This window comes from Homo sapiens, chromosome 8 (assembly GCF_000001405.40).
Source record: "Homo sapiens chromosome 8, GRCh38.p14 Primary Assembly".
Taxonomy (NCBI): domain Eukaryota; kingdom Metazoa; phylum Chordata; class Mammalia; order Primates; family Hominidae; genus Homo; species Homo sapiens.
This window is the reverse complement of record NC_000008.11, coordinates 52,610,476-52,898,833: the sequence shown is the minus strand read 5'-3', so window position 1 is coordinate 52,898,833 and position 288,358 is coordinate 52,610,476. Positions and strand designations below refer to the sequence as shown.

The 288,358-nt window shown below is 39.1% G+C and overlaps 1 protein-coding gene and 1 long non-coding RNA gene across 20 annotated transcripts, besides 14 other annotated features; one reads left to right on the top strand and one right to left on the bottom strand.

Annotated features, from left to right (window-relative positions):
- Positions 46,242-46,475: a silencer, noted in NCBI's record as "fragment chr8:53764919-53765152 (GRCh37/hg19 assembly coordinates)". NCBI's record gives its function as "represses an EF-1alpha promoter that drives an FKBP-Casp9 reporter gene in an ReSE screen in K562 erythroleukemia cells {active_cell/tissue: K562}" and the evidence as "EXISTENCE:reporter gene assay evidence [ECO:0000049][PMID:32094911]".
- Positions 60,366-60,415: an enhancer, noted in NCBI's record as "active region_27349". NCBI's record gives its function as "activates an Ori minimal core promoter by ATAC-STARR-seq in GM12878 lymphoblastoid cells {active_cell/tissue: GM12878}" and the evidence as "EXISTENCE:reporter gene assay evidence [ECO:0000049][PMID:35858748]".
- Positions 117,034-154,347, bottom strand: LOC105375835 (uncharacterized). Its single transcript, XR_001745898.2, has 7 exons — positions 154,056-154,347; positions 153,708-153,907; positions 130,622-130,769; positions 129,396-129,518; positions 128,739-128,861; positions 122,244-122,388; positions 117,034-121,968 (listed from the first exon to the last, which is right to left on the bottom strand). It is a non-coding gene; the product is annotated as an uncharacterized LOC105375835 (long non-coding RNA).
- Positions 133,912-135,111: an enhancer, noted in NCBI's record as "P300/CBP strongly-dependent group 1 enhancer chr8:53676283-53677482 (GRCh37/hg19 assembly coordinates)". NCBI's record gives its function as "activates an origin of replication core promoter dependent on BRD2, BRD4, P300/CBP, MED14 and CDK7 cofactors, with strong dependence on P300/CBP, by STARR-seq in HCT116 cells {active_cell/tissue: HCT116}" and the evidence as "EXISTENCE:reporter gene assay evidence [ECO:0000049][PMID:35650434]".
- Positions 159,749-160,249: an enhancer, noted in NCBI's record as "H3K27ac hESC enhancer chr8:53651145-53651645 (GRCh37/hg19 assembly coordinates)". NCBI's record gives its function as "activates a minimal SCP1, AML or CMV promoter by ChIP-STARR-seq in primed H9 embryonic stem cells {active_cell/tissue: H9 hESC(primed)}" and the evidence as "EXISTENCE:reporter gene assay evidence [ECO:0000049][PMID:30033119]".
- Positions 160,250-160,750: an enhancer, noted in NCBI's record as "H3K27ac hESC enhancer chr8:53650644-53651144 (GRCh37/hg19 assembly coordinates)". NCBI's record gives its function as "activates a minimal SCP1, AML or CMV promoter by ChIP-STARR-seq in naive and primed H9 embryonic stem cells {active_cell/tissue: H9 hESC(naive and primed)}" and the evidence as "EXISTENCE:reporter gene assay evidence [ECO:0000049][PMID:30033119]".
- Positions 183,835-183,884: an enhancer, noted in NCBI's record as "active region_27348". NCBI's record gives its function as "activates an Ori minimal core promoter by ATAC-STARR-seq in GM12878 lymphoblastoid cells {active_cell/tissue: GM12878}" and the evidence as "EXISTENCE:reporter gene assay evidence [ECO:0000049][PMID:35858748]".
- Positions 183,905-184,214: an enhancer, noted in NCBI's record as "active region_27347". NCBI's record gives its function as "activates an Ori minimal core promoter by ATAC-STARR-seq in GM12878 lymphoblastoid cells {active_cell/tissue: GM12878}" and the evidence as "EXISTENCE:reporter gene assay evidence [ECO:0000049][PMID:35858748]".
- Positions 184,275-184,444: a silencer, noted in NCBI's record as "silent region_19191". NCBI's record gives its function as "represses an Ori minimal core promoter by ATAC-STARR-seq in GM12878 lymphoblastoid cells {active_cell/tissue: GM12878}" and the evidence as "EXISTENCE:reporter gene assay evidence [ECO:0000049][PMID:35858748]".
- RB1CC1 (RB1 inducible coiled-coil 1) lies at positions 184,399-276,376 on the top strand. Of its 19 annotated transcripts, none has more exons than XM_017014107.3 (25): positions 184,399-184,759; positions 211,867-211,981; positions 212,678-212,897; positions 213,314-213,435; positions 214,821-214,947; positions 215,115-215,285; positions 222,263-222,465; positions 224,560-224,989; positions 230,643-230,813; positions 237,115-237,299; positions 237,553-237,739; positions 237,827-237,908; positions 238,177-238,238; positions 239,858-239,961; positions 240,710-240,836; positions 240,926-242,826; positions 252,967-253,132; positions 256,022-256,130; positions 256,243-256,483; positions 262,765-262,819; positions 263,866-263,913; positions 268,306-268,364; positions 270,666-270,793; positions 274,047-274,117; positions 274,975-276,376. In XM_017014107.3, the coding sequence occupies exons 4-25, from the start codon at positions 213,365-213,367 to the stop codon at positions 275,050-275,052; spliced, it is 4,776 nt and encodes a 1,591-aa protein (XP_016869596.1). In that variant the 5' UTR covers positions 184,399-184,759; positions 211,867-211,981; positions 212,678-212,897; positions 213,314-213,364; the 3' UTR covers positions 275,053-276,376. The 19 variants fall into 19 exon arrangements, 18 of the variants coding, with proteins under 18 accessions (XP_016869596.1, XP_011515945.1, XP_016869593.1 ...); XM_011517643.2 differs by having other exon boundaries at positions 270,666-270,802; XM_017014104.2 differs by having other exon boundaries at positions 263,845-263,913; positions 270,666-270,802.
- Positions 184,475-184,944: a silencer, noted in NCBI's record as "silent region_19190". NCBI's record gives its function as "represses an Ori minimal core promoter by ATAC-STARR-seq in GM12878 lymphoblastoid cells {active_cell/tissue: GM12878}" and the evidence as "EXISTENCE:reporter gene assay evidence [ECO:0000049][PMID:35858748]".
- Positions 190,974-191,133: a silencer, noted in NCBI's record as "silent region_19189". NCBI's record gives its function as "represses an Ori minimal core promoter by ATAC-STARR-seq in GM12878 lymphoblastoid cells {active_cell/tissue: GM12878}" and the evidence as "EXISTENCE:reporter gene assay evidence [ECO:0000049][PMID:35858748]".
- Positions 191,144-191,193: a silencer, noted in NCBI's record as "silent region_19188". NCBI's record gives its function as "represses an Ori minimal core promoter by ATAC-STARR-seq in GM12878 lymphoblastoid cells {active_cell/tissue: GM12878}" and the evidence as "EXISTENCE:reporter gene assay evidence [ECO:0000049][PMID:35858748]".
- Positions 243,756-244,255: an enhancer, noted in NCBI's record as "OCT4-NANOG-H3K4me1 hESC enhancer chr8:53567139-53567638 (GRCh37/hg19 assembly coordinates)". NCBI's record gives its function as "activates a minimal SCP1, AML or CMV promoter by ChIP-STARR-seq in naive H9 embryonic stem cells {active_cell/tissue: H9 hESC(naive)}" and the evidence as "EXISTENCE:reporter gene assay evidence [ECO:0000049][PMID:30033119]".
- Positions 244,256-244,757: an enhancer, noted in NCBI's record as "OCT4-NANOG-H3K4me1 hESC enhancer chr8:53566637-53567138 (GRCh37/hg19 assembly coordinates)". NCBI's record gives its function as "activates a minimal SCP1, AML or CMV promoter by ChIP-STARR-seq in naive H9 embryonic stem cells {active_cell/tissue: H9 hESC(naive)}" and the evidence as "EXISTENCE:reporter gene assay evidence [ECO:0000049][PMID:30033119]".
- Positions 268,839-269,553: an enhancer, noted in NCBI's record as "OCT4-NANOG-H3K27ac hESC enhancer chr8:53541841-53542555 (GRCh37/hg19 assembly coordinates)". NCBI's record gives its function as "activates a minimal SCP1, AML or CMV promoter by ChIP-STARR-seq in naive and primed H9 embryonic stem cells {active_cell/tissue: H9 hESC(naive and primed)}" and the evidence as "EXISTENCE:reporter gene assay evidence [ECO:0000049][PMID:30033119]".

Sequence of the window (288,358 nt, the reverse complement as noted above, 5' to 3'; positions counted from 1 at the left end):
GTAGAATTTATCTGCATTACTTCTTAATCTCATAGCATGTAGAATTTATCTGCAAACAGCATGTGATTTGACAATTATATCAATATTAAAAATGTGGTTTCAAAAATAACATTAAAAAACAAAAATGTAATGGAAAGAATACACAATTGGGGTTTAGATAAATATGATTCAAATGCCAGTTCCATCTGCTTTTTTATGCAATAAATGGTAATTTAGAAAATTTTGGTGGATGATGGGGAGAGTTGGCATTTTATTTAATGTCTTACGAAAAGAATACGTTAAACACATGGTGAGCATTATTATTGTTACTGTGATTATTAAAAAGCAACATTTTTACAAAGCTTCATGGTTCCCAAGGAAAGCATATGTCCAATGTCCACGTCAGAGTTAACCAAAAAGGATAATGGAGAAGGAGCATTTCAGAGAACAGAGCCTAACCCAGAGAGGACAATGGTCTTGAGAGAGCCTCCTAAGAGCAGAGTCAGGACCTCATCAGCAGAGGGTATAAGCCAGCACAATGTCTTCGCAGGGAAATGTTAGTTTTGCAAGAACCAGTTCTGGACCTTTATTTTCCATTTTTTTTCCTGAATGTTGATTGTATCTATCCTATTCTTCTTCAACTGTTGTATACTTGTTGTGTGTTAGGGGAGGGGGCTGAGAACTTCTTTTTAAATCATAAGTGTCCAGCCCAAGACAGTCATGTGTGGACTGAATGTAGAGACTCCTACACAACTTCTAGCAATCCCAGACTCTGAGTTTAATACTGTGCAACCACAGGACTTTGTGTTGTCCCTCTTGGGGACAAAGCGGGTGTGTGCTGCATAGGAAAAGAAGAACAAACAAAATATTTAGTGTTCAGAATGGCAAACTGAGGTAGACATGACTAATGCTCGCCTAAACTGAGCTGGTGAGCAGAATCAGTTAGTCACCTGAAAGACTACATTTTCTAGTCTCCTTGCAGTTAGGTGGGACCCTGTGACCAGTTGTGGCCAGTGAGCCATACTGAAAGATTTATGGCAGAAACACCCAATTCTCTGTACTCTCTCCTCCACTGCTGTGGAGGGTCGTGGAGGGTGGTTTGTGTTGATGTACAAAAGCCACAAGATTGAAGCAACCTGGATCACTGAGTTATTACCTGAGGGATGGTGGTTTCAGAGGGTATCCTAGGCCAAATGGATTTTGGATGAGTAATAAATAAAGCTTAGATAAGCCATGGAGATTTGGAGATCATTTGTCACCACAGCACAATATAGCCTTTTGTTATGGTGTAGATATGGTTTGTCCCTGCCAAAACTCAGGTTGAAATTTGATCCCCAATGTGGCAATGTTGGGAGGTGGGGCCTAGTAGGAGGTGTTTGGCTCATGGATGGGGATCATTGATGAACAGATTAATGCCCTTCCTTGGGGGTGAGTAACTGCTTCATTTCTGGGAAATGAATGTATTAGGCCCCTTGAGAATGGGTTGTTAAGAAGAGTCTGGCTTCCTCAGTTTCTCTACCTTGCTTTCTCTCTCACCATGTGATCTCTTTGCACATGTCCACCCCCCTGCCTCTTTCTGCCATGAGTGGAAGCAGCATGAGGCCCTCACCAGACACAGCTGCCCAATCTTGGTCTTTCCAGACACCAAAATTGTGAGCCATATAAGCTTCTTTTTATAAGTCACAAAGCTTCAGGTATTCTGTTATAGTAACACAAAATAGATTAAGATGCCTATCTATCCTTATCAATTTAGTTATATTTTAAGTCTATATAAAATATTTAAATTTATTATAGATGTGTGAGCTATCTAATGGTCTATACATCATTAACATGCTCTGAAAGCTACTAGGTAGAGTAATTCTAGAGAAATAAGAAATGAAATGTTGCATACTTATGTAAGTTATAATTACCAAGCCAAAACAGATAAAGTATCTGGGCAGCAAAAGGACTTTAAGGTGTTCTTATCTGTTCCTATTTAGTTATTCATTCAAAAACCTGTGTGTCATTGAATAGAATAATTTATTTCGGCTAATGTTCAGTTAAAAAATCTGAAAATATTTTATTGTCTACTTTCAAGAAATATTCTATGTAGACTACCAAATATTCAAGTAGAGATAGAAGGAGATAGATCTGGACAAAGAAAGTGTGAATATTCAACATGGTCTGTTTATATTTCCATAAATTACAATTCATTATTCATAGTTTTATAATTAGCCAAATTAAATTTCAGAACAAGTGTAGAAAATCTTCTTTTAAGCTTTACTGGAGATACCAATGGTTACCTGCTCTCTGGCAGTTAAGAACCTAGTAGGGTCAATACTCTGATAAGTACTCTAATACAGCTACCAACAATAGAAGACAGAGAATAAATAGATTTGTTTCTATTGGGGAGATCTAGAATTTCTTGGAGAATCCAGAATTCAGCTTGATTCTTGAGAGGCAGAACCTCAGAAAAACAGCAAGCATTTCTGAGACCAACTTAAACAAACATTTTTTGAAGCAGAAAAGTATGGACACCTCAGTGAACTTAGTGTATATTTTGGGAAAGATGCTATTTTGGGCATGTTTTCATGGGTGGAGATTCACAATAATAATTTTTAAAGTTTACTTTGTATATTGAGGTCAAGATATAAGGGGAATAACAGGCAAAAGTCTTCAGGAGCTCAATTCTACAAAGAAATGGAGCTCAGAACAGAAGTTAACTTTACAAGAAAGTACTTAGAATCTATCCACATAATGATGGTGTTAAAGTTATGGGCCTTAATGAGAATCACAAATGTAAATGACAAAGACTAAATCAGTGTGTAACTCCCATGTTTGGGGCAAGAAAGGCAAAAAAACACAGAGAAGAAAAAATGGAGTTGGAAAGCAGATGAGTGATGATGATGAAGAGAAGGAAGTGGAGTGCAAGGGCTTCACCTGAGGCATTGGTGACAAAGCCCATCCTCCCCACTGTTAGACAATGCCCATGTGGCACCACCTGAATACCCTCCTGGTCCCTGTCCATCTCAATGGGTAGCCCAAAGGATTTACATTGTTACTGTCCTTTTGTTCATAATCAAAGTCAAGGAACCTGGCAACAAACCACAGGTCATTCAGTTATGTAAAGATCAGATGAGTAAAAGTGGAACAAGATGTTGAACAGCCCTTTTGCTGAACTAGGACCCACATATGGAAACAAGGAGGTACTATGGCCTCACATTGTAAACTGGAAAACAGTCAGACATTGTGGCCAGATCCCCTCTCCAGGATGCACTGTAAGATCTGCCTTCCCATAACTGTCCCCGCACCACAGCACCCCCAGTCCCAGGGTGGACTGTCAACACACTATCTTTGGACTGGTGGTGAGGTGAGAGGGTGCTTCAGGAGGACTCCAAGAGAATTGCGTGTACAGTGTGGAGGCACTCATTTAGAATAGAATACTCTTCTCTCCTCCCCTGGTTTAAACTGGACGACTGGAGGAAAACCGCAGGGGTCGCCAGAAGGCACCTACAGCCCCACCTCCTGGATGGCGAAGACTTCCAGGAGATGCTGTGGAAAATTACCCGGCTGGAGCTACTCACAGCCGCCCCGGAGTGGCTGCTAAGCTGGAACTCAGAACCAAGCTTTGGATTTAGAGACGCAGGGAGTTGAAGGAGGCAGAGAAGGTAGATCCAGATCACAGGAATGTGCAAGCAGAGGCCCCTGCCGCGTCTTGGAAGAACTCACAAGTACCATCCACAACAAAGCCAGCGTTTGGCCTCCTGCCACAGGAAAGAATCCTTGGCCAGTGGGTTTCTCGGAAAAGGATGGACAGCCACTGGAAACGGACCTCAGCCACAACAGTTAAAGAGGAGCCACTCACCCCTTTCCTCCTGCTTTTTTTCTGCCTCAACACATCTGGTAGGGACCCTGAGAAAAGGGAGGGGCTGTTTCCTCCCCAAATCCGCCTTAGCCCCTCAGAGCACGCAGCCTGTTGTGCATGCCTGTGCCCTCGGTAGCACCAATACACTCCCTTCCTTCAGAACCCCGTGGGCATCCAGCTTCTGGGAGGGCTTCCTAGAGGCCGCAGTCCCAGAGGCATGTTTCTCTGCGGTCCTGCCCCTCTCACTCCATCACAGCCCATCCCAGACTGCCCTGTAAGGGCTGATTTACCAGTCTGGGTGGCTTTTCCTCTGCTACCAGTAATGACACTAATGATTGGTAGTAGTTATTGGGCTTTACGTGTATTACCTTATTTAATCTTCAACCAAGCTTTATTTACTTATATTTATTTATTTATTTATTTATTTATTTTGAGACAGAGTCTCGCTCTCTTGCCCAGGCTGGAGTGCAATGGCACGATCTCGGCTCACTGCAACCTCCTCCTCCCAGGTTCAAGTGATTCTTCCACCACAACCTCCCGAGAAGCTGGGATTATAGGCATCTGCCTTCATGCCTGGCTAAATTTTTTTGTACTTTTGTAGAGATGGGGTTTCACCATGTTGGTCAGGCTGGTCTCCAACTCCTGACCTCTGGTGATCCGCCTGTCTCAGCCTCCCAAAGTGTTGAGATTACAGGTGTGAGCCACCGTGCCTGGCCTCAACCAAGCTTTATGAAGTAGATGCTATTATCAGCAACTCCATTTTACAGATAGGAAACTTGGGCACTTGATGTGCCCAAGGTCACAAGGCTGGTAAGTGCCGGAACCGCAGTTCAGAAACAGGCAGCATCCTCCAGGTGCTGCACTTTTGACCACCAAATAAATAAATAAATGAGGAAACAAGTAAATAATTTGGAACTGGAAAGGAAAGACCCAGGGGTCTATAGTAATATAGTAATACGTCCCTTCTTATCCTTTTTTTTTTTTTTTTTGAGACGGAGTCTCGCTCTGTAGTCCAGGCTGGAGTGCAGTGGCACGATCTCGGCTCACTGCAACCTCCACCTCCCGGGTTCAAGCGATTCTCCTACCTCAGCCTCCCGAGTAGCTGGGACTAGAGGCGCGTGCCACCACCTTCGGCTAATTTTTTTTGTATTTTTAATAGAGACGGGGTTTCACTGTGTTAGCCAGGATGGTCTCGATCTCCTGACCTCGTGATCTGCCCACATCGGCCTCCCACAGTGCTGGGATTACAAGCGTGAGCCACCACGTCCTGCCCCTTATCCTTTCTTGAGTCGGCCTGGACTGAGTCCAGGAAATAGGCGGAATCCGGGTAGGAGCGGCTTTCTGCAAAACTACGGCACCAGGAGGTGGGAGGCAATGACCTCTTCATTAAGTGTCTCAGTCCCGGAAAGCCGGGCTTTCCTTTCTCTCTCCAAGACGGAAGGAGAGGAACTACTAAGGTTAGATTTGACCCATTGGAGGCAAAAGTATTAAATCAAGTTCACAGACTCAAAGACCTCCAGTGCTGCAGAAGAAAATACATTCTTCCAGTGAGCCCCGCCCCTGCCCGCTGACCCTGGGCTGAAGTGGTGGCTAGGCTCGCTCAGTCCTTAGCCTCTCTTCTGTCCTCAGCTAGGCTTAGAGCCCAGCAGCGCATGCACCACATACCTCTTTTGCCAGCTGTCTTCCTGTTGGTACTGTCAACCCAGCACTGGGCTGGGGAGGTAGCAGCTTTGGGCAGTGATGTCACAGCCACAGGAGCCAGCAGGGCACAGAGCGCCGAGCTCAGGCCCAGCGGAACTGTCCTGGGCGCTGGGCTACACCATCTTCCCGCTGGACCACCGCATCTTCCCACTGGGAAACCCCATCTTCTCGCTGGGCCACACCATCTTCTCACTGGGCCACTCCATCTTCCGGCTGGGCCACTCCATCTTCCCGCTGGGTCACTCCGTCTTCCTGCTGGGCAACCCGTTCTTCCCGCTGGGCAACTCCGTCTTCCTGCTGGGTCATACCATCTTCCCGCTGAGCCATGTTCCCACTGGGCCACTCCATCTTCCCGCTGGGCAGCTTCATCTTCCCGCTGGGCCACCCCATCTTCCCGCTGGGCAACTTCATCTTCCCACTGGGCAACTCCATCTTCCCACTGGGCAACTTCATCTTCCCGCTGGGTCACTCCATCTTCCCGCTGGGCAACTCCATCTTCCCATTAGGTCCTCAAGCCCCTCAGCGTGGTGACCCTGGAGTTTCTCAACTTTGAGTGACCTTACCATCCTGCTTTGCTCCTCCACCATCTTTGCAACAGGCTTTTAACTCATTCTCTGTGTTGAATTGCCTCTGCTTGAAGTACTTTTCCAATCAGAATGTTTTTTTCTCCTGATGAAAACATCCTTTCTACAATACCCACCACGAGTTGTCAACTACCCTCTGGCCACTTCCTAAGAGAAAGAGCTTGTTACTTCCTTGTTGGTCATTTCATCTTTGGAAATGTCTGACTTTCATAAATTTTTCTTATATTGAACTAAAATTCTTCTCTTTAATTGCTTTGTCAATATTTTGCAGTTGTAGTCATAAATACTTAAATACTTAAATACTTAAATACTTAAAAAGTGCTCATCCCCACCTCATGAGTCATTGCCTTTCTAGACCAAACTTCCTAATTCCTTCAACTAATAAAACATAGGCTTTACCTCTTTTACCATCTAGATATTCCTTTGTCTACACCTCTCCTAAGTGTGGTGCCCAGAGGTAAACATGTTTACCAGATGTGTTCTGACTGTTCTACGACAGAACAAGGCTGTCATTTTTCTGTAAAGAATAGGATTTCTTGCCTAGGTGGTTAAAAGAATTATTTTCAGGGGAGACCCATATCCTAACTTAGCCATTTGAAAATAGTTCAGCTTTCATACATCAAAAAAAATCCAGAAATCTCCCCAAGGTCTGCTATAAGTCTAGAAAATGTTTCTGCTTTTGCACATCATCTTAGTTTGCTAGGGGTGCCAAAACAAAGTACCACAGACTAAGGGGCTTAAAGAACAGAAATTTAATTTATTTTCTCACAATTCTGGAGGCTGGAAGTCGAAGATCAAGGTGCCGGCAGAGTTGTTTCTTCTGAGGCCTCTGTCCTTGGCTTGCAGATGGCCGCCTTCTCCCTGTGTGTTCACATGGTCTTCCTGCTGTGTGTCCTAATCTCCTCTTCCAATAAGGACACCAGTCATATTGGATTGGAGCCCACCCATATGAGCTCATCTAGCCTTAATGACCTCTTGAAAGACAGTCACATTCTGAGATACTGGGCTTAGGACTTCAACATAGGAATTTGGGGGGTGGGGGAAGGACATAGTTTATCACATAACATACATCAAACAAAGCATCCAGAAAGTTCTCCAAATGTCATTGTGATTAGTCTAGAAAATAGGGTGTGGGGGAGGAGGGAAGAAAATCATATATTCAAATATGAGTTATAGAGGGAAAAGATAAAAAAATCAGATTATATTTCTATGCTTTTCTTTCATCATCTCTCAGCAACCTTGACAAGCACCTGGCAGGCAACCCATTCTGCCAGGGATTCAACAGCAGGGCTCCAGTTTGGGGAGCAGGGGAGGAAGAGGACATTCTGGTTACAATTGTGTAATTTTTCTTTCCAACTCTTTGGCTAAAGCCAAGCAGATCATTTGAAGCTCAGAGTATTTTGTCATGTGCTGGTATGGGCCCACAACATCACATAATGACATCACAAATTGGGACTAACTTTGAAGGGATGCGTTACTCTGCCTTTAATGTTACTTGTAGCAGAGACTTGTGGTTATCAAGAGAGAAAGGTACATGAGGAATTGACAAATTGAACTGCAAAATAATTTAATGAATCACTACCTCTTTCCTGTAATTTGACTTTTATGATCTATCATCTACTTTTTGATATTGAAAACAGCTACTTTCTCCTTGCATTCAGTCCCTGCTTAATCAAATTCTTCAGCCAAGGTAGAAAGAAAAGCCACATGGTTGTGAGAGAAGTTGCTAAAAGTAGAAGCAGTGTAATTAATGGTCAGACTTGAGAGCTGGTCCCAGAGGTGACTTCATTAGACATGACCTTGGGTAAGTCACTCAACATTTCTAAGCCTCAGTTTCCACGTCTTTAAAATGGGCATAGTAAGAGTGCCAACCTCATTTGAGAGCTGTGCACATTAAATGAGGTAGTTGAACGTTCTAGTGAAGTCACTTGCTGGTACACAAAGACGGGCACAAGCTAACATTATTGTTGATTTTTTTCTACAAAGATGGTTATGCATGAATCATTCAGACACTCACACACATGATTAAGTGAATGGTATGAAAAGAAGATACAATATTGGAGCTTGTTTATTTATTCATTCATTCAGCAACCACTTCCAATGCCTGTAGGAGCTCAAATCTTGCAACTGAGGAGCTGGAAAAAGCTTCTCCAAGCTATTGATTAAACAGAGCCTCAAAGGACAAGGACCCTTAAAGTAGGAGAAGAAGGCATTACTTTCATAGAGAGCAAAATGCATCATGGCAAGAGAATACATGAAGGTGCAGGGAATTGGAAGGAATTTGGTGTGACTAGAGAGTAGGAATATCAATGGGAAAGAGGCAAGAGATGGGGTTAAGTAGAGGAAGGCCAGAAGATGAGGGACCTTCATGCAATGTTGCGGGTTTTTGATTGTATCCATTAGCCAGGGAGGGGTCATTAGGTCAAAGCAAGGCATTTATAGTTTTTAGGCATGTGTTTTAGAATGAGTTTCAGGGATCATGTTGAGAATAAAATCCACTGGGGAAAAAATAGCGAATTCAGAGGATAAGAGATTCAGTTTTTAGTGTTGTTCTACACAAAATCCAGTTGTGTGAACTTGATCAAGTTTTTTCTTTCCCCATGAAGTTCAAGGAGAATAATAGACAATTTACAAAATGGCATCAGGCATTAATGTCTTTGTTGTTGCAAAACATAAAATTGTATTTTTTAACAGCAAATTGTTATTTCAACTAACACGTTCTTGGTCATTCTCTGTTCTGTTTTGTTCTGTTTTTTATTAATTTTTAAAATGTTGAAAAGAAATAAAATTATTTGAGAAAGAACTAATTCGTTTTTTCGCAGTCTCGCTCTGTTGCCCAGGCTGGAGTGCAGTGGTGCGATCTTGGCTCACTGCAACTTCCACCTCCCAGGTTTAAGCAATTCTCCTGCCTCAGCCTCCAGAGTAGCAGGGATTATAGGCACTTGTCACCACGTCCAGCTAATTTTTGTATTTTCAGTAGAGATGGGGTTTTGCCATGTTAGTCAGGTTGGTCTTGGACTCCTGGCCTCAAGTGATCCACCCGCCTGGGCCTCCCAAAGTGCTGAGATTACAGGTGTGAGCCACCACAGCTGGCCTGAGAGGGCTAATTTTAATGATGAAACTTCTGTGCATATAAACATTTTTCTTTTTTTTTGAGATGGAGTCTTGCTCTGTTGCCCAGGCTGGAGTACAGTGGCACAATCTTGGCTCACTGCAAGCTCTGCCTCCTTGGTTCATGCCATTCTCTTGCCTCAGCCTCCTGACTAGCTGGGACTACAGGTGCCCACCACCACACCCGGCTAATTTTTTTGTATTTTTAGTAGAGACAAGGTTTCACCATGTTAGCCAGGATGGTCTCGATCTCTTGACTTTGTGGTCCACCCACCTCAGCATCCCAAAGTGCTGGGATTACAGGCATGAGCCACCACGCCCGGCCAAATATTTTTAAAATATTTTGCTCCCATGTGCTTTATCAAAAAGTGGTACAAGTAATTCAAACCACATTAGCAAAATTGCATAAAATTCTAATGACCTCATTGGTAAAAATGTACTTTATTTTATAAATGCTAAAATATCAGTTTAGTATTTACTGTATGACTTTTTGAAATGATCAATGATATATGTATTTCTGTGTATTCAATTATGATCAAATAGTTGTAGGTGGGTAAGTGATTTCATATTTTTAAATTCTCCTTTTGCAAGGAGGCAGGTGAAGTTTTCTTAATTTTAAAAGTTATTAGTAAAATTCATATGATATGAAATATATTTAAAGTATTATATTACATTGTGATCAATTTTATGCTACGAAAGGTTATTGAGACCACAGTACTTAATAGTCTTTAGATCACTTGGTCTGTGAGTTTGCCTTTTCTGTAATTGCTGGCATTTCTCTGAAGGTTACAAAGGAAAAAAAGGTTCTTAAAAATAAAGTTAATGAGTCCATCTTCCGGGCCTCCAAAGGGAAAATGAGATTCTTCATCAGTTTAACGACAACATATCTGCTCTGTACAAAGATGGTAAAACGTGCTCTCTTCATCAGATTTTGACTGGTTATCTATTGACCTTCTAAATAGCTTTCAAGCAATCAAGAGAGTATATCAAGCAGAATTTTCATCTCTAATCCATTAAGTGACTACATTTAAGTATGTATCTTCACATTTACTTTAAGGGTGTTAACTAGAATATCTTGTCATTAATTTGCTCAAAACCTGCTTTATGTGCTTATTTTTAATAGCCATATTTTGGCCGTAGCATCCCTAGAACTTAATAGTGTCAAGAGCCACATTGATGAAAAAAGGTAAAGGAAAACTGGGCTCCTCCTTGATAATTTAATTCAAGTCAGCAAACATTCATTTATTGAGCATTCACTGTATTCTAGCCGCTGATCTAGATAGGTCTCTTTCTCCAACTATCCTGTTTTAATGGCCCACTTCTCACTATTTACACTTACTCTGAGCACTGTCACTAACCATGATAACAGGAGGACCAGAAGGAGAGAAGGGAGATAAATCAGGGAAAAAATATTGAAAGAAATTGTCTTTGTCCATTTTGTGCTGCTACCTACTACCTGAAACTGGTTAGTTTATAAAGAACAGAAATGTATTTCTCACAGCTCTGGAGCCTGGGAAATCCAAGAGCAAGCCATCAGTATTTGGTTGGTGAGGGCCTTCTTGCTGCATCCTCATATGGCAGAGGGAGGAAGGACAAGCTCGAGCCAAAAGGCCCTTTTATAAGGACCTCAATCCCATTAATTTGAGATGATTCTTCCAGGTCTAATCAACTCTGAAAGGGCCCACCTTTTAATATTATCACATTTGCAATACCTGAATTTGAAGGAAACACATTCAAATAATAGCAGAAATAATGACTGAAAACTTTCCAAATTAGTTGAAAAATGCTAACCTGTACACTCAAGAATCTCAATGAACTTACAGTAGGATAAATGAAAAGGGATCTAGACCCAAACACATCATAGTAAAACTTGAAAGCAAATAGTAAAATTGTTGAAAGCAAAAGAAAAAAAGATAAAGACAGTTTTAGGGCAACAATAGAAAAAAGTGACTCTTCACACACAAAGGAACTCCAGTAAGATTATTGGCTGAGGTCTTACAAAAAACAAGGAGGCAAGAAAGTAGTGGTATGACATGTTCAACATGCAGAAAGAAAAAATATCAAAAAGAATCTTTATATCCAGCAAAACTAAGCTTCAAAATGAAGGTAAAATAAAGACATTCCCAGATTTTTAAAAACTAAGTGAATGTGTTGCTAGGAGAACTATCTTACAATAAATACCAAATAAAGTTCTTCAAGCTGGACTCAAGTGACCACAGACAGTAATTCAAATTGATACACACACAAAACAAAGAGCAATAGTAAAGATAATGATGTAATTACATAAAACAATATAAACACTTGTATGGAAAAAACTCAAATTGTTTTTGCTCTACTCTCACACTACAACATTCAACACAGAGGACTTCTGTGACCAAATGTGTGGGGTTTCTCCCAACACGCTAAGCAAGTAATTGTTCTGGCACCAGACACCAGCTACGTGTTCACCAATTCAAGTTTAACACTATCTACCTGGATATTAATAGCATCAGATCCCACAGGTTGAAGGCTCAGTCACACAAAACTGCTCCGCTTCAGCTGCAAGTCTAAACCTCTGAGATTTCTGACTGATCAGCTTCATGACCTCCTCTTTGGGTTTAATTAATTTGCTAGAGTGGCTCACAGAACTCAGGGAAACACATTTACTGGTTTGTTATAAAGGATATTATAAAGTATATGGATGAAGAGATGCATAGGATTAGGAATGGGGGGAGGGGTGTGCAGCTTTCATGCCCTAATTGGGTGTGCCACCTCCAGGAACCTCCATGTGTTCAACTATCTGGAAACTTTTTGAACCCTGTTTTGGGGGTTTTTATGGGGGCTTCAATACATAGACATGATTGATTAAATCATTGGCCATCGGTGATCAGATTAACCTTCTATTCTCCTCAGAAGTTGTGGAGTAGGGCTGAAAGTCCCAACCCTCCAATCCTGCCTTGGTCTCTCTGGTGATCAGCCCCTATCCTGAAGGGATCCTGAAGGGATCCTGAAGGGGCTGCCAGGTATCAGTCAATCATTAGCATACAAAAAGCATTTCTTTGGACATTCGAAGGATTTTAGGGGCTGCATGCCAGGGAGCAGGGATGAAGACCAAATATATATATTTCACAATATTCCAACACTTCTTTATTCTCTTAACTAATTTTCAAAATCAATTATATAAACAATACTTACATAATTGTACTGTTGGGCATACAACATATAGCAATGTAATTTAGAATAACAGGAAAAAAAAGGTGAGTGTAAGCAAAACTGTGTTGGGATAACAGATAAACTAAAAGGATTATTCACCATGAACAAATGGGATTTATCCCAAGAATGCAAAGTTAGTATAACATTTAAAAACCCATTAATGTAATATACCATATTAATAGAACAAAGAGCAAAAAGCACATGATTATCTCAACAGACTAAAAAACAGCATTTGGCAAAATCCAATACCATTTCATGATAAAAATATTCAACAAACTATCAACAAAATGAAACTTTCCCAACCTAGTAAAGTCCATCCACCATACAGTTCACAAACATCATACTTAATGGCAAAAGACTGAACGATTTCTTTCTAAGATAAGGAACAAGATAAGGATGTCCACCATTGCCACATCAACTCAACATTGTACTTAAGATTTTAGCCTTGGCAATTAGGCAAAAAAGAAAGAAAGAAAGAAAAATAAATAAAAGGTATCAGATTATAAAGGAAAAGGTAAAACTATCTATTTGCAGATGACAAAATCTTGTATATAGAAAATCCTAAGGAATATACTTAAATAAACTAGTTTAGCAAGATTTCAGGATACAAAATTAATATACAAAAATCAACTGCATTTCTATGCATTGTCAATAAACTATTCAAAAAATTGAGAAAACAACTTGAGTTATATCAAACAAAAAGAATAAAATACCTAGATAAATTTAACAGAGTATGTGTAAAATTTGTATTCTGAAAACTACAAAATGTTATTGAAAGAAAATTTTTTTAAAAAACCTAAATAAATGAAAAGATATCCTATGTTCATGAGTTGAAAGACTTAAAATTATTAAGATAGCAATACTTTCTGATTTGATTTACAGATTCAGTGCAAGCCATATAAAAATTCTAGTTGGCTTCTTTGCAGGAATTGGTCAGCATATTTTAGCTTATAAGGAAATTCAAGAGACTGAAAGTTGCCACACAGAAAAAGCTGGAAACAGAACAATGCAGTTAGAAGAGTCAGATTTTAAACTTAAGCCAGATTTTAAAACTTACTATAAACCTACAGTAATCAAGACAGTGTGATATTGGTATAGGAATAAAGATACAGAGGAATGAAATTGAGAGTCCAGAAATAAATTGTTACATTCAATTAACTTTCCACAAGAATGCCAAGATATTTCAGTAGAAAAAGAATATGAAACTGGTCCTTCAAACTTTATAAAGTTAATCAGGGAAGAAGGGAGGGGGAGAAACAAAACTAAACCAAGTTTGCAGCACATTCAGCCTTAATCATTAGGTCAGTGATATGATTTGGCTCTGTGTCCCCATCCAAATCTCATGTTAATTGTAATCCTCAGTGTTAGGGGAGGGACGTAGTGGGAGGTTATTGGATCATGGGGGCAGATTTTCCCCATGCTGGTCTCATGACAGTGAGTGAGTTCTCACAAGATTGGTTGTTTAAAAGTGTGTAGCACTTCCCCTTCGCTTGTGTTCTCTCTCTCTCTCTCTCTTCTCTCTCTCTCTCTCTCTCCTCTCTCTCTCTCTCTCTCCTCTCTCTCTCTCTCTCTCACTCCTGCTCCACCATGGTAAGACATGCTTGCTTCCCCTTCACCTTCTGCCTGATTGTAAGTTTCCTGAGGTTTGCCAGCCATACTTCCTTTATAGCCTGCAGAATCACGAGTCAATTAAACCTCTTTTCTTCATAAATTACCCAGTCTCAGATAGTTATTTATAACAGTGTGAAAACAGACAAATACAGAAAATTGGTACCAGAAGTGGGTTATTGCTATAAAGATACCTGAAAATGTGGAAGCAACTTTGGAACTGGGTAACAGGCAGAGGTTGGAATATTTTGGAGGGCTCAGAGGACAGGAAGATGAGGAAAAGTTTGGAACTTCTGAGAGACTTGTTGAATGGCTTTGACCAAAATGCTCATAGTAATATGGACAATGAAGTCCAGGCTGAGGTGATCTCAGATGGAGATGAGGAACTTAATGAAAACTGAAGCAAAGGTCACTCTTGCTCTACTTTAGCAAAGAGTCTACTGACATTGCGCCCCTGCTCTAAGGATCTACAGAACTTTGAACTTGAGAGAGATGGTTTAGGGTATCTGGTAGAAGAAACTTCTAAGCAGCAAAGCATTCAAGATGTGGCCTGACTGCTTTTAAAAACTGATGCTCATTTGCATAAACAAAAAAACCTTATATTTAAAAGGGAAGCTGAGTGTAAAAGTTTGGAAAATTTGCAGCCTGACCATGCGGTAGAAAAGAAAAAGAAAAACCCATTTTCTGGGGAGAAATTCAAGAAAGCTGCAGAAATATGCATAAATAAAGAGGAGCCAAATGTTAATAGCCAAGGCAATGGAGAAAATGTCTCCAGTGCATTTCAGAGACCTTTGTGGCAGCCCCTCTGATCACTGGCCTGGAAGCCTAGCAGGGAAAAATGGTTTCATGGGCCAGCCCCAGGACCCTGCTGCTCTGTGCAGCCTCAGGACATGGCACCCTGCATCCTGGTCACTCCAGCTCTAGCTGTGGCTAAAAGGGGCCAAGGTACAGCTCAGGCCATTGTTTCAAAGAGTGCAAGCCCCAAGACTTGGTGGCTTCCATGTGATGTTAGGGCTACTGGTGTGCAGAAGGCAAGAGTTGAAAACTGGGAGCCTCTGCCTAGATTTCAGAGAATGTATGGAACCACTTGGATATCCACGCCGAAGTCTGCAGCAGTGGTGGAGTCATAGCTTGCACTGTGCACCTGGACAAGCTACAGGCACTCAATACCAGCCTGTGAAAACAACTGGGGGTGCTGTACCCTGCAGAACCACAGGGTCAGAGCTTCCCAAGGCCTTCGGAGCCCATCCCTTGCATCAGTGTGGCCTGTGTGTGAGAAATGGTTTCAAAGGAGATTATTTTGGAGCTTTAAGATTTAATGACTGCCCTGCTGGGTTTTGGACTTGCATGGGGCCTGTTGCGCCCTTGTTTTGGCCAATTTCTCCCTTTTGGAATTGGAGCATCTGGACTTGGACTTTGGAGTTAATGCTAGAATGAGTTAAGACTTTGGGGGACTGTTGGGAGGGCATGATTGCTTTTGAAATGTGAGAAGGACATGAGATTTGAGAGGGGCCAGAGGCAGAATGATATAATTTGCCTCTGTGTCACCATTCAAATCTCATGTTGAATTGTAATCCCCAGTGTTAGGGAAGGGACCTGCAGGGAGGTGATCAGGTCATTGGGGTGGATTTCCCCCTTGCTATTCTCATGACAGTGAGAGAGTTCTCATGAGATCTGGTTGTTTGAAAGTGGGTAGCACTTCCCCCCTTCTTTCTCTCTCTCCCCCTGTCTCTCTCCTGCTCTGCCATGATCAGACATGCTTGCATCCCCTTTGCCTTCCACCATGATTATGTTTCCTGAAGCCTCCTAGCCATGCTTACTGTACAGCCTGCAGAACTGTGAGTTGGCCAGGTGTCGTGGCTCACACCTGTAATCCCATACTTTAGGAGGCTGAGGCAGGCGTATCACCTGAGGTCAGGAGCTCAAGACCAGCCTGGCCAACATGGTGAAACCCTGTCCCTACGAAAAACACAAAAATTAGCCAGGCAATGTAGCGAATGTCTATAATCCCAGCTACTCAGGAGGCTGAGACAGGAGAATCACTTGGACCTGCGAGGCAGAAGTTGCAGTGAGCCAAGATCGCACCACTGCACTCCAGCCTGGGCAATAGAATGAGACTCAGTCCCCCCGCCCAGAAAAAGAACTATGAGTCAATTAAACCTCTTTTCTTCATAAATTACCCAGTCACAGGTAGTTCTTTATAGCAGTGTGAGAATGAGCTAATACCGTTAGCTTGCTCTCTGACGCCTTCCTCATAGTTGTTTGGTGCCTATTGTCCTTGAATCACACAGACCTTGTCATAAGATTATAGTTCCCCTTAACTGCTCTATAGGTAACAACTTGAACACTTTGAAATGTTAAGTTTTCCCTTTGAGATTTTCCTTCAGGTGCTGTGTAACCATGCACCTACTGATTCAGATGGTCAAAAGGACCTCAATGATGCCAGCTGGCCTGAAGGACCCCACAAGGAGTTGACTCATCAAAGAATGCAGTTTCCACATCGTGATTATCTCATCCCCCTTTCCCCAACCAATTGACAACTCCAATTATCCAGCCCTCACTCTCCATGGTCCCCTTAAAAATCTGAACCCAGGCTGGGCAGGGTGGCACACACCTATAATCCCAGCACTTTGGGAGGCCAAGGAGGGTGGGTCACTTGAGGTCGGGAGTCTGAGACCAGCCTGGCCAACATGGCAAAACCCCATCTCTACTAAAAATACAGAAATTAGCCAGGCATGGTGGCACACACTTGTAATCCCAGCTACTCGGGAGACTGAGGCAGGAGAATCACTTGAACCTGGGAGACAGAGGTGGCAGTGAGCTGAGATTGTGCCACTGCACTCCAGCCTGGGTGACTGAGTGAGACTTTGTCAAAAAAAACCAGCCCAGTACTCCATAGGGAGATGGATTTGGGGGTCTCATCCCATCTTCTCCCTCAGCCACCCTGTAATTATTAAACTCTTTCTCTGCTGCAAGCCCTGCTGGCTCAGCGTATTGGTCTGTTACTGCATAGCAGACATATAAACCTCTTGATCTTATAACAAATTATGATGAGCCTACCCTGGAGCCCCTTGTGGGCATTTCCCTGTTGCTTGGTTCCCTCTCATCACTGGGACAGACCCAGAGACAAGTCAAAAAGCCACTCAGTTCCATTGAAGTGGGGCCTGTCTCTGGTCCCTTGCCTGTTCACAGGGCAGTGCTGACCTTTGGCACATGAATTGTTAACATCAAGGAAACAGGTTTTGAAAGACCTCTTTGATAAGTTTTCTCTGGTCAACCGGCACCCCATTTCCTTTCTCCTAATTAGCTGGCCAATTAATTGGAGTTCTTGGGGCCTCTTCTGAGGTCTTGTCGACACTCCCTAGTAATAAGAAGGACCTTGATTGAGAGGATTCCCACTAAACTGGAAGGAGAACAAAGGACACTGAAACTTGGAATTTGATTTAGGAATTTCCGAAACTTGGACCTTTTGTTTGTCTTTGTCTTGTTGTATATGTTTTTGTTTGAGAAAGGGATCCCTGAAGGAATTGCTAGCAGGTCTAACTCAGGGTTAGGCTGTCTGCTTTTCAATCTTGCCCAGAAACTACCTGCTGATCTTCCAGTCAGTGGTTATACTGCCCAATCTGGAGTAGACCAAAGGCACTGGAGGCCAGCTGGGGGAAACTGAGAGGCTTGCCAGATGAAACTGCTTGGGCACTGAGCAGAGTGACTAGTGTCTGCCTTTTTGTTGTATGCACATTGTCTTGGCTGGAATGGGAAATGTTGATTTGGTTCCTCCAAGCAGCTCATTGGGTTGGATCTTGCAAAACTGGAAACAAGTAATGCCTTCATCAGGTCAGTGCAATGGGTAACTTACCCACTAAGGGCAAAAACGTCCATGAAAAACTATGGGGAAGTTCAAAGGCATGTCAAATTTTCTAAGACTCAAGCTGGTTATATATAATGGCCCATTCTTCTGCACATTTTTAAACTGATGATTAAATTACAGCAAGGAAAATTCAGAGTTCAAATGGTCAACCTAAAACTATACAGTTAAAATCCAGAAGTAAATATAGTCTTTACATTGCCTCAGAGTCATGTGGACCTTACTACAAGACTATAATTCCCTTTAACTATTCTATAGATAACAATTTGAACATTATAAAACCTTACATTTTTCCTTTGAGATATTCCTCAGGTCCTGCATACTGATGTAACTACTGACTAAGCTGGTCTGAAGGACCCCACTGATGCTAGCTGATCTGAAGGTATCCACTAATGCCAGCTGATCTGAAGCACCAACTGATGCCAGCTGGTCTGAAGGACCCCACTGATGCCAGATGATCTGAAAAACCCTACAAGGGGCTGACTCACCAAAGAATGCAATTTCCATGTCCTGATGATTTTATCCCCCTTAACCCAACTAATCAACAATCCCAATTTTCTAGCCCCTCACCCACTACAATCCCCTTAAAATTCCCAGCCCAGAACTCCTCAGGGAGATGGATTTGAAGGTCTCTTCCAATCCCCTTGCTTGGTACCCTGCAATCATTAAACTCTTTCTCTGCTGCAAGCCCTGCTGTCTCCGTGTAATTGGTCTGTTACTGTGCAGCAAGCATACTAACCTGTTGGTTCTATAATCAAATAGTTTTGGTTAGGACAGCTGTGTAACCTACATCATAACATATCAGAAACTGACTTAAAATGGATCAAAGACCTAAATATTAGTATTAAAATTTTAAAAACTCCTTGGAGAAAATGTAGATATAAATCTTGGAGAACTTGGGTTAAGCAGTGGTTTCATAGCTATGATACCAAAAGCAGAAGCAACAAAAGAAAAAATAAATAAATTTAACTTCATCAAAATTTAAAACTCCTATGCTTCAATGAATATCATTAAGAAAGTGAAAACAATACACACAAGAAGATATTTTGCAAACCATATATCTGATAAGAGACTTTAATTTAGAATATACGAAGAACTCTTTGATTCAATAAGATAACCCAATTTAAAAATGGGCAAAAGGTTTGAATAAACGTTTGTCCAAATATAATAAGGCTCACAAGCACATGAAGAGATGCTCGACATCATTAGTCATCAGGGTAATACAAATAAAAACCACAGTGAGGTACCACTTCATACCCACTATGATGGCTATTGGTAAAAAGATGATAACAAACACTGTTGAGGATATAAAGTGAAACCCTCACACACTGCTGGTGGGGACATAAAATGGTACAGCTGCTTTAGAAAACAGTCTGATAGTTACTTAAAAGGTTAAGCAATTTTAGCTATCTCCCCAAGGAAAATTACTATGTCCACATAAAAACTTTTAGAGCAATGTTATAGCATTAATTTTGATAGTCAGGTAGAAAAGGCTCAAATGTCCATCAACTGATTGATGATTATTTAGCAATAAAAAAGGAATGAAACACTGATACATGTTAAAACATAGATAGACCTTGAAAAAACTTTGCTAAGTGACGGAAGTCAGTTACAAAAGACCATATATTATACGATTCCATTTATGAAATTTCCAGAATAGGCAAATCTATAGAGACAGAAAGTGAATTAGTAATTGTCAAGAATAGATTGTGACTACTACTGGATCACATTATTAAGAAATTCCTGTCTAGGGATGGTAAAAATGTTTCAAAATTGAGTGAGCAATGGTTGCACATCTCTGTGAATATACTATAAACTATTTAATTATACACCTTAAATGTGTGAATTGTATGGTTTATAAATTTTATCTCAGTAAAGCTGTTATATTAAAAATCTAATATATTTTCTCTTCATATTTGCATACACACATACAATTTATTTTAAATATTAGTTTAAACTATGTATTATCTTTTTACTAACTATATACTTTACATCTAGAAAAAGATTTAGTGATAATAGAGATTTCAAATTATGTTTATTCATTTGTGATTCTCTAATCAAAAGTTTTAAAACTTAGTCATTCTTAGAAACCAGTGTCTCTTGGAAAACTGACTATCAGAGGAATAAATATTATGTCTATAATTAATTGGGGATATCAGGAATAAAATCAGTTAAAAAATAACTATATTTCAAAAAGTATATGTTATGCAAAGCAGTAAAACATGTTCCCAGGAATTAAATGTAAAAAGACCACAAATACTAATAAACAGCTATCTTAAAATGTAAAAAGCAAATATATAAAAATGTCTTTCTGCAAATAAAAGAAAAAATATTTTAGAACACAATTGAAATCTCAACAAAGAATAAAAGATAATTTGCAGCAGAAGAAACTTGGATGGCTTCAACGTTGCTGCTAATCATAAAACGTGATTTTACCTAGCAGATTCACAAAAATTAAAAATTCAGCTAAAAATAGCCCTTCAACAATACTGATGATGATGATGAAAATTATAAGCTTATGTAAATAGCAAATACATATATGTACAGACTATTGCATTAGACAATTTTATTCCCCTGGCTTCTAAATAACTTTGCCACCTTTATTTGGTTCTGTGTACTTAGCTACTGTTGGTTCAAGTGAGAGTTAGTGCCATGGAAGGGAGAGATAGAGCCTGAGAATTGATGTCTTAAATAAACAAGTAAACAATCTTTTAGGAGAAGGTGGACCCTCAACTTGGCTAGATTTGCTTGATTCTGTTTTTATTTAAGTTTTCTGAGTCACCAGGGAATGGTCACCATCAATTTAGAATCTGAGTGTCCAGGCAACAGCTAGGGATGTCAACTTACTGTGAATCACTCAATAATTTACTTGCTCGATCTGTGTTTCAGAATATACCCTTTTGTTTTTCCTCCTCTCTAAGTGACAAGCATGGAGTTAACAGCCAATTATTGATGAGATTATTTTAGTTCTAGTATAAACAGATTATATGCTTTAGTGCTGCTTCTTGAGTCCTATAGTTTTATCCCTTTGTTCTCTATCTTTAAATTTGATGTGTTTAAAAAATTAAGAAAACAAATGCCTAATGAAACGATCAAAAATATTACATAAAGACTTTCACATTTGTTTGTTATTTGTGCCTTACTGCCTGCTTGCATCCAAATCAGAGATGGCATCATGCTCTCTTTACTTTCCAAATTTTTTAAGTTCTTCCATTTGTGAGGCAACGAGGTAGCTGCTGAGATTGCTGCATGGCAAACATTGACAGTGGTCATATCTGCACTGTTTTACAGGCTTCATGAGCCACAACATGCCAAACCAAATCACATACAGACCAGAGTTTTTAACTGGAGGCCCACAAAATCGCAAGAACTCCATGGATATGATCCATAGTGTAAACCAAAATAAAATTGTAAACCCCTTAACAAACTGCATGGACCCTCTCTGGGCCAAGGGAAAGCTAAAAAACTGAATTCCAGACCATGATGGGAGGCGAGGTCTGACATGCTTCATTATAAACTCCCTGCCTTTTGGAGTTTAGGCACGAGACCAGAATTAACATTAAAACTGAGATTAAAGACTCACCAGACAGACTCTTTGTGACAAGAAGACATCAAATTCCATCTCTGGTATAGCATCACCTGATCAATAGCAAGGTCTCAAGAAAATCAAAGTATTTTACCCCAAAATGTATTTCATTGAAGTATTTTGAAATGACCCTGCAAATGCTGTCTGTTGCAAGGGATACTTGCATCTGTAGAGAATCTCCCTCCCTTTCCAGGTCTTTTCCAAATTCAGGAGAGATTTAACTAAGGGTCTGACACCATTTAAGGTCCAAAAAGAGACATTTACCATCTATTCCCTCTGAAGCCTTAATATGGTTTGGCTGTGTTTCCACCCAAATCTTACCTTGAATTGTAGTTCCCATAATCCCCATATGTGGTGGGAGGGACCCAGTGGGAGGTTCCCAGTGGGAGGTAATTGAATCATGGGGGTGGTTTTCCACATGCTATTCTCCTGATAATAAGTTCTTACGAGATCTGATGGTTTTATAAGGGGCTTCTCCTTCACTTGGCTCTCATTCTTCTCTTTCCTGCTGTCATGTGAAAAAGGATGTGTTTGCTTCCCTTTCCGCCGGGATTCTAAGTTTTCTGAGGCCTCCCCAGCATGTGGAACTGTGAGTCAATTAAACCCCTCTCCTTTATAAGTTATCCAGTCTCAGGTATGCCTTCATAGCAGCGTGAGAATGGACTAATACAAACCTACTACTTAGAGGCTTCATCCAAATAACAAGAACCATGGCTTCCACAACTCCCCTTATCTTAACTTAAGCATTTCTTTTTAGTGACTTGAACTCTTTTGGCAAAGCTCAACTCTTTCAATCAATTGCCAACCAAAAAATCTTTAAATCCACCTGTTACCTGTAAGCACCCCCACACTTTGAGATGTCCCTTCATTCCAGGCCCAACCAACGTATGCATACCTTACATGTAACACGTATTGATTTACATCTTTGCCTATAACTTCTTTCTCCCTAAATTGTATAAAACCAAGTTGTAAACTGATCACTTCAGGCACATGTTCTTAGGACCTCTTATTGCTATACCCAGGGCCATAGTCACTCATATTTGGCTCAGAATAGACCTCTTTAAGCATTTTACAGTGTTTGGCTTTTTTGTCAACAACAGTCATAAACTTAGATGGGAAAGAAAAACAGAAAACTTAATTTTCACTAAACTGTGGCTGAAACTTTGCATTTCATTTAGTTGTGAAAGTAGGCAATAAACCATAGTAGTAGTATCAGTACCTGTGGCTTTCCCATCAATAGAAATCACATACATTTTCATATCACTTAAGGGTGAAATTATAGTAGTTAATAGATCTTATTCACTGTTGTAATATGAAAGTATATGTATTTACCACACAGTTATTTTTTAATATTTAAAACTTTATTCCATTATATTTATTTCCTTTATAATTCTATGTATTTCCTTTTATGTATTTTACTTCATTTTCATTTTATTTCATTTTTCTTAGAAGGGGTCTGTGAACTTTGTTAGATTGCCAAATGACATAACAACACACAAAAAGATTAAGAATTCCTGCTCTAGACCAATTTACAGTTTTCCAATTGTTAAAAAACCAAAACCCAAATTTCTTAACCTGAAATTCAAGACTTGAGATAATCTTGCCCTTCCTATTTCACACCACCCTTTCCATTCGAACTGACCCATTGGCGTCTGCCTGTCAGCGCCTGCACCGCCAGCTCACCCACACCTGCAACCTTTCTCACATCGCCTACACTGGAATGCCCTCTGCACTCAGCAACTCTTCGAAGAATTATTGTTAGTGCACAGGAGCTTTGTGATAGATGCAATGTGAGGACTCCTCAGTGAGGAAAGTTAGATGGTTTTCTAAGTATTCCACCCTGAAACCAACACAAATGAATCCGAGAAGACAGAGGCAAAGACACCCTAAAGAAACTGAAGTGTAACAAGAATTGGCCATCATGTGACTCAATTTACATATTCAATACACAATCTTGTCTTTCAGGAAACTTATTAGGCACTAATAAGAGTTAACATTTATTGAGTGTTTGGCACATGCCAAATACTTCCCTGAATGCTTTACAGGCTTTAACTATTTCATTTTAAAGCAACCCTGTGTAACAGGTACTTTGGTTGTTGTTTATTTCACATATGAGGAAAACGAGATGCTAAATCACTTGCCTAAGGCCACCAAGTTAATAAGAGGCAAAGTCAGGACTCAAGACTTGCCAGTCTGGCCCCAGTCCACACTCTTATTCACTACGCTATATTAGCTCTTGATGAGTGCAGAAGAAAGATGCAAAAGTTGATGATAATATCTCGATTGATGAGATGGTTGTGTCAGTCTAGGGCCATTAAAATTTACATGTTAATCTTATAATATGTGCCCCGATTCCAGACTCACCCAACAACCTCCTGAATGTAATTTGTCCTCCCACATAAGACAAACTATAGGAAGAGTCTATGCTATCAGTGATAATGCAAACTAGACTTCCTGGTTTCCATGACAATTACATTTTTGTCAGAAAATTTTAAAATTGGCCCTTAAGCTTAGAATATAAAATAGACATACTTTTCCCTATTCCTCCCACCAAGCACATCTAAAAGCCTTGGACATTATGTAAAATAAACCTAAGGAAAACCTAAAAGACAGTAGAAAACAGACTGAGAAGAGGTCTTAGGACATGAGGAACAACATGGTAGGGAGTTCCCTGCATTTTCTTCCTCTTCATCTCTCCCAGACCGAATACTAGAGGAGCTGGCAATCCAAAAATGCCCATGGGCACAGACAAGAAAAAAAGGCTCAAGAAAAACCTATTGTCTCTAATCAAACGACTGGGAAAGGAGTAGAAAACCTTTAGATGACAACTGCTCTGACACAGCCAAATGCCAAAGAAAAAATCCGTAGCTCCACCCACACCCCACCAGCAAAGGCCAAGAGGAGAGCCTGGACTTCCACCTTCACCAGGCTGCAACAGTGTGCTCCAGCCCACCCAGCCCTGCAAGGGTGGCCTCAGAGAAGGAGGAGTATGGAGCCAGGACATTCATCCCTGAGGGGCCTGCTCCCTCCTCTTGGGGTGGTGGTAGAGGCCTAATGGAGACCAAGACTCTCACCACTGCCCAAGGGGAAGGAGGCCGCCCCTTCACTGTGTGTCAGTGGAGTCTACATGGGAAAGAGTGAAAAGGCACCACTACCCTTCCCAGCCAAGGAGTTATCAGTGTTGGGGCCAGAACCCCCACCTCTTCCCAGCAGTTACAATGAACTTCAGATGGAACTAGAATCCCTCTTAGAGGCCTCCAGGCCACCCAAATATGGAAATAAGGAAAATTTTTGAGTTTCCTTCAAGGGAGATTCCAGGCACCTAGCTATCCCTGAGAAGTAAATGAGAAACCTGATAAGCAAGAAGGTAACAGTAACTTAAAACAATAGCCAAGGGCTGGGCACGGTGGCTCATACCTGTAATCCCAGAACTTTGGGAGGCCGAGGTGGGCAGATCACCTGAGGTGGGGAGTTTGAGACCAGCATGACCAACATAGTGAAACCCCGTCTCTACTAAAAACATAAAAATTAGCTGGGCAGGGTGGTGGGTGCCTGCAGTCCCAGCTACGCAGGAGACTGAGGCAGGAACATTGTTTGAAGAGCTGAGATCACACCAGTGCACTCCAACCTGGGCGACAGAGTGAGACTCCATCAAAAAAAACAAACAAACAAACAAAAAAAAACTATAGCCAAGAAAGAGTAAAAAGATGTATGATTTCCTATAGAAACTAAAGATAGCATCTTAACATATGTTCCTGGATTGCTTTTTAGAAACCCCGAGCCCCCACCAAATGGATCCACTGGCAGGTAGACCTCAGATAAGGGGGAGCTGAGGACAGAATTCTGACCTCTGTCTTTGTTCTAAATTTCTTCTTGAGATGCCTAGAAGAAGTCACACCCGCAGGCCAGAGCTCAATATTCCTTTCTGCTGACCCCAAGTTTTTAGACAAAGCTTTAGTTTTTAAACTAATTTCAAATCAAAGAGTCTTTGAACCCATCTGTAAGCCTCCCTGCTTCAAGGTATCCTGCCTTTTAGGGAAAAGCAATGTATAACCTCCATGTATTAATTTATATGTTTGCCTATTATTTCTGCTTTCCTGAAATTTACTCCTGCCTTTAAAAACTCTAGCTTATAAGCCATTGGAGAAATTGGGTCTTAAGTATGAGTGGTCTGATTCTCCTCCCTTGGTGCCCTGCAAATAAATGTTCTCCTTTCTTCTGCTGCAAAGCCTCAGTATGGATGTTTGACTTGACTGCAACAGGTGAGCAGACTCCAGTTCTGTTCAGTAACAAACCCAAAACAGCTGTCAACATGGAGGCTGAGTAGGAAACCTGGACTTCTATTCCCACCTGGCAGTAACAAGGTGGTGCCCCTTTAATGAGAAACATAGTGTCAAAGGAAGCCAGCTTACAGATAAGGTTTAAATAAGATCCAGAATCTCATAGCATAATAAGCAAAATGTCTAAGTTTCAGTTAAGAAATCACTCATCGCACCAAAAACCAAGAAAATTTTAACTGAATGAAAAAGAGACAACCAGTAATGCCAACACTAAGAAGACAGAAAGGTTAGAATTAACTGAAAATGTGTTAAAATAACCATGATAAAAATGCCTTAAGGAGCTGGAAATAAACAGGAAAAAAGAAAGTCTCAGCAAAGAAATAAAGAAGAGCCGTATAAAAATTTCAGAATTGAAAAACATAATAATTGAAATTTTAAAACTCAATGGATGTTTAAATAGAAATTTTAAAACATCAATGGATGGGCTCAGCAGCAGAATGGAAGAGAAAAGGAAAGAATCAGTGAATTGAAAGACAAACAATCAAAATTATCTAGTCTAAATAACAGAAAATCTGCTGGGAGTTGGGGGCACCAGAGCGTCAAAGACCTGTAGCTCAATAACAAAAAAAAACCCTAACATTCTTGGCATCATAGTCCCAAAAGGAGGGGACAGAGCTATAAGTGTACTCAAAAAATAGTGGTAAAAACTTCAAAAATTTGGCAATAGACATATACTACAAAGTCAAAAAGCTGAGTGAACCTGAGAAAAGGATAGATTCAAAATATCAACACCAAGACACATCATACTCAAACTCTTAAAACAAAAGGCAAAGAACAAATCTTTAAAGCAGAAAGAGAGAAATTACTCCCTACCTATGGGAAAAACAATTCCGATGACAGCAAATTTCTCATCAGAAATGATGAACGTGCACAACATTTTTCAAGTACAAAAAGAAAAGAACCAATATTCTATATCCAGTGAAAGTTTTCTTTGGGAATTAAGAGAAAAAATAGGCATTCTCAGATGAAGAAAAACTGAGAGAATTTGTTGCCAACAGACTTACCCTAAAAGAAGACCAAAGAAAGTTTCCTAAATACAAGGCAACCAATAAAAGGACATGGGAAAGGAAGAACACGGTTTGCAAAAATACAGATTAAAAAATAGACTTTCCTTCTCCTCCAAGTGAAGCAAAAATCTCAACTTGAGAATCTAAACTCCCACCTCAAGAATCTAAAAGAAGATGAGCAAAATAAGCATAAGGAATGTCAAATGAAATAAACAATAAAAATGAAAACATAAACTGATGAAATTGGAAATACAAAGACAGCAAAGAAAATGAATGGAAAAAAAAAGAGCTGCTTCTTAGAAAAGATCAATAAAATTCACAAATCTCTAGCAGGACTGGCAAAAATAGAAGACACAAATAACTAATCACAGGAATGAAACAGGAGATAGCACTATAAGCTCTGAATACATCAAGAGGACAATAAGGGAATTCTATAAACACTTCTGCAGACAACTTAGATAAAACTTCCTCAAAAACACAAACTAACACAACTCACCCAGTGTGAAATAAATAATTTGAATAACCTGAAACTATTAAAGGAATTTAAATCTTATTTTTGAAAGTCTGAAAAAAATTGAAGCCCAGGTTGTTTCACTGGTGTATTGTACCAAAAATCTAAAGAAGAATTAACACTAATTCTACAAACTAGCTTTGTGAATTAAATAGAAAATAGAAGAGGAATTAACACATCTCAATTAAATTTTTAAAGTTAGTATTGCTCAGACAAAAAGCAAAGATAATAGAAAAGGTGAAAACTATAGATTAATACCTCTTTATAAATATAAATACAAAAATTATCAATAAGTTATTAGCAAAGAGGATTCAGTAATATGTAAGAATTATATCCACATGCAAAAAATAAAAATAAAATTGGGCCCTTGTACCACATATAAAAATTACCTAAAAGTAGATTAAAGGCCTAAAACTATGAAATTCCTAAAAGAAATCAGAAAGAAATTTCATGACATTGGACTTGGCAATGATTTCTTGGATATGAGACCAAATGCACAAAGAATAAAAGAAAAAAAGACAAATGATAGTACATCAAATTTTAAAAGTTTTTTGCATCAAAGGACACATTAACAAGGTGAGAAGGCAACCTACCAAATGGAAGAAAATACTTGCAAATTATATATCTGATAAGGGGTTAATATTCAGTACATATGAAGAACTCCTACAACTCAACCACAACAATAAAAATAATCCATTTAGAAAATGGGCAAATGACTTGAATAGACAGTTCTCCAAAGATGATATACATGGCCTGGTGCAATGGCTTACACCTGTAATCCCAGCACTTGGGGAGGCCGAGGTAGGCAGATCACTTGAGGCCAGGAATTTGAGACCAGCCTGGCCAACATGGAGAAACCCCATCTCTACTAAAAATATTAGCTGGTTGCGGCAGCACATGCCTGTAATCCCAGCTACTTGGAAGGCTGAGGCAGGAGAATCTCTTGAACTCAGGCAGGGGAGGTTGCAGTGAGCTGAGATTGCAACATTGCACTCCAGCCTGGATGATAGAGTATGACTCTGTCTCAGAAAAAAAAAAAAAAAGTTAAAAACAAAAAAAAAGAAAGTAAAAATATGCTCAACATCACCAATCATCAGAGAAATGCAAATCTGCAAAACAGAACCATAATGATATATCTCCTCACACCTATTAGCATGAATACTATCAAAAAGACAGAAAATAAAAAGTGTTGGTGAAGATGTAGAGAAATTAGAATTGTTCACTGTTGCTGGGATTGTTAAATGGTTGATTAAAAAGTATGGAGGCTCCTCAAAAAAAAAAAATAGAACTGTCATATGACCCAGCAATCCCACTTCTGGGTATAAATCAGAAAGAATTAAAAGCAGGATCTCGGAAGAGATACTTGCGCATCCCTGTGCAAAACAGTACTAGTCACAATAGCCAAAAGGTGGAAGCAACCCAAATGTCCATTGGCAGATGAATGGATAAATAAAATGTGGCTGTGACATATGACAGAGCAGGAGCATCACCATCACCATCTTAGACAACCACCACCATTCTGAAGTTCACCTTGATCAAAAACTGCCTAAACCCAAAGGGCATCAGCCTAATGGCTAAGGTCGGCGTGACCATAAACCACAAATAACATCTCCGACCAGAAACATTCCAAACCCCTCCCCAACCAGAGACATGCCAACCCCCAGATAACCTTTCCTCCAGCCAGAGAGATGTCAGCCCCAAGATAATGTCCCCTCCAACCAGAGACATTCCAACCCCACCATAAACTTCTTCCCAACACAGAAACATTCCAAGCTCTCTCACCAATAAATACTTTAGTCTGTAAGAGAGAGTGTTCCTGACCAAAAAAAATATCAGCCAGAAGCCCCTTTCAGGTTTATTCTCCAAAATAAATCTGTCTTTGTCTTTGACTGTTGAGCCACTTTTCGTGCGTCTTTCCTCTTTCTTTAACTCTTATAACATACACATACCATGGAATGTTATTCAGATTTTAAAAGGAAGAGAATCTTGGTCAAGGAGTACAAAGTTTTAGTTATGCAAGATGAATAAGTTCTGGAGATGTAATGTACAGCAGTATGACTATAGTTAGCGATATTGTATTGTATGTATGAAATTTGCTAAGAGTATAGATCTTAAGTGTGGCAAAAAGAAAGGGGGGGAAGAAAATGGTAACTGTGTGAGGGAATCGATATGTTAATTGCTTAATTTTGATGATTATTGTACAATGTATATGTATGTCAAAACATCAAGTTGTACACCTTAAATATATTAATTTTTATTTGTCAATTATATCTTAATAAAGCTGAGAAGAAAGGAAGGCAATCCTGTCATATGCTACAACGTAAATGAACTTTGAGGCCATTGTGCCAAGTGAAATAAATTGTAACATACTGTATGATTCCACTTATATGAGGTACATAAAGTGGTCAAATTCATGAAACAAAAGTGTAATGATGATCATGAGAGGCAGCTGGGAGAGGGGAAAAGGGAGTTGTTGTTTAAGGGGTATAGAGTTTCAAATTTACAAAATGGAAATGTTCTAGAGATTTGTTTCACAATAATATGAATATACTTTTGAAGTGAAAATAAATCTCGGGCCCTCAAAATCACTAAGTTAAAGGGAAAAGTCAAACTGGGAACTGCTTAGGGCAAATCTGCCTCCCATTCTATTCAAAGTCACCTCTCTGATCACTGAGATAAATGCATATCTGATTGCCTTATTTGGAGAGGTTAATCAGTAACTCAAAAGAATGCAACCATTTGTCTCTTATCTACCTATGACCTGGAAGCCCATTCCTGCTTTGAGGTGTCCTGCCTTCACCTCAAGTTGTCCCACCTTTCTGTACTGAACCAATGTACATCTTACACATATTGATTGATGTCTCTTGTCTCCCTAAAATGTTTAAAACCAAGCTGTGCTCTGACCACCTTGGACACACGTCATCAGGACCTCCTGAAGCTGTGTCATGAGGGCACATCTTCAACCTTGGCAAAATAAACTTTTTAAATGAACTGAGATCTGTCTTAAATTTTCAGGTTTCACATACTTTACACTTCTGAACTGTATACTTAAAAATTGTTAAGATGGTAAATTATATGGTATGTGGTTTTTATCACAACTTTATATATACCATGACCAATTGGTCTTTATTCAAAGATGCCAGTCTTCTTCAGTATTTGAAAGTTAATGAATATAATTTATTAGATTAAGACTAAGGAAAAATGCTATAATCATATTGATGAATGCAGAAAAATTTGACAAAATTTAATACACCTTCATAATGAAAACTCTCAGAAAAATAAGAATAGAGAGAAACTTCCTCAACTTGATCAAAAGCACCCACAAAAAAACCTACAGTTAGCATTACACTAAAATACTGAAGGCTTTTTTCCTGAGATAAGATCAAGGCAAGGATGTCTGCTCTCACCATCCTATTCTCCATAATGCTGGGAGTTCTAGTAAGTTCAACAATGCAAGAATAGGAAATAGAAAGCATATAGATCAGAAGGAAGAAATAATACTTTCCCTATTTGCAGATGACATAAATGTCTGCATAAAAAATTCCAAGGAATCTAAAACAAAACCTCCTAGAAGAAATAAGTGAGGTTTGCAGAGTCACAGGAGATAAGATACATACAAAGCAGCAATTACACTTATATATCCTAGTAATAAACACAGGGACACCACAATTTAAAACACAATACCATTTATAATTGTCCCAAAACACAATACTTTCCTGTAAAGCTGACAAAGCATGAACAGGAATTGTGCATTTAAAACTACATAATACTGATGAAAGAAGATCTAAACAAATGGGGTGACAAACCATGTTCATGGATAATAAAGCTAAACACAATAAAGAAGTCAACCCTCCCCAAAATGATATAAAGGTTTAATGCAATTTCTATCTAAATCCTGGTAAGAGGCTTTGTAGATATAGACAAGATTATTATAAAATATATATGACAATACACAGGAGCTAAAATAACTAAAACAATTTTGAGAAAAAGAATAAAGTAGGAGGAAACCGTCTACTCAATTTTAAGACATATTATTTAGCCACAGCAACCAAGACTGTGATGTTGACAGATGGATAGACACATAAATCAATGAAACAGTGAACTCAAAATGGACCCACACAGATATATACAACATCTTGATAAAGGTTCAAAAACGGTTTAATGGAGCAAATGACATGGAGGAAAGATAGACTGTTTAATTCATGGTACGGGAACAACTGGACATCCATAGGCAAAAGAATATGAACATTTAACTCAACAACACACCTAATACAAAAGTTAACTCAAAATGGATTACTTAAGATAACACATAAGATTATCAAATCTTTAAGAATAAAACATAGGAGCAAATCTTGGAATCTAGTGCTGAATAAAGAGTTCTCGTTTTATATTTTTATTTTTTTTAAAGAAATGGGGTCTTGCTATGTTGCCCAGACTGGTCCCAAACTCCTGGGATCAAGCAATCATCCTACCTCAGCCTCACAGCATTCTGGATTACAGGTATGAGCTGCAGTGCCTGGTTTTTGGACACCAAAAGCAAGATTTCTAAAAAGAAAATTAAGTTGGACTTCATCAAAATTTCAAAATTTTGTACTGTGAAAGATAATAAAAATGCAAGCTATTACAGATGGGGAAAATATTTACATACTATGTATCCAAAAAAGGACTAGTATCTGGAATATATAAAGAACTCTCAAAATTCAACAGTAAAATAAACAAATAACCCAATTAGAAAGTAGCTAAAAGAAACAAAGAGACATTTCACTAAAAAGGATATGCAGATGGCAAATAATCACATGAAAATGTGTTGAAAATCTCTAGCCATTATGGAAATGAAAATTAGAACCACAATGAGATATCGCCACACACCATACTAATGGCTAAATAAATAATAATGACAACACCAAATGCTGATGAGGATGCAAAGAAATCAGAACGCTCACATATTGATGGCAGAAATGTGAAATGATACAGCCACTCGAGAAAACAGTTTGGCAATTTCTTTAAAAACTAAACATGCCACAACCATACAGTCAAACAATTATACTCCTGGGTATTTAATCAAAGAAATGAAAACACGTTTGCTCAAAATCCAATACCCAACGTTTGTAGCAGCTTTATTTGCCACAGCCAAAGCCTGGATCAGCCAAACGTCCCTCAGTGGGTGAAAGAGTGGTACATCTGATCAACCTGTATAACAGAGAGGCTCTCTAAAAGAAAGTAATATTCATTTGGGAATGAAGCATTATAATGGGAATATGCATGCCATAGTAAACTGTGTGCCTATCCAGAGAGGTAAAGGAAGACAAATATTTTTAAAGAAAAAATGAGGAGGATTATATAACTGTTTTGAAATGACTATCCTTGGTTATGAAGATCAATAACAAGGGTGATGCCAGTCCAAGTCTGGACAGGCAGTTGCTGAGAAAACGACCTTGCAGAAGTATTTTTTTGTGTGTAAGATTATGATGTTCTTTGTGCAGGGTTGCGGTTTTGCAGTCTTTTGTGATAGGTTTTTTTTTTTTAGTTGGGTATACAAGCATGAGAACCCTCTTTTCATTACCTTCCCGAGCTCTATTTATCTGGGTTTTCTTTTAACATTGTGGCTTCATTTTGATTCTAACAATTTTCATGTTTCTCTCATTTGATCAAGATCTTTTTCCAAAAGCATCACTATTAATCATTCTGTAGTTAGGTTTTGATTTCCATCGGTGCCAGGAGGGACCTGTCTCAGCTACTGGTCTCATGGCATGTTGATGGAAGTGATTGGTGACTAGGAGTCAGGGTCAAAACCCATGTAGTCACAGTTGAACAACAAGGGAGGTTTGAAGGAGTGGCTCTCAGGCTGTCTGCTTGCAGTTCATTATTAAGTTCAATTTTGTCTGCTTCATAGCTTTTTGTTATCACCTCAAAGTACTGCGCCAGTATTATTCTTTTAGGAGTTGTACTTCCGTAAAAATTTAACAAATAGCAGATACAAAGTTTAAAAAGCGGATAAACAAAGTAAAATCAATAGTAACATGACAACCCCAGTTGCATAATGGTTTTCAGCCATAAGCCTAGGCTTTAAGACAACTGAATAAATCAAACGACCATAAAGAATTAAGTGAGACCCTTGTTAACTTTGTGACCTGTTTTCTTATTTTGTGTATATAGGTCTCAACTTCCACAGAGGAATTTATTCAGGTATAGCATGTAGTGTTAGTAATAGCATAGACGTTTTCTTATTTAACAATGGATGCTAAATAATTTCTTAGGTGAGGTTCTGTTCAGTTACCAGCAGGTGTTATTGATTATAAGATTTCAATTATACCATTATACTGCCAAATGAAAAAGGTAGCATTAAAAGGATAAGAGTCTCATAATGACATGAAGTCTTGTTCCAGTGTCGTGAAAAAAAGTGGTCTATAATGTGAAAACGCTAACTACTACTCCTGGTTTGCATTTCAACTCTCTCTTCTATGGCATCAGGTAGTTTTATGAATGAACTTGCTGTGTGGCCCATACATCAAGCATGAGACTTGTTTTTTAAGATTTATCTAGTTTCAGCTTATAAGACTTTAAGAACATAACAACCTTTGATTTTAGTTGGAGAGCTGTAGCCAAGTATTGGAGGAAATTAGGAGAATTCAGGATTAAGTCCAGTCTACAGGTAGACAATAAGAACTTGAAAACAATGCACAATGCAAAACAGAGCTACTATCTATTAACAGGGTACTATAGTTTTTCTTTGAAACATGACTTTTTTTCCTATGCCAATCACATAGGAATCTCAGATTTTAAAACTTCTTGGGGCTAGGAAACTGATTTTACTAACATTCTTAAGGTTTCTGGGTCTGGCAGAAAGTGACAATTCTTACTCATTCACTATAAGACTGGAATACTTGAAGCCAGGCATTTTATGTTCATTCTCAAATACGTTATTTTAGCTGAAGCTTTGGAAATATAATCAATGTTTCCAACTGTGTATTAATATAGAGACCAAATCTTTATTAAACTTATGTAAATAATCATATTGTCATAAAAATAAGCGTACTCATGAATAGTTTCTGAATTTTGGAAAAATCAAGTAGGGAAGAAAATCAAATTATTGAGAGTGGACAGTGGCAGGACACACATGCTGGCCTGAAGGAAGAGGAAGCTGGGAACCCTGCACAGGGCTGCTGTGCACTGGAACTTGTTCCTGGCCTTCAGTGACTCTTGGGGAAGAGAAACAAAGCCAGTTGACTGAACCTACCTTGTACCACTTTATACCAATCAAACCCCAAGAGAATCAAAGAAGAAAAAAGTGAAAAGAAAAACTCATCCAAAGTACAGCAACTTCAAAGATTGTAGGAACATCAGCCCATGCAGATTTAAAAAACCAGCTCAAGAACTCTGGCAACTCAAAGAGCTAGGGTGTCTGTTTGCCTCCAAACAAGTGCACTAGTTCTCTAGCAATGGTTCTTAACCAGGCTTAAATGGCTCAAATGACAGAAATAGAATTCAGAATATGGACAAGAACAAAGATCATTGAGATTCAGGAGAAAGTTGAAACCCAATTCAAGGATTCTAAGGCATACGATAAAATGGTATAGGAGATGAAAGATAAAATGGCCATTGTAAGAAAGAACCAAAATGATCTGATATAGCTGAAAACTCACTTCAAGAATTTCAGAATACAGTTGCAAATATTAACAGCAGAATTGACCAAGCCAAGGAAAGAATGTCAGTGCTCTAAGATCAGTTCTCTGAAGTAACAGTCAGACAAAAATAAAGAAAAAAGATTAAAGAAGGATAAACAAAACCTCTGTAAAACATGGAATTATGTAAAACGACCATTTATTTAAAAAAAAAAAAAAAGAGAGAGAGAGACCAAATCTATGTCTCAGCGGTGTCTCTGAAAGAGAGGGAAAGAAAGCAAGCAACTTGGGAAACATTTTTCAGGATATCATCCATGAAAATTTCCCCAACCTTGCTAGAGAGGCCAACATTCAAATTCAGAAAATGCAGAGAACCCTGCAAGATACTATACAAGATGACCATTCCTTAGACACATAGTCATCAGATTCTCCCAGTTTGAAATGAAAGCAAAATATGTTAAAGGCAGCTAGAGAGAAGGGACAGGTCACCTACAAAGGGAACTCCATCAGACTAACAGCAGATCTAGAAACCCTACAAGCCAGAAAAGATTCAGGGCCTATATTCAACATTCTTAAAGAAATTCCAGCCAAGAATTTTATATCCAGCCAAACTAAACTTCATAAGCAAAGAAGAAATAAGATTATTTTCAGACAAGCAAATGCCTAAGAGAATTCATTACCACCAGCCCTGCCTTACAAGAGGTCCTGAAGTAAGTGCTAAATATGGAAAGAAAAGACCATCACAAGCCCCCACAAAAACACACTTAAGTATACATACCATTGATACTATAAAGCAACCACGCAATCAAGTCTGCAATAATCACCAGCTAACAACATGAAGACAGGATCAAATCCATACATATCAATATTAACCTTGAATGTAAACAGATTAAATGTCTCCAATTAAAAGGCACAGATTGGTAAGTTGGGTAAACAAGCAAGACCCAACTCTATGCTGTTTTCAAGAGACTCATCTCACATGCAATGACACATTTTGGCTCCAAGTAAATGGATGGAGAAAAATCTAGCAAGCAAATGGAAGAGAGAAAAAAGCAAGGGTTGCTATTCTAATTTCAGACAAAACAGACTTTAAACCAGCAATGATCTAAAAAGACAAAGAAGGGCATTACATCACAGTAAAGGTTCAATTCAAGATGAAGGCCTAACTATCCTGAATACATATGCACCCAACACAGGAGAACCCAGATTCATAAAGCAAGTTCTTAGAGATCTACAAAGAGACTTAGATAATCACACAATAATAGTGGGAGACTTCAACACCACTGATAGTATTAGATCACTGAGGCAGAAAACTAACAAAGATATTCGGGACCTGAACTCTACATTTGACCAAATGGACCCTAAGAGACATCTACAGAACTCTCCACTCCAAAACAACAGAATATGCATTCTTCTCATCTGCACATGGCACATACTCTAAAATCAACCACAGAATTGGCTCGTTAAACAATCCTCAGTAAATTTAAAAAAAAAAAAATGAAATCATACCTCCAATGCTCTGAGACCACAGAACAAGAAATAAGTGTGGAGATTCCTCAAATAACTTAAAACAGAACTACTGTTCAACCCAGCAATCCCATTACTGGGTACATACTCAAAGAAATAGAAATTGTTTTACCATAAAGACACATGCATGTGTATATTTATTACAGCACTATTGACAACAGTAAAGACATAGAACCAACCTAAATGCCCATCAACAATAGACTAGGTGAAGAAAACGTGGTACGTATGCACCATAAAATACTACACAGCCATAAAAAAACCAAGGTCATGTCCTTTGCAGCAACATGAATGGAACTGGAGGTCATTATCCCAAGCTAATTAATGTAGGAACAGAAAACCAAATACTGCATGTTCCTACTTATAAGTGGGAGCTAAACATTGAGAACATATAAACACAAAGAAGGGAACAACAGACAACGGAACCTACTTGAGGATAGAGGGTGAGAGGAGGGTGGCGGTTGATAAACTACCTATGAGGCACTATGTTTGTTACCTGGGTGATGAAATAATCTGTACACCAAACTCCCATGACATGTGATTTACCTGTATAACAAACCTGCACATGTACCCCTAAACCTAAAGTAAATATTAAAGAAATGTGAAAAAAATTGATTCCACCTTTGTTCACAAAACTATACTTTACCAAATTGTTGTAAACTATAAACAGCTTAAGAAGAAAAAAATCCTTAAATCTGGGAAACAATACATTTAAATAAAGAACCAACCATGTTTTGAATAAAAATCATAAAAACATGATCTTGGTTAGGCACAGTGGCTCACGCCTATAATCCCAGCACTTTGGGAGGCTGAGGAGAGCAGATCACCTGAGGTCAGGAGTTCGAGACCAGCCTGGACAACATGGTGAAACTCCGTCTCTACTAAAAATACAAAAATTAGCCAGGCATGGTGGTGGATGCCTGTAATCCCAGCTACTCAGGACGCTGAGGAAGGAGAATCACTTGAACCCAGGAGGCGGAGTTTGCAGTGAGCTGAGATATTGCCACTGCACTCCAGCCTGGGTGACAGAGCAAAACTCCATCTCAAAAAAAAAAAAAAACAAGATCTTAATCAGTTATTTGATTTCATGTAATTAAATTTTATTTTGCTTGATCAGTTTCTATATTACAGTTCTGAATATTTTTATTTCATCCATTGATCTTAACATTACCAGAAATCGGTGTTCGAGGGTACTTGTTAGACTTCTCCATGAAAAGCAATTTTGGACTATAGCTGATTACAAAGCCATTTAAAGAAGAATTCAAAACAGTAACTGTGGATAACAATAACTGAAGATACTATGATAAAAAAACTGATCAAAGTTCACACTTACAATGAAATTTAGTTATTTTTATTACCTGTGGCATAAAGATAATCAGAATTATGACTGACAATGTCACATTAGGACCATCAGACTTATACATTTTATGTAATCTTTAGGATATTCACATAAATAACATATCCATAAAAATATCATTTTGAAAAAAGATTTAACATTAACAACTAAAATTATGACTGATAACATATTAGATTTTTATGAATTTATATAAAAATTTTTGAAACATTATATCAGTAATATATCCATAAGTGTAACTGAAAGAAGATCTAGTATCGCTTATCATTTGACAATGCTTCCCATACAATTTACCAAATAAGTCTAATCATTTAATATCGCTGCAAAATGAGAGACACATTCTTTGAGGCTCTCCAGGGGCCCAAAGTTAATTTTAGGTGTAACAGGCTTCACTTAGAATTTTAATCCTGGAGAAGCTTTCCAAAGATGTCAAAGGGTTCAAAATACTTCATCCAAATATACTTAGATCTAAATGTAAGTATTAATAGATCTAAATATATTTAGTCTTTATATAAAATCTCAGGGACAAAAATCAAACTTATTTATGATCACCAATTTGTTTTCGTTTTTATCTTATTTCGAAATGACCTAGACATTTAATGAGTATTTATTACGTAATTTAACGCAACAGAGCTTTAAATTTTTTAATTACATAAAAAGTTTACTTATAAATGCTTATACCATTTACATTTACCTGATTTATTTATTTTTAATAGTTTACCTAGATTACTTGTGGAAACTGAGATATTAAACAAAGCTAGTCATCGTTTGGAATTATTTCTGTTAACCATCTTTAGAGCCTGTGAATATCAGGTGTTCATCTAAGTAAAAACTTTAAAGTTAAATAGATGGACATTTTGCCAATAACTCGGAAGATACAGTTGTTTTCATTAAAACAACAATATTAAATTAGTCTTAAGTATCAAAAAAATTGCAAAAGGAAAGGTCATTCTGTTTAGGCTGGGTTTACAGTTTCATCATCTGTGTGTCAACATCCAACAGAAACTAATATAAAGCCACATGACCAGCAAAACTGTATGCAGACAATTCTGAAGATATTTCTATCTTGTTAATAATTTTAAAGCCAGCTTAAGTCACGTAAGCTAAAGAGCCATTTTGGGTTAATTACTATATATTTTATATGAGTATTTATTTACCTAAGCCAATCTAAATAAAATTCCTAGAGCATTTCTGGCTGTGCCAGATTTTACCATGTAGATACAACACATAACATAACACATGTATATGTGCATAAACACACCTAAACATTTATACATATGCACAAAGATCTTATACCTTTAATTTTAGAATTTTAGTCATGAAATCACAATACCAACTCTATAGTTAGAAGTTTTTTAGAGAATTTGAATAATGGCCATTTGAGCTCTGAATTTTTCTTGATGTAATTTTGCCCATCAGTTTTAAAATGGGAAGAACAGGCCATAATATGTAGCTGGCTGGAGTCCCAGGAAACCTGGCATGCCTTAATGTTTGAGAATCCCATTCCATTTCTTATTAACTTCACAAAAGCAAAGAAAATCCTATAAATCCTGTCAGAGGACCTCAGGAGTTTGGACCAGTGTTTTAGAGGGAGTCAACCACCTAGTGGCTTTTAATTAGCCATCTTGTGCCCACCATTTACTATGTTTATGATTACTCTCAGAAAATTTGTGGAAACAAGCAAAGGAGAAGAGTCAAACCAAATCAAAAGAAACCAAGATAATAGTGTTCACAAAAATGTTAACCCAGGCTTTCAAATTAACCAAAATTTTAATCTAGGTACATAACCAAAAGTGAATTCACCAGAAATGCCATGCCTCACAGACAAAATGTAAATTATAGAAACAAGAGTGCTCAACCCAGAGGACACTTGTCTTTATATCAGAAAAGACTTACCAGAAAAGACAAAAAGTCTTTTATCATCCCAGGAGGAATGTATGGTTCTTTAGTAAGGTGGCCTCATGCAGACAAAGTCAAGAGCTTCTACCCAAAAGAGGACTCCTCGGCTGAGAGAAGACTCTCCAGGACAGGAAAGGTGAGCCATGGAAGCAGAGAGCCATGGAAGCAGAGAGGCTCAAGTACTGCAAACTGGTTCCAAGAATCTCTGACTCATCCAAATGGGATCCTACTCTAGGTCCCACTTCTGAACACCATTTATGTCAACATAAATAACAAACAGAGAGATGCTTTCTGAAAGAAAATGATGTTTATTTGGGACTAGAGCCTTGTGATGGGAATACAGTTACCATAGTTAACTATGTGTGTATTCAGGGAAGTAAAGAATGACAAAGGTTTTTAAAGGAAAAATGAGGAGAATAACATAATTGTTTTGAAATGATTATTCTTGCTATAAAGATCAATAACAATGGTAATGCCAGTCCAAGGTTGGACTTTTTTTTTTAACATGAGTAACTCCATTTTGATTCTGACAATGTTCACAGTCTATACAATGGAAATACCAGTCAGCAACAAAAAGGAACAAACTGTTGATAGATTCTACAACCTGGATGAATCTACAAAATTTATGCTGAGTAAGGAGCCAGTCTCCAAAGGTTACATACTGTATGATTCCATATGTAACATACTTGAAATGAGAAAACTATAGAACTGATTACTGGTTGACAAACATTTTAAAAAGAGGGGGAGGCTGGGAGCAGATGGGAAGTAGGTGTGGCTATAAAAGGGGAACTTGGGGCCGGGAGCGATGGCTCATGCCTGTAATCCCAACACTTTGGGAGACCGAGGCAGGTGGATCATGAGGTCTGGAGATCAAGACCATCCTGGCTAACACAGAGAAACCCCGTCTCTACTAAAAATACAAAAATGTAGCTGGGCATGGTGGTGGATGACTGTAATCCTAGCTACTTGACAGAACGAGATTCTGTCTCAAAAAATAAAAGTGGTGGGGGAGCAGAATATGAGGATTGTGTATGATGGAACTGCTGTGTATCTTGACTGTGTAAGTGTCAATATCCTGGTTGTGACATTGTTCTATAGCTTTACAACATGTTACCATTGAGTGAAACTGGATAAAGGGTATGTGGATTTTCCTGTAGTTATTTTTTACACTTACATGTCAATCTACAATTATCCTAAAATAAAAACTTGAAATTGAAGAATGGCCCTTTGATTTCATATGTCAATATTCTGAGGCTGGCTCCTAGATATTCACCTCCATGAGAAGAACTCACCATGTCCCTACACTCAGGTTTCTCAGGGTCAGATTTCAACCATGAAAAATCCAGCAAGGACAATTAGTAGCTGAAGCTTTTCAGGACCTCTGGAAATATCCAGACTTGACACTTGGCATGCTCTTGTCCATTTTCAAAGTTTTGTAAGTTCTAACATTAAGATGATTCAAGTCCCACTTTTCCAAGAAGCTCTGCTCAGCTACCCTGGATCTGACTGATTCCCTATCTCTAAGCTCCTCTAACACTGTCCATTTAGAGCCATGCCATCCAGCGTGGTAGCCACTAGCCCCACAAGACTGCAAAGCACTTGAAATGTACTCATGGAAATTTAGAGGTGCTATAAGGAAAAAATGCAAACCAGATTTGAACTTAGTATTCAAAAAGAATGTAAAACACTTTATTAATTCTAATATTGATTTCATGTTAAAATAATAACATTCTGGATATGCTGGGTTAAATAATTATACTGATAAAATTAATTTCACCTTTTTTTGTTTTTTGCTTTTTTGCATGGTTAGTAGAGAACGTAAAATCAGTTTTGGCTTATGTCATGTTTCTATTGGACAGTGATGATCTATACACATTCATTAAGCATCTATGTACATTACTGCAGTCCTTTCTTTTGCAACCATTTAATAGCTACCTACTATTTACTACTTGTATATACTACCTGATGGCAGAAACCATAGGTGGAATAGGCTCACCTTTTCTGCTCGCCCTCCTAGCCTATCTTTCTGTATTACATAGACTATAAAGCTAAATTTCAGTTCCCCTGAGTCCTCTGTTGGTAGGTTCGAAACAAGCCCTAGCTTCTGTAATCCGGCTTCGCTGTGAGCAACTTAGCAACAGAAGTGACAAAATGGAGGAAGCAGTCACCGTGGGAGAAGCTTCTGACGGGCACAGCGGCACAGGCACCTAGGTTTCTGGGGCAGTATGGCAGGGGTCAAGGGTCTGGTCCTGAGCACCATAGGTGCCAATCCACGGGCCATAGCTGCTGTGTTGCTCTTTCAGACCTCCACGCAGTGTGACTTCTGGCTGGGTTGCTCCTCATTGCGTATTCTCTGGAGATGCAGCATCCCTGCCTGGTTCTCAGGCCTTTTCAGAGATTCCATAACTACAAGTCTGCTTCAATATATTTCCTTATGCTCAGATATACTAAAATAGACGATGGGACCTGTGACTAATCATGCTGACCAAAATCCGTTGTATGTCTTCTGAGGACAAGGACTATTCTCTTTTGAATGTGCATCACTAACATAAAGTGCATCACACAGTAAATAGTTCCATAAATTAATGCTGTTAGTGATAATAATTGAGATCATGTCAGATTCTGCTGCAGCAGAATAGCCATGGGCTTTTCAGAATAAGCATACATAGCATGAAAGAGATTTTTTCAAAGGTCTCAAGTTTTGTGCTAAAGTGAGAGAATTTCATTTGGCTCATTATGATGTGTTCATAAAAAAAAATTCTGTTGAAAAATATCAAGTTACAACTTATATCTTCCTTTCCTCACACTCTGTATATATATATGTGTGTGTGTATATATATATATATGTGTGTGTGTTATATATATACACACACATAACTAATAAGTATTAATCTTTCTGATCACCTAGTTTATTTTTGCACAAATGATGTTCATCAATGTCCCAATAGTCCATACTCTAAATTCAGAAAGCTAATAATGATATCCTTGTTACTTTGAGTATTAATTCTTATCTGAGGTATGTTGGGAGAGGCAATTCACCATGGCTCTTCACATCCCTGCAGGTCCTTGTTGTGTCTATCAAGAATTCAAGGCCCTTTGCTTACAGAGGTATATATGGGGGGAAAAAAGAATGCAGGGTGCTGAACCTCTTCACCTGAGCCATTTCTCTGGGTTGTGTTTTTAGTGAACAATCTTAAAGAATGTATAATGCCTCCATCTGGGCTCTTTTCAGAGTTCCTCAAGTCAGTTCCTTTAGCACAACACATTCCTTATGTAGGCATCCTTCTGGGCTATTCATCCTTTTGGGACTTAAAGAGTAAGGGAACCAATGCATTCATGCCATTTGCAGTGTTGTGAATAATAAAATCCTTTACCTCTGTCCCAAGAGTCTTGTGTCTTCCGTCAGGATTCATAATACAGTAGCAAAGTAACTTACTTTCTAAGTAAGTGAGGTAAAATCAAATGTCAGACCAAATAACATCTAAAGTTTAAGAGTGACTGTGTTTGATTTCTTAATACCAAATATACAATTTTCAGGCTGTGTGGTAATAACATCAATGTAATTCAAAGGACTGGGTCATTTCTGGGTCTTCAGAAATTAATGTTCTCTAATAAGTGTAATAGAAATGCTTTAAGATCTATCGCCAGAAAGCCTGTTTAATTTTCAGAATCTATTAAAATGTGATTGCATTTTATGCTAACAATTATTACCTTTTGTTCCATTTAATTACCCCGAAAGAGTATTTATAGCTTAATCTTCTTGTTCATTTTCAGCAGAAGAGCATTTGTAAATTGCGATTGCAATATTTTCCTATCTCGGTTACCACTCTTGCTTCAGAAGAGGTTGCTGCCTGGTGCACCTCTATTTATGCATTCATTATATGAACATTTGTTGAGTGTCTGTGTTTCAAAAGGCATTGTGCTGAGTGCAGTGGGGAGCCTAGAGATGTCTAAGGCAGGTTCTCTGCAGTGTGTATTATCCACACGTCTATTGAGTGTGGAGGGGAGAAAACCTAGAGGCAGGGCATGGGACAGGATGATCCAGCATGAGCTGCCAACATGGAAACTAGTGGGGACAGAAAGCAAGAGTCTACCTGAAGAATAATTGACTTAAGAGGCTTGAGTGGGTACAAGGCTAGAGGCAAGAGAGAAGAAGTTGCAGATAATGATCTTGAGGTTTAAGATTGGGTGCCGTGAATGCTGATGATGCCAACCACTCAAATGGAGAATTCTGAAAGGAAATCATGTGTGCTGTTTCAGCCACGAGCATCTAGGAAGGGGAGAGAATGTCTCGGAATGCAGAGGAAGTTGGGAAGATGTGAGCTAACCTCTGGGAGGGGTGCGTGGCAAGGCCTGCTCTGTGAATTGTGTGTTCAGGTGATTCCTGGCCTTGTGAGAAGGAGTGATTTCTGCATGGCAGGGTCAGAGAAAAGAGGAGAAAACCTTGTGAACCTCATGTCTGGGAGGAGCATGAGGAAGGGGACTCTAAATGGGAAATGGAAGTAATGATAGGAGAGCGGCAGAGAATCTGTATAATGCAATTCATGCAAAATCAAAGAAGCAGGTATCCAATAGTCAATACCCAAATGCTACAGAGAAGACAAAGAAGATTATTCCTAAAAAAATCCACTGATGTGTGACTTGCATCCGCAAAGCGAAAGCAGAGCTGCACAGGTGAAGGACTGAGCTAAGGTGGGTGGCAGTCCAGAGGCATTTGGTGATGACTGCTAACTCCAAAGGAGCCCTCTAGTTTTTCCTTTTAATCCACAGCAATATGACCTAGATATCCGCAGGCCACACTAGATTCCTTAGCAACAGACATCACCAAAAGGATCAGGAGCTGGAAGTGGAAAGGAGGGAAATGGTGAGCAGCACATGTAGTTGATGGCTGTTGCTTTGGGGTTTCACCTAAATTAGGTGTGACCTGTGTAAAAATGCAGCAGTGTAAATGGATATGATACCAGCAGGCCTATTCAGCAAAAGGGATTTGTATTGCTACAATGTGCTTTCTCTCAGCAACTATGAGGTGTTTCAGGCCCAGGTGATCATGACTGGGCCACACTGCTCCCCATAAGAGAGATCTTGGTGTGTTCATCTGTCCTTGCTGAGATCCAAATGGATTCATTTATAAATGGAATTGATTTCCCTCAACTTCCCCCATTTGCCCACTACCCCAGGCAAACACAGACACACACAGGCAGGAGGCTACTTTCCTTTACTGCAAAGAACAAGCTCTGCCTTAGGTCACTCCAGATCTAATCTACTTCAGCAGTCCTCATTTAAGATTTTGTCAAAATCTAGCATTTTGTTTTGCTGCATCAAATCCAGCTCAAATGACCCCATCCTCTGACAGGCCCTTCTCAAATACAGTTGAGCAACACTGCCTTTGTTTTAGCTTTGCCCGACATTCTGTAAATGTCAATGTGTTGTTTTTGTAATTGGCTTTGTAAACCAATTGGAAAAAAAGAACTAGGCCCTAAGAATTTTGGGGGACTATGCAACAGGGGCTTTTATTGGACCCTTTAAGAAGGGCTAAGAACTGGGATAACAGACCTCAGCCCAGCTGAGCCCCTGCTCAGTACCCAGCCTCCCTGACTCAGCCACCAGATTCTGCAGCCTCCTCAATGCCCAAGTCTTTGACCCAGTGAAAGCACATTTCCAAGCAAACTAGTTGCTCTGTTCTCCACCGTGACATATCATAAACTTGAGTCACGCATTATATCCTTGAATTTCTCCCTCAGCTGCATATTAGTAGGAGTTGTAGTAGTAATATTATTATTTCCACCAATAAAAATAACAGCCATCATTGACTGAGGTTAATCAAGCACTCTGCATGTTCTGAGGACTCTTGCCCCACATCAGTAGTCGTAATAGTGACAATTATCTATGCAGTACCCATTTGATGCAGGTGTTTTACCCGTGGCATCTTTTCTAATCCTCAAAACAATTTTATGAGGTAGATATTGTTATCCCTATCTTACAGGTTAAGAAACACCAGCTGTTGCTGGCGAGATGGCCAAATAGGAACAGCTCCAGTCTGCAGCTCCCAGGGAAATCAATGCAGAAGGCGGGTGATTCCTGCATTTCCAACTGAGGTACCCAGTTCATCTCAATGGGACTGGTTGGAGAGTGGGTGCAGCCCAAGGAGGGCGAGCCAAAGCAGGGTGGGGCAGCCCGTCACCTGGGAAGCTCAAGGGACTGGGGAACTCCCTCTCCCAGCCAAGGGAAGCCATTAGGGACTGTACCGTGCACTCCAACCCAGATACTGCACTTTTACCACGGTCTTCACAACCTGCAGACCAGGAGATTCCTTCCGTGCCTACACCACCAGGGCCCTGGGTTTCCAGCACAAAACTGGGCAGCTGTTTGAGCAGACACCGAGCTAGCTGCAGGAGTTTTTTTCATACCTCAGTGGCACCTGGAACCAGTGAGACAGAACCGTTCACTCCCCTGAAGGGGGGCTGAAGCCAGGGAGCCAAGTAGTCTGGCTTGGTGGGTCCCACCCCCACGGAGCCCAGCAAACTAAGACCCATTGGCTTGAAATTCTAATGCCAGCATAGCAGTCTGAGGTCAACCTGGGATGCTCGAGCTTGGTGGGGAGAGGGACATCTGCCGTTACTGAGGCTTGAGTAGGCGGTTTCACCCTCACAGTGTAAACAAAGCCAAGGGAAGTTCGAACTGGGTGGAGCCCAGCCCTGCTCAGCAAGGCCCCTGTGCCCAGATTGTCTCCTCTCTGAGCAGGACATCTCTGAAAAAAAGGCAGCAGCCCCAGTCAGGGATTTATAGATAAAACCCCCGCCTCCCTGGGACAGAACACCTTGTGGAAGGGGCAGCTGTGGGTGCAGCTTCAGCAGACTTAAACGTCCCTGCCTGGCAGCTCTGAAGAGAGCAGCAGATCTACCAGCACAGTGTTCGAGCTCTGATAAGGGACAGACTGCCTCCTGAAGTGGGTCTCTGACCCCCATGTATCCTGACTAGGAGACACCTCCCAGTAGGGGCCGACAGACACTTCATACAGGAGAGCTCAGGCTGGCATCTGGTGGGTGCCTCTCTGGGAAGAAACTTCCAGAGGAAGGAAAAGACAGTAATCTTTGCTGGTCTGCAGCCTCCGCCAGTGATACCCAGGCAAGCAGCATCCGGAGTGGACCTCCAGCAAACTCCAGCAGACCTGCAGCAGAGGGGCCTTACTGTTAGAAGGAAAACTGACAAACAGAAAAGAATATTATCAACATCAACAAAAAGGACATCCACTCAGAGACCCCATCTGAAGGTCACCGACTTCAAAGACCAAAGGTAGATAAATCCACAAAGATGGGGAGAAACCAGCGCAAAAAGGCTGAAAATTCCAAAAACCAGAACATCTTTTCTCCTCCAAAGGACCACAACTCCTCACCAGCAAGGGAACAGAACTGGATGGAGAATAAGTTTGACAAATTGTTAGAAGTAGGCTTCAGAAGGTGGGTAATAACAAACTCTCCAAGCTAAAGGAGCATGTTCTAACCCAATGCAAGGAAGTTAAAAACCTTGAAAAAAGGTTAGATGAGTTGATGAGTGGAATAACCAGTTTAGAGAAGAACATAAATTACCTGATGGACCTGACAAACACAGCATGAGAACTTCGTGAAGCAACCACAAGTATCAATAGCCGAATGGATCAAGCAGAAGAAAGGATATCAGAGATTGAAGATCAACTCAATAAAATGAAGTGAGAAAACAAGATTAGAGAAAAAAGAGTGAAAAGAAATAAACAAAGCCCCCAAGAAGTATGGGACTATGTGAAAAGACCAAATCTACGTTTGATTGGTGTACCTGAAAGTGATGGGAGAATGAAACTAAGTTGGAAAACACTCTTCAGGATATTATCCAGGAGAAATTCCCCAACCTAGCAAGACAGGCCAACATTCAAATTCAGGAAATACAGAGAACACTAAAAAGATACTCCTTGAGAAGAGCAACCCCAAGACACATAATCGTCAGATGAACCAAAGTTGAAATGAAGGAAAAAATGTTAAGGGCAGCCGGAGAGAAAGGTCGGCTTACCCACAAAGGGAAGCCCATCAGGCTAACAGCGGATCTCTCAGCAGAAACCCTACAAGCCAGAAGAGAGTGGCCAATATTCAACATTCTTAAAGAAAAGAACTTTCAACCCAGAATTTCATATCCAGCCAAATTAAGCTTCATAAGCAAAGGAGAAATAAAATCCTTTACAGACAAGGAAATGCTGAGAGATTTTGTCACAATCAGGCCTACCCTACAAGCGCTCTGAAGAAAGCACCAAACATGGAAAGGAATAACCAGTACCAGCCACTGCAAAAACATATCAAATTGTAAAGATCATCAGTGATATGAAGAAACTGCATCAACTGACGTGCAAAATAACCAGCTAGCATCAAAATGGCAGGATCAAATTCACACATAACAATATCAGCCTTAAATGTAAATGGGCTAAATACCCCAATGAAAAGACACAGACTGGCAAATTGGATGAAGAATCAAGACCCATTGGTGTGCTGTATTCAGGAGACCCATCTCATGTGCAAAGACACACATAGGCTCAAAATGAAGGGATGGAGGAAGATTTACCAAGCAAATGGAAAGCATGAAAAAGCAGGTGTTGCAATCCTAGCCTATGATAAAGCAGACCTTAAACCAACAAAGATCAAAATAGACAAAGAAGGGCATTACATAATGGTAAAGGGATCAATGCAACAAGAAGAGCTAACTATCCTAAATATATATGCACCCAATACAGGAGCAGCCAGATTCATAAAGCAAGTTCTTAGAGATCTACAAAGAGACTTAGACTCCCACACAATAATACTGGGAGACTTTAACACCCCACTGTCAATATTAGACAGATCAATGAGACAGAAAATTAACAAGGATATCCAGGACTTGAACTCAGCTTTGGATCAAGTGGACCTAATAGAAATCTACAGAACTCTCCACCCCAAATCAACAGAACATACATTCTTCTCAGCACCACATCACACTTATTCCAAAATTGACCACATAGTTGGAAGTAAAACACTCCTCAGCAAATGCAAAAGAATGGAAATCATAACAGTCTCTCAGACAACAGTGCAATCAAATTAGAACCCAGGATTAAGAAACTCACTCAAAACTGCACAACTACATGGAAACTGAACAATCTGCTCCTGAATGACTCCTGGGTAAATAACAAAATTAAGGCAGAAATAAAGATGTTCTTGGAAACCAATGAGAACAAAGACAAAACATACCAGAATCTCTGGATGCATTTAAAGCAGTGTGTAGAGGGAGATTTATAGCACTAAATTCCCACGAGAGAAAGCAGGAGAGATCTAAAATTGACACCCTAATATCACAATTAAAAGAACTAGAGAAACAAGAGCAAACAAATTCAAAAGCAGCAGAAGATGAAAAATAACTAAGATCAGAGCAGAACTCAAGGAGATAGAGACATGAAAAACCCTTCAAAAAATCAATGAATCCAGGAGCTGGTTTTTTGAAAAGAACAACAAAATAGATAGACCACTAGCCAGACTAATAAAGAAGAAAAGAGAGAAGAATCAAATAGATGCAATAAAAAATGATCAAGAGGATAGCACCACTGATCCCACAGAAATACAAACTACCGTCATAGAATACTATAAACAACTCTACACAAATAAACTAGAAAATCTAGAAGAAATGGATAAATTCCTGGACACATACACCCTCCCAAGACTAAACCAGGAAGAAATTGAATCCCTGAATAGACCAATAACAAGTTCTGAAATTGAGGCAGCAGTTAATAACCTACCAACCAACAAAAGTCCAGGACCAGACAGATTCACAGCCGAATTCTACCAGAGTTACAAAGAGGAGCTGGTACCATTCCTTCTGAAACTATTCCAATCAATAGAAAAAGAGGGAATCCCCCCTAACTCATTTTATGGGGCCAGCATCATCCGGATACCAAAACCTGGCAGAGACACAACAAAAGAAAATTTCAGACAAATATCCCTGATGAACATCGATGCAAAAATCCTCAGTAAAATACTGGCAACCCGAATCCAGCAGCACATCAAAAAGCTTATCCACCACGATCAAGTCGACTTCATTCCTGGGATGCAAGTCTGGTTAAACACATGCAAATCAATAAACGTAATCCATCACATAAACAGAACCAAAGACAAAAACCACATGATTATTTCAATAGATGCAGAAAAGGCCTTTGACAAAATTCAGCAGCCCTTCATGCTAAAAATTCAATAAACTAGGCATTGATGGAATGTATCTCAAAATAATAAGAGCTATTTATGACAAATCCACAGCCAATATCATACTGAAAGGGCAAAAACTGGAAGCATTCCCTTTGAAAACCGGCACAAAACAGGGATGCCCTCTCCCACAACTTCTATTCAACATAGTGTTGGAAGTTCTGGCCAGGGCAATCAGGCAAGAGAAAGAAATAAAGGGTATTTAATTAGGAAAAGAGGAAGTCAATTGTCTCTGTTAGAAAACTCCATCGTCTCAGCCCAAAATCTCCTTAAGCTGATAAGCAACTTCAGCAAAGTCTCAGGATACAAAATCAATGTGCGAAAATCACAAGCATTCCTACACACCAATAACAGACAAACAGAGAGCCAAATCATGAGTGAACTCCCATTCACAATTGCTACAAAGAGAATAAAATACCTAGGAATACAACTTACAAAGGACATGAAGGACCTCTTCAAGGAGAACTACAAACCACCACTCAAGGAAATAAGAGAGGACACAAACAAATGGAAAAACATTCCATGCTTATGGATAGGAAGAATCAATAAATGACCATACTGCCCAAAGTAATATATAGATTTAATGCTATTCTCATCAAGCTACCATTGACTTTCTTCACAGAATTAGAAAAAACTACTTTAAATTTCATATGGAACCAAGAAAGAGCCTGTGTAGCAAGACAATCCTAAGCAAAAAGAACAAAGCTGGAGGCATCACACTACCTGACTTCAAACTATACTACAAGGCTACAGTAATCAAAACAGCATGATACTGCTACCAAAACAGATATATAGACCAATGGAACAGAACAGAGGCCTCAGAAATAACACTACACATCTACAACCATCTGATCTTTGACAAACCTAACAAAACCAAGCAATGGGGAAAGGATTCTCTGTTTTATAAATGGCGCTGGGAAAACTGGCTAGCCATATGAAGAAAGTTGAAACTGGATCCCTTTCTTACACCTTATACAAAAATTAATTCAAGATGGATTAAAGACTTAAATGTAAGACCTAAAACCATAAAAATCCTCGAAGAAAACCTAGGCAATACCATTCAGGGCACAGGCATGGGCAAAGACTTCATGACTAAAACACCAAAAGCAATGGCAACAAAAGCCAAAATAGACAAATGAGATCTGATTAAACTAAAGAGCTTCTCCACAGCAAAAAAAAACTGTCATCAGAGTGAACAGGCAACCTACAGAATGGGATTTATGCAAATCTATCCATCTGACAAAGGGCTAATATCCAGAGTCTACAAAGAACTTAAACAGACTTACAAGAAAAAACACAAAAAACTCCATCAAAAAGTGGGCAAAGGATATGAGCAGACACTTCTCAAAAGAAGACATATATGCAGCCAACAAACATATGAAAAAAATTTCATCATCACTGGTCATTAGAGTAATGCAAATCAAAACCACAATGAGATACCATCTCACGCCAGTTAGAATGGCGATCATTAAAAAGTCAGGAAACAACAGGTGCTGGAGAGGATGTGGAGAAACAGGAACACTTTTATGCCGTTGGTGGGAGTGTAAATTAGTTCAACCATTGTGGAAGACAGTGTGGCGATTCCTTAAGGATCTAAAACTAGAAATACCATTTCACCCAGCAATCCCATTACCAGGTATATACCCAAAGGATTATAAATCATTCTACTATAAAGACGCATGCACACTTATGTTTATTGAGGCACTGTTCACAATAGCAAAGACTTGGAACCAACCCAAATGCCCATCAATAGTAGACTGGATAAAGAAACTGTGGCACATATACACCATGGAATACTATGCAACCATAAAAAAGGATGAGTTCATGTCCTCTGCAGGGACATGGATGATGCTGGAAACCATCATTCTCAGCAAACTAACACAAGAACAGAAAACCAAACACCACATGTTCCCACTCGTAAGTGGGAGTTGAACAATGAGAACACATGGACACAGGGAGGGGAACATCACACACTGGGGCCTGTCAGGGAGTGGGGGGCTAGGGGAGGGATAGCATTAAGAGAAATACTTAATGTAGATGATGGGTTGAAGGGTGCAGTAAACCACCGTGGCACATGTATACCTATGTAACAAACCTGCGCATTCTGCACATGTATCCCAGAACTTAAAGTATAATAAAAAATAAATAAATAAAAATTAAAATAAAATTTAAAATTAAAAAAACACCATCAATACCCACAACAGAAAACCTCTCAGCCACACAACACATCAAAGGCAGAGCCGAGAGTCAGGACTCAGGTCAGTGTGGCTCCAAAGGCCTCTCCTGGTCCTCTGGTTATTCTCCTAGTTGATGGCTTGGGCAATGTTCTCATGTTCTTGGGGCTCCTCCTGCTCCTTCTTGCTCTGATCCTTGCCATCTCCATCTTCAAGGCTGAGAGCCCCTGCACACCAGTGACTCCAGGTGTCTAGAGCCACTCAGACCACAGCCAGTTCCCGCTCGATGGCCAGGTCTCCACTGGGGGCAGGGTCAGAGCCCAGCTCTGGGGCACCATCAAAGGACGCAGGCAGAGCTTCCTCAAACACTCTATGTGGCCTTGGTTACAAAAGAGAAGGTGCCCAATCAGGATTTCTAAAAATAGAATTGTATTTTTGTACCTGTTTCTAGGTGATGGAGTATATGTCAGGAAAAACAATTACAAGATGTTTAACCAACACAGAGTACCATTTCAAAATAAAAGGTATTGGATTATATGGAATATTGAACAAAAACCCACAGTTGGTATGTATTTGCCATCCCCCACTGCTTACATGTCACTGTCCCTCAGGCCCACCTTTGAGATGCCAGGGGATGTCTATGCCTGTGTTGATCCTGGCCCTGACCAGCGTAAGCAGCCATTACTGCGATGGGCCCCATGCTTAACGAAAATTCAGCAGGCCATACTTCTCCTTGTACAAGAGGTCAGGGGGCCAGGACAGGAGTGACCCACCAGGCTGGTCACTTGGGCTGAAATTCTCTCACCCAAAGCACTGAGCTGGCCCGGGTCTGAGGAGGTTGCACAGCGGTAAGGAAATTGGACACTCTGGAGGTTCAGAGACAGGAAGAGTCCAGGGTCACACTAGGGCGGGTACTGCACACATGTCAGGAGATCGAATGCGGTCCTGGAATACAGGGACTTGGGAATCCCAGGCACACTCAGGGTCCCTCCCCAAGGTACACGGCACCACTGAGAGCCCTGGGCAGGGCGCAGCTACCACAGTGGGAAACCTGCTGCCTCAGGAGGCCTGGGCCCCCGGGGAAGTGCAGAAAGACGCAGAAAGGGCAATGGAGGCACCAGCAGCATGCTGTAAAATCTTGCCTGCAACAAATCCTATCTGGAAGGGAGAACAGAATTCTCACCTTGAAACTTGAATCTTCCTCCACTTTGGTTCCTAGCCCCAAGAAGAACTCCTGTGTCATGTAGCAAATGTAATTTGAAACCAGCCTCAACTCCTTTATGATTTGTTTCTTTATGTGTGGAAATATGTACCAATTTCAAGCAATTGATGTAAAGTGTCAGGACATACTATTGCTAAGCCTAGAGCTGTTAATAAAACAAACAATATATACAAGGCTCTTCCTTCTGGGGGCCAGAGTCTGAAATGGATTTCACTGGGCTGAAAGCAAGGTGCCGGCGGGGCTGCCTCCCTCTGAGGCTCTAGGAGGGAATCTGTTTCCTTGTCCCCTAGAGCCTTAGAGCATGTACTTAGTGCAGGCCCTGCTTTGAGAAACTTCTTTTTCGGGAGATAACACATGGAATTTTATGAACCATTCATAAAGTTCCCTTCTCTTACAAGGAGCCTAGCACAAAGCAAGGCCTAACTGGAAGGCCGTGGGGCCTGGCACTGTTCGTTTTATGTGTCAACTTGGCCCAGCCACAGCCCTCCGCTGTTCCAACCTACATCTAGGTTTCCTGTGAGGGTCTCCTGCACGTGCCATTAAAGTTCAAAATCAGTTGACTATAGATAAGGGAGATTATCCTAGACCATCCCGGCGGACCCAAGGCAACCCACTGAAAGGCCTGACCAAGGCTTCCCTGAGGAAGAAGGAATTCCGCCTGTGGACAGCGGCTTCTCACAGGAAGAGGTCCAGCTGCCCTGCCTGAGGTCCGCCCTGTGTGTCTGCACCTGCACACTCAGCCCCACAAGCGTGTGAGCCAATTCCTCACCATCAATCTCTCTTTTTTTTTTTTTTGAGATGGAGTCTCACTCTGTTGCCCAGGCTGGAGTGCAGTGGCGTGATCTCGGCTCACTCAAAGCTCCTCCTGGGTTCACGCCATTCTCCTGCCTCAGCCTCCCAAGTAGCTAGAACAACAGGCACCCGCCACCACACCTGGCCAATTTTTTGTACTTTTTTCTTTTTTCTTTTCTTTTTTTTTTTTTTTTTTTTTTTAGTAGAGATAGGATTTCACTGTGTTAGCCAGGATGGTCTCAATCTCCTGACCTCGTGATCCATCCGCCTTGGCCTCCCAAAGTGCTGGGATTACAGGCGTGAGCCACCGTGCCTGGCCTCCTCGCCATCAATCTCTTAATACATCCGTTTCCCGTTCCTCTTCTCCGGCAGGGCCCTGCCTGGTGCTACAAGGACTGCTGTGGGCAGAGGTCAGGGATGCCCCCTCCCGTGGTCACAGTGAGGACAACCGGGCACCAGAGGGGCATCAAGGTAAAGTCCAGGATAACAAGAGCAGGAAGTCCAAACTAAAGCAAAATTGCCAAGGAGTAGGCAGGGTTAAGAGAGCATCCTCCAAGAATCAAAACGAGGGAGGGCTCACGGACCCAGAAAGGCGGAGCTCAGAAGCTAGGTGATGGCTGGGATCTAGGATCATGCCAGACAGGGCAGGGCTCGGCTATGGTGAGTAAGGCATTGGGCTCAGGCCAAGAAAACTCAGTCATCAAGATAAATATCTTAATACCATACTTTAAAAATAAAAATGAATGCAAAAAATCTAGGATGAACCAAATATAAACCTTTTAAAGAAAGACGGGATCAGAAAGATCCAAATGCTGTCGGTGGCTGAATTATGTATACCAGCCCAGTGGTCTCTGAAATTTCGTTTTGTCTGGTGGGCCTGGCTGCTGGTCTCTTAGGACCTAGGGGAGGTTGCAGATGGTCTTCCTCAAGCTTGTGGTTCAAACACTGTTGGACAAATACCAGAAGGAAGTGGTGACCTAGTAAACCTGCCAAAGTTATGGTACAAAAGCACACAAACTGAGATGCTAGTCCACCAGCTGGATGAGCAGCAGGGCAAGATATGGAGCCGGGCTTGGAAACGGAGGGCAAAGAACTTGGAGAGAAAAATGGCAGAGCAGAGAGAGACTGGGGCACCATGGCACAGAGACTTAAATAGCACACAAGGGAAGACCTCCATCGGTAACCACTGTGGGAAAGTGTTTCTTTAACTAATTAGAAACAGCATGATACCATTTGACTGTGGTTTGTTTGAAAATTAACTGAGTCCGGCCGGGCGCCGTGGCTCACGCCTGTAATCCCAGCACTCTGAGAGGCCGAGGCAGGCGGATCACAAGGTCAGGAGATCGAGACCATCCTGGCTAACACAGGGAAACATCATCTCTACTAAAAAAAAAAAAATACAAAAAATTAGCCAGGCGTGGTGGTGGGTGCCTGTAGTCCCAGCTACTTGGGAGGCTGAGGCAGGAGAATGGCGTGAACTCAGGATGTGGAGGTTGCAGTGAGCCGAGTTCACACCACTGCACTCCAGCCTGGGTGACAAAGCGAGACTCTATCTCAAAAAAAAAAAAAAAAAAAAAAAAAACGAAGAAAATTAACTGAGTCCAAATCAATGCAAGTTAGAATGCAAAAACAAAAACAAAAACAAAAACAAAGCACTTTACCGAGTTAAGGGGAGTTAAGAGCATTTTGGTTTTTTTCTTCTTTACTCTCTTCACTTCATAAGAATGAAACACTAATATTTAATATTTTTGGGGTTTTTTGAGTGCCTTAAGACAGCATGGATTTATTTTCTCATAGTTCTGGGGGCCAGAGTCTGAAATGGGTTTCACTGGGCTGAAATCAAGGGGTTGCCCAGGCTGGATCTCTCTGGAGGCTCTAGGGGAGAATCTCTTTCCTTACCTCTTCCAACTTCTGGGGGCTGCCTGCATGCCTAGGCTTGCAGTCCCTTCCTTGCATCCCTTCAACCTCTTTTTCTTAATTCTTAATTTTTAATTTTTGTGGGTATATAGTAGGTGTGTATATAATAGTTAATATTTATATAACAGCACTTTGCTATTGTGATGTATTAGGAACCAACCAAATATGAAATGTGGTATAGCTCAGGAGAAGCCAATCAGCAGGAGATGTTGGGTGCACATTCATGTACAAACACACACACACACTCATGCACATGCACACTTACATGCAACTCCCTCCCCCATTGTCCTCAGATACACTGCTTATTCAGAATTAGTCAGGACAAGAATATTCCCCTTTCTAATGCACAAAAACGTATTTATTCTATAGGGTAAACATGGTAAGATTTCTTTTTACATATTATTTCCATTATTGCTATATTTACATTATTACCAAAAAATGAACAAATATAATACATAATTAAATAACACTGTTGTTTTATATTGATTTTACTTATATTGGATATTAAAAATCATAACTATCAAAAGTGCATGTCATCAATAGGTGAATGGCAAGTTTTGCCCCAAACTTATTATTTCCAGGCCAGGCACAGCGTGGTGGCTCACGCCTGTAATCCCAGCACTTTGGGAGGCCAAGGCAGGTAGATTGCTTGAGGCCAGGAGTTTAAGACCAGCCTGGCAAACATGGCTAAAAGCTGTCTCTACTAAATTATACAAAAAATTAGGCCTGTGGTGGCACAGGCCTGTGATCCCAGCTTCTTGGAAGGCTGAAGCACGAGAACTGCTTGAACCCAGGAGATGGAGGTTGCAGTGAGCTGAGATCACACCCCTGCACTCCAGCCTGGATGACAGACCAAGACTCTGTCTCCAAAAAAAAAAAAAAAAATTATTATTTCCTTTATAAAGTGCTTCACATACCCGAAATATGTGATTCTCATAGCAATTCATGCCCACACAGTATTAATTATTGGTAATACCAAATAGTAAGATTTCTATGTAAAAATAACTATATTCAGTAATACATGTGTCTAATTTAAAATAATAAATTCCATACAATTATTATTAGAATGTAGGCACAGCCGTTACAAATAATGGATCAGACAGTTACCCTAATGAATACATGAGCCACATTTCCAAGTCCTGCAAGGCCAGGGAGTGCGGGCACTTTGGAAGTCCACACTGCAGATTTCTAAGGGCTGAACTGAGTCAAAGGCATTTCGGTTTGACTGCAGACACTGTCCTTTTCCAGCTTGTGATCTTGTTCACGTTAACTCCTCTGAACCCATTGCTCACATGCAAAATGGAGATTGTTAAAATAATTTTCCTTAGTTATTATGAGGATTATAAGAAAAATGTGTACAAAGTGCCACTGGCATAAGATCTGGCACTTTAAATAAATGTTTGTTTCTTTTCTTTGCTGGCTGAAGAAAGTGGTGGGGGAAAGCCTTTTTTCATTTCTCATGAGGATTTAACAAGGACTCTAATATGTGGGCCCTGTATTTCTAAACTTGAAATGATGTGTTTCTGAGAACTTAGAGCACTCAGGGCAGCAGCTGTCTGATCTTGTGAAGTCCTCTAAGGAAAGTCTCTTTCCTTAGAAAGACAGAGGCATCCAAAAACCTCTGAAGCCCCAGCACAGCTGTGCGCTGGACTCTTTGGCTCTGGCTAAGGGACACATGAAAGCACAGAAGGACACCGAATGTCTTCATCAGGGTTGGCCAAGAGGCAGAGTGAGCAAAGCCGTAGGCATCTCATATCCTAGCGATTTCAAGGGCATAAAACACACCATTCATCCTTAATCGTGTTTCATGTTTCTGCTTGAGCATCATTTAATAACCTTCAAATATTATGACTATTTGTATGGATGTCATATCCACTTGATTGAATCATGTAAATGAGTCAGACCTACTCCAAGTAAACTTTCTAAGGGGCCATCTCTGAGAAATCTGGACTGAAATCATGACAATTATTTTTGTATACAATAAATATTTACCAATAAGTATCTATAAATATCAACATGTATTTTTTTCTCTAGAAAATCAGATACGGTTTTAAATGTAAGTAGTTTACTTATAACTCTTTGAGTACAAGAACTTTGACTCAGGGTTTGTTTGTTTTTTCTTTAGCACTTTCCTATTATAATGTGAGTGTAATTTAAAATCTCTCTAAAGTACTAAAGCAACCAACAGGGTTGACAGGTGTTGACAAGTCTGTTTAATTGACTCTGATAAAGAACGACATATACAGTACTCAGAAAACAGTTGTTGAATGAATGAATTGCCAGGGTAAGGAGTTAGGTAAAAGGCAAAATTGTGTGGGGAAGAAAATTAATTTACGGAGAGGTTAGGGATCTTATTCTGTTTCGTGTGTCCCTTACAAGTCTCTTAAATTCTCTCAGTCCCAAATCTTTTATCTGCAAAATGAGGATTCTCTTACTAATGCTACAAATTATCATAAGGATTAAATTTTATGTCATGCCTAAATGGTGCAGTACAGCATTGTAATAAATGTCAGTCTCCTCAATTCTGCAGGGAGATACAGTAAAACACCACAAAGGTAAAAATTAGTGAGTTATCATTGCAAAACTATTTGTAAAGGTGAATGTCAAAGGGACCATGATGACACTGGATTTTCCCTCATCACAGTATGAGTCAACAATCATCTAGTTGCAAAAGACTAAAATCCAACTAGACTAGTTAGAAAAAGAAGGGTTTCCTGGAATTTTCAAAACCCTTGAGAAAGGCAGGTGTAGAGGGATTTACGTTAGCACCAGGGATTTCTGTCCAGGTTTTTTCTGCTTTTGTGTATGTTGACTTCATTCTCTCTTCCATATGACCAGAGTTAAAACAGGGAACTGAGAAAGAAAAGCATAAACCCTGGAGTGCTGGATTGGAAGGAACTACAGGTATCATATCAGTATGACTGTTTTTTTGTGTGGTTTTGGGGTCTTGCTCTGTGGCCCAGGCTAGAGGGCAGCGGCATGATTATAGCTCACTGTAGCCTCAAACTCCTGGGCCCAAGCGATCCTCCTAGCTCAGCCTCCCGAGTACTGGGACTACAGGCATGCGCTACCACGCCCAGCTAATTTTATTTTTATTTTTGTAGAGATGGGGCCTTGCTTGTTTTTTATAGATATATAAATATAGGCATGTGTTGTGTGCATGTATCTCCTCACAAAATATGTATTAGTTACAGAGAGGAAAATAGAAACTTGACAGTGAAGAAATCTACAGATACCACATCAACTCGACCATCAGGTACCTCAAAAAGGGGTACAAATCGTCTTCCAGTATTTGTCCAAAACTTGCATACAGTGAATCTAAACTTGAAGAAATATCAGACAAATTCAAATTAAAAGAAATTCTACAGAATAAATGTCCTGTTCTCCTAAAAATGTCAAGGCCGTGCAAGACAAAGACTAAGAAATGTTCCAGATTAAGGAGAATAGAGACATGAAAACTAAATGCAACAAGTAATTCTTGAACAGATCTGAGGAAAATGCTATAAAAGATATTGCAGGATCACTTGGAGAGGCCTAGGTGGGCTGATCACCTGAGGTCAGGAGTTCGAGACCAGCCTGGCCAACATGGTGAAACGCTGTCTCTACTAAAAATACAAAAATTAGCTGGGCCTGGTGGCAGGCACTTGTAATCCCAGCTACTCAGGAGGCTGAGGTGGAAGAATCACTTGAAACCAGGAGGCAGAGGTTGCAGCGAGCCAAGATCGCACCATCGCACTCCAGCCTGGGCAACAAGAGCAAAACTCTGTCTCAAAAAAAAAAGATATTGCAACAATTACCAAAATTTGAATATGGACTATAAATTGAATAACAGCTTTGTATCCATGTTAAGTTTTCTGGTTTGAATAGTTGTACTGTGGTTGTATTTTTAGGAATATTCTTAGTATATTCTTAGGAAATACATACTGAAGTATTTAGGGGCAAAGAAGCACAATTCTGAAACTCATTCTCAGACGTTTCAGAAAGAGAAATATATATGGCAAGTAGGACAAATATAAACAATTTGTAAGTCTAAGTTAAAATAATAAAAATTTGTATAGACTTATTTACCTGTTTTTCTGTCTATAGGCAGATAAGTTTTACTGCAGCTTATCGAAAACAAATCTCTCAGGCCCTTTGAACACAATGCTGTGGCAGATGTTGCTGACCTGCTTCCCTCAGATTTGCTTTCTCTTTGCAGTTACTAGTTTTGTCTGGGCCCTAGAAAAAGACTGTGTCTGATGTTGAAACAGAAACCACATCTTATGGGGCCCACTGTGCAGAAGAACACAAGCTGAAACAATATGAAGACTTAAGAGAGGTTATTTTTCTAATGTAACACACACACACACAGAGAGAGAGAAAGAGAGAGTAAAAATTCCAACAGTAGAAAAAGGAATGAATTGAAAAGTAAAAATGTCCTTCCCAAATTTATTCCACTCCCCAGAGGAAACCACTATTAATGATTTTTTGCATATCTTGCCTCTAAATTTTAAGGAGAGTGATTATACACACATGTATGGATATAGGTATATTATGTATATATCATATCTCCTTTACATTTTCAATGTTTATATATACACATATTTTTAAGTTGGTGCTTATCATTCTCAGGACAGAGAGAATTTTCCTTGGAGGAGGTGCTAAGGTAGGGGAGGTTGTCCTTTGTCCTTTACAAGAACCCCAGGCCCAGAGAATGAAGGAATTTTCACCACGTCAATAGCTGCTAAATGGCAGAGAAGAAACTAGAGACTCTTCAAATGCTTTGCATTGTTTTATTTTGTTCTCAAGCTTGCTTTATGGTTCAAAGTCTTACATTTACAAAGGTGCTGCTCCATCATGTCCTCACTCTCAAAGGCACACACATACATATCCCAAAATCTGAATGCATAAACAAAAATATAAGTGCAAACAACATAAAAGAGACCCAGATTTATACATATACATGTAAAGGCCTGTTCCATGTAGGAAATGTATTCATTCTTTCAACAATTTTAATATAATTGATATTTCTCCCCGTTTACGTGACAGGCTCTGAATGTTCCTGGTTCGTCTTCTACACACAGCACTTTCCCGGCAGCGCATGAGTCACATGAAACTTCTCTGGAGCAGAAATTCTATAGAAATAACTCTCTCCTGCCCCTTGGGTTACCCCTGGAGACTGTCAGTATCAAAGAGAATGTAAGACAATGCAATTAAATTAACAAAACATATCTCAAGATTGTATATAATATATTCATTAGCAGCAAATAGGAATTATTGCTGGCTGGATATAACATCCTAATCATACTCCATTAGAAATTATCTGTCTTTTGATTAAATAATTAGATGCTAACACTTAAAATAGTTCCATCTTTACTAAAAAAAAAAAAGTCATTAAAATATACTCACTGACTACAGTTTCTCCACATAAAAAAAAAACTCATGAAAACTTTCTTAGAATGAAGTTCTTTCCATTACACTGTTCCAAACAACAGGCAAATATTATTTTAATTATGACTATACTTTATTGTTCTCTACCATGTCTCACTTTTTTTCCCCTAGTGGTTTAGCCTAGTTTAAACTTTAGATAATCTAATTTTCTTCCTTTTTTATTTTATTTTCCTTTATTTTAACAGACTGTTTTTTCTTTCACTTAGTATCCTTTGGCATGACTTTTTTCTCCAGCCCCAAAAAGCTCCCAGGATCCCTGAGCTCCATATAATATTCCTTATAACTAAAACTGAGAGTGCTGATGTTTGGACCAAGAAGCTGCCTGGCATGTGTCCAATAAACTGTTACCTGAGTATGAGTATACAGGCATCCATCCCTTTGGAGAAGGACTATGGGAATCATCATTACTATCTGTGTTTGCCTTGTGTTACAAGATGCTTTCTCCTGGAAATCCAGCCTCCTGTTTAGTCCATGGTTTCCAAGTCTGAAAACTGCCTCAGGTCTGGAAACTGTGCAAGCAATTATGACTTTATAGACTGTTTTCAGCCTCTGGCCATCCATCCTCTATTTCTTCTGCAAGTATAAAATGAGTATTGCCCATCTGTTTGTCTTTAGAGGTGCTGGTTCTATTAACCACATCCATAACATTTGCAGATCAGTCCTTCTTGGCCACCACTCTGATCCTGCCTCTCCTTGTAATAGTTGCATACATCTGATTTCAGAGACTGTCTCACCACTTGGCCTCTATTGCTCTAGGGTTCTATGGCCTTCTTTATTATCGGTGAGCCTAGATCTGTAAAATTGCCTCTTTACAATCAGCTATGGTTTATAGAACTACCAACAAATATATTTTCGTGATTCTTTTTGCTAGTGTGTTGCTTGAGGTCTTGGTAAATGGTGTATCCTCTTAGCTGTTTCATGGAACATAATCAACTAATAGACCTTCCAGCCTTGCCTGGCATATTCATAGCACGCCAACTTCACTGAGCCTTTTAATTCCTTCTGCCATGGCAATTTTGGCATTTCAATTTCACTTTGCATGTTGGGAGACAATTCTGGTGTTTCTTCACATCTTTTGAGCAAAAGGCATTGACAGTAGTGTTCAACGATATCAGCAAAGCTGCTCTGAGGCAGAAAACAGATTTGCTCACATTTCAGGATAAGACAGCTAGAATCTGCCTCCCCCCCCTAAGACATTCTGGGATAATGAAAGAGAATACATCTCCAGAGGGGAGAAGTGATAGGTATGTTAGCAGCTCCTACATAAGATCAGGGTGTCCTAAGCTTGGAATGTCTCAGCTGTGACAGAGGCTCTGCGTGAACAGTACTCACCTGGGCCCACTCTGCCTCACCTCCTTTAAATTGGTGGTCAGGATGGATGACCCAGTGTGAACTTGAAGCTCCTACTGCCTGCTGTGCTAAGCTGTCTGGATCCAGCTGGACTCATTGCTTCCTTCTTGGCCATGTGGATGGAAGTGTGGTGGGCTGACCTAGCAGCTGCCTGCTGCTTAGAGACTGCTTGACCCCTTGGAAAAGCATGCTTGTTCCATGTTTGTTGCTTTTTCCATGTTGCTGCTTTCTCCATGCTTCTAGGAGCCATCCCAGGGTGAGTGATAGGGTGTTAAATCCAGTATCTCAAGAAAGTACTCCCAAAACAATAAACTCTCTTCTTTCTACCTGATGTTCTGGCCACTTTTACCACGCACCCTTAGAATCCCCAGAGTATTCCTCAATTGCATGCCAAATAGGCCTTGTTGTTCTTCTTAGGTGTAGCCCATTCCCTCCCTTATGAGGCCCAGCAAGCCTTTAGATGTGTTATATTGCAACTTAATCCGAGTTTACAGACATAGCAGCCAGAAGGAAAGGAAGGAAAGGAGGGGCAGATCCTGATGTGGACATATGTTGTCTACCTGGAGCTCTGATATCATTGAGGGGTTGTATTAAACAATGATAGAATTGCCTAAGTGTCTCATTCTTGTTATGTGGCATTTAATAGTGAGCTTTATTTTATCTTATTCTTTTAGAGGCAGAGTCTCATTCTGTCCCACAGGCTGGAGTGCAATGGCATAATCATAACTCACTATAGCCTTGAGCTCCTGGACTCAAGGGATCTTCCCACCTCAGCCTCCTGAGTAGCTGGGACTACAGGCCTGTGCCACCACACTCAGCTAAGGTTTTTATTTTATTTTTTGTAGAGGTGGGGTATCTTGCTATGTTGCCCAGGTTGGGCTGGTCTTGAACTCCTGGTCTCAAGTGATCTTCCTGACTCAGCCGCCCAAAGTGTTGAGATTACAGGTATGAGCCACCACCCCCAGCTATGACTCTTATTATTAAGCCATGTTTGGTCAGGTATTATGTCACCTGCTGCCAAAAGTAATTTTACTGATTGGCAGAACCAAACCTAGAAGGTGAATGACAGGTGACTTGTTTGTTACTAACCATATTCAGATTGTATTGGTTAAATTTATCAGTATCAATTTCTTTTTTTTTCTTTTTTTTTTTTTTTGAGACAGAGTCTGGCTCTGTCACCCAGGCTGGAGTACAGTGGCACAGTCTTGGCTCACTGCAACATCCGCCTCCCGGGTTCAAGAGATTCTTCTGCCTCAGCCTCCTGAGTAGCTGGGATTACAGGCAGCCGCCACAGGGCCCTGCTAATTTTTGTGTTTTTTTAGTAGAGATGGGGTTTTGCCATGTTGGCCAGGCTGGTCTCAAACTCCTGACCTCAGGTGATCCACCCGCCTCAGCCTCCCAAAGTGCTGGGATTACAGGCGTGAGCCACCACACCCGGCCATCAGTATCAATTTCTAAGAGTATTAGTGAACATTAGATCAATATACACTGGGGTGTGGGGAGGGGGTATTTAAAATAACAATAATAAAAGAGCTAGTGCCAGAAGATACATCAATAGTAGTAAAGCATATAGATAAATATATAGATAATGGCAGATGCTGTTTCTCATCTACTCCAAAGCTAGCCCCTTTCTTAGTCCTTGTGGGGTTTTGTTTTTGTTTTTTTAATTTTATTAAATTATTTTTCTTTTAGAGATGGGAGTCTCACTATGTCACCCAGGCTGGTCTCAAACTCCTGAAAACCTTTTGAGTTAAAATATTTTGTTGTTAGGGAAGCTTTCCAGTCTGAGGTCTGGGATGGATCCATGACACAAATCTGGCCAACAAGGCTTAAGCCGCTGTCCTGGGACCATCTGGGAAGGATTTTCCTCACTTAGAGGTAAGCATATGAGGTGAAATTCTGCCTTGCCTGCACCACACCCACTTCTCATCTTTGATAAATGCAGTGATGCGTGGAGCCACAGGGAAGACTGAGGGCTGCAGGGATGAGCCCCAGAGTCCTAGCACACTTGACCTTCTCACTTAATGCCAGTGACACCCCCGACCCCACCTCTAGATTTCTTGTGATGTGAAAAAATCAAATTCTTTTTTTTTTTTTTTTTGACTTACCAATAGGTGAGACATATCTTATTTGCAGCCAAGGCTTCCTTAGTGGGGTCCATAAATCAAAGGAATATAGAGTTTACCTGGAGACCACATTTGAATACTATTTAGACTCAGTGTTACATCGCTTTCATTGTATTGTAATTGTCGCTATTGCTATTATTGGCAGGTGTGTAGGAAAGGGGGAAATTACCAAACACTTTGAACACAAGTAGGCTGGGATAACCCAGCCTCAGAGGCGAAATTGGAAATAATCACTCTGGGAAAATAAGAGTTAAGGAGGTGTGGTGATATGTGTCTTCAATATTAAAATAGCAAACATGTATAAAAGAGATTTAAGCAAGTCTCTGTGTTTCTGAAGGACAAAAGTAAGACCTATGGATGGACCTTGTACAGAGTGAGATTTGTCCAGGTAGAACTCACTACCGAGGATCGTTGAAACCTAGACTGAACTGCGCAGTGTCATAGCTCACTTCCTAGTATTGAAGGTTCCAGGTAAAGGTGAGATGGCCATGTGCAAGGCTGTAACCTGCTAAAATAAGTCACTGTTCAAGGTGAGAGTCTGGAAGAGCTATCCTTGGGGTCTTTCTCACTCAACAATTCTATGCTTCTGTCCCTTCCTGTCATAGAAATTAGTGATTTAATAACTATGAAATCATAAAATCTGAAACACCAAAGACAACTGGATGCAACCCCTTAGGGGTTTGGAAAATGTTTGCCAGTGATTTAAAAAAATCTCCTAAAATATGACTATAATTCCAAAATTTACTCTTATGTTGATAAGAGACCTGGCATTTAAAGAATTAATCACTGTATCAACATGTAAGGGTATTAGAAAACAGTAATCAGTGCCACAGCCAACAAGTCAATGAAGCAGGTTAGATCAACAAAAAACAAACCTTAGTGTACACAGAAATTTAGTGTATGCTAAAAGGGCAAATGGGTGTATCAGTAAATTTATATTGTGGGAACAATTGGTTAACCCTTTGGGAAAAACAAAGTTGGAGTCTTATTTCCTAAAACACATAAAAATAAATTCTAGAGGTAAATTAATATTAATTTTTTAACATTATAAGTGTTTTTTTTACAAAATCATAAAAGAATAGTAGAAATCAATGCCTATTTGTTCTAGAAAGAGGGAATTATTTCTTTAGCATAAAATGAATTGAAGAAATTAAAAAGGACATCATTATTCACAGGTGACATGATTGCCTGGATAAGCAATTCAGAAGAATTTACAGAAAAACTCTTAGAATTAATAAGATAATTTAATAAAATATACCCCCTCTATATATGTAATTACAGTATACCAGCAAAAAACAAACCCCAGGAAATTAAAGTTTTAAAAAATACCATTAATAGCTTCAAAATTATCAAGTAATTAGATTAAACTGTGCAAGATATGTTCAAAATATCTATAAAGATAATTATAAATTTCCTTATAAAACATGTTTAAATTAACCCAAATAACGGGAGATACAACATGTTCAGATTGTAAGGCTCAGAACCGTAAAGACATGAATTCTAAGTTAGCTTATGCAATCCCAGTTAAAATCCTAAGAGTGTGTACATGTGTATGTAACTGGATGAGCTAATTCTTAAATATATATAGAACTGCAAAGGGAATAGCCAACACACTCATGAAAAGAAATAAGTGGAAGGACTTGCTCTACCAGATACCAGAGCTCATTATGAAGCTATAGTAATAGAGACAGTGAGCTATTAGTGCACGGACAGAAACAAAGACTAATGGAACAGAATACGCTATCCAGACACAGGCACAAAATTTATAACAAAGCAGAACAGCAGAGAAAAGGCGGACTTTTCAACAAAACATGCTGGGGCAATTAGGTATTCATGCAGGAAAAATAGATTTGACTCCTGCCTCACGTCTATACCAAAAGTCCATTTAAGAAGGATTAAAGAACTAAATGCGAAAGGCAAAACTAGAAAAAAAAATTTAAGATAATAGCTTAGCAATCTTCCGGTAGTGGAAGATTTCTTAAACAAGATAGAACTTTCATTCAAATAAACATGCCATAAGAATAAAAAAGGACATCCTGCAAAATGAAAGAAGATATTTGCAACATGTAACTAAAAAAAAGAACTTACATGCAGAATATTATTTTCAAAGTCTATAAATAAATTTTAAAAAATACAGCAGACCCAGTAGAAATTAAAATGACTCAAATAGATACTTGACAAAGAGGAAATCCCAGTGGCCGATAAATACATGAAAAGCTGCTCAATTGCATTAAAAAAGGAAATTAAAACCACAAAGTAGCATCATATACTAACCAGATTGGTAAGATATTTGAAGTCTCATAACAGTTGACAAGAAAGTGGAGTCAAAAAACTGTAATAACCAGCTTATGGGAGAATAAGTTAATATAACAGTACAAAAAATACTTTGGTGATGAAGATTTAAAGGCATCAATATCTCATGACCCAGCAAATTCTAGGTACACATTCCAGAGAAATGAATGCATATATGTACCAGTGTGCATGTACAAAAATGTTGACAGCACTATAGTTCAGAACAACCAAAATTACAAACAAACCAAATATCCATCAACAGTAAGTGAATAAATTGATGTATATTTGAATGGAATGTCATAAAACAACAAAAATAAACTATAGCTACATGTCACAAGATTGATAAATGCTGCAATCATTATGGTACAAAAGATAGTTATAAATAATGCATATGGGAGGATATACCTATTATTGATTTTTAATTTTTAGGGAGGCCTATGTATATAATAAAAAGAAAAATTATAACCATAAAGGTGAATCATGTATTGGTTTTCTATTGCTGCAAAACAATTTATTCCAAAATTTAGTGGCTTAAGACAAAAATCATTTATTATTCCATAGCTGCTGTGGGTCAGGAATCCCATTGTGGCTTAGCTGGATGCCTCTGGCTCATGGTCTCCCACAGGCTCAATCAAGGTACTCCTGGGCTGCATTCATCTCAAGGTTGGATTGGGGCAGGAGCTGCTTCCAAGTTCATTAACATGGTTGTTGGAGGCCTTCAGTCCTTACTGTTGGCAGGAGACATTAGTTCCTTGCCCCATGAAGCTCATAGTGTGGCATCTGCATCCCCTAGAGCAAGAACCGAGAGAGGGAACTGGAGGAGAGAGGAGGAAGTGGCAGAAACAGAAACCACAATCAGATCTACTCAAAAATGGCACACCATTGTTTTTGCTGGATTCTATTGGCTTGAAGCAAGTCCATGAGTCCAGCCCACACTCAGTGGGACGAGATTACACAGGGCATGAATACCAATCGGGGCCATCATAAAGGATGCCTACCACAGGCAGTTACTGCTAAAGCAAAGAGGAACATTGTGATAAAGAAGAGGAATAAGAGATGAAGGAAGCTTCTGGAGTGTTGGCATCATTATATTTCTTCATACACATACACACATTTTCACACACTTCAGGATGTACATTATAGCTCACAATGAAAAACTATAAAGTTATGTATAGGAAAATCATAGTGAAACCCATATTATTAAGCATGAAAAAATTTTAAATATCTTTATACTTAGGTCGGGCTCAGTGGCTCATACCTGTAATCCCAGCACTTTGGGAGCCCAAGGTGGGCAGATCACCTAAGGTCAGGAGTTCGAGATCAACCTGGACAACATGGTGAAACCCTGTCTCTACTAATGATACAAAAATTAGCCAGGCATGGTGGCAGGTGCCTGTAATCCCAGCTACTCAGGAGGCTGAGGCAGGAGAATGTCTTGAACCTGGAGGTGGAGCTTGCAGTGAGCCAAGATAGTGCCACTGCACTCCAGCCTGGGCGGCAGAGCCAGACTCCATCTCAAAAAAAAAAAAAAACCATCAAAAAAACACAAAAATCTTTATATCTAATAACATTATTTAACAAATAAAAAGGGGAAAACCAGAGATAAGAGTAATACAATAATCAACAAAAAATGAAAACAAACGAATGAAAGTCAGGCGTGGTGGCTCATACCTGTAATCCCAGCATTTCAGGAGGCTGAGGTGCGAGGATCACTTGAAGCCCGGAGTTCAAGACCAGCCTGGGCAACATAGTGAGACCCCATCTCTCCCAAAAAAACAAAAATAGAAAAATAAGCCAGACATGGTGGCACATGCCTGTAGTCCCAGCTACTTGGGAGGCTGAGGTGATCGAGCCACTGTGCTCCAGCCTGGGTGACAGAGCAAGACCCTGTCTCAAAAACAAAAAATGAATAATACAATGATAAAAGACCATTTATGCCTTAATCTATACAGACCTGATAAAAATCAATTATGAAAAAAAATACTACTGTAATCCCAGCCCTTTGGGAGCCCGAGGTGGGTGAATCACTTGAGGCCAGGAGTTCAAGGCCAGCCTGGCCAACATGGCAAAACCCTGTCTCTACTAAAAATACAAAAATTAGACAGGTGTGATGGTGTGCACCTGTAGTCCCAGCTGCTTGGGAGACTTAGGCAGAAGAATGGCTTGAACCCAGGAGATGGAGGTTGCAGTGAGCCGAGATCATGCCACTGCACTTCAGCCTGGGTGACAGAGCAAGACCCCTTTCTCAAAAAAAAAAAAAAAAGAAAAGAAAAGAAATATAAGCAAACTTGTAAGAAACTCTTAGAAGACAGTATACAAATGACCAACAAACATATAAAAATGTTCAACTTTACCATCAAAGGATAAGAGTGACAGCAGAAGCTGTCATGTTTGCTTCTTAAATTAACAAAGATGTTTTGAAAGACAGCTTTCACTGGTGAAGAGTATGTAGTGAAATCAGCATTCTCATACACTATATTAGGCTACATCTGACCATCCTAGAAAGCAACTCAACAATATATCAGGATTTTCCAAATTCAAATGGTATGACCCTACTCTAGAACATTATTTTAAACTTTAAGTAATATAACTGTATTAAATGAAATTTGAAAAATAATAAATAAAAATTAATATCTCTAACCCTACTGCTTTCATAATTTAATTATCATTATTCTGGTTAAATTCTTGGCCAGGCTTGGTGGCTCATGCCTGTAATCCCAGCAATTTGGGAGGCTCAGGTGGGCAGATCACCTGAGGTCAGGAGTTCAAGACTAGCCTGGCCAACATGGTGAGACCCCATCTCTACTAAAAATACAAAAATTAGACGGGTGTGGTGGCACATGCCTGTAATTCCAGCTACTTGGGAGGCTGAGGCAGGAGAATTGCTTGAACCCAGGAGACAGAGGTTACAGTGAGCCGAGAGCACGCCACTGCACTCCAGCCTGGATGACAGAGCCAGACTCTGTCTCAAAAAAAAAAAAAAAATTCCTTGCAAGATTTTTTAAATATGTCTCTGTAGATGGCTGTAATTACCATGTACATAGTTGCATTTTTTAATCTAATATTATATAACATAAATTTTTCCACATTGCCATATATTTGATTGCCACACAATGTTCCTTAGAGTAAAAATACCATGGTTTATTTATTTATTATTCCATTTTGGAGATTTGTTTCTATGATTTTTATCCCTTTTCACTAACTTTGCAATAAACATTCTCCTTTAGAGAAGTTTTTTCCCATATTAGATTGTCTCAATAGAATTTTTTAAATAATTTAAATAAGGTTTTCTCAGCTCTTTAATTAGTTGCCAAATTAGTTTCCAAAAGTTTGTGTGAATTTATAAAGTTGCCAAGGAAGCATGAGTATCAGTTTAACTCCATCTCATCAGCAGTGAATATTATTTGATATGGTCTCTTCTAATTTAGTGATGCAAAAGAGCTTTTTAAAAATTTAGTCTTCTGACAAAGATGCTTTAATAGAGGCAAGGCTGAGTTCCCCACGCTGCTCACAGTTCACAGTTCGGGGCCAGCTTCCAACTGTCTGACACAAGAGCAATTAGAAACAACGTATGGAGGTGGATAAGAATCACTATGTGATAACATCATGCAGTTAAAAAGATCTGATGTCATTTATTAAATGTCATCATCTATAGGCTTTAAAAGAAAGGAGAAAACTGTTCCATAAAACTATCACATATTGTGACTGAAAATGAAAGAATAAATAGGAACTGTTTTGAAAGAAAGGCAGTTAAAAATAAACCGATAATGGACAAAACAAACCCACTAGAAACTACAGTCCAGAAATGTCTCTAGAAGTGACATTAATTAGGACAGAGGAAAGGGAGTTATATCTGACCTGAGATCAATAATCTTTCATTGGATTAAAGACAACCAGGTAGAATATCCAAAGGATATTCTTTTATGAAATGAAAAGGAAGGAAAGGTCACTATGATTTTAATAAAAAACTATATTTGGTCTTTGACCCTGGCTTCTGGCACAGAGCTCCTGAAACCCGTGGAATTTCCTGAGTGATAGGAGTGTCCTTTGTAATTCATAATGAGCAGCTTTCATCACAGCTGAGTTTATGCAAATGGCATGACTTAGAGCAGGATCCCTAGATAGCCTCAGGCTGCGGCTGGTCACCAGAAAGACCAAGTAAGTAGGGTCTTGGAACTTTCAGCCCCACTCACTGGGCTCTGGGAAGAGGAAGAGGAGGTAGAGATTAAGTGATATAAAAACTCTTGAACAGGCCAGGTGCAGTGGCTCATGCCTGTAATCCCAGCACTTTGGGAGGCCGAGGTGGGCGGATCACCTGAGGTCAGGAGTTCAAGACTAGCCTGTTCAATATGGTGAAACCCGATCTCTCATTTAAGGGGAAGGATTTCTTTTTCTGTTGTTCATTACTGTATCCCCTGCACCTAAAAAAAAAAAATGCCTGCTAACCAATAAATAGTTGTTAAATAAGTGAATCCTAGAATAGATTGATACCCAGTTACATATTATAAACTTAAATGAATCAGAATTAACTTTCTAACCTCTCCCTCCCACTCTCTGCCTCCCCTCTAATCTCTCTTCCTAGCTTTTCTCTCTCTCTATCCCATTCTCTTCCATTACACATATGGCAAAATGAGTTCAGAGAGGCTTTCCACAGAAAGACAAGACAGCAAAGCAGAGCAGAGGGGCAGTAGCTGGCCTGGGAGGGTGGGGCCGAAGAGTTTATTTTAAATGGAATGAAAAAGCATGGTTGAAAGTTGATGAAAATGATTCAGTGGACACAAACTGGTGACCCAGAAGAAGCAGCAAAGGTTGGCTTGACCAGATCCAGAGCATAAGTGGAGGGCATGGTCTTGGGTGGGCACAGGAACAGTCAGAAGGCCAAGGAAACGTGTTCAGGTGCAGAGGAGGCTGGAGGTGATGGTAGCAGCTTGCAGAACTTTTTTTTAATTTTTTTTTCCAGAGAAATAAGAAAAAGCATCACTGAGTGGGGACAGGAAGGAGGAGCTGTAAGTCTGGGAAGAATGACTAAGGTAGGAAATCATCATCTAGCACAAGGGCGAGTTATTGGACTAGGGAAAGGAGTGGAACTGCTGGACAGAGGTGGTTGAATTTAAAGTGAGACCAGTTGTTGGGTCAACATGATCTGGGATTTTTTTATTTGCTTGTTTGTTTGTTTTATGGCATATTCTGCTACACGGTTCAGAGTGAGCAGGAAGAGAGCAGCGTTTAACCAGGTTTGGAGTTTTCCAAGCAAGTGGTGAGAAGTAAGTGAGGGCAAGGGAATTGGAGGTGCAGCCAAGGGAGGAGTCACTGATGATGGGCGATGAAGCCCCCACTGTGGAAGGCAGGCAATGAGGCTGTGAGGGGGTTGGGAAACATGAACTTGTGGAGGGAGGCATAGCTGGTAGGGGTTCAGTAAGGCCCAGGAACATTGGAGTCCAGGCACTACAGAGAGTGAGCTAAAGACAGGAGCTAGTGGTCTGAAAGTGAAATATTTGCAATTGGTATTTGGAAGGGGCACATTTCTTAACCATGACAAGGATATTGAATGGGAATAAAATAGAGAGGAAGATAAAAGACTGGAGAAAAGTTCTAGGATTAAGAGGCCACGATATTGGAAGTATTTTATTCCTATGATTGCTGTATGTTTATGCAGTTAATTCGTGACTTCCACATGTGTTAGAGTTGTGATAATGGCCCAACCTAGGTGCACATTAGGGGCACGCTGGGGGAGCCTTTAGAAAATATAGGTGCTGGGGACCCACACTAGACCAAGTGAATTAGAACTGTTGAGGTTGAAGATTTTTGTTTCAGAGTTTAAAGGAGAAGTATAAAATGTATTCAAAATTTAAATACATTTTGTCCAAGATCAGAAAATAAAAGTAACAAAGCAAACTCCTTCTCCCACAGGCTCCCACATTGCCTAACACATTCCAAAATATCTGATATTTAAAAAATTAATGAAATAATGCAGATTTTATGTTCCCAGAGCTGTGCTTCTCGAAGTTGAATATGTGTATGAGTCACCTGGGAAACTTGTTAAAATGCAAAATCTCATGTAGTTGGTCTTGGGTTTTGCTGGAGTTCGTGCATTTAAACTGGGAGATGCCAGAATGCTGACTCATAGAGGATGTTCTTATTAGCAAAGTGATGAGGGATCCTTTTAGTGGCACTGGATAGGAACTGCTGAAGAAGTGGATGCCAGGCCACAGGGGCAGGTTAACTTTTGACTTATCAAAAATTAGTGAGAACTTGGCCGGGTGCAGTGGCTCATGCCTGTAATCCCAGCACTTTGGGAGGCTAAGACAGGCAGATCACTTGAGGCCAGGAGTTCAAGAACAGCCTGGCCAACATAGCAAAACACCATCTCTACTAAAAATACAAAAATTAGGCGTGATGGTGAGCACCTATCATTTCAGCTACTCGGGAGGCTGAGGCAGGAGAATTGCTTGAACCTGGGATGTGGAGGTTGCAGTGAGCCACCGATATCACGCCACTGCATGCTCCAGCTTGGGTGACAGAGCAAGACTCTGTCTCAAAAAAAAAAAAAATTAAAAATTAAAAAAGGAACAGGAGAGAAAAAAGTTATGAACTACTCACAAAACCCATGATCACTCCAGAGGGCATCTGAAGTCATGTGCAAAGCGGTGTGGACTGGCCAATCCCAGCCTAAAAAGTCCCTTCTGTGATGCATCACCTCAATCTCATCGTGACAAAGCATCAGCTGAACCCCAAATGAAGGTCAACACCTGGATTCTACTCTTTAAAAATATGAACATCACAAAAGACAAGGAAAATGTGAGGAACTACTCTAGACGGAAGGAAAACAAAATGAGATGAAAGCTAAGTGCAGCATGAGATCCTGGATTGAATCCTATTCCCGAAGAGAAAAGGGGATTGCAAAGAACATGGTTGGGTCCGCTGGTGATATCTGAGTGAGGTCTGGGTGGTGGCACTGTATTGATGCTGACTTCCCGATGTGGACGGACGTACCTGTTATGCAAGAGCCTGTCCATGTTTTTAGGCAGCACACACAGCAGTGTTTTAGGGTAAAAGAGCATGTCAGCAATTGCTCTCAAATGATTCAGAAAAATATATAATAATAATAATGCTGTGGGTGGAGGGAGATGAGAGAGAGAGACTACAGTACGTCCTCACTGAATGTCATCAATGGGTTCTTGGAAACAGAGACAATGAATGAAATGACATATAATGAAACCAGTTTTCCCATAGGTTAATTGATATAAGTAAGAGTTAAGTTCCTACAGCACATTTCTGGTCATAAAAACATCATCAAACTTCTAAACAAAGACACAAAACACTTTACTATTAATCCTTCTTGTTTTTATTAATCTTTATTAAATTTATGGAGAGCGCTTATTGAAATAAATGTATTCAATTCTCACTTAAATAAATGAGAACTCTTCATTAATTTAATAAAGGTAAATAAAAACAAGAAAAAGAATTATTTACCCAATTTTTGATGACTCAGTGAGTGATGACATCGAAGCGGTGGTGGGTTAAATCAAGGAATAAATGTTTGCAAAGCAAAAATTGTCAAGAGCATCTCCTTGCACCACACAATTCAAAAGCAATCACAAATGTGGCAGCTCACTGAGCATGTTCATATTGCGTCATCTATTTTTGTGCATTTCTGTGGTTATCGTAGACTTTAGGAATGTTTGCTTTATAATCATTTGTATTCACTCATTCATTTTCCAACCCATTTATTCCAGTTAGTGTCATGGGTGGCAGGAGCCATCCTGGCAGCTCAGGTCGGGAAGTGAAAACCAGCCTGGACAGTTGCCATCCTATCACAAAGCACACTCACACTCACACTGGGACCATGTAGACACAGCAGTTCACCAGCGTGCATGGCTTTGGGATGCAGGAGGAAGTCCAAGGACCCAGAGATGAAAACCCATGCAGACATGGGGAGAACATACAAACTCCACAAACAGTGGACCCTGGCAGGAATCAATTTTTTTCTCATCAATGTTATAACAGAATGATGTTATTCAAGGACCTGGTGAATACAGAAATTCTTTATACTACTTTTTCAACTTTTCTGAATGTTTGAAATTATTTCAAAGTAAAAAAGTTTTAAAAATCAAAATCAGCCTTGGCATAGTGGCTCACGCTTATAATCTCAATGCTTTGGTAGGCCAAGGCAGTAAAATCATTGGAGGCCAGGAGCTCATGACCAGCCTGAGCAACATAGCAAGACTCCATCTCTACGAAAATACAAAATTAGTCAGGTGCAGTTGTGCACACCTATAATCCCAGCTACTCGAGAGGATAAGGCAGGAGAACCACTTGAGCCCAGGAGGTTGAGGCTGCAATGAGCTGTGATTGGGTCACTGCACTCCAGCCTGGGTGACAGAACAAGATCCCATATCAAAAATTAAAAAATAAATAAACTTGTTTTCTAATACCTTTTTTGGCAAAAATAATATGTGGCCTTTATTGACAATAAAATATATATTAACAAAAACAAAAATATTTTAAGAATATGAAAAGCACCAATAATGTCATTCATTACAACAAACTACTCAACTTTTTGAAATAATATGCACCAAATATATATTAACAAAAACAAAAATATTTTAAGAATGTGAAAAGCGCCAATAATGTCATTCATTACAACAAACTACTCAACTTTTTGAAATAATATGCACCAAATATATATTTTATGTTGTTACATATTTTGTATACATTAATATATATAATTATGTATTGTATAGTTATAATTATATATTAATAATATAATACTAGTTTTCCTAAACTTTCTAATGATTAAGAAGTCAACATTAGTCATAGTGAACACTGGATCACTCCATTAGTAAGAACAGTAGATCACTGAAAATTATCAAATAATAACACCCATTTAGCATCTTCAGGGGTGTAGGTGGCCCTGTTCCCCAGGCAAAAAACAATTGCCTCACTGGTGCTGAGCATGACCCAGAGAAAAAGGCAAGCTGTGGGCCACACCTGCCTGCCACCCAGACACATAGGGTCACCAACTCAGGTGGACAGCTGGATGAGAAAGGAGCCCTTTCTTAAAATTCTCAGGAAACACATGTTCCAGGCCACAGAAAAGACAAACAAGATTATAAGTATATGACTGAATCCTTCCCATTCTGTCCCATTCGACCTCCTGGTTTCACAACTGTCTTAACTCTGAGCTTTGGGAGTCAGAAAATGATGTTCCACAGAAAATTCCAGTGCTATTGAGAATGAGAAACAGAAACAGAAAAGTCTAAGCCAAATTAGAGTGGTTTGCATTTCATCTTTGTGGACTGATTCTTTTTTTCTTTTAAGTAAACATTCTGGTCATACTAGATACAGAGAACAAGGTGGTAAATGAGAGGTGATGGTAGTGTGAACCAGGGCTGGAGGAAGGTGGACATGAGTAGCGAGTGAGCATTCCAGATGTTTAGGAGGGAGCACTGACAGGACTTAGCAATTGAGTAGATGTGTGTGAAGAGTGGGGACAAGAGCAAACCACCGGCCAATTGAATAGGAGGAGAAAAAAAAAACACAATAACCATATAGAGAGTTTCAAATACAGTAAAGACTCAAAACATCACAGTATTTATTTTCTTTGAAGCATTATATTTATTTATACTTAAGAAGGCAATCTTGACTTACAGGGCTTTTCAAGTTAATGGAGTTTAGTTAATCCTGGCAAGGTATCTGTTGTTGATACAATGTGGATTCTGGGCAAACTTACTTAACCTCATTATAATTTAAAGCTTGTTGCTGGGTAACAATATCCAAAGTTCTTTTGGATCCCTAGATTAAGATAGTCATGCCAAAGAGTAGGTAAGCGAAGTTGAAGGTTAGAAAGTTGACAGGTTCTCATTAGAACTTTAATCATCTTTCATTTATGAGATTATCTCTGCATGAACAAAGTCAGATATTTTAAAACAGAAACTGAGGGCTGGGCGTGGTGCCTCATGCCTGCAATCCTAGCACTTTGGGAGGCTGAGATGGGAGGATGGCTTGAGGCCAGGAATTAGAGACCAGCCTGGGCAACACAGCAAGGCCCCCATCACTAAAAAAAAATAATAAAAATAAACAGAAGCTGAATATGTGAATATTCACTTGCATGCTTTACTTAGTGATCTTTTAAAAACTTGAGAGAAAAGTATTGGCGCCTCCCACTGAATGACCAACAACACTCTGTGTTGGGTTTTTTGAGACAAAGTTACAGAGGTGCGAAGCAGCACAGTGTGAGAAATACATAGTTTCCTTTCCAGCACCTTCTTGTTGTGAAACTGTTTCAAAGAGAGAGAAGGTATGTTGGAGCAATTGGGTGCTGTGGGAGAGAGTGGCTCCAGGAGGGATGACCTGGTGAACTCCGGACCACTAGGTCTAGCATTGGGACTTTGGCCTCTAGGACACAGGAAGATAACGGATACTAAGGGCAGAAACAGGACACATGAAAGCCATGCTGGTTGCTCAGCATCCTTTGGATGCATGCAGGGACTGTGCATACATTTTTAATGGCATAACTCAGCTATCTTGTATTGCTAAACACTTTCTGTATATTTATGTAACAAAAAAAAATGCTGCAATAAGTGCCACAAAAATATGGTGTATCTATGAAAACTATTGGGAAGAGTGTTAAGTGCCAATGATGGCATTGAACACATCAAACAAAAATGCTTTGGAAAAGGCACCAACATGACACCGTTCATTAAAACATAATTCAGGCCAAGCATCGTGGCTCATGCCTATAGTCCCAGCACTTTGGGAGGCTGAGGCAAGAGGATTGCTTGAGCCCAGGAGTTCAAGACCAGCCTGGGCAACATAGCTAGATCTTGTTTCTACAAAAAAAAAAAAAAAAAAAAAAAATTTGTTTTAATTAGCCAGGCATGGTCGTTCACACCTGTAGTCCCAGCTATTCAGGAGGCTGACGCAAGAGGATTGCTTGAGCCCAGGAGTTCAAGGTTGCAGTGAGCTATGATTGCACCACTGCCCTCCAGCCTGGGTGACAGAATGAGACTCTGTCCAAAAATAAATAAATAAATAAGAAAAAGTACTTCATAAATCTTATTTGAATAGAATATGCTTGACACATGGTGCATTTGGTGCAGTAAATAAAATCAAATCAGAACAAGAAATGTTTTCCTTAAAATCCTGATGTTGCATTCAGTTTCTCCCTTTCCTTTGATTTTATTTTTCTCATTAAAATCCAATCTATGACACATTTAAAGTTCTCTCCACCCAACATTAACATGCAGAAAGCAATAAACTGCACATAGCCCAGAGTGTAACATGAAGTGAATCTCTCTGGTTTCCACACGCCAAACAACAGCTCAATTGACAAGACCCAGGATAGTCACTGATTGCACAAACCTGATGCCCTGCCAGGTAGGAGTGGGTGAAATATGTTGATAATAAATACAGGAATGTTGAAATTGAGTCACACAGTTCTTCCCTATTTTATGGGGAAAATAAAACAAACAATTCGAAAATTAGGCTTGAGGGGAAATTATTTTTACCCTGGACATCTAAAAGCATGGGTGGCAGCGCAGCCCATTCTATTATAATTGTTCAGCTAAATCTGATTTTGCCGATGTTGATACATTTGGGCATTAAAGTAGCAGCATTCTCACTTGAAAGCTGAAAACCTAATCATCTTTTTCATGCGATGGTTAATAGCTTTAGCTATTGCCAGAAGTGCTCCCCTCTTCCAATGGAAACCTGCAAACACAGAAACAAATAACCCTAAATGATCTAAGGTCTTCATTTCATCTTTAAGTATCATGGACAAATAAGGCTTCAAATTTTAAAAATATGCTTACAAAAAACCCATCATCTACTTAATAAGCAAAGTTAATTTCCTTCTACTGAAATGTCTTGTTGAAAGTTAGTTAATCCTGTGCTCAATACTAGACTTTTGTTGGGATATCCCCTGCTTCTTCCCAAGCAAAGCCAACAAGATGTATAACAGGTTAAGAGAAATTTGCCTTTGGCATTATGTTGAAGGAAAGGATGAAAACCATGCATCACCATGTAATGTCAGTAGCATTTGTGCTGCCAAGTGATAGGCATCTTCCTTAATGGTGCTGGTGCTGGTACAACACTGCCCTTTCTTTGAAAATACCCAAGTTGGAAGGGTCACCAAAGGCAGGAGCTCCTCAGCTCAAGCAGAGAAAACAGAGTGAACAGGAGTGACAATGTAACAAGTTCCTCAGCATGTACAAAGAAAGGGAGTCTACTAATTGGGCTTTGAAAGGATCGTGGGGGCTTCCCAGAAGACACCACTTGTAAACTGCACCCTGAAAGGGAAGGATAAAGAGCCAAGTTGGGCTGGGGGTAAGGAAGGGGTAAGAGGAGACAGAGAAGTCTGTTCTAGGCAATGGACACAGCATGTGGAAATGCTAAAGGTGAAACAGAGAATGAAACTTTAAGAAATAGCCCAGGTACCACCTGAGCAGCAGGCTTTCTCCAGGTGTGGTTTATAAACCATCTACATATGAATCACCCAGAGTGCTTGTCGAAACAAGTTTCCTGAGCTTGGAGCTCATCTACTAAACCATATTCTCAAGACTTTGCATTTAAAATAAGCATTCTAGAGGATTCTTATCCTCTAGCATGGCTAAGTACAGCGAGCAACAACAGATGATTCTGGAGAGGTAAACAGTGAGGAACTGTGAAGTCCTTGAACTCTAGGGTTTAGGACTTGGGATTTCCCAAGTAAAGTAGAGAAGCTGAGGCAAGACACATGAGCCCCAAAGTGAGTCTTAGCCCGTAAGGGTTTGTGGCTTCACTTAGGAATTCATAGGCAAGCTGGTGGTAGGGTAGAAGAAAACAGCTTTATTGAAGCAGCAGTGTTACAGCTCCAAGACTGCTCCTGCAGAGCAGGGCTGCCCCATAGGCAGAGAGCAGCAGCTCAGGGCAGTTTTGCAGTCACATGTATACCTACTTTTAATTACATGTGGATGAAGGGGTGGTCTATGCAGAAATTTCTAGGAAAGGATGGTAGCTTTTGGGTCGTCAGGTCATTGCCATGGGAAGGGGGTGGTAACTCCTGGGTGTTGCCATGGCAATGGTAAACTGACATAGCACACTGCTGTGCGTGTCTTATGGAAAGCTGCTCCCAGCCTATTCCTGTTTTAGCTAGTCCTCATTTGGGTCCAATGCCCTATCCCCACCTCTAGAGTCAAGTCCCACCTCCTATCTCAAAGCTCCATCCAGGATTTGCATAAGAACATAAAGGAAACAGGAATTTTTAGAAAAATCTTTCTAGCCACAGGGTGGGACAATGGACTGGAGCTGGGCAAGACCTGGGCAGGGAGTCATCTGGGTGTGAGAGCCTGGGGACAGAAGAGCTGAGGGGAAACAAGCAAAAAAGCTGAGATGGCCAGAACAAGGGTGGGTTCCAGGAGGCACAGCAGTGGAAAGATGTGGGCAAGTAGTGTAGGGGCGGGGAAACATCAAGAATGATCCCTCCCCGGGTTTCCAGCTTGAGTGCTGATGGATGGAGCTGATCACAGGGGTGGTGAGGAGTAGGAAACTGAGTTTTAGGAATGTTGAGTTGGGAGTGCCTATGGAACTCAATCAAGCTCGGGAGTAACATATGGGATGGAGTTACAGATGTAAAAAATCATCAATACACAGATGGGAATAGAAGCCACAAGAAAATAAAGGCTTATGGTATGGCTTTTCTTCATAAAGTGGGGAGTAAAGTTATTTTCCAATATTTAGTAAACAGCAGGTGTTATGAGGTCAAGAGTTCAACACCAGCCTGGCCAACATGGTGAAACCCCATCTCTACTACTAATAAAAAATGAGACCAGGCGCGGTGGTTCACACCTGTAATCCTAGCACTTTGGGAGGCCAAGGCAGGCAGTTTGCCTGAGCTCAGGAGTTCGAAGCCAGCCTGGGCAACATGGTGAAACCCCGTCTCTACTAAAAATACAAAAAATATTAGCCGGGCGTGGCTGCATGTGCCTGTAGTCCCAGCTACTTGGGAGGCTAAGGCAGGAGAATTGCTTGAACCCAGGAGGCGGAGGTTGCAGTGAGCCGAGATCACGCCACTACACTCCACCTGGGCGTCAGAGTGAGACTTTGTCTCCAAAAAAAAAAAAAAAATTAGCTGTGTGTGGTGGCGTGTGCCTGTAATCCCAGCTACTCGGGAGCCTGAGGCAGGAGGATCGCTGGAACCTGGGAGATGGAGGTTGCAGTGAGCCGAGATCGCACCAGTTCATTCCAGCCTGGGCGACAGAGCGAGACTCCATCAAAAAAAAAAAAAAAAAAAAAAAAAAAAAGCAGGTGTCAGAGTATGCAATAAATATAAAATAGCTACTTGTGAAGGCCATAAGAGAGAACCCTGAGTAGGGAAACAGAGAAAGCATTAAAGCCTCTGAAAATACTGAGGCACTGCCACCATCTTGGCTCTAGTTTTGCTGGCTGATTTTCCCAGGCAGTACTTGCCCGTCTGGGGACAGGAACAGAGAAAGATGCAGCCGGATGTGCCAGAGACTCGGCCTTTCCTTATCCTGATGGCTTCTGCTACCTGCTGTGCTCCCAAAACTCAGATCTGGGAACAAAAATCTGCTGGCTTTTCTTCAATTTGGTTCTGCCCACATTGCATGCCTGTTAGCTCCTGACACACACACACACACACACACACGCCCCAGCCACTGTCCTGCAAATAACAAGTGCTGTTCCCTGTTGCACCACTTCCTAGTTAGGAAATGGTGTATGTTGAAATTTTTTCCTAATTTATGTTTACATTTGCCTGCTATTATCAGCCAAAGAGCTGGTGTGATGGTCAAGCAGAATAGTCATTTTAGGTGGTCCTCTGATTTCATGACTGATTATTACTAATTATGACTCCCTGAAATTCCACACATCAGTCTCTCTGTTCACATCCTTCTTCAGTATTTCCTTCTCCAGGTTTACCTTAACTTCCCACTTATTCCACAGAGCCATGCTGTCTAGAGCAAGTGGCACACAACCTCCCTGCCCTGCTCCTTGTGCTGAGCTGGAGCAGCGAGAGACGCCTGACCAGGCACACCCAGGCCCTTCCCCTGGTAGATAATGAGTCAATAGTTGAGGAAAGAAAAATTCTGTTTTTCTGGACTCAGGACTTCCACACACATCCAGTTCCCTAGTTTGATGAATTTATTTCTTTTATTTTCTTTTGATTTTTAAAAATAATATCATTCTTTTTGTTTTCCTTGTTTGTTCTATCTGAAAATCTTTTTAAGTACATTAAACATCTTATAAATCACCTAATTTTCTTCTTCTCCTATTTTTTGTCTCTTTGGTTTTTTATTTTTTATTTTTATTTATTTATTTATTTGAGATGGAGTCTTGCTCTATCGCCCAGGCTGGAGTACAGTGGCATGATCTCGGCTCACTGCAACCTCTGCCTCCTGGGCTCAAGTGATTGTCCTGCCTCAGCCTCCTGAGTAGCTGGGATGACAGGCATGTGCCACTACACCAGGCTAATTTTTGTATTTTTGGTAGAGACAGGGTTTCACCATGTTGGCTAAGCTGGTCTTGAACTCCAGACCTCAAGTGATCCGCCCACCTCGGCCTCCCAAAGAGCTGGGATTACAAGTGTGAGCCACCATGCCCATCCAGTTTTTTGGTTTTTTAAATATCCTGTAAGAATCTTTAAATCTGTCCCAACACTTTTTTTTATTATTTATAACATTATATTTAATTATTCTGAGCACTCCTTCTCCTTCCTTTTATAACCCCTGTTCTTGTTTCATATAGGTGATATCAAATCTCTCTGCAGACATTTTTATATATTTTCTTGAAGTTTCTTCTGCTCTCTGCATTTTTGTCATTGTCCTCTCTTGGTGTTTGTTTTGGGGGTTCTCTACTTTCATGTTGAAGATTTTCCTCAAATGTGTTGGGCGTCTTTGCTGATGGTCCTATTTAAGAACAAGACACTAAGAAAATGAGTGAATTCTGAGTGCTTGGGCACACACACTGACCTTTGAGCTTTATTTCGAGGGACTGGGTTGGGACTTTGTCATTCCATTGGAAAGTCCTTCTTGTCAGAATCTGAGAAGCTTTTTTAGGGGACCAATCATTTTCTCCAGAGAATAGTTGGGTGATTTCATGCTCAGAGAGCATGAACCTGGGCGATGGCATCCCAGGAGATGTGCGGGGCCGCTGTCCGGGGACACTCCTCCTGCAGCATGCAGGCTTCCCTTCCCTCTCCCCAGCACGGCATCTCCCTGAAGCCCCAGCTCTGTGTGGCATCCTGAGGCTTGAGCTTTCTCATTCAGTATTTCCAGAGAATGACCCTACAGTATTCTTTGATGGAGGAGGGAGCGTCCGTTCATGTGAGCTTAGGAAGGCAGGGGGCGGGGGTTGGGGGGTGCGTGGAGGTTATTCTCATGTTAAAGATTTTCTGTCCTACCTGCTCTTCCATGGTGCTCTTATCACCTGAAATTTTCTGGGGTTCTGTGACAAAAATCCATGCTTTTTTCTCTGTATAGAGATATATACACAATTCCACTGTGGCTTTCAGCTGCTAAGTAATTGCCATTCTTTCATTTGCTCTTCCAAACATCTTCGATGTCTCTGGTCTGCTGCTGTCACTTCTCTTGTCTCTTTGTCCTCATGGATTATATTATTTTTGTTCCTTTACTGTCATTCCAGTGGGCTTTAGAGAAGGGCTAGAGACAAGCTCAGGGTTCAATCCGCCACATGCCATCCAATTTGTGAATGGTTTCTAAATGTGTTAGGTACTCCATGCATGAAATTCTAGAGAATACCAACATCATAGCCTACGTAAAATTCATTCTCAACAAACCAAGAAGTAGAGCCATGATTTAAAAAAAAAAAAAGATTGATAGTATGGCAAAAAAGCCATTTTGTATAGAAAATACTGTTAGAGGAAAAGCTGCATTATTCTACACTGGTGTTTTGTTTTGTTTTGTTTTGTTTTGTGGCTGCGGACTTAGCCAATTATATTCATTATACTCTTGGGAAAACTATAGAAATTCAATTAAAAATGATTTTCACTGGCATTCAATTTACCATATTGCTTTTCAGTAAAGGGACTTGACACATGGCTTAATAGTGTTGTGACTGTGGCTCAACACAGAAAAACAAAAAATGTGAGGTCCAACCAGATCAAAAATTTCAACAAACACCTTTAAAACTCACAGCACCAGGCTATATGAGACTGCCAGCTCTGGAATTATTTATAATACAGATGCTACTATTCTTTCTAAGTAAGCATTCAGGTTTTCATTGAAAAAATCTAAATATCTAAATAGGAGAATGGCTTAATACACTAAGTTAAATTAAAACTATAAACGAATCAGTTAAAAGTACAATAGCTCTATCTGAATTATATGGCTAGACCTCTGAGACATGTTGAGAGACAATGTTTGGAGCAGTAACCTCTGAGAAGGTGCTTCAGTCTGTCCAGGCTGATATAACAGAGTACCATAGATGAGGTGGCTTGTAAATAACAGAAGTTTACTTCTCACAGTTCTCAAGGCTGGAAGTCCCAGATCAGGGTGCCAGCATTGTTGGGTTCTGATGAGGACCCTCTTCTGGGTTAAAGACTTTTGACTTCTCTTTGTATCCTCCCATGACCGAGAAAAAAAAAAAAAAGGAAGAGAGCTCTCTGGGTTCCTTTTCATAAGGGCATTATCACCCTCATGACCTAATCACCTCCCAAAAGACGTACCTCCTAAAACCATCACATATTTAGGGTTAGGATTTCAACATATGAATTTGGGCAGTTGGGGGAGAGAGGAAACACAAACATTCACTCCATAACAGAAGGGGAAGGGAGATAGATGGGACGCTTTGGTCAGAGAAATTTTTTAGATTTATCCATCCTAATTAACTATAGCAAAGCAAACTATTGCTATATCAACTGTATAATTTAAAAATAATTTTCATTATTTTTAAATAAGTTTAATTTCTAATTTATAAATGTTTTATGGGAAACTCTGTGTGTGTGTGTGTGTGTGTGTGTGTGTGTGTGTGTGTGTGACAGAGTCTTGCTCTGTTGCCCAGATTGGAGTGCAGTGGTATGATCTTGGCTCACTGCAACCTCCACCTCCCGGGTTCAAGTGATTCTCCTATCTCAGCCTCCCAAGTAGCTGAGATTACAGGCGTGTGCCACCATGCCTGGATAGTTTTTGTATTTTTAGTAGAGACAAGGTTTCACCACGTTGGCCAGGCTGGTCTTAAAAGTGCTAGGATTACAGATATGAGCCACTGCACCCAGCCATGGGAAACTTTCTTGATCATGCATTCTTTTAAGCAAGCCATGATGAAACAATCGTGTTTATCAAATAATGTAAAATAAATTGATGTTTATCAAACAAACAGTATAAAACATTGAAACAAGATGGTTCTAGTTCCAGGTAAGAGAGAAAAAGCCCATTTCATTCTTTCTTCCCTAATGCAAACTAGTGACTAGTTTCTTATTTTCCCTCCAGTATACCCTCTCCTAGACTCAAGGTGGCCCCAAAATGAGAAAAGGACACTGGATGAGACACAGAGAACTTCATGAGAATCCCTCTAGCCCTGGTTCAAGGAGTGGGAAAGAGAAATTCTAATACTTACACACATGGGGAAAAATATCTGTTTTTTACATCTTTTCTCCATTCTCTCATGTCCCTGTCCACAGGAAATCCCATAGTGGTGGTGTTAGTGATAGTGGCAGCAACAGGGGCTTACAGATAACTAAAATTCTGAAAGATGGGAAACTTATCTCTAATCAAGATAATTAATTAGGAATGGAAAGCATATTCCATTTTTCTCTCTCTTCTACTACTTGACCCTGAATGAAGGCATCGTGGATGGAAGTGGCTGGAAGTATGCAACACAGGGGATAAGTAGAGCCAAAGTTTTCTAGCAAGATGACCTAAAGGAGAACACCAAGGAACTGGAAGATTCTAAGGAGATTATGAAAAAAGAGGCACATGGGATAGAAATCCCATCAAGTTGTCTATGAACTTCTGGGCTCATGCCCAAAATATGCATGCATATATCTGACCCTAAACAGCACACCAAAGACTTTAAGAATTGACCTATTGGATGGACCATAATCACCTCCCAGACTGGCTACTGGGTCATGCACACACAGGAAAGATCTACATAGCACTGAAAAATCCTCAAAAGCAGAACTGGCATTAAAACCAAAACCCACACAAGGCTGGTGAAAACCATCTACATGCATCCAACCAAGTCAATTGCTGGCTAAAACAAAAATATTAATATTACATAGATTACAAAACCCGAAATCTCATAATGTTTAAAATGTCCTTAGCATATGAAAAACTAAAAAAATCTCAGCTTGCGTGGAAAAAAGACATTAAACATGTACCAACACTGAGATATCACACATGTAGACATTATGTGACAAAGACTTCAAAGCAGCTATCGTGATGATGTAACAAAAAGTAAGGGCAAACACTCTTTCAACAAATAAAAAGATATACAGTCTCTCCCAAAGAAACAGAAGATATATAGAACTAAATTAAGAGTTTAAAACTGAAAAATACATTGACAAACAAGAAATAGCAACACTGCCTCAATAAAATAGAAAGAGGAGTCAGTGGATTTAAAGTTAGATCAATGGAAATTATCTAATCTTGGCCAGGTGCAGTGGCTCACGCCTGTAATCCCAGCAGTTTGGGAGGCCGAGGCGGGCGGATCATGAGGTCAGGAGATCGAGACCATCCTGGCTAACACAGGGAAACCCTGTCTCTACTAAAAAAATACAAAAAAATTAGCCAGGCATGGTGACAGGTGCCAGTAGTCCCAGCTACTCCGGAAGCTGAGGCAGGAGAATGGTGTGAACCCAGGAGGCGGAGCTTGCAGTGAACTGAGATCACACCACTGCACTTCAGCCTGGGCAACATAGTGAGACTCCATCTCAAAAACAAAAAAAAAGAAATTATCTAATCTTAAAAACAGAATAAAGAAAAATTTACAGTCTCATGGACCTGTGAAACAAGAATAAATTTATAATAATCATGTCACCAGTGCTTAAGAAGGAGAGAAAAAAGAGTGTGGTGCAGAAAAAAATTATTTGAAGATATAATAGAAGAAAACTTCTCAGGTCTGGTGAAAGGCAGAAACCTATAGATTCAAAAATTTCATCAAACCTCCAACAGAATAAATCCAAAGAAATTCCTACTGAGACATATAAAAATCAACTCAAATAACTAAACACAAAAAAAATAAAAATCCTGAAAACAATCAGAGGAAAATGGCACATTAATTATAGGGAAATAATTTGAATTGGTCATGAGTTTTCCCATCGGAAACCATAAAAGCCATAAGGAAGCAGAAATACATTTTTTAAATGCTGAAAGAAAAGAACTGTCACCTCAAGGCCAAGCACAGCAGTTCACACCTCTAATCCCAACACTTGGGGAGGCTGAGGTGGGCAGATGACCTGAGGCCAGGAATTCAAGGCCAGCCTGGCCAACATGGTGAAATCTTGTCTCTCCAAAAAATACAAAATTAGCCAGGTGTGGTGGTGGGCACCTGTAATCCCAGCTACTCGGGAGGCTGAGGAAGGAAAATTGCTTGAACCTGGGAGGTGGAGGCTGCAGTGAGCTTAGATCACACCACTGCACTCCAGCCTGGCCAACAGAGTAAGACCCTGTCTCAAAAAAAAAAAAAAAAAGAAAAAGAAAAAGAAAAGAAAAGAAACGTCACCTCAGATACCTATAGCTAATGAAAATTTCCTTCAGGAATAAAAATGAAATAAAGACATTCTCAGATAAAGGAAAGCTGGTAAGTCACAGCCAGCAGAACTACTGTGAAAAAATTTGTAAAAGCAGTTCTTCAGACAGAAAAGATAAAGTACCAAAGGAAACTTGGATCATCAAGAATAAAGGAAAAGCAGCAGAAATAGAAAATATCTGGGCAAATGTAATATGCTACTCCTCTCTCTAGACTCTTTAAAAATATGTCTGACAGTAGAAAACAAAAATCATAACATTGTTCTTGGAGTTTTCAGTGTATACAGATGTAGTACACAAGATAACCACAACATAAATGGGAGGGAGTAAAGAGACTTATATGGTGATAAAGTTTCTGTATTTCACTTAGAGTGGTAAAATATTGTTTCTAAGTAGACTGTGAAAAACTAAATAAGTACATTGTAATCCCTAAACCAACCATTAAAAATAAATTATGAAAATATGTAGTAAAAAACACAATACATAACTTAAAATGAATACTAACAAATATTCAAATAACTCCAAATAAGGCAGGAAATGCTAAATGGGGGGAAAATAGAAGGAACAGACAGAAAAAGTAATAATAAAATGATAGACCTAAATCCAAACATATATGGTCTGAACACACTAATTTAAAAAACGAGAGGTTACAGGTAACAGAGGAATCTATCACAGTTGCAGAATACAAAATCAACACACACTAATCAGTTGCATTTCTATATAGCAGCAATGAATAATTTTAAAAAGAAATTAAGAAACCAATTTTATTTACCATAGCATCAAAAAGAATAAAATACTTAGGAATAAATTTTACCAAGGAGGCAAAATAGTTATACACTGAGAACTATAAAACAGTACTAAAAGAAATTTTAAAACACTTAAATAAGTAGAAAGACATCTTATGTTCATTGATTGGAAGACTTAATATTGCTAAGATGACAATACTACTTGAAGCAGTCTAGAAATCCAATGCCATCTCTATCAAAATCTCAATTACTTTTACTAAGAAATAGGAAGAAAAATCCTAAAATTCATGTAGACCCAAAATAGGCAAAAGAGTCATTAAAAGAACAAAGTAAGAAGACATATATTTTCTGATTTCAAGATTTACTACAAAGCTACAGCACTCAAAATAGTGTGGTACTGGCATAATGACAGGCATAGAGATCAATAAAATAGAATGGGGATCACAGAAACAAACTCTCACATATATGGCCAATAAATTTTTGGTTTTTTTTAGAAAAGGCCTCACTCTGTTGCTCAGGCCAGAGTGCAGTGACATGATCACAGCTCACTGCAGCCTCAACTTCCCAGGCTGAAGCAATCTGTCCACCTTAGTTTCCTGAGTAGCTGGGACCCCAGGCATGCACCACTATGCCTGTATAATTTCTTATTTTTGTATAGAGACAGGGTCTCACTATGTTGCCCAGGCTGGTCTCAAACTCCAGGGGTCAAGCAGTCCTCCTATCTCAGCCTCCCAAACTGCTGTGATCACAGGCATGAGCCACCATGCCTGGCTAGCCAGTGAATTTTTGACAAGGGTGCCAAGACCATTCAATGGGGAAAAGACAGTTTTTTCAACACATGGTGCTGGGAAAACCAGATAACCATATAAAAAAATGAAGTTGAACCCTCACCTAATACCATATAAGAAAATTAACTCAAAGTGGGTCAAAGAACTAAAAGTTAGAGCAAAAACAATAAAAGCCTTGGGAGAAAACATAAGGGAAAGGGTTCATAACATTAAATTTGGCAATAATTTCTTGTATTTGACACCAAAAGCAAAGAAAAAAGTAAAAACAGAAAAACTGTGCTATATCAAAATCTAAAACATCTGTGTTTCAAAGGACACAATCAACATAGTGAAAAAGCACCAATAAAGTGCAAGAAAATATGTGAAATCATATATCTGATAAGTAGTTAATGTTCAACATACATAAAAAGCTCATATAACTCAACAACAAAAATATGAAATGGCCTAATTAAAACAATGCTCAAAGAACTTGAGTAGCTATTTCTCCAAAGAAGATATACAAATGACCAATAAGATCATGAAAAGTTGCTCAAATTGCTAATCACTAGAGAAATGCAAATCAACACCAGAATAAGATATCACCTCACACCCATTAGGATGTCCAACATTATTAAATGTTGTAAACATTATTTACCATTAGGGAAATGCAAATTAAAACCACAATGAGCGTCACATCTATTAAAATGGCTAAAATAAAATACACTGGCCATACCAAGTGCTGACAAGCACATTGAGCTACTGGAACTCTCCTATATTCCTGGTGGCAATGCAAAATGGCACAGCCACTTTGGAAAATAGTGTGGCAGTTTCTTAATAAATTTAACATACACTTTGCCATATGACCCAACAATTGTACTCCTAGGTATTTACCCTAATTATAAATTATGTTCACATAAATACTTTTGCATAAATGTTTATAGCTGCTCTATTCATAATTGCCAAAAGCTGGAAGCAATCTAAATGTCCTTTAGTGGGTGAATGGCCAAACAGTGGTATGGAATAATACTACAGCAACAAAAAGGAATGAGGAATTGATATACACAATGTGGATGAATCTCAAAGGCATTATGCTGAGTGAAAGAACTGGTCACGAAAGTTATAAACTACATGATTCTATTTGTATGACATTCTCAAAAAGACGTAATCATAGTGGTAAAGTATGATAAGTGACTGCAAATGCTTAGGAGGTCTGGGGAGGGTGATGAGAACAGGCAGCCTGAGGGAGCTTTTTAGTGAAGAAACAATTCTGTATCCTGATAATGGTGGTGGCTATGTGAATATATACCTGTGTTAAAACTATAGAATTGTACATCAAAAAAGTCTAAAAAGTTGATGGCAGTTCTTAATCAAGCTTATATGTAATCTATATTTTTTCAACTATTTTTGTCATTTAGTAATTAGAATCAACTATCAAATAAATGTGTGTCCCTACTGGGAATTTCTGTATCCTTGAAATGCTGTTAGTTTTCTGACCAGCCTTTATAATATTCCAAGGAACATAAAATGAATATGTTTTGAAGAATCAGGAGCTTAACACGAGGGTGTCTAAGATGCATCTATATTACCAACACCTATATCTATAACTGCTACTTTGGTTTTTTCCACAAGATTTAATATATGAAAAAGATACACTCTAGAATTCCATAAATTTAGTGTAATTTTTTGTCAAATATTTCTTCTTAAGTTTTGAGCCTTGTGGGTTAGTTTTAGGAAACTGAAATGTTCTCACTGCTTTCAATATTTAATAGTCAATACTTGTTTACCAATTAAAATAAAGAAGCAGTTTATGATATATATAGATAACATGTATTTTGTGAATTTCTATAGGCTAAAAATTTGTACTATCCATCAACAGAAATAATTCCTTTGCTGTAGGCCAGGCATGGTGGCTTACACCTTTAATCCTAGCACTTTGGGAGGCCAAGGCAGAACTTCTTTAGCCCAGAAGTTCAAGACCAGTCTGGGCAACATAGTGACAGCCCATCTCTACAGAAATTTTTTTTAAAAATTACCTGGACATGGTGGCACATGCCTGTAGTCCCAGCTACGTGAGTGGCTGAAGAATTGCTTGAGCCCAGGAGGTCAAGTCTGCAGTGAGCCAAGATCATGCCACTACACTCCAGCCTGGGTGACAGAGCAAGACCCTGTCTCAAATAAAAAAAAAAATTTAAAAATAATAATTCCTTTGCTGTGGTTCTTGCAAGCATTGCTCATGTTCCCACCTTTTCCCCTTTAAATGTGACCTTTAAGTTTAAAAAAAGTCTAATGTCTTTACCCTTTATAGAACACCAAATACCTTTTATAAAAAGCTTAACTTGAGCATAATTGTACTTTTTAGAAAATCATATTCTCTGTGAAAAAAAAATTCCAGCTAATCATTTTTCACTGGTTTAATTACTTTCTACCAAAACAAAAGAAACAACAAAGCCCCTTTAACATCAATAGAAACCCAACAATGACAAGTCTAACCATACCACAAATCAAAAGCAGATTGGCAGAAGACGACTTGCCCCAAGAAAGAAGCAGTCTATGCTGCTGAGCTCTTTCAGCAATTCCATCACCCAGATTCAGTTTTCTATCAAATATACATTCTATTATTCCAACGCTTATCTAAATATGTTCTGACCCAAACTTATTTTTATTTCTCACTAAAACAGCTTTCCATCCTCTTTGGCAATCATATTGATGCAGAAATTAAAAGAGAGAAACAGAATAAAGCAAGGGTTAAGTGAGAAACACAAGTTTTCCTCTACTTAGCCAGTTCACTTCAAGGACAGTTATAAGATAACACTATCTGAAAAGCTGAGGCCAAAGGAATATTCTCCAGACAGCCCCCTCTGGAGCAAAGTTGAAAAGAAAAACAAATTCCTTTACTGTCTCTCCTTCTCTGAACTAATAATTATGACCGCGTTTTACAAATGTCTGTATTTAGCCAGTTTCTGTTTTTATTTTGATGCAACTGCAAGTCCACTAGCTATGCAAGGCCACAAGTTATGCTAAGGCAACAGTTATGCTATAGATTACATGATCTGTCACTGTATGATTGATTGCTTTTGTTCTGCTTCTGTAAATTTGCTTATAAAAACCCCACTCAGTCTTTGTTCAATGCTCAGCTTTTCAGATATGAATCCACTGATCTGGTGTACACCCAAATAAATCCTCCTGTTCCCCATATCAGTCTCTCTAGTCCTCTGTCTCCTACAACAGTACTACTCTTAATCTAGTCTACTAAAATAAAAATATTTTAAGTATTTTATTCTTCTTTCATATTCAGTTTTTTCATCTGATTTTTTCCTTTTTGGAAATGCATCATTTATTTACCATTATCCTTGTTTCAGGCCCTTTTCTCTGTCAGATTGTATGATTCGAATAGCTTCCTAGCAAGTTCACCCTGGTTCCAACTGCATTCGATGTGCCAGAAATAATTCTACAGTTCTACTGTCTGGATGGCACTTCTCTGACCCCAGGATGAATTCCCTTACTTATCGAATTAATTCCAAACTACTCCACTTGACTTTGAAGAGTCTTCACAACTGCCACCCTACCCTTCTATCCATTATTCTCACTGGATTTTAGCTTCCCTCTCTGATCTGCCAAGAAACGCTAATCACTGTTTTAAGCATATACCATACTAAATCTCATCTTCATGCCATTGTTCACTGTAATCCATTGCTTAGGGAGCTGCCTTTTCCTAAAGGATCAGGTTGAGTTGCTCCTCCATTAAGCTCCTTATGGTCATTATAAGTGTATTTGAACCTTTTAGAACCCTGAAGGTAATTTACACAATAGGTCACAGAATTACACCCTAATTATTCCTATATTCTAATTTGAATATTAACTTTATATTTTTTCATAAATTTTTAAGTTCTTAGAGACAAGACTGGTTTTTAATGATGCAAGATAAATATGCAAAGAAAATAACTTTCTGATATAGCAGCAATAACAAATTATAAAATTTAATAAGAATGGCCAAGAGAGGTGACTCATGCCTGTAATCCCAGCACTTTGGGAGGCCAAGGCAGGTGGATTGCTTGAGGCCAGGAGCTTGAGACCAGCCTGGCCAACATGGTGAAACCTCGTCTCTACTAAAAATACAAAAATTAGCTGGGCATGGTGGCACACTCCTGTAATCCCAGCTATTTGGGAGGCTGAGGCAGGAGAATTGCTTGAACCCAGGAGGTGGAGGCTGCAGTGAACTGAGACTGCGCCACTCCACTCCAGCCTGGCAACAGAGTGAGACTCTGTACCATCCCCCCAAAAAAAAGTAAAAAGGAAAAGATCCCATTTATAATATCAAAATGATGGTATAGATACGAAGGTAAATGGAAAGAAAAATATGCATCAGAGAAAAACAGAAAAAAAAGGAGAGACATGACATAGTTATTGTGGGAGACTTAATACTCTAAAAGGTCAATATCCCCCAAATTAATCTATTAGTATAAAATAACCTTTAAATATTCCATATTTTGACAAGCTATCTCTACCCCATTTAGGAAATAAATAATAAAAATTACCTAAATACTTTTAGAAAAAAATATAATATAGATTAACTTGCTCAAGCAGATAAAGCATTTTATCATTTTTTGGTAATTAAAACTGTGGTCTTGACATAACAATAGGAAAAATAAGAACAATGAGTCAAGAAGCAGAATTAATTAGGCATAATAATTTTTTTAATATAAGAAAATATCAGTTTAAATTTGATAAAAATGGGCTGCTCAATGTATGGCTGACAGCCTTATCTCCTAACTCTCATACTGAATACAAAAAGAACTATCAAGCAGATGAAAATTAGACTAAACCTTAGAAAATAAAACTAATAATTCCACTTTCTGAAATTTTGGTAATAGCAAAACAATTTAAAAATGACTGCATATTGATCATGGTAGAAGTACTTAAATAAATTATAGGATAAACACTATGCAATACCATTTAGCCACTAAAAGGAGTAAGGCAGACTTATCTGTACTGACATTTTACATTTCCAAGAAAGTAAAAAGAATAAGGCAGACTTATTTGTACTGACATTTAAAGTTTCAAAGACATCCTGTTGCATGGAAAAAGCAAGCAAAATAAGCAAACCTGTACTTGGATATCATTTATGGCTTTATAATGAGATCTACAGACGTGTGTAAATGCGTAGAGAAAGAGCTAGAATGCTGAGTGCTAAGCAGTGAATGTGGTTGCCCAGGCAGGCAAGGTAGGAGTGTGTGTGCAGTGAGGGGTTGGACAAGGAAAGTAGACCTTCATGTTTCACTGCAAGTTCTTCGGTATAGTCTAAACCTATGACATGGTAAAAAAGAGAAATACGTTTAATTAATTCATACCAAAGAACTTACAGGAAAATGGTACCATTGTCTGTTAGTAGACATGACATACCCAAACACACAAATCTTTAAAAGGAAAATACTGACAGATTAGATCATATAAAAATGTAAAATCTCTCTAGGTCGAAAAAACCCAAAAACAAGGTTAAGCTATAAGTCACATCTAATATAAATATTTTAAAATGTAAAACAGATAAAGTACAAATAGTCAGAATATATAAAGAATTATTATGAATAACCAAAAGACCAACAGCCCAATAAAAAATGGGTATCTAATATAAACAGACAATTTAGACACACAGCAACTAAATTACACATGGCACATATAAAAAAGATATTCAGACTCTCTGCTTACAAGAAAAATGTATATTAAAATAGTGAGTTTTGCCCATCAGATACACAAATTGTTTTAATATACTGATACTATTGCTCTCTTCCTCCCGCTCCCGCCATGTGACATGTAAGCTCCTGCTTGGCCTTCTGAGCAGGAAGCTTCCAGAGACCTCCCCAGAAACAGATGCCAGTGCTATACTTCCTGTATAGCCTTCAGAACCATGAGTCATTTAAACTTCTTTTCTTTTCCTTTTTTTTTTTTTTGAGATGGAGCCTCACTCTGTCACCCAGGCTGGAGTGCAGTGGCATAATCTCAGCTCACTGCAACCTCCACCTCCCAGGTTCAAGTAATTCTCATGCCTCTGCCTCCCCCAGTAGCTGGGATTACAGGCATGTGCCACCACGTCCAGCTAATTTTTTTTTGTATGTTTAGTAGAGACGGGGTTTCAGAATATTGGCCAGGCTGGTGTCATACTCCCGACCTCAAGTGATCCATCTGCTCAGCCTCCCAAAGTGCTGAGATTACAGGTGTGAGCCAACACACCCAGCCGAAATCTCTTTTCTTTATAAATTTTTTAAAAATTGATAATATTGAAATTTGGTAATAGCTAACAGTAATGAAGTTTTTGGGCAGGTACAAATTAATTTAACCTTTTGAGAATACAATTTCGCAGTATTATTACAACATATAAATGACCTACACATTAACCTAGAAATTCTATTTCTATCCATCTATCCTTAAAGAAATAATCACATAAGTTAAATAGATATGATTCCAAGGATATTTAATGCGATAGTGTATATGACAGCAAGTAATTGGAAGCAACCTAAATGTTCATCAATACTGTCATAAATACAGATTATCCATATTAGGGAATACTGCAATCACATCTTTATGTTACATCGTTAAGCAGAAAACAAATCACAGGAAGAAAAAAAGTGTACTGAACTCCTGCCTGTGTTGGCAAAAGATACTGCATCTATGCAATGTGGGCGGAATGTGCCTCCCCAAAGTTCATATGTTGAGGCCCTAACCCCAGGACCTCAAGAGGTGACTGATTTGCAGGTAATTAAGTTTAAATGAAGCTGTTAGGGTGGGCCCTAATCCCATCTTACCAGTGTGCTCATTACAAAGAGGAAATGTAGACACACAGAGGCCACAGAGGCACTGGAGATGAGTGCTTACAGAGAAAAGAACACCTGCAAGCCAAGCAGAGAGGCCTTAAGATAAATTGAATCTGTGACACCCTCACATTGAACTTTCAGGATGGTGAGAAAGTTTGGCTGTTTACGCCAGCCAGCCTGGGATATTTTGTTATTGCAGCCCTAGCAAACTAAGACACATAAGGATTTTAGGAAGATGCACACCCACTGAAAATAGAGGTCACCTCTGAAGAGTCACCTCTAGCGTTCTGGAATGAGAGGGAAGAAAGGAAAAAGATCAAAAAGTAAATTTGACTGTATATGCTTTCATATTGCTACAAATGCTCAGATATTTATTTTCTTCATAATTAAAAGAGAAAGAAAAGGAATATCACTCAGAGAAGTAGTGAGAATATTTGTAGGTGGAACGTAACACAATGGTGTACTCATGACCTAATTTTCTAAGCAGAGTAGAATGTAGACAGTATGTTTTGAGTTTATTTATACAGGAATCTCTTAGAGGTTATATATAGGGTACACCATTTTGGAAAGACTTAAATTATCACTTCTTATTTTCAGAAGGTACGTTTTCAAAAAAAGAAAACTCACTAACAAATCTAATTTTAAGTCAGACGACCCTCTCAGATTCTCTGCTCTGTTTCCATTGCACATTGTGTAAAATCTGGGTTATTCAGTATAAAATACAGCCTGCACATATGAAATCAGAAATATCTCTACTCCACAAAGGGCAGCAGAGTGCACAACAAAGCTCTCCTCACTCAATCACACACTATTTATATTACCTGACAGAATGCAGATTCTGATGAGTGATCTTGACCGGACAGTTAGTTCCAAGAATTTGCTTTATGCTTAGATGACTAAAGGACTAATTCAAAAAACAGAGGCAGAGGGATGAGCAAGTCACCACCTCCCACACTAAAACAGTTGAAACTTCACATTGTCAGCTAGAAGCACAATTACATGGAAACTCATCAAATTTTCCAAATAATTCAGGGCCAGTTTTCATACAGTGTACTTCTCTATAGTAACTGTCACCTCCACCCCATCCCATCTCACCCTTGTGATTAGAGTTTTGAATACTGTAAATGCTACATATTTGCTAAACTAAATCTGATGTCTTTTTGCCAATATAAAACCTTGATCACTTTAGGCTGATCATTTCATATTACAATAATATTCAAAATCACAAAATAAAATACCAAAAAGCAAGGGAAAGAAAGTGAACCATCTAAAATAAAATATTTTTAAGTATAAGATAAATTTACATGTTTTTAACAAAAGTCTTGGGAAGTGATTATTTTCTTCTCTTCTCTATCATCTCTTCACATGAAAAGAATTAAGGTTATATTTTACTTTTAATGCACTGGAAATATCTTTGAGAGCTTACCATGTACCAGACACTGTGAAAGGAAATAAGAGAGGAAAAGCCCTCCAGGATGTCACTGAGTAACGCAGCGAGCCTATTACAGGATCACTGGGCTTGTAGGTGCACTGCACAGTAAGAGATCAACACACTGAGACAGCAGGTTGGCAGCAGAGAAAGAGTTTAATGATTGCAGGGCAGCTGAGAGAGGAAACATCAGGAACCCTCAAGTCATCTCCCCAGGAGTTCTGGGCTGGGGTTTTTACAGGGATCATGGAGGTTGAGGGTCATTGATTGGTCAGAGTAAGGGGGATGAAATCATCAGGATGTGGAAACCACATTCTTTGATGAGTCAGCTCCTCGTGGGGTTTTTCAGACCACCTGGTACGGTAGTTTCATGGATATGCTGGACCTGAAGGAATATCTCAAATCACAGTGCTTAAGTTGTTATCTATAAAGCAGTTAACAGGAACTATAACCTTGTGACAGGGACTGCATGATTCTGCGGCAATGGGCAGCAAACAGCTATCAGGAAAAGGTATTAGAGCAGTCAACCTCATGATGCATGCTGATGTATTGCAAACTGGGTTTATTTTCATTTCTCCTCTCCCTTCTTCCTGGATTAATTTTATAAAATTTACAGGGACAGTTTCAAGACTGTCAGTAGAGTCAGTAGAATGCAAGGTGAAGAATCATAGAACAGGCCTATGGCAAAGATGTGACCTCATTCACAGGAGAATGGGTGATTAATCTATTTGAAAAATAAAGGATTGAGGGAGAGGTGCAGAAAGGCCTTCACAGAAAGTATTAGCCTTGAACCTTGGTCAGTAGGGAGTAACTCTGCAAGCCTGAGTAAAGGACTTCCACGCAGAGGAAACACCTCACAAAAAGGTGGAGGTCTGTTCAGGTTGGGTTTGGTATTTATAAGTAGCGCTGGAGTCCAGGCATAGTGGCTCAGGCCTGTAACCCTAGCACTTTGGGAGGCCAAGGTAGGTGGATCATGAGGTCAGGAGTTCAAGACCAGCTTGGCCAACATGGTGAAACCCTGTCTCTACTAAAATTACAAAACTTAGCTGGCCGTGGTGATGTGTGCCTGTAATCCCAGCTACTTGGGAGGCTGAAGCAGGAGAATCGCTTGAACCTGGGACATGAAGATTACAGTGAGCTGAGATCCCACCACTGCACTCCAGACTGGGCGACACAGCGAGACTCCGTCATAAAAAAAAATAAAAAATAAAAATAAGTAGCGCTGGAAAGCTGGTACCTAGGCTGCAGGGAGGACAGTTACCTCATTTGTCTAGACAGAAAGAGGAACACGATCTCTGTGCAGCCCTTTCCCTCATTATAAATTTAACATTTCCTCCAAGAAAGGAAATTGCTAAGGGACCTGCATGTCATTAGGAGTCCCCCCTTCCTGCCTCCTGATTTATAGTACCATCTTTGCTTTTTCATTCATCCTGTCTGGTTTGTACAGCCCCACCCTCCACCTGACACACCTTTTCCAGGTCACTTGTCCTTTGTGAATAATTGCTTTCTTACTGACTGCATGGTGCCCCCTAGGGATGGCCCAGGGAGATTTCTCCGCACTGGACAAGGCCCTTTCCCTTGGCTCCACATCCAGCAGGATTGGACATCAGATGGTACACGCTATGCTAAGGAGGTAGCCTGGAGGAGGCCAGCAACAGAGAATCTGACTAGTCTGAAACACACAGATCACTGGCTGGATGGTGGGTAGAACTACAAGGGGTCAAAGCTAGAGGCTCATCATCTTTTTTTTTTTTTTTTTTTTGAGTCAGAGTCTCACTCTGTCGCCCAGGCTGGAGTGCAGTGGTGCGATCTTGGCTCACTGCAACCTCTGCCTCCTGGGTTCAAGTGATTCTCCTGTCTCTGCCTCCTGAGTAGCTGGGATTACAGGTGCACACCACCCAGCTAATTTTTTTGTATTTTTAGTAGAGACAGGGTTACACCATGTTGGCCAGGATGGTTTCGAACTCCTGACCTCAGGAGATCCGCCCACCTAAGCCTCCCAAAGTGCTAGGATTACAGGCGTGAGCCACCATGCCCGGCCTAGAGACTCATCTTCAAACTAGTTTTTATGGGAAATGACAACTTGTATTAATCTAAGGTAATAGGAATAAATGTGACAGATATTTGGAGGATAAATATCAATCTTCTTGAGGATGATTGCCCCCAGGAGATCACCCTGGAAAGCAGTTGTGATGATGCTCTTGGTGGAGTTCAGGAAAACGAGAGGTTCAGGGGAAATCTGCCTTTAGCTTGAGACACAGTGTTTGCAGTATAAGCCAAAATCATACAAAAATATGAACAAGGCAAATTATTTGAAAAGTTGAGCAATATATTTTGGACCTATGCACTATTACAACACTATGCCCCAAAACACCTGTATTATTATTCGCAGTCATTCTTTAAAAATTTGAGCTAAAATGAATATGAGTAGTGGCATTAATGTCAATATTTTACTAACTGCCAATTAAAATATTAAATTACATGTATACCATTTAGCAAATTATTAGTAATTTATTTTTAAAATTTATTAGTATTTATTTTAAATTAGTAATTTATTTTAAATTAGTAGTTTATTTTAATTTAAAATTTAAAATTTAAATTTATTTAAAGCTATGATGAAATCTTGGCACCCGAGGGAAAAATACCTAGAATTAATGATGTTTACTTTTTTCCACGTAATGTTAAACATCAAAAAGCAATTAATTCTCTAAAAATTACCTTTATAATGGCTATAAAAGGACATTGAAAATGTACCTAGCCCAAAGCAACCGTGACGTTTTTAGATACCAAATAGTACACTTCTTAACTATGAATAATGACACCAAAAAGTGTGCTAACAATTTCTAGAAAAACAAAACTTATAAATGTATTAAAATGTTTTTGAATAGAACTTTTAGGAAAAATAACTTGAGGTATTTCAACTACAATTATAACTACTGAGATCTTAATATTATATTATACTAATATATTACAATACTAAGATCAATTATAAATACTAAGATAATATAATTATAAGATCTTGGTCGTTTAATTATAGTCAATTCTCTTAACAGCCAGGGAATAAAAAATGTATTAATATTTTTCTGCATAAATATAAAAAATGCTCTTGAAAGAAGATTCAAGAGGAGGATTGCTTGAGCCCAGGAAGTGAAAGCTGCTGTGAGCTATGATCACACCACAGCACTCCAGCCTGGGCGACAGAGCAAGACCCTAGCTCCAAAATAAATAAATAAATAAATTTTTAAAATACAACTATAGCCAGGCGTGGTGGCTCATGCCTGTAGTCCCAACACTTTGGGAGGCCGAAGCGGGCAGATCACTTGAGGTCAGGTGTTTGAGACCAGCCTGACCAACTTGGTGAAACCCTGTCTCTATTAAAAATAGAAAAAAATTAGCTGAGCATGGTGGTGGGCACCTGTAATCCCAGCTACTTGGGAGGCTGAGGCAGGAGAATTGCTTGAACTCGGGAGGTGGAGGTTTCAGTGAGCCGAGATCATGCCATTGCACTCCAGCCTGGGCAACAAGAGTGAAACTCCGTCTCAAAAAAATTAAAAAAAAAAACAAAAATACAACTATAGTGTGTGAAGAACTTAATACTATGCATTTTATATACAGCAATATAATCTGTCCCTCAAAACAACATACAAGACTGTGAGGACTCTTATTGTTTCTATTTTACAAATTAACAAACTTGGTCCCAAGGGTGCAATTACCTTCCTTGAGTTACATAAGCAGGATTCTCATCAAGTTTATAAGGCCCAACATCCATTCCCACATCCATTAACAAACAATCCTGTGTCTGCTGGGTGGCAGGAACTGCTCTAGAGATGGAGCCTGAAACAGAGAACAAAAAAGGCAAGAATCCCTGCCCCAGAGGGGCTTACTTTCTAGCAGAAGAACAGGTAATAAATATGAAGATGGATGACATAAAATGGATAAAATAAACAGTGTGCTATGAGATAAAGCTAAATGCTTGGCGGGGGAAATGAACTAAGGAAGAGCCAGTGCCACGGGCCATATGAGCTGCAACTTCAGCCGGGATGGTCTGAGAAGGGTTTAGATGCCAAAGTGCCCTCTGAATGAACACTGAGAAGCCCTGAGTGAGAGCTTCATGAGGACACACCAGGGAAAAGCAATCCTGGCTGCAGAGCAGGAGCTGTGCCATGGCACCCAGAGAAAATATGGCCAGAGGTCAGGGAGCACCAAGGCGGCCAGGAGAGGGAAACTAGGAACAGGAGGTGGCATGTTGCTGGGTTTGAGAAGAGAAGCGACATGACTAGAAGTCAGTTGTCAAAAGTCGCTGAGGTTGCTGTGTAGACTGTGGAGGCAGGGGTGGGGCAACAGAGCCAACAGTCAGAGAGGTTGAAATAACCTAAGACATGACGGTGGCTTAGAACACAGTACTTCGCTCCTTAGAACATAGGAGTGCAGGGGTAAGAAGTCGTCAAATTATGGATATGTTGAAGGTAGAGGCAAGACAACATCCTGATTATTAAATTCGGGGCGTGAGAGTAAAAGAAAAGAATCAAGGATAACGTGGAATTTGGGACTCAGCCAACTGGCAGATCAGGTTGCCAATAGCTAGATGGGGAAGAATTTGGAGAATTTCAAGAGTGTGGTTTGGATCTATTTTGGAGATTTTACGTAGAAACCTGCATATGTGATTTAGAGGTTAAAGGAGAGGTCTGAGCTGAAAATCAAGATCTGGGAGTGACCACCACGTATTTGGTGTCTTATTCCATGAGCCTGGGTGTAGAGAGAGACAAGGTCGAAGGTTGGGGCGATGAAGAACAGCAGGAGAGGTGAGAAGAGGGAGGGCACCACGTCCTGGAAAGCCAGGTGAAGAAAGGGCCTCAAGGAGGAGTGGTGGCCAGCTGCGTGGGATGGGGATGGCCACTGGGGTGGGGGATGAGGGAGACTACCAAACCAGACTGCAAAGTACTTTATTATTATTATTATTTTTTCTTTATTTCATAGGACGAAGCGCATTAAAAGAGTATTTTCTAGAATAAGATTTCTATATTAATATGTTCGTATGTCAGCCAGGCACACTGGCTCACGCCTATAATCCCAGCACTTTGGGAGGCTGAAGCGGGCAGATCACGAGGCCTGGAGATCGAGACCATCCTGGCCAACATGGTAAAACCCCTTCTCTACTAAAAATACAAAAATTAGGCCGGGCTCAGTGGTTCACGCCTGTAATCCCAGCACTTTGGGAGGCCAAGGCGGGCGGATCACGAGGGCAGGAGATTGAGAACATCCTGGCTAACACGGTGAAACCCCGTCTCTACTAAAAGTACAAAAAATTAGCCGGGCGTGGTGGTGGGCGCCTGTAGTCCCAGCTACTCGGGAGGCTGAGGCAGGAGAATGGCGTGAACCCGGGAGGTGGGGCTTGCAGTGAGCCAAGATCGCACCACTGCACTCCAGCCTGGGCAACAGTGCAAGACTCCGTCTCAAAAAAAAAAAAAAATACAAAAATTAGCTGGGCATGGTGGCACGTGCCTGTAATCCTAGCTACTTGGGAGGCTGAGGCAGGAGAATTACTTGAACCAGGGAGTCAGAGGTTGCAGTGAGCCGAGATCACGCCACTGCACTCCAGCCTGGCGACAGAGCAAGACTTCATCACACACACACACACACAAAAAGTACATATGTTGATATAATAAAGAAGAGATACAAGCTCTGGGATCTGCCACCCAGCTTTCTCTTGCGAAGGGATGCTTTTCAGCCATTGTTGATTATTCAGCTTGGGGGTTATTCAAATACATTAAAAGTGTTTTATTTTTATTTATTTTAATTTTTTGTTTGTTTGTAAAATACAAATGAGGTCTCACTATGTGGCCCAGGCTTGTTTCAAACTCTTGAGCTCAAGTGATTCTCCCACCTCGGCCTCCCAAAGATGTGAGCCACTGTGCCCCATTGAATTAAAATGTTTTTAATCACCTTAAGAGGAAACCATGGAGTCATAGACTAAAACAACAGAATCCTGTAAAAAGTTTTTTATCTTTAAATTTTTTGTTTGTTTGTTTGTTTGTTTTTTTGAGATGGAGTCTCACTTTGTCACCCAGGCTAGAGTGCAGTGGCGCAATCTCAGCTCACGGCAACATCCACCTCCCGGGTTCAAGCAATTGTCGTGCCTCAGCCTCCCAAGTAGCTGGAATGACAGGTGCCTGCCACCACACCTGGCTAACATTTTGTATGTCTAGTAGAGATGGGGTTTCATCATGTTGGCCAGGCTGGTCTCGAACTCCTAACCTCAGGTGATCTACCTGCTTCTGCCTCCCAAAGTGCAGGGATTACAGGTGTGAGCCACCGCGCCCAGCCAAAAAAAAAAAAGTTTTTTATCTTTAAAAAAAAAAAAAAAGTCCTTCACACTGAATCTTTACCAAATCCCCTCTAAAACACAAAATTGGCTAGCTGAGGATTCACCTCCTCTCAGGTACAGCCCTACCAGGTACAGTTAGTAGATTTGCTAAAATAGAGGCAGAAGCAAGACTAAGGCAGAAAAGCGGTAACCCTGAATAACCCCCAAGCTGAATAATCAACAATGGCTGAAAAGCATCCCTTCGCAAGAGAAAGCTGGGTGGCAGACCCCAGAGCTTGTTATCTCTGCATGATCTCAGTCTCTCGCTGGCTGCCTGAATTTCACAGGCTCTTGGCCCTTCTGGTCTCCATTTCTTCATGCATAAAATGAGGTTAAAAAAAATAGAACTTCCAGTTCTAAAACTTCGTAATTCTCTACCAGCATAACAACATGATTGTCATTCAGAGCACTCTTCAAGGTTATATATCAATGAACTCCAGTCTTATATATGTTTTTTAAGCTCAGAATATCATTCTTATATTCCAATTCGACACTCCTGATAGCTTTATTTCCTAGGACACTTATTCTCTACGCAAATGGACTGTCTCATAAAGGTATTAGACAGATGTGACACTGTGGGATTGCTACATGCAGGGAATACTCAAATATTTACACCTTTTGCTTCCTCCCCAGAACCAGCAAATTCATGAAATTTACTAATAACAAGAGACAACTGCACCCAACTGTCAAAGCATGGAAATAGTGACATGGTATACAGCCTCCTGGGGCTGAAGCGCTAAATGAAATGTTTAGTTTTCTCTTCCAGCAAAGGGATCCTAAATATAGTATTTCAAGTTTTGTCTATTGATGTAGCAGAACTGAAAGAAAATCAAATCAAAATGAAACACAAAACTCATTACAGGTGAAAGCCAAGAGTTAGATGAAGATATTTTCACCTTCCAGAAATAAATAACAAAATGCAGATGCATGATTTATACACATTTACTTTCTGCACAAAATGAAATCAAGAAAACAATATATAACAAAAATGGATATCAGCACTTTAGTAAGTAAAAGTCGGAAATAAGAGCAACATTGGCTTTCGAGTTCTCATAAACTATCAGAAAATATTTATTAGCAAAAGTAATAAGCTACCACTTTGCCTAGCATTTTTTAAACATAGCTTAATAGGATGAAAAGGCAGTTCATCACGTCTACCACTTCCCAGGCACTCACTTATAAGGGGTTCAGACTCCATCATGAACAAAACAGGAAGTGATTCATGGGCACCAAACAGGGGACACCAGCAACACATGCAGATCGTGTGAGTTTTTATATGAGCAGTTAAAACTCCTAACATTTGCATGCCAATATTAATGTATTACCTTTTTTACCTTGTTTAAACATTACCTTGTTTAATCACTCAGCCAGTGCACCCACTGCCTGTTGAATGCTTACTAAGTTCTGGCTTTTGACAAGACACTGGGGAGACAGGGAGAAATGAGGTTGACACGGCCATCCTCCTTCAGAGTTGACACGTGACAGATTCTCAAACCAGCTCTCCCAGATTGACAGGGTGAGTATTACAGAAAAAACATGGGTCAAGCAATTGGCAAACGGCAGAGTCAAGACTTAAATTCAAGCCTTCTGATTCCAAGGCCAGAAGAACTTACCCTAGAGTCTACTTAATTTAAAAGACAGACCAGGTACTGAAGTAAAACGACCAGTGAGAGCCAAGGAACAGATATAAAACGGAGAGTTTGCAGTGTGATTTTGAGGATTATGCCTCATGTATAGTAAGGGCTGAGTCTAAGTGCTCAGTAGATACTGATGAATAAAGAATGTGTGGTATAAGATGTTGTTAACTTTAGGGAAAGCTGTTGACGGATCTAAGGAAAGTCTCTGTACTATCTTTGCAACTTTTCTGTAAATATGAAAACATTTGGCCAGGCACGGTGGCTCATGTCTGTGATCCCAACACTTTGGGAGACCAAAGCGGGATGATCACTTGGCTACAAGATTTCAAGACCAGTCTGGGCAACATAAGGAGACACTGTCTGTATAAAAAAAATTAAAAATTAACCAGGTGTGGTGATGTGTACCTGTAGTCCCAGCTACTCGGGACACTGAGGTGGGGGGCTTGCCTGAGCCCAGAAGGTCGAGGTTGCACTGAGCTCTGATTGTGCTACTGCACTCCAGCCTGGGTGACAGAGCAAGACCCTGTCTCAAAAACAAACAAATCACAATAACAACAACGAAAAAATTGAAACTAAAAAGATGAGTTTAAAAACGTAACATCTAGGGCCAGGTGCGGTGGCTTGCACCTGTAATCCCAGCACTATGGGAGGTTGAGATGGGAAGATCACTTGAGCCCAGGAGTTCAAGACCAACCTTGCAACATAGCAAGACTTTATCTCTACAAAAAATACAAAAATTAGCCAGGCATGGTGGTGCATGCTTGTAGTCCCAGCTACTCGGGAAGCTGAGGTGGGAGGATCACTTGAGCCTGCGAGGTCAAGGTTGCAGTTAGCTCTGACTGCACCACTGCACTCCAGCCAGATAACAGAGTGAGACCCTGTCTCAAAAAAAAAAAAAAAACAAACAAACAGATGACTAACACCACTACAACAATCAGACAACATCCAACTGTACTGTGATGGCAGAAAAGAGAGGAAAGAGCTTTTGACAAAAAAGTCATCTTTGTCATAATCTATCTAGCATCAGTTTTGGTGTTCAGCCTATTGTGGCCACAGAATTGTCGAAAGATGTCATTTAACTATTGCCAGAGGGCTTCATGCCATATCTACAAAACCTCTGGAAAATATTGGGCAATGCGGCCGGGTGCGGTGGCTCACACCTCTAATCCCAGCACTTTGGGAGGCCGAGGCAGGTGGATCATGAGGTCAGGAATTCGAGACCAACCTGGCCAACATGGTGAAACCCCATCTTTACTAGAAATACAAAAATTAGCCAGGAGTGGTGGCGTGTGCCTGTAATCCCAGCTACTTGGGAGGCTGAGGCAAGAGAATCGCTTGAACCCAGGAGGCGGAGGTTGCAGTGAGCCAAGGTCACACCACTGCAATCCAGCCTGGTGACAGAGTGAGAATCCATCTCAAAAAAAAAAAATTATATATATATATATATATGGCAATGCTTTCCACTTTTCTTGTTGGTTTTTAGGGAGTAAGATGACTCAGATTTAAAAGTAGCACGTTTCAAAGGGCATGTTATCATTATAAAAATAGTCTTCCACAATTTTTTGTGAAAACATAAATATTTGTATTTGTTACTTCAAAAGAAGAGCATGAGTCTCTGGTAAATTATTTAACTTTTCTAAGCCTTGGTTTCTTCATCTTTAAATGGGGATATCAGTAGTTTGTACTGAAGCCATCCTTATGAACTTTATAAAATTAATCAGCAAAGAAAGGAAAAATGAAAATAAGCCAAGCTTGCAGCACATCAGCATTCAGCATGAGGTCAGCTGCTCTCTGAACCCTTCCTCATAGCTGTTTGGTGCCCATTGCCCTAGAATCACACAGACCCTGTCACAAGATCATAGCTGCCTTTAACTGCTCTATAGGTAACAACTTGAACATTATGAAATGTTAAGTTTTCCCTTTGAGATTTTCCTTCAGGTACTGCATACCAATGCAACTCCTGACTCAGATGGTCAGAAGCACCCAAGAAGCTGACTCGCCCACGAATGCAGTTTCCACATCCTGATGATTTCATTTCCCTCCCCCAGCCAATCAACAACTCCAATTCTCCAGTCCCTCTCCCTCCATGATTTCCTTAAAAACCCCAGCCCAGAACTTCTGATGGATTTCGGGGTCTCTTCTCATCTCCTCTCTCAGTACCCTGCAGTCATTAAACTTGTTCTCTGCTGCAAAGCCTGCTGTCTCAATGTATTGATCTGCTCATGTGCAGCAGGCATATGAACCTGTCAGTCCTATAACAGTACTGCATAAAACTGTTGTAAGGTTAAATGAAATAATACAAAGCATTAGGCACAGTGCCTGCAACATGATGCTCTGGGACGCAAATCACTCATGTCCGAGTTGGAAGCAGGTCAGCACCCTGAACATCCTGATAAACCTGCACTCAGGGTAGGGTTACAGAAAGGAAAAGGGCTTTGCCCACACACATCAGAGCCCACCTGTCTTCAACCTCTACATCTCTACATCTCTCTACTTCACAGCTGAAAAAATAGAGGAAAGTTCATGAAAGCTTGGCCTGGAGTCCACTCTGGGAGAATGTCAGCAGTCCTGCTGAACCACAGTGAATGATGTTCCTGAGAGAGCTATAGGGACCATAGTTCCACAGGGGGGTTTCACTTATGGCAGAGAGGTGAGGAGTGATGTGATCGGTCACTGACCAGGATGAGCACGTTATTCATTTAATGATCTGTGAACTGATTCCTGGCAGTGATGTCAGTACTTTATAAAATTACTCACAAATTAATGTATCATGGTAACAATTGAAATTTTAACTGTGTTGTTAGAAGCCTGGCTTATTAAGCTTAACTATGGTAACTGATATTCACGCCTACTGAAACCAAGCACAACAAGGACTGCCTGTATTTGTTTTTGACTTATGTGTGCCAATAATGTGGGAAAATCTTAGGGAGAGTGTAGGACCTAATCCCTACCTCCTTCCTCCCATTTCCATGCAAAACCTTTCCTTTACCTGCTTGCCATGGTAGGTAGAATTCTGCTATGATGGTCAGCCAACCCTTAGTGCTCATAAATTGCCTTCATTTGAACAACATTTATTGAGTACACAATGTTCTACACACAAGGAGTATAGTGAAAAACAGGTAGAGATGGCCCCTTGCAAATGGAGCAGATATTTCAGTGGAGTCAGAAAACAAAATGAACAAATCCATCTAAAGCATGATTTCTAACTGTGAAACTCTCTTTGAAAAAATAGAAAAGGTGATGATAAAAGAGAGGCCTCTGTGGGTGGGGAGGAAGCTATTCAAGGTTGAAGGGTTAACAGAGACCCCTCTGAGATTCCGAATGAGCAAGCACCCTGCATGATGGGAAAGAAGTAGGTTACAGCAAATGAGAATAAAAATGCATTTGGAGTGTCTTAGAAAAGCAAGAATGGTGTCTGGGTCCCACGAGCAAGGAGTAGAGTAATAGGACATGAAATAGGAGAGCTGGGCCAGATCACGGGTTTCACAGGCCATGGCAAGGAGTTTGGGTTCATTCTAACTACAACAGGAAAACACTGAACATTTTTATGCAAAGGACTGGCAGGATAAGAGCTTTGTTTAGATGGAAATATATCTCTGATGGGTGACAAGCTGTTGCTAGTTGGAAATAGAAATGATAATTCTGTAGCTGAGCAGAGAGAAATAATTTGGGATGATGGGTGCCAGCCACACTGAGTAAGCCGAATTGGGACACTGCAGTGCAGGGATGGGGGATGTTCCAGGGTGCCAAGGACCAGCATGAAGACAATGGGCACCTTCTGGGCAGGAGGCAGAAACACACTGCCAATTTACCCTCCTGGCTGGGTGATCCTGGCCAGCAGCAATCATTGCACAGGAGACATAGAAGCTGCCTACCAAAATGGCATTCTTGCTACCCTGAAAATTGCTATTGTTTGGCATCCTTTTTTCATTTTTCATCCTTTGTCACTAACCCAGATCTCCTATACCCAATGGAGTTAGGAGGCAGCTAAGAAAGAAGATGTAGGAGTGAGAGGCAGGAGAAATGATCCCTTAACTCTGTTTCCAAAATCTCTGAAGGAAGTTGAATCTTTCCCCGGTGCTTTGACTCCTGAAAGTAAATCTGGAGTTCTGTAAACGTGGAAGAAATCAGACAGAGAATCTTTTCTATAATACTATAAAATTGTCACCCATTGTAGTGCCTAGGTGGCTTAGCTGGGCCCCCTCTCTGCTTTTGTTGCCCAATGTAATGCCTACATGACATAGCTAAATTCCTACTGGGCTTTAACTCTGCTTATTTTTAGGAAGCAGGATGCCTGTGGTCATTAGTTCCTTCTTAGAACTAAACTGGCTGAAACTGGTGAAACCCAGTATGGCCGCCTACTTGACCTCTGAAGAACCTCTAGCTTCATTATAATCCAATTTCTATGCTAAGTGACACTCCCACCAGCACCATGACAGCTGACAATCACTATGACAATAACCAGAAAAGACCAAGAAAGGACAAAAAAGGCAGCTCCCTGTTCTAGGAAAATCTTCATTGCTTCCCAAAAAAACCATGAATGTTCCTCCCCTTGCTCTTAATGCCCAACCCCTTCAGTGAAGATACCCTGAATTTGTAATTTCCTGGTTCTCAGAAACTGAGAAATTGATTTGCAAGCTACGGTCCCACTTCTCCAATTCCTTGGCCTTAGAATAAAGCCTGCACTGCTTGACACTTTCGGCTTTTTGTATTATCTTCACAACACTGAACAGGAAAGAGCCCTTTTTGGGGTATCCAGGACCCCCGGTGACAAAACGAGGTCCTTTTGTTAGCAGAACTCCTTTAGGTAGGGTGAGGGAATGGAGACTGCTTGGATTTTTGAAGTCAACCAAGCTCAGATTTAAATTCAAATTCATTTATTTGAACATCAGTTTCTACTTTGCGTGGAAAATGGGTTTTAGGATGACAATGTTCCTCTGGAGATCGAATGAGACAAATGCTATATATAGTATATGAAAATTTCTGCACATAATGAGTGTTAAATAAATATTTAGTATATAAAATACAGAATATATGAAAATCCCAGGCCAGGTGTGGTGGTTCACACCTGTAATCCCAGCACTTTGGGAGGCTGTGGCGGGCAAATCACTTGAGGTCAGGAGTTCAAGACCGGCATGGCCAACATGGTGAAACGTTGTCTCTACTAAAAATACAAAAATTAGCCAGGTATGGTTTGTGGTAGATGCCTGTAATCCCAGCTACTCAGGAGGTTGAGGCAGGAGAATCACTTGAACCCAGGAGGTGGAGGTTGTAGTGAGCCGAGATTGCACCACTGAACTCCAGCCTGGGCGTCAGAGCCAGACTGTGTCACAAAAAAAAAAAAAAAAAAAAAAGAAAAGAAAAGAAAAGAAAATCCCTGGCATCTAGTAAGTGTCCAATTAGATTGTCCTTCTTCCACTTGCCACCCATTTACTTCCCCTCCTTCCCTTGAACAGGATGCATGACAGGTCCAGACTATACTAAATTTTCCTTAGTATTAAAGTATTATTCTAAAGTTTAGCCTTTAGAATAAAGTTGGGGGGGAAGGAACAATTAGAAAGTCAATGGAAACATTCAACTTTGAGCAGTGCTGGGGGAGGCAGATAGAGGATCCAATCAATACTCCCTTTGTAGTGCTGTTTTGTGTAGCAGTTTGTTAAAATGATGGCTATCGCATTCAACCCTGTCCCAGCCCCGAAGCAGTAGTAGTCAATTCCATATGCACGAAGCACTTTGGCGCAGATGTTTTGTGAACTGCACTGGGGGGAAGAGGGCCCTCCAGGCAGGCAGGCTCATGAAAACATTCTAAACTTTTTAAAAGATCAAATGACTGTGAAATTGAGTTAAATGTTAAAATCAGAATGCCAAGCTAGTCAAGAATCTGGAATGGTCATCCAGCTAATGTCTTTCTGCCCAAACAGGTTAAGACCCCAAAGATTACTGACATTCAGTTGAACAGATATTTAATAGTACACATACTATATTCTAGATAATAAGCTATGCAGTGAGACTGCACACAAGGGGAGGGAAGAAGACTCTAAATATCTGGTAATAAATTACTTTTCCATTTAATAATCCTTATTAAAATTGTCTCTGACTCCTTATTATTATTATTTTTGAGACAAAAAATACAAAAATTAGCCAGGCACAGTGGCGTGCGCTTGTAATCCCAGCTATTCAGGAGGCTGAGGCAGGAGGATCTTGAACCCAGAAGGTGGAGGCTACAGTGAGCTGAGATCACGCCACTGCACTCCAGCCTGGGCAACAAGTAAGACTCCATCTCAAAAAATAAAATAAATAAAGAACTGAAACACTATCGATTATAAGGGGAAGTGTACTGATGTCTGCAATTTACTTTGAAATGAATAAAAAGCCAAGATGAGTTGATGGATGAGAAAGGGATGGACAGACTGATAGCCATGCAATAAAGTAACTATAGTAAAATATTAATTGTAAAATCTAGGTTGTGCATATATAGGTATATACTGTAAAATTCTTTCAACTTCTCTGCTAGAAGCTTCCTATGATAAAAATATGAAGAAAATGAATAATTATACTTCCTATACATTTAGAATTAATATAGCACTATATGAATAACATTATAAGCATTCACCTGGGATTGTCTACATCTTTCAAATCTTTGGCCATATTTGGCATTGCCAATCATGTTTCCAACCAGTCACCCCTCTTTATATTTGCATAGTTTATTTTTTCACCTATGTGCTCTCTATTCAAACTCATTAAGAGGCATCATGAGAATTATAGATCATGCTTCCATCTTTATGGTCATTTTGAAACCATATACTTGTCAACCCCCCACACTCACCCCCTCACCAGGACTGTGGTTTTTCCAGGACTATTTATCCTGTCTGATCTTTGCATAGGCAGTGGGAAAATGGCAGTCTCCTGGGTTGGTCAATGGCCAGCTTATTTGCCTGGGTGCCTAATTTCAACAGAGTCATCATGTTGAGATTATTTTTAGCCCCATAACTTTTTCAACCAGCAGGTACCTCACACACTAAATGGCTCCCTGCTCTTGCCTTTCTCAACAGGGTCTTCTAATGAAACTATTATATGTCTTACTTATGGTGTCACGATCAGTCAGAGGTAAAATGAAGAGAGAAATCCAAGCTTTCTGATTTCACAAAGGTCCTTCCCATTAGTCCCCACTCATCTAAATTGCCTTGAACTCATTTTAAAAAGAAAAAGAGAGTGCAGATAAGGAAACGGTTTGCCCTCATGTGACTAATTTAGACAAAATAAATATTATTTCCATGGTTACCTGTGCAAATAATGTTCTACAGGAATACATTCACTCCATCATCTTATGAAGTGCAGCAGGACTTCTGTGTAGTTAGAAGGCTGGTGTCTGTCAGTAAAGTTGTCATAGAAGGGACCAAATCCAGCAGCCTGGAGGCCAACAGCCAGGGGACATCAGGATTTTTAGATGAATAGACATGGATGGGGAGCGAGTGTCAGCTAGGAAAGGAGGGAGTAGAGTAATAAAAATGATGGTGAGACCAGTATTGTAATCTCTTCAGTTTTGTAATGCTATTTTCTTTCTTTCTTTCTTTCTTTTTTTTTTGAGATGGAGTTTCACTCTTTCCCTCAGGCTGGAATGAAGTGGCACAATCTCGGCTCACTGCAACCTCCGCCTCCCAAGTTCAAACAATTCTTCTGCCTCAGCCTTCCAAGTAGTTGGGATTATAGGTGCCTGCCACTACATTCAGCTAATTTTTGTATTTTTACTAGAGACAGGGTTTCGCCATGTTGGCCAGGCTGGCCTCAAACTCCTGATCTCAGGTGATCCGCCTGACTTGGCCTCTCAAAGTGCTGGGATTACAGGCGTGAGCCATCATGCCCGGCCTGTAATGCTATTTTCTGTAATCCTATAATATTGAAATGTCTTATTAATGACCATGAGCACATCTCAAAAGATTCCAAGCCTGAGAAGGAAACAGTGGGCAGTATAGGGTCGGTGAATGTGTGCAAACATACAGTTAGAGAGAAGGAATAAGTAAGTTTCCATAGCAGAGCAGGGTGACTAGAGTTAACAACAAGATATTGTATATTTCAAAATAGTTAGAAGACAGGATTTGAAATGCTCCCAACATGTAGAAAAGATAAATGTTTGAGATGATGGATATTCTAAATGTCCTGATTTGGTCATTACACATTGTATGCATGTATCAAAATATCACATGTACTCCATATATGTGTACAGTTATTATGTACCAATAAAAAAAGATATTTTCGGACATCCTTTGGTTCCTACCAAATCCACTTTCTTTTTTTTTTTTTTGAGACAGAGTTTCACTCTTGTTGCCCAGGCTGGAGCGCAATGGCTCCATCTCAGCTCACTGCAACCTCCACCTCCCGGGTTCAAGCAACTCTCCAGCCTCAGCCTTCGCAGTAGCTGGGATTACAGGCATGCGCCACCATGCCCGGCTAATTTTGTATTTTTAGTAGAGACAGGGTTTCTCCATGTTGGCCAGGCTGGTCACAAACTCCCGACCTCAGGTTATCCGCCCACCTCGGTCTCCCAAAGCGCTGAGATTATAGGCGTGAGCCACCGCGCCCTGCCCTAAATCCACTTTCTACAATGAATAAACTTATCTCTATCTTTGGTCTTTTGCCCTTTTGACTTATCACCTTGGTTAACACATGGTTTTCAATAGTCCTGGACCACCTTTGATTTAGGTTAATCCATTGCACTGTACCTTCTTCCCTTGTACTCATAATGCCCATGTTTCATCTTGGGCATTGTTTCCCTATCACATTCTCATAATTTACCTATTGATATTCATACATCAATATATACTTCCCTCTCTCCATCCTCATGGTAATCTACCAACCTTGTGGACAGTAACACATCTTGAATATAGGGATTCAGGATGTAGGGATGAGAACACAGAGCATGAAGTCAGAAGGCTAGTTCATCTCTCGGCTCATCTTCTTTCTACGTGGGTGGCTTTGAAAAAGGTACAACCTGTTTCCTTTTTAAAAGGGGAAATAGACCGAGTGCTGTGGCTCACGCCTGTAATCCTATCACTTTGGTAGGCTGAGGCAGGCAGATCACTTGAGGTCAGGAGTTCAAGACGAGCCTGGCTAACATGGTAAGACCCCATCTCTACTAAAAATACAAAAATTAGCTGGGTGTGGTGGCGCACGCCTATAGTCCCAGCTACTTGGGAGGCTGAGGCACGAATCACTTGAACCTGGGAGGTGGAGGTTGCAGTGAGCCGAGATGGCATCACTGCACTCCAGCCTGGGCAACAGAGTGAGATGCCATCTCAAAAATAATAATAATAAAATAAATAAAATAAAATAAAATAAAATAAAATAAAATAAAAGGGGAAATAATATTATTCTGCCATCCTTTAGAGTTGTCTTGATGGCCAAATGACATGATGTTTGTGAATTAGTTTGGGTTCCCCACATGCAGATTGAGACAAGAATTCAAACCCAAGTGAGGTAGGTTAAATAGGTTGCTCATAGCCTCGCCTAAGTGGGAACAAACTTACCAAATTGATGGAGAGAACAAACTGCCTAACAGTGCACAAACCACATCCTGGGCTCATGGTTAGAACATCCTGCAGTGAGGAGGTAGAAGGGCAGACGGGAAAATTCACAAATTCGCATGAACACAGAAACCCAACATTAGTGTCCTTGAGCTGACCTGTGTTCATTATAATAGTAAAAAACACACCCTTGGGTGGAGAATTAAAATGCTAATGAGACATCCAATATATGTAGTAGCCTGTATGGCCACTGCACATGCAGACTTGGGAAACCATCTGCAACACGCTCAACAGCAACACCACTTCTCACCCCTTTGAATAATCATGCGCATCTCCCATAACGGGTAGTACTTCAGTGTCACATGGCGCTGTCTCCTTCTCATGCACCCAGCTATCAGAGTTACTTTCACTTTGCAATAAACTTCTTTACCTACTTTCACATTGAAGTCACTCTCAATTTTTTTTATTTATTTCTTTTTTATTTTATTCATTTATTTTTATAGAGATGGGATCTCACTCAGGCTGGTCTTGAACTCCTAGGCTCAAGCAATCTTCCTGCCTTGGCCCCACAAAGTGCTGGAATTACAGGCATGAGCCACTGCGCCGATCACACTCTCAAATTATGTTGTGCCACGAAGTCAAGAACCCGAACTGGCCCACCAACAACACAAGTAGCTTCTGTGGAAGGGGCTGGAAACACCTCCTGGGGAAGGGAAGAAGTGGTCCTGGAATGGAAAGCAGGACTTAAAGGGCAGCACATACATTCTATGTGGGCACCTGGGGTTTTCTCCTTCAAGAAAACTCTTTTTTAAAAAAAGCGAAAAACACACATCTCACAGCTGCCCTACCTGAGATGTAAGGAAGCCAGGCTGCTGCTGGGGAATGTTTTGGGGGAGTTAGCTCCCCAGCAGTTTCAGCCTGCCCTGCATCTGGACAGGCTCTTTCTGGGCTTCTAGGGTGCACTGCAGTGGTGAGGGCTGAGGGGTGTGGCATAAATTGTGTCATGATTATTATTCCTTAAAATCCCTATCATTTGAGTCCCAGGCACCTCCTCAGCCTGTGCTTGCTACTCTCCTTGCTGCTAATTCTTCAAGACCCTCCTTGCACGCTGTCACAGCTGCCAAGAATCTTCATCTCCCCTCCACTTCATCCACCCAGAAATAGATGAAGCCATCTACTGCTTAGACCTTCTCCACCTCCACCATCTTTAACTCTGACATTTTCTTCTTTGTTTATAGTCAATTATCTCTTGGCCTTTCCTGCTTTCTCACTCCTTCTGAACCTCATTTTCATCTTTCCTAATCCCTGCTTGTTCCTTATTTTCATAGGCCCAGGAGGACACTCTTGGTTTCATCTGCCTCCTAACCTACCAGATGGTCAGTGGGTTAGTCTACATTCCAGAGGGCAACCTAGAATTCCACAGTCTATTGATCTTCTAACAATTCATATTACCAATTCCCAAACTTCGCTGCTTCTTGTGTGTTCTCAGTGTCTTAGAGCATTATGCTCAGTATCTTTGCACCAAAATTACCGCTTAAAGTTTCTCTCATATCAGCATTAAGAGATGTGATGAATTAAAAAAAGAATAACTACTACACTATATCAGACAGATTTATACAAACTGTTAATAGGTATCTTGCTAAAGTAACATTTCAAGACCAAATAATTTGGGCAAATTATTGACTAAACAAGACGTAAAGGCACATTATCATCTAACTTCTCAGAGCTATGAAATAGGCTCACATGTCTTAAGAATATTTTCAACCTAAATAACAGAGAGAGGCTCTCTAGAAGAAGATGTTTATTAGGGAATAGAACATTGCAATGGGCATATACATGCCATAGCAAACTATTAATATATGTGTCAGGGAGGTAAAAGAAGGCAAAGATTTCTAAAGAAAAAAATGAGGACTACATAATTGTTTTTGAAATACTTATCTTTGGTTACAAAGATCAATGACAAGGGTGACACCAGTACAAGTTTGGACAGGCAGTTGCTGGGCAGATATTCTTGTATATATTTTTTGTACAGTTGCAATGGGTTGTGTGCCAGGTTGTGGTTTTTGTATAGTCTTTTTCATTATCGAGCACACAAGTGTCAGAACCCCTTCTTTATGGTTTTTGTTGGCTCCATTTGTCAGGGTTTTCTTAACATTCATGACTCCATTTTGATTCTGACAACTTTCACAATAATTAAGAAGATACAGTTGGCAAAGTTCCCAAAGTTATTTGACTCAAGGTTCCACAGAGTAAGTTTTGGGAAACACTAATTTATTATGATCATAAATCACTACATATCTCAACATTGTGGGACCAGGTGCATGATGTCTGGCTATTTTGTGTAGCTGGGCAACAGGGGCTTGTGAACACTGCCATCCCAAAAGAGAGAGATATTTTGACGGGGTTTGTTTTTTTTCAGCTGTATTCATAGACAATAGAAATCATTCCCCTAAACTTGAAGCATTTCTCTAAACTTGATGGACAGAGCATTCTGGTAATTTTCAAGCTGCGACAGTTTAGTGGAATTGGTCATTCAATCTCCAGAAACTTTTACCTTTGTTCCTTAAAGACGTCCTACATTGTGATTATTGCTCTAGGCATTGTCCTTTCTTGCTAACCAAAATGTCCAATGGGATCTAATTAAACTTAAGAGGCTCTGTACGGCAAAAGAATTATCAACAGAATAAACAGACAACATAAAGAATAGGAGAAAATATTTGCAACTATGCATCTGACAAAGGCCTAATATCCAGGGTCTTTAAAAAGAAAAAAACGACCACATTAAAAAGTGTGTAAAGAACATGAACAGACACTTTTCTAAAGAAGACATACACATGGCCAACAAGCATATGAAAAAAGCTGGCCGGGTGTGCTGGCACATGCCTGTAATCCCAGCACTTTGGGAGGCCGAGGCCAGTGGATTGCTTAAGGTCAGGAGTTCAAGACCAGCCTGACCAACATAGTGAAACCCCATCTCTACTAAAAATACAAAAATTAGCTGGGCATGGTGGCAGACTCTTGTAATCCCAGCTATTCAGGAGGCTGAGACAGGAGAATTGCTTGAACCTGGGAGGTGGAGTTTGCAGTGAGCTAAGATGGCACCACCGCACTCCATCCTGGGCATCAGAGCAAGACTCCCTCTCAAAAAAAAAAAAAAAGAAAAAAGAAAAAAAGCTCAGAGTTCAGTCTGTGGCTGGGATTAGAGGTGGCTCACACCTCTAATCCCAGCACTTTGGGAGGCCCAGGTGGGTGGATCACTTGAGGCCAGGAGTTCGAGACTAACCTGGCCAACATGGTGAAACCCCATCTCTACAAAAATACAAAAATTAGCTGGGCATGGTGATATGCACCTGTAATCCCAACTACTCGGGAGGCTGAGGCAGGAGAATCGCTTGAACCCAGGAGGCAGAGGTTGCAGTGAGCTGAGATCGTGTCATTGCAACTCCATCCTGGGCGACAGAGCAAGACTCCATCTCAAAAACATAGGTTGATCTATTGTCTTTTTTCTTCTATTGTTTCAGATGAGAAATGAACTGTTAATATTGTTGCTTTGAGTTAAATATTTCTTAAAATCTAGGCAATACTATTCAGGACGTAAGCACAGGCAAAGATTTCATGACGAAAACACCAAAAGCAATTGCAACAAAAGCAAAAATTGACAAATAGAATCTAATTAAACTAAAGAGCTTCTGCGCAGCAAAACAAACTATCATCAGAGTGAACAGACAATCTACAGAATGGGAGAAAAATTTTGCAAGCTATCCATCTGACAAAGGTCTAACATCCAGAGTCGACAAGGAACTTAAATTTACAAGAAAAAAACAACCCCATTAAAAAGTGGGTAAAGGACATGAACAAAACACTTCTCAAAAGAAGACATTCATGCAGCCAACAAACATATGAAAGAAAGCTCAACATCACTGATCATTAGAGAAATGCATATCAAAACCGCAATGAGATACCATTTCACATGAGTCAGAATGACTACTATAAAAAAGTCAAAAAACAACAGATGCTGGCAAGGTTGCAGAGAAAAGGGAACATTTATACACTGTTGGTGGGAGTGTAAATTAGTTCAACCATTGCATTGTGGAAAGCAGTGTGGCAATTCCTCAAAAAGCTAAAAGAGAAGTGCCATTCAACCCAGCAATCCCATTACTGGGCATATACCTAGAGGAATATAAATCATTCTACCATAAAGACACATGCACATGAATGTTCATGGCAGTACTCTTCACAATAGGAAAGACATGGAATCAACCTAAATGCCCATCAATGAAACATTGAATAAAGAAAATAGGGTGCATATACACCATGGAGTACTATGCAGCCATAAAAAAGAACAAGATCTTGTCTTTTGCCAGAAGACGGATGGAGCTGGAGGCCATTATCCTCAGCAAACTAACACAGGAACAGAAAATTAATACCCCATGTTCTCACTTATAAGTCTGAGCTAAATAATGAGAACACATGGACACAAAGAGGCAAACAACAGACACTGGGGCCTTCTTGAGGTGGGAGGGTGGGAAGAGGGAGAGGAGCAGAAAAAATAACTATTGAGCACTAGGCTTAGTACCTGGGTGATGAAATAATCTGTACAACAAAACCCCGTGACACAAGTTTTCCTATATAACAAACCTGCGCATGCACCCCGAGTCTAAAAGTTAAAGAAAAATATGTCCTAGCCTTAACAGTCTGTGATTAAAACTGAAGTCAATGTCCAAAGTGCAGTAGTTCCTCTGCTTCCCATCTGTTTCACTAGCAAGAGAGAATCTCCTAATAGTTTTAAGAATCCCCCTAGCTTTCAACCCTCAGTACCACAAATGTTACCAACGTTTGTTCAAGAGTTGGTCCTCTGTGTGGCTTGCCTGTTGCCCATAGGGAGAGCCGGACTCGACACTCCCCTGTAGGTAGACTCTTCAACCAGTCTGCCAGTACCCCAGTGAAGGGCCTGCTTCCACAGCACCGCCATCAGGCTGCCAGCTATGTCTGCACGAAAGCCATGGGGGGACAGCGGAGATCAGATCAGATCAACGGCTCCTCTTGACCCATGGTGGTTCACGCACCATTGTTGTCTTGAACTCCTATGCTATCTGTGGCTGCTTTCTGAATACCCAGCAGGTCATAGATCTAAAGTCCCATCTGAGCCAGAAGCTTCATGGCCTATTCACTGGCACTAGAGCAGCAGATGCAGTTTTATGCAAACTCATCCATTTTGAGTTCTTCTGAAAAGTACAAAAGAAGATACCAGGCTGGGCTTAGTGGCTCACCCCTGTAATCCTAGCACTTTCAGAGGCCAAGGCGAGTGGATCACTTGAGGCCAGGAGTTTGAGACCAGCCTGGGTAACATGGTGAAACCCCATCTCTGTAAAAAATACAAAAATTAGCCAGGTGTAATGGTGTGCACCTGCAGTCCCAGCTCCTCTGGAGGCTGAGGTGGGAGGATCTCTTGAGCCCAGGAGGCGGACGCTGCAGTGATCCATGATTGCACCACTGCACTCCAGCCTGGGCGACAGAGTGAGACACTATTTCAAAAAAAAAAAAAGGAAAATACCTTACTTTGATGTCACCATGCTTGATCAGTGACATGGCCCAGAAAAACTGCCTGGAACTCAAGACTAAGGTGATCAAAGCCCTTTTATTCCCACTTGTAGCCATTCTCGTGGTAGCCACATACTAGCCCAGAAGTTTCCTCCAGAGATCTAAGCCCCTCCATTTACAGGAGGGATGCCAGTGCCATGCATTCACTACACCCTGGAGAGGAGTTTGGGGCCTAAAAAGGGTCAGGTAGATGTTTTCCACTATGGAGAAGACCCCTGACCTCCAAAGCAGATTTCATAAGCTGCCTCATTTGAGGCCTAATTCCCAAACTCAAATGATGAAGAAACAGTAGTCCTACATTTAAAAACTACCATTCAGAAGAAAAGAAAAATCATTCAGTAATGCAGGAGAGTGCAGGAATTAACTGGCTTGAGTGAAGCATAGCACAGTGCTGGCACATAACAAGTTCTTGTTCACTAGTCCTTGTAATAATGGTGAGTATCAATGCATCATTGAGAGTAAAACTCATCTTCCCAAAGGAGAGCAAGAGATTTCCGTGACAACTGCTCAGGAGGAATCGCTGGACCCATTCTCTTCTCTGCCTTGTAGAACACTGAGGTTGGTACACAAAGATGTGTGGATTAAAGCTGTGGTTTCTGCCATAAACTCTCTTCCCCAGGTTAAAAGAGGGGAAAAGATCACCACATTGACCAGCACATCATGCACTGATTTCATGCACTTGCCTGGTAAAGGGAGACACACCACTGACTAGTTCCCTAGGGGAAGAAGTCCGTGGGTGTGTATGGGGAGTTATGTACTAGAGAGTGGGTAGGTAAGTAACTGTATCTACACAAATTATGGAGTGAAGTTGCTCCCTGGATAGAATGAGTCTGAATAGCACTGGGGCAGGCTCACAATGAATTCCATTTCTTGCTTCGATATTGAAAACAGAGTAACAATAAGTTGTGTCTGGGCAAAGGACATATGGGAAAAGAAAGTGATCAACTTTCACTTTATAAGGAAAATTAACACATAAAGTTCTTAAATAATTTTCAGTCAAATAAATTCTTATGTGACTTTGGGGCTTCAGAGATGCTGGTAAAAAGTCAAGACCGTGAAGACCAAAGCTTTCCATGCTGGGCAGTTGCCCCGGGCAGTTTGCCTTAGGTGGAGGGAACCTGGAATGGAGGAGCAGGAGAACAGGTTAAGGGGCAGACAGGCAGACCCTGAGGGGAAGGGGGGCTTATTCTGTGCCCACCAGAGACCCCCAGAAGGAATGTGTCATGAGCTGGTGGCTTCTGAAAAGGTTCTTCTGAGGTTGAACTGGGGATGCACTGGACAACCTTGAGGCTGAAGATGGGGTCTATTTTGAATCATGAAATCAGCTAATTTCAACATACATGAGGTGTTTGGTACACAAAGAACTATGACGGATGTCAGCTGATGGATTCACCTTAGTCCACTTCTGAGTAGAAAGGCCTGTTCATGCCTCCTTTGTATGCAGAGAGTAGCCCTGGAAGTTTGTAGATCCACAGATGTCTTCGAGGCATTTTCCAGATAATAAAATATGATTGTAGCTCAAATGCACTAAAATCAACCTATAAGAAAAATCAAGAAAACAGACTTGGTGATAGTAATAATTTTTAGTGACCACTGGTAATTTATAAAACTATGTAATTTGTCATTAGCTACAAGAACTAATTAGATTAAGCACTGGTTTAGAGGACTTACTATGGGTCCTTCAGAGTAAACTCTTTGTAACAACATACTTTCCATACATGCTTATCTAATTATGTGCTAAAAAGATTCTAAAAATTCCCTGTACTAAAATTATGCATTCACCTATCTAAACATTACTTATCATGTGATGCTTAGATAGGTGAATGTGTGATTTAACTGTTCAAACTGATACACTTTTGCAAGTGAAAGTTACAGTTACATACAGAGAGAGTTACATAGTTATTCATTTGAGTTTCTTTGAAGATAAGCCTTTATAAAATAACACATACACATACACACACATACACACACACCAACTTTTCTTTCTCTATACTTTCTATTCCAGGTTTGACCTTTACTAATAACATTTAGTTTCTTTTGACTTTTTTTTTTTTTTTGAAATGGAGTCTTGCTCTGTCACCCAGGCTGGAGTGCAGTGGCCCAATCTTAGCTCACTGCAACCTCTGCCTCCCGGGTTCAAGCAGTTCTCCTGCCTCAGCCTCCCGAGTAGCTAGGATCACAGGTGTGTGCCACCACGCCCGGCTAATTTTTGTATTTTCAGTAGAGATGCAGTTTCACCATATTGGCCCGGCTGGTCTCGAACTCCTGATGCCAAGTGATCCACCCACCTGGGATTATAGGCATGAGCCACCATGCCTGGCCTCTTTTGACTTTTAAACAGTGGCTTGGAAAGCATTAAAGGTCTGTGCAAATATGTTTTAATAATCTTTCCTTTTCTTTACTGGGTTATTCAAAAATACTAATTTTACAGGTTAAATTTATTTACATTGTTTTGCACATTTTCTTTCTTTGAAAATATAGCTAAATTCTCACAAATTTTAAAATATGGGTAAGCTCAGCTTCATAGTACTACACACACTCTATCTCTCTCCCTCTCTGTCTCTTTCCCTCTCCCAATAGCTCTGGTCTACAGGGGTCATCTCTAGTCATCTGGTAGGTGGCCCTGGGAGGATTTAGGGCAGGGGGGATATTGGAGTGGTGTGTAAGAGTTAAATAAAGGGTTGTGGCTGGGAGTAGACTTGGGATTGGGTAGTTTGCACATAAAACACATGCTCCTGGCTAAGTTCTTTGTTGTCTCCAGAATTGGCCAGCCCTGGGAGGGGCAGTCTCTCTGGAGGCCAGCAAGATGTTTAAGATGGCCAACCATCCTAAGATGCAGAAAATTTTAGAACACATGATTAATGTAATTTCATGTTAAATTTAATATGTGTGTAGGTTTACTGAAACAAGAAAAAAATAGTAATTAATATTAAAAAATTTGCCAAATATTGAAAAGGGCTATGAGAAAGGCAATGACTATAAAGACATTCTTTCTACTATCTTCCCACTGTTTCTGAGATGTGAGTTCACATGACTACTGAATTGACAGTGTGGGATTAATTTCAATTCAGTCATCTTCTCAGTCTTTGTGCAAACTTTTGTGCAATTAATATAGCAACTGTCAGTTGTAGGAGCTGGGAAATTTTAAAAAATAAACAAATGCAGTCACTGTACTTTCAATGTCATTCTGTTATGAATAGGAACTGAATACTACTGCTGAGGAATGGTCTTGCAGCTAGCTCTTCCTCATCATCATGTACCCAAAGGCGCAAGACTCTGCAGGACAGAAAAAGAAATTCACAACTTCAAACTGTGTAGGTTACTAGAAACAGATTTCTAGGGAAAGTCCTACACTGGAAACCAAAAATCAAAAGTAATGGTCAAAGGCTTTTGAAGGTTGCTCTGGGCTCTGATCACACACATTTACATCCCTTTTGTAACTAAAACAAAAAAAAGGAAAAGAAAAATAATATGGCCAGTCACAATGGCTCACACCTATAATTTTAGGGTTTGGGAGGCCGAAGGTGGGAGGATCACTTAAGTCCAGGAGTTCTAGACAAGCCTGGGCAACACAGTAAGCCCCTGTCTCTGTAAAAAAATAAAAATTAGCCAGGCCTGGTGGCTCATCCCTATAGTTCCAGGTACTTGAAAGGATGAGGTGGGAGGATTGCTTGAGCCCAGGAGTTTGAGGCAGCAGTAAGCTATGATCACAACACTGTACTCCAGCCTGGGCAACAGAGTGAGACTCTGTCTCAAAAAAAAATTAAAATTAAAATTAAAATTAACATTGGCAAGTTTATGTTGGTAATCTTTCTTTTCTTTTTTTTTTTTCTTTATTTTGAGACAGAGTTTCACTCTTGTTGCCCAGGCTAGAGTGCAATGGCACCATCTCGGCTCACCACAACCTCCGCCTCCCGGGTTCAAGCGATTCTCCCGCCTCAGCATCCCTAGTAGCTGGGATTACAGGCATGTGCCACCACGTCCAGCTAATTTTGTATTTTTAGTAGAGACGGGGTTTCTTCATGTTGGTCAGGCTGGTCTCGAACTCCCAACCTCAGGTGATCCACCCATCTCAGCCTCCCAAAGTGCTGGGATTACAGGTGTGAGCCACCACGCCCGGCCTTGGTAATCTTTCACTGGATTTTATACTTTTTTTTTTTTTAAGAGATGAAGTCTCATTTTGTCACCCAGGCTGGAGTGCAGTGGTATAATAGCAGCTCATTGCAGCCTCAAACTCCTGGGCTCAAACGATCCTCCCACCTCAGCCCCCAAGTAGCTGAGATTACAGCACTTGGCTAGATTTTATACAGATTTTTACAAATTTGTATTCACTTCTTTTTCTGTAGCCTTCCAGGAATATGAAAACACAGAGCTTCTCTCTCTCTCCTTTTTTTCTTCTGTGTGTTTCCAGACTTTCAGAGCCAAAAGGATGTTCTTTTTCAATGGGAGCCTCTTCCATTCAGCCATCTATTTATTCAGTCATTGACTTATTCAACATTCATTTATGTGGTAGCTAGTAAGCTACAGGCACTATATTGTAATTTAGGGCACCATCAGTTTTCAAAATGTGAAAGTTTGAAGCTCACTTTGAAAAAAGAAAAAAAAATGAGGTTGAAAGCATCCAGTCAAGGGTGTGCACATAGAATCCAGCCTCCGCCACCTATTTGCTATGTGACCTTGGGCCAATGAGCTTTCCTCTCTGGGTCTCAGTTTCATCACCTGTAAAATGGAAAGAAAAATGTTGTATACATGAGATATGGGAGGCCAGGTGCGGTGGCTCACGCCTCTAATCCCAGTACTTTGGGAGGCTGAAGCGGGTGGATCACGAGGTCAGGAGTTCAAGACCAGCCTGGCCAAAATGGTGAAACCCCATCTCTACTAAAAATACAAAAATTATCTGGGTGTGCCTGTAATCCCAGCTACAAGGGAGGCTGTGGTAGAGAACTGCTTGAAACCGGGAGGCGGAGTTTGCAGCGGGCTGAGATCTTGCCACCACACTCCAGCCTGGGAGACAGAGCGAGACTCAGTCTCAAAAAAAAAAAAAAAAAAAGATATGGGATTATTGTGAAGAAATACAAGACTGTAGAATATGTGAAGCTCCCAGAACTTCCCTGCCAATCAGCAAATCTGAACACCTTTTGTTCTGGGTTCATAACTTTCACTACCCATATCCAGCTATAGTTTCTCTTCCCCAAAGGTGCTAGCAACACACCTTAGAGGATAATATTCATGTGCTCCACAAAGCTGTATAACAGCACCCGCTTAGTGCTGTTATAAAGTCTGATGGTAACTCCTGGAAAGCTACCTATGACCCTCTGCTTCTGTCTGAGCCCATCTTGCAGGCTGGGCTTCTAACTGCACAGAGTACTGGACTCCATTCCTTCCATTCCGTTTCATGCAGCAGACGAATCATTTTCTCCGAACACGCTGTGCACTTTCCTTGCTATGCTTGGGCTGCTGGCTTTTTTAGCACACCGTTCTCTGTCTTCTCAGTTTGTCGAAATTCTACTGACTCTTTCAGGACCTAGTGCTAAGATGATGTCCTCCCAAAAAGCAGCTCTGACTGCCCCACTTCTACCAAGCAAGGGCAGAACTCACCAGTCTTCATAGGGCTCCACATAACTTTGACCATACAGAGATTTGGAATCTTTTACCTCACAAGTGTCAAGAAGTTGCTAAATGAGGTTGTAACACTTGACAGGAATATCTTTAGGATGAAGATAGTTGCACCTTTGTGAGATTGCTTCTCTTCAAAAAAAAGGAGGGGTAAAATATTGCAGACCCTTTCGCAACAGGCCACCTCTTAGCTCCTTCTCCTCCAGCCTTGTGAAGTCTTTTGCACTTTTTTTTTGGAAAGAAAAACAGAGTATTCTGAATAAACTTCAGCTCTTCAGAGTAAATTAACCAGTATGTAGCCTTTGGATCAAATACCATACCCTCATTTGGAAGCACATCTGACATTTTCAATATTTTCCACTTCCCAACCAATCTATCTATTTAATATCACTTGAGCTCCCATTCCCTAAAAGGAGAAACTTTGTTGCACTTGTGACTTCTAACTACAGTTTCTTTGCCTATGTAATGTGTGTGTAATGTTTAACATACCTACGTAATGCTGTATTTTGGAAAATATTCGTTTATGCTATGGAAAAGACAAAAGCTGAAATGGGTGAGACTCATAAAATGAGTTAAGCCTAGAGAGGTAATAAGTTAGCATCCGTCAGGTCTGCTGAAGAGTTAAGTAGAACATTTGTGTGGAACACAGACAGAAAGGGATGGAAAGACTCAGTATTCAGCGGGGCTTGATAGGCAGTTCCTACTGTGATCCCAGCTACTCAGGAGCTGAGGTAGGAGAATGGGTTGAGGCCAGGAGTTCAGGACCAGCCTGGGCAACACAGCAAGACTCCTCTTTGGCTTCTTGAAATTCCTGTCTCCCTAAAATGTATAAAAGCAAGCTGTACCCTGACCACTTGGGGCATATGTTATCAGGACCTCCTGAGGCTGTGTCACTGGTGCATCCTTAACTTTGGCAAAATAAACTTTCTAAATTGATTGAGACGTGTCTCAGATACTTTTGGACTCACACTGTTCACCAATAAAAGGAACCAGAGCTTGTTGGAGAAATGGCTGATTCTAGGGCTGAGGCAGGAAATACTCAAGACAGGTGTATTAGGTCATTCTTGCATTGCTATAAAGACATACCTGAGGCTGCATAGTATACAAAGAGGTTGAATTGGCTCACTGTTCTTCAGCTTTATAGGAAGCATGGTGCTGATAGCTGCTTCCAGTGAGGCTTACAATCATGGCAGAAGTTGACAGGGAGCCAGCATGTCACATGGTAAGAGTAATGCAGGGAGGTGCCAGGCTCTTTTAAACAACCAGATCTAATGTAAGCTCACTCATCACCAAGAAGGTGGCACTAAGCCATTCATGAGGGATCCACCCCCATGTTCCAGTCACCTCCCACCACGCCCCATTTCAACATTGGCAATCACATTTCAGCATGAGATTTGGAGGCAACAAACATCCAAATTATATCAATAGGACAGAACTTTTTTTAAAAAAGATAAAAAAGGATTATCCAAAAAAAAAAAAGGCAGGATTACCTTGTAATGCCAGAAAGTGCTTCTCACACACACACACACACACACACACACACACACAAAAAGCAGTGGGAGTTTGTCAAAATGACACAAGATCCAACTGTGCTCATCAATGGCCAAAGCTGGAACAATTTAAAAAACCCAAACAAGGTGGCATTGGATGGTAACCCAAAATAAAAAAGAAATATGCATGAATCATATAAATAAATGACTGAATGAATTTAAAAGTGGAGAAGACTAGAAAACCTCCTGTGCAGAAGAGTCTGTATAATTTATGTAGATACTCTGCCCTCAGTAAGGTGAACTAGAGCTCTCCACTCTTTATTTTTATTTTTTAATTTTTGTTGAGACAGGGTCTCACTCTGTTACCCAGGCTGGAGTACAATGGCACAATCTTGGCTCACTGCAACCTCAACCTCCATGGGCTCAAGCGATCCATCTGCTTTGGCCTCCCAAAATGCTAAGACTACAGGCATGAGCCACCTTGCCCAGCCAACTCCCCACCCTTTAAAGGTTGGCTGTACATAGTGACTTCCAAAGAATACAACAATGAAAAGGGGAATAAAGACAGCAACTTTACTGTGGAAAAGCCTGACCCATACTACATCAGCCAATGGATCAAGGTCAGCATTGACACTAACAAGTCATGTTGATATGCACCCTTGGTATGATTTGATAAAAGTGTCACTTCCCCTCTGTGATCTTCCTCCCCAAAACACATAACCCCAGTCTAACCAAAAGAAAACATTTGCAAAATCCCAAACAAGGGACATTCTACAAAATACCTGACCGGTGCTCTTCAAAACTGCCACAATCATTAGAAACAAGGGAAATCTGAGAAACTGTCACAGCCAGGAGGAGCCTAAGGAGGCAGTGACTACATGGAATGTGGGATCCTGGACGGGATCCTGGAAGAGAAAAGCATCATTAGCCAAAAACTAGAGAAATCTGAATGATGAACACATGCACTTCAGCTAGGAAGAATGTCTCAATATTGGTTAATTAAGTGTAACAAATGCACCATACTCATGTAAGATGTTAATAACAGGGGAAACTGGATGTGGAGTATATGAGAGCTTTCTGTACTGTCTTCACTTTTCTTTTCTGGAGATTTTCTGTAAATCTACTTTAAAATGAAAGGTTCATTTTTTTAAGAAGCCTGAGATTTTAAGATACTAGACTTTCCAATAAGCAAAAGTTACTTTCAAACAATTTGGTTTTACATATGTTAAGAAAAGTGGTTTTTAAAAATGAATCACTTATTCACAAAGTTTCATTTTCCATCTGGGTTAACTCACACACATATCTGGCAGAGATAGACAATGAATTAAGAGGTTAGGATAGAGGAAAGTACTTTCTCATTGGACAAATTATTTTTGACAACTAAAACTTTGTAACCTGTCCCTATGCAGTGGAGGAATAGCAATTCTGATTCCAACAACCTTAATTCCACGTCTGTCCAAGGCTCCACCACAAAAGCAGAGCAGAGACTTGAGGCTATCAGAGCTTTTCCAAGCTTTGCAGCAGAGTGATGCACTAGTCCTTTGAAAGACAAAATTTCAGCTCTGCAAATAAAAGAGGAAATGATAATTTTAGAATGTGCATACGGCATAAACAACGTTAAAAGGTCAGGAACATGATCATACTTATCTGTAGGAGTATTTGCGTTTATTTGCACCTTGGTTTCTATATCATCACTTAGCACTGACAGGGAAGAATCCAGCTACTATTAATCATAATAACTTTTCACTTTTCCATCAATGTAAGAGTACAGAATGAAAATAAAATGTTGATATACAAGGGCTCATTTACGCACCACCTTGCCCTAGACAGGAGTTGATGTAACAACCTGGTTCACATACATTCATTGCTTTCTAACTGAAAGTGTGGACTGATGCTCTGGGCCGTCTAAGCACATTCCTTCTATTGTGTTACCTGGAGGCTCTAGCAACCCAGATATGAAACAAGCCATCACTATAAAGCTAACTCGTTTAATAAGAATGTGTGTTGCCATCGCTCTGGAATTGCTGTTAAGGTCTCACATTCTAAGTTCAGATCGTTGCCTAGGCCAGCCCTGTCTCACTTTTCTCACTGAAATGGTAAGAGAATGGGTCCCATCACCAACTACCCTCTCCCAGAATCCCCTCCTGCTATCCTCAGCAACAGAAAAAGAGACCAGACCCAGGGAGCAGAGGTGGCTGAAGAAGCTGTTCTTACTCTTCCCTGAAGGGGACCTTCCCTCCCTTTGGCCAGGGAGGAGGACCTCAGGGAGTCCCTTGTGAAGACTGGAGGCCTACGCTAGAAGAGGAGACCAGCATTTTGACTCTGGGTGGATGTCTGCTTACCATAGACTTGGAGAAGTTTTCCTGGGTACTGTAGCAGTGGAAAAGAAACGTAAAGAGAGACAATGTGGTAAAGAAATGCCAGCCAGCCCCCTTAGGAGACATGGAAGATCCCCCAGTGTCTGATGGCTTAAGGTTTTGGCCTCTAAAAAGTAGACACTGCAGCTACAGACTTCCCTGGACCACCTTATACACCAGAGAACTCGGCATGATGACCCCAGAAGAGAAGAACAAAGCTGTTCAAGGGCTGCAAAGCCCAAGAGAATTACAGAGAATAATTCCTTACCATGGGACATCGGAACAACATACAACCTTACTGTACTCACAGATAACTAATTCCAACAGCGGTTGGCACCACCCAAATTGAGGAGTGCGATGTGTCCCCAGCAGGCAACAATTTAAACATTCTCTTCTCCACTTTTCACTGTCCCAAGAAAATGGCAGGAGGAAAATCACCCACTGTTCTGGTCTGCCCTGGAGGAGGAAAGAAAAATTGCTTTGAAGTTTAAAAATAAAAAATCAAAACCAAAAAACAGGGTGTGAACTTTACATACTGGAATGCGTGTTCTGATATCTGACCCTGGAGGCTAAGGTATGGAGTACAGCCAGGGTGGCATTCAGGATGCTTCTCCCCAGTGGGAAATGTGATCTAATTTCTCTTATTTGAGAGACAGGTTTGGATAAAACACTTTTTATGTTTTTACTTCACACATTGAGGGTACTCAGCATACCAGTAATATCTACAAGAATTTAATGCCCAAGGGGATTTATACCATGTAGACAATTTTTATTATTTTTTATTACTTTTCTAGCAACTTTAAATACTTCTTTGTACAAAAAAAAAATGTAACAATAAATGGTGGCAACACAGATTTTTCTCTGCTCACCTCACAATAAGAAAATGCCAATATCGGCCAGGCACGGGGGCTCGCACTTCTAATCCCAGCACTTTGGGAAGCCAAGGTGGGTGGATCATTTGAGCTGAGAAGTTCTAGACAACCCTGGGCAACATGGCGAGACCCCTGTCTTTTTTTTTTCGTCTTTTTTTTTTTTTGAGACAGAGTTTTACTCTTGTCGCCCAGGCTGGAGTGCAATGGCACGATCTTGGCTCACCGAAACCTCCACCTCCTGGGTTCAAGCAATTCTCCTGCCTCAGCCTCCTGAGTAGCTGGGATCATAGGCATGCGCCACCATGCCTGGCTAATTTTTGTATTTTTAGTAGAGATTGGGTTTCACCATGTTGGCCAAGCTGGTCTTGAACTCCTGATCTCAGGTGAGCCACCTGTGTCGACCTCCCAGAGTGCTGGGATTACAGGTGTGAGCCACCGTGCCTGGCCGAGACCCCATCTTTAAAAAAGAAAAGAAAAAGAAAATGCCAATATCTTTAAAATTGGCTAAACTAATTTTATCCAAGGCCCTAGTATTTACCTCCAGTTTTGTCTTGAGATTTCTCCGAAGAGAGTGGCAACCCTCGCCCTGCCCCGATGGGACCAGGGGAAGCAGGCCTGGTTGTGGACAATGTGCCTTTCTCAGGATGCTGCCTCATCCAGAAGGATGCCCCCTGCCTATGTGTCCAAACTGTGACCAGGGTCCCCCTCACAGGAAACATGTTTATTCCAGTAGACGCCCTGTTGGCTCTTAGATGACCTCTGTCCAGTTTATTCCTACCAAGATAGCCACTCTCCAGGAGAGCCCTGACCAGGAGGAGAGTTGGGTCAAGTGTGCCGATCAGGGGAGACAGAGGAGACAGCATAAGAAAACACGTGAAATAACAGAGGTAGGGTTTTTCACACTCTTATTATTTTATTATCTTTTGCAAGAACACACAGGTAACAGAAGTAGTTTTTATTACTTCTCCCAGAGAAGAAGGCAGCACACCTCACAGGGCCAACAGGAAGAAGAAAGCTGTCTGGGACTTGTACACTCAGATTGTGGGTGGAGAACAAGAGAAAGAGAGACAAAGAGAGAGTGCGTGTGAGGGACCTGTGGGCTGAAGCCTTTACTGGGATCCAGGGCATTACCCAGGCAGATTTCCCCCAGGGAGTTCTACTTGGTGAGTTTAAAGTAAGCAGACGCAGTTCCAGGGAGTCATGCTGTGGCTGTGACTTGGTCACTATGGCATAACTGCATAGTCCAGGGGGTCAGTGGTGCCAGTCAAGTAGGCTGGATCCAGCTGTCTCATAGTGAGGTGGTCACCAGGAGGCAATGTTATAAGAAAAACCTGGGATTGTAATGTCCCTTCCCTAAACTGGGAAGGAGTCAAGATAATCAGAGAATGACTCTCACAAGTCCAGCTTGATAAGTAGATGAGTTTATTAGTACTGACATACAGGACACTCCTGGGCAGTGGCAGGAGAGCTCTAGAGATCTGCACCACCACCCAGTTCTAAGCTGCTTTTCAGCTAATTTTCTGGCTCTTTGCCTTCCGTGTGTGTGATGAGACTGTTTTCCCTGGTATGTTCGCAGCTATGCCCTGGGATATTTGGGTTCTCAGAGACACCTGCTCCTCAGCTGCACACCATGACCTTGACTCACTGCCCGGCCTTCAGGTTCAGGCAGCAGACATGCACCCTTAAGTAACCTGATGGGGGACCCATCACACTACAATCCACCCTGTCCCTCAACTCTCACATTTTTTTTCTGCCAATCTTGGACCACAGTCTCTGAGTGGGGTATGAGGGAAAGAATTATATGGGCCTATACCCTATAGCATTGGCTTGTGTGTACAAGTCACATCCACAGTACACACAACAGCATCAAAAGCAAAAGCTAACTACAGTGATCATGCCTATTAGCAAGACATAACTCCAATGAGTAGGTAAAGTGTATAACCAATTGAGAATGAGGTAAAGAAATCTAATTAGGTTTTATCATGGATCTGAATTGACAAATGATTTAAAATCATTTGTGGGCCGGGCGCGGTGGCTCGCGCCTATAATCCCAGCACTTTGGGAGACTGAGGCAGGTGGATTGCCTGAGCTCAGGAGTTTGAGACCAGCCTGGGTAACATAGTGAAACCCCGTCTCTGCTAAAAATACAAAAAATTAGCCGGGTGCGGTGGCACATGCCTGTAATCTTAGCTACTTGAGAGGCTGAGGCAGGAGAATTGCTTGAACCCAGGAGGCGGAGGTTGCAGTGAGCTGAGATCGAGCCATTGCACTCTAGCCAGGGTGACAGAGTGCAACTCTGTCTCAAAAAAAAAAAAAAGCATTTGTAACATTATTCTCTTTATCAAGGATATAGGCTCAACAGGTAGTGCCCATAAAGGCGTATGTTGTTGGGTCTCCATCACTTTGGCAATTGGGCCTCCAGGTGGATGCAGTCCCTACTGAGCCCAAGGTGCGTTACTCGTTCTGTTGAATCAGTCACTCCAGTTCCATTGGGAGAAATGCAGAGTATTTCAAGGCATATTATTATTATTTGACAGCAGGGAGGTATGCATATATGCTACAATCAGACTGGTTGCTGGCTGCTGCTATAATCAGCCCAGTCCAGGAAGGCATTACCAACTGTCATGGTTAGTAGGAGCAACAGCCTATGGAAGTGAACACAGGTATTTAATAGGGACCCTTATGGGTGTATCCACTTCTTGTAACATTATTACCACTATATTTTTTTCATGGGCCTTATTAGAGAGGTCACAATGGGCTTCAGGCCTGGCTTACCGTACCACACATGGCTTCCCTTTTAGGAGCAAGCATACTAGCCAATTGGTAAGTTTCCAGCCTTGCCTATACTGCCTGCCCTGTGAGCACTCCAGCAGATATTGGTGCTGCTGCGTGTTGGTATCATAAGGCTCTCAGATATCCATCAAGGAGCACAGCTGTGACCACCTCCCCTCCAGCAGTCTTCATGGCACCCTCCAGTGCCATAAAACTGATCCAGTTTGGAGGCACTGTCCAGCTCAACTTCAGATCTACATAGCCAGTTATGTTTAGCAGATCCATTGGTGCTCTCAGGAGCATGGTCTGACCACCTGCTTCAGGAGCATGACTCAGTGACTCAGAGGTAACCCTGAGAGTTTATGAGGTCTGTTTCACAGTCCGTGCCAACCAGTCACAGGATATGATGCCATGTGTGGTAGTGGGTGACTCATCTAACCTTTGTGTGACTTCAGGGAGATTCTTAGTCCAGGGATTTAAGTATGTACTTGGGTTAAAAACAATGCATGGAATTGGGACAGTGCATGTAATTGGGTTTTCAGCAAGCCATTCTTTTTTGTAGTGATGCCTGTGCCTGTTGGGTTATATGGTAAGTGGACCTCTGGTCTAAGTTTTGTTCTGATGCCCATTTTATCCATATGGTGTCAGTCTCCATTTGCATCACAACTGTTGACCATTGGTGTTGGTGCCTTTGCTAGACCCATCAGTGTACCGGGCCCTAGAGGGTCTCAGCAGGTCCCTTCGGACACAGTGGTTGGCCTGGTAGGTGGTTCCATTGCTATGCCAGTCCCCTCTACTTGTTTAAAGTGGATGGGTCCAAGCACCTCCTGCAGTGCCTGACTTAAAGGACTTACAGGCCTGACACGGCACCCCTTTATTATAGATAGGTGCGACTGTGTCACCCTGGAGGTAGGCTTAGCTAGAATGCCTTTCACCCACTCTTGAATGAGTGGCAGTTTTTACTGTGATGGTCTGCTTTCTGGTGATGGCCTCCGCTTGTTGCAATGGTCTATGTATGGCCAATAGCTGTTGCTCTAAAACTGTATAGCAAGATTCTGCTCCTTTCCATAATTGAGATCCAAGCCCTACAGCTACCATTTCCATTGGTTGCTTTTGCCACAAACCCCAATTCATCCCTGTGGCATCTCCAGTGACTTCTAATACAAGAGGGTGCTGTGGCAGTGGGGAACCTAGTGCTTGGGTTTGCTTTCCCAATAGTTTTACTTTGGCAAAAGCCTCTTGCTCTATGTGTGTCCAGTCCCACTTTTCAGCTTTTTATAATAGGGTGTGTAATGAGTGGAGGGTTTGTGCCAAATGAGAAATGAATATTGTTCAGTATCCCAGCAAACCTAGAAAAACCTGAAGTTATTTTATCGTCTAGGAAATAGGCTGCTGTGCTATCTTATCAATGATAGCTCTGGGTGTGTTTTACATCTTACTCAACCAGGTAACTCTCAGGACTTTGATGGCCTTGCCAGATCCCTAAAACTTTTTGGAGTTGACTTTCCATCCCCTGTCTTCTAGGCTGGCCAAAGACAGTCTGCAGGGAAGCCTCCAGAGCAGCAAGAGATTCTGAGGTTAGGATGATAACATCGACATAGTAAAAAGGGAGATCAAGGCAGGCAAAGAGAGTCTAGAGAAGTCCTATGCAATCATACCATGACAGATGGTGGGCCTGTGCAGGTACCCTTATGGTAACACATGGAAAGCCCATCGTTGGCCCCCCAAGTGAAGGCAGACTGGTCCTGTGAATCTTTTGCTAAAGGAATACTGAAAAAGGCATTAGTCAATTCAATCACAGCATGGACATTTCCCAGCCTAAGGACCACCTGCTGTAGCAGCTGAGCAACACTGGGCATAGTTGCTTGTATAGAGGGCACCACTTTTTTAGCTCACAGTAGTCTACCGTCATTCACCAGGTGCCACCTGGCTTTTTCACAGGCCACACGGGGCTGGTGTAAGAGCACTGGGCCAGCCTGACTGCTTGTGTCTTATGTAATTTCTGGATTGTTTGGATGACTTCAGTGTTTCCCTGGCAGTATTGTTTCATGTTCATTGCCCGCCTGGGCCAGGACAAGTATACAGGCACCCATTTGGCCCATCCCGTTTTTATTTTTTGAATATTTTCTAGACTCAGTCCTTACTTTTATTCAGCTCAGTGAAGTCTGCTAATACTTTTCCCCGTGATAGATTTCATGAACAAGCTCAAAAGTGTAACCAATGCCCCATATTATAACCCTTTTTAATTGGAAATGACCCAAACATTCAATGAGTACCTAAAATAATTTTGATTTTAAATTACACAAAAAGCTTGCCTACAAGCATTTCTCTTATTTACATTTACCCAATTCTTTTATTTTTAGCAGTTCACCTAGATTCCCGTGAGAACTGAGACATTATAGAAGCTAATCATGATTCTAAGTTATTTTCCTGTTAACCAATTTTATAGCCTGTGACTATCAGGTGTTTACTGAAGAAAGAACATTAAAGTTGGATACATGGGCATTTTTGCCAATAACTCAGAAAATTTAGCTGTTCATATTAAATTAATCATATTTGTAAAAAAAAAAACCTACATAAACAAAAATCAATATGTTTTTGGCTAGGTTTATAGTCTTAAAACCTTCTTATCAAACCCTGACACCTTAAAATATCTAGCGGAAGCAGCCAAACATGGCGGCTCATGCCAGTAATCCCAGCACTGTGGGAGGCTGAGGCAGGAGGATTGCTTGAGATCAGGAGTTTGAGACCAGCCTGGGCAGCATAGCAAGACCTCATCTTTAATAAAAATTTTAAAAAATTAGCTGGGCATGGTGACGTGCACCTGTAGTCCCAGATACTTGGGAGGCTGAGGTGGGAGGATTACTTGAGCCCAGGAGGTCAAGACTGAGGTGAGCTATATTGTGCCACTGCATTGCAGGCTGGGTGACAGAGTGAGAACCTGTCTCAAAAAAAAAAAAAAAAAAAAAAATCCAACAGAGCAAATATTAGAGTTACCTAATCAGTAAGCTCAGACAAAAATGTATGCTGGCAATTCTGAAGACAATTTTTAGTTTTAGTTTACCAGTAATTTTAAAGCCAGCTTATTTATTAAAGTTTACTAAATTCATGTGAACTTGAAAAGCATTTGAACTTAATGTATGACTAATCACTTACTTATAAGACAATTTAGTAGCATGATAGACACAATGCATAACATAATACAGGTACATACACATAAATACATTTAAATATGTATACATGCACAAAAGATCTAATAGTTTCAAAACTCTAGTCATGAGACAGCAGCATAAATTCATTAGCTTAAAAGATAGCTCGATCTGGCCAGGCACGGTGGCTCACATCTGTAATCCCAGCACTTTGGGAGGCCGAGGCAGGTGGATCCGAGGCCAGGAGTTCAAGACCAGCCTGGCCAAGAGAGTGAAACCCTGTCTCTACTAAAAATACAAAAAATTAGCCAGATAGGGTGGCAGGTGCCTGTAATCCCAGCTACTCAGGAGGCTGAGACAGAAGAATCGCTTGAACCCAGGGGGTGGAGGTTGCAGTGAGTGGAGATGACGCCACTGCACTCCAGCCTGGGCGACAGAGTGTGACTCCATCTCTAAAAAAAAAGATAGCAGGATCCAAATTATTTTTGACTAAATTACAACCTGTCACATGGCTAAACTTTGTTTCCCCCTGTAAATAATCCAAGGAAAGAAAAAAAATTTGGAGTAAAGCAGTTTCCATAGCAGTCTGATTTTTTAAAAGCTCTTTTACCTTTTCTTCTGCAGTTTCATAGGAGTTTCCAATGTTTACATTTTAGCTGGAACTGGCTGAATTTAATAAGAAAAATAAAATGTCCATGTAGCGTTGAATTAGCAAAACCATAAACAATGAGTTTTATCTCAACACAAGTAGCTTAATAACGGTAGATTCAAAGCAGGCAAAAAAGAAAAGAGAGAAATAGAGAAATCTAGAAGACTCTACTTAACTGTATAGTTGCAGGTTAATCATTTGAGCTTTGAATTTTTTTCTTGCTGTAATTTGCCCATCAGTTAAAAACTGTGTGCAAGGATGGGCCTGCATCCAGCTGGAGTCCTAGAAAATCTGTTGTGGCTTTGAACTTTTTCATCTTTTTAAATGTGTAAGCCACAGGAAATTCTACCCTTCTTTCCTTTCCTGCTCTAACAATTTCTCAGTAGCCGACCTTACCACATGGCATATTTGCTGTCCATATCATATTTTAACATCTTAGTTTTTTGTAATAGGTACTCAGTCCCCAGTGGTGTTGTCTGAGCATCCCTGTCCCCACACAGTGGCCCACAAAGGTTGAGCAGTGGGGTAACTCCACTCCACATTTATGCCTCTGACTACCCTGTGATTCCCCCAACAGATGCTCCTTCCTGATTCATCATTTGGTCTCTTAGATCCTAGGTTAGTGACACCAGTTGTTATGAGAAAAATCTGTAATGTCCCTTCCCAAACTGGGAAGGAGCCAAGAGACAAAAAGAATGATTTGAGTAAGTCCAGCTTGGCGAGTAGATGAATTGATTAGGACTTACATACAGTGCACTCCTGAGTGGCAGCAGGACATTTTTAGAAATCCATGTCACCATCCATCTCCAAGCTACTTTCAAGCTAATGATCTGGCTCTTTGGCTACTGCCTATGTGTGATGAGACTGTTTTCCTTGGAATGTTCCTACCTATGCCCGGGGATGTTTGGGTTCTCAGGGGCACCTGAACCTCAACTGGACACCCTGGCCTTGGTTCACTGCTTGGCCTTCAGCGAGTAAGCAGCGGACATCCACCCTTAAGTAATCAAGGTGGGGGACCTGTCACATTACAGGCAGTTGTATAGGGCAGATATCTACATCAACAACCTTGAGGAAATGGGAGGATATGGAGAGCTGGAAACTATTATTATGTTAAGGGCAACTAAGCCTTGCTTTTTGTATGAGGAAGTCCAACTTATATTCAAAATGCTTGCTAAGGCAGCACAAAATTACAATAATTCACTACAGCTTTATAGAACTAGAATCACTCCATTTACTAATGTGACCATAACTCTTATGGGAAACAATACATCTATCCATACAGATTTTATTTACAAACTATGGTGAATAATATTCTTTATACTTTTTCTATTTAAAAATATATAGTTCCCATGATAGGATGAAACTATAATTTGAATCATGTTAGCTATTATACTATCCCCTTGAAATGTCTAGAAATCTTATCATACATCAAAATCAACCTCACTTGCAAGAGCTACTATAGCTCCAAGAACAAGGAGAGTGACTGACATGTCTTAGCTGCTGTTGTAATATGAGAAAAACATGGAATATAGAATTCTGAAAGAAGACATGTATTTAGGAGACTGCCAGATTTAGACTACATGATGTCAAATATCCAGGAAAAAGCAGAAAATTTCCCTTAGATTGCTGTTTGCTTACAGATATCTGGAGATTTCACATGATGTAGACATAGCATTGTAAACAACTGCCTACATTCAACACCATTTATCCAAAAACTATATACTACTTGGAAACAGCCAAAACTCTGTACTATGAAGATACAAAGTGAGCTAAATACCTCCTTTGAGGCTTGTGCCAAACACAAATCTGACACCTGGCCTCTTCAACCATCACTCAACATTCAGTCATGTTTAACACACAATAGTTTCTTTTAGATTGGTCCGAATTGCCTAGAGCTTAGGACTAGTTCTAGGGATATGGAAAGAAAATAAAGTTTTAAACTTCCAAATGTAAAAATAAGATATTTCTTTTGTATTGCTGTTCAAATATTTAAATTATTTTTATTGATACATAGTATTTATACATATTTATAGGGTCCATGTGACATTTTGTTACATGCATAGAATATGTAATGATCAAGTCAGAGTGTTTAGGATATCTTTCACCTCGACCATTGATCATTTCTGTGTGCTGGGAGCATTTTAAACCTCTCTTCTAGCTATTGTGAAATATACAACACGTTGTTAATTATAGTAACCCTACTCTTCTATTGAACACTGTAACTTACTTATTTCTTCTATCTAACTGTATTTTTTGCACCCATTAACCAACCTCTCCTCATACCCCTGCACCTCCCAATGCACACCCATCCATCCCAGTCTATGGTAACTATCATTCTATTCTCTACCTCCATGAGTTCAACTTTTTTTTAGCCCCCCACTGTGAGTGAGAGCACGCCATATTTGTCTTCCTGTGCCTGGCTTATTTCACTTAACTTAATGACCTCTAGTTCCATCCATGTTTCTGCAAATGACAAGGTTTCATTCTTTTTTATGGCCAAATAGTACTCCATCATGTGTATATATACCACATTTTCTTTATCCATATGCCAATTGATGAATACTTGGGTTGATTCCATATCTTGGCTATTGTGAACAGCGCTGCAATAGACATGTGAGTACAAGTATCCCTTTAATATACAGATTTCTTTTACTTTGGATAAATACTCAGTAGTGAGACTGCAGGATTGTATGGTAGTTCTAAAAAAGTTCTTGAGTAATCTTCATACTGTTTTGCTTAGTGGCTGTACTGATTTACATTCCCACCAACAGTATATAAGAGGTTATTTTCTCTGCATCTTTGTTAGCATCTTTTTTTTTTGTCTTTTTAATAATAGCCATTCTAACTGCGGTAAGATGATATCTTGTGGTTTTCATTGCATTTCTCTGATGATTAGTGATGTTGAGCATTTTTTTCATATACCGGTTGGCCATTTGTATGTCTTCTTTTGAGAAATGTCTACACTTGTCATTTGCCCACTTTTCACTGGGATTATTTGTTTTTATACTGTTGAGTTGTTTGGGTTCCTTGTATATTCTGGATATTAGTGCTTTGTTGGATGAATAGTTCGCAAATATTTTATCTCACTCAACAGGTTATCTCTTCACTCTGTTAATTGTTTGCTGTGCAGAGCTTTTTAGTTTAATAGTTTAGAGTTAAGAGTTTATAGTCCCATCTGTCTATTTTTTGTTGCTGTTGCCTATGCTTTTGAGGTCTTAGTTATAAAATCTTTGCCTAGACCAATGTGTTGAAGTGTTTCCCCTGTTTTCTTCCAGTAGTTTTATAGCTTGGGGTATTCCATGTAAGTCTTTTATCCGTCTTGAGTTTATTTTTGTATATGGCAAGAGACGGGGTCCAGTTACATTCTTTTGCTTATGGATATCCAGTTTTCCCAGCTCCATTTATTGAAAAGCTTGTCTTTTCCTCAGTAGATGTGCTTGACACCTTTCTTAAAAATCAGTTCACTGTTATTGCTTAGATTTATTTCTGCATTGTCTATTTTGTTCCATATGTCTATGTGGAGACACAGACATTTGTTTTTAGATCAATACCATGCTGTTTTGATTAATACATCTTTGTAAAATATTTTGAAGTCAGATAGAGTGATGCCTTCAGCTTTATTATTTTTGTTCAGAATTGCTTTGGCTACTTAGACTCTTTTTCAGTACCATATGAATTTTAGAATGTTTTTTCTATTTCTGTGAAAAATGACATTATTTTGATAAGAATTGTCTTGAGTTTGTAGATTGCTTTGGATAATATGATCATTTTAACAATATAAGTTCTTCCAGTCCTTGAGCATGGGATGTCTTTCCTTTTGTTGTATCCTCTTCAATTTCTTTCTTCAGTGGTTTGTAATTTCCTTTCTAGAGGTCTTTCACCTCCTGTTTTTCCTGAAGATGTTGGTTGGGTAGGACACTTTGGCTTTGATTCTGGTCACATGCAGTAGTAAAGTTTCCATATAGTTTCTTTGGCTATAAACAGCTTAAATAGTTTCTATAGTTAACTCAGCTGTTTAGGGTGCAGTTGCTAGTGGTGGCTCCGGTGACATTTTGCTGGGGATGGGTACACCAGGTTGGCCAGTAATCTGGCCCCAGTGTTGGCAGTGGTGGGCACAGCACATGCCTATCTTTGGACCTCAGGGTGGCATATGTTAGCACTTGTGTTATGTTGTCCAGGCAGGCCAATTTCTTGAGCCTCAGAAAGCTTGTTTGAGTGCTGGCAACAGTAGTGGCAGGCCATGTTGGTGGGTGGGTCCTTGGACCTGGGCAGCAGGCATGGCATGAGAGATGACAGCAGCAGTGGTGGAACAACTCTCTGGCTCCCTAGTGGTTTGTATTGGTGTTGGCAGTGGCTGTGACAGGCTGGGCAGGCCAGTTCCCAGGCCCACAGGTAGCAAATATGGGTAAGTGCCAGCTGAGAGTGGCAGTGGCAAGTTGGTGGACCACTCCTCAGCCCCTGGGAGGAGTGCTTAGGTGTCAACAATGGTGGATTATACACAGTGATTCCCAGGCCCCTTGGACGGCATGCTTGGACACTGGGAGAGGTAGAGCTGGGTCCCATGGGCCTGTACTCAGGCCCTTTGGTGGTGCATGTGGGCATAAAGGTGGTGGGAAGGGGCAGGTTATGCCCAAGGGGCAAAGTTATCCCCAGCCCCCACCCTGCCTTTCACGCCACCCTCCTCCACAAAGAAGAACCAAAATAACAAGCAGATAATCACACCTCAAATAGATCATCTAAGAGAGAACACTGAAATTCAACAGGAAAGTGATAGGAAACCCCTAAACAAGGAAGGAGAAGTAAGTGAGGCAGCCTCTCCTTGTTTCATGTGAATTAAACAGAGTGGTAGGATGGGGTAAAAAGAAATGCCATTTTTCACATACCATAATGACCTTTTTTATTATGTATTCATTTGTGTGTTTTATATCACCCGATTAGAAAGTAATCTCCATGAGGAAAGGTCATGAGAAAGATGACCATGTGTTGGTCATCTCATGGGATACACCTCTTTCAGGCATTTTTCTAATCTGTAAAAATAGGAAGAATAATGCCTATATTTCAGGGTTGTTAAGAGTTTGAGTTGACATTAATCACTAGATAAGTAAGAAAATGTCCATTATTGTTAGTGATGCATGTTGAGGTATGTAGGGGTATCATGCTGTAACACTAGGATTCACTTTAAAATACTTCAGCAAAAAAAAAAAAGGCTAGAGGCAAATGGGTGCAAAATCTTGATAATTGTGGAACTAGGGTCAGGGTCAGGGATATATGGCTATACATTGTAGTTTTCGCTTTATTTTTGTATATGTTTTTTGGTGTTTGTTTGTTTGTTTGTTTTTTGAGACGGAGTCTTACTGTATCACCCAGGCTGGAGTGCAGTGGAGCGATCTTGGCTCACTGCAACCTCCGCCTCCCAGGTTGAAGCAAATCTCCTGCCTCACCCTCCTGAGTAGCTGAGATTACAGGTGGGTGCCACCATGCCTGGCTAATTTTTCTATTTTTAGTAGACGGGGTTTCATCATGTTGGCCAGGCTGGTCTTGAACTCCTGGGCTCAAGTGATCTGCCTGCCTCAGCCTCCCAAAGTGCTGGGATTACAGGCATGAGCCACCGCACCCGGCCTGTATATGCTTTTAGGTTTCATTAAAACAGTTTTAAACAATAGCATTAGAAAAGTTTTTCAGGCCACAGTCATGCTGTCTCTTTGCAATTGCTTTTGTCAATCTACATGTCAAACAGAGCTCTCTTTTTCAAAAAAAAAGGTATTTATTTAGGAATATGGCATTGTGATAGTAATACATGTGCCATAGTAAACCATGATAAACTATGTGCATATTCCCACTGCAATGCCCTATTCAGGAATAAATAGTATTTTTTTTTTTTCTGAGACAGAGTTTCGCTCTTGTTGCCCAGGCTGGAGTTCAATGGTGCGATCTCGGCTCACTGCAACCTCTGCCTCCTGGGTTCAAGTGATTCTCCTGCCTCGGCCTCCCGAGTAGCTGGGATTACAGGCATGCACCACCATGCCCAGCTAATTTTGTATTTTTAGTGGAGACGGGGTTTCTCCATGTTGGTCAGGCTGGTCTCGAACTGACCTCAGGTGATCAGCCTGCCTCGGCCTCCCAAAGTGCTGGGATTACAGGAGTGAGCCACCATGCCCAACCAATAGTATTTATTTTAGAGATCCTTCTCTGTTTATTTGGGTAGTCTGAAATGGTGCCCAGAAGCAGACCTGGGACAAGATCACTTTCTGAAGGAATCAACAACTCTTAGAACCAGTGTGCAGTACTCACTTGAGCCATTTGAGCTCTCTGCTTCCACAGCTTACTTTCTCTTCTTTGGTGAGTCTTTTGTCAGGCAAAGTCTCCCTCATTTTGAGTTTTTTTTTTTTTTTTTTTACTTTATTCAGGATTTATTTTGGTTATAAGGCCATCTTCAATAAAGGACATTACATCCCTTCTGGTATAATAAAATACTTTTTGTCTCTTCTGCCAAGTCTTTTTTGGTATAAAGACAAGTGTCCTGGTTTGAGTACTCTGGTTTCTACAAAATTTATGTTCTGTCACTGAGGCATGTCTTTTCTGGTGAATTTGCCTTCGAGGTTTAGTTTGTTTGTTTGTTTTACTTTTTATTATTTCTGCATGACTCATTTAACATTTTATTTGATCTGCACAACCTGGGTTAAAATTTTTGTGAGCACTTTGATTTTGGTTTGGTTGTATGTGTCTGTAAGTAATTTGGCTCTTCTTCCTTGCTTGTATCCAAAAATCTTCCAAGAGCAAAAGTAAACAAAAATAGTGTGAGCAGGGTGGCTAAACTACCACTAGGGTGGCTGCCACTGTCTAAACACTGAACTAAACTCCTGGCATTCTCTGACAGAATTTATAGGATTGTCTTAGCTCTTGAGAGATTAATAAGAAACAGAATGGGATTCCCAAACATTAAAGCATGCCAAGTTCTCTGGACTCCAGCTGGTTACATATTATGGCCCATTCTTGTGTACATTTTAAAATCAATGGGCAAATTACATCAAGAAAAATTCAGAGATTTAATGGTCCTGATTGGAACTCTAAAAAACCTGCAATGATAAGAGTTACCATATAGAGCTAAGTTCTCTATCACTCTTTTTTCTCTGCCTACTTTGAATCTGCTGATTTTTTTCGCTGATGTTGAGATAAAACTCACTGTTTATGGCATTCCATCAAAGATTAAATTTTTCTAAAAAAGCTGTAAAAATTGTTAATGCTTCCCTACCTGCAGTGACTAGTCAAGCCAATGAAACCAGCAAACAAAAGATAGATTTGTTACTAAAAATTCAAGGCTATTGGAGATTTTGTTTTTCTTATACAGTTAAGCCAGCCAGTCCTAGCAAAACTTATTTGAAACTAAAAAAATAAAAAGGGGGTGGTGGTAAAGGAAATGTTTGCTTTATTTTATATATTTTATTTTATGTTTATTTTTATTTTTTTGAGATGGAGTCTCGCTCTGTTGCCCAGGCTGGAGTGTAATGGCGTGATCTTGGCTCACTGCAACCTCCGTCTCCCAGGTTCAAGGGATTCTCCTGCCTCAGCTTCCCGAGTAGCTGGGATTACAAGCACCCGCCATCAAGCCCAGCTAATTGTTGTATTTTTAGTAGAAACAGGGTTTCACCATGCTGGCCAGGCTGGTCTCGAACTCCTGCCTCGGCCTCCCAAAGTGCTGGGATTACAAGTGTGAGCCACTGCGCCAGGCTATTTTATATATTTTAGAGACAAGGTCCCACTCTGTCACCCTGGTTGCAGTGCAATGGCACCTTCTTAGCTCACTGCACCGTTGAACTCCTGAGCTCAAGGGATCCTTCTGCCTCAGCTAGGACTATAGGCATGTTGCATCATGCCCAGTTAATTAAAAAAAAAATTATAGAGATGGGAGTCTCACTATGTTGCCTAGACTGGTCTTGAATTGCTGGCCTCAAGCAATCCTCCTGTCTTGGCCTCCCAAAGTGCTGAGATTATAGGGATTACCACACCACACCTGACCAAAATGTTTTTAAAACCAAACTTCTTTACCAGAAATTTTGGTTCACAGCTTTTATTAGATTATCTATTGAGGCAAATAAAGTTTTAGCTATGTGAACATGTCCTATTCTGTCAGAAATATAATTTGGAAACAACTGTCTTTTGTAAACCAGTGAGTTCACATGTTTTACTGTCTCAAAATTCTAAAATGAAACCTATAAAATCTTTGTTTGTATGTTTTATATGTCTAGGTTTATTTATGAATATGTACCTGTCTTACGTTATAAGTTGTGTCTACATGGTAAAATCTGGCAAAGTCAGCCTGAAATCCCTTAAGAATTTGGGTTAATTACTATATATTTTGTTGCTAAATAACATATTTAGTTAATTACTGTATATTTTATTACACTTATCTAGGCCAATGGCTTAGATAAGTGAGTGCTCATATAAAATATATAGTAATTAATCCAAATGGCTTTTAGTTCATGTGACTTAAGTACATCTTTGATTTAAAAAAACTTTTAAAATAGTAAAATAAAAATAGAAATGTCCTTAAAATTCTCAGCATACATTTTTGCCTTTGTTTACTAGTCAGAGTTTTATATTTTCTCTGCTAATGTTTTAAGGTGTCAGGGTTTGACATAAAGGTTATAAAACTATAAATCCATCCTAAATTACATTCTGGAATTACTAAAAATGGGAACTGCTCTGTTCCTAAAGCCTTATAAGCTGATATTGGATTAATTTTAAGGAACAAGTCTCATACCTGATGTATGGATCACACAAAAAGTTCACCAACTACCCAATGCCATAACCAGAGCCATTCAAACTGCAAACCAGGAGGAGAAGTTGATGTTTTCATGCTATAGACAACTTCTCCCAAGATATGGGAGCAACATTCTGTATCATAATGAGACTCATATCCCTACCTTTTTCACTCTAATGCCTACCTTTTTCAATTGATAGGACAATGGTCATTTGATTTATTCAATTGGTTGTTTTTAAGCCTAGGTTCATGGCTCAAAACCATTATGAAAACTGGGATTGTCATATTACTATTAATTTTATTTTTTATTTTCCCTTTTTAAGCTTTGTATCTGTAACTTGTTAAGTTTTTACAGAAATACACAGTAATCACAAACTTACTATCTGCCATTCCATATGTCGGAGCAGACCTGGTCCAGTGAGTCTGAAGTGGCTATTCAGTAGACAAACCCACCCTCACATGATTCTTCACTTTCCACTTTATCCTATCTTTTATTATCACAGCCCTAACAGCCCTACACCTACTATTCCTACACGAAACAGGATCAAATAACCCCTCAGGAATCCAACTCCTATCAGAATAATGCTGGCCCACAGGTTTTGAGTTGATAGCTAAAGACTATAGAACAAACAAAATTGAACCTAAAAATGGACTCTAGGTAGACTAAGTCGAAGAGCAAGTCCCTTCAAACCTCCCCTGTTGCTCAAATGTGGCTAAAGTATTTTGACACTGACTCCTAGCCATCAATCACTTCCTCCCAGGTGGGATGAGACCAGAAACCCAGAACAGGTTAATCCCAGGTATCAAGGGACAATCAGAGCTTAACTACAGGATGATTAATCAGTGATGCTTTTAAAGAAAGATCTTGATCAAAAGGGGGAAACATGAAAGTTGTCAGTATCAAAATGGAGCTACTCATGTTTAAAAAATATATATATATTGACAAATTGATCCAGGAATGCCATTAAAGGAGGGTTCTCATGCACAAATTACTGATAACAAAAACTAGCACAAAGGACTCTGCAAAGCCACAACCTTGCACAAAGGCCATCACAACCTCACACAAGAAGCACTAGCTATGAGGACATCTGCCCAGCTTCTGCTTATCCAGCCTCAGATTCGTGCCATGTTCATCATTGATCGTTGGAGCCAAGGATAATTATCTCAAAACAATTATATAGTCTTCCTCATTTTTCCTTTAAAAACCTTCTTTTTTTTTTTTTTTTTTTTTTTTCTGAGATGGGGTCTCTCTGTCTCCCAGGTTAGAGTGGAGTGGCATGATCTTGGCTGACTGCAACCTCCACCTCCTAGGCTCAAGCGATCCTCCCCCCTCAGCCTCCCAAGTAGCTGTGACTACAGGCACATGCCACCATGCCCAGCTAATTTTTTTGCTGTTGTTGTATTTTTGGTAGATAGCTTAAGCGATCCACCTGCCTCAGCTCCCAAAGTGCTGGGATTACAGGCATGAGCCACCATGCTCTGCCCCTAAAATCCCTCTTTACTCCTGGAATATGCACATAGTTGATATTGCAATGCTGTATTTCTGAATAAATATCATTTCCTTTTAGAGAGCCTCTCTCTGTTGTTTAAGTCGACACTTTCAGTGGTTCTGTTATGATTCCTATTATGTGAATGTTATTAGCTTAACTCTTAGGGGATAATTTTGGGAAGGAATTCATCATTTGCTTTTTTGTGCCATCTCTATCATTATAAACATGTTCCTATTTCTATGTTTTAATTGTGAATGTATTTTTCCAGCAGGACAATAGGGAAATGAAAAATAAGAAAAATTTTCTTCTGCCAAGCTCCCATTTTTCCCTGTTCCTAGCAGAGCTGGCACAGAGCAGAGGTTCTTGATGGATGATTTTCACCTACTTAGAATTATAATATAATTATATATTACATTTATATACAACTCAAAGTAGGAAATTTACAGGTTTGCATAATCAAAACCTGAGAAGGACAGAGGAGACGTGGCTATGGGGCTGAGTAGGATGTGGAGACTGGTGGGGGTGAGAATTTGTTTGCCCCTCATCTCACATCTGCTGCCAAGTCAGTTCTCTCCAAACTTCTCCTCAAGGCAGTGAGTTGCCCCATGCATAGCTCTGACCTCACCTCCTCATGGCCTCAGTGTCAGTGAAGAAAAAGACCCTATCATCTGACATCCAGTTAAAAGGACCCCAGGGAAGGACTTTGATAGGCCTGGTTGAGGACATCTTGCCCTTGTGGCCAGAAAGTGAGGAAATGAAATGGACTCAGGTTCAGGTAAGAGGTCTACCCAATCATAAATGGTAATGTGTGGTGGAGGGCACTCCCATTGTGACCATATGGTTTAAGTTTGGAGTGGGATTTTAATTTATCCAAAGAAGAAGCTGACTATTCTAAGAGACAGGAGACATTCTGGGTAGACAACCAAAGAAACATCCTTCATGACTGACAAATTTGATTGATGGTATTAACTGTACCGAATCATTCTTTATTTTACAGAGGAAAAATGTACTACTTAAGAATAACTGAGTCACTCAATGACCTGTTTCAACCATGGTCCATCATCCCTTATAATCTCTCCCTTGCAAGCAATTTTAACCCCTGTGTCCACTCACCCTTCATCATAATTGCATAGTAAAACTTTCACTTATCTGCCTACTCAGAATCTTCACTTGAGCAGCTAAAGATCAATGTCAATCAACCCATAGTTGTACTGATGGATGTCATACTACATGTATGACTATAAATCGTAAATGGGCATTCAACAATTACTTTTCTCTAGTAATATTCACTTAAACACTTGGAAAAAGAATAAACAATATCTTACCTAATCCTTCCTCTTCAACCTCCTCTACCTCCTCCATTACTCTCAACAAATGACCTTGCCTGTCTTCAATTGAAAGAAAGAAAGGAAATGATAAATGGGCATCATTTATAAAATGCTTTCTGGTCATCAAACACATGTTTGCCAGATACTTCCAGGTCTTTCCACCCTCTGTGTATATGGAGGTTCATGCTTTCGGCGTCTTCAAGTAATTTGCTCTGGCCAGTGAGTTAAGTGCAAAATGATGTGTGTCACTCCAGAACTGTCTTTTGCCCTGGTATGATAACCAGCAGTGTTGAAGATGGTAGCTGTACAGTCAAGCTGGATCCCTGATGAACTACAATGCACAGAGCCTGACATCCTTGCCAAATAGGCAATACATGTACGGCATGAGTGAGAAATCAATTTCTATTGTTTTAAGTCTCTGAGATTTGGGGTTGTGAAAGTGTGATATAATATGAAATATATTATTGGTCTCTGACCTCTGATTCCTGGCACAGAACCTCTATTTATTTTTATTTTTGAAGAGATGGGGTCTTGCATGTTGCCCAGGCTGGTCTCAAACTGCTGGCCTTGAAAGTGATCCTCCCGCCTCTGCTTCCCAAAGTGCTGGGATTACAGGCATGAGCCACTTGCACCTGACCCATTCTGGCACAGAGCTGCTAAAGCTCTTGGAATTAGGGGCACTAGGAGAATCTTTTGTTCTAATATTTGGTCTTTGACAAATATTGGAGGTCTGTTCCTTACACAGAGCTTCTAAGACTTTGTAATTTCCTGAGTGGTACGAGCATCTGACACTGAGCTCCTAAATCTTTTGGTATTTCCTGGATGACAGGAGCATCTATTGCTTTAATGAAGTGATTTTTGGTGGGTTCCTGAATGGCCTCAGGATAGGGGAAACCAACCATGTGATTAGAGAGTTGCAACTTCAGCCCCACTTCACCTTCAACCTCCCACAAGGGGAGAGAGCTGAAGATTGAGTTCATCATCAGTAGCCAGTGATGTAGTCAGTCGTGCCTCCATGAAAACCCAAAAGGACAGGATCGGATGAGCTTCCAGATAGCTAAACACGTGGAGTTTCCTGGAGGGCAGCACACCTGGAGAGGACATGGAAGCTCCATGCCTCTCCTCCCATACCTTGCCCTATGCATCGCTTCCATCAGGCTATTCGTCTGTATTCTGTGTAAAATTCTTTATAAGAAATGGGTAAATATTCCCACTCTAGCCACTGTAGCAAATTAGTAAAACCTGAAGAGTGGGTCATGGGAATTCCAATTTATAACTGGTCTGTCAGAAGCACAGGTTACAATCTGGAACTTGGAATTGCCATCTAAAGTAGGGGGCAGTATTATGGAACTGAGCTCTCAATTTGTGTGATCTGACACTATCTCTAGGTAGACAATGTCAGAATTGAACTGGATAAATTCAATTAATTAATTGGTGCCTGCTGAGGATTGTTTGGTGTGTGGGGGGAACCCCCACATACCTGGTATCAGAAGTGAAGGGTCGGCCGGCTGCAGTGGCTCATGTCTGTAATCCCAGCACTTTGCGAGGCTCAGGTGGGCAGATCACTTGAGGTCAGGAGTTTAAGACCAGACTGGCCAACATGGCAAAACCCTGTCTCTACTAAAAATACAAACATTAGCCGGGTGTGGTAGTGCATGCCTGTAATCCCAGCTATTAGGGAGGCTGAGGCAGGAGAATTGCTTGAACCTGTGGGCGTGGAGGTTGCAGGGAGTGAAGATCATGCCACTGCACTCCAGCCTGGGTGACAGAGTGAGACTCCGCCTCAAAAAAAAAAATAAAAAGAAGTGAAGGGTCAAGTGGGTCAAGTGACTTGTATCTGAGAACAGGAAAAGCATCATGTTTTTTTCCTGTCACTCAGGGGTTCAGATCTTGTGCTGCTTCTCTCCACTTATCTATAATTTCTCTTAATTATTTTCATCTGGTCATATGGTTGTAATTATTATCTATGCAGTAATCAGTGTCCTAGCCTCTGCCCAAATCTAAGCTCTGAGTATGAGCGGGGTGGGGTGCAGTGTAAACTTCTTACAGTGCTAACCCGATTATGTTATCAGCCGGTTTAAAAACCTTTAGACATGGGTGGGGGGGCTCTGATTAAAAAAACAAAACAAAACCTTCAGTGGCTCCCCAACCATTCGGCTTGTCATAAGTAACTTCACAATCTTGCCTTCTTTTCCCTTATGTCATACCTACAACCCTCTAGGGTGAAAACTTAACTCTCAGTGATGCCTTGTTCTCTTTTCCTTTACAGCTTTTAATTTTCACAAACACTGGCCCTTGTGGGAGGGGGCAAGGTAGAGGGAAAAAGGCTTTTCTTCTTTTTTTTTTTTTGAGATGGAGTTTTGCTCTTGTCTGTCTCCTGAGTTCAAGCGATTCTCCTGCCTCAGCCACTGCAACCTCTGCCTACTGCGATCAAGTGATTCTCCTGCTTCAGCCTCCCAAGTAGCTGGGATTACAGGTGCCTGCTACCATGCCCCGATCTTTTTTTTTCTTTTTTGTATTGTTAGTAGAGACGGGGTTTCGTCATGTTGGCGAGGCTGGTCTCGAACTCCTAACCTCAGTGATCTGCCCACCTCGGCCTCCCAAAGTGCTAAGTACAGGCATCAGCCACTGTGCCTGGCCGCTTTTCTTCTACATATATATATATGTACATATACATATATTTTTTTAAGACAGAGTCTTGCTCTGTCACCCAGGCTGGAGTACAGTGGCGTGATCTTGGCTGAGTGCAGCCTCTGCCTCCCGGGTTCAAGCAATTCTCCTGCCTTAGCCTCTTGAGTAGATGGGATTACAGGCGTGTTGCCACCACGCCCAGCTAATTTTTGTATTTTTAGCGGAGACGGGATTTCATCATGTTGGCCAGGCTGGCCTCAAACTCCTGACATCAGGTAATCCACCAGCCCCGGCCTCCCAAAGTACTGGGATTACAGGCGTGAGCCGCCTCGCCTGGCCTGAAAAAGGCTTTTCTTCTATCTAGGCCAGTTTCTCTGGCTTTTCAGTTTGCTTAGAGGGAGACTCCTGCCAACCTCTCCCTTTCCAAACCCCTTCCCCACCTGCCACCTCTCTACGCTTTGTTTTGCCTCAAAGAGTAGGTGGCTGTCCCTCCGGAGACCGCACCGCTCCCAATGCTGCTGAGCATCACAGCACTCACAATGAATTGTACTGACTGCTTCCTCTCACTTCCCTCTTCACAACTGTAAATTCTTTTGAGGATAAGACTTGGTTGAATGTACTTATTTATTTTTCATATTTCTAGCTTTTAGTACTGCCTGGAACCGAGAAGCGCCCCAATAACTATTTGCTGAGTCCATGAATCAATCTTGATCTATTCTACTACATAACGTGATGAGACTCTTTCGGTTTCTCCCGCGATAATAAATCTATATCCTATCTCCTGGGAAACGGAATTAACTCCTACCTGAAGACCAAAAAGCTCTTTTGTCTTCTTTTACATTTATTTATTTATTTATTTATTTATTTATTTATTTATTTATTTGGGACTGGGTCTTGCTCTGTCGTCCAGGCTGGCTCAAAGCAGCCTCGACCTCGTGGGCATAAGCGGTCCTCCCATCTTAGCCTCCTGTGTAGGTGGGACCACAGGCCCGCGTCACCACGCCCAGCTATTTTTTGTTTTTGGTAGAGAGGGAGCTTCGCCATGTTTCTCAGGCTGATCTCGAATTTCTGACCTCAAGTAATCCGCCCGCCTCGGCCTCAGAAGTGCTGAGATTAGGGGCTTGAGCCACCGCACCCGACCTTCTTTTAAATTTAAATTAGATGGCCAGAGGTGGGGCAAATGCATAAATACCCTAAAAAGGATTTAAGGAAGAGAGTTCTGAGGTGTTTATTCTGAACTTAGAACTAACGTTTCTACAGCATTTGCTTTCGTCCGCCTCTACCTCCACCACGGAAGGATAAGAACTAGACTTTGACAAGGTAATTGTGATATTCTTAGCAGTCGTTGTGTATTTCAAATGCTAAACAAAAAGTACTGAATTGATTTTTTGACAGCATAGAAAAGTGAAAATGGTTTGGTCATTTTGTTTTGTTTTGTTTATATGACACAATATCATCAAGCAATTGTTTGGTCATTTTTTTGAGCATTAGTTTGCTTTGATATTCAATGATTTTTTAAAAATAGAAATGTTTGAGAAACATTTTTTCTTGTAGATTATTTTATTTAATTGTGAATTCGATAATTCTCAAATAATGCTAGGGAGACAAAGTCACACACAAAAAGATTTCATATAAAACTATTCTTTAAAGTGAAAGCTCATTGACTAAGCCGTCAATTAAAGCATACTCAGACTAAAAAAGTTTTCAAAATAGAATTAACTGTGAATGGTCTTTTTACAAACCTGGAAGTAGAGCCAAGTTAAATTCTTCTAGCGAGGAGCCATGGAAATGTGCCAAGGCATTTTTGAACTTGAGAAATTAAGAATTTTGACAAATGAAATACATTTTCTGTCATTGGAATTCATACTTTTAAGAATATTTGAAATTTCTTCAAGTGCTTCGGTTGTCCTGTGCTGTGACATTTCTTAGTCTTTCAGTATGTCTGCATGGGTACACATAAACATAATTAGGCAAATCTGATTTAGAAATATCTTTGCAAAATCGACACTTAGGAGAGTTCTATAGAAAGGAGTTAATCCAGAAAAACAAGCTGTTGTGAGTTAGGTTTCCAATTTGTCAAAAGCAGTTACCTTTAGAATTGTTCTTAGTCGGCCAGGCGCGGTGGCTCACGCTTGTAATCCCAGCACTTTGGGAGGCTGTGGTGCGCGGATCACGTGAGGTCAGGAGTTGACCAGCCTGGCCAACGTGGCAAAACCCCGTCTCTACTAAAAATACAAAAGCTAGCTGGGCGTGATGGCGGGCGCCTGTAATCCCAGCTATTCGGTAGGCTGAGGTAGGAGAATGGCTGGAACCCGGGAGCCGGATGTTGCAGTGAGCCGAGATCGCGCCATTGCACTCCACCCTGGGCGACAGACCGAGATTCTGTCTCAAAAAAAAAAAAAAAAAAAAAAAAAATCAGAATTGTTCTTAGCAATTATTTAGACACTTGATCTTAGACAAAAGGTCGAGAAGCGATAGCAGTTATTTACTGGTCCCAAAAGAAATCCTGTCTGGTTTTACCTAAGAAATGAGATGCTAAATTAATCCTTATATCATTGATTGACTAGTGTCTTAAGAGAGGCGATATATTTACTTGAACACTATTATTTTTGAAGTTTAATCCAAATGTTTTAGTTCAAATGGTTGTGAATACTTCCAGAAAAGCACATGTGAAAGAAATGCGCCATAAGCCAGCAGTCCAAGTATTTACTGCTGTCATAGCACTTCAACTATCTGTATTTGCATTTTCTTCTTCCTAAACATTTGTTTTATTGTCATGATCTACTTGCAGTTCTCTTAACAACTCTTGTCCCACGGCTTACTGCATCACCTGAGAAGGTTAACAAACCCTGCTTCACCCTTGCAAGCCTACCAATTGTTTTCACAGTTTCAGCTTAAACATCTCACTAGTGCTCCTTGCCACTGGCAGTCCTGATCATAGATCTCAGCTTCCTACCTTGGCCTTCTCTATTTTAGCCTTGAACTTCTGGGCTCAAGTAATCCTTGTGCCTCAGCCTCCTGAGTAGCTGGGATTAAAAGCCACCATTCCCGGCTCTTTCCTCAAATTTCATATAAGTGGAATCATGTAAGTATGTAACCTTGAGTAGGGTAAGGGGAGTGCTTTTATCTTTCACTTAGCATAATGCTTTGGTGATTCTTCTGCCCTGTTGCTGGAGTCTGCAGTCTGGTCTTTGATAAAACCAAATCCTTTGAATGGCTACACTGCTATGTATGTATTCACCCATCTGTTGATAGACATTGGATTGTTTCCAGTTTTTGGTCATTGTGAGCAAAGCTGCTTTGAAGATCTGTCTGTACTAGTCTTTGTGTGAACATAGGAATTTATTTCTCTTGACAAAATACAGGAGTGGGACAGCTGAGTCATATGGTATTTACAAGACAGTCAAACTGTTTTTCCAAAGTAGATGTATCATTTTGCATTCCCACCAGGAATGAGAGTCACAGTTGTTTTGTATCTTTGCCAGCATTTGGTGTTGGAAGTCTTTTTAATTTTAGCATTTAGTAGGTATGGAGTGATTTCTCTATGATTTTAATTTGCATTTCTCTGTTGGTTAATAATCATGAACATCTTTATATACGTGGTAATTTGCCATCTACTTCTTGTTTGTTTCTTTGAGACAGGGTCTCCCTCTGTCACCTATGCTAGAGTGCAGTGGCACCATCCAGGCTCACTGCAGCCTCAAACTCCCAGACTCAAGAGATCCTCCCACCTCAGCATCCCAAGCAATTGGGACCATGGATGTGCACCACCACTCCTAGCTAAATTTTTATTTTTTTGTAGAGATGAGATCTCCTTGTGTTACCCAGGCTGGTTTCAAACTCCTGGGCTCAAGCAGTCCTCCCACCTCAGCCTCCCAAAGTGCTGGGATTACAGGCATGAGCCACTGTGCCTGGCCGCCATTTGCTTCTTAGTGAGATGTGCTTAGTTGTGTTTTTCTATATTTCTTTGATTTTGGTTTCTTGAGTTTTTTTTTTTCAATCTATTTGGTTTATAGTTTTCCTCACACTTGATAAATATTCAGCCATTATTTTTTCAAAAAAATTTTTGTCTGAACTGCCACCCCCTCCTTCCTGAGACTATATGTGTGATGCATTTTAGGCCACACTATGTTGCTCTTTTCATTTTTCAGATATTTTTCTTCTGTTCATTTTGGTTAGTTTCAGTTGTTTTGTCTTCAGTTTTACAAGTCTTTTTTTTCTGCAGTATCTTATCTGCTGTTTATCCCATCTGGTGTATTTTTCATCTCAGATATTTTTTTTTTCTTTTTCTTTTCTTTTTTTTTTCTTTTTCTTTTTTTTTTTTTTTTTTTTTTTTTTTTTTTGAGATAGGGTCTCACTCTGTTGCCCAGGCTGGAGTGCAGTGGTGCCATGTTGGCTCACTGCAACCTCCGCCTCCTGGGTTCAAGTGATTCTCCTGCCTCAGCCTCACGAGTAGTTGGGATTATAGGTGTCCGCCACCATGCCCGGCTAATTTTTTTGTATTTTTAGTAGAGACGGGGTTTCACCATGTTGGCCAGGCTGGTCTCAAACTCCTGACCTCAGGTGATTCGCCTGCCTTGGTCTCCCAAAGTGCTAGTATTACAAGCTTGAGCCACTGTGCCCAGTCTCTATATTTTTAATCTCTAGAAGTTTAATTTGGATCTTTTTACATGCTCCTTTTCTCATAATGCTCATGCTTTTCTCTAACCTTCTTGAGCATATGAAGTATATTTTTAATAACTGCTTTACTGTCTTTGCTGATTCTATTAGCTGTGTCTTTTTTTTTTTTTTCTGTTTGGCATTGGGACAGATTTTATTGCTTTCTGTGCCTGGTAATTTATAAATAGATGCCACTGTTGTCAATTTTATGTAATTAACTGTTGGACTTTTTGGTATTCCAAGAAATATTTCATTAAATTACTTGAAATCTGTTTGATCCTTTTTAGGCTTACTTTTGAGCCTCTTTGTTAAAATAGACCTGAGGGCAAATTGAATCCCTCTTATTCCATCAATGGCTGGAATTGGAAGTACATCCAGGGTGGGGTTTCTGGTTGTTTATTTGTTTTAGAGGCAGGGTCTTGCTCTGTTGCCCAGGCTGGAGTGCAGTGGCGTGATCATAGCTTGCTGCAGCCCTGAACTCCTGGGCTCAAAGTGATCCTCCCACCTCAGCCTCTCAAGTAGCTGGGACTATGGGAGTGCACCACCACTCCTGACTGATTTAATTTTTTGTAGAGTGGAGTCTGTCTATTTTGTGCTGGCTGATCTTAAACTCCTGGACTCAATCAATCCTGCCTTGACCTCCCAGAGTGCTGGGATGACAGGTGTGAGTTGCTGTGCCCGGCCCCATCCACAGTGTTTTTAACATCAGTTCTCTCAGCCCTTCCCCAGTAAATGACACATAGCAACTTCATGATTTCTTAAAAAGCCAAATAATTTTGCAACAAAATCGAATATAAAAGAGACAATATTGAGTGGCAGCTAAGCGTCTCTCGAATGATTCATACCTGATATAAATCTTATTTTTGTTGCCATGCAACCTGGGCTAGTTACTTAACATTTTCAGGCCTAGGTTTCTTCATCTGTGAAATAAAGATAATGGTAATACCTTCCATTGGTTGGGTGAGTTAAAGGAAATAAGGAATACAACACTTTCACTGGCATTTATTATACATTAAAACACCAGATTCCTTACACATGTCTGGTGTTATGTTTTATTTTAGGAAAACGTAAAAACAAACTTGTAACCATTACCAAGAATGCTAACTAAATATTGGGTACACAAAAGATGAAATCGAGTTTACAGTTAGATGGTTAAGTGATGACTGTGAAGTGGACTCTGCACTGCAAACCTGCTCACAAATAATCAGATGCAATCTGGGTTTTTTGCTCCCCCTAATGTATCTCCAGGCTGGTGGATTAGAAACATGAATGACAAGATATTGTGACAAGAAAGAATCCTAGAAAGTATTTGTAAACCACATACGCAACAAAGGACTACTATCTAGAATATATAAAGGACTCTCAAAACAACAGTGCATTTAAAAATCCAATTAGAAAATGAGCAAAGGACATGAGAGCAGATACAGATGACAAACAAGCACCTGAAGAGATGCTCAACTTCATTAGCCATTAGGAAAATGCTAAGTAAACTAAAATAGAATATCAGTGCACACTTATCAGAATGGTTAAAATCTTAAAAAGTGACAATACCAAGTGCAGACAAGAGTGGAGAACTGGCTCAGAGCCAAACTCTGGACTGACATCCTACCTTTGTCACTTTCTCTTTTTTTGTTTGTTTGAGACAGAGTTTTGCTCTTGTTGCCCAGGCTGGAGTGCAGTGGCACCATCTTGGCTCACTGCAACCTCCGCCTCCTGGATTCAAGTGATTCTCCTGCCTCAGCCTCCTGAGTAGCCAGGATTACAGGCATGCGCCACCACGCTCAGCTAATTTTGAATTTTTAGTAGAGACGGGGTTTCTCTATGTTAGTCGGGCTGGTCCCAAACTCCCGATCTCAGTTGATCCACTCACCTCGGCCTCCCAAAGTGCTGGGATTACAGGCATGAACCACCATGCCTGGCCCCACCTTTGTCACTTCCTAACTGGGTAATTAATCTCGGGCCAATGACTCACCCACCCTCTTCCTGTTTTCTTTGGAAAATGAGGGTTCTCATAGTGTTATGATTAGGATTTTTGATAAGCTATTGTAGAGACTAGCCCATAATACATCTTGTATCAATGTTTGTTTTCATTTTTCTTTGCGTAGTATCCCAATTATTTAGCTAAGATTTAACAACTGTTTAAATTCAATTATAAGAAATCCTTTAGTATGCTCAGAACTCTATCTTTAATTGTGTATCAATCAAGATTGGCATCAAATTTTTTGATACTCTTTACCATTACTCTTCGTAAATTGAAAAGTAAGTACAAGGTACAAACAGTATTCTCCCCATCAAAGCCACAATATGAATCTTTGAAGGCATGAAGACTAAAATAGATTTAGAAAGAGATGCTTGACCATTTTTCAACCCTTGCTTTATTTGTGAGCACAGCTATTAAACCTTCTATATTGCCTTGAGTATAAATGTGGCTCCCAAACTAATTTGCCTAGAGGCTACATCCGGAAAATGTCCGCCTTCCAAGAGCAACTAATTTTATTTCAGCATAAGTATATGTTTAACACTAAAAATATAGTATGTGTTTGTGCTTGCATTCATAAGTACCACAGAGGGCAAATATATCATAAAATGAAAGTTTTAAATAACTTTTCTTTTTTAGAGACAGCGTCTCACTACATTGTCTAAGCTGGACTTGAACTCCTGTGCTCAATAGATCTTCCTGCCTCAGCCTCCCAAGTGGCTGGGATTACAGGCATGTGCTACCACATCTGGCTTTAAATATCTTTTCTTTTTGAGATGGAGTCTCACTCTGTCCCTCAGGCTGGAGTGCAGTGACATGATCTTGGCTCACTGAAACCTCTGCCTCCCAGGTTCAAGTGATTCTCATGACTCAGCCTCCCAAGTAACTGGGATTACAGACATGCGCAACCAGGCCCAGCTAATTTTTAGTAGAGACGACGTTTCACCATGTTGGCCAGGCTGGTCTCGAACTCCTGACCTCAGGTGATCTGACCGTCTTGGCCTCCCAAAGTGCTGGGATTACAGGCGTGAGCCACCATGCCCAGCTTTTTCTATTTAAACAATTTTGTTTCTTTAATTAATACTATTGTCATCTCTAGTACATTCTACACTTTAATTCTTATGAGTAAACCTCTGGTTCCCCAATGGCCCCAAACCAATGGAAATCTAACAAGTCTGTTTCATATTCTGATGAGCTCTCACCTGAAAGAAGGGTGGAACATGCAAAGGCAGTAACAAACATATGGCTTAGATAGCAACTCAGATTGAGTTATTGATCCATTACAAGTTGAGTTGCGGTGGCTCACGCCTGTAATCCCAGTGCTTTGGGAGGCTGCCCTGACCAACATGGAGAAACCCCGCCTCTACTAAAAATACAAAATTAGCTGGGCGTGGTGGCGCATGCCTATAATCCCAGCTACTCAGGAGGCTGAGGCAGGAGAATCACTTGAACCCAGGAGGCGGAGGTTGTGGTGAGCCGAGATGGCGCCATTGCACTCCAGCCTGGGCAACAAGAGCGAAACTCAGTCAAGAAAGAAAGAAAAGGAATGAAGGAAGGAAGAAAGGGAGGGAGGAAGGGAGGGAGGGAGGAAGGAAGGAAGGAAGGACGGAAGGAAGGAAGGAAGGAAGGAAGTTAGTTCTCTGCTAGGCTGTGAGGGTCTGGATGGGGTATGTGATTTGGTCGCTTTTTATGAGAGTTTGAAAATTTACTGGTGATACAGATATACTTGCATATAATAACTCGGTTATCGTTATGTTCAAGAAAACGAATGTGGCAGAGGGAAGGTGAGTGCCACAGATAACAGGTTAGTGATGAAGAAAGTTCTGCGAGCTTTCGCAAAACACAGGAATGCTTTGGGAATCGGGTGCTGAGGGAGAAGCAAAGGCTGGGGTGAGCGGTGGCACTTTAGCAATAAAGTGGAATGAAAGTGATTTGATTTATGGAAGGTGAGGGCCCTGGGATGTGGGACTGGAGTAAGCAAATATTTAAGGTTGGAGGAGTTTGAGGAAAAAGCTCAAAGAAACCTAAGGAAGTCCTTGAAAGCCCCTGATAGAAATGTTTCATTGGTTTCAGTTGATTGGCTTGGGTGTATCTGAGGGCGTGTTGGAGCCTGGAGGGTAACCTCCTCTTGGGAGGGGTGGAGTTATCCCTGTAGAATTGAGACTGCCTGTGAAACATGTGATGGGTAATGGCCAGAGGCAAGCACTGGGCCAGGCTGCTGGAGATTTAGCTTCTTTCAAGATAAGAATTTAGGTTCATCCCTTGTGGTCACTAAGCCCAGGTCTGTCTCTTTAGGGGATTTAAATCTCCAATAGCCCTAGACCTGGTTCAGCTTTCCCCTAAGGCCCATCCTTAAACAAAGTGGCCCTTCAGGAACTTAAGGAAAAGGCTCCATGGCCTTCTGTATAATATTAGAATACTTAAAAGCAGTAGATGGTTCAAGTTTGTTTAATTGAATGATTAAACTAAGAGCTGAGTAGGATCAAAACAAAATGAAGAGTTGAATAGGATCTTAGAAATAATCTAGTCTCATCCTAACCTGAAAATTTAGGCAGAAAGTTTATACTACATGCAGCATATTTAAGAATTCATCTTTCCTGATTTCCAGCGTGGCTTTATCTATTGAACTCTATCGTATCTAATTTCAGCTGGAAACAGGAATTCTCAAGGTTCCTGAAAGTACTATACTTTGTCATTGTTCATCTGATTGTGGCAGTGCTGCTTCTAAAAATTGTAAATGAGGAATTTTTACTTCCTTTTTAGTTGAATTAAAATGGGACAGTTTGAAGATGATTAAAGACAATATAGGTTATTATAAAACCAGAGGTTTAAAAAAATAATCTCACTAATAAGCCAGTATTCAAATAAAAATGTTGTGACTAACATTAATTCAACATTTCTAAACATGGTTGAAGGTTTCTAGCTTACAGTGACCCCTGGTGTTACATTGAAACACATGCAGTCTGTTGTTCCAATCTGTGGAAATAGCTCCTGACAGGAGCTGGCCAACTCTATGTAAAGCAGCCCATTCCCAGTGGCTGTGGAGTAAAGCAAATTTCTGTAAAGGAAATTAGAATCTGTGCATTCAACATACAAAAGACCAGCATTTTATTAGGTAATACCTGTACATGTCATTAAAATATGTACTAAAGAAACAGTGAACAAATGAAATTAATTTTTTCTCAAATCTCAATTATTAAAGTGACTTATTTTAAAAATAAAAGCAACAATAGGAATTTAAACTTATTTGTTTCCTAATGTAGTAGATGGCAATATCCAAAAAGAGAGATATAAAATCTTTTCTTTTTTTAGACAGAGTCTCACTCTGCCGCTCAGGCTGGAGTACAATTGGACGATGTTGGCTCACTGCAACCTCTGCCTCCTGGGTTCAAGCAATTCTCCTGTCTCAGCTTCCCAAGTAGATGGGATTACAGGCATCCACCACCCCACCACCACGCCAGGCTAATTTTTTTGTATTTTTAGTAGAAACGAGGTTTCACCATGTTGGCCAGGCTAGTTTTCGACTCCTGACCTCAAGTGATCCGCCCGCCTCAGCCTCCCAAAGTGCTAGAATTACAGGCGTGAGCCACCGCACCCGGCCACAAAATCTAGTTTTTAAGTGTCTTGAAATCCGTAATTATGCAGAATTATATGTTCCCTCATGAATGGCAAATTTAAGAAATCTGTGTAGTCTGTGTGAATATGTGAGACAAGTCTAAATAACTCAAACTGTACACCAGAACATTTAAGTCTGGATGTGCTATTGTAATGAGAACACAGTTTTCACCTCAAATCCTTCATGCAACGTGGAGGGATGAAAAGGAACGAGAGGAAGGAGAAAGAAAAAATAGGAAGAAAGGAAGGAGGGGGGAAGAAAGGAAATGGAAAAGAAGATATTCGTTCTGGTTCATGTCCATAAGAAGAAAAAAGGAAGGAAGGAAGATGAGAGAAAACATAGATGTTGGATGGATGTTTTGCAATTTGAGTCTTGATCACTGCCAAATCTGCTGGGCCTGGTATAATGCCTGACATGTAGTAGGTTCACAGGTGAACTGCCCTTCAGACAACAGCAGTTTCATAAGGTTAAACTATATAAAGCTGACCAATTAAAACTATGCCGAATATATAATTTAACATTTGTATTTCCTGCCTAGTGTGTTCAGAATTAGGTGGATGGGGGTAGCACTCCCAGCTGGAATTTCTTTTTTTTTTTTTTTTTTTGAGATTTTGTCTCACTCTGTCGGAGTGCGGTGGTGAGATCTTGGCTTACTGCAACCTTCGCCTCCCAGGTTCAAGCGATTCTCCTGTCTCAATCTCCCAAGTAGCTGGGATTACAGGTGCGTGCCACTATGCCTAGCTAATTTCTTGTATTTTTGGTAGAGACGGGGTTTCACCATGTTGGCCAGGCTGGTCTCAAACTCCTTACCTTAGGTGATCTGCCTCCCAAAATGGTGGGATTATAGGTATGAGCCACTGTGCCCGGCCGAATTTCTTCTTTCTGTTCAAGCTTCACACCACTGACTAGGCCTGTATGAGACCATGCATGCAGAAATTGTAAAACTGTGTAACTGCAAAGTATTGCCACCATGAAAGTGGCATGGGGCCCTTGAACAAACCCAGCAGCAGTCATGGGTAAAGCTTGTGGCCCAGCAATAATGGAAAACATAAAAGTAACTCCATGGCTGTTAAATTAGGATTACAAAAATGCTCCCTAGCCCAAAATAATTCTCTAAATTGCTCAGATGATCCTGAAAAACCTTTTCACAGAACACAGGGTATTTATTAAAATAAAAGGTGGTTACAATGCAAATATTCTTACTGAAGTCTATAATTGCACTTATTTCCTTTCTTAAGAACCTAACATTGAAAGACGGGAGAGAAGGGAAAGAAGAGGAGGGAAATATAGAAACCAAAGCTGGGTACAATAAAAAAATCATACTTACCAGTTATGCTAAAAGTGAGGCCGAGTTTTAAAAACTCTATCAGAAGGACCAGAAGAGAGAGAATGTAGGGTACTGAGTTAGGGGGGTCAGAAAGGCAAATAAAGGGAGACCAAATGTGGTCAGACACCAATGTGCCCTCAGTAGAAAGAAACTGGAAAGCATCTGTGGGCTCTAAATTGAGTTCCAAGACATCAGTCTCTCAGAGGTAGAAATCACAGGAATGATTTTCACTGCCTAAAACTTTTGACTATACAGAACAACCCTATGATTGTGCAAGAGAGTTTACTCATGACTTAAAGTGTAGTGATAAAAAGGAAAGAAAAGGCAGATTTTATCATGACAGTTGTAAAATTGAAAACTGTAGAAGCAGACTTGAAAAAATCGTACATATCAAAAAATGGGCCAATTAAATAAATGGTGTTATATCTATCTGGATAGACTTATATTTCATGTGATAGAATGCTACAAAAGCATTAAAAGAAATATGATAAGGCCAGGCACAGTGGCTCACACCTGTAATCCCAGCACTTTGGGAGGCTGAGGTAGGTGGATCACCTGAGGTCAGGAGTTTGAGACCAGCCTGGCCAACATGGCGAAGTCCCATCTCTACTAAAAATACAAAAAAAAAAAATTAACTGGGCATGGTGGGAGGCAGCTGTAATCCCAGCTACTCGGGAGGCCCAGGCAGAATTGCTTGAACCCAAGAGGTAGAGGGAAACTCCGTCTCAAAAAAAAAAAAAAAAGAAAAAGAAAGAAATGTGATAAAGTCTAAGTCTACTGACATCACACATACACATATTTATGTACTTGTAAAAACACGTGGAAGAATATATATATACAAATTGTGTGTGTGTGTGTATTAGTGACTGCCTCTTAGGAATAATTTGGGATAGGTAAGAAAATAATTGAATTCTTTTAAATACTTTTTATTTTTTAACGAGATCATTTATATCTCATAAGAATTTTAAGGATATTAAGTTTGTCATCTAGTAAAGATGATTGTTTTTAGAAACTGTTTCTTTACTACTATGGACAATTAGCTGTGAAAGACATTTCCAAGAATAAAGATTCCTCAGGCACTGACAGTCTAAAACTGGGAAACAGGACAGGTACCCAGATAACTTCAGAAAGGCAGCTTAGAAGGACCATAGGAAAAGTTCATAGCTCTGTGATGGTTCGGAGGACAAATAACATCCACTTGGGTGGACCAGGATAAAAGGTTAAAAATTGGTAGTCTTTTGACAGGAAGATGACAGGACAAGTTTTCAGAAGTGCCAGCCTGAGTAAAGGCATACAGCGGGAAAGGAGGAGTACTTCTAGAACTAACAACAGACAGTAGTAATTGAGCACTTACTGTATGCCAGGTGTTGTTTTTGGCTCTTTACAAGTATTACTTCACAATACTCTTACAAAGCAGGCATTACGATTTTCATTTTAGAGATGAAGAAACTGAGGCAATGAGAGGGTAAGGCACTCTCTCAAGATCGCCCTGCTAGCGAGAGGTACTGGCAGGAGCCACAGCTGGCTGGAGCTCTTTTGTCTTACCACAATCCAGCCTCGTGGAGGCTGGGGTCTTAGTCTGCAGGGCCTGAGTGGCCACCTAGAGCAGGCAGTGTGACACTGTGTGGTCCAGGTGGGAGGTCACAAGAAGAAGCAGGGGTTCCTCACCCACTGTCGAGCTCCACCTCCAACTCTGTAAGAGTCTTGTTCCTCTTCTCCTCCATGTGGAAGGGGAGCTGCCTCTCAGAGGAGGCAAGGTGCTCTGCCTTCCCACCAGCTGGATCATCTTTTTAAAAAATTCCCAACATCTTTTATTTTTTAGAACCTGGACCGGGGTAGGGAGGGTGTCTCACCATGTTGCACAGGCTGGTCTTGAACTCCAGGCCTCAGCCATCCTCCCACCTTAAGCTCCCAAAACACTGGGATTATAGGTCCAAACCACCAGGCCGGCTTTCAATTGCCTTTTCTTTTTGTGAAGAGATAATTCATATGGTCACATGGTTCAAAACTCAAATTATTTGAGGGTAAGCAGTGAAAAGTTTCTTTTCTATACATGTGCCCAAGATAGCCAATGTCACTTCCTGGAAGCAACCAATGCTTCCCATTTCATCTGTATTCTTCTAGAAGTATTTAGAGATAATTACGTAGAGTGTATAAAGATATTCCTTGTTGTTTTGTTGAAGATGCATTGAATATGCAGAACATAATTTATCTGACCTGTCCTGTTAATAGACATCTTTTACTACTGTAAACAATATTGCAATAACTATTCTTGTTCATTTTTCATACATGTAGACATATCTAGAGAATAAATTGGAATGTACCCTTTACTCATTGTAATTATTAATTGTAATCACTTGCCAAATTGCCCTCCCTTGAGGTTATAGTAAATTTATATTCTGAGACATAAATAAGTGCCCATTTTCTCACTCCTTTGTAATATTGCGTATTATCAAATGTTTCAATTTTTTACTTAAATTCTATGTTTTTGAGATATCCATATTGATACATGTGGTTCTACTTCATGCATTTTTAATTACTGGGTACATTTGTATTTTTAAATTCTAGATTCAGGGGTTACATGTGCAGGTTTGTTGCATGGGTATATTGCATGATGCCGAGATTTGTGCTTCTATCGATCCCATCACCCAATAATGAACATAGTATCCAATAATAGTTTTCCAACTCTTGCCCCTCTTCCTCCATCCTTTCTTTAGGAGTCTCCAGTGTCTATTTCCATGTTTATGTCCATGTGTACTCATTGTTTAGCTCCCACTTATAAGTGAGAACATGGAGTTTTTGGTTTTCTGTTTCTATGTTAATTTGCTTAGGATAATGGCCTCCAGTGCCATCCATGTTGCTGCAAAGGACATAATCTTGTTCTTTTTTTTATGGCTGTGTAGTATTCCATGGAGTATATGACCACATTTTCTTCATCAAATCAATTGTTGTTGGTCCCTTAGGTTGATTCCATGTCTTTTTTTGTTTGTTTGTTTTTTGTTTTTTTTTTTTTGAGACAGAGTCTCACTCTGTTGCCCAGGCTGGAGTGCAATGGCATGATCTCGGCTCACTGCAACCTCTGCCTCCCAGGTTCAAGCGATTTTCGTGCCTCAGCCTCCTGAGTAGCTGGGAATACAGGTGTGCACCACCACACCCGGCTAATCTTTGTATTTTTTAGTAGAGACAGGGTTCCACCATGTTGGCCAGGCTGGTCTTGAACTCCTGGCCTCACGTGATCCACCCGCCTTGGCCTCTCAAAGTGCTGGGATTACAGGCGTGAGCCACCACACTCAGCTAGTATGTCTTCTTTTGAGAAATGTCTATTCATGTCTTTTGCCCACTTTTCAAATGGGGTTGTTATTTTGTTGATTTAAGTTCCTTATAGATTCTGGGTATTAGTCCTTTGTTGGATGAATAGTTGGCAAATATTTTCTACTGAGTACTATTAAATTGCACAAATATACTATTTACTTATCCACACACCTACTAATGGACAACTAGGTTTATCTTTGACACTGTTTGGGGGTGTCCTCCTGCCTGTTTATTTTACTGAACATTAAATGCAATTCATTATTAAAAGCTGTATGTCAGGCTCTGGTATACAGAGATGAACAAGACATGCTCTCTGTTCTAGAGTTACGCCATGTTTAGGATAAGCAGAAAGGGTTGGTGGAAAAAATTAAAAATAATAATAAAAAAGAAAGGGTTAGTGGACCTTGGGGAGAAAGAGATATGCTGTGTGCATACAAATATAATTAGTTATGAGCAAAATGGGGGAGAATAGAAAAAGCATGTTATCAGAGTGCCTGGTCAATGACAGATATTTGTTGAGTGAATGAACTAATGAGTCAATTAGTAAGAAACTGATCGCAAGGCACGTTGAATATTTAGGTATTAACTTTGAGGGACTGTAATTAATGTTCCTTACTACTAATTGCCTTGTCTAAGGGAAGACAGACGAAGTTGCTAAATACCCATGGAAATCCAACCCTACGCGGAAATCCAATCCTAGTCCATCATTTCAAGACCTTACAGGTAAATGGGACAGATTAGGAAAAATGGTCTTTTATTGCTTTTAAACTCTAGTTACTTTTTCAGTTTTCATAACTTGAATAAATAGCCTCAATCATCAGTTAGTCAAAAAACTGTATATCAAGGCTAATTTTTCTACTTAGTATCTCATTAATCATCTTTTGAATTGCAGAGATAACTCCCAGCTGGCTAAAGGCCACTACACCCTGTCTATATTTACACTGAATTAAGGATAAATCTGGCTAGGTTGCTTTGTTATTAAAATGACATACCAAAGATTTAAAGCTCAAGTTCAAGTTCATATACTGTATTTGAATTCTCCAGTTGGCTGTCATATCATGACAAAGGCAGTTTCCATGTAAGAATTGTATAACACCGCCTATCCACCAGTGGCAAGTTTTGGCACAAGACATTAATATTTGGGTAATAATGTATTTCGTGGCTGGGTTAATGTGGTTAATCTTTCTGAAGCTATGCTTAGAAATTCCAAGGCAAAATGGTGCACACACTTCCTCTAGTATTTAGGTTTCTACCATAGAAACAGAATTCAATCCAAAACTTTCATAACTATAGATATAGAAGAACACTGTATAAATACTTTAAAAGATGTCAGTCTTATTTCTCTCTCGTGTTTCAGATTAGGACTTTATTTTAGTGATTCTGTCTCCTTTTATTATATTTTAGAGACAGGGTCTTGCTCTGTCGCTCAGGCTGGAGTGCAGTGGCACAATCATGGCCCACTGCTGCCTTGAAGTCCTGGGGTTAAGGAATCCTTCTGTCTCAACCTCCCAAGTAGCTAGGACTACAGGCATGCAGCACTATGTTCAGCTAATTTGGTTTTTAAACATTTTCTGCAGAGACGGGGTCTTGCTCTGTTGCCCTGGCTGGTCTCAAACTCTTGGCCTCAGGCAGTCCTCCCACCTCGCCCTCCCAAAGTGCTGGGATTGCAGGCATGAGCCACCACTCCCAGCCTCTCCTTTTATTATTTACCTTTCAAATTAAAATTTTGTAGAGACTTCACTGACAGAGCCATTTCTCAACAATTTTTCTTGGAACCAACTTCATTATCTAGGTAAGCTACAAACTTAATACATTATGCATTCAACAAGGGTTAATTACATGCTATAGAATGCATAGCACAAAAAGTAGGCATCTACCAGCGATTCAAGTACTTATGTCTAAAAGTTTCCTTTAAAAAAACACATATGTATTGATTGTTCCATAATTAAGAACTACCAGAGTGCGTAACTTTAAAAGGTGACTTATCATATCGTGTAAGTAGTATGCCATTATATTGTTTGGTTTTTGAGAGAGTAAAAATCAGCCTAGGACTGAGATAGTAAAAAAAAAAAAAAAAAAAAATCTGCCAATAAGTGTTATTCATCCTATTGAGAATTTTAAATAGAATTTGAAAGGGATAACCCCATTAAGCTGAGCTTCAGTTTCCTCAAGTAAAATGGCAGTTTGTTGTGAGAGATGGAATAAGGTATGTAAAGCATCTAGCCTAATATCTCACACATATCCATTCAATTTTGTTAGCTCCCTATTCTGGGCATTCTTTCCTCCTTCGTAGCACCTAGAGAATAATTTTTGGGCCTCTGCAACGACGTGGATCAGGGCAAGGCACAGCTGAAGCTACAGAGCAGTTGAAGAATTAAAAATAGTAATTAATTGGCAACTAATCTTTCAAATGTGTGGGAAGAACAGATGATAATGTACAGACCTTAGCCCACCGCCCAAACAAAGGATAAGGAAATAAAAACAGAACAAATGCAATTAAATAATCTACTCATTTCAGAAGTCGCCAATTTTGCCTCCTGGTCTCTCTCAATTTTCTGCTTTCTCACCTTCGATTCCTTGGCCCCTCATCTATTTATGTTCTTTTTCATCTTAATGCACTTTTTCTTCTTTTCTACTTTCATCGTGGTGTACTTTATCTCTTTCCTTAAATCAGTGGTGTGCCTAGCACATTTGACACCTAGTACAGATCATTTTAAATGACTTCCTCCTCTAAAGGAGAAAATTATTTTTAAGTCATGAAATGAAATACAGACCAGAAAGAAGACACTGAAAAATATTTTATTGATTTTTACTTTGTAACTATCATTAAATTTTTTCAAATAAAAATGTAAATAAAATAATACAGTACAAAAAAGGAAACAAATTAATACTTTTCCATTACATGAATGTGTTTTTTTGAAAAAAATTAAAGGTTCAGGGAGACATGTGAAAATAAGAGAAAGGGAACTCTGCCTATATGTCTCAGAAAATGGTGTGTATATATTATACAATAACAGAACTGAAGTTATTCAATTTGTTTTGACACCTTTACAATCACGGCGCTATCGTGTATTATGAATCTGCTATTTAAAGCTAGGATTTCTATAGTGCCAAAGGTTGGAGATAAGAGCTGTGCACAAAACAAGCTGAAACAATTTAGAACTGTTAAGAATGTACTTTCAATACCAACACACATATAAAGCCGAGTCCTTGTATGTTGGGGACCAGTTGTATAATCAAGAGTTCTTTGAATTAACTTCCCCAGAGTATAATTAAAAGATAAGCAATAACAATGTGCTAATTTGAGGCTTACACGTTACTAAAATTCAATAGACAATCACAGCATTTATTTAGAACTTAAATCAATGGTTCTCAACCTTGGCTGTTTTGCCTTTCGGGACATTTGGCAATGTCTGGAGACACTTTTGGCTGTTACCATTGTGGGGAGTGCAACTGAAATCAAGTGGGTGGAGGCCAGGGATGCAGCTAAACATCCAAAGATGCACAGGACAGCCTCCCACAACAATTATTTGGCCCAAAATGACAACAGAATGAGAAACCCTGGCTTGGACCAACCAGGTTTTTGAGGTGAGAGTTTATTTTTTCAATGACATTGTTTAGGATTTGATGGCAGAAAGGTGATAATAAAAGCAGACTGATTCTAGTTATTTTTATTGTTGCTAAATGGCAATCGTATAGACAGTGTACTCCTTTATCGTCTGTACCCGGGGGTAACCACTCGGACACCCCACCCCATCTTGGCTATCATTCATTGCTCCATTAGATTTCTTCTTCTGGAGTACCACCTCAGTGAGGCGTAAATGAACCAGAGCTAGCCACAGGTTCGTATGTGGCTATTCTCTTGGTTGATTTCATGCTTATCTTATTTTTAAAAACATAATTAAATATTCTAAAATAACAGCTTTATTGAAATATAATTTACAAACCAAAAAGTCATCATTTTAAAGTGTACAATTCAGTGGTTTTTAGTATATTCATCAAGTTATGAAACTAGCACCACTAATTTCAGAACATTTTCATCATTTTCAAAAGAAATCTTATGTCCAGTAGCAGTCATATCCCATTCTTCTCTTTCTTCCTCCAACCCCTGGCAAATGCTCATCTATTTTCTGTCTATGAATATGCCTATTCTGGACATTTCATATAAAGGTAAAGATACAATATGTGGCCTTTTGTGACTTCTTTCACTTAGCATGTTTTCAAGTATCAGTACTTGGCTCCTTGTTACTGCCAGGTTATATTCCATTGTATGGATAAACAACATTTGGTCTGTGCATTTATCAGTTGATATCTGGGTTGCTTCCATTTTGCCTACTTAAGTATGCTTCTCTGAACATTTGTGTGGACATAGGTTTTTAATTATCTTGAGTATATAACCTAGGAGTGGAAGTGCCGGATCACGTAGTCATTCTATGCTTATTATTTGAGGAACAGAAACTCTTCTATCACATATAATATTCTATTGTTGGATACACCACATTTTGGTTATCCATTCAACATTAGAAAACACTTGGATTGCTTCCACTTTTTAGCTGTTATGAGTAATGCTGTATGAACATTTGTGTTTTTTTTTGTGATGTATGTTTTCATTTCTCTAGAAGTGGAATTGCTACGCGATGTAGTTAACTCTCTAACCTTTCGAGGAACTGCCAAACTGTTTTCCGAAGTGGCTACAACATTTTGTAATCCCACTAACAAGGGTTCCAATTTCTCCATATCCTTACTATCACTTGCTATTGCCTTTTTAATTTTGACTACCCTGGTGGATATGAAGTGGTATCTTGTTGTGATTTCATTGCATTTCCCTAGTGAGTAATGAGGTTGAACATCTTTTCATGTGCTTATTGGCTATCTGCATATCTTTGTAGAAATGTCTACTCAAATCTTTAGCCCATTTTTAAAGTTGGGTTGTCTTTTTATTGTTGAGTTGGAAGAATTGTTTATATATTGTTCCTTATTTGTTATGTGATTTGCAAATATTTTCTCACATTCTATGTTTTGTCTTTTCACTTTTTTTTTTTTTTTTTTTTGCGACAGGGTCTTAGATTCTGTCACTCAGGCTGGAGTTCACTGGCTTGATCTTGGCTCACTGCAGCCCTGCCGCCTCCTGGCTTCAAGTGATTCTCCAGCCTCAGCCTCCTGAGTAGCTGAGACCACAGGCGTGAGCCCCCACATAGGGTAATTTTTGTAGAGATGGGGTCTCGCCATGATGCTCAGGCTGGTCTTGAAATCCTGAGCTCAAACTGATGCCTCCCCAAATGCTGGGATTACAGGCATGAGCTACCATGCCCGGCCTCTTTTCACTTTCTTGATGATATCTTTTGAAGCACAAAAGTTTTTAATTTGGATAAGGTCCAATTTATCTAATTGTGTGTGTGTGTTAAGTGTGCTTTTAGTGTAATATCTAAGACACCATTGCCTAATACAAAGCTGAAGAGATGTACTCCTGTTTTCTTCTAAGAATTTTATAGTTTTAGCTATTAAAGTCTTTGGTCCAGTTTGAGATCATTTTGTCTATGGTATGAGTGCCACTGTATTGTTTTGCATGTGGATATTCAGTTTTCCCAGCACTATTTATTGAGAAGGCTCTTCCTTCCTCCTTTGAAATATCCTTTTCTGTTTTTTGAGTGTCTTGCTCTGTCGACCAGGCTGGTGTGCAGTGGCATGATCATGGCTCACTGTAGCCTCCACCTCCTGAGCTCAAGCAATCCTCCCACCACAGACTCCCAAGTGGCTGGGCTGCAGGCTCACACCACCATGCTTGGCTAATTTTTAATTTTTTTTTTTTTTTTTTTTTTTTTTTTTTTTAGTAGAGACAGTATCACTATGTTGCCCAGGCTGGTGTTGAACTCCTGGCCTCAAGCGATCCTCCTGCCTCAGCCTCCCAGAGTGCTAGGATTACAGGCCTGTGCTACAGAGCCTGGCCTATTTTATTATTATTATTTTTTGCTAGTCCTTGATTCAGGAGAAAAATCAATTGACTTTAAACTTAGTTCATTTCTGGACTTTCAATTCTATTCGATCTGTCTGATCTTATGCCAGTACTACACTATCTTGATTACTGTGACTTTGTAGAAAAGTTTTGAAATTGGGAAGAGAATGTTTCACAGATTTTTTTTTTTTTTTTTGAGATGGAGTCTCACTGTGTTGCCCAGGCTGGAGTGCAATGGTGCAATCTTGGCTCACTGCAAACTCCGCCTCCCGGGTTCAAGTGATTCTTATGCCTCAGCCTCCCGAGTAGCTGAGATTACAGATGCCTGCCACCACATCCAGCTAATTTTTGTATTTTTGGTAGAGACAGGGTTTCACCATGTTGGCCAGGCTGGTCTTGAACTCCTGACCTCAAGTGATCTGCTTGCCTTGGCCTCCCAAAGTGTTGGGATTACAGGCATGAACCACTGCGCCTGGCCTCTCAATTGCATTTTAATTGTTTATTGCTATTGTACAGAAATACAACAAAATATTTTCAAGTAAAAACAATACTTCTGAAGCAGTTATATGAAATAGGAAAAAGATAATTTTTTAAAGTCACTTAATGTGGACTTTAACATTTTTACTTATTTTGAATCTGTACTACCCACTGTGTTGAGGACATATCATAACTTTTTTTTTTTTTTTTTTTTTTTTGAGACGGAGTCTCGCTCTGTCACCCAGGCTGGAGCACAGTGGCACAATCTTGGCTCACTGCAACATCCGATTCCCTGGTTCAAGCAATTCTGCCTCAGCCTCCCAAGTAGCTGAGATTACAGGCATGCACCACCACGCCCAACTAATTTTTGTATTTTTAGTAGAGATGGGGTTTCACCATGTTGGCCAGGAGGGTCTTGATCTCCTGACTTTGTGATCCACCCGTCTTGGCCTCCCAGAGTACTTGGATTACAGGCGTGAGCCACCACACCTGGCCTCCTAACTTCTTAATAAAGCCTAGCTGAACCTTCTTCCAGAAAACCTGTCATTTTCAGTTCATTTCTTGGTGATATTGAATTTTTTTTAAAAAAAATCTTAAAACAGGAGCATAAAATTGCTCTTGAGAGCCTTAAATATGGTAGGGAAAATACAAGCATTTCACACAAGTATCTCTTTGGTCAGCTTCCAGAACTCTGGGAGTAGAAAAAAATGAAAGGAGAGGAGACAAAAAGCCTATAACATGAATGTAAACGGTAAGAAAGATGTGAACTTTAAAAATATTTTATGGCAATTCTTTTCACAAAATGTTTTAAATGTAACTAGATGTTTGTACTAAAATACAAGCACTTCATACATTTTAAAAACCACTGGAGTTAGATTTTTCAAAAAGTGTTGATTGGCTAATGTAAAATTTCTGTAGGGACCGTACAAATGTCAGAGCTACAGTATATTTTACATGCGATTTTTCATTCTAACCTATAGAACAATGTGAGGTAGCTAAAGTAGATATTGCCAACACAGTTTCAAAATGAGGAACTTGAATTTATAGATGTTAACTGATTTTCCAAATCCAAATGAAGTCCCAGATTTTCCAACTCCTTAATGCAGCCAACTTATGATGTATGTGTATAAACTATATACACATATTTTAAAAATTAAGGCACATCTGAGAATTATATGAGTTCAAATTAATCCATAATAAGCATACAAACACATAGAAAGCTTTGTGTGTAGATTAGGATTTTTCTGAGGAGCTTATTTCAAGGGAGGGGCGACATCTATTGACAGAAAGAAGATTGAGCAGGACTGTGAGGATTTTTAAAAATTTAGTCTTGTTTCTCAAAGCCATTCCTTGTATTAGAATTCCCCCTAGAACTTATTAAAAAATGAAGAGCCCTGAGCCCTGCCAGTGGTGAAGTGTATTTGACACTCAGAGTAGATAATTTTTTAACATCCCATTCCTCTATAGTTTCAGTAACAATAGAACAACAATAATAGTAATGGTTAGAAAAGAAATTGACAGCAAAATTTTTTAACTGAAACTTTAATCAAGGCAGTCAAAATTTAAAAGTTAAAAAAAAAAAAGCCACACAAATATTACAAAACCAAAAAGAAAAAATCTATACTACTTGATAGTTTTGAGATCTGCCTAGGAGTTTTAACTTTGACCCTTTGTTAAAAAGTCATTTTATGTAAACAATTGTCCAGCAACTAATAAGTGAATTTCAATAACATCTACAAGATATAATTTGTTTCTACTAAATCATATTGATGATAGAGTGTTTTACTTCTTGATTTTTAATTTTAAATGAATAAACAATGAAACCGGATAAATTTCAATTTTAAAGATATTTAAGTTTTGTAAGGTATGTCACACATGAACTAAATTTTGTACTTAGTAAGTGGTTCCACAGAATGACAGAATGAGATGGTAAAATGAGATGGAGTCAAAAACCCACGACTACCTTAAATAGAAGGGACAGAATAGTGACTGTTGGAGAGAATTTGTGGATGCAAATAGGTTTGCAGATTTCAGGGCAGAAGAGGAAGTTCTTTTCTCATGGCTTCTATTTCCTCAGTGTTGTAGGAGGTGAGATTATTTACCAAAGAGAGAACTGGGAAGGGGTGGGAATTAGGGATTCAAGAATAGTGCAGACAATCTGATGGAGAGTAGGAAGAGTGAACTACTAGGGAAACAACACAGAAGGCTGAGGTAGAATTGGAACCCACGTTTCCAGACATTCAGTTCAGTGGTCCTTTTAATACATCATACTGAAAAGGAATGACTATTGGGAAAAGTATTTTGCATGAATGGATAGCAGGTAGGGTTGATTAAAACAAAGGGATCATTTGAGGAAGAAGGCAAAAAAACAAATGGTGTTATTAAAATAAATGGACTTCAGAGAATTGGGAAAAAAGCATTCATTTTATATGATAAACAACAGAACTCGTTTTAAGTTACAAAAGACTAATGGTACATTTTTCAAAAATATGTAGTCTGGAAAATGAAGAAAAATATACACATAGGAAAAATCACTTAGAATTTAATTTTGTACTTACTTAGAAAGCTTTCTTAGACTTCATTAGACACATTTTTATTATATTGCCCATACATAAAAATGAAAATACAAGCAAATTACATTGGTAAAGGTATTTCTAAAATTTCATCACTTTTGAACTATTACTTCCGACTCAGAGATTGTCTGGGTTTTTCCACAGAATTTATCCTTTGCAGCACTGAAAGCACTGGCAACAAGCATTTCCTTACAGAATCCATAAAAGAACTAAAGCTGTGGTGCTAGGTACCTAGCTGTCTTTGGGAATGTTGTACAACACATCTTATTCATCAATTCTCTCACCATTATAGTTTGGATTTTTTTCCAATCTGGTGTTTTTGATGTCTTATAGTAAGCACAGGAAATGGATGGCATTGGTTGACAAGCTTGGAGGACCACTATCCATCCACTGTTAAATGGACCCAGATTTCAGAGATGTTAAAATACGAAACATAGTAAAACAGAGTAGCTTGCTACTTTGTTTTCCTTTGTCTTTAAATATTTTTTGGTTGGGCAGAGTGGTTCACGCCTGTAATCCCAACACTTTGGGAGGCTAAGGTGAAAGGAGAGCCTGAACCCAGGAGTTTGAGACCAGCCTGGGCAACATGGTGAAACCCTGTCTCTACAAAAAATACAAAAATTTGCCAGGCATGGTGGTGGGCATCTGTAGTTACAGCTATTAGGGACAGTGAGGTGGAAGGATTGCTTGAGCCTGGGAGGTTGAGGCTGCAACAAGCCGTGGGTGTGCCAATGCATTACAGCCTGGGTGAGAGAGTGAGACCCTATCTCAAAACAAAAAAAAAATTAATATACATATTTTTACAATTTTTTTAGAATAGGGTCTCACTTTGTTGCCCAGGATGGAGTACAGTGGTGTGGTCATGGTTCACTGTAGCTTTAAACTCCTTGGCTCGAGCAATCCTCCCACCTCAGCCTCCCAAGTAGCTGAGACTAGAGGAGTGCACCACCACACAGAGCTATATTTTTATTTTATTTTTATTTTTATTTTTTTTATTCTCTCTGTCGCCCAGGCTGGAGTGCAGTGGTGCGATCTCGGCTCACTGCAAGCTCCGCCTCCTAGGTTCACGCCATCCTCCTGCCTCAGCCTCCCGAGCACGCCCGGCTAACTTATTTTTGTACTTTTAGTAGAGACAGGGTTTCACCATGTTAGCCAGGATGGTCTCGATCTCCTGACCTCGTGATCCACCCGCCTCGGCCTCCCAAAGTGCTGGGATTACAGGCGTGAGCCACCGCGCCTGGTCTATATTTTTACTTTTATTTTTGTAGAGACAGGGTTTCGCTATGTTGTCCAAGCTGGTCTCAAACTCCTGGCCTCAAGTGATTCTCCTACCTCAGCCTACCAGAGTGCTGAGATTACAGGTGTGAGCCACCATGCCAGGCCTGTTTTAAATATTCTTCTAAAATATAATATTAATGGCTGCATAGTATTTCATTATATAGATGTACCACGTTTTCCCTGAATTCTGAGAAAGGGGTTGATTTTGTCCCTCTGGGAACATTACAAAATGTCCAGAGGCATTTTTGATTGTCATAACTGGGGTGCTACTGGCATCTAGTGGGCAGAAGCCAAGGAGGTTCAACATCCTAAAATGTACAGGACAGCCCCTTATAACAAAGAATTAACTGGTAGGTATGAGATTGAGAAACTCTGTAACCTATTGCTAGACATTTTTTCTTTTTTTGTTTTTGAGACAGGGTCTCACCCTGTTGCCCAGGCTGGAATGCAGCAGTGCAATCTTAGCTCACTGCAACCTCTGCCTCCCAGGCTCAAGCAATCTTCCCACCTCAGCTTCCCAAGTGGCTGGAACTACAGGCGTATGCCACCACATGCCTGGCTAATTTTTTTTTTTTTTTGTATTCTTGGTAGAGATGGGGTTTTGCCACATTGTCCAGGCAGGTCTAGAACTTCTGAACTCAGGGCTATCCACCTGCCTTGGCCTCCCCAAGTGCTGGGATTACTGGTGTAAGCTGGGAGCCACCTTGCTGAGCCAATTTTTTTTAACCCCTGCAGGACCAGCACCAAATTAAGGGGGAGCATAGGCTATGCATAGGATATATAGGATATAGCCCGTACAATTGGATTACCTGGGTTCAAATCCTGGCCTTGACAGTTACTAATTTAAGAACACTAACTAGAAGGAAGTACATTGAATTAGCAACTTAACCACTCCATGCCTTATTGCCCCATCTGTAAAATCAAAGAAAATTTACAGAAACTGCATAGGGCTGCTAAGACAACTAAACAGGTTGATAAATTTAAAACCCATGTCTGGCATCTAAGATACACCCATAAGTGTTTCATGAGCTCCGTTAGGTCATGCTTTTTAAAAAATACATTTATTGACCAGCCGCGGTGGCTCACGCCTGTAATCCCAGCACTTTGGGAGGCCAAGGAGGGCAGATCACCTGAGGTCAGGAGTTCGAGACCAGCCTGACCAACATGGAGAAACCCCGTCTCTACTAAAAATACAAAATTAGCCAGGTGTGGTGGTGCATGCCTGTAATCCCAGCTACTCGGGAGGCTGAGGCAGGAAAATCACTTGAACCCGGGAGGCAGAGGTTGCAGTGAGCTGAGATTGCGCCATTGCACTCCAGCCTCCGCAACGAGAGTGAAACTCCCATCTCAAAAAAAAAAAAAAAGAAGCATTTATTTATAAACACTACTGAGGCACTGACAGAAATAGGAAGGCACTGACAGAAAAATCAGGAACAAAGAATCTCAAGGTTTGGGGCCTAAGTCATTGAATCTAATATCTCTGAAACCATTGGATGATAGTAAAATCGATGTAATGTGTAAGACTAGCAAGAGGAAAAAAAAACAATAGAAGGTATCAGAGTATATCACAAGCAGCAAGTACTTTTTCCTGTGTATGTATACCAGGTCACAATGTGAAACTGTATTTCTTAATGTGGATCACAGTAAAAGTTAGAAAGTCACCACCTGAAGTCCAACTACCACTTGACATTTGAATCAGTTCTGTATCTGTGTCTACATGACTGATTAACTTCTGCCTTAAGGCATTTTATAAACAGTGCCAGCTCTATTTTTGGACACTTTGCTAGGCAGCTCTTCAAAATAATGAAAGACAAGAACCTAATAAAACATGATGCAAAAAGATATCTCTTTCAATCTGAAAAATGACTACAAATGTTTTGTCTTAATCTATTGGTTTAAATCTTTCAGGAAATTAAGCATTCTAGAAGTGTTTTCTTGACTATGTTGCTGCAGCATTGGAAACAGTGTTGCTTATGAGCTCATCAAGTCATCACTAGCTTTGAAGATGGTCATTCCTAAGTTAGCCATCATCATTATTAGTATGTTTGAGTACCCACAAACCAGCTGAGAAGGGCAGCTTTCAGGTCTATAAGCAGTACTGAAAACATTAACTTAATCATCATAGTGCCAGCAGCCTCTAAATAGTACATAATCATATACACCAAATTAGTTATGGTTTTAAAAACAAAGTCCAAAACGTACATCTTTTTAACCCTTTTAAAAATGAACAATAATTGTGCCTCATACTTTGAATAAAGCCAAATTATGTGAATTGTGGTTGCTGGTTGTTTGAACATTGCCTAAAAGAAAATTAGGGTAATGACACTAAGTTGTTTGAGAAATATTTAATACATGTGCTGAATGCCTCAGGCAGAGTTGACAAAATTAAGATGTTTACCATGATCTTCCCAATAAACTGAATGTACTTTGGTAAAGAATTAATATCATATAAATTTGTTACTGCAATTATATTTATTTTTTTTTTCTTTTTTTGAGACGGAGTTTCGCTCTTGTTGCCCAGGCTGGAATGCAATGGTGCGATCTCGGCTCACTGCGACCTCCGCCTCCTGGGTTCAAGTGATTCTCCTGTCTCAGCCTACTGAGTATCTGGGATTACAGGCATGCGCCACTGGCTAATGTTGTATTTTTAGTAGAGACGGGGTTTCTCCATGTTGGTCAGGCTGGTCTCGAACTCCTGACCTCAGGTGATCCACCCGCCTCAGCCTCCCAAAGTGTTGGGATTACAGGCATGAGGCGTGAGCCACTGCACCCAGCCTGCAATTATTATTATTCTTCTTTTTTGAGATGGAGTCTCATTCTGTCTCCCAGGCTGGAGTGCAGTGGCATGATCTTGGCTCATGGCAACCTCCGTCCCCAGGTTCAATTGATTCTCCCACATTAGTCTCCTGAGTATCTGGGACTACAGTTGGGCGCCACCATGCCTGGCTAATTTTTGTATTTTTACTAGAGACAGGGTTTCACCATGTTGTCCAGGCTGGTCTCAAATTCCTGAGCTCAAGCAATCTGCCCACCTCAGCTGGTATTACAGGCGTGAGCCACTGCACCCTGCCTTTGTTACTGCAATTGTTTTGAATGGTCCCCTTTACAAGCCTATGAGATATTTGATGGCAGGAATTTTCCACAGTAACTTTCTAGTCAACCATCAATATAAATATAAAAATTTGCAGAATGTATTACATACAGCAAATCTTGTATTAATTGCTGACTGCCAAGCTCTCCATAAAGTTCCAGGAATTTAAAAATTAATAATGCATAGTTCTTAATCTTAAGAGTTTCACAGACTAAGAGGGGAGAGAAAAATTTACAGTTGTGAGATACAGAGCAAAGCTTAATAGAAGAGTGGAAACTCTAGAAGTTAGAAGCTGCTAACATCCAAGCTGTGTTTTAAGGGATGACTTTAAAGGTGAACAAGTGGGGAAGAACATTCCTGGATGAGGAAACTCATATAGAGCACATATAAAGGGGAGAAAAGTGCTGGGAGATACACTGGAGAGATGGGTTGATACCTTATCATGGAGAGACTTTCATGCTAGGTTAAGAAGTTTACCCATGCCCAGGGCCGGGCACAGTGGCTCATGCCTGTAATCCCAGCACTTTGGGAGGCCAAGACGGGCGGATCACGAGGTCAGGAGATCGAGACCATCCTGCCTAACATGGTGAAACCCCGTCTCTACAAAAAATACAAAAAATTAGCCGGGCGTGGTGGTAGGCGCCTGTAGTCCCAGCTACTTGGGAGGCTGAGGCAGGTGAATGGTGTGAACCCAGGCGGTGGAGCTTGCAGTGAGCCAAGATCGCGCCACTGAACTCCAGCCTGGGTGACAGAGAGAGACTCCATCTCAAAAAAAAAAAAGTTTAAATTGTATCTAGTATACAAAACAAAACCAATGAAAGTTGTTAGGCAGGGAAGAGATTTGATTAGACTGGTCTTGGATGGAGTAAATAATGGAGATGGATAGGAGGTCAATTCAGGTATAAATTGAGGGCCTGAACAAGTTGTGGGGTACTGTCAAATGTTTGTTGAGTGCATACCATTATATACCAGGTACAGTACATCTTTTAAAAAGGAGCTTATAGTCAGCATGTTAGATGACACTGAAAGATACAATGTGAGAATCTAAAGAAATTACAAGCATGTGGCCAGGTGCTGTGGCTCACTCCTGTAATCCCAGCACTGTGGGGGAGGCTGAAGCGGGTGGATCACTTGAGATCAGGAGTTCGAGACCAGCCTGGCCAACACGGTGAAACCCCATCTAATAAAAGTATGAAAAGTAGCCGGGAGTGGTGGCAAGTGCCTGTAATCCCAGTTACTAGGGAGGCTGAGACAAGAGAATCGTTTGAACCTGGGAGGTAGAGGCTGCGGTGAGCAGAGATGGTGTCACTGCACTCCAGCTTGGGCAACAGAGTGAGACTCTGTCTCAAAACAAACAAACAAACAAACAAACAAACAAACAAGCATGGTAGGGAATGACTCCCAGAGTAGGTGATATTGAAGTTGAGAACTGAAGGAAAAATAGGATTTTAAAGATCTGAACTGATTTGAAGTACTTAGGGTATTTATTGTACATCCTATATAATCCCTCCATACTCCTAAAGAAAACTGTTTTCTTTTGCCCTCACTGTAAATCTACTGAAGCATCTAAAATAGTTATTAAATTTAAAAAAACAATAATGTGATGAGGCCAGAATTAGGTTTCTCTCTTCTGTTCTCTCCCACGGCACATTACCTTTGCATCATTCGCACACTATTATAATTATCTGAAAATTTGGAAGAGGTCCAAAGAATGGACAGATATTTAGGAGCGCCAGGAAGGAAACAGCACAAAAGGGAAGGAGGAGTATAAAAGTTAAATAATTTAAAATGGCGAATGCTTTAGAAAGTTCAAGTAAAATCTTAGTACTGTAATTTACTGTAATTTGGAGGTCCTTGTTAATGATCTGTTTGCAAGTTAAGTAAGAAATGCACAGTAGGCCAAAAATGAGATTGGACTGAGGACTTCCTATCAGAAAGCTTGGTTGAGAAGTGATGCTACAGAATTTTGTTTGTTCTTTTTTTTGTTTTATTAAGGAAGGGAGAATAGAGGGTGTCCAATAGGCAACAAAAGTAACTTTTCAAGACCTACTACCATGGATACATGTATTAGTAACTTATAAACAGTATTTCCTCTAGATATTTGCATATATATAATAGAATTAATGTTAGTACATTTTCACTTATCCCTAGGAAAGAATTACTGATGTTTGTTAAGAGTCTGTTAAGAATATACAAACTCTTAACATTTACACTGGAGGTGTATAAGGTATGAACCAGTCGTTTCTGGTAATTTATTGCAACCTGTGATTAAGAGAGAAGGTTAGGACTGAATTAATTCATTTTCCAAAGAAAAAAGTCAGACAACATTTATAATTTACCAGATTATCACTGGCATAGTTCAGAAATTTTTTTTTATTTTTCAGACAGGGCAACAATCTGTTGTCCAGGCTAGGAGTGCAGTGGTGCCATGATGGTTCACTGCAGCCTCGACCTCCTGGGCTCAACTGATTCTCCCACCTCAGCCTTCTGAGTAACTGGGACCACAGGTGTGCATCACCACGCCCAGCTAATTTTTGTATTTTTTGTAGAGAAGGGGTTTCACTACGTTGCCCAGGCTGGTCTCCAACTCCTGGGCTCAAGCAATCCTCCTGCCTCGGCCTCCCATAAGTGCTGGGATTCCAGGTGTGAGCCACTGCACCGAGCTCCAGCAAGATTTTTACATTCTAAATTGGGTTATATTTGTAATAATGAATGTCACTAATAAGAGGAAGTGCAAGTACCAATACGTTCTTTACAGGCCTCATACTGCAGTTTTTCTTTTCTTTCTTTTTCTTTTCATTCTTGGTCATACTGCCATTTTTCTTAGCCAATTTTCTGGCCAAACTCCTCCTCACCACTTATTTTCTGTGTGCTGATGACTATGCTTTACTACTAAATTTGGCTCTTTTGTCTTGCCAGTTCACACCTTCCCTTAAGGCATAATAACCATTTACTACTTAATTTTCGCTTTTCTCCTCTATCTTGCTGGGGTGGTGTAATAAAATTCCAGCTTAACCAATAAGTAAAATGGCTTGCCAGTGATGATAAAGACCACATTTGTTTGGGATATGTAGCAGCACAAATTTAAAAGTAAATAAATAAAACAAGCCCATCTCAATCCTAACTTACAGATACTGGTCAGTGTGACTGAAAACTGAAATTGTTCATGCTAACCAACGTTTTTCAGTTTCCACCTAACATTTTGTTCAGTTTGGTGCCCTCTTGTGCCTCCTATTTTTACAAACACAACTCAGAATTCCTGATGACTTTAGAGAAGGCACCTCCAAGTTTTCACTCATACCAGATATTCCTGGATATAACAGGAATTTGAGAACTATTATGTAATTATTCTACGTGTAACATCTGCTCATCAGATTTTAATATTCAAGCCTCGTGGCTTCAAGTCATTGCCTGTGACTGATCATCTTCACAAATGCAAGAGTCCCCTGAAACTGTCTCCCAACCATTAGGGTGCTCATGCTAACCCCTAACCCACTAGACCCACTACAAGATTCAGTATTTGTAAAGCTGAAAACGTGGTTGTGGCGTTTACATTTTCATTCCGATTGGCCTAGGCTTCCCTCTCTTCTCTCTTGCATGTTTTCTTGCCTTACCTGGTCTGAGAAATGGTGCCGCCCCACCCTTGCAGAGTTAACAGGGGGACGCTTGCCAGCTGCGTGCAGTCCCGGCGGTCCGGATATGCGGGGAGGTGGCGGCAGGAACGCCTGGGCCAGGCGCTGGTACGTTATCCTGTTACAGACCTTGGCCTAGTCCGCAGGTTGCCCCTGGAGAGGCGACGGGGACACCAGACCCTCGATTGGCTCCGCTCCTCCGCGACAGGCTGAGGGGAACAAGCTCTCTTTCGCCTGGGGACGATCCAGTGTTTGGTGGGTCGACCTTAGTCAGGGCCTAGCTGTCGCAAAGAAGGTCAAATTCACCTTGGGAAAGTACGCACCGGGACGGCAGCTAGCACCATAACAGGCGGCCCCAGCGGAGTCTCCCAGGGTCAGGCCAGGACAGCCAACCTGCCGGCCGGAGAGCCGGAGGCGGGGCCGCCCCCTTCCCGGCAGGCTGCCGACTTCCGGACCTGCGTAGACGCCTCTCTGCGCCTCCAGGCGCGCCCCTCCCCCGGCAGGCCGTTTCCCGGCATGCGCCGCGGAGGAAGAGACGGAGTCGACAATAACAAACCAAGCCGCGGCGGTGTCCGCGGCCCTGCCGAGCCCTCGGCGTTGCCTCAGAATCCCCCAGTCGCCTGGGCCCCTCGGCTCTGACAGGCCGCGGCCTTCTGTCCCCCGGCCCCAGACCCAGAGCCGAGGGGCCTGCTCGCGTCCTTGTCCGCCCGGACCCCTCCCTGCCTCCTAGAGTTCGGGGCCGCGGCGGGCGGGCGCCCGGGACGCCGGCGGTTGTGTCGGCTTAGCGGTGCCGAATGGGCGGTTGGTAACCGCTGCCGAGGACTAGGCGGCGGCGGAAGATGGTGCCGGGGGTCGCTGGCTCTGCTGCTGCCGCCGGCGAAGGAGGAGGCGTTGCCGGGTAAGTGTCGCCGCCGCCCGCGTCCCCTTCCCCCATCTGGCACAGCGGTCGCGCGGCGGGCCCTGGCACGGTGGGCCGGGGTCGCATGGTCCAGGGTTCCGGTCGGCCTGAGCCCGGCCCACGCGCAGGTGTGTGCACGGGAGGGCCCCGGCGCCTCCCGCCCCGGCAGGTGTTGCCCACTGGCCGCTTTCCCGGCGCGACAGCCCCTGTGGAGACAAAAGCGGTTCGAGTCGATGCTCCACTAGGCTGCCGGAGGTGTGGGTCGGACTCGTGCTGCGGGGCTGCCTGCGGCTTCCTCGGCCGGAGCCTTGGGATCCCTCCCTCTGCGCTGCCGCTTAGTACCCGGCCTAGTTGCCGGAGTGGCCGAGGGCGAGGGACGTCCGAACCTCCCAAGACGCATCTTGACTTGTGCTCATCGCTGCCAGGGATCAGCCCTTAATTCTGTGTTGGACTCGAGAAACGGGAGAGTGGAGTTTGGCCGAGGCCGAACGAAGCTCACCGAATGGGAGGAACGGAGAGATGATGTCTTTGTCCCGACCCCAGAGTGCGAGGATCGGTATAAAGTTACTCCTAGGAATGACTCAGCCTGCGCCCGCCCCACGGATAGATTTGGGATGGGTGTGCACGCGGATTTCACAGCTTCCTTGGTAGAAACAAAAATACATTAACCAACAGTAGAAATAGCAGCTTCTGAATGGAATATCTCTATAGTTTCTTCCACCGCCTGGTGGATGTGCTGTGTTTACTGTTTATGGTTTCGTAATCTAGTCGTTTCCATCATGACTCTTTAAAGTGTGGTCATACCTTGAAGTAGTGTAGACTTGGCTGCCAAGGAAGACTCATGTGCTCACTGTTGATAAAGAGTCACGTTACTACGAGACATTCAGCCAGATGGGAATGTTCTCAAGTCTGCTGCAAACATTTAAAGTGTACCTATTTGCTAACTATTTTATTGTGTAGTTTCTTAAGTTTTTGTGTTTTGGTGAAGCTTGTATGATTTATACATAAGTTTGGACAGTTAGCAATTTAGGAAGAGACTTAAGTAGACTTAATTGTGTGTTTAATCAAGAATGTTATTACATTGTGATAGACGATAAAAAGAGGGTCCTTCCACTTCTGATCAGATAAAACTGTGAGAAACCAAGGAACTACTGAGGGAGGTGGCTGATTTTAGTTTTTGGATTATTGGATTTATAAGCAGACCATTGCTAGGAATGTGAAAATATGTTCGCTTTTTATATTTGTTGTAACAGAATATGGCCCTAATGAAGATATTTTCTCAATAACATTCCTGTCATGTCTTTTAATGTTTGTGATTGTGTTCAAAACCTGGATAAAGTTTTATGTCAGGGATGCTTTAGGCACATAATGCTTACGTTGAGAAACCTCTGTTGATGGAAAGTGGATATTGACATAGTTCATATTTTTAAAGTAATTTTATTTAGTCTATTTTGAACTTTTTATGGTAATCAAGATATGATTATTTATGTACCTAATCCTTTATATGTTTGTTATTGGACGACAGGGAAGACAATGAAGCGGTACTTTTGTCCCTGAGTTTTTTTTTTTTTTTTTTTTGGCTCTTGCTGCCAAACACAAGATCAGGATGCATGGCAGATTTACTTTAGCAAATCAAGTTCATAAAGGCAGAAGACACAAGACTTTTGTTTTCGAAATTTTGAACCTAAATTTTGATTATGTTAGCCTGAGAAAAGTTTTTAGACTCTAATATTAACTTAAAATTTTATATCATACATTCAGCAGATATTTGAGCACCTACATGCTTTACTTTGCAGATGTGTATGTCTTATGAATATCTTTTTAAAAGAATGGCTGATAAAATTTTCTCATTCAGGTAATGATATTTTCTGACTCCAGTTACACTTTTCTTTTGTAGTAATACTGGCCTAAGACACTTTGAAAATCTAGCAGTCCCTTTCAACACACTTTCACGATTCTTTTATTATCTTTTTACCACTGTGAGGTTTTTGAACTAGTTACATGAGGAACATAAAAATGTTTAAGTAATTGTTCTTGAGTAGAGACGGGGTTTTACCATGTTGGCCAGGCTGGTCTTGAACTCCTGACCTCAGGTGATCTGCCTGCCTCGGACTCCCAAAGCCCGGCCACTGATTGCCTTTTGAATAAAGGCCCAAGAGAAGTAAGGGGTGTAAGTGTGTGACTCTCGAAAGGAATTTTTGGCAGAAGAAACAGTAAATGGAAAGGCTCTGATATACATGGCATATACCAAGAAAAATGAAGTTACTGAAGCTGGACTGGTATGAGAGAGGCGATAGTAATGGTAGATTGTGGGGCTCTACATATTCAGGTTTGGAAGTCATAGTAAGGAAACTAATGTGCTCTAACTCACAAAGGTCTACAGATGAATTCAAGTAAACCCAGCATGGCTGGAAAGCAGTTGAAGCCAAATTCACTTCATTTATTCCTGAAATGCTAATTGAACCCCTGCAGCATACTCTTTTAGCTTCAGCAATGCAACAGTGAACAAGAAAGACATATCTGTCTATGTATATATATTTATTTATAGGAAATGGGTAACCACTGGAAATTTTCATGGAGGTAAATGACAAACGCAGATTACTTTGAGGATGTAGAGTAGATAAAAGGCTAGCTAAGCCGATTGTATAGTGCTAGGTTGATGAGTTTTTGCTTAACTCACATAGATAAAAGGATGTGAAGATTACTTGTCTCTGATTATTTATTATGGACCAAATCAACTTAATTTGACTGTAAACTGTACCCCCATTGTTTAGGGTCCTGAGAGGATGGCATTTCTTTCTATCCCTTTGTAAAGTTCCGGTTCTGTTGGATTACTTTTTGTAAGTGCAGTACTTGAATGCCTCCAAGTACCCTCTTTCCTTGGCTAATTTGTTTCTGCTTTCATGGCTGTTTAGTGAGTGCTTTGAGGATTGTGGAATAACAATCCTCGCCCATTTTTTTTCATCCATGATTTTTTTCTACCCGTTAGTTTGCTCTTTTGAACTCTCATATTTTATTGGCTTGTAATTGTGCTAGGAGATAAAAATAATTGTGTTCCATTTCCTTTTTTTGTCACTGATTTGAGACTGTCCACTCATTTTTCCTTCACATTCCACACATTATACTTGTTCAGTAACTGTCCAGCATACCTGTTGAAATATTAATTCAATACCATATTATATTACAGTAATATAACGGCTTTTAGTAATTGTTTTACTGCAAATACCAGATTTGGGCAGGCTGGTTTAATAATTTGGTTATATGTTTATAGATAATCTTGGTTTAATAGAATGCAGCTAATTCTACATTTTCTTTTTTTTCCCCATTTTCCCTGTCTTATATAATTCTATATTTGCTATATAGATAATTTTGGTTTTACTGTTAGTTTCCGTTATAAAATAAAACACAACTAGAAAATTTTCACTAAAATCATGCATTTTATGTAGTTTTTATAAACGATAGGGACACCAAAATGTGTAATGCATTTATATGTACTGATACAGAAAGATTTCTGTTATTTTATGCAGTTCAAGCAAAGTCCATAGTAGTATGTAGGGTGTCACCTCATTTTTATAAAACCATATTGCCTGAATATACACATATTTCCTGTACACCTAGGGAAAAAAACCTGAAGGGTGTACTCCAAAGTATTTTTCATTTTTGTTTTAAAAGTATTCCTGTTCTGCTATTTTTACCTCATTTGCTGTCTTTGGGCACTACCTTTCTAAATGCTCGCTTCATTCTTTTGGCGAAGTTGCTTGTCTAGTTTGTAGACAAGGCGTATATTTAGGAAGTCTGAACTTTTATGAAAAAGGTTTTCTTTCAGGGAAATGTGAGGAAAATGCCTGACCTACTCATCTTTCATTCTTTTTCTTGGCAGAGAAGGGGTAGGATCAGATTAGAATACATCTGATTTGGGGAGACTGATGCCCAGTTTTCAGTCCCTGGGCAACCTAGACACTCCGTTTGTGGTGGACATTATCTCCATTGATGCAGTAGCCCGTGACCCCTCAATGAGGGAGAATTGCTAATAATTGCAGTTTACAGAATTAGAGATCAGGCAAAATTATTTCCAATCATCTTTTCTCTGAAGCTTTTAGTCCACTTTAGGGTTATCTGAGTCTCATGTGTTCTATTCAGCTGGAAAGCATCTTGAAGATATTTGTATTCCAGGCACCTAGCAGTGTCTGGCTTATGTTTAGATGCCCCCAAAATAGTGGATGAATAATGAATGTGTCCAGTTTTGAAGGTCAGAGATTGTCATTGGGGTGTCCCCCTTTCACCTTATCATATAAGGAAGCGAATTCTGTTTTGTTTGTTTGTTTTTGTTTTTTAAGGCAGAGTCTTACTTTGTCGCCCAGGCAGGCGACAGGCAATGGTGTGATCTAGGCTCACTACAACCACTGCCTCGTGGGCTCAGATGATCCTCCCACTTCAGCCTCCCAGTAGGTGGGATTACAGGCATGCACTACCACTGCCAACTAATTCTTGTATTCTTAGTAGAGACGGGGTTTCACCATGTTTCCCAGGCTGGTCTTGAACTCCTGGCCTGAAGTGAGCCACCCACCTCGGCCTCCCAAAGTGCTGGGATTACAGGCAGGAGCCACTGTGTCTGGCCTAATTCTAAGTTTTGACTGTATTAGAATAGTTGACAGTAAGGCTGGGATAATTGACTTTATCATCATGATAATCTCTCGAGAAAATTGTAAATCTCCACTTGATAAGTTGGATAGATTTTAATGAGTATGTGAGATACTTTCTGGTTCTTTTCCTCAAATATGGATATATATGGGTTCAGTTGTTATTCCTGTACATCTGGAAACAAATGCAGTGGGATCAATATATTTTTATTTTTATTTATTTTTTTGAGATGGAGTTTCACTCTTGTTGCCCAGGCTGGAGTGCAATGGCATGATCTCAGCTGACCGCAACCTCTGACTCCCGGGTTCAAGCGAGTCTCCTGCCTCAGCCTCCTGAGTAGCTGGGATTACAGGCATGTGCTACCACACTCAGATAATTTTGTGTTTTTAGTAGAAATGGGGTTTATCCATGTTGGTCAGGCTGGTCTCAAACTCGCGACCTCAGGTGATCTGTCCGCCTCTGCCTCCCAAAGTGCTGGGTGGCATATAAAGTGGACTAAAAGCTTCAGAGAGAAAAGATGATTAGAAATAATTTTGCCTGATCCCTAGTTCTGTAAACTGCAGTTATTAGCAATTCTCCCTCATTGAGGGGTCACGGGCTACTACCGCATCAATGGAGATAATGTCCACCACCCTGTCGGATCAATATTTTTTAAAATACAGCTCTCTTCTCCCCTTCATTTATAGCTGACTGTATCCTAGGAGGATTTAGGAGGACCAGATGTCCTCATAATGAGAGATAGGTTTTTCCCCCCAGATAAGAGAATTCCTGCTACCTTATATTAACTACTTAAGAGTTCTGTAAATTCAGAGAAAGGAGAAAGAATACTATAGGCCACCTGTGATAAGGGAAGACTTCCCAGAAGTGGTAATAGGACAATACTTGGACTTTTGTTTGTTTGTTTGTTTGTTTGTTTTTGAGACGAGTCTCGCTCTGTTGCCCAGGCTGGAGTGCAGTGGTGTGATCTCAACTTACTGCAAGCTCCGCCTCCTGGGTTCACGCCATTCTCCCACCTCAGCCTCCCAAGCAGCTGGGACTACAGGCATCCGCCACCATGCCCGGCTAATTTTTTTGTATTTTTAGCAGAGACGGGGTTTCACTGTGTTAGCCAGGATGGTCTCGATCTCCTTACCTTGTGATCCACCCGCCTCAGCCTCCCAAAGTGCTGGGATTACAGGCGTGAGCCAGTGTGCCCGGCAATACTTTGACTTTTAAAGATGAGTAAAATTCAGATCAGCAAAGATGGGGGTATTTTACCTGGCAGGAGTATGTAAAGTGAGGGTATAGGTTTGTCATGTAAGGGAGTAGTTGATGATACTGCTACAAAAATAAACTGGGGTTAATTATGAAGTTCTTGAGTGCTGGAGTTTAATTAAAGTCATAATTGCCACCATTTTTAAAGCTTTTAGTATATTCCTAGCACCGTAAAGGACTCTGAAGTACATTATTGCTATCCTTCTCATCTCTGTGAAAGGTATCGTTGCAATTTATAGATTGTCAACTGATATGTGGAGGTTACCTGAGCCTCAGTGAGATAGATGGTATTCAAATACAAGTAAATTTTGTTCCTAAGTCTGCCATTTTTATGTTAATCTAGCCTATATCAAGTTGGCAAATTCACATGCTAAGAGGGGTGGGCAGATAGTACAATTAAGTGAAACTGTCTGAGTACTGAACCGGAGGTGACAAAGAGAGTGTAGCTGTAAAGAAACTACAGATTTGTGCCCTGCTGTAGGCAACAGTAAGGTGCTAGGGAAGATACTTGAGGGAAGCAGCCTGACTACCTTGGTTGTAACTGGTAGGGAGTATTTAGGAAGGATTGAAGCCGGATAGAGATTTAAAGACAGAGAGAAGAGGTTGCAGTTTCCTAAGTAAGGGTTATGTCATTGGAAAATGAGGGGTTGGATTAGAAAGGAAAAAAATGGGTAGGACTTGGACAGAAATAACTGAAGCCTGGTCCATTGTCACTTTGGAAAGTTTGTAAAAAAAAAAAAAAAAAAAGAAAGAAAGAAAAAGAAAAGAAAAATAACTGAAGTTTGGGGCAATAGTAGAATGATAGTTCATTGACAGTGAATAAATTAGGGAATAGATTTAAAGGAAAAGCACCGAATTTAAATTTGGACATGTTGAGTTTGAGGTAACAGTAGGATTTCCAGCTGGAAATATGAAGCATCAGTTACTGCTAGCTCTAAACTCAGAACAGAGATCTGGATTAGTTAATAACAGTAATTGATGTTTGTATTTCACTTTATGGTTTACATAACTTCCATATATGTATAGATTATTCGTTAGATCCTGACCACAACCCTGTGAGACAGGTACTTTTACTTTTTGTAATCAAATGAAAAAACTTGTTAGGTGAAGTCAGTTCAGGTCACATTGGGCCAGGACTTGAATATACTTCTTTTGATTCCAAATCTCATGTTCTTTTCACAGTTCTGTTCTCCCTCTTATGTTTACATAAAGATAACAATTGGGGCGTGGTGACTCATGCCTGTATTCCCAGAACTTTGGGAGGCTGAGGCAGACAGATCACTTGGGGTCAGGAGTTTGAGACCAGCCTGGCCAGCATGGCGAAACCCTGTCTCTACTAAAAATACAAAAAAAATTAGCTGGGTGTGGTGGTGGGTGCCTATAATCCCAGCTACTCTGGAGGCTGAGGAGAGAGAATCTCTCTCTCTCTTTTTTTTTTTTTTTTGAAACAGAGGGAGTCTCGTTCTGTAGCCCAGGCTAGAGTGCAGTGGCGAGATCTCGGCTTACTGCAAGCTCCGCCTCCTGGGTTCACGCCATTCTCCTGCCTCAGCCTCCCGAGTAGCTGGGACTACAGGTGCCTGCCACCACGCCCGGCTAATTTTTTGTATTTTTAGTAGAGACGGGGTTTCACTGTGTTAGCCAGGATGGTCTCAATCTCCTGACCTCATGATCCGCCTGCCTCGGCCTCCCAAAGGAGAATCTCTTGAACCTGGGAGGCGGAGGCTACAACGAGCTGAAGGCTGCAGTGAGCGGAGATCGCACCACTGCACCCAGCCCCTAGGTGACTGAGTGAAAGTCCATCTCAAAAAAAAAAAAAAAGATAACAGTTGGAAGACTAAACATGAATGACCATTTAGGGAAGGCTATATTTAGAATGGGAGTGGGGCAGAACTCCCCTAGGACCTCAGATTGGGACTGAAATAGGGAAGGCTGGTGGGAATCTTTGTCTTGCTCTCTTGGTGGGACTAACTCTTTTGGTGCAACAAATTCAGGTTCTTTATTTCTTTGTAATGTATAGGGTGTCATCTTTTTTTTTTAATGGATATGTGTTTTTCCCCTCTAATTATAAATGTGATTTTTAAAAGAACTGGGAGAAAGTAAAAGTCTGGCATCCAGAGATAGCCAGTGTTAAAAAGATTGCTATTAAATTGATCCAGACTTTTTAAGTGCTTGCATATACATATGTCCTCCTGCATTAGTTGTAAAAATAAAATCCACAAACAGAATCACATAATATATACTGTAAATTGCTTTTTGTACTGATCAATACGTATAGATCAAAACATTTTTAAATGTCTAAAATTTGATACCTTATAGGGTTGTGTAATAATTTATTATTTTTTTGGAGAGAGGATCTTGCTGGGTCACCCAGCCTGGAGTGTAGTGATGCCATCATAGCTCACTGTAGCCTCCAGCTCCCAGGCTCAAGCAAGCCATATCCTCCTGCCTCAACCTTCTGAGTAGCTAGGACTATAGGCATAATTTATTTAACCAACCTCCATTGATAGTTTTTAAATTCATCATTTTAAAAAGTGATGGTATAATGAAAATCATTGCATATATATACCTTTGTACACTTGTTTCATTCTTTGCTCCCAGAAGTAGAATTGCTGGTTTGTACATTTTAAATTTTGATACATAGTGCCAGATTAAATTCCCTTAAAAGTTATACCAGTTTATATTTTTGTCAGAAATGTGCCAGTGGACCCACTGTTAATCTTGTCAACACTTAGCACTCATTTTAATCATTAGTAGTAATCTGAAGGGTAAAAAGTAGTACCTTGTTGATGTTTTAGTTCTCATTAGTGAATATGTACCTCCAGATAGTTTATTTTTCTTCATGCTATGGATAGCCATTTGTCATAATACCATTGCATGAAAAGTTGATCCTTTCTCCCCAATTTGAAATCCCACCATTATTGTATAGATACACAAGTGCAGGTATGCATGTATAAAGATCAATTTGGATCTGTTCAGTTTCATGCATTATGTTTATTAATGCATCATGATTCCTACTAACTTGTTAACTACCGTGTGAGTTATGAGTATGTTTGACATGTTTTGACAGTTGTTCTGTCCTACGAAGTCTCAGTATATATGGTAGGCAGTTTATAGTAATTCTTAGTGGGTAGAAACTAAAGACTGTTTAAGCAGAGGGTCAAATAATTTAAGAAAATCTTGTGTCAGTTGTTGAGTTACTAACCTGTTACTTTTAATTTAGAATTGGCTTGTGTTAACTTGTATAGTATTAAATATGGTTTCATTTTATAAAAGTTAAGAAGGACTTTATATAAAATGAGCATCAAGTCAGATTTTAGGAAATCGTGACTATTTGGTGAAAAGTAATACTTATGTACTAGGCTTATTTATATAAGGCTTATAAAGTTACTTTATAATTCCTTGAATAGCAGTTGATTTCTGTGCTTGTACCTTACTTAACAATTACATGCAATAACTTTAGTTCTAGATCATAGAGAGTCAACCCACTTACAGGATTTAATGGACTTTACGTAAATTAGGGGTACATGTACATAATAAGCATTCCCAAAGTTGCAAGTTAATAAAAGAATTAGCTCCTTTTAATGATTGTTTTCTTAAAAGAAATCATTGGTTTATTAAGTTTATCCTCTTAAGTTTTAGTAATGTGATCAGTGAGGGTAAACTGTCAGTTTCTAGTTGGAACTTGATTTTACATATACTTTTGTGTTTTTTTTTTTTTTTTTTTAATGTCACCTTTGTGTGAATTCTTGTCCATTCTTTCTCAGTCTAACTTTTGCATACCTCTCTTCATATTAGTATTATTGAACTTTTTGGAAGGCAGGTAATGTGCTTTTTATTACTTTTTGGCACTAACACACAATAAGTTTCTTAAAATTAGTATTTGTTCAGTGTGTTAGACTCATGTTTAATGTATGATTTGACTATTTATAGAAGATCAGAAGAATAATCTAGTGTACCCCTTTATGTTTTAAGATGACGAAACTGAGATTCAGAGAAATTGGATAACTCCTGAAATCACAGGAGTAAAGATGTGAAGCTAGGACTAAAAACCAGATCTCTTATTTCTTTCCAAGTATTTTTTATTTCAGGGTGACCAAATATGTACTTGGTTACTGATGTCCCTTTTTGCTGAATGTTTTTTAACAATTGTGGCATACAAAGGAGAGAATTCAGTTTCATGGGATCATGTTATTTTGATAGCATATAGGAGTATGTAACATAAAGTATACAGTCTTGTGAATAAATAGCGACAGTGTTCCTGTGGATTCTCTCTGAGCAACTTTCTGATTTCAGTTTTGGTTGCCGTAGTCCTTATCCATGGTTTTGACCGCAAACATTTATTGACTGTTTACTGTCTCTAGGTAGTATGTTAGGTATTGAGGTATGATATGTCATGACCAAAATTTTTTTTAGCCATTTGCAATACAGCTTGGGCGATGTAAGTTATTTGGCAAGTGGCAAAAAAGTGTAGCAGGGCATTTATTTATGTTCTGAATACCAACACTTACTTGAATAGTTGGAATTTGAAGTATGGGCTGTCAGTACTTCAGGAACAAGACCACTGACAGCCAGTACATTGAGGAAGACTTTACGACAGAATATTTGTGAATTCTTGGTTACATAATGGAAGCTGTGGAATGACATGAGTAGAGGCATGAAAATCCATTTATTCATGCACCTCATTTCAGGAGATCAGCCTAAATGGTATGGAGCTTCATGTAGGGACCCAAATAAAGGAAATAGTGGAGTGTCAGTCTAAGGAATTTATACTTGAGTAGAAGTTATGAAGCATTTTTAGTTTGGGGAGAAGTAAACATTAAAAGAATCTAAGATTATGTAGTTGGTGGTGTCATCTGAGATGGAATCTGCAGATAGTAGGTGCTCAGATAGGTAATTGTTAGAGCCCGATATGCAGTAGGAAGATCTGAATTAGATAGCTTAATGGGAATAAGGTGGAAGAGAGGATACACATACTTAGTAACTGTTTATGTGGAACCAAGGAGTACTTATTCATATATGATGTTAAAATATATTAAACCAAGTTGATTACTTTTTTTTTTTTAATATAAGATACTGGGAACACATTGGCTGATAAAGAAACTGCTGAAAATTAGCTACCTGCATGTGATCTCTCTCTGTTACTAAGTTACTATTTGGATTCTGCTTTGTCATTTGCTTAGAGTACTGCTACTAGAACCCCAAGAGTACATTTGCTTATGAAACCCTGTTTATTCAACAGATGCTTTTGAGTGCTTTGTGTTATGTCACAGAGTTACTTCCTGTCCCTAGAGAACATTTTGGGAATATTTACTGTGATTTCTTTTTTTTTTCTGCAACAGCCATATGAGGTAGGTATGATAAATATCCCCATTTACAGATTAGAGAATGGAAATTTAGACAGACATGTATTGATGAAGAAAGTTGTTTTCTTGTTTTATCTACATTTTTTTCTTCTTCTTTTCTTTTTTTTTGAGTCTCACTCTGCCAACCAGCTGGAATGCAGTGGCATGCTCTCGGCTCACTGCAACCTCCACCTGCCGGGTGCGAGTGATCCTCCTGCCTCAGCCTCCTGAGTAGCTGGGATTACAGGCGAGAGCCAGCATGCCCAGCTAACTTTTGTATTTTCAGTAGAGATGGGGTTTCACCATGTTGGCCAGGCAGTCTCGAACTCCTGACCTCAAGTGATCCACCTGCCTCGGCCTCCCAAAGTGCTGGAATTACAGGCATGAACCACTGTGCCTGGCCTGTTTTATCTACATTTCTTTCCCTGATAATAAAGCCATGCAGCTCATGGATCTTCTGGAGAAGATTCATTCAGTAGAATTTTATAACTTTGACTTAGATTACACAAAATTGGTCTATGTAGGTCATATGATACTTCTTTTAATAAGAGAACTTAAAACATTAGCATGAATAGGTATATTTTATTCATCCTGGTACCCATACAGAGTATTTAACTAATTTTATAAACCATACATTTCAATTAAAATCTGACCAGCTTTATTACATGACCACATAAAGATTAATAATCCAGGGTTGAAATAACAGCTAAAGATAGAAATAGATAGTTTTGGCTGTGCAAGGTGGCTCACGCCTGTAATCCTAGCACTTTGGGAGGCCGAGGTGGGTGGATCACCTAAGGTCAAGAGTTCGAGACCAGCCTGGCCAACATTGTGAAACTTCATCTCTACTAAAAATACAAAAATGAGCTGGACGTGGTGGCAGGTGCCTGTAATCCCAGCTACTTGGGAGGCTGAGGCAGGGAGAATTGCTTGAACCCGGGAGGCGGAGGTTGCAGTGAGCTGAGATTGTGCCACTGCACTCCAGCCTGGGTGACAGAGTGAGACTCCATCTCAAAAGAAAAAAAAAAGTGATTTTTTTTTTTTTCAAAGAAGACTTTAGTGGTATAGGAGCTAAGGTAAAGAAGAGAAAATTTGAGATCAAGCAGCTTTATCAAGAGATTTAAGTGACAGAAAAGTGATGATCTGGCCGAGCATGGTGAGTCACACCTGTAATCCCAGCACTTGGAGAAGCCAAGGTGGGAGGATCATTTGAGGGCTGGAATTCATGACCAGCCTGAGCAACATAGAGAGACCCCATCTCTTAAAGAAAAAGAAAAGAAGAAAAGGAAGTAATGATCCTTGTGAGCAAAAACAGGTCAGTATCCTCTTGTTTTGACTGGATCAGAGTGTTCAGGCAAAGCAGTAATCAAACTCCTTTTTCCATTTACTGCTGTTGTATAGATCTGGTCCCTTGGCCAGTCACAGTGGCTCAAGCCTGTAATCTCAACACTTGGGGAGGCCGAGACAGGTGAATTACCTGAGGTCAGGAGTTTGAGACCAGCCTGGCCAACGTGCTGAAACCCTGTCTCTACTAAAAAATACAAAAAATTAGCTGGGTGTGGTGGTGGGTGCGTGTAATCAAAGCTGCTCGGGAGGCTGAAGCAGGAGAATTCCTTGAACCCAGGAGGCGGAGGTTGCAGTGAGCTGAGATCACGCCATTGCACTCTAGCCTGGGCAACAAGAGCAAAATTCCATCTCAAAAAAAAAAAAAGATCTGGTCCTTCACACATTGTTATATACATAAGGTTGTACAGCCATTTGAGAAAGAGACCAGTTATGTCTGTTTCCCTAAACAACTGGCTTGAGAGTCCAATTTATACAACTTACTTGTAGAATCTTTAGTAATTAGGCACTTTGGGTGTCACCTAGGTCAACCTCCCTCTTAATGCAGTGACAGGTCCAGGGAAATTCAATTCAAGTAAAGATTTCACGTTTCATGCCTGCAGTGGTTGTTGTTAAACATTGAGATTGAGAGTGTAGTCTGAGAATAAGAAAACCTTGAATATCCTTTATATTGGTTAGATGTTGGTGCAATTTGTTTTTGTGTATACATGTTTACTTATAGGAAACTGTAATTTTCATTATTGGCAATTGTTTCTATGTTCCCTTTATTTAGTAAAGCATATTTAGTGTTTATGCCTTGCCATGGATACAGGGTGGTCATATCAGACATTGTTTGTATGTTCTGCTCATGTTAATGGATTGGCTGCAAATAAGATATGCCAATGACCAATAAGATATGCTTAGTCCACACTTAATTAAGAACATGTTGCTGATTTTTTTTCTTTTCTTTTTGTTTTTTCTAAAGATAGTCTTGCTCTGTTGCCTAGGCTGGAGTGCTGTGGCACAGTCTCTGCTTGCTGCAGCCTCAACCTCCCAGGTTCAAGCCATCCTCCTGCCTCAGCGCCCCCACCCCACCCCCCCATAACTGGGACTACAGGTGTGCGTCACCACACCTGGATAATTTTTGTATATTTGTAGATATGGAGTCTCACCATGTTGCCCAGGTTGGTCTGGAACTCTTGATCTCAAGCAATCCACCTGCCTTGGCCTCCCAAGGGTGCTGCCAATGCACCCAGCATGTTGCTGATTTTCTTTGAGACATAGTGGCAAAGAAAATTTTCTCAGCTCTGTCTTACCACCGTGAAAGACTGCCTTCAGAGTGTTTCAGTTACCTCTTCCCATCAATATGAGAAAAGATGAGTGTGAGGAATAGGTAGAGGGAAAAATTAAAGTTTTTTGTGTAGCATGAATTATGGGAGGGGATTATATAGGTAATTCTAGCATGCACATAGCTCTTGTATAGGCATTGTGCCAGTAGGTAGGTATTAGAGTAGACATGGTTCTTTGTAGTAGCCTTTTATAAAATTGACTTGCTTTGGTGAAACAGCTCCTGGCATCATTCAGACATTTTTATCCTGTTGTGTGGGTGTGGAAACACTGGGATTGTTCTATAAGCTTTCTTTTGTTTTTGTGTGTATATATATATATATATATATATATATATTTTTTTTTTTTTTTTTTTTTTTTTTTGAGACGGAGATTCACTGCAGTGCAGTGGCAGAATCTCGGCTCACTGCAACCTCTGCCTCCCGGGTTCAAGTGATTCTCTTGCCTCAGCCTCTCAGGTAGCTGGGATTACAGGCATGTGCCACCATGCCCAGCTAATTTTGTATTTTTTTTTTTTTTTCACTAGAGACAGGGTTTCACCATGTTGGCCAGGCTGGTCTTGAACTCCTGACCTCAAGTGATCCACCTGCCTTTCCCTTCCAAAGTGCTGGGATTACAGGCGTGAGCCACCATGCCCGGCTGTATTTTTATAATTCTTAATGGAAATCAAAAACACAGAAAGATAGGCAATAGAAGAATGAGCTATGATGTACCCATCATTTTGATTCAGTTATCATCACGTCATGGCCAATCTTGTTTTAGCTATACTTCCATCTGCTTCTCATTCTCTTGTTACTTTTGACCTGTAAATTTTGAAGAACAGATATCCCCTACAGTAGCCCTGTGAGGAAGATGTTATCTCTACTTTTGAGATGAGAAAATTGAATGTTAGGATAAATTTCTTTTCTAAAATCACCCAGCTTGTAAGTGGCAGAATAAGAATTTTAACCAGGTCTGTTAAGTTCTTCCTCTGCAGTCAGTTGTTTTTCCTTCTGTTTAGGTCAGATTATAACCAAGGAGGGTGGTGTATTCTGACAGCAGCTAAATGTTTTACTGGAGTATTACCAATTCAGTACCTACAGACACTTGTTAATTGTTTTGGGTTAGGGTTAGCTTAGAGTTAGATTTTTTTCCTTTCCTCTGCATTATTTTTGACCATTTAAAAAATCATATTGAAGGCCGGGTGCGCTGGTTCATGCCTGTAATCCCAGCACTTTGGGAGGCTGAGGCAGACAGATCACCTGAGGTGAGGAGTTCCAGACCAGCCTAGCCAACATGGCGAAACCCTGCCTTACTAAAAATACAAAACAATTAGCCGGGCGTGGTGGCAGGCGCCTGTAGTCCCAGCTACTCCGAGGCTGAGGCAGGAGAATCACTTGAATTCGGGAAGGGGAGGTTGCAGTTCACTCCAGCCTGGGCGACAGACCGAGACTCTGTCTCAAAAAAAAAAAAAAAAAAAAAAAAAAAAAAAAAAAAAAAAAAAAAAAAAAAAAAAAACCAACCATTACATATACAGTTTTTGTTAATACTGTAAGCCTTATTAAAAGTTATTCTCTGGCCAGGCGCAGTGGCTCACACCTGTAATCCCAGCACTTTGGGAGGCTGAGGCAGGCGGATCACGAGGTCGGAGATCAAGACCACCCTGGCTAACACAGTGAAACCCCGTCTCTACTAAAACATACAAAAAATTGGCTGGGCGTGGTGGTAGTCCCAGCTACTCGGGAGGCTGAGGCGAGAGAATGGCGTGAACCTGGGAGGCGGAGCTTCCGGTGAGCCAAGATGGCGCCACTGTACTCCAGCCTGGGCGACAGAGCGAGACTCCGTGTAAAAAAAAAAAAGTTATTCTCTCATATTTTAAAATTTCTATTCAAGACAACCCTGGGCAACATGGAGAAACGCCGTCTCTACAAAAAAATACAAAAAATTAGCTGGGCATGGTAGTGCATGCCCATAGTCCCAGTTACTTGAGAGGCTTAAGTGGGAGGATTGCTTGAGCCGGGGAGGTTGTGAGGTTGCTGTGAGCTGTGATCCCGCCACTATACTCTAGCCTGGGTGACAGGACGAGATCTTGTCTTAAAAAATGTATAAATAAATCAAATTTTTAATTTTTATCCGTAACATTTTAAATCCTGTCTTAAAATATGAATAATAAAAGTATGGGTAGACAAATATTTGTTACTAATAAATGTAGGAAAGTGTCTTGTGTATGCTTTAACTATATTTCAAATTTTTTCCCTAAAATTGATTTCATGGTACAGTTATTGGCTTAAGGAAATGTGATTTTATAAAACCTTTGCTTACCTACCTCTACAAACACCAGTTGCTTTCCAGAAACATCATAATTATTTAAAATACATTCTGACCTGTAATATGAATGTTGAATGTGATTAAAATAATACATTTTCTAGTGTTTTATTATGGAAATTTGCAAACATATACAAAAGTAGAGAGAATGTTACAGTGAACCTAATATAGCCATCTCACTTGCTTTAATAAGTACCAACATTTTGCCAATCTCACCTTTCTACTGCCCAGCTAATTCTGTTCTTTCCTTCCAGCCTTCCTTCCTTCGCTTATTTTTGCTAGACTAGTTTAAAGCAAGACTCAGGCATCATTTTACACACTAATTTTTCAGAGTTCATTTTCTGTTACTACAATGCCATTATCATCCAAACAAAAGTAATTCTAATTCTTTAGTATAATCCGATACCCTGTCCGTATTTAGATTTGCACATTTATCCCAAAAATGTTATTATACAGTTGTTTTAAGTCAGGATCCAGGATCTGAACAAATTCACACATGGCATTTGTTTATTTTGTCTCGTCCATCTTTTTTAGTTTATAAAAAGTCTTCTTTTTTTTTTTTTTTTTTAGTAACCATTTGTTGAAGAAACAGAGTCATTGTTCTGTGGAATGCTTATTCTGAATTTAACTGATTCATCATAATGTTTGTCTTTTTCTTTATACTCCATATTTCCTAGAAACTGGAAACCGTAGGTACATATAGTTGCTTGATTAAATTCAGGTTTACTTTTTCAGAGGTGGTCTGGGGTGGCAAGAAAACTTTATACTTGGGCTGTGTCCAGTTGAATCGCTATTAGCTGGAGGTTTTCCATATAAATGGACTGAAATACGTATCTTTTTTGTTTTGTTTTGTTTTTTGTTTTGAGACGGTCTCTCTCCCTTGCCCAGGCTGGAGTACAGTGGTGTGATCTTGGCTCACTGCATCCTCCATCCCCCAGGCTGAAACAATCCTCCCACCTCAGCCCCGCAAGTAGCTGGGAGTACAGGTGTGCACCATCATGCCTGGCTAATTTTTGTATATTTTGTAGAGACAGGGTTTTGCCATGTTACCCAGGCTGGTCTTGAACTCCTGAGCTCAAGTGATCAGCCTGCCTAGGCCTCCCAAAGTGCTAGAATTACAGGCATGAGCCACTGTGCCCAGCTATCCAAAATACATTTCATATAGGAAGGACAGTGCTTAATTTCTTTGCTTTTTAAGTTTTTATCATGGGTTCTATCTTAGCTCACTGAGGTTTTTTGTTTTTGTTTTTTTGAGTATCATTATGCAGCATGGATTTTTATGGGTTTTTGCCATTCAGTTACTTGTACTCATTCTTTTGATGGTCAGACTGTCCCATCATAGCCAGTAGAAGCCTTTTAAAGTTGTTTTCCTTGCCTTTTTGACCTAATCTCTTTAGTCTTTGTTAGCTGTCTTGCTTTATGGCATATTAAGATGTTCCAGGCTTATGTGATTGGTACATTTTCTACTTTAGACATTTAGCATTAGCCACTTCTCCAAAGGTTCTTTCTAGAAACCAAAGTAGGCCGGGCGTGGTGGCTCACACCTGTAATCCCAGCACTTTGGGAGGCCGAGGCGGGTGGATCATGAGGTCAGGAGTTCGAGACCATCCTGGCCAACATGGAGAAACTCTGTCTCTCTGAAAATACAAAAATTAGCCGGGCGTGGTGGTGGGTGCCTGTAATCCCAGCTACTTGGGAGGCTGAGGCAGGAGAATCGCTTGAACCCAGGAGACAGAGGTTGCAGTGAGCCGAGATTGTGCCATTGCACTCCAGTCTGGGCGACAAGAGCAAGACTCCGTCTGAAAAACAAAAAAACCATAGTATGAGTGTGTAATGAGGTTAGCCAACTCTACAGTTAGAAGGAACAGTCCCACAAAACTGCCCTCATTTCAGGTACTAGTGGCAAGTTTGGCGGTGCCCAGAACCCACCCTCACTTCAAACCAGCTGACTACAAACTCACAGGTTCCCCATATCCACCCTCTCTTTGGAGAATTCACTGGAACAGGTCAGGGAACGAAGGAAAGCACTATACTCACAATTACACTTTTATTATAAGAGAAGGATACAAAAATTAAAATCAGGCAATGGCAGAGAGCAGAATCTGGAAGGGGTCCAAACTCAGAGCTTCTGGCCATCATTGCTGGTGGAGTCATAGACAGTGTTACCTTCTCTTGGCCACAACGCGTGACAGTATACACAGAGTATTGCTCACTAGGGAAGCTCACCTGAGTCTTTGGTGTCCAGAGTTTTTATTATGGCTTGATCCTGTACTGTCCACATGACTCACCTTTAGTCTCTAGCCCTTTCTGGAGGTCAGACCAATGTCTTTAGTCAGTAGTTCCTCTGGAGGTCAGAACTTAACTGATACATGAGTCACGTTGCTACACTGACGTGACTGAAGCCCTAAGGCAAACAAACACAGTTCTATCTGTCAGGATATTACAGGGGCCTAGAGATCACCTCCCAGTAGCGAAGGGCAAAGGCCAGACCTTTCTTTGGTTAATGTTAATTTTTCACTGCCTGTTGTGCTGTGGGTACTTCTGGCTCTAGGTCTGTCAATGCCTTCTTTTCAATGGAGCTATGGAATAAATGTTTTATGGAAAGAGAAAAATTCTTGTTTATACTAGTATTTCTAAAGTACTTTTTACTTCTTTATACATTTTATTTCTTTTCTCTTGGGTTGAAAACCTTGGAATCTTAGGTCGAAAATCTTGCTTGCTTAGTAGGAGAAAAATACTGTCTTCTTTTTAGATTTGTAATTCTTTGATTACTGAAGAGGCCTCAAATATTTTCCACATTTGTTAACCACTTGATAACCTACTCATGCCCTTTGCCTATTTATCTATTGTGAGTCTTTGTGATTTTCTTATTAATTTATAGGAACTCCTACTAAAAAGCTAATAGTAATCCTTAGTCACTTGTTATTGTCATTTTCACCAGTAATCACATCTTTGGATATTTGAATTAAATGATGGGTGGCAGGTATGGAAAATATCTTCTTCTTTTTGGTTTTCTACCCTTTCCTCTCCCACTAAACTAGAATACCAGTCATTGTGTGATCAGTCCTGGGTCTATCATCTGTTAGAAAGAAAACTGGGAAATTGGGCTTGTCTCTGGGCAGGACTTCTTTGTATTGTTGCTGTCACTTCCATATGATGGAAGTGCTGCTTACCAGGAGGTTCAGTCCTTCACTAGTAGATGCCTGGTATTAACTAAAGTATGTGCAGCTCTCACTGAAGTGGCTGTAGTTGCTTAAGCTTTGGAGGAAGAGGCACACACTTTCTCTCTAAAGGACCAGATAGTTAAGTATTTTAGGCTTTACTCTCCAAGAGGCAAAATTGAGGCTATGATGTATAGATGTTTAATGTAATAAGAGAGAAAACTCCTGCTGCGTCCCGTTTGTCCGGGATGAGCCATCCAGGATGGTGGGCATGTTTTGTGCCCAGTTGGCATCAGTTCGAGACTGTCTCCGGATCCACAGGGGACTACCCGGGGGGGATGAGCCTGGGAGTAGAGGCCAACACCATGTTATTTTCTGCTTTGAGAGCAGATCCTGAATCACCCTCCTCTTCTTCCTGAAAGCCTGGTGGGAGACCACGTGACCTGTTGAGTCTTCCACTCTAGAGCCAAGATTATACTCCTCACTGTCCTGCAGTTGCCAGCAGTAGGGTGGAGTTCCCTATTTGAAGGTGGCCCCAGTGTGTGTCCTGGGAGTGAAGTGTGTGAGGATGCAAAGGGGTAGCTGTCTGTGTTAAACACTCAGCTCTGTTCTTGGCTACGATAGGTAGGTTCTCCTCTATATGTTTCTTTAGCTGTGAAGTGTTCAGTATGCACATTTCTAGAGAATTCCACACTGCCAGGATGACCAGGTATGGAAAAATTTCTCTCTGCTACATGCCAAGATCACCTTTTCTTTTCTTAAATTTTAAGTTAAAGGGTACATGTGCGGGATATATGGGTTTGTTACATAGGTAAACATGTGCCATGGTGGTTTGCTGCACAGATTATCCCATCACCTAAGTATTAAGCCCAGCATCCATTAGCTATTCTTCCTGATGCTGTCCCTCCTCCCACCCTTCACCCTCTGACAGGCCCCAGTGAGTGTTGTTTCCCCATCCTACCCCCGTGTGTCTATATGTTCTCATCAGTAACAGGATTGCTGGGTTAAATGGTATTTCTGCCTCAAGGTCTTTGAGGAATCGCCACACTGTCTTCCACAATGGTTGAACTAATTTACACTCCCACCAACAGTGTAAAAGCATTCCTTTTTCTCCACAACCTTGCCAGCATCTGTCTTTTTCTTTGACTTTTTAATAATATCCATTCTGACTGGTGTAAGATGATATATCATTATGGTTTTGCTTTACATTTCTCTAATGATCTTTGATGTTGAGCTTTTTTTTCATGTTTGTTGGCTACATGTATGTTTTCTTTTTCTTGTAAATTTGTTTAAGTTCCTTGAAGATGCTGGATATTAGACCTTTGTCAGATGGATAGATTGCAAAAATTTTCTTCCATCCCGTAGGTTGTCTGTTCACTCTGATGATAGTTTGTTTTGCTGTGCAGAAGCTCTTTAGTTTAATTAGATTCCATTTGTCAATTTTTGCTTTTGTTGCAATTGCTTTTGGCTTTTTTGTCATGAAACCTTTGCTGTGCCTATGTCCTGAATGGTATTGCCTAGGTATTCTTCTAGGGTTTCATAGTTTTGGGTTTTACATTTAAGTCTTTAATCCATCTTGAGTTGATTTTTGTATGTGGTGTAAGGAAGGGATTCCGTTTCAGTTTTCTGCATATGGCTAGCCAAGACTCCAAGCACCGTTTATTAAATAGGGAATCCTTTCCCCATTGCTTGTTTCTGTCAGGTTTGTGGAAGATCAGGTGGTTGTAGGTGAAGATCACCTTTTCATTTATGGACACAAGGAAATCTTGTTCTCTCAGGATCTGGGTCCATGCCATTTCTTGGATGATGACTTTGCTTTCTGTTGAAAACCTTACCTTGTCACATTTAAAGTGTTCTGTTATTCCACTCTTCTTACTTCATATTGAAAGAGGTTTTTTTTGTATTGTATTTAGTAAAGGAAATTTTTTAAATGGTCACATAAGGGAGAAAATCTGCAAGGGGAAAAAAGTGTTGCTATTTCTAAAGGAATAGTAAAGTCCCAAGTCATAGAATATGCTTACTACATGTAGTCTTATTTAAGGGATTTTAATGTAGTATGTTCATGTTCTTTTTTCCCCCGTGATCCAGCTATGGATTTTAAGTTTTTACAACTTTCTTTCTATGTGACTTTAGGAAATAACTTCTTTGAGCCATAGTTTTGTCATATGAATGATGCGGATAATTCTTAACCTCTCTCACTATAGGATTTGTAAGAATATCATATACTTCATACAGTTCTTACTCATGTTTCCAGTCAATGGAAGCTATTGCTATGCCAACAGTATCATTATCTCTAAAGAATAAAAGCAAAGTGGAAGTATGTATTTTGGAACTTCATGTTTGTTTTTACTTTAAAAAAAAGATTTTTTGTAGCTTTTTTCCCCCTGAAAGTAGGTATCATGGAGTTTTATATAAATATAAAATTTTCATGTTGCCCACTATGATATTAAAATTCATGAGAGCAGACAGTTTTATTATTTTGTATTTTATTCCCAAAGTTAAGAAAATGCCTGGTACCTAACTAGATTCTCAGGTGATATTTTTATTGAATGAATGAATTTATTGACCTGTGTTCACACCCCTGGCTAAGTTTACTTTTGTTTTGGTTTACTAAGTTTGTTCCTTTAGACAAGTTTAATCTGAATTGTAATTTCTCATCTGCAAATGGAAACCCTAATGATATGAATGTATTACATGTAATGATAAATGAAGTCATGCATGTAAAGCTACTTAGCATTATGAGTGGTATACAATGAATAACTCAATAAGTATTAGCAATGATTATGATTATGATTTTATGTGCCATTTACTTAGGACATGTGGAGGAAAGAAGAGCATTTGTGGCCGTGAAAGCAATGAGCGTCACATTTCCTCACAGGTTACCGGTACTGGTAGACCCATGGGAAATGATGCCTTGTGTTAGTAGTTGGATTTTTCTCTGTTGTTCTTGGGTAGACTTTTGGTAGCTGGCAGTTAGTGAGGATGTAGAGAGTGAAAATATTTAGAAGAGGCTTCTGATTAAAGATGCCAGTCTTAGGACTATACACAATGGATGAAAACGTGGGAAAATGATATTGTCATTAACATCACTTAGGAGCTGTTAGAAATTTGTATACTGGAGTCAAATTTTAGGTTCTAGAGTCACAGTTATCAAAACTATCCTTGAAGTGGTTTAAATTAATTTTAACCTAGGTTCTGGAGCCAGTGTAATCAAAACTATCCTTAAAATAGTTTAAATTGTTCATCAAGTATGTAGACAAACTCATTCTCAATTAGGTTTATTTCTTTCAGCTTTTTTTGGTCAGCATTGTTTATGATTATGGTTTCTTAGGGTGAGGTGTGTGCATGTCAAATGAAGAGATTAGTGTTTGTTTAAAGGCACACAGCTGCTACAGCTTATTGGAGTTTCCCTCAATTTGCTTTAAGTATCATGGAAGAGGAGAATGGAACTGAGGTCGTCTATACTCTAACGATTTCTAAAGCTTCTGATTGAAAGCAATATATTGGCTGTAGATCATGCAGAGGAAAAGCTGAACTGTCCCAGATTGGAAGAGATTAAATAGATATTACAGCTAAAAGCAATATGATGATCCTGAAATAAATCCTGGATCTGAGGGGCGGAAACTACAAAGGATATTATTGAGGCAGTAGTTTGAATATGGACTGTAGATTAGATAATAATAGTGCATCAGTGTTAAATTTTATGATTTGATAAATGTACTTTGGTTATGAAGGAGAAAATTCTTGCTGTTAGGTAAGACATTCTGAAGTATTTATGGATAAAGGGAAATTCTGTCTGCAAATTACAGTAGTTCAGGAAAAAATATATCCCTGTGTGTATACGTATGTGGAGAGAGAGCATGTATGGAGTGTGCACTGACACAAGTGATAAATAGAACACAAGTGTTCACAGTTGGTGATCTGAGTAAGGGGGACGGGAGTTCTTTGTACTATTCTTGTAATTTTTCTCTAACTGGAATTATATCAAAACAAAAGATAATATTCAAAGGAAAACGAGAAAACAAAAAACAATACAGTGATTATTATTGAAGATTTTGTGTTTAGTCTCACAAAAATGGTGTGTCTCCTTGTACTGCTTTACATCTTCTCAGTTCAGGCCTCTTCTTATCCCAACAATACCGTTTAAATGTAACCCACGTAGAGGCCTCCTTTGATCACATAAATCTAAAGTAAGTCGTTCTTCCTACCCACTCTTTTCTTTTGTGCGTTGATTACAGCTTATATCATGTTTGCTTTGTTCTTGTTTAATGCTGCTTTCTCCTTCAAGACTGAACTCCATGAGGACAAAGACTATGTCTGTTTTTTCCCCCACAGAATACCCAGTCCTGGCACATAATATCAATACACGTGTTTTGGATTTGGATGAATGAATGAATGAAGGAATATTCCTTCCACTTTAGTCAGCATCCCTTAGCTACCTAATCTCTGAGAAAACAAAATGCCTCCTGTAAGATAAAGCTGTAAGATAAAGCCTATGCTTTTGGATTTGGTATTCATTCACTCATTCATTCAGCAAATCTTTATTTAATACAGTCATCTGATTCCTGTTTATCTCTAGCTTCCTTTTGTTAACATCTCTCAGATCTGCATGACTTTTCTAGGTCTGCACCTTCTGGCCAGTCTTCTGTCAATCTGTTAAGTGCGTTTCATAGTTCCCTGTCACTCTCCACATATTTCTTAGAAAGTATCACATTTATGATAATTATGCCTACTTTCCCTGGCTGTAGATACTGCCTTTTTTTTTTCTTTTGAGAAAGAGTCTGGCTCTGTCGCCTAGGCTGGAGTGCAGTGGTACGATCCCAGCTCACTGCAACCTCCGCCTCCCAGTTCAAGCAGTTCTCTTGAGTCTGGAAGAAGATGTGTATGAGGCTAGGGCAGGTGGAAGGGGTGATCATAGCAGGCAGGGCAAATAGAATCCTAAGCGTGGAAAACTGCCCCATGAAGACTCAGAGACTTTAGCAGCTCGATTTGTTTAGGGAGTTCAAGCAGTGTGATATTTGGGACTGATAAGTTGGGGGAGGGGTAGAGGATGAGGGTGAAAAGTTGTGGTGGAAAGGAAGAGCATATTATATTTGCTGTCTTAGGTGTTATTGTCATTTAATAAAGCATTTAGAATAGTTTCCTGGAATATAATGAATACAAAGTGGTAGCTGCTGCCCTAAAAGTCATAATCGTCTTGAGTTTTAAAGCAGCAGAAAAACTTGGATCAACCTACCTAGCATGTAGGAAGATTTCTTTGAAGGCAGCATGGAGGTTGACGGACTAGTGATTGAGGAAATCAGTGCAGGTTGAAAACAGGGTCTGATTTAAGGCAGTAGGGATAGAAATAGGGATATCGTGTCATTAAGTATTTAAATGTTAGAATTTACAGGACAAATTTGCTGATGTTCGTATGTCTTTTAGGAGGAAGACAAATCTAGGATAATATGTGAGAGATTGGGTGAATCTAGACTTCATCAACAAAGAGAAATGAAAAATTAAAGCAAGGAGATTTAAGGGGCAGAGCTCAGTTTTAGAAACAATAATGTTGAAGAAATGCATATAGGAGATTGATTTGGATTTGTTGAGTTTCAGAGGGATTGGATAGATAGTTTAGGAGAGATTTGGGAGTCAGCAATCAACAGTGGTGGTAGCAGCAGCTATGGGAGTAAGTGAGCTCTACTACAAAGGTAAGGCGGCTGAGATCCCTCCCAAACTTTGGAGAGTTGACTTATCTGCCAAGTACCACATTTTTTCTTTGACATCCTATTGGGGGAACCCACCCCCAATATTTCACTGTAGGTTCTATTTTCCATTAGTGTCGGCCGGCTGAGAAATAAAGAGAGACAGTATAAATAGAGGAATTTTACAGCTGGGCCGCCGGGGGCGACATCACATATCGGTAGGACAGTGATGCCCGCATAAGCCTCAAAACCAGCAAGTTTTTATTAAGGGTTTCAAAAGGGGAGGGGGTGTAAGAACAGGGAGTAGGTACAAGATCACATGCTTCAAAGGACAAAAAGCAGAACTAATAAGAGTCTAACAAAGATCACATGCTTCTGAGGGAACAGGACAAAAGACAAAAGCAGAACTACTGATAAGGGTCTATGTTCAGCCATGCATGTATTACCTTGATAAACATCTTAAACAACAGAAAACAGGGTTTGAGAGCAGAGAGCCAGTCTGACCACAGATTTACTAGGGCGGAGTTTTTCCCCACCACCGTAGTAAGCCTGAGGGTACTGCAGGAGACCAGGGTGTATCTCAGTCCTTATCTCAACCGCATAAGACAGGCGTTCCCAGAGCAGCCATTTGTAGACCTCCCCACAGGAATGCATTCCTTTCCCAGGGTATTAATATTCCTTGCTAGGAAAAGAGTTTAGCAACATCTCTCCTACTTGCACATATGTTTATAGGCTCTCTACAAGAAGAAAAATATGGCTCTTTTTGCCTGACCCTGCAGGCAGTCAGACCTTATGGTTGTCTTCCCTTGTTCCCTAAAAATCGCTGTTAATTCTGCTCTTTTTCAAGGTGCACTGATTGCATATTGTTCAAACACACATGTTTTACAATCAATTTGTACAGTTAACACAATTATCACAGTGGTCCTAAGATGACGTACATCCTCAGTTTACGAAGATAACAGGATTAAGAGATTAAAGACAGGCATAAGAAATTATAAAAGTATTATTTGGCAACTGATAAATGTCCATGAAATGTTCACAATTTATGTTCCTCTGCTGTGGCTCCAGCTGGTCGCTCTGTTTGGGGTCCCTGACTTCCCACAACAACATCCTCCTAATATCCCTGTGATATGGTTGTGTTATATTAATCATCTATTGTTGAGTGAGAAATTACAGTAAACTTGATTGTTTGAAGCAACATAAATCTATTATTTTATAGATTCTGGGCATGGCTTCACTGGGCCCTTTTGGGTCTCTGCAAGACTTCAGTCAAAGTGTTGGCCAGGGCTGAGGTCTTCTCTGAGGCTCAACTAGGAAAGGATCTGCTTATGGGCTTGTGGTGGTTGTCAAGATTCAGTTCCTTGAGAATTGTCAGACTGAGACTGTAGCTTCTTGCTAGCTGGCCATCTTCAATTCCTTATCAGGTGGGCCTCTCTATATGGCAGCTTGCTTCATCAAAGCTGGCAAGAGAGAGTCAGCTGGCAAGATGGGAGTTATAATCTTAAGTAACGATTACCTACATGATATCCCATCATTTTTGCAATATTTTTTTGGTTAGAAACAGATCACAGGCCCTGCCTACACTTGAGGGTGGGGATTTCACTGGAGTATGAATACAGTAGGTGGATGTGGTACAGATAATTGCTGCTGTCTTAGAGGCTGTCTGCTGCAGGTGCCATTTTTATTCCTATTTACAAAAGAGGAAGCCAAAACAGTTGTCCAAGATCATATAATTGCAAGTAATGGACCCCAAACCAAACCCAAGCTTTCTAACTCCACTGCCTGGATACTTCTTTACCATAATATTTTAAGGAATGAGGAATTGTTGTGGAAATGGCCGTTTTGAGGAATTTATTGGTGACTTTTGTTTGATGCCATGGATTGATGTGGGTTGAAGTCATGTGGTTGTTATTATAGTGAATGTGCAAGTAGAAGGGCCTGAGTAGAGATTATTCTTAGACGGTAGTTTTAAAAGGAAGAAAGGAACAATAGCCATATGTTGTTTCGTACTGAATTGTTTCTCTTTATAACCAGAAATTTTTCTTTTCCAGTTTTCTGAGTTTAACCAGTAATGCCATTCAGTTGCCAATCTCAAGCAAAGCAAACATAAGCCAGTTTTAATCTACTTTTTAAGAAAAGTGGTAGTCCTTTTCACAGTGCCTGACGGTAAGTCACAGTTTCTACCTGTATAGCAGAGTTTAATCTATTGCCTTTAAAATAATGATTCTGGAAATCTTAATTTTAAAACCTTATTTGCTTTTTCCTTCTCTAATAATTCTCTAAGGCTTATGTGGAAAGAGCATAAGTAAAGGTACCTACTACTTTCTGGGAATTTATTTATAGTTATCGTTCACCAGTTTCATTAATCTTATGGATCTTTTCCTCCATTTGTTGAAAGTAAAATGCTAGACCATGAAATCTGTCCCCTTTTTATGTCATTATTTTAAGTTTTTTTTCTTTCTCTTTTTCTTTTGAGATAGGGCCTTTCTCTGTTGCCCAGGCTGGAGTGCAGTGGCACAATCGTAGCTCACTGCAGTCTTGAACTCCTTGGCTCAAGCCATCCTCCTGCCTCAGCCTCCCAAGTTGCTAGGACCACAGGCATGCGCCACCAAGTGTGTCTAATTTTTTTAAACATTTTGTGCAGACAGGGTGTTGCTGTGTTGCCCAGGCTAGTCTTGAACTCCTGGCCTCAAGTGATCCTCCTGCCTTGGCCTCCCAAAGTTCTGGGATTGCAGGCATGAGCCACTGTGGCTTGTTGTGTATGTTATCCTCATTTTATAGATGAAAAAGCTTTATTTTCTAGATGAGGTTTTTCCTTGGGCATGTTAATCACAGAGTTGTTTTAAATATTCTGATCTCCAGACCTGTACACTTGCTACTGTTACACAAAGTGATGGAACTATTAAGGAGGATTTCTTGCTCAGTGTAGAGGTGAAAAGCAGTTCAACAGGCAGCTGATGGAAGTGATGGAACTATTATGGAGGATTTCTAGCTCAGTGTAGAGGTGAAACACAGATGATGGAAGGAATTGGGATTCATTTCCCCTAATTTGCAAGTAACGGCTACTCTTAATTTGCGATTAGTAAGTTTAACCTTAATACTAATCTATTTTTTATTATGTTGAGGAAGAAGTGGGGGGAAAACTCTCAGGGATAAGATGATTGACCAACTGTTTTATTCTTAATGTAAAACACTGAGTGAAATATGCACATAGCAACCTTTACTCTAGCTACTGGCCTTTTACTTCTTGAAGAATCAAACTTTTTTTCCTGTGGCAGAACAGTTATGCTTTTCTTTTCACTAAACTCATTACTATTTATTTTTATTTTTTTTTAAGCATTGAGTTTACTGAACTATCCAGTTAGCCATCCTAGACATCAAAGCCCATTTTGATATTTTTGTTATTTATATAGTAATACTGTACTGTGTCATAATGATGATAGTATTTGTGATTGTAGTTGCATTTGTAAAATTGATCACTTCTCTTGTTTCTTCTAGTAACTGTATCAGAGGGTGAGGTATAAGCTCACAGAATTCAGATAAATCATCATGAAGTTATATGTATTTCTGGTTAACACTGGAACTACTCTAACATTTGACACTGAACTTACAGTGCAAACGTGAGTTGTATTTCATTTATTTTTTTTTCGCATTCTGTCTGCATGCAGAAAGTTAAAGAAATATTATTCTACTGTTTAAAAAGTAGGATAATGGCGGCCGGGTGCGGTACCTCACGCCTGTAATCCCAGCACTTTGGGAGGCTGAGGCGGGCGGATCACGAGGTCAAGAAAGATCGAGACCATCCTGGCCAACATGGTGAAACCCCGTTCCTACTAAAAATACAAAAATTAGCTGGGTGTGGTGGCGCATGCCTGTAGTCCCAGTTAATCGGGAGGCTGAGGCAGGAGAATCACTTGAACCCCGGGGGGCAGAGGTTGCAGTGAGTCAAGATCGCACCACTGCACTCCAGCCCAGCGACTGAGCAGGACTCTTGTCTCAAAAAAAAAAAAAAAAAAGGTCACATAATGGCAAGTCTTAAATCTTTTATCCCAACATATTTTATATGTAATTGTTATCTTTCTCTAAAAGACTAGTTACATTCTTTAAATTGTGCTTTGTCCTGTTGGCATGAATATAATATTCATGTAAACAGTAAACAGATCAGTAAACAGATCTACTCACACAAAACAAACTGATTTCCATTGTTGTAAGTACCTATAGTCAATTGCTATTCTATTTTTCACAGGCCATTGTTAAGGGAATTATCGGAAGCTTCATAAAACAATGTATATCACTTCCATGGTTTTTGGTCATTTGTTTTTATTCAGTTTATGAATAAATGTCAATAGGTTTATTTTGTTTGTTAAGGAGAGAAAAGATAAATTTAATATTTTCATCCAAATTTAGTGGGACTCAGGTATCTAATAATTCTCTGGCTTGACAGGACAGGAAAGAAATAGAAGTAGTAAATATCATTTCCAACGCTGTTTATATTTTTATAGTGACCATAATAGCAAAGACTTTATGGCAATGCAGAATAAAACTGACATTGGAATTATTATAAATAGTGTGTGAAATAATAATCTTTGTTGTAAAAATTGAATTATGGATTTTTTTTCCAGAATTAGTTTTCATTAAACTTGATTTTACACTTACATGAATGATTTTTTGGAAGATAGGGATAGGAAGGAATCTTCACATGTGTTAGACTTAATGTAGTTTCTAAAACGTGTGGAGATTTTAACAAAAATTATGTAGCCTGAGGATTTTAATAGACCTGATAACCAGTTTGAGCATATTCTTTTGCTGTTATTTACCTAAGATCAGCCAGTTGTTATGGAATCCTGTTCATTAAATAGGAAGCTTATATTTTTATTACTGTTTTTGGGGAAGGTTTTAGAGTGAAATTCATTAACCTCTAAGGTGTTTTTACATAGTACTACTTGGAAAATAAAGTCATTGGGCAAATATAAACAACTGATTTATTTTATTTCATTTTTTGAAGTGTGGCAGACCTTAAGCATGCCATTCAAAGCAAATACAAGATTGCTATTCAACACCAGGTGCTGGTGGTCAATGGAGGAGAATGCATGGCTGCAGATCGAAGAGTGTGTACCTACAGTGCTGGGACGGTAGGTATTCAAGAGTCCTTTCACACAAGAATGCAACATCTTTACATCACATTGGGAACTCAGTGTTCAAAAGTAAGGTTTATTTGCTTCATATATTGAAGGCAATGTGCACGCTCAGTATTTATAACATTTTATTTTGGTTATTTCTCCTTTTTTAAAAAATATAGGATACAAATCCAATTTTTCTTTTTAACAAAGAAATGATCTTATGTGATCGTCCACCTGCTATTCCTAAAACTACCTTTTCGACAGAAAATGACATGGAAATAAAAGTTGAAGAATCTCTTATGATGCCTGCAGTTTTTCATACTGTTGCTTCAAGGACACAGCTTGCATTGGTAAGATATAAACAATTATTTTAACTGATTGTTTCTAAAAGCATTCGGATCTAAATAGCACAGTAGTCTAAATTGCATAGGAAGTATGCAAAAAGTTTGACAAATAAACTTTAAAAATATTTTCCGGTTAATATATCTAGTTTTAAAATTTCTGGGTCATACATTGCTAGTTATTCTACTTTGATAATGACAGTATTTTAGAGTGGAAAAGCTGTCTTAACATGATTTGGTCACCTTCTTTCCTAGATAATATGTAAATAGTTACTTTTGAACATTAATTAATAAAGGACCTACGTTAGAGTAGATGTTAACAAAGAGAACTTAAATAGCTCTAAAAATGTATTTATTTTTTCCATATTTGTGGTTAGTTCCTGGAGGAGAATTAGGTTTCTTTCTAATATATAGCTCTTAACACTGCTACTTGCAGTTCCCACGGATTGTTTCCCAGTCATTTGATTTTCCTTTTTAATTTACTATTTACCTTCTAGTAATATCATTGACATTAAGCTATCAGTGGTAAGCTACATTTTTCTTTTAATCATGGAAAAAATGTGTTAGAACCAATGAAATAATAGTATTTACCTTTTGTAAAAATAAATAACATTACTGAACATTAGCTTTAATTAGTAAAACTCTTAGAGATTTGTTTTAAGCAGTATATACATTTGTACAAATACCCCCATTTTTCACATAGGATACAACATTAAAAGGAAATAACCTCATCTGTGTGAAACATATTTAATAAACATTTGAGAGTCCAAAAGTGCTTTGAGAGGACAAAATTTTAAAAAATATACTTATGTAAACTGAATTTACATAATAGAATCTTTTAGAGTTGTTTTTTTGATTTGGTTGAAAAGTGTACATACTACATTTTGATAGAGAAAGTATTAAATATGAAAATAAGTTAAAGGATAACTAGGATATATAATTTTCAAGTGATTAGAAAGAGCAATTAAAACTATATTCAACGAAAGAATGAAAACAAGAAAGTAAAAAGAAAAGATAAAATGTCAGAAATACGTATATCAGGAATTAAATATAAGCTGGCATTATTTCTCTTTTAATGCATCATATTTAAAATATTTTTTAAATACATAAATAGTAATCTGAGATTCAGATACCAAGCATTCTATATCAGTCTGTTTTCATGCTGCTGATAAAGACATAACCCGAGCCTGGGACGAAAAAGAGGTTTAATTGGACTTAACAGTTCCTCGTGGCTGAAGAGGCCTCGGAATTATGGCAGGAGGCGAAAGGTGAAATTGGCCAAAACAAAGGGGTTACAGGTCCCATGCAAGTTCGAAATCCAGCATGGCAGCCAAGTTTTGAAGCTCCAAAATCATCTCCTTTGACTCCAGGTCTCACATCTAGGTCTCACTAATACAAGAGGTGGGTTCCCATGGACTTGGGGCAGCTCTGTCCCTGTGGCTTTGCAGGGTGCAGCCTCCCTCCCGGCTGCTTTCACAGGCTGGCGTTGTGTCTGTGGCTTTTCCAGGTGCACAGTGCAAGCTGTTGGTGGGTCTTCCATTCTGGGGTCTGGAGGACCGTGACCCTCTTCTCAGAGCTCCACTAGGGAGTGCCCCCAGTAGGGACTCTGTGTGGGGGCTCCGACCCCACATTTTCCTTCTACACTGCCCTAACAGGTTCTCCATGAGGGCCCTGCCCCTGCAGCAAACTTACCTGGGCATCTAGGCGTTTCCGTACATCTTCTGAAATCTAGGCGGTGGTTCCCCAACGTCAACTTGTCATTTACATTAGGTATTTTATTGACTTATTATATAGAGACAGGATCTCACTGCGTTGCCGAGGTTGGTCTCAAACTCCTGGGCTCAAATGATCCTCCTGTCTTGGCCTCCCTAAGTGCTGGGATTATAGGCGTGAATCAGCATACCTGGCCTCTTTTCAGATTTATAAAATACATTGAGCCACCATGCCTGCCCTCTTTTCAGATTTATAAAACAAATTCTAAAGCTGCTATAACCAAAACAGTAACATAGGTCTAATCAATTCATTATGTGAGGAATTAGAGGTGATATTTCTTCATGGTCCGGGATGTGGTCTCTAAAGTCAGATTTTCTGAGTTTATGTCTGATTACTTCATTTACCTGTGGTGTGACCTTTTACTCATTTACCTTATTGGTAAATTTAAGAATAGATTTTTGTTTATTGAGATATACTGAAAAATGCACAAACCATAATTGTACATCCATTCTTAGTGAATTTTCACAATGAACACATTGATAAAAATAGTTTCAGGTGTGGTAGCTTATGCCTGTAATCCCAGCACTTTGGGAGGCCAAGGCAGGCGGATCATGAGGTCAGGAGTTTGAGACCAGCCTGACTAATATGGTGAAACCCTGTCTCTACTTAAAAAAAAAATGCAAAAATTAGCCGGGCATGCTGGCATGTGCCTGTAGTCCCAGCTGCTCGGGAGGCTGAGGTAGGAGAATTGCTTGAACCCAGGAGGCAGAGGTTGCAGTGAGCCAAGATCGCACCACTGCACTCCAGCCTGTGTGACAGAGTGAGACTTCATCTCAAAAAAAAAAAAAAACACACACACACACACACACACACACAAAACCCCACAAAAACAAATAGTTTCAACCCAGAAGCCCTACTTAGGACTTTCTCCCCATCAGTTTTCATCCTCCCTGTTCATTAATGCTAACCAGTATCTTGACTTCTAAACCAACATTACTTGGTCTCTTTTTGAATGTAAATAAATGGAATAATGTAGTTTCTGTTCTTTTGTGTCTAGCCTCTTTTACGCAACATGATGTTCCTGAGAATGATTCATGCTGTTGCATGTATCCGTGGTTTGTATTCTTTGCTGCATTGTATTCTATTGTACGAATATGCCACAGTTTTTTTTTAAATCTGTTCTGCTACTAGTAGGTATTGAGATTGTTTCCAGTGTTCAACTATTGTGACTAAACCTGCTGTGAATGTCCTAGTACATTCTTTTGACTACTGTAGTGTAGAGAAATCAGAATACTTTGACAGTGTTAAATCTGTCTTCTCTTCTACTTCTGCAATCTCTTCTGTACCGAAATGTCCATAGTTCTTTCAGATTTCATCTTGAAATGGACTCAGTGCACACTGTCTTTTTTCTTCCATATATTAGCTATCATTTACATGGTAATTCTATTAATTTCACTTGTCTTGGTTGTTAAAGCTTGATTTAGACTTCTCTGTTTTCAGCCGTGTCTTCTTCCAGTGTAGCCTTCAATCAGTGATACGTTTCTTTTTAACTTATTTCCTGAGCTAAATCTCTGTGTTGAGTTCTTTTTTATAAAGCAAAATTAGACCAAGTTCTTAGGAAAAGAATTTGGTTATAATTTCCATTTGCTCTTGGAGAAAGTTTTTCTGCATTTAGTTTTTTTTACTTTTAATTCTTTTTTTCTACACTAAATTAGGGTAATTTAGTGTAGATTTCATGTTAAAATTTTTGCTTGTGTTTGAATGAATAGAATTATTCCTCTATAAGACAGTGTAGGAAAGGGTATAAGATAGCACTTCCTGGTGAGCAGGAAGCTGCCCTGGATCACAGGGGATCCCCAGTTAGAAGCAGAATCTATATGTGTAAGAGAGGGATGGAGATGACTTATTTTGTCCTTCTCCTTGGACAAAATTTAGCAGTTCTAGGGCTTTTTCTCACGTTTTTTCCTTTGGCTTTTTGCAAGTATGTAACATAAATAGGTATTATTTCTTCTGCTACTCTCTAATTTCAGATAGGGCCCCAAGAGGTTCTTGCTGTCCACCCAAGCTTCCCACAAGGAGGATTCAGTTCTCCCAAGTTTTGCTAAATGTCTGCAATAGTGGTGTGAACCTAAATTATCGTGAGACAGGTCACAATCAATTTAGAAAATTTATTTTGTCAAGGTTAAGGACACACCCAAGACATAGCTTCAGGGGGTCCTGGTAACATGTGCCCAAGGTGGTCAGGGTACAGTTTGCTTTTATACATTTTAGGGAGACATGAGACATGATTATGTGTAAGAAGTACATTGGTTTGGTTCAGAAGGGCAGGATAACTCGAAGCGGGGTCTTTCGAGTCCTTGATCAGCCTTTCACTCAATACATAATTTAGTCTGGCTCAGTGCATCTGCATTTTTACATAAACAATAAACAGTAAGACAGAGGAAGCAGATAGGCCTTTGTTTCAGGTCAGCAGAGGTGTGACTTTCTGTCCCGCACATATGAAGATATGCTGTCAGTTTACATTGTGAAGGTGAAATTCAGCAGAACTGTTTTAGGTTAAAGATCTTGAAGCCTACAAGAAATTTCCCTGTGGCAAAATTGTGAGGGAGGTATGTAGCTTTCTTATCTTTGTAGCTATCTTATTTAGGAATAAAATTGGAGGCAGGTTTGCCTGACATAGTTCCCAGCTTGATTTTTCCATTGGCTTAGTGATTTTGGGTTCCCGAGATTTGTTATTCTTTCACAGTGGGTGCCCTTTTTATTTGACCCAAGTTGATCAGTTTTCATATTCTTCACAGGTTTGCTGCATATATTGTATGTGTGGGGTGGTAGTTGTTTCCTGGTTTCATCAAGATGGTGTCTTGTTTCCCTTTTGTATTTGGTTGGTTTCATGAAGGAGAAGCAGGCAAAGACATCTTTACTTCATTATCTTACAACTGAAACTATTAGCCCTTTCTTATACACATATGGAATTAAGAACAGGTGAAGATAAGTCATTTCTTCAAGGCCAGATAGCCAGGGAGAAGAAGAACCTCTTTTCTCCAAGGCCAGTGCTCTTTACATTCATATCATTGTACTTCCAGAAAGTAAACTTTCATATTTTACCTGTAAAGATATTTCTTTTCACCTAAATTTGTTCATTAACAATATTATCTTCTAAAACAGAATGGTCATAATTTTGGCATCCTTATCAGCCAAATATATCAGCAAATATATCAGCAAAATATATAGAGAAAATACTTCCTCTTTCGTTGCATCCCCCACTCCATCTTAATGATGGTGGAACATTTGTTTTGCATTTTCCTAGACTTTGATATACACACAAAATGCATTTCTCTCTCATACCTCTGTTGTTTCACATTTCTAACTGACCTTAGCCTCCCCAAATAAATGAAAGCATACTATACTTTTTTTGTTGTTGTTTTTGAGTTGGAGTTTTCGCTCTTGCCACCCAGGCTGGAATTCAGTTGTGCGATCTTGGCTCACTGTAACCTCTGCCTCCTGGGTTCAAGTGATTCTCCTCCCTCAGCTTCCCCAGTAGCTGGGATTACAGGTACGTGCCACCACACCCAGCTAATTTTTGTATTTTTGGTAGAGATGGGTTTCACCATCTTGGCCAGGCTGACCTCAAACTCCTGACCGCAGGTGATCGCCCGCCTCAGCCTCCCAAAGTACTAGGATTACAGGTGAGAGCCACTGCACCCGGCCCATACTATATATATTATTCCTTTTTCATTGTTGCAAGGTACTCCCATTTTTGAAATATCATAAATTTATTTTCCTAGTAAACAGTGCTACAGTTGAACTTATTTTACATTTATAAATTTTAACAATTCATAAAATTGAAACATTTGAATATTTTATATCCTCCATCTTTTGTGTGTTTAAGAATCTTCCTCCTACATTTTCTACATGCGCTGCAAGAACTTCTTGCTTTAATGTACCCAACAGCTCTTTTACTCGTCATTTCAAGGGTGTCACCTCTCTTTCATCTGTTTAAAAAAATCTGAAAACATTTTATTTGTTATTTCATAATTCCAGAGTTTTTTTCCCCACTCTATTTTAGTGGCAGCATGATTGATTAATTGACATTAATTGACATGGCACATAATCATTTTACTGACATTCCTACCCCATAAAGACCATCTTACTTATTTACTTTGGTAACTAGATAACTTACAGTAGCTTTTTTACAGTTTGCCTGGACAACTTAAAAATAATCATTTTACATCCATTCTTTCAGGTGCCTTCCCGTTCCACCTTATGACATTTTCTGTATTATCAGTCTTCTTAAAGCTTCTATTTGATTACATTCTTCATGTTAAAGAGTTCTTGAGGAGGTCTTTTCTGAGTAAAGTCCAATTCCTCCTTCCTTACCTTAGTATCTTCTGGGTCTTTGATCATCTGGCCCTCTTTCTCTCGCTTTTTCCTCCAGACCATTTGTTCTTAACCAATAGTGCTTCATATTTCCTGTCTTTGCCACTTCGTGTTCCACTCTTTTGAAGTACTTCTTTCCCTATCTTTGTTCATATTCTTTTCATACCTTTATACTTAAGTTAAATGCCTTCAGTTAACTTTGACTTCTCATTTCCTGTCTCTTTTGTGACTTTTATATCTGTCTCATACCAGTTAACAAAGGTAGAATGATCTGTCTTATTTCCTTGCCAACTAAAATATTTTATAACAGTGGACTTCTTTATATATCTCCATATATAAAGCAATCTACATTGCTGCCTTGTAATTTATCCTTAATAAATATTTTTGTACTTCATTGTTTGGAACTGAATGTCAGATGTCTATTTTCTGAAGGTATTTTCACTGCTTAAATATTTTCTAGAATCTCATTTAGGGTTACTAAATCTGTTATAGTTATACTAATCTAGAAGTAGATGACGTATTTTAGCTTTGCCTTCACCAAAAATTGTTTTTAACATGAATGTCTTGAGATAATACCAGAGGACAGTGACATTTGAGATGGCAGATGTTGATCATTAGTCAAATAATTGAAAGCCCTACTCCTTTGTTTTTCAGAGGTAGCGTCTTATGGATTCTTCTTTTGACTGTCTCTTAGGATACCTGCTCGGAAACACCTCACTTATGTTTAGGCTGTCTTTTACAGAAGAGAACAGAGATAAACTAAAACAGTCCTTTGAAATACTTTGTTAAATGTGCTCTACAACGCATCCACACGTACATGTTTGTAAACATATGCAAACTTCTGCAAACAAACCATTGCCTTCTTTTACTTTCTTTTGTATTCTTTTTCAATATAGGAAATGTATGAAGTTGCCAAGAAACTTTGTTCTTTTTGTGAAGGTCTTGTACATGATGAACATCTTCAACACCAAGGCTGGGCTGCAATCATGGCCAACCTGGAGGACTGTTCAAATTCATACCAAAAGCTACTTTTCAAGTTTGAAAGTATTTATTCAAATTATCTGCAGTCCATAGAAGACATCAAGTTAAAACTTACTCAGTATGTTTGCCATTAAAATGGATAATATTTGTTTAAAATGCCTTTGAAATTTATCAGTAGGTTTAATTACTGCAAATTTGTTTCTTATAGGCCATATATTTATTGTAACTGAGGTTTATTCTTTGAGCCTTTTCTGATAGTGATTTGTAGGTTATAGTTTTTAATTTAAAAAATGATAATTCTCTTTACATGTATGAGTCTCCCACATTTCTTTCTCTTGGGTTGTTTTACTTGTAATAAGGCTCCAAATACTTTTGAAATCATTTATAAAACCAAGAATCTTTGCTTATGTCTTGTCCACTAAACAAAAGGCAAGATGTGAAAAATAACATCTAACAGAAATAGGCACATTATCAAACACTGGACAATGGAGGAAAATTTTAAGTTCTTTGTAAATATTGCCATCCTGATACAGGTTTGATGAGGTGGAAAAAAAGCCCTTGTGTTGTCTGTTTTCTTTTCTTTTTTTTTTTTTTTTTTCTGAGACGGAGGCTCGCTCTGTTGCCCAGGCTGGAGTACAGTGGTGTGATCTCAGCTCACTGCAACCTCCACCTCCCAGGTTTACTCCATTCTTCTGCCTCAGCCTCCCAAGTAGCTGGGACTACAGGTGCCCGCCACCACGCTCAGCTAATTTTTTTTTTTTTTTTTTTTTTTGGATTTTTAGTAGAGATGGGGTTTCACCGTGTTAGGCAGGATGGTCTCGATCTCCTGACCTCATGATCCACCCGCCTTGGCCTTCCAAAGTGCCGGGATTACAGGCGTGAGCCACTGCACCTGGCCAGCCCATGTGTTTTCAATGCTCATTAAGATGGCAAGTTTTAGTTCTTTGCATAGAAGTACATTTAATACACATTGATTCTTTTTTTAAAAGGGCTGTAGTTAACCTGAAAATATAATGGTAATTCAGCATGAAACTAACCCTTATTGTGTGTGTGTGCATATGCTTTTAGCATTTTGTGTTCAGGTTTTTTGTTTTGGATCTGTAGATTTTTTTTTCTTTTAATTATCTTGACCTTGCATTAGAGGCAAGTAGCATGTTCTGGTTTTAATCTTTGTCTTTTTGTTTCTTTGATTTTTTTAAATTTGGGTAACCTTTTAAATTCAGATTTCTCTGTTTTGTGGTATGAATATTAGTTTTTGGCCTTAAAAATGGAAAAATCTTGAGAGGAAAGAGAAGGATTCATTAAGACTAGAAAGATCTTTTTAAAGTTTAAATGAGAACCTTTTCCAGTAACTTTCTAAGGGTTCTGTTAGCTGTATCAGTTTAAAGTAGGGACCTACATCATATTGCACATCATTTTATAGAAGTTAAATCACCAGGATTTCATATTTTCCCTATGCTTTTGACAACATAAACCTGTTTTCAGGGTGTTATGAGTACAAGAGTTATCTTCATTAGGATTGTTATTTTTATCCTGTGCTTTGAATATATCAAATATATTTGATTTACTTAAGGCCATAAGGTTATATTCTAAGATACTGCTATGGTGAATCTTTTTGTAAATTTAAATTTGTTACATCTTTAAGGTTTTGTAAAAGCCTAGTGTTCACTTGTTTAGTATAGCTACTTTACTTTAGAGTGTTTTTTTTTTTTTTTTGAGACGGAGCCTTGCTCTGTCACCCAGGCGGCTGGAGTGCAGTGGCACCATCTCAGCTCACTGCAGCCTCCGCCTCCCAGGTTCAAGCGATTCTTGTGCCTCAGCCTCCTGAGTAGCTGGGATTGCAGGTGCCTGCCACCACACTCGGCTAATTTTTGTACGTTTAGTAGAACTGGGTTTTGCCGTGTTGGCCAGGCTGGTCTCAAACTCCTGACCTCAAATGATTTGCTGCCCTCCACCTCCCAAAGTGCTGGCATTACAGGTGTGAGCCACCACGCCCAGCCCTAGAGTGATATTTTAATGGGTTAACGATAGCCTCTCTCTGCTAAACTAGACTTTTAGTGAATAGCTAGCTCATAGACTAGTTTATGTATGTATAATGTTATGGAGAGGTGGTGAGATTTGTGTGTATAATAATATGTGATTTCATTCAAACATGCTAATTCCTAATTAGAGCAGTCTCATAGTTTTACTGACAGATCTTTTGTATTTTAAGTTTAGGAACTGCAGTTTCAGTAATGGCCAAGATTCCACTGTTGGAGTGCCTAACCAGACATAGTTACAGAGAATGTTTGGGAAGACTGGATTCTTTACCTGAACATGAAGACTCAGAAAAAGCTGAGATGAAAAGATCCACTGAACTGGTGCTCTCTCCTGATATGCCTAGAACAACTAACGAATCTTTGTTAACCTCATTTCCCAAGTCAGTGGAACATGTGTCCCCAGATACCGCAGATGCTGAAAGTGGCAAAGAAATTAGGGAATCTTGTCAAAGTACTGTTCATCAGCAAGATGAAACTACGATTGACACTAAAGATGGTGATCTGCCCTTTTTTAATGTCTCTTTGTTAGACTGGATAAATGTTCAAGATAGACCTAATGATGTGGAATCTTTGGTCAGGAAGTGCTTTGATTCTATGAGCAGGGTAAGTAACGTTAATTTGATGTTTGTTTTGTCATTTTACTACTTTATATTATTTATCCTAAATATTTTATGTACTGAGAGAATGGGTATTACCTTTTAGTAGAAATAAATGAGTCTTGGAGTGAAACTTTTAACATAGGTTGAATCAATTTAATTCATAATTTTATTTATGAATTGATTGTAAATTTGTGAAGGTTATTTGAGATTAATAGGAAAAATTTCTAGTGCAATAAGAATAATTTACATACAGTAAACTACACAGGTCTTGAGTGGTTCATGCAAGAAATAACCACCACACAAATTAAGATAATGAAAATTTCATTGCCCAGAAAGTCCCCGTGTGACTCTTTCCAGTCACTATTTCCTTAGAGGCAACTTCTTTCTGACTTTTAAAGAAGAAATTTCAAATGCTGCATCTGCCTGAGATCTTTAAAATTCGAAACGTAGACACTGTATTTTTTAGTTGTGTTTTATAGTTATAGTGAGCTTGTATTTTGGATTAAGGTCTTCTCCAGCACACCTGAAAACCTTTTAAACCTGAGGAATAAATACCCCTTCATATCTGATCTGCAAACTGATGCAAAATCTTTGACACCAGGAAGGAAGTTGATGGGGCATGTTTCATTGTTACAGAAATGTTAAATAATGTTGTGAAGGCTGCTGTTGTCAAAAGATAATTGTTAAAAATAGTTAAACTTTTCAAGGAGCATGCAGTCGAAGAAGAGTTCATCTTTGATTCACTATTTAGAGCAGGATAGCACATTGTCTGGGATGCCTAAAAAAGAATACATACATTGCTGTTAAAGTTATAGGATATAGTAAAATGGAAAACAAAAAATCTAGGTTTTGTCATTCTTTCAGTATCCAGTTTCTTGATGACATTCTGTAGGCTAAGCATTTCTTTCAATTAAGACATGTTTGCCAGAGAAGTATGTAATATGTTATGCAAAGATTGATCACTGCCAAAAATGAATTAAAGTTAGTGTTCCTGCTTAAACTATTGACAATGTAGTGGCCTGAAAATTCCATTTATGATTGTAGATAATTGCTTACATGATTGTGATCAGAATAATTAAGGTATTTTGTTTTGTTTTGTTTTTTGAGTTAGGGTCTCACTCTGTCGCCCAGGCCGGAGTACAGTGGCATGATTATAGCTCATTGGTTCTCCACCTCCCAGGCTCAGGCAACCCTCCCACCTCAGCCTCCCGAGTAGCTGGGACCACAGGCACACACCACCATGTCCAGCTAATTTTTTCATTGTTTGCACAGACGGGGTCTTCTTCCTATGTTGCTTAGCCTGGTCTCAGATTGCCGGGCTCAAGCAGTTCTCTTGCCTCAGCCTTCCAAAGTGCTGGGATTACAGGCATGAGCCACTGCACCTGGCCTATCATTTTTTCTGTAATTAAGCTGTGCCAGATGTCAAAACAGAGTTATATATATGAAGCGAACCTGAAATCGGCTTTGTATTTCCATGTTCAGTGTGAAATTTCACGGAGTCTTAGGTTTTTTTCAATTTGTATGACTAAAGGAAAGGAACAGTGATTCTCTGACTTAATGAAAAGTCAGCCAGGCACAGTGGCCTGTACCAGTAATCCCAGTGACTTGGGAGGCTGAGGCGAGAGGATCACGTGAGGTAAGAAGTTCAAGACCAGCTTGGGCAACATAGTGAGACTCTATCTCTAAATAATGAATGAAAGAATAAATGTCAGAAATATTTATACCTTCAGAAAATAGAAGGTAGCTATAGTGTTATTACTAAGCAATCACTTTTTTCTTTTTAGAAGTTAATGCTACATTGAATAGGGCATAGCAACAACATCTGAAGTCTTTGTGATATTTTACATGACCATTATATTAAAAAAGCAAAATACAAACTTGTATTTGGTTATTGTTGTTTGTTATCAAATTAGCTAACGTGACTTTAAAATAGTGCCTATAATATAGTACTCATTAGTTGTATATGCCCATTAGATTTTTTTTTTACTTACTCTATCAGGAGGAGTAGCTATTGGATGCTGGGCTTAATACCTAGGTGCTAGGATGATCTGTGCAGCAAACCACCATGGCATACATTTACACATTTATGTAACAAACCAGCACATGCTGCACGTGTATGCCAGAATTTAAAATAAATGTTTGAAGTTAAAAAATATATATTATTCTGAAGCAGTTAAAATCCAATTTGGAAAAATTTATTTATATTTTACAAAGTATATGATCTGTAAATGTGATGTATTGCGTAATGAATGGCACTTTACCATGATGTTTTTATTAGATCAGTATTTTTCTCCTCTCAGGAGTACTATACTTTTTCTTGATAAGACTAGGGGCATTTCTGAAGATGAACCGAGTATGAGATTTCTCTCTGATTGGAGATGGTTTTTTACTCTCATTTTATTAAACGGTTGTCCAAAACAACTAACCTACCTGATATCTGATCGCAGTAGCACTGTTTTCCAATGAAGTAATAAAAATATATGCCAAGATTTTTTTTCCGTAAAAGGAAATTCAGTTTAAATCTATCGTTTTTGCAGATTAATTCCAATTGTAACAGTATTTTGTAACATGTACTTTCAACTGGCAAATTAAAATGTCTTTCTCAGGAAATTAGTCGAGACATAGGTATTTTGGAAATTAGGATTTGGAATTGGAATAGCAGGGGCTCAAATCTGGGCATTGAGATTCATTTACTATCTGTCATCCATAAGTCACTTAACATGGGATTCCTAGTTTTATATTTTTGTGGATTAAGAGATGCTAGTTTTGTAAATTATTGTTTTTCCCCCCATTTTATCTGTCAGAAAAAATTTAGAATTGTTGCTGCATTTTCGTAGACTCATATTTTTAGATTTTAGTGTATTCTTGCTAAAAAGACTCTTTTTTTTTTTTTGAGTTGGAGTCTCGCTCTGTCACCCAGGCTGGCGTGCACTGGCACGATCTCGGCTCACTGCAGCCTTCACCTCCTGGGTAGCTGGGACTACAGGCACCCGCCACCACACCTGGCAAATTTTTGTTTTTTTTAATAGAGATAGAGTTTGGCCATGTTGGCCAGGCTGGCTTTGAACTCCTCACCTCAGTTGATTTGCCTGGCTCTGCCTCCCAAAGTGCTGGGATTACAGGTGTGAGCCACTGCACCCGGCCTTAAGATGACTCTTGAGTGTTCTGTTTCAGTTTATACTACAAAAGGCACACTGATTTGTGTTTCTAACGATTAATAATTGGAAGTGTCTGCATTTAGCACATTTCTAAACTGTCCAGGTTAATGCAGCATAATTTATTGAGCTTTAGCATTTCTTTCAGACAACTTGTGATCTTAAGGAATCTATGCAGGGGAGTGGGTTTAAAGGTCAGAGGCTTAAGAATAGAGAGTGTAAGAAACTTTGTTTTATAGTTTCTTTCTCAGTTAAAAATAATGTTAGCCTTTGTAGATGCCAAAGAGCCCAAGAGTAAAAATTAATGTATCACTGACTGTTAATTATTGAAAATTGGCTAAATAATTACTAATGAGATTCTGTGGTTTACATATATGTAATTTAAAACATTTCTTCAAAGATTTTTATTATCTGTGAACAAATGGAATAAAATATTAAGTGCAGTGAGATTTTAGGAAGTCAGCTGGGCACGGTGACTCATGCCTATAATCCTAGCACTTTGGGAGGCCAAGGTGGGAGTCCATTGCCTGAGCCCAGGAGTTTGAGACCAGCCTAGGTAACAGGGCGATACCCATGTCTACAAAAAATTAGCTGATTGTGGTGGCACATGCCTGTAGTCCCAGCAGTTAGGGATGCTGAGGCCGTAGGATCGCTTGAGCCTGTAGTGAGCTGTGATCATGCCAGTGCACTCTATCTTGGGCAACAGAGCCAGAACGTGGCTCAAAAATAAATTTTTTTTAGGAAGTTGTGTAAACTATTTAGTGAATCATAAAATACTCTCCTATGTTTGTCAGTGCAGTTATACTTTCAATGAATTATTAAATTCAGATACGTTGTATTCAGGAGCCCTTGTTTTTGGTTTAAGTTGTTGGTATGTTAAGTTTATGTATAATTGTAATTTTGCCTAGGTTGAACATTTGAACCAGTTTTCATCTTTATCATGCTAATAATTTGTAACCAGGCTTTGATGTGCATAGTACTCTGGTGTAGAAATACATACACATTGGACTCAGTTACCACAAAATTGAGAAAAGTGAGAAAATGTTCACAAATGTACAAGTAGCAGTTGAGACAACATTGTGCAAAACTAGTGGTGCCTATTCTGAAATAATGGTTTTGTTAATTTTTTCGGTAGTGTTAGACATGCACCCTCTTAACTACACTGGATTCTTGATAATAACAATAAAATAGTTTAGTTTAATTGCTTTTGTATGTTCTCTGTGTACAAGACTCTATGCATTAATCAGTTTTTTCCGACTGTAGAGAAGGCAGCATGAAGGAGGTATTTGACTAGGATCTTTAGAGGGAGAGGTTGACTTAAACAGTTAATAGAAGAATTGTGAACAAAGATCAGAGATAGAAAAACACGGTTTATCTTGAAATGATAGACATTTCAGCTTGAAAAGATGAGAGGCTTGAAAGATTTTTTTCTGATATCAGATCAATGAAGCCTTTATTATATTCTACATTTATTGGATATTATCTGTGGGCAGAAGAAAGTCATTTGAGGGTTTTATTAGGAACAAGCATAGTAAGTCAATAATAGAAGGTTTCATGGTTGCTACCCAAATGTAGATGTTAGTAAACAGTCAGAAACACAGTTTGAGAATCTGTGAGACTGATCAGTGATTGAAGTAGACTTGGGAGTTATCTCCAGAAAAGTTATACTTAATGCTGAAATCATATTGAGAACAGTAAAAATGGGCTAAGGACAAAATCCTTCTGAATCATCTGTTTTAGAAAGATTAGACAGAGCAAAAGGAGCCAGAAAAGGATGCTGTGAAGGAACCAGTAGAAGTAACTTCCCAGAGCCTTTAAGGTTGGGAAAAGGTTATCTGCCATGCTAACTGTTGAAGAGCCTCAAGTGAAGCAAGGTCATTGGTAGTTTTTGGCTGAGCAGTTTTTATGGAAAACGCAGACAGAAAGGCTGCCAGGTAAAATATTTTTTTAAGGGACCAGGAGCATTATCGGAAAATTTTATAGGTTCCATGAATTTCAGCAAATGTGTAGAATTAGAGCCAGGGAACAGGAGAGATGGAAGAGTGAGAAAGCATAATTGAGCAAGCCGATTCGTTGAGGAGATAGAAATAGAGAATAAGGAAGTTTTATCTTCTATCTCCAGGAGGGAGATAAATTTGCCGAAGAAGTTTATATGTTTTAAAGAGAAGTTGCATTGATAAGAGAATTAATGATATTATGCTGACATTGAAAATACCTTTTTCTGAGAGATATTGACAAGTGATTAAATTGTAGCACTGATTGAAATGTGTGATTCTTGAAAATGTATTCCTAATTATGTATTCTAGTGTAAATTCAGTGTTGTCAAGGATATTTATCCTGTACTTGACCTTCTTATGAAAGTATAACTTAGAGTTCCCATGCTTTTGCTTTTTTATATCTTTTATCACTTATTTTCTCTCAAGCTGTATGTCAGAATAGCATGAAATACATTTTAAACTATTTGCTGAAAATTGTATTCGTATGTGTTTCCTTGTCATTTAGCTTGATCCAAGGATTATTCGACCATTTATAGCAGAATGCCGTCAAACTATTGCCAAACTTGATAATCAGAATATGAAAGCCATTAAAGGACTTGAAGATCGGCTCTACGCCCTGGACCAGATGATTGCTAGCTGTGGCCGACTGGTGAATGAACAGAAAGAGCTTGCTCAGGTACCTATTTTAGACTTTTCTCAGGAAAAGGAATTTATAGTTTTTTTGTACACATGTTTTATATGCAGTATCAATTTGGTGTGCACCATATTTTCACTTTTTCCTTGAATATTTTTAATGTATTAATATTGTTTCCTTGTAATAAAACAGAAAAGCATGTTCTTAATGATTGAGTTTCCTATAGATAAACCATGAAACTGCTACTTGAAGCTGGGGGCAGAAATCAACATTTTTTGATATGTTGAAAGCAGATGATCATATCAGTTATTGTGCTAAAAATTTCAATGCTTCCTACTACCCCCCATAGGACGAAGGATAAGAAATGAAATTTTTTAAGAATAGGAGAATACGAAATCTTGAAGAATTTACTAATACTTCTAATAGTAATACCTAGGTTTTAGATCTGATTTAATGCCATAATCCTAGAACTGTTGAAAAAGTGGATTTTAAACCAAAGGAAGGTGATGGAATGGCTAAGTAAGAGTGGTAAATGTGGACGTTTCTAAGCAAACCAGTGCCTCTCTTAAATTCATGATTGCCTGTCCTTCACCCACCATGGCTAGCATTGTGGCAAAACCACCCATAGCTGAATAGTTGAATGTCATAATCAGATTCTGACAGCTGTTTTTCTAGTTTAATTTTCCTTGCCAATATTTTTCCTCTAATTGTGTTCTTTCATTGGAACATATAAATAATTACATCCCCCATATTAACTTTTCCTTTTTTTTAAGGCAAAACATACTTCGTTGATGTTATAGTTAAGGCTGATATAAATTAGAATGTCCTTTAGTATTTCCTTTTAGTGATAAGTTCAATTTTGTTGTTTGAAAATCTCTTAAATCACCTTGATTTCTGGAGGATATTTTTACCTGGTTCATTTAAAATTCTGGGTTGTTAGCATTTTACTTTTGGTCTTTTCCTTCTGTTTGGTTTTTAGCAATTTTAGTATGAGGTGCCAAGATGTGGCATTCTTTGTATTTATCCTACTTTGGGCTTGTAGTGCATCTTGAATCTGTGGTTTAATGACTTATACCATTTGGGAAAAATCTGAGTCAGTTTCTCTTCAGATCTTGCTTTTCCCTCACTTGCTTTTCCTTCTCTTTCAGTGATTCCAGTTAGACGTGTTAGACCTTTCACCATATCCGTTTCATTTACACTTGTTTCCTGTATTTTCTTTCTTTTTATCTATCTGTGCTTCATTCTAGATATTTTCCTTTAACCTACATTTTAACTTTTTCTCTTTTTTTAGTGGCTAACTGTAGCTAACCACTTGCTCATTTCTTAATTTTGTTCATTTTTCAGCTCTACAGTTTCAGTTTGGTTCTTTTGTATATAGTTTCATATTCTCTACCCAAATATTTAGTCTTAGCCATTCATCATCTCTTTGATCACATTAAGCACATAGCAGTTTAAAAGTCTGTATCTGTTCACTGTATTGCCTGTTCCTGTGTGTCTGTTTATATTTGGTGGTGTTTCTTTCTTTCTTTCTTTTTTTTTTTTTTGAGAGGAAGTTTCGCTCTTGTAGCCCAGACTAGAGTGCAGTGGCGCTATCTCGTCTCACTGCAACGTCTGCCTCCTGGGTGCAAGCGATTCTTTTGCCTCAGTCTCCGAAGTAGCTGGGATTACAGGCATGCACCACCACGCCTGGTTAATTTTGTATTTTTAGTGGAGACAGGGTTTTTCCATGTTGGTCAGGCTGGTCTCAAATTCCTAACCTCAGGCCTGCCTCGGCCTCCAAAAGTGCTGGGATTACAGGTGTGAGCCACGGCGCCCAGCCGTATATTTGGTGGTGTTTCTTATAATTCTCACTCTTATGGTCTTGCCTTTTCATGTACCTGATTTTTTTTTTAATAAGAAAAATCAAAGAAATATTGTGAGGCCTAGGATAACGTTTTCTTCTGCAGATAATTTATGTTTGCTTTTGGTATGTGCTTTGGGCAGTTACCATCGTAAATTACTTTAGTTCAGTTTCAGAGATTTGGATGATTGGACATTGGTATTCTAGTTCTTGGGATGGCCATTCTACTTTTAGTTTACCCCTAATCATAGGATATAGGTTTTAAGGATCTGAACGCAAATAAACTGTTCCATTGTACCTTCCCTTGGCTGGCTCTGGTCTTCAACTTTTAATTTTCTAGCTCTTCAGGGAAGTCAGGACTGCTGACTACTTATTTTTAATTTTGGACTCCTCTTCAAGAATCAGCAGAATTCTTCAGAGCAAATGGCATTCCTAGTCACCTAATTTCTCTCTCTTGGTTTCGTTCTTCTCCTGGATCCTAGCCCTTTCACTGTGCCTGGCTTCTTCACTGCTTTCCTAGAGCCACAGGGAGCTTGTTGACATTACAGGCTACCATTACTAGAGACAGAACTCTGCATTCCTGATCTTTTGCTTCTTCTGCAGTGTAGTTGTTTTTTAACTTCCATAGAATGAATCAAACAAAATTTATTTAACCATACTTCTTTTGGTGATTATTTAGTTTGTTTCAGTTTTTCCATATTAGAAATATTCATTGAGTATCTCAATACACCCATTTTTACATGCATGTTCTAGTATTTCTTTAGGCACAATCTTCAATAATGGGATTGTTGGATTAAGGTCTTTGTTCATTTTAAATATTAATTAATAATGTTCTAATGCCTGCCATAGAAGCAAAATCAGTCAACACTTCCAGTAAGTAAGAAGAGTAATTTCTCTGTTTTCAGCGTTTGCCATGTATTTACTCTGAATTGTCATTCGCCACATTTTCTTTTTCATGTTTTTGTTAGAATTTATCATATATTGTCTAGATAGTTCTTTGTCTATTATAGATCATACAGATATTGTCTCTGTTGATAATTTATCTGGATCGAAAAACAGAAGCTTTAAATTTTGATGCAGTCAAATTCATTCGTATATTTATTCATATTAAATTTTATGAACCCATCATTCTATAAAATCGTCTAGATTTCTTTATAACTGTTTCTCAGATTGAATAAACTAGGGCTTTCAATTATCTTACCTTAGACACTCGATTTTTCTCTCTCTACTTTTTCTTTGCTCCCCTTAATCTCTCAGTATATTAAAATATTGCTATTAGTCCTCCTGCTTTATATCACTTGAACAGTCAATCAGGCAGGTACATTGGATGGTTTTATATTTGTTAGTAATATAAAAAGATATTTATTGCTGATATTGCCCTCAAGTCTACTTGGTTTCAGCAAATGGAGTTTTGTCATACAAGGAAAAGTCTTTTTCTGGGAGTATGGTTGGGGTGATAATACTGTTTTCTCAAAATGGAAGAATGCATTATTTGCGATTTGAGCTTTTCTTGTTTGCTTTCTAAATCTGACCATTTAACCTCCCTGAATCCAAACTGAAGTAAAATTCAGTGAAAATTTCTTATGCTGTTCCTATGGATATTACAAAATTAGTTTTTGTTGTCTTGTGCTCATAGAGCATCCTCTTTCAACATCTTCATTCCCCCTAATTTATTTGTAGTATTTTGCTATTGTTTTAAACTATGGTAGCTCATGGAATATACCAAAAGAATACTATAGGTAATATTGTTACTTTTAGAAAATATCTTTTCTTTCTTCGATACCTGAGTGGTATAGTCCTTTTAAACATTTCGAGACAATTAAATATTTAATTATTTAAGTTCTCCAATGGATATTTTTTGGTACTCCTAAGTATTCATAAGAAGTCATCTACATTGTCTGGTTGTATATTGGGAGCAAAATTTAAGACAGAAATATAGACCCCAAGGTAGACAGTTTTCAATTGAGTGTGCCTGAATGAATCTGAATGTGATAGGATTCAGTTTAATAAGATTATTTTCAGTGAGCTCATTAGAGAAAAGGGATACCCAGTTGAAGCTAGGAGGTATATGGTGAGTGAGACAACTTTTCACACCTATATTGTCATGTATTTGGCTGCCGCCAAGGGATGTACAGAGTCAAGGTTTTAGCAGAAGCATCACTTCCTCAGCCAAACTTTCCTGATCTTGAAGTCTTGGTCACATCATCAGGTTCATTTTCTCTTAGTATGCTGTACTTATCCTGTACCACAGTTGTAATTATTAATTACATGCTGTTTAATACAGTCTCTTCCCAGAATATAAGCTCCAAGGAGGCAGGACACTACTCTATCTTCCATTGCTTTATCTACAAGGTCTTACCACACATTCCTGATACATACATAGTAGGAACACATCAATACTTAATAAAATGAGAATTTGGATTTGTGTTTTTTTGAATTTGAGAAATGTCACAATTCTATCTAGTCTTTGGCTGGTCTGGAATTTTTATTTACAGATGTCTCATCAGTTACTTTTGTTGCTGCTAATGGTATTTCCCTGTTGCAGATAGTTTGTCAGTACTTCCTTTAGAATGTGTTTGGTGAAAAGTAGATAAATTCAGATTATCCAATTTTAGGAGTTGATTTTACATCTTGCTAAACACATTTACAACGTAGTATAATACATTCTAGCTACATAGCAATTAAAACTTAAAACCACTCCCAATTAAAAGGGAAAAGAAATTGTGGAAAGGGATTTATTATTTATTGCCTGAACATCTCATAAGATAGAGACCATTTCAAATGCCTTTGAAGGGGTAATTTCTTAAAACCACAACATTTATGAGGATTGTTGTAGACCCTTCTACATGGTTTTGGCAAAAAAAAAAACCTCACTCACCAAACCTATGAAGCTGTGTAACACTGGAGCCCTGAATATTCATTCTCTAGCCATTCGTATCCTTGAGGGTTATCAGCAAAATTAGGAAATATCAGGGAGTTTTCTTCCTGAACCAAATTTGGCTGAATGCATCTGGAACACGATTGTGAGTACTACAGTGCTATCATGTAGCTCATGTAGCTGTCAAACCTTATTTGCGTGTAAAAATATTAGTAATGAATTAGTACTAGATGATTTATGAGGATTTTTTCTATTTAGTCTGAATTATATTGAGTATGGTTGAGCAAATATGAAATTCAATTTATTGAAAAACTTTATTTTTTCCTTCTTTTAGCAATACAGTACTTACATGCTTTTGGTGTCAGGAAATCCTTTACTAATGGTCTAGAATTTAAATTTGGGATTGATTCTATATTTTTCATGGATTCAATAAAAAGTAATTGAAAACCAGACTTTGCGAAAGGAGTTAAAAGTAGCAAATTGTTTTTTAATAGATTACATTATAGAAAAATTATAGTTGCAGTTAACCAAAGAGTATATTGAAAGGGAAAAAAAAGGCATACAGTTACTATGAAAATTGTCTTCCTTTCAGATATTGAACCAGTTTGACTTCAGTATATATCATTCAAATCTAAATGTCATGATATTTAGGAAAACATGAAACAGAGAACTACCAGAAAATTGGAAGACACACTTGTCCTTTAGCTGGTCATAAAGTTAAGTTCCTAGAAGGATAATGATTTATTTACAGTATCAATACAGCAATCAGATGGATGTACAAAACCTACAACATTATTACATATAAGCCACTTGGTATATAGCATAGGAAAAAACTTTGTGGTAGCAATAAAGTATGTAGTAATAACCTTATTAAGTTATCTTTGGACCACATATAAAGAAAACTAAATATACTTGAGAGATAAATGAAGGAAGATTATGGCAGATCTATCTAAATTAATTAGTAACTTAATCCCTACTTGACAGATACACCGTTCACCTACAAAAACAAATGAGTAAGGACAGTTAAGAAAAACAGAAAAAATGTTTTTCTACCAAATAATAAAGTATAAACTCTGTGTAAAATCACACAATTCAGTCATTGTCCTAGCAATGGGAGCACAGATCAGTGGAACAAAATATAGTCCAGAGATAACTGGAGAGGGCAGTGACTTTTCGATAAATATTTTAAGGGCATTTTATTATTTTTATATTTGGGAAAGTGTCTAATATACTACTGTATAATGTTTGCTAGATTAAATCCCTTATTGTTTTTCAGTGACCTTGTTTTGTTTGTGCTGTGACTGACCGATAGTGTTATAGGATTCTAGACACATAGCTTCTAATTCTCATTGACTATTAAGTATGTCCTTGGCTAAGGGGCTTTATCTTTCTAGCCTTTATTTTCTTCTAGTTTGAAAAATTAAAGATGAGCATAGGATTCTTAAAAATTCTAGGTCTTGTGCCATTTATGCATCTACTACATTCGAGAAAAATAGAGGATTTAAAAATATTGTTAGAAGGCACAAAACGGGTTGTGTTTAACATAAAGATTTTCCACTTAACTGAATGTCCATACCTTTCATGAAACAAAATTAATGTCCTTTGAAACATTTTTTTTCTCAAAGGGATTTTTAGCTAATCAGAAGAGAGCTGAAAACTTAAAGGATGCATCTGTATTACCTGATTTATGCCTGAGTCACGCAAATCAGTTGATGATTATGTTGCAAAATCATAGAAAACTGTTAGATATTAAGCAGAAGTGTACCACTGCCAAACAAGAACTAGCAAATAACCTACATGTCAGACTGAAGTAAGTGATTCATTTATATCTGTTTTAAGATGTTTAGAATTGGTATTTATATTTATTTCTCCCAAATGATGGAGTGATTTTTCCCTACCATTTTATTGAAATACCTTATTGATGAACTTTGGAATTAGACTATTTTTGTAGAGCTTATATATCTTGATTTCTTTGGCTTAACTAAGTTAGTAAGCTTACTAAGTAAGTAACTAAGTTAGTACCAGTTTTGTGAATGTTGAAAATAATGGATTTTATTCTCTAGGTGGTGTTGCTTTGTAATGCTTCATGCTGATCAAGATGGAGAGAAGTTACAAGCTTTGCTCCGCCTCGTAATAGAGCTGTTAGAAAGAGTCAAAATTGTTGAAGCTCTTAGTACAGTTCCTCAGATGTACTGCTTAGCTGTTGTTGAGGTTGTAAGAAGAAAAATGTTCATAAAACACTACAGGGAGGTATGCAAGTTGAATTCTATTTTAACTGTATATGAACTTTAACGAATTGGTGTATGTTTATGTTTAACATAAGCTTTCCTCTTCTAGTGGGCTGGTGCTTTAGTCAAAGATGGAAAGAGATTATATGAAGCAGAAAAATCAAAAAGGGAATCCTTTGGGAAATTATTTAGTAAGTGTTCATTAATAATTTTAATTACTTTTGTAAAGGATAAAAGTTTTTATAAGCTTGGATTTTCTGTAGCATACTTCATGTATATGCTGTTAATTGCCATTGATATCTAGGAAATATTCCTTTTAAAGTGTATAGAATTGAATCCATTGTTAAATTTTAAACTTGAAGTACTGTCAACTTTTAATTTACCTTTTCAAAAACCAGAGATAATTTTTTGCCTTAAATAAAGCTCTAAAATAACCATATTGTTAATTTCTTTATACAGGGAAGTCTTTTTTAAGAAATCGTCTGTTTAGGGGACTGGACTCCTGGCCCCCTTCCTTTTGTGTATGTATTTATTTTCTAACCATGACTAAATTCCATATGTTTTAAAACCTTTTTTCCAGAAGTAGAGACATTTATCAGAAACTTGCAGAAATTGTTGTGGTTTAAAAAAAATCAAAATAAAAGTGTTTTTGGCTTTAAAAGCCAGTTAGCATAAAGCTTTAAGATTGATATTTGTATTCATAATTTTTTATAAAGAATCTTCATAACACAGGAAGATACCTTATACTGCACTGTTAGGATTGGTAGAAATAGATTCACTTGGTTTTTTTGTTTTCTTGTCTCTTCCTTTTTTTCTTTCCACCCTTCCCTCTTCTTTCTTCCACTGCTCTTCTCCCTCCCTCCTCCTTTACAGCCTCCACCTCCTCCTTGCCCTTCTATATTTCTTTTCACACCACCCCCCTTTATATTTTGACAAATCAGAATAATAAAGCCTCAGTTAGACTTCACTGGAATTAAACGTTAGTTTGATATGTTTCTAAACCATTGTTATCTGGGGTCATTAATTGTATTACATGAGAAGAAACGTTTCCATGATCAAAGCAATATGGGGGCTTTTACCCCCATCAGATGTACTCTTAGCTGTGTTGTTGTTGTTTTGGAGACAAGAGTCTTGCTCTGTTGTCCAGGCTGGAGTGCAGTGGCACAATCTCATCTCACTGCAACCTCAGCCTCCTGGGTTCAAGCTGTTCTTGTGCCTCAGCCTCCCAAGTAGCTGGGACTAGAGGTGCCTGCCACCACATCCAGCTAAGTTTTTGTATTTTAGTAGAGACGGGGTTTCACCGTGTTGGCCAGCTGGTCTCAAACTCCTGGCCCCAAGTGTTCTGCCCACCTTGGCCTCCCAAATTGTTCAGGTTACAGGCGTGAGCCACCACGCCCAGCCATGCTTAGCTGTTAAACATGTTTCTATACTGCAGGATTTCTTAGTGTTTTAAATGTATGCATTTTTTAATACATAAGAATTGGTGACATAGCGATTCCCATACTTATTTATCCGAGAACTCTTTTTTATGAAGAGCATCTTGGCATCTCCACATCTGCTTGAGTAATGATTTAAAACAAGTTTTTTTTTAATGCAACTCTTGGCAATTTTATAAATAATGAATTGGTAGGATTTACCGGTTAATATTTTTTACAGAAGCTAAAATTGACCAAAACTTTGTCTTCTGGAAAATGTAATGGAAAAGTCAAGGCAAAAGCAAATAAGAAAGTGTTACATGGAAAAAAAATACATGTGTGCATTTTAATATATTAGTGGCTTTAACATGGTAAATATTATATATATACGCACACACTTACATATGTGTTTACCATATGTATATGTACATACATACACATACAGGATAGGAATATTGTAATTCCCATAAAATGATGCTAAAAGCAGAGAAGGGGAGGAACAAGTGCATCCCTTGATCACTAGCAGTTCACGTCGCAGTTTACTAAAGGCTCAGGAAAATAATATGCCATATCTTTATTGAATGGTCTTTTTTTGTTTCTTAATCATTTAAAGCACTTTAGTTTGTTTGGTATAGTAAATTTAATTATAGTAAGAAATCATATAAATTTGCTGTCTGTTTTTGGTTGAAAAAAAATTTTTTAAGTAATTAATTTTTTTGGTACAGACTCAAAAGCCTCGAAAGTTTGACTGTGAACTTCCAGATATTTCATTAAAAGATTTACAGTTTCTGCAATCATTTTGTCCTTCGGAAGTTCAGCCATTCCTCAGGTAAATGTCATTAGTATTTTCAGTTAATTTATAACCTTAAAATGTTTTTATTATTCTGGAGTTGTGCCAGGTAGTACCAGTAATCTTAAGAGGTGCCAAGATAAGAAATATTTAAGATAGACTGGCTTTCCTGTGACTGCTTTGAGAAATTTCTGGGGAATAAAAAATGATGGAAAATGAAGGTAAAGTAAAGGAAGACATGCCTTACATGTAATTATTTTTTTCTAGTAGTTACTTTTTGCATGCTGTTGGGAAATTTCTGACTTTTTACTTTTTTTTTTTTTTTTTTTTTTCTTGAGACGGAGTCTCGCTCTCTCGCCCAGGCTGGAGTGCAATGGTGTGATACTGGCTCACTGCAACCTTCACCTCCCATGTTCCAGCAGTTCTCCTGCCTCAGCCTCCTGAGTAGCTGGGATTACAGGAGCCCACCACCATGCCCTGCTAATTTTTGTATTTTTAGTAGAGATGTGGTTTCACCATGTTGGCCAGGCTGGTCTCGAACTCCTGACCTCATGATCCACCCGCCTAGGCCTCCCAAAGTGCTTGGATTATAGGTGTGATCCACCACGCCCGGCCCTAAGTTTTTACTTTACTGATTATGACACAAACTTCTTAAAATACTTCTGGTATTAATTTAAAAAGGAATGATAAGGCTCTTGTTATTTTTGACATATTAAAATATTTGGTAGCAGTTATCTACTAGTTCATTAAAAAATCAGAAGTCTAATTGCATTGCATTCTGTTTCAGGGTTCCCTTACTTTGTGACTTTGAACCTCTACACCAGCATGTACTTGCTCTACATAATTTGGTAAAAGCAGCACAAAGTTTGGATGAAATGTCACAGACCATTACAGATCTACTGAGTGAACAAAAGGCAAATTCAATTCTTTCAAACAGTTTTCTTCATTAGTGTAAAATGTTTGTGTTCCTGCAGCTCTTTAAGCCTTTCTTTCTGTTTTCCAGGCATCTGTGAGTCAGACATCCCCACAGTCTGCTTCTTCACCAAGGATGGAAAGTACAGCAGGAATTACAACTACTACCTCACCGAGAACTCCTCCACCACTGACTGTTCAGGATCCCTTATGTCCTGCAGTTTGTCCCTTAGAAGAATTATCTCCAGATAGTATTGATGCACATACGTTTGATTTTGAAACTATTCCCCATCCAAACATAGAACAGACTATTCACCAAGTTTCTTTAGACTTGGATTCATTAGCAGAAAGTCCTGAATCAGATTTTATGTCTGCTGTGAATGAGTTTGTAATAGAAGAAAATTTGTCGTCTCCTAATCCTATAAGTGATCCACAAAGCCCAGAAATGATGGTGGAATCACTTTATTCATCAGTTATCAATGCGATAGACAGTAGACGAATGCAGGATACAAATGTATGTGGTAAGGAGGATTTTGGAGATCATACTTCTCTGAATGTCCAGTTGGAAAGATGTAGAGTTGTTGCCCAAGACTCTCACTTCAGTATACAAACCATTAAGGAAGACCTTTGCCACTTTAGAACATTTGTACAAAAAGAACAGTGTGACTTCTCAAATTCATTAAAATGTACAGCAGTAGAAATAAGAAACATTATTGAAAAAGTAAAATGTTCTCTGGAAATAACACTAAAAGAAAAACATCAAAAAGAACTACTGTCTTTAAAAAATGAATATGAAGGTAAACTTGACGGACTAATAAAGGAAACTGAAGAGAATGAAAACAAAATTAAAAAATTGAAGGGAGAGTTAGTATGCCTTGAGGAGGTTTTACAAAATAAAGATAATGAATTTGCTTTGGTTAAACATGAAAAAGAAGCTGTAATCTGCCTGCAGAATGAAAAGGATCAGAAGTTGTTAGAGATGGAAAATATAATGCACTCTCAAAATTGTGAAATTAAAGAACTGAAGCAGTCACGAGAAATAGTGTTAGAAGACTTAAAAAAGCTCCATGTTGAAAATGATGAGAAGTTACAGTTATTGAGGGCAGAACTTCAGTCCTTGGAGCAAAGTCATCTAAAGGAATTAGAGGACACACTTCAGGTTAGGCACATACAAGAGTTTGAGAAGGTTATGACAGACCACAGAGTTTCTTTGGAGGAATTAAAAAAGGAAAACCAACAAATAATTAATCAAATACAAGAATCTCATGCTGAAATTATCCAGGAAAAAGAAAAACAGTTACAGGAATTAAAACTCAAGGTTTCTGATTTGTCAGACACGAGATGCAAGTTAGAGGTTGAACTTGCGTTGAAGGAAGCAGAAACTGATGAAATAAAAATTTTGCTGGAAGAAAGCAGAGCCCAGCAGAAGGAGACCTTGAAATCTCTTCTTGAACAAGAGACAGAAAATTTGAGAACAGAAATTAGTAAACTCAACCAAAAGATTCAGGATAATAATGAAAATTATCAGGTGGGCTTAGCAGAGCTAAGAACTTTAATGACAATTGAAAAAGATCAGTGTATTTCCGAGTTAATTAGTAGACATGAAGAAGAATCTAATATACTTAAAGCTGAATTAAACAAAGTAACATCTTTGCATAACCAAGCATTTGAAATAGAAAAAAACCTAAAAGAACAAATAATTGAACTGCAGAGTAAATTGGATTCAGAATTGAGTGCTCTTGAAAGACAAAAAGATGAAAAAATTACCCAACAAGAAGAGAAATACGAAGCTATTATCCAGAACCTTGAGAAAGACAGACAAAAATTGGTCAGCAGCCAGGAGCAAGACAGAGAACAGTTAATTCAGAAGCTTAATTGTGAAAAAGATGAAGCTATTCAGACTGCCCTAAAAGAATTTAAATTGGAGAGAGAAGTTGTTGAGAAAGAGTTATTAGAAAAAGTTAAACATCTTGAGAATCAAATAGCAAAAAGGTAAGAATTAAGTTTAGTCTGTAATTATAAAATTAAAATATCAGTGATTCGTTTGTGTGTAATCACAGTACCTTGATTTACTCATTTACCTTGGGTAAATGTAGCAACTAGGGTATTTTCATGAAGTAAAAACTTACTTTTTAGTCAGTGTTTCTTGCAAACAGAAATAACAGACTAAATCCATGAGTGGCTTTTAAAAAATGAATCAGCAGTTTGGATTTTCAGAGAAATTTTTTGTTGAAAGTTTGAAATGTTTTAAAGAGCTCTTTGTTTTTCCTTTTTTAATTCATAAGTTTCTCTCTTGATTTATTTGCAGTTTTTTTCTAAACTCTTCAGTAGAAAATTACTTATATTCTCTTTAAATTTAGTATATATATTAAAGACTAAAATTTTGTTCTGTATATTGTTTACTAAAGGCTAAATCATAGGAACATGTAGAGTGTTCCTTATTGTTATTTTCTTAATACAGTTTCAGTTATTTCCTCTGTGCTTGAAAGATGTTTTTAAACTGCAGGTTTGATACTGTGGTTGTGGATTGGTGGTGTTTTTACATGTTTATTATTGTTACTGTCTGATATTACTGCCTTTTGATCACAGAAGATGGTTTTTAGTATTTTTACTTTTAATCTGGGTTTAATTGGGTTTTGTGACCCAGTAAACAGTTTCTAGAACATAATTAATATGTCAATTCATTCTATCATGAATTCTCCAAGTGAATACATATATATTTCAACCTGTGTCTTGCCTTATCACTTTTATACAATCTCTTGTGATTGTCTGCTCTATAATACTCATATATTGGTATACTGTTAAACCTCCCCTTTTGGCTTAAAATTAGAAGCTCTTTAGGTATTCTGGGGGAGGGGGCATTAGAGGGTTTAATAGAGGAATTAGGGTTTGCATGTATGTTTAAAAGCTGGATGAGAGAAGGTTAACAGAGTCACTGCCAAAGGCCAGGAGAGCTTGTCAAAGAGAATCAGAGATGGACAGTACTTAAAGCAGTAAAAACAGATTATATTCAGACACTATTGCAGTATGGAAAATAGACCTCATTATAGAACTAGGCTCAATTCTGAATACAGCATGAACAAGTTGAGATTTATAGCTAAGGAGGGTAGGGGTCAGTGGATGGAAAATTACTAAGAGGAAACATAAGGAATAAGGGGAATTTTGGTTAAATTGATCTAACAGGATTCTTACTGAAGGCAGGCCAGGGCAATAAAATACCAAGGGTGGGGACGATAATTTGTTCAGATATTGATGGAGAGATACTCTCTAAACTGAGTTAGCAAGACACTTGATACAGCTGGACAGCGTAGGCCCAAGAAGAATAGATGTCAAGGTCGAAGCCTAGAGGAGCCTGATTGAAGTTTAGTTCAGGAGAGCCCTTTTCAAGCTCAAAGTGAAATAAGAGGAAAACAGAGGCTGAAGCACCCATGAAAGCTGATGGTTCTCCATGGCTCACTGGGAAGCTGCTACAAGATTCAAGAATCTCTTCAAAGCACCAGTCTGACTCAATCTGCATCACAAAATGGATAGTTCTCAGTTACTTGCCAGGAAGCTACTGTGAAACTGCATCTGGCTACAGCCACCTCTGGAGAATAAACCTGTGCTGCTTTTCTGCCTTCCAAAACCTTGCACATCTTCTTTTCATTGGCAAACTGGAAGCTATACCTGGGATTTTGGGAAATGTTGGATCTCTGTATTGCAGTGCATATGAGATCATAAAAGAGGAGCAAGGGCAAAGCCTATGGAATACTAGACAGTCCAGCACTTTATACCCCATTTAAAACTCAGCATTTAGACAGATAAATGTCTTTTGCCCATATTGAGCTTCCAAATAAAGACACTTAAAATAGGAAACAGCAGTTGGATTGAAGACACCACCTGAAGAAATTCATTAAAATCCATTGTTTGTCTCCATGTCTTCTGGACAGGACACATACTTAATGTTGAATAAGAACATGGTAGAAACCTCCCTCCCCTGTGTCGTGAAGTGAGAGTTTTAGGAATTTTACTTGGCCTTTTCTACCATAATAGTCCTTGTTCCACGAGTAAGGGAAGCAACATGGGGATTCTGCCAGTTTCTTCTGTCTATTCCAGTAACGATTCTGGATCTAAGGATGTACAGGGTGAGTATCCCAAATCCAACATGCTCCAAAATCTGAAACTTTTTGAGCCCTGACATGATGCTTAAAGGAAATGCTCATTGGATCATTTTGGATTTTGGATTTTCAACATTTGAGATATTCAGCTGGTAAATATAATGCAAATATTCCAGAATCTGAAATTCAGACCACTTCTGCTGCCAAGCATTTCCGATAAGGGTTATTCAGCTTGTTCCTGTCTCGATGAGGGAACCATTGGGCCCAAACTCTGTCACATGAGCACCAATAATCTCCTCCTCCTAGTGGACCACAGTCACTTCAGTCTTCTCAGAGCCAGTGTTTGGGTGAAGGTTAGAATTCTCTTGGTAAGTTAAGCCTCTGAATACTAGATCTAGAGTTTTCTGTTTTGTCTTGTTTTTACAGTTTTAGTAGGTCTTTAACCGGTTCATTCTATTAGGGCCTACGGACAACCACTACCACAGATTTCTCTGGGTCAAAACCTTCTAATTACTGCTCTGGCTCTGTTGCTTGTGATAGAGCCACATTATGTTTCTGGTGGTGAAGTGCCACTAACTGGCCTCTGCCACTCCAGAAGCCTGTCATTCCCATTAAATTCATTGAATTTCAGTGTTCTCATCTCCCTCTGCTGTTTCCTGCAGAGCACCACTACAGAGCCTTTTAAGCTTGTATTTTGCAAAGCCTTGGTAAAGAACATATTCTCTGGGACCTCTGAGGGTATAAGTAATAAATCCCTTCCAGTATACCTGCCTTTGGATGCCTTCCTTGTAGATCAGGAGTCAGCAAACTTGTTTTTTTGTTTGTTTTTTGTTTGTTTGTTTTTTGAGACGGAGTTTCGCTCTTGTTACCCAGGCTGGAGTGCAGTGGCGTGATCTCTCTTCACCACAACCTCTGCCTCCCAAGTTCAAGCAATTCTCCTGCCTCAGCCTCCTGAGTAGCTGGGATTATAGGCATGTACCACCACGCCTGGCTAATTTTGTATTTTTAGTAGAGACAGGGTTTCTCCATGTTGGTCAGGCTGGTCTCGAACTCCTGACCTCAGGTGATCCACCTGCCTCAGCCTCCCAAAGTGCTGGGATTATAGGCATGAGCCACCACGCCTGGCCAGCAAACTTGTTTTTTAAAGGTCCAGATAGTAAAAATTTTAGCATTTGCAGGTCACACACAGACTTATTCATATAATCTGTGTGCATGCGTGTTTACCATCTTTTAAATATGTGAAAAACAAGAACAGTGGCTCTCTAACTTCTGTCACAGTATCTTTTTACGCTCTCAAAAATTGACTCCAGACTGATTTTGTTCATAGGGATTATGTCAGTATTTCTGTACTAAAAATTAATGGCAAGAAATTGAAACTTAGTCATTTTCAAATAACCTCATTACATGGTGGCATACATAAGACTTTTTTTTTTTTTTTTTTTTGAGACAGAGTCTTGCTCTGATGCCCAGGCTGGAGTGCAGTGGCGCAATCACGGCTCACTGCAACCTCCCAGGTTCAAGTGATTCTCCTGCCTCAGCCTCCCGAGTAGCTGGGACTACAGGTGCGTGACACCACGCCCAGCTAATTTGTTGTATTTTTAGTAGAGATGGGGTTTCGCCATGTTAGCCAGGATGGTCTCGATCTCCTGACCTTGTGATCTGCCCACCTCGGCCTCCCAAGTGCTGGGATTACAGGCGTGAGCCACCATGCTTGGCCATACATAAGATTTTTTAATAAAAACTTTCTGAAATGAAAACTAGTTAGAAGAGTACCATTGTTCTATGTATTTGCAAATCTCTTAAGTTTTGATTGAAGTATATGAAAAAAAATCCAACCTTATGCTGAATGCAATTGGAAAAGGAAAGGAATATTTAAATAGCCTTTTCAGATGATTGTCGATATTCTTCTTTGTTACTAAATCAAAATTCAGCAAGTGGTAATTTCTGAACATTAGTTTTTATTGTGGAATATGCAGCTATTAGTGGATTTTCTCATAATCTTAACATTTATTGGTACATCTCTTGTACTTTTTTACTCATGCATGATTTTATAGCGTCATGAGTTGGTCATTTGGAAAACACGAGTTCACGGAGTTAATGCAGATCTTCCAAATGTTAACATATTTTAGAGCTAGTAGTTTTTACTATTCAAGAATATTCTAAGAAAAAACAGCCTCCCCTTTTTCCTCCCCACTTTGAGTGCTTTGTGGTGAAAGAAAACGACTACAAGTAAAGTTTGGTGCTAATGGCTTTAATTTGTGTTCAGGTACCAGCAGTTTGATCATCAGTGCCAATATCAACAAGGTGAAAAAGGCAACACTTGGTGTTACTATGAAAACAGTTCTGACTTCACTTGTCCTCTGAATGTGTTTGGTTAACCCCAGGCTTCTATGGATCACTCTTTGGGAATCATTAGCCTAAAGAAATGGTTGGCAAACTTTTATAAAGGCCCAGATAGTAAGTAGTTTAAGTTTTGTGGGCCAAATGGCCTCTATCCAAACTACCCAACTGTACCATTTTAGCAAGACAGCAGTGAGACTATATAAATGAATGGTTTTGGCTGTGTTCCGCAAAAAAGCGGATTGGATTTACCTGCCCTTGATCTAGAGTATCTCATTTTGCCATCTCATTTTCATTTAATGTTGGTTATTCTTAAGTCTACTTTCCAGGCAGTCAACTTGGCAAAGTGTTAATAGCCAATATTGAGTCTGGAATCTGTGGTCATTACACCCGTATAAATAATTTTGGCCTCACTCCACATTGTCCCTCCTCTTGTAACTGTCATTAGATCTATTCCCATATGTATTTTCCATTTTTCTGCCAAAATATATTAAAGATTCTGTAATTGCTTTGCAATTCCTTCTTTGTTAGATTTTTAACTCTCCAGAGATCTGGCAATTTGAGTGTAGCAATGAGTATGGAAGTAATTAAATGGTGGGAGAGGTTGTTGAAAAGGATCATCTCATTGAGAAGAGGACTACCTCAAGTGAAGGGACACTGATTTCCTCAGACAAGGTAGAAAAAGGCTGTTGCTTCCAGGAAGGAAGGTTTGGTGGGATTTGGAGGCACAGCTGGGACATGTCTCAAAGCCTTGCCTTCCTTAGTCACTGGTTTTTCAAACAACTACAAGTGTGTACTGTTATGCCATGTACTGCCCTGGTTTTCCAGTGTTCTATTTTGCACTGGCACTGAGGTCATTACTGCTTTCAGATCAGAGAATTAATCTCAGTTTCCATGTTTTATGGGATTTTTTTTTCCTCTAGAGTCATTTTTTTGTATCAGGATTGAGCTTATAAAACAACCACTTTTAAATATTTCAGGATTAAAGGGATTAATACTAGATTTAGAGTTTACATGAATGTTGGGAGAACTAGGAGACTGGATAGTAATCTGGTGAAGGCCAAGAGATCTATAATAGAAAGTCATCTGAAGCACCAAAGTTGGTGGCTTAGGAAACTGATACAGTTCTTTGAAGACTTTCGTCAGTTGTCTACCAAGACCCCCAAACAGGTGGTTTACTTGGAAGTCTCTTACGAATCTCACATTGCCCACATGTTTGGCTACAACCACCTCCAGAGTCTCTCTCTTCAGCATCCCAGGTCAGGTGTGGGTATCTTGCATTGGCAATCTCAAACATAGAACCTACCGAGGAGGGAATTCTGGATAATATCCCTGGCTTCTCTGTCATGCAGAGGAAACCTTTGAAGAAGAAAGATGCTTATGTGAGGACACACAGTCCGGCATATTTCCCTTTCACCACTTGGTTCTACATATGCCAGAAGCAACACTGAGGGGCCAGCTGCCAAGGAGAAACATTTCTAAGATATGTATATTAGCTATGTCTGTAGCTCCCACAGTAAGTCAATAAGAAAAAGGCACATAATCTGTTAGAAAAATGGACAGAGGATATGAAGAGATCAAAGAAGAAATACAAATGGCCAACATGTAGATACTGTTCGGTCCACTTGTGATTAAGGAAATGCAAGATCAGAATATCTTCTATTTAATTTGGAATTATTAAAGTTTATATTAGTTTTGAAATGTTTAGTTTTGAAAATATAGGAGAAAGCTTTCTCCTGTACCTTTGTACAAAGAAATAAGAGTGGAACGTGTGTATGTGGTTTGCGTGGGTTGGGAAATCTACCTACTACATGATTGATGGCCTTGCTCCCAGGAAGTAGTGATGTGGATCTGAGTGAGTATGGGTGGGAGCATTTTAATTTTGTAATTCTAATTTCAAAAGAGATTTTTATTTTATTATTTTTTTGAGACGGAGTCTCACTCTGTTGCCCAGGCTGGAGTGCAGTGGCATGATCTCGGCTTACTGCCACCTCTGCCTCCAGGGTTCAAGTGATAGAAGAGATTTTTTTGAAAAAACAGTGAACTAATTGTTTACTAGGCCCCATTTTAATTCAGTCAGTGTTAAGAGTTCAAGCATCAAGACAATCTAGTTTATGTTCAATGTAAATTTTCTAGTTGCTAGAAATATTTGGATATAATACAGTCCTTTGCTAGAACTGACATTTTAATGGTGGGAAAAACTGTCAGCCTTTAGAGATGCCTTTTTTCAAGTTTCCGTGATACTAAAGTTCCCAGCTGGTAACAAATGTATCTGCTTCCTTGAGTTTCAATGTCCAGGCCTCTTTAAAGTATTCAGGTATGCAAAGACAGGATTATGCAAGTTTCTTTTAGTTGGACAACCTTTATTGATGAATTTCTTAGGTTTCTGTGGTAGTGTTGTTAGATTAAATACAGTCATTCCCTCTTGTCTAGTTTCGTTTTATGTGATTTCGCTCTTATGGTTTCACTTACCCCATGGTTCGAAAGTATTAAATGAAATAAACAATTCCTGAGTTTTAAATTGGACACTGTTTTGAGTAGCATGATTTGTCCAGTGTATCCACACTGTGGGCACTCTCCACACATTAGTCACTTGTTAGCCATCTGGGTTATCAGTATTGCAGTCCTTGTGTTCAAGTAACCTTTATTTAATGGCTCCAAAGCACAAGAGTAATGATGTCGACAATTTGGATATGCCAAAAAGAAGCCTTGAAGTGCTTCGTTTAAGTGAAAAGATGAAAGTTCTTGATTTAGTAAGAAAAAAAATCAAATGCTGAGATTGCAAAGATCTACAGTAAGACCCAACCTATCTGTGAAACTGTGCAGGAGGAGCCCATTCATTCTCTTTTTGCCATCACACCTCAAACTGCAAAAGTTAGGACCACAGTGCATATATTGGAAAAAATACAGGGTTTGTTACTATCTACAGTTTCAGGCATCCACTGGGGGTCTCGGAACATATTCCCTGTGGGTAAAGGGGGACTACTGTATTTTTCTAACTGAACTGTGATACGCTGTAACCTTTTCTTCATGACCTCCCTCCCCTCTACACAGCTTCTTGCTCCCCATAGAAAGCTAGGCAGTGATGCTAGTTAAAACACAAAACCTATTTTAGCTGTTAGCCTTTCATTGCTAGGGTTAATTCCCCTGATAGCAGGGCCATTTCAGATCCTAGGGTAATGTAAAATTAAAGTTGTGTGGCGGATAGTCACTTGGAACATTTTCTAATGGGAGCTTCAAACAATATGGCATAGTATGTACTTTTGGCCGGATTAATACAGCCACAAGAAACCTGTCTTCAGTACAGGATAATGATTATTTTTCATGTCATAACCTGTGCAATCTTTGCTTTTACTTTGAGTCAGTAAATGAGATACCCTATGCTAATCATCTAGTGTTCTTATTCTGGTTTTGGGGATATGGTGTTTACAGAGAGTGTCAGGGGTGTCTATATCTGTTTGTGTACCTGGAACTGTGTCCTCTTGTCCCTGTATTATCTCAGCACAGCACTGACCCTGAAATGGAGTACCCCAAGCAATCCAAAGATGCAGGACACCTAGAAATTATAAGTACTGCCTGTGCATGGCCTCCCCTTCCTCTCTTGCACAATTTGAACCACACTTTTTCTAGTACAATTCTAGGATCCTTTATCATGTTGAAAGCTCTCCTTCAGGCTTCTTTACTGTGCCACATTTCTTACTAATATCCTTTCTCACAATAGTCTTTTCAAAGCCTAGATTCACACGATATCATTCTCTAGACCAAACCTTTCAATGACTTTATATGGTACTTGCAATAAAATTCATAACCTTTACTGTTCACTATCTGTCCTTCACATCTCCAACCTCAGTGCTCTCTTGATTTCCTCCTTAAAACCTGGCCTTATTTTTTATTCCTAAAAGTTTCAGCTTACCTTAGAACTGTGGAGATTTCTTCAAGGAAGAAATCGGCCAAGCAGGATTCTTTGTAAACCCTGCCTATACCTATTTTTATCCCAAGCACTTCATTATTAGTAGTCTGAGTCTCTTTGTAAGTCTCTTTGTGTTCCTTAGTAAGCCTTTGATTTATGTAGTATGTCAGTTTTCCAGCCATGGAGTAGTTTAAACTTGCACATCCCCCTCTTCTTCAGCCCCAAAGGAGAAACTTTAAAAGTAAATCCTTCGCCTTAATTAATTATATTATGGAATATATATTCCTTCCTTTAATTAACTATATTATGAAATAGGGGATTCCTATTCCAGCCTTTCTGGGAACTAAGTAAGGAGTCTCAGACTTTGATAGAGATATTATGTTTCAAACTGCATATTCTGCATTTGGCTGTATAAAGCTATCCCTTTGGAGGAAAGGTTATCTGAGCAGCAAGTTTAAGTTATTAGATTTTTATCAGGAAATTTGGAAGCATGAATAAAAGGATTCCAATAATTTTTTGTATGATTATTGATATAGTGTATTCTTGTCATATAATTAGATGAGGAAATTACATAAGAAACATGTAGAGTGAACATTTTAAATACATGCCCATATTAATTGCAGAACACACCCTGATTTCAAAAACATTAAAATATCATTTAAAAACAAAGAGGGACATTTAAGCCTAAAAATTGACCTGGTAAAGTGGTTTTTAGTAACAGCAACTTTTTGAGGCTTAGCATGTTTTAATACTAATGGGATTTTTCATCTGCTTCTTGGAGAAACCTTTTTTTAATGCTAAGGATTAAGTTGAAAGTAGATAAGATTAATACTTAGAAGTTATAATTAGAAGTTAATGAGTTATTAATTAGAAGTTAAACTAATCATTAACCAGTGTTTGTTCATTTCTTCTTACATTGTCCTATTCTCATCTCTAGCACTTTGTCAGCAACCCCTAAGAGGTTAGTAAGTCTTGAGGAAAATGAGTATGAGTTCAGGAATATGTAGATTTGTTCGTGTAAGCGCTTTTCAGTTTTAGCTTTGTGTTACCTACTTGCTAGCAGAAATGAACCAAAGACTATTTTATGGAAATTAAAGCATTTCAACATATGCAATCTTTAGGTGTTTCTTTTTTCCTAAGTCATTGTGTAAATTTCATGTATAGGAATAGCAAAACTGACATTTGAAGTTGAGTTTACCTATCTCTTATGTGTATAGTCCCTTACCAGAAAATACTTTTTCCTTATGTTGCCCAGGCAGGATTTGAACTTCTGGGCTCAAGCAGTTCTCCTACCTCAGCATGCACCACTGTGCTTGGCTGTTGTTTTTTTTTGTTGTTTGTTTGTTTGTTTGTTTAAGAGACGGGGTCTCACTTTGTTGCCAGGCTGATCTCAAACTCTTGGACTCAAGTGATCCTCCCGCCTGGGCCTCCCAAAGTGCTAGGATTACAGGTGTGAGCCACAGAGCTCGGCCAAAGAATAAAAGAATGGCTACTCCATGGGCAGAGCAGCCTCTTGATTTTTATGTATGTTGATATAAGCAAATTATCTGGAATTTATCTGCTATACTGATAAAAATCAGTAAACCTTGTTAGTGTCAGCATCTAATCTGTATTAAACTTTTACTTATTTCCCTTTACTTTTTAGATTCAAAGAGAGGGTTCACACAGATATCTTTCATGCTACATTATTGAGCTTAAGGAAGATAAATTTCCCAAATATGATATTTGGTATATTTGTGTGTCTGTAATTTTTTTTTTAATTTAATGCTGTATTTAATTTGTAAGTCCTGCCATTGACTCTACCAGAGGAGATTCTTCAAGCTTAGTTGCTGAACTTCAAGAAAAGCTTCAGGAAGAAAAAGCTAAGTTTCTAGAACAACTTGAAGAGCAAGAAAAAAGAAAGAATGAAGAAATGCAAAATGTTCGAACATCTTTGATTGCGGAACAACAGGTCTGTATCTCTTTTCCCATTTCATTTGAGAACTAAAGAAGGTAGACATAAATTAACAAATATAATTTCTTTATGTAGCTGAGGGTTTCTTATATCTTAGATGTGATGTTCCTTACATTGATCCTGTTAATAAATTTCCTCTTGACAAAAGCGTGTATTTTTAAGAATTTTTTTTAGTTTTTTTACTCATCTGGAGAATAATATTTTTCATGTTAACATGTCACATGACAATACCAGGTGCTTCAAAATGAGATAGTCTTAGATTAGAAGCGAGGGAATGTAAATTCTGTTCCTGGTTTCTTCGCTACCTATGTGATCTTGGGTAGATCATTTAACCTCTTGAGAACTAAGATTAGTTTTCTATGAAATGATGTTTTTAATTTAAAAAATGATTTTATTTTTTCTCTAAGCTTCAAATTCTCTAAACTTTGTTATCCTAAATTACATTCAGATCAACATAAATATCTTACCCTTTCTGTAATTCTTATCCTTCTGATAGGCTGGTGGTAGATTAAGATGGAATATTATTGAATTTTGTTAATGTACTTACTGTTGTTGGTCAATAGTAAGAGGTAGTGCTTGTGAAGTATATTGGGGTTAGATAAAAAACCAGATGCCTTGTTAGAGAGCTTGTACTTTACCTAAAGTACCGGACAGCAACTAATTACAATGGCATAATTAGATTTATGCTTAATGAAGATCACCCACTGGAACATGGAGAAAGATTGGAGAACTGCAAAGCAGTCAGCTGGAAGAGCAATTTGGTAGCTACTGCTAGAATTCAGGCCAGGGATAATATTGCAGTTTGGGGTATACATTTTGAGGGATACATTTCTGAAACTGCATATTTATGGTTATTGTACACATGTAATATTATGTGGTATTTTTCCTTTTCCTAAAATGTTATGATTAATTAGTGTCTTTGTGGAATTTGAAAAAATGTAAATCAGAGAACAGAAAGAAAATAAAGTATAGTTGAAACCTCTAACAATTTTAGATTTTTAAGGCCTAGGGAAAGAAAGAAGAGCCTGGGAAAAGGGAATGAGAAAAGCACAACCAGAAAAAAAAGTGTGTGGCTTAAGGGAAGCCAAGGAAAGTTAAGTGTTCAGGGAGGAGGAATAGCCAAGTTTTAAGTAAGAATTAACAATGAGGAGGTCAGTAGTAACCTCTCTCTAAGAATCTGGATTTATAGATTCTTCTCTATGATTCATTCTGCATATTGATCTCTTTATCTCCTTGTGTTGCATTGTCTCTTTGTGTGTTCTCTTATAAGCACATGTACAATTTCTAAAATTAAGTAAAGAATGAATTAACTGAAACCAAAAGTATAGTATTGACAGCTGTCTAATTTACTTCTTCATGTTTTGATGTCTCTTTTAATATTTATAAAATAAGAGTGGGAGAAATGACTTCTAAGGTACCTTCCAATTTTCCATGATGTGTATGTTAAGTTGTATTTATTTAAGGTTATTTGTACCTAGCTCTGTATAGGTGATTTCTGAGTTGGAACTAATTGGTTCTTAACTAGCCCCCTTTTTTCATATGCCAATTACAAATTGTGATCTTCCTAAAAATTCATTTCAAATTACAGAAATGGCAAAAATCATGAAAATAAACATAATGGTTTATATGTTTTTGTGTTTATTTTCTATATATAAATAAAATACATAGAGATGGCTTAATACAAAGCCATATCATAAATGTTTCTTTTTGAGAGATCTTCCTGTATGCTTTGTGGCCAGAAATTGTATTTAATTAAATATTTAATGAATTTATTAAAATTTTATTAAAAATGCTGTATTACTTTTCCTAAATCTCCCTATTGCCAGCATTGTTAGCATTATTCATTGATCCAAGGACCGTAGAGCTCTTAAAATTTTGGAATTAGAAATGCTGGGCAGATGAGAAGAGTCAGTTTAGATCATTTCATCATTCATCTATTGCTTTTACATTTCAAGAAGCTCAAAAATCTTGTAAGTAAATTTTTTTTTTTTTTTTTTTTTTTGCCTCTTAGAGACAGGGTCTTACTCTGTCATTCAGGCTGGAATTCAGTGGTGCAATCATGGCATGCTATAACCTGGAACTCCTGGGCTCAAGCAGTCCTCCCTCCTTAGCCTCCCGAATGGCTGGGACTACAGGCATGTGCCACCACACCCAGATAATTTTTGTAGAGACTCGATCTTGTGTTGCTCAGGCTGGTCTCAAACTCCTGGGCTCAAGCAGTCCTCCCACCTCAGTCTCCCAAAGTGCTGAGATTACAGGCATGAGCCACCAAGTCCGGCCTAAGCAAAATTTTTATACAGATTCAGTCATCTTTATTAAAGAAACTGTGCAGTTAAAATTGCCAGATTGTCTCATGAGATCCATGCAGGCAGTTGGATATGTGAGCTTCATAGTAGAGTTTATAAAAGTGGGGGAGTAATAAGTCTAGCCAATATAAATCAGCATTCCAGTGACCATTGCAGATATCCAAATAAGAGAAATAAGGAAGATAGAGTCATATCTAAAATGTTAGGGTGGTGATCAAATGCTAAAGACAAAAGGAAGGTTTCAGAGGCAGGATGATTACTCCAGGAAAAAAGTAAGTGTCTAACAGCACTCTAAGTTATTGATGCTTCTAATTCTTCAAAATTTCAAAATCTCTGACAGTAAATATATGGACAATAATAAGAAAATAGGATTTGCTTTCAAGAGACTTAAATTGGAACCAAGAAAGTAGAACCTTTGCCACAGTATGTTACATTTTCATTTTTAAAACATTTCATGAATCATACCCCATCATCTCCATGTACAAATGTGCCACAGAAAAGAATATTTGCAAGTGTATTTTCTAAGTCCTAGCTGCTAAGTACATGTAGATAAATTTAAATAATTATTCTCTTGTTCCAGACCAATTTTAACACTGTTTTAACAAGAGAGAAAATGAGAAAAGAAAACATAATAAATGATCTTAGTGATAAGTTGAAAAGTACAATGCAGCAACAAGAACGGGATAAAGGTTTGTACTGTTTTGTACTATTTTTTTTAATTTTTTAAAGTGGAAAAGATACATTCATGCAAAGTGGTTTTTTTAATTACATGATACTTTTTTAAATTTGGGTGTCCTTCAGATTTGATAGAGTCACTTTCTGAAGATCGAGCTCGTTTGCTTGAGGAAAAGAAAAAGCTTGAAGAAGAAGTCAGTAAGTTGCGTAGTAGCAGTTTTGTTCCTTCACCATATGTAGCTACAGCCCCAGAACTTTATGGAGCTTGTGCACCTGAACTCCCAGGTGAATCAGATAGATCCGCTGTGGAAACAGCAGATGAAGGAAGAGTGGATTCAGCAATGGAGACAAGCATGATGTCTGTACAGTAAGTATGGCTGTTTTCAACTGTTTTTAAGGCTGTTGCAATTCCATGAGTTATAAAGCTCTGAAGAGAGGAAATATTTTTAGCATTACTGGTTGTCCACAGCCCATGTATCTGAAAGTTGTGCTATTTTAATTCTTTAAACTGTAAGTGTGAGAAAACATTACTGAATGAATTATTTTGGGGTACTCTCATACTATACAAAGTATGTGCACCAGAATTATCCCATACTGCCAAGATAAGGATCATGGCAGTAGTATTGAGCCATTCTTATTTACAGGGAATGTTGACATTTTGGGGTCCATTACCTATAAAGGGGTTATTGTAGTAATGAATATATTCATTTTGGTGAGGAAAAGCAGGGAAGGGTTTTTTATTATTATTATTATTATTTGTTTATTCATATATAGCAAATGTTTACTGCATTACATTGAAATCGTGGCAGAGCTTACTGGAATTTAGAACTTTCTTACCAGTTCTCCTTTGAATATAGTGAAAGACCACTAAAATTGTGCTTACAATTATATCTATGGGAGAGACAGAATTGGGAGGAGAAAGTGCTCCTCTCCAAAGGACGTTGCAAGTAGAGTTTGCATTTCTAGTTGCACCTCTGGGATTTCAGATATGGGAACTGAGATTCCAAGGGCAGAAAGTCCAGATCATTATGCCACACAAAGAATTATGCCCAGTGGGTCAGTGAACACTACACCCCCATGTGAGATGAAGTAATTCGAACAAGTGATTACCAAAAGATATCATAGAATCAGCGTGGTCCCCTCGTTCAAACAGATCCAGGTTCAAGTCCTGAGTCTAGCACCTGCTTGGGAACTTGAGCAAGTCATCATCCCTTATTTTTCCATCAAGATAACAGTTATGATAACAAGACAACAGTTATGATACACCAGCAGGGTTGCTTTGGGCATTAATATTTTATTTTATTTTATTTTAATTTTTTTTTTTTTTTTTTTTGAGATGAAGTCTCACTCTTATCCCCCAGGGTGGAGTGTGATGGCACAATCTCGGCTCACTGCAACCTCCGCCTCCTGGGTTCAAGTGATTCTTCTGCCTTAGCCTCCTGAATAGCCGGGATTACAGGCGCCTGCCACCACGCCTGGCTAATTTTTGTATTTTTAGTAGAGACGGGGTTTCACCATGTTGGACAGGCTGGTCTCGAACTCCTGACCTCAGGTGATCCACTCACCTCAGCCTCCCAAAGTGCTGGGATTACAGGTGTGAGTCATCGCGCCCGGCCAGGCATTAAATTTAATGAGCACCCGTGAGAAGGTGTGGTACACAGTAAGAAACCAGTAAGTGCAGGGTCCTTCGTACCCCACCCCTGCCCACTCAGAGGAACGCAGTTAGTTGCATCTTCATATAAGCCCATTATCTGCCTGACCTTTGAGAAACTTTGGTAGGGGAGTTTTTTGTTTGTTTGTTTTTGAAAAATAAAATTACTTAGGTTTCTGTCTGGTTGAAAGGAAAATAATAGAAACTGGTTACCTTTAGACTTTGAAAGGTATAAGGCTTAAGAATGTATATTAAAAATAAAATAGAACAAAAAAAGTAATTCAAAAAAGCAAATCAAGAAAACATGGTTAAGCAAATCAAGAAAACATGGTTATTTAGCAAACATGAATGACATAAATATGTCCGGACATGTGTGAAAAAAGTGAACCACCGTATGAAAACCTCTTTAAAAAAATATATCCAACTTCATTCTACATATAGGAGAGGTACCTAGAGCCAAATGATACAGAAAGTTTACTATAATATGATTCAGAAAGATATAGAAGGGAAAAATATAAAAGCAATTCAAAGCAAAAGGCTTTAAAAAGCTTTAGGAATTTAAGGCTTTTTTGATTGACACATAAATTATACATATTTATGGTTTACAGTGTGATGTAGTTACATGTGTACATTCAAATTAGAGTAATCCATCACCTCAAACGTTTATCATTTCTTTATGGTGAGAACATTCAAAATGCTCTTTTCTAGCTATTTTGAGATAGCGCAGTACATTATTGAACACCAAAACTTATTCCTCCTATCTGGCTGTAGCTTTGTACCCGTTGACCAACCTCTCCTCATCTCCTCTCCTCTGTACTCTCCCCAGCCTCTGGTAACCACTATTCTGCTCTCTGCCTCCATGAGATAAACTTAAGATTCTGCATATTAGTCAGATCATATGTAGGTTTTTTTATAAATATGAAAATTGAGTTATTCAGAACCAAAGTATCAAAAACAGATATGACGAAAGTGGTACTCTGAGAGAACTGTGTAGTTCCTTTATTTTTAAATGAATTAATAAAAACAAATGAGCCACAATAAAATAAAAGTTGTTTAGTAGATATTGGGATAAATAGAAGGTACAAATAAATATATGTAATGAAAAGAGGGACATAACCTTAGTTATAGTTTTAAAAATTACAGAGAACATGATACAAGTTAATCTCACCTGTGAATTATAAATACAAGGAATCCTGAAGACAATTTTAGCTTATCAAATGCCTTGTGGTTTTATGATGATATAGTCATCATGACCCAGTGGAGTATTTTAGGAATGCCAGAGTAATAACTAAACAGTACAATACCTAACCATACTCACTGATTACTTGAGAAGGTTTATAGAGTCATGTCAGTAGAAGCTGAAATGACAATTGATATAATGCAGTGCCCATTTATTTAATAATTTAACAAAATCCTTAGCAAACTAGGAGTAGATGGGAACTTCTTTTTATTTGTAAGTATATGGGAGAGACATAGCAAGCATCGTATTTCATATTGAAACATTTAGAAGTATTTTTCATAAATTCAGGAAGAACACAATGCCAGCTGTCACCATTGCTATTCAGCAAGACAATAAATAAAATTTGGAAACAACTTTTTCTGTCCTCATTTTCAGACAGTATCCTTTACAAACCACAAAGACCTAAAGACATATTAGAATTAACAGAGTACATCAGAGTGTAGATCATAGATATATCCAAAGAGGAGTAGTTTGCATATTTACCAGCAAAAGCTGACTTTAATATGTATAAAAGATCCCAATAAAAATTTAAAGGAATAACTTACTTGTAATTAATTTAACAAAAATGCGCAAGACTTCGTGAAGAAAACTAATTTTATGAAGAGGCCTGAAAGCTGTACGTGGAAAGATAGATGGAAATGGAGTATTATTAAGATATCATTTTTCTCCTCAGATGTATTCAGTGATTTAATCTATTACTCAATTAAAATTCTAACAATATGTTAGGTTAAAAAGTGATGTTTGATGCTAGAATTCATATTGAAAAATGTGTAAAAATAATTGATAGCATTTCTAAATAAAGATCAGAGAGTAGAGATTTGTCCTGCTAGGTGTTAAGATATAGTCTTAAACTACATAGATAGTATTTAATGCAGTACATTATTGGTATAGCCACAGGCAAATAGATTAATAGAGTTAGTAATCTTGAAACAAACCAGTGGATATATATGGAAATCTACATGTAGCATTTTAAATCAGTTTGGTAAAAGGATGGACTCCTCAGAATGGGACATTAGAGGCATTGTTGATCTATTGGTGAGAGGTGAGCCATATTTTACATTGTATATATAAACAAAATGATAGATGTAGTAAAGACTAAATTTTTTTTTGAACTTACAGAGTTTCTTAAAGAAAATAAAAGACTACTCTGAAATCAGAGTAGGAGAGCACTTGGAAAACAATAATCAATATTACATTGAAATTTAAAGCTTGAGTACAACAGAAAACAAACAGCAGAAGTCTGGTGGTTAATATTTTTAATAAATAAAAGATAAAAACCAAACTTTTAAATAATGCCAGTTTTTTATAATCTCTTTTAAAAAATAGGAGAGAACTCTTCCCAACTTATCCTCTGAGGCCAGTATTATATACTAATACCAAATCAGACAAATATATCAAAAGAAGAAAATACATCTTCTATAACTATTGACACAAATATTATCGGCAAAATACTAATAGATCCAGTCTGGCAGAATACAAAAGGAATTCCAATTGGCTTTATTTCAGAAATGCAAGGTTGGTTTAACATCTAAAAGTCAATTTATGTCATACACTATATCAGTAGAATGAAAGGACAGAAAAACACATGATTATCTCAATAGATGAAGAAAAAGCATTTGACAAAACCCAACAGCCTTTCATCATAAAAACACTCAACAAACTAGGAATTGACTTCCTCAACCTATTGAAAGGCATCTGTGAGAACCCACAATTAACATCATACTCAATGGTGTAAGACTGAATGCTTTTCCCCTAAAATCAAGATGAAGATGGCCTGCTCTTGCCACTGCTGCTCAACATTGTACTTGGAAGTTCTATCACGGGCACTTAGGCAAGAAAAAGAAATTAAAGGCATTGGCCAGGCGCAGTGGCTCATGCCTGTAATCCCAGCACTTTGGGAGGCCAAAGTAGGCAGATCACCTGAGGTCAGGAGTTCAAGATCAGCCTGGCCAACATGGTGAAACCCAGTCTCTACTAAAAATAGAAAAATTAGCTGGGCATGGTGGTGGGCACCTGTAATTCCAGCTACATGGGAGGCTGAGACAGGAGAATTGATTGAACCTGGGAGGCAGAGGTTGCAGATTGCGACCCTGCCCTCCATCCTGGGTGACAGAACAAGACTCTGTCTCAAAAAATAAATATATAAATAAATAAATAAATAAATAAATGCATCTAGATTGGTAAGGAAGAAAAAACACTATTTGCATACATAGCCTGATCTTTTATTGAGAAAATCCTAAGGTCTCCTCTAAAAAAATACTGTAATTAACAAACTAGTTCAGTAATGTTGGAGGATACAGGTTCAGTGTGCAAAAATCAATTGGAGCTGGCTGTGGTGGTGCACAGCTGTGGTCCCAGCTACTCAGGAGGCTGAGGCAGCAGGATCCCTTGAGCCTAGGGGTTTGTGAACAGGGATGACATAACAAGACCCTGTCTCTTAAAAAATTGTCATTCTTTCTACTAGCAATGAATCATCCAAAAATGAGATTTAAAAGACAGTTTCTTTTCTGATGGCATCAAAAAGGTAAAAATACTTAGGAATAGATTTAACAAAAGAAGTTCAATACTTGTACAAATTACAAAACATGGAAAAAAGTTAAGACAGTAGGGCATCCTGTGTTTACTGACTGGAAGACTTAATCGCCTTAAGATGGTAGCCCTCCCCAAATTGGTCTGCCAGTTCAACACAATTCTTATCGTAATCTGAACTGTGTTATGTTGCAGAAAAGGGCAGGCTGATCCTAAAATTCATATGGAATTGCAAGAGTCCCAAAATAGCCAAAGCAATCTTGAAAAATAACAAAGTCTCACACTGTTTGACTAATCTTAAAATTTGTAAGCAAGGGTAATAAGACACTGTAGTGCTAGCCTGACTGTATCAGTGGAATAGAATTGAGAGTCCAAAATTAGCCCTCGTATTCATGGTCGGTTGAACCCTTGCATTTTGGTTAAAGGTGCTGAGACGGTTCCGTGAAGGAAATAGCTTTTTCAGCAAATGGTGCAGGGATAGCATAGCTGGATATTCTGATGCAAAAGGATGAAGTTGGACCCTTTCCTCACCATATGCGCAGGTTGACTTAAATAGATCATAGACTTAAGTGTAAAAGCTAAAATTATAAAACTCTTACAGAAGTCAATCTTTATGACCTTATATTAGGCAAAGCGTCTTCCTAAAGAAGTAGCATGTTGAAGAAGACAGAATACCTGCCTTGCATCAAGTTACTTGAAATATAATTTGGGGATTATACCTGTAGATGAATTTTAAAACCTAAATAATAATTGTTTTTCTCTTTTCTAATTTTATAGCATTTTTTAAAATTTTCTAATTTGTTTTTGGATGTTTTAGTGTATTGGGCAAATTCACACCTGGCATAGTAACTAGTGAGTACATAGCATCCACTTAGTAAATCTACTGAAGTCTTTAGCCACTCAAGAACTACGACTTTATCATGGATTCACTCACAAATATTAAGAAGAGTGGTTCTTAATGCCTGGGAAAAATAAGAAATTTAAAGACATCTCTAGATAAATGCATACACAGAGTTTTACTTATTATTTCAAAAGGTTTATAGATCTAGGTCTGCTACAGAGAATATACAACATTGAAATTACATGCTAACTGAAATAAGCTACTTTTGAAAATTTATGAAAACCCTTAAATTGTTAAAGTGATCTGTATTAATATTTTAATTTCTAAAATCTTGAAGAATGTAAAGTTTAGAATTTCAAACTGAAACTCAATTATTCTCACTTTTAGAGAAAATATTCATATGTTGTCTGAAGAAAAACAGCGGATAATGCTGTTAGAACGAGTAAGTAAATTATCTTCTTGAAGTACCATGTTTAATATGTTCACTTTTGGATACAGTTAAACTTCATTCTGGAAACATACAATAGACTATTTGTGTTTATAAATTAAGCCTTTTTATGATTAACTTATTTTTGTGGTCACTGTTTTGGGAAGTCTTGTCATTTTATGATCTTACTAGCTAAACAGTTGACAGTATTTCAGCCCTCCCATTTGTTGTAATTTCCCAATGAATGAAGTCTGTATGAGAGGAAAAAGTTGGTAGTTTTTATTAAATCAATGTGTAAAGTAATAGTTTTACCTAATAGTTGAGAATTCAGCAAAATAACATGAATGGCAATTTTAAACATCTATTTCAAAAACAAAGTATTAAATACTTTTTAGAAATTGGCAAAAACAAAAATAAGTAATGAAGGGAGTTATGTTTTAAATAAAGAATTGAAATGGACAAGAAAAAACTGATAATAAAGGGTTTCCTTTATTAAGGGTACTATAAGATCAAATTGGTACACATTTGGCAGATCATTGTTCATAGATTACTTTTCATTCTTTAGGCCTATAAGATTTTCAACAATGCCTTTTTTTCTTTACAAGTGTAATTGTCTGATAAAAATCCAAATTCAGAATTGTACAACTTCATTTGAATATAGCATGTTTTCTATTATGAAAGGGTTATGTGATTTCCTACCTCAGCATAACCTGAGATGTATGTTACAGATGCCAGATGTATTCTCTTAGGCACGACTTAGTTAACAAAGTCTCTGGGGATAGATCTCAGATTTTTACTACATATTTATATATTCCACAGGTGTTTCTAACGCATATTAATGTTTGACAGTCCTTGGTAAATGTATCTAAAATTGCTCTGGTTCTCATTTAAGCTAGTAGATAATGAAAACATTTGGAAAGAATTCATAGAAAATAATATCCCCATCAACTTTTCATACCCGAACCAAACATTTTTGTCTGATGAAAACTTTGACAATCACTGTTTAGATTTATTTGAGTAGGTACAAGGATAAACCACAGGTCTCTTTTTTCCACCTGCAGACATTGCAATTGAAAGAAGAAGAAAATAAACGGTTAAATCAAAGACTGGTAAGATTTTTCTTCTTGGTAAATTGGTCTTAACATTTTTAAATGATTTGCATTATATTTCATTATGAAGATATTCCATCAGAGGATGTATGCTTTGATTGACTTATCTATAGTAGGTTTGTTGGTCCGTGTTGGTCATTGAATCCTATTGATTTTCAGAATGCTGAAGTCAGGCCAGAGTTATCTCCTGACTGTAGAGTCAGACTTTTTCCTTAGCGTGAAATTAAATAATGTCTTGGCGAATTTACGGCTGTAGGTCTGACCAGTTGAAGCACCTAAGATTCTTAAAATCATCAAAATCAGTTTTGAGTTATGTTTCATAAGTCTTTTGAAGATTAATATATTTACTCACAAGTGTGCGTAATTTTAATACATTGTATCTTTTCATGATTTTTTTTTTTTAAGACAGTCTTGCTCTGTAGCTTAGGCTGGAGTGGTGTGATCTCGACTCACTGCAACCTCCACCTCCCGGGTTCAAGTGATTCTTGTGCATTAGCCTCCCGAGTAGCTGGGATTACAAGTGTGCTGCGCCGTCACACCCGGCTAATTTTTACATAATTAATAGAGACAGGATTTCTCCATTTTGGACAGGCTGGTCTCAAACCCCTGGCCTCAGGTGATCTGCGCACCTTGGACTCCCAAAGTGCTGGGAGTTACAGGTGTGAAACATTGCACCCAGCCCTTTTCATGAATCTTATTTTTAAGTGAAAGTGCCTGAAAGGCAAGAGATCCCATGTGGTACTGTAAATTGCCCTGGTTTTTATTGATTTGTTTTGTTTCGTTTTTAATTAAAAAAAAAAAATCGAGACAAGGTCTCTCTCTGTTGCCCAGGCTGAAGTGTGGTGTTGCGATCTTGGCTCACTGCAGCTTCAACCTCTTTGGCTCAAGCAATCCTCCTGTCTCAGCTCAGCAAGTAGCTGGGAGTACAGGCGAGTGCCGCTGCACCCAGCTAATTTTTGTTTTGTTTTGGTTTTAGGTTTTGTTTTTTTGTTTTCGTAGAGATGGGGTTTCACCATCTTGTCCAGGCTGGTCTCGAACTGCTGAGCTTAAGCGATCCGCCTGCCTCAGCCTCCCCAAGTGCTGGGATTCCAGGCAAATTGGAATTGCCTGGAATTTTGCTGCACCCAACCAAACTGCCTTGGCTTTAACCTGTGAATTTAACCAATTATTTGAACAGCCCATTTTACAGCCAATTATATGTTTTAATAAAGCAATAACTTTATTTTTTCAAGTTCTATTAATTACAGTTTACAAGGTAGTAGGAACAGTTTAAGGCTTCTGTTCAGTGCTTTTGAAAAGTTTTGAAATACTTTTTAGAATTTAGTTTGTTTAAAAAATAAAAATATCTTGTAGTGAGACATCTCCTTTCTTCTTTATACCTTAACTTGAACAGCAAAAATCACATATTTTGTAGTGATTATACTGTGAATCATTAATTTTATCACAAAGACTTAGAAGAATGGTCTATCTCAGACATGACTCAATACGTGTTTTATGTAGTATGCTTTATTTATCCTCAATAGAATATAAGCTCTGTTTGGCAACGATTTTAATCAGTTTTGGTCACCGCTACATTCTTAGCATCTAGAATGGTAACTGGTATACTATAGATGCTTGGCATATGTTTGTAGATTAATTGTGAACCCAAAAGTATCTGAGACAGGTCTCAATCAATTTAGAAAGTTTATTTTGCCAAGGTTAAGGACGAGCTCATGACACAGCCTCGGGAGGTCCTGACGTGTGCCCAAGGTGGTCAGGACACAGCTTGGTTTTATACATTTTAGGGAAACATGAGATATCAACCAGTATGTGTAAGATGTTCTGTCTGGAAAGGTGGGACAACTCAAAGCTGGGAAGAGGGCTTCCAGGTCATAGGTAGATAAGAGACAAATGGTTGCATTATTTTGAAACTGTGATTAGCCTTTCACTGAATACACAATTTACATGTCAGAGGATGGTAGAGGAATTGTCACTTATGCTTCAGTCTGACTTAGTGAAGCAGTGGGGCCGAGAAAGCAATCATATACGCATTTGTCTCACATGAGCAGAGGAACAGAGGGATGACTTTAAGTTCTGTCTGTTTTTTGTCCACAAGGAATTTTCTTGTGGGCAAATTGTGAGGTCTTTGTAGCTATCTTATTTTAGGAATAAAATGGGAGGCAGGTTTGCTTGATGTAGTTCCCAGCTTGACCTCCCTTTTCCTTAGTGATTTTTGGTTCCCAAGATTTATTTTCTTTTCACAGAATAAATTGTCTTTCAGACCCAGAGAGCATCACAGTCACATTCAGAAAGGTGTCCAAATGTAAATCACACTTTCACATAGAATTACAGCTATATTAACAAATTTTTTCTTCCATTGTCTTCATTTGTAATATATAAAAAACTTAAGCTTTTAAAAAACTAAAGTTGAATTATGGTCTTAAAAATGATGGTCAATCTTATCTTCACTGGCAGGATATAGACCATTTGTCTGGATAATTTTAGTAAGTTGCTATACAGTTTTAGGCCTTCCTAGTTATTATTTGTTGTGTTATTTCTCTTTTTAAAACCCTGCATTGTACCAGATAGCGTTCAGAGGGAAGTGGAGGAAATTCAGAGCATCAAAATTTGACTTAATAAACAAAATATCCTTATCTGTCCTTGGTTTGTGCAACCATGCATTGGGCTCACTTTGCTTGGGAAAAATAGGTGTTTTTATCACCCTTTCAAGCTTCAAAGACCTTGGTTTCCATGCTTCAGGTCTTATGAGATGGTGTGGATAAATGGATTGAAGCTTGTTTGAAGAGGAGAACAGTCCCGGCTAAGCCATGGCTATAGCTTATCAGCTAGCAAGTACCATTTGATTGTGCTCATCATCAGTAGAGGAAGTGGGTGGCTATCACAAAATTCATTGTTTCGTGATTGTTCACAAATTTTTTTAAACTGAGACATCTCAGAAGTTTCATTGAAGATGAGAAAAGAGGTTTGTTCTCAGCCTTCAGAACTTTATGCTCCCACCCCAGTTTAACCAGAGTAGTAGTGTTTGCTAGGCAAGGTGTCAGAGCGCTGGCATTGCAAAGTGGTTGACTCTGGTTTGGTAAGAAGAATTTACTGACAACAGTATAGGTTTGAAAAAGGAAAGTTTTATTAGAGCGAATGATGCTGAAGAGTGTAGCGGGGTGCCTCAGCAAGAGAGGACTGAGCACGCTGTGGTGAATTTTCCCGACGAGCATATATGGACCTTAAGGCAGGATCTTAAAGGTAGTTTGGACCAATGTTGGCCGTGTAGGTCATGATAAATGATTACATTTGTAGACATTTTTGTGTCTTGATGTCAGCAAGGGTTGCTCAGTGAGTTTTGGCATGCATACATTCCAGAGATGTATAGAAATTCTAGTTACTTACAACATTTTTGAAAGAGACCTGTAACCACATGCTAGGAAAGTTTAATTACTTCTAAATTCCTCAGCGTTCTGCCTCCAGATGGCCTGTTTGATGGTCACCAGGTGTCTTTGCTTGCTGCATTATACTTCTAACCTCTGCCTTCCAGGCTCAAGTGATCTTCCCACCTCAGACTTCCGAGTAGCTGGGACCATAGGCGCTTGCCATTATGCCCAGCTAATTTTTTGTATTTTTGGTAGAGATGGGGTTTCACCATTTTGCCCAGGCTGGAGATTTTAAATCTTTTTGGTTTTTTTGTTGTTGTTCGTTGGGACAACTAAGTTCCTCTTCAAAGACTCAACTTCCTGGTCATAAGTTGTAAGATTGTAAATCAACCCCATCCCCTTCTCCCCTCTGCCTTCTCCTTTTCTCACAAATCGCACATTTACCCTATTTGGAAAAAGTTTAGGTCTAAGCTAACCGGGATCAGCTTAGATTGTGTGGTCCAACCCCAGCCAATAGGGGAAGGACACAGAAACAGAAACTGCATTAGAGATAAAACCCCTTCCTTCCTTTGTTTGGTGTTCTCTTGCAATTGTGACGGCTGTGAGCAGCAGCCTTCTGCAGAAGTAAAGTTGCCTTGCCAAGAAATTTTCTAAGTGTGGGTTTCTTTTGGCTACACTGAGCACTTGTTTCCAACATTGTTGTTTTTCCAAAATGAAAGATTTTGAATCTAATGCATTAGAATTTTCAAAGTCTTCTTGAAAAATCTGTCCTTTTCTCTGTGTTTTATTTTTAAGATTAAATATGTAATATAAATAAAATGTGATTCAAAAATCAGTTTTTAATCTAACCAAATTTACTAATGGTTGAAATAAAGGAATTATTAATGAACATAAGAACTATATTAGTTTGGGCTCTTTAAAGCTGGACACAGGCTTGAATGTGTATAACAGTGGGTGAAATTTTTGCAGTAAGAATGCATGTGGTACTCAAATTGTGTAAGTTCATAAACTTTTTTTTTTTTTTTAGATGTCTCAGAGCATGTCTTCAGTATCTTCAAGGCATTCTGAAAAGATAGCTATTAGAGAGTAAGTATTTTAGTTTTGTGAGTATTTTTCTGTGAAAAACATTCACTGAATTGTTAATGAAAATGTATTTCAGTGACAGTAATTCAGGTCCAGGTTCATTGAGCTGAGTGTTTTGCACTCAGTAGTAGTAAAAGTTTTTTACTGGAAAGCAGGATTTTTCTAAATTGTTATTCTGGAAACATTTAGATTGCCAAAACTTTCCAGTTATAGCATTATGATTAACATAAATATCCTTGAAGCCTTTTCCTCCAGTTAACTTTTCAGCATGTGCTACCTCTTTTAAATCCCATTTATCTCCTTAGTCTTGTTAATCTATATTGGAGAGTTTTGATTTGTTTTTAAGTTGCAGTGTTTCCTCATTTTTAGTTTTTAGATTTCATTTTATTAATATTCTACAAATTCATAATAAACAAATTGTCAATGAAAAAGTCAAACTCTGTAAAATATTTGAAGATATTTATTCTGAGCCAAATATGAGTGACCATGGCCTGTGACACAGCCCTCAGGAGCCCCTGAGAACATGTGCCCAAGGTGATTGGATGACGGTGAGGGGGAAACTTGGTTTCATACATTTTAGGGAGACATGAGACATTGAAGATACAAGTTGGTTTGGTCCAGAAAGGTGGGACAAATGAAAGCTGGGAGGGTAGCTTCCAAAGTATAGGTAGATTTTTAAAGTTTTCTGATTGGCAGTTGGTTGAAAGAGCTGTCAGTAGAAAGGAATGTCTAGGTTAAGATAAGAGGTTGTGGAGACCAAAGTTTTGTCATGCAGATGAAGCCTCCAGGTAGCAGGCTTGACAGATAATAGTTTGTAAATGTTTCTTATCAGGCTTAACCTCTGTGTTAGTGTTAAATTCTTGTTGACTTTTCCTGAATTCTAAGAGGGAAGAGGACATGATGAGGCAAGTCCAACCCCTGCCTTTTGTCATGGCCTGAACCGGTCTTTCAGGTTAAATTTATAGGGCACTGGCCTAGAGGAGGAAGTTCATTCAGATGGTTGGTTGGGGGGGCTTCAAATTTTATTTTTGGTTTACAGAATTTATCAATTGAATGGTTTAATAATTTTCCTGCACTGTATTACCCCATAGTTAAAATTTTTCTTTAGCTTTGGTTATTTAAATGGAGCTCTGGAATAATAAAAGCATTGTTAGCAACTTATGAATAGTGTTCAGCCTTTTATCCTGACAGGAAGGTTGTGAAAGTTAAGACCCTTTATTTAACTTCTTGTATTTTATTTCTAAATTTCTAAATTTGTTGACCACATTTTTGGTTGTCAGATATCTGTGATTCTGACTTTTCATGTCTCATTAAAATTTCAGCTTCTCTCAGTGATTTGAAAGGGCTTAGTGGTATCTGTCTTTACCAGCTGTATGTCATGTCAATGGGCCGTTCATTAATGTTCTTTCAGAGACTAGAGAGAGAGGAGCTCCAAAAATACTGCCTCATAGAGGCCCCATTTCCCATCTCCCCATTTTAAGTTATTAGCTTTTGGCATTTAGCCAAAACAGTGCCTGCCACATGGTTGTTAGGTAATCACTAAGTATTTGTAGGGTAACTTAATAAATAAAAGACATTAAAAGTTTCCCCAGCTGATTTTGATGATTTATTAGGTATAGGATCTACCAATTTAAATGATCTTGACAACTGAAAAATATGAGATTGATTTTCAAGGCCTTTTGATGTTTTGAACAACAGTTCTGAAAAAGGCTGTAAAGAGACAAACACCACTTAAGCATGTAATTGGTTGTACCCACTTCTCTCTTTCCCTGTCTTCTTTCGGGCTTATACCCCAAAATAGTAATATCTGTTGACTTGTTTAGACCTAATTAAGCACCTGACTTCTGGACCTAGCTCAGTTGCTTTTTCTTGTAAATTGAAGAGCACTACGCTTGGAGACAAGATCTAATTTTTCTTTGACACTGTGACTGTATATGAGATGTCTCTCTGAATTTTTGGTGTGAAATGAAAGATTAGGAGAAAAAAATCTTGCTATGACTGGATAAACTGTAATGGGTGCTTTTTCTGCTTTTCATCCAGTTCCTTAACGTTAGATAATGGAAACTTTATTAAAGAAATTTTTGGTTTTTGACAGCCCCTGACATCATCCTTTGAATATCTGTGCATGACCAGCAGTCCCATTAGGACCTGGGCAGAATGCAAAAAGAGTATCATGTAAATGTGAAATTTAATATTGCATTAATATCTTAATATGTAGTTGAGCATTAAGTATATATGCTAAGTTTTCAGAATAGGGGGATTGAAAGTAACTCTAAGTCAATAAAATTGCATTTCTTTATTCAGTTTTCAGGTGGGAGATTTGGTACTCATCATCCTAGACGAACGCCATGACAATTATGTGTTATTTACTGTTAGTCCTACTTTATATTTTCTACATTCAGAGTCTCTACCTGCCCTGGATCTCAAACCAGGTGAGGGTGGTAAGTGTCATTCCATGACTAAAATATAAACCTGGAATGGAGGAAATTATATAAGTAAAGATTTTTTTTTCCCTGTTTAATTACATAAGAATTAAGTCACTAAGAGGGAACCCTGTGTAATCTGCTTTTTTATAAAATCTGTATTATCTAGATTATTTTCATGGATTCCATTTACAATTCAGAATTAAGGAGTGTAGCTTATACAAGGGACCAGTTGATCAGAATGTGCAGTGATTCGGACATCTCATAACCCTAGCAGTTGGATAATTATATTGTCAAAGTTCTCATGTACAGACTATTCAAAATTAATGTATGCTTATTTGTTTATATAAAAGCATTATTTTTTGGCAAAAAAAACTTTCTTAAATTATAAAATGTCTAGTCTATCCTATATCATCCTATGTTCCTACCTTGTTTATCATTATACTGTTCTATACACTTATTTTTTTAAAAAGGAAATAAGCTTTGTTAAAATATACTAAGTAACAATGTCTATTATCTATTTGATTTTTAAAATACTAAAAAAGAACAGAATAGATATCCTGGTGTACTTAGCCTAAGTAGAATTATTTTTAACACTAAAACGAAGTAAGTCCATTTAGATTGATGTTCCTAATCTAATTGGACTGACTCGCAACAAAGTCAAGTATCTTATCTATATATTTATAGGTAGATATTTTTTTTCGAAACGGAGTCTTGCTCTGTCGCCTAGGCTGGAGTGCGGTGGCACGATCTCAGCTCACTGCAACCTCTGCCTCCCAGGTTCAAGCAATTCTCCTGCCTCAGCTTCCCGAGTAGCTGGAATTACAGGCGTGTGCCACCACGCCCAGCTAATTTTTGTATTTTTAGTAGAGGCGGGTTTTTACCTGTTGGCTAGGCTGGTCTCAAAACTCCTGACCTTGTGATCTGCCTGCCTCAGGCTCCCAAAGTGCTGGGATTACAGGCTTAAGCCACCGTACCCGGCCTTTTTTTTCTTTAAGACAAGTTTTTGCTCTGTTACCCAGGCTGGAGTGCAGTGGCATGATCATTGGTCACTGTAGCCTTGAACTCCTGGGCCCAAGCAATCCTCCTGCCTCAGCCTCCTGAGTAGCTGGGACTAGGTACTATAGATTTGCACCACCACTATGCCCATTTTTTGTTTTGTTTTGTAGAGGCAGGGTCTCACTTTGTTGGCCAGGCTGGCAAATTCCTAGTCTTGAACTAGGCCACTTTCCCCATGACAACTCCATCATGGCTATTTGTGGTTGGCTGTTTAGAGTATCCATGAAACAGTAATCATGTAACCATGAAAAATGAGAAGATAGCTTATAACTTACTATTTTTACTTAGTACTTTTTACCTTGAAAATAATGAACCTGATATTTCTTTTGTCTTTTATGGGGTTTTTTGTTTTTCAGTTGTTTAAACCTTTTATTTGAATATGATTTTTAAACTTAGAAAACGTCGCAAAGATTAATATAGTACAAAGAAAACCTATATTTCTTTACCCAGATTCATCTGTTAACATTTTACCCCACTTGCAATATCTTTTTATGTGTATGTATCTAAGATATAAATATACACAAATGTGTGCACACTTTTTTCCCCCAGAACCGTATGATGATAAGTTACATCTTAGCCCATTACCTTTCAACATTTCCATGTTCATTTTGAAGACTTCAGTGTTTAAATCTGGGAAACATTAAAAAACTTTTTTAAAAATGCACACTGCCATTTTAAAGGCTTTCACAAGTACTGCAGAAAAGAATTTATTTATTTAGCAGTCTTACTTAACCATTAATAAACCCCCGTTCCTTTTTTCCTTTGAGGAATGCCAGTTGGGATCATGCTACCCCTGTGTTGTTGCCTTGGGAGAGTGCGGATTACCAGAGTGTTTTTATGCCTTTTGTTAGTGGGGCTCATTACTCTTCTGGCATCATACAAGCATTTATTTTTAGATGATTCTTTTTGGATGTTAGTAATTGGCTGTGAAGTGCTAGTTTGCTCTTCAGAGAATTCACCACATCCTATTGTCCAGGGGCTTTTCTGTTTCTGTCATGTGATCGTATTCTTCAGGTTCATTTCTGATTATTTATTTGGGATATCTTTCGTGTATATCTTCCCAAATTATTTGTATGGAATAAAAATCCGTATGCCTTCTTTCAAAGGCTTTAGCCTAAACACAATACAGACAGTTCCCAACTTATGGTAGTTCTACTTAAAACTTTTTGACTTTACCATGGTGTGAAAGTGATACACATTCATAGAAACCCTACTTTCGGTATCCACACAACCATTCTGTTTTTCACTTTTAGTATTCAATAAATTACATGAGACATTCAACACTTTAAAATATGCTTTTTGTTAGATGATTTTGCCCAACTGAAGGCTAATGTAAATGTTCTGAGACTAGGCTAAGCTATGGTGTATGGTAGATTAGAAGTATTAAATGCATTTTCAACTTAGATATTTTCAATATAGGATGGGTTTAATCTGGACATAACCTTATCATAAGTTGAAAGGCATCTGTAGTTTATTGCCTGAATACTTTTGAAGTCAACTTTAATAAGACAGCTTCTTTTCTGATGAATTTAAAAAGAGAATGGGTACCACTTGGCTTGTCACATTTTGGCTTTATGAGGACTAGGATTATCCTGTCTTCTCTCACATTTTTCAGCTTTCCTTCATTCACACAAGTACTGCCCTTCTAGAATTTTTTGGTTCTTAGCCCTTATTAATTTATTGAGTACCAACTGTATACACACTGCTGTGCCAAGCACTGTGGCATACAGATGTGAGAACTGTTCACTTGCTGCCTTTGAGAACTTGTATTAAAAATACTGCCCATCAAAAATGAGTGTTTTGCTTTGAACCTATACATTTTGTTTGCTTAAAGAAATGGGAAAGGTCATCTTTATTAGTTCTTTCAATAGATGGCACTACTGAGTTAGCCTAGAATTCCTACATATTTGTTCATGATTTGTATTTAGATTATTAGTGTTTCCTGAACTGTTATTTCTGTGATTTGACATATCATGTATATTTAATGAGTAACAAGAGCTACGCACACATTACTGGTTGAAAAGTAACATGAATTTAGTTTTGTAAATTGTTAAGCATTTCAGTGATTTCGGTAGTTTTTAAAGTCTTACATATTCTTCCACTCATGAGAGCTTTTTTAGTCTGTTTTAATTCTGGCAGTTATGTTTCCATGAATAATTATAATCATACTTTCAAAAAGAGATTAACTATTTAATTTCATTAGCTTCAGGTGCATCTAGAAGACCCTGGGTACTTGGAAAAGTAATGGAAAAAGAATACTGTCAAGCCAAAAAGGTAAAAACGACATCATGTGATACTAAGCCTGGGAACTGTAAAGAAGATTTTAATACTGCTTTATATAGAAATCATTACCACTGCTGTTCTTGGCCTTTATGCTCATTTCAGTTAGAGCTTGAATTTAATGAGAGTGAGTTTGAACTGGCAATTTATAAGTATTCATGCTGCCCTTAGATAGTAGAGATAGATTAACTACAAGCTATCAACATATAATGGAAAACTACTACGAAGTCTGTGTTCTATGACTGTTGGGTTGCTAGTGTAACTAATTTGCAAGAAAAAAAATCCCTGCATAACTAGAGACAAAAAGGGAATTTTATTTATAAATACAGTTGATCTTTTATTATTTTCATACTCTGCCCCCATTGAAGAAAGGTAGTGTAAAGTATTTGGTGGCTTAACAAATGGACTGATTGTATAACAATATCAGTGCTCTAGAGTCAGTGAAGTCTTCTGAGCATTCTTCCTGACTCACTATAATTTGGGGCCTCAATGTACAAAATACGAATAGAACTTGAACCATATAGTATTGAGGTTTCTTTGATACTTAAAACAATGATGTATGGCCCACTTTGTATTATATTCTTTAGCAGTGGCTACCAACTTTGTCTTTCCTATTCACTCAATATATTCCCTGTTCGTGAGGGGTAGATCTTACATAGTTTGATAAAGACCCCCACATCCCTCCAACCCCTCAATACTCAGCAATGAGTAATATGATAGGAGGGTACTTGTGTGATGTGGTTTATTTATTTTTTTGTTTCTTTTTGTTTTTTGGGTGTGTGTGTGTGTGTGTGAGAGAGAGAGATGTGGTTTAATCACTCTAGTGATTCCATTTTTTCTTTCCCTCTTAGGCACAAAACAGATTTAAAGTTCCTTTGGGGACAAAGTTTTACAGAGTGAAAGCCGTATCATGGAATAAGAAAGTATAACTTATGGACAAAATTAATACATTCTATGACATTTTTTTCTGATTTGTCCTGCAGTGCTCATTCATCACTCCAAAAACAGCAGGCCATCTTTTTATGCAAAAGTCAGCGTGACAATATACTTCACTGGTGTACATCGTTTACTTTTTAACTGGCTTCATTTTAGGAATAATAAATTCATCAGAATCCTTGGCTGAATTAAAATGGTTTTTGTTTTTTGGTTTTTTTTTTTACCCAGACAACTCTAGAAATGCGGACCAAACTACTTCATTTTCTCAAAGGGCATACCTTGTGCATTGTGGCTTATGATGAGCCATATTAATTGCCTGTTAAATATACACTAGCTTGAACTTAGATGTTAAATGTTATTATTACCAGCATTTGTCCTTTTGTGAAATCAGTATCAGAATACTTGCACTCTTTAACACATTCTTTATAAAATGTATAAATTATTCAGAACTATTTAAAATAAAGAGGAGTGTTATTGCATGCTGATAATCATTTTGAGTTTGCCTCAGTAGATACTAAAGCAAATTGTTTCAGTTTTTTTAAATGCCCTTTGATGTTTCAAAAAAAAAAAGGAACTGTAATTTGATTGACTGATTTTAAGATCAGCCATAAGTAATCAGCAATCTTCAAAAGCACTTTCAGTGGATTGGTCATCTGGGTTCTAAAGGGAAGAGTCTGTGCTACTAACCATTTCAAATGCAGACTCAAACCTTCCCAACATCTTTATGACTCTAGAATAATCATATTGATGAAATCGTAATTCATGGTTGAGTTTCAGAACAAAAGATATTCATTGCACATTAACCATTTAGAGGTCATTTAAATAACAAAATATTGTATTGTAAAAGAACTGTACAATTTTAAAACAATAAAGATTTGAACCTGTAAATGTGTGTGCCTTTTAAAGAAGGATACATTTTTAATATATTTGAGTGATTGCTGGGAAGTGTGAAAATATTGTTATGTATCATATCAAAGAGAAACATGTTTATTACAAAAATGTTCTTTAACTATATACTATGTAACAGGGTAAACAGTGTTATGTAGAATAGAATTGTGTAAACTAGATCTTTAGAGAAGTTGCCATTGAGCAAAGTTATTTAAATGAGTTAGTTGAGTTGGATGAGAATTGTTTGAGGTTTGTTGCTAGAGAACAATAATAAAATAATTCTTTTTCAGAAAATATTTAATTTCTTCATAAAAATAAGTTAAATATTTTTTTAAATATGTATATCTAATAGTACAAAATGGAATAAACATCATAGTGTATAGAAAACTGAATTTGACAAGTTAATGAATAAATGAACAAATGATTTCACATGTTTCTATTTAATCTTTCCATGACATCTTTATGCAAAGACTGTTAAAGCAATAACTTTATATAGAGGGTGATTTTGTTAAGCAGATCTGGTTAGGTGTAAATAAATCTGCCAGGTAGGTAGGCCATTTTGACTTAATTGGTACCCTTCAAATTTCGTATGTGGTCATTGTGCTGTGGAATTTTTGTGACACATGATATCAAATCAAATCATTATCTTATTAATATTGCTGAATATTGTTGAAGATTGTTGCCTATAGTTTCCTTATATGCTGTTTTGTGTCTGTCTTGTCATTGTTCCACATGTATGTTTATAAAGCACAAAAAACGAAATACTTTTCTTAGTTAAAAAGTTGAAGAGAAATGAAACTTGGGAATCTAAACTCATCAACTGAGTTATTAGCTTTGGATAGAGGTGGTGTACCCTAATCTTTGGCATTAGGATACCTCACTTCCAGTTCTAGATATAACTTTAATTTTAGGTGAGTTCCATAAACTCTGAACCTCAGTTTTCTCATGTCTAAAATGGGGTAATAATAGGACCTGCCTCAGAGGGTTATTTTGCAGATTAAATGAGAAATATAAGTGTAAAGTGCTTTGAACAATTTCAGGCATATGCTAAGCACTCAACGTGTGTTAGCTATTATAAAGATTTGTTTATGTAATACAATCAAACCTGTAAGGTACTATTCAGACTTGCATAGAAATGTAGATCCCTTTATTATGTAAGTGAAGATTTAAATCACATTTTACTGCAAGTAAACTTTAAGCACACATGAATTACATAGATTGATTTATTTTGGCAAAGGTGAGTGGATATACTAAGAACAAAATGAACAAAAATCATATGAACGGTCATTTTTATTGTTTTTTTAAAATTGTCAAGGTACAAACACATGCACATCCTTTCCAAAAAATAATACACCCCAAGATCCCTGTCCTATTTCCCAAATTTTGCCACCTAGAGGCGATTACTTTTAATTGTAAAGACATTTGTATATGGAGTGCCAAATTATATAGCTATACTGACATTTTGATAAACCCATGTACATTTTTAATTGACTTTCTCATATAAGATGTAGTTCTTTCTCTCTTTCCTATATACTTTATTACGTTCTAGTTTGTTCATTAAGATTTGCATTATGAAGACTTAACTGTTACCTGCTAAGCTAGGTCCTGAACGATGATTACATTTTCTTGTACAGCCCACAAATTTTTATTTGAAGATTTTTTTTTCTTATTGTGCTGTTATCTTGTAGTTATCATAGCTTCAGTATTTTCAGATGCAGATGCTGCTTCATATTTTAGTCTATCAAGCCACTTTTCTCAGACCTCCATTTTGGAACTGTTCTGTTTCAAACATCTGGTTGCTCTTTAAGCTGACTATTTCATATTCTAAAACTTTCCTTAACATTTTTGTTAGGAAGCTGCATTTCATGGACTCTCATCTTTCTTACTAGAGGTTTTGATCAAGTGACTTCCTAGGAATTAGTGTAATAAATTTTCTGAACCTCTGTAAATAGGCTCATGATTGATAGTTTAACAGTGTCGTTTTTTTGCAGACATTGTCTTCTGTCATTTAGGGTGTTGAGAAATCTAATGCCATTCCATCTGTGCTCTTTTATAGATTATGTCTGATGATAATGTCTTGCAGTTCCTAACCCCAACCATTCTTGGTACTAGGCAGTCAGAGAACCCTTTCAACCTAGAGATGTATGTCCTGTAGCACTAAGGAAATTTTTTTTAGAAAATGTCTTTTTATATTATCTCCTACATTCTATTTAACTAATATTTTAGTGTCATCTGGGAGTTTGCTCAATGTGTCTTTTAAGCCATGTCATTGAATTTTGTGTTGACAACTATGGCTTTAACTTCCAAGATTGCTGATCACCTTTTCATGAATCCTATGCATCTGTTTTTTGTTATTTTTTTTGTTACTTTTTTTGGTTTTTTTTTAACTCTGAAGATACAAATTAGTGTTTTAAAATTTTTCTTATATTCTCTCTATTGTCTTCCATGGTTCTTTTTTTCTCATTTAGTCTTTATTTCATGTTGGAGGTCTTCCTCAAATATCTTATGATCCTGGCTTGTCTCCTCATATTCAAGAGTAGGGCATTAAACTGCTGAACTTTATTTTTAACCCCTTCCACCCTGTATCCAGAAAATAAGGAAGAATTATAGACTTATGATTTTAAACCTTTGTGAAATCTTAGAAATCATCTAACCTAGTCCTTTTTGTTTCATTTTTTATATTGAGATGAAATTCACATAAAGTTAGTCATTTGAAAATGAACAATATCAATACTTCATTTTTTATGGCTAAAATTCCATTTCATATATATATATCATATGTTATATATATATTTATAAAATATATCCCATAATCTGTTTATTCATTCACCTCTTCATGAACATTTAGGTTGTTTTTACCTTTTGGCTGTAGTTACTAGTGCTGCTATGAAAACACGTATGTACACGGGTACCTGTTTTCAATTCTTTTGGGTATATCCTAAGAGGAGAATTGTTAGAAAGTATGGTAATACTATGTTTACCTTTCTGAAGAACAGCCAAATTGTTTCCAACAGTGGCTGAACCATTTTACACTCCCACCAGCAATGTATGAGGGCTCCAACTTTTTCATATGCTTGCTATCACTTCTTGTTTTCTTTAAAAAAAAAAAAAAATCATGCCCATTTTAGTGAGTGTTACTTGCTTGTAGGTCATTTGTGTGTCTTCATTGGAGAAATATCTATTCAAGCTCTTGGCCTGTTTTTTAGTTTGTCTTGTTTTACTATTGATTTGTAAGAGTTCTTTATATTTTCTGGATGCTAAACTCGTGATTTAGAAGTATTTTATCTTTTGTAGGTTGTCTTATTAAATCTTTGATGCACAGAAGTTTTTAATTTTGATAAAGTTCAAGTTACCTGTTTTTTCCTTTTTTGCTTGTGCTTTTAGTGTCACAACTTAAGAATCCATTGCCAAATCCAAGGTCATAAAGATTTACTTATGTGTTTTCTTCTAAGAGTTTTATAGTATTCTCTTTCATATTTAGGTTGTTGATCCATTTTGAGTTAATTTTTGTGTATGATGTGAGGTAGAGATCCAACTTCATTCTCTTGCTTGTGGCTATCCAGTAATCTCAGCACCAGTTGAAGAGACTATTATAAAGAATGATAGTGTTTTTATTACTGTAGCTTTGTAATAAATTTTGAAATCTGAAATTATGAATTCAACTTTTTTTTCCCCAAGATTGTTTTGGCTATTAGGGGTTCCATCACATTCAATATGAATTTTAGGGTTGGTATTTTTCCATTTTGGAAAAAAAATCATTGGTGTTTTGATAGGGATTGCATTCAGTCTGTGGCTCACATTGGGGGGATGTTGACGTCTTAACAATATTAAGTCTACCATCCATGAACACAAAGTATTTTTCCACTTGTGTCTAATTCTTTTCACCAAAATTTATAGTTTTAAATGTAGAGGCCTTTTACCACTGTGGTCAAATTTATTCCTAGGTATTTTGTTCTTTCTGGTGCTATTATGAATGAAATTGTTTTCTTAATTTCCTTATATTATTCATTGGGTAAAGAAACATAACTGATTTTTGTGTGTTGATCTTGTACTCTGAAACTTTGCTGAATTTATTAGCTCTACCATTTGTGTGTATATGTGTTGTGTATTCTTTGGGATTTTCAGATTATCTACAAATTCAAATAGTTGTACATCTTCCTTTTCGGTTTGGATGCCTTTTATTTCTTTTTCTTGCCTTATTTCTCTGGCTAAAATTTCACTAGTGTGTCAAACAGAGATGGTGAAAATGTACATCCTTATCTTGTTCCTGATCTTACAGAAAAAGCTTTTAGTCTTTCACCATAACAGTACGATGATAGCTTGGGTTTTTCACGTATGATCTTTTAGTTGAAGATGTTTTCTTCTATTTTAAGTTTGTTGAGTAGTGTTGTCGTCGTTTTCTATCATGAAAAAAAGTGTTGAATTTTGTCAAATGCTTTTCCTGCCTAAATTGAGATGAATATATGAGACTTTTTTCTATTAGTGTAATATGTCAATTGATTTTTGTATGTTGACTCATCCTTGCATTCTGCGAATAGATCACACTTGGTCATTATATTATCCTTTTGATATGCTGCTGAACTCAAATTTGCTAGTATTTTGTACAGGACTTTTGCATCAGGTACTTTAAGTGGAGGGACCAATTATCTGAGGGTCCTAATCTGCTATTTTCTGTGACATTACTACTGGCCTAATCATTTTAAAGATAAAACAGGCTCAGAGACTTTAGTGACTTGGCCACTGTTGCAGAATTATAATCTCATCTGGGAGTCAAATTGATCACTTCTGACTTCTAACGGTGATTTTCCAATTAGGGGGAAAAATTTCAGTGTGTACCTTAATTTCTTCTAGTGGTTAAAATAGTTGAATCACTGAATGTCATTACTTTAATGCATGGGCCCAAAAGAACAAAAAGGGACTAAAGGGATACATTTGCTGAAAATGAATAGTGCGGTATTTGCTTCAGATGCTCTGAAGTTGACTGATACAATAGATTGGTTATTTCCTGTTTGTTCAAAGTTGGGTGCCTTGAGGCCCTTTTCATTTTGAAATATCTTTATATGTGTTCAGCAAAGTATAGTTTCCTTAAAAACTTTGGGTTTCCTATAAAACTGACAGAAGTTCTCTAAAAGTTAAGTCGTAATTCACACAGACTTCTCTCTGGAAGGCTAGTGTACTATGGGAAAACACTCAAGACTCCTAGGAGCACCCCTTGTCTACATAAGAAGGTCTATTAGGCTTATGACTTAAACCTGAAGTCATAGCAAAGGGCCTAACAGCCACAGGCTTGATTCCTTACCCTGAAACTGTCTGTCTTTGAGAATTTTCAGCTTGCTGCAGAGACTGGATCCAACCCAGCAGAACAGTTTCTTCTCTGTTTCATCTCTCTCTTCCCATGCCTTACTATACAGAACCAAAATAAGCCAATTGATGCTTTGAACATTTCCTGGAAACTAACCTTAGCCAGAGTCACAACTTCATAGTTTTGCCATTTGTTTTGCCACCACAAGACACAAGTTCCTATCTTTCCAGCTTTCAGTAGCAGTTTCTTTACTTTTCCAGCCTCTGCTAGTACAATTTTCTTCACTATTCTTATAGCCTTTGTGAGGCAGTGCCATGCGTTCTAAGTTTTTGTTAGGGCAGCAGTCTCACTGTTGGTGCTAATTTCTGTATCAGGTGTATATTGTGTAACTGTTAATGCCTACATTTGCTGGCTTAAAATAACCATTTGCGCATGTGACTGCAATCATGTCTGGAGATTAGTTAGGGATGCCTTGGTTCCTTTTGAGTCTCTATCAAAATGCCTGGGGTTTCTTAAACAGTGGCAGCAGCATTCCGAAAAGAGTGACAGCAAAAGAAGCTTGGAAGTCATGTCACTTGGTCAAAGTAAGTCACAGAGCCAGCCCAGAGTCCAAGTATAAGAGTAGCTGCAAGGAAATTGTGATCTTTTTAAAATCACATTTTTTTTAAAGTTAGGTCTAAAATAGCTATTGCCCTTTAAGATTTAGATAAAAATTTATCGGTATACTTGGAGTTTGTTTTTTTTTAAGCATATGATTTAATGATGCCTAAAGGCACCAAATTTGGTAATGTTTACTTTAAAATCTCATTTTCATAGATTTATCCATTTTACTTTGAAGTAAAAACTGGAAAGCTGTGAAAACTCTTTATTAATGTCCACTAATTGATAGCTCTTAACGTTAGTCATACTCTTAGGACGTAAGCTGTCTTTGGCCATTTTAAAAAAATGCTTTGTATAGTTTATAATTTTTATGGGTAAGATGGAAGTTATTTCAAACAATTCTTAACATAGTGGTAATGAGACTGAACAGTCAGCTGTAAGCTATTTGGGTTTACATATTTCTTAGGTGTCTCAGACTTGGAAACCAGTTAGAGCTCCACCTGCTTGTTTCATTCCCACCTTAAAATGAAGCTTAATAGCAATACCAATTCTAATGTTAGTAGAAACAAGTAGCAAGCCTCGAGATAACAAAATGCAAGATTAGTCCTCCATGTACTCTTCTAATCAAAGCAGTAATATAATGTACATGTCCTGTAAGAATACACATAGGACTGCCTCTTTACCCAGTATCTATGCCCCATTGAAATACCGTGCTAGTGAACCATTTTAACCATGTCACCCTTTGGCCTTCTAGAGACAAGAATCCCTCTAACTGTACTAAACCATCACTAAAGTTTTAAATGTTGACAATTTAAGAATTTGCAACACTAGGCTCTCAAGAGCTATTTTTACAAATGTTATGTTTTGCTTTGGAATGAACTCTTCCAGTTTTGTGGGACCTAATAGCAAAGATGCTTTTGACAATCTAGTTCCAAATCAGTGGTGTAATACCCTTTTCTTAGACTGCTCTGGAAGTACCATCAATTAATTCCTCTAATAGTCATAGTATTAGTGAGGAGTTAATTAGGTGTCAACTGTAATCTCTCTGGAATTCTACCAGTGGGCTCCTTAACCAGCCCAGGCTTCTAACATGAATTGCCTAGTTTCTTAAAGAATGAGTTCTTAAACTTCTCCAAAAGTACGAAGCTTATCTTCACAAGCATACACTATAACTGTATTCTTTCAGCAATTTCTGGCCTAGTCATTTCTTAAAAGTTTATCTCTACATTCTACCTGATTGAGAAGCACGACTCCTGGAGTTGTCAACATGTCACCTTTAAAATAGGCTATCCATTGTCCAGTAAAAATCTGTGCCTTTTCCTTTCTGTTTTCATGCCACCATATGCTTAATTAGATCCTTTCTAAAAGTAATGCATTTTTTATTAATATTCCCCCAGTTCAGCCTATAGCATCAAAGAATACAGGGAAGCATGAGTGGGCTCCTTACTCCTTAAATGCTGACAATGGCCATTTCACACTCTGGAAATCTTACTAGAGGGCTCTTCCTATTAACAATTAGAACTAAAGGCAATTGTGCATATTTAAAATATTTTGAAGTGCCTTACAAATAATAGTATTTTATTAAATAACTTCATAAGTAAGAGCATTTAAAAATGCTACTCCTTAAGAGAATTCTCTCACCTCTCTGGTCTTGGTACTCCCATGTGAAGCGGGAGTATGACAGGTCACTGCCTAACTCTGAAACCTGTTATTTCCCAAATGACCTCCACGTTAACTAGCGATGACCATGAGCAATTGTGCACTCCTAAGACATCAGAGAGGCTTTTCAAACAATTGAATGTTAATTTTATTAAACAGCCATTTACTGTTATTAATAAAGAGTATGCTCAGTTGAGGTAGTTGAAATCTCACATCATGAACTAGCAACAGTCCCTAGTTCAGAGGATTGGAAGGTGAGTAGAGGCTTGTGACTATAACTGGAATGTCAAGATGTTTCTCCACATTTAGAGCACATGTGTGTGCATGTATAGTCATCTTTTTGCTTGAAAGATAAATCTCTTTCCTTTTATAAGTATGCCAGTACTGCGTGTTTTCTAAATATCTTCAAACTTTTGTGAAATTGAAAAATTTTATAATTTACTACTAGTTTTTCCATGTTGTATACGTGCAGGGCATGTCATGTGGGGTATGATACTGGTATAATCGGTAAAATGTAGTTGCCAAGAAAAATATACTAATAAATGGATTCTTTTTGTTGGAAAGCAGAATTATCAAAACGTTGACTGGAAAGCTGGAAATGGGAACAAGAATTAGTAGTCAGGGGACCTAATGGCCCAGCTGTGGTAGCCTAATGTGGGCGGACGCGCCCTCTCAGTGTAGCTCACACATGTCTTCCTTCCCCCAGCACCCTTCTCTAGGTCACTTTCTCATCCCTGTTGGGTCCATGCTGTGTTTTTCAATTTTTCAGGTGTTAGCTTTTTTGAGACTACAATAATTATATTCTAGTTATATCTCTGAGACTACAGCCGAGTCCACATTGTCTTGGTTGGACTGCTCATTGTTTTAAAATCCTAGCCACACATCCACAACCTCTTAGACTGTTTCTTTAGATAATTGTTGATATTTTTTTAAAAAAACTCGTCTAATGTTATTCAGGCTGTAGGGGGTGCCTGATTCTGTTTGTGTGTTCTCTTTAGCATTTGTCTATTAAACCATCCTGGAATTGGAAATAGCCCAAATTGTTAACATAAATGTGGAAAATTCCAACTTTTGACATACTGAAATACCTGTTCAGTGCCTCACTGCAATATTATTTCTAATTATTTTAATTCAGGGCACATCACTAGAAGTTTATGATTAGAATGAGGTTCGGAAAAATCTTCATTAAATAATGCCTGACATCAAAATGATCTTTGTATTCACATAACAGTGAAATTATTTTGATTAGAAGGGCCAAAGCAAAATGCCTACGATTGCAAAATGGAAGCTGACTAGAATATCACTTCACTGAAGTTGTTTTGTGTGATATTTTCTCACAAGCTTTTTTAAAATATTTTTTTCTTTTTTGGCATGGGGTCTCACTGTGTCACCCAGGCTGGAGTGTACTGGGCGCAGTCACTGCAGCTTCGACCTCCCCGGCCCAAGCAATTCTCCCACCTTAGCCGCCCGAGTAGCTGTAACTACAGGTGCTTGCCACTACGCCCAACTAATTTACTTTTTGTACTACAGACAGGGTCTTGCTATGTTACCCAGGTTGGACTTGAACTCCTGGGCTAAAGCAATTCTTCTACCTCCGCCTCCCAGGCTTGCAGTCTACTTTCTGCTCATTAAAACTTCAGTACTGCACCTCGCCCAAGCTTATCAGTAGGTCCATATCATCGGTGTCAGTAGTTGAACCTCAAAAATGCTTGAGTCGAACATAGCCGTCATTATTTATTTGGTAAATATTTTAAGCTTAGACATCTCCAGAACCACTTTCCTCCAGAAAATTCCAGTGTTTTATGCAGCTCTTGCTGCCTAGAATTGTAGGTATGATACAATGTCACATTCTGACAAGGTGCAGAACACTTTTGGTTTATAGACCTGGGTTGAAACCCCGATTCTAAAGGAAATTACTGGTTAGCCTATGCAACTTAGTTTTTTAGCTTTAATTTCCCTATCTATAAGAAATAATCTTCACAACTTACTGTGATGTTCACAATGAGAGGAAGTTAAGTAAAAGTATTTTTGCATATTGAAAAGTGCTGTAGAAATATTTATATATTCCTAGAAAGATTTCAAAAAGCTTCCACATACTTTCAAAACACTGATGAGAAGTTGCAGGGTGCCTTCCTAGGCTTCGATGTCAATACTGCTGTTATCTTTCTTTACAAAAAAAAAAAAGGCGTGTAAGCTCTCCACCCTATCTCACCCCATCCCCAAATCCCATAAAAAGTTGCTCAGACATGGCAGAAGACACCTGTGTATTTAAGAAAGCACTAAAATGCATTTCTACTCTCTTCCCTCTGTTTTTCTTTGGGATAAAGGTTGTATTTATCTTTTAAAAATGAAAAGTGGGCCAGATGTGGTGGCTCGCGCCTGCAGTCCCAGCACTTTGGGAGGCTGAGGGAGGAGGATTGCTTGAGCCCAGGAGTGTGAGACCAGCCTGGGCAAAATAAACACCATGTCTACCAAAAACAAAAAATTAGACAGGCATGGTGGCATGTGCCTGTGATCCCAAGCTACTCAGTAGGCTGAGGTGGGAGGATCACTTGAGGTGGGAAAATTGCTCAAGCCAAGGAGGTGGAGGCCGCAGTGAGCCGTGAGCGATCACACCACTGCACTCCATCCTTGGCTACAGAATGAGATCGTGTCTCAAAACAAAACAAAAACAACAAATAAAAGCTTTTACAAATAAAATATTTAACTTTTCATCCTAAAATTAATGGTGGTTTAGGCTGGGCGTGGTGGCTAATGCCCATAATCCCAGGACTTTGGAATGCCGAGGCAGGCAGATCACCTGAGGTCAGGAGTTCAAGACCAGCCTGACCAACATGGTGAAACCCCATCTCTACTAAAAATATAAAAATTAGCTCGATATGGTGCTGCATGCCTGTAATCCCAGCTACTTGGGAGGCTGAGGCAGGAGAATTGCTCGAACTTGGGAGGTGGAGGCTGCAGTGAGCTGAGATCATGCCACTGCACTCCAGCCTGGGTGACAGAGCAAGACTCCATCTCAAAAAAGTAAAATTAAATTAATGGTGGTTAGCAACATCTAAAGATTATTTAGTATCCACATTTTGTGTTTGAAAATAATTTTAACAAATATATTTTCAAATACTTTAATCTTTGTTTTAATTTAAATCATTCATTCCAGGCGCAGTGGCTCACGTCTATAATCCCAGCACTTTGGGAGGTGGAGGCAGGCAAATCACTTGAAGTCAGGAGTTCAAGACCAGCCTGGCCAACATGGTGAAACCCCATCTCTACTAAAAATACAAAAATTATCTGGGCATGGTCGTGGGCACCTGTAATCCCAGCTACTTGGGAGGCTAAGGCAGGAAAATTGCTTGTACCCAGGAGGCAGAGGCTGCAGTGAGCTGAGATTGCGCCACTGCACTCCAGCCTGGGTGACAGAGGGAGACTCCATCTCAAAAATAAATAAATTAATTTTAAAAATAATAATTTAAATCATTCACTGGGAACAATCTTTTTTATTTTCACAGTTCAATTTTGCTTTTTTCTAAAACTAGTTGTTAAGGAAAACACAACATATATGAAATATAGAGGTTTTTCTCCCCCATAGGAATTAAAGATTTTACAGAACTAACCTTAAAGCACACACTTATCTTTTTCTTTCCAAATGAGAGAAGTTCTTTAAACTGTGAGGATTACTTCTTAAAATTTAAATGAGCCCTTTTTGGATTGTTACAGAAGTGCCTCATAAACCTCATAAACATTTCTTTTCTTTTTTCTTTTTTTTTTCGTTGAGATGGAGTTTTGCTCTTGTTGCCCAGGCTAGAGTGCAGTGGTGCGATCTCAGCTCACCACAACCTCTGCCTCCCAGGTTAAAGCGATTCTCCTGCCTCAGCCTCCCCAGTAGCTGGGATTACAGGCGTGCACCATTATGCCCGGCTAATTTTGTATTTTTAGTAGAGATAGGGTTTCTCCATGTTGGTCAGGCTGGTCTCCGACTCCCAACCTCAGGTGATCTGCCTGCCTAGGCCTCCCAAAGTGCTGGGATTACAGGCGTGAGCCACCGTGCCCAGCAACATTTCTTGAGGTAGTTTACATGCTTCAAAAATAACTGAACTGAGAAAGTGATTAGCTTTGTCACTTCTTCCACATCTATCTCCTTTAGCTGTATTTGGCTTATCTTAAAAACTAAGATCTTCACAGAAAGATCTCAGGCAAAACTGAGGTTCCTTTTTGGTCTTTACTTTGCGTATGTCATGGATGCAACAAACCGTAGACTTTCCACAGTGATAATTAGCCCAAATTGGCTTCTAATGAACAATGCCCAGTTACTTTCAGTTTATCCTAGCAGAACCTTCTTTGCCTAAACTATTGACATAGATGTCATTTACTCAGCTGCTCTCTATCAGTGTTTGTTAGGTGGAACCTTATAAGGTCTCATCTAACATTTCAAGGAAGCAAGAGTGAGTCTAGGGAAAAGAGAAATCCATAATTTTACAATTAAAGCTGCACTTGTTGCTTAATGTATTTGTCCTTATGGGAGCCAGGTGTATTCTGAGATGGACATTAGAACTTTTCAGAAGACATTAAGAGTTCAGTGACCAAGTACTTGTAGAGAATTGAATTAGGTATATTAGTTACACCAGATGCATCAGGGAAACTGATTAATAATTAAATCAGGAGAGTTCTTTTTTTTTTTTTTTTCTTTTTTCTTGAAACAGTCTTGCTCTGTCACCCGGGCTGGAATGCAGTGGCACAATCTTGGCTCACTGCAACCTCCACCTCCTGGGTTCAAGTGATTCTCCTGCCTCAGTCTCCCGAGTAGCTGGGACTGCAGGCGCACACCACCACACCTGGCTAATTTTTTGTATTTT

Excerpts from the sequence above, each read along its gene's own strand:
- RB1CC1 (XM_017014103.3), top strand. The coding sequence starts at position 213,365 with ATGAAGTTATATGTATTTCTGGTTAACACTGGAACTACTCTAACATTT. Across the intron at positions 215,286-222,262 it reads CAAGGACACAGCTTGCATTG|GAAATGTATGAAGTTGCCAA; the intron begins GTAAGATATAAA and ends TTTTCAATATAG. Across the intron at positions 262,820-263,844 it reads GGATAATGCTGTTAGAACGA|GTCTCTTTTTTCCACCTGCA; the intron begins GTAAGTAAATTA and ends GATAAACCACAG.